General features: G+C 39.9%; 1 protein-coding gene and 1 long non-coding RNA gene across 3 annotated transcripts; one reads left to right on the forward strand and one right to left on the reverse strand.

Annotated features, from left to right (window-relative positions):
• Positions 1-11,680: 11,680 nt before the first annotated feature.
• Positions 11,681-139,215, forward strand: NYAP2 (neuronal tyrosine-phosphorylated phosphoinositide-3-kinase adaptor 2). Its single transcript, XM_058844294.1, has 6 exons — positions 11,681-11,895; positions 66,109-66,407; positions 86,645-87,742; positions 105,984-106,193; positions 114,000-114,103; positions 138,863-139,215. Exons 1-6 carry the CDS (start codon positions 11,690-11,692, stop codon positions 139,088-139,090), a joined length of 2,145 nt encoding a protein of 714 aa, XP_058700277.1. The 5' UTR covers positions 11,681-11,689; the 3' UTR covers positions 139,091-139,215.
• A 91,177-nt stretch (positions 139,216-230,392) lies between these two features.
• On the reverse strand, positions 230,393-283,826 carry LOC131581583 (uncharacterized). 2 transcript variants are annotated; one of them, XR_009278119.1, is made up of 6 exons: positions 283,792-283,825; positions 280,980-281,055; positions 259,056-259,260; positions 256,812-256,929; positions 247,950-248,156; positions 230,393-231,181 (listed from the first exon to the last, which is right to left on the reverse strand). It is a non-coding gene; the product is annotated as an uncharacterized LOC131581583 (long non-coding RNA). The 2 variants fall into 2 exon arrangements; XR_009278118.1 differs by lacking the exon at positions 259,056-259,260 and having other exon boundaries at positions 283,792-283,826.
• Between the last annotated feature and the right edge of the window lie 4,532 nt (positions 283,827-288,358).

Raw genomic sequence — 288,358 nt, forward strand, 5'->3', positions numbered from 1 at the left:
AAATTAATTGAAAATAGATTTTTAAGTTTTCCTTTTGCTTAGCATGAATGTAGGTGGCTACTAAGAGCATGAAAAAACAAAAGAGATGGTTGTTTAAGGTCAAAGTTATGGTAAGCACTGTGCTTGGGTTTTGATGTAGTTTGTTTTTGATGCATTTTCCTCAAATTAACCCACTTCCATTTGAAAATATTTATTAATATTTTGTTTAATATCATGTTTAAATCCAAATAAAAATCTAAGGAGCTTTTTTCAATTGGTGCTAAAGGCCCATCACTGTGATTGCTAAGCTGAGACTTAGAATGATGCATAGGCAAGACTGTCACTCTAAATTTCACTTGCGTCACACATGGGCAAGATAGTAGCTGTAAGGAAACTGCTTTTTTTGGGAAATGAAGAGACTTAGTATTTGGGACTGATTAGAACTCAATTCTGGGTATTGGAAGCAAGAAAAGCTAAAGGCCACTGCTGGAAAAGTCAAGGATAGTAGCAAGGACTGGGTTAAGAGATGTGGCCTGGTATCAGGCAAGGAATCCATACTTCAAGGGGCATGAAGTGATTAGAGCAACTGCAGACTGGCAGCGATAAAACCTAAGAGCCAGGGCCAAGCACACAGGAGACATGGAAAAGCAATTGAAGCTAAGGAGGCATTGTAAAGGAGAAAGAATAAAACCAAGTTTACCTTAGCCAAATAATTTGTTAAACAGCCAAAGCCAGTATCTTGATGGTGTCGTAGTTGTAAGTGTGGGTAAACTGGCAATGCTTAGCTTCTGCTGGGATGATTCTGGCTTAGTCAGCCTCTGGTCTTGGCAAAACCTGACTGATAGGATCCCTATCTTCTTTGATTGCTGCATGGACAGGTCTTGTTCAATAGCCCCTCTCTTCCCATTCACTGGGATGTAGGGTTTGGGTACAGGGATGTATATTCCTACCATGGTCCTCTAGGTTAGGTGTTGGGAATTTATAAGGTTTAAGTCCTCAGTTTCTGGTTTCCATTTAAGATTTTTTTTTAGAACTTGTGGACTGTCCATTCCTAGAACTCTTCATCTATGGTCTGTTGGTCAGATACAGAAATCTGTCATGGAACTGCCTTCTCTGAAGAAGCTACAAGTAACCTGGGGACTGGTGCATTCAAAGACAAGAAACCTGTTCTTTTTGACCCTCATAAATGTAAATAATTACGTAACAGTCTCTGTATCAACTCAGGTATTACCAAGCTTAGGCCTGGAAACATGGGATTTGCTTTTCTTGGAGTCTTCCTCCTCCATTCACCAGCCAAGCAGAAACAGAGTCACTGGCACTGACTCTAATCCATTTGTCTTCAAGCTTCCCTTACTTCAGGGACAGGCAGACTGTCTTTCTCTGTCACTAAGTGGTCTGTTAGCATCTTAAATGAATGTTCTCTTCCTCTTGAAAGCCCTTTGTCTCTGCACTGCCTGCAGTCTTCAGGTCTTGCAAATCCTCAACCTGTCACTGAGGCTGAAAGGACTTGGCATGCCCTGGACAAAGGAGCCTCCTGCAGAGGTTTTCTGTCTCCTCGTAACATACTCTGTGCTCCAGCCCACTGCCAGCATGGCCAGGCAGAGACTGGGGTATCCCACAACTATTTTGAGTAGTTGCCAACGAGCAGTTCCAGAGCACATAGTTCATATTCTTTTTTCTGGTTTGCAAATGTCAACCACAAGTCAAACCACATCTGTCAGTCTGTATATATGTTGTATATGCGTGTGAGCATGTATACATACAGAAACAGAATGGGTTAATCTTTCAGGTATGTAACGAAACCTTGCACATGTGCTTCAGAAATTACAAGAAAATGCAAGTAATTACATCTGCTGGAATTGAGTGGTTGTAAACTCCAGGAAGGATGTGGAGCAAAGCAGATAGGGAGAGAGGATTGGCAGCCACTGAGGAATGCATGGCTCTCCCCTGCTGGCTGTTCGGAGGCCAGGAAGGCAGGTGTTTGCCTCTGCAGCATAAGAACACAGGTAATGATTTGTGGAGGTGCATATATTTGTGCTGATTAGGTTTCTTTTATAACCAAGGAGTGAAAGCCATTTGTGGGTTCATTAGAGTTGTCATTAAAGATGTTTAAAGGTGAGTAGCAGTATTCTGTAAAAACCTGTGGAAAAAAACAATGAACAACACAAAACGTGTTACCTGAACTTTGACCCAGCCCTTGTGTCATTGAGGCAGAAAATGCCATGTTAATTCTGTAGGTGCTTTTTCCTGGATTGTGAACTAAATTAGAAGCTTTTGTGTGCAATAACCAGGAATTGAACTGTCAGCCTTGCAGAGGTCATAACTCCAGTGCCCTTCCCACAATCCCGCTGGAAAGAAAAATGGACATTTCCTTCCACAGCTGATGGACACATGATTCCCAGGAACCCTGGTGCAAGAATGAGATTTGGAAACTGCCATAAGGTGCAGTAACATGGGTAGTCAGGGAAAGGATTGTATCTGAGGGAATTCAATTACTGGGATGAACCATGTGGTGAAGACACAGGCAAGTGTTTCACACTTTGAGATTAACATTAGTAGTTCTTCAAGTTGCTTATGAATTATAATGACTTTACAGTGATATCCTTGTTAAAGTAACTTGGAAAGAAGTTTGACTCCACAATTTCTCTGTTTTCAGTGCATGGACTTAGGACAGAGAAAGAGATGATCTTTAATTCTGGAAAAGTATTGGGAATAAGAGGCTATTATGTGACAGGAATCTCTAGCTGATGAAGAAGTTCCCCAATTACCATATGGCCACAGCTGCTCTTAAGGTATCCTTCAAGGAAGGAAAAAATCAGAAGCAGGGCTGGGGGCTAGCCTCTGGGCTAGGGAACGAGCTCTCTTCACAGGACTGCCTCCAGTTCTACCCTGTAGGTACTTCCCTTCCAGATCTTTTCCCTTAACACAAAGAAAAGTCCTCCACCCTGTTCTTTTGGCTTTGCAGCCCTTCTTAAAACATCCTTTTGAAATGGTTTCTTGGAGATGTCATGAGGAAAACTCACTGCCTTGTTTCACAGGGTTGCATGAGGTGTGCTGGGACACACAGTATTACAGTGAGCATGAAATGAATTACCAGTGAATATGTGAGACAGTTTTAGCATCAGGCTTTCTTCAGACTGTGGTTCCAATGCATGAAGGTGGTCATTGTGCTTTTCAGTGTCTAGTTGGCTATCTTGAGCACTGTTGAATGTGGGTTACTGTTGATATTACAGTTGTGTGGTAGTAAATCTGCAAGAAGTTCTCCTGTGCTCTGTAGGTGAGGTCTTATTTGCGTACCAGCACAGCTTTTCATGTGAACATGCATTACTTTGAAAGGATTTCATTCCATGACAGTAATTTTTGTTACTAGTTTTAGGAATAAATTCAACTGTTACTGTAACATCAGAATCAAGACTTATGCTTGAGAAAAATATGCCTGTAACTTAAGAAAGAAGAAAGAATGAAACATCATTTGACAGTGGGGTAATGCAATCTGTGCACATTCAGCCATCACTCCTTTCCCTGGCTTTGGTGCAGGGAGTGAACGCTTTTGCTTTGTGTCCAGGCTGCAGGTTTGAGGGAGAGAAAGCAAAACTGCACATACTCTGCAGGGAGGAGCTATAACACAGATTGATCCGGTTCAGGAGAAAGGAAATGTTTTCTTCCAAACCATTACACAAATTCTGGATGAGCATAAAACTGTGTAGTTTCACCCTGAATGCTTAGAAACAGAATGCTTCTTTCAAGAGTGTGCATGTCAATATAAGGAAAACGGCATAAATGTCACGCTCAGTCTGTCCGAGCTGCGTAGTTTTGTTCTCGTGCAATGGGAGCAGGTGGTGGGAGGTTGTTTTGATGGGCTGAGAAGCTCCTCCCCTCCTTCCCCAAGCAGCATTCTCATCTGCGTCAGCAGTAATTGTGTGCCTTGCACTGCTTTTCAGTGAGGGTGAGTGCAAAAGATACATCAATATGAGGTATCAAACTGAGGCTTAGGTGTTGCTTTTAAGTGGCTACTCATTTCCTTGAGCCATAATATGGGCTAAAGGTTAACTTACACATTCTTCGTGGAAGAACAATTTCTCTTTTCTTGGGGAAGGGAGAAGGAGGGGGAAAGGGCGTTGTTTCATATTCTTTCCTACCTATAGACTCCATGTGATGTACAGTGCTGCTCATGCAGATTTTTTTTCCCCCCCTCACCGGATTATTTGCTAATCAGACCTCAGTGCAGTGGCGATAAGGGCGAGACTGTTGCCTAGCTAGGAGGCTGTGGCCGCCCGCGCCTCGGAGGCAGGAGCGGCGCCGCTGCCGCGCCGGCTGCCGGCGCGCCCCTGCTCGGCGCGCCGCGTGTCCATGGGCCCGGCGCGGCGGAGCTGTCCGAGGTGCTGGGATGCTGGTTGCAGCCGGATTGCAGCCGGAGAGGAGCCCCACAGTCCTGCTGGCACCCGAAGGTAGGCTTGCTCTTTGTTTGAGAATCCCTGATTAATCAACAGCGGCATCCACGGACCCGGGCAGCTGGAGAGAGCAAGCCTGCCTGTAGTCACGGGGGAGAGACAGAGACGATGCCACGAGCCAGACTGTTTCAGACCTGTAAGTGGCAATGAGCAAGCAAGCATCTTTCCTGCTGCAAGAAGCCATTTGGATAGGATATTTGCTGTTCCTTATATTCCTTTCTTTTTGTCTCCACAGAACATTTTCAAATGAGGCACCTTAGAAATCTCTGTGTTAGTGCATTTGATGGTGCTGTAATCGTCTGTGTTGTAAAGTGGGTAAAAATCATCCAGTTTCTTCTCTGCTGGACCTCAACGCAGGGTGTTGTTTATAACCTCCCATTATCCGTACCCTCTCCTCTCTGAATGTGGATTTAAAGAAGCAAGCACCTGTCTTTTCTTCCCACTTCATTTTTTTAAGTCAAACTTTCCATGCCGTTTTAATCGTATGTTAAGAAGATCTGTAACATAACACATTGACTTACAGTGATGTCGAATTCTACAATCTGGGCAATTCTGCCAACAAGATTTAATGCACTTTAACTGAAGAAAAAACTGAGCCTAACTGAAAATCTGTTTCTTATGGTGCTGAAATATCCCTTCCGACTGCACTGAGAAAACCACAGGAAAGGGCTTTTACAGGCAAAAGTCACCTTTGATTATTGCACTTAGCGGTCCCCGTGGACTTGAATTTTGGTACGTACTTATTTTAATACATCATATGAGCATGCTAATAAAACATGGTGCTAATTAGAATGAAAAGAATAACATTACAAAATGAAATAATGAGTTGTCAGAATGCACAGCGATGAGGTTGCATGTTGCATTTAGAAGGTATTAATCAAGCCATTGCTAAACTAAATGCTGAAGTCTATTTGGTTTTGTGTACTTCACATGTTGATTGTGCTTGTAATAAAAACATTTGGCAGCTGATTTTATTTTTGTTTTTAAAAAGCACTGTTAAATAATTAAAACCATTATTTTACATTTTCTGATTAATTAATTGAAATAATTTCTAACATCTATGATAGTCACTTATCAGACCTACTGCACCATTAATATTTTACAGCATCTTAACATGATGCTGGTGGTAGTAAAATCTCCATTTCATTTTCTTAAAGAGGAGGAAAAAAATAAATCCATCAGCAAGAAGCTCGTGATTTCTTCTGAGTCCAAATGCATTCCTATTGGCATAGAGAATGTGTGTATATGTCTGCTTGTTGTGTGGTTTTATTTCTTGTTGTTGTTTATAAGTTGTCTGCATAATAATGGGATGATGAAAAGTCATAATTGTGCTTAAGTTCTTGCCATTCTGAATCTAGGTTTGTGATTGTCCAGCATCCACGCACTTATGAGGAAGCTTTATTTTCCTCTGGGAATAAAAGTGATAAAAGTGTTGCTGTATTGCAAAGTAAACAACAGCTTTTTACATCCTGGACTCACAGAGGAGTCATTGTTAGCAAAGACCTTTTTCCTTTTCAAAAGGCACCTGCAAGGGGGCCAAAATTCAAGGCCCAGGTTATTTTTTTATTTCTTATAACTATAGGAAACATAGCTTTCCCCTATAGAAGGTAGGACATCTGTAGAAATTGACTGTTCCTTTAAAATTATGCATTAGCAATTTCAGTCTACTGAAGGAGACACTTTTAACCTCTTTAAGTGAAGGGCTCAGCACTACTTAGCTGTAGTGATTTCACCCAGGTGCTAGAGCTTGTGCTGTGCAATATAATGAGCACCAGGTATGTAATCTGTAATCCCAGTCAGAATACAAAGTATATTTTGTACTTCCAAATGACAGTAGTGATTCCTTCATTCTTTTTCTTTAAATATCTGCATATACAGTTGTCAAATTAAATGTAGTAGGAAAGTTGCAGCTGATTTCAGAAGGTCTCTCCTCTTTGACATTATAATTTCCGGCATCACTGCATGTGGAAACAGAAATGTCATTTTATTGTTAAAAATGAGCAGGAAATGCAACTCTAAAAGGCATGTTTTAGTGATTTGTCTCATCACATTCACCTGTTTGGGTATTTCATATATCACTTGATATAAGGCACAGTTATGATAGGAGACAGAGTTCTGCAAAGTAGTCTCTAGTATATTTTTCCCTCACTAAATTTTTTCTTGATTGCAGTGAAAGTATCTTTTTGTACACCCAATACCATTAGGTCCTTATTAGTGCTGCTGTGGTCAGCAGTTTGTGAAAATTGGATACGGCTGGCCTGTCTGCTTTTATTCTTGCAAGAAGCTAGAATACTACAGCTCAGACTCGAGGGTTGAATGGCTGAGTATCATCCCTGTTTGTGCAGAATCCTTCTGATATCATGAATTTAGTGGAAGGAGTTAAATATAATGAGAAAGCAGATGTTCTTTCAAAGAGAGGAGACAGTGGGAGGGAATCAGGCAGTACTGGAGAGGTGTGCAGTAGGCCTTTATAAATTTGAGATTGGACTCAGGACTTTGGGCAACCCCATGCTTGTTTTTCCATGATCTCTTCTCCTATGTTAAAATTTTAAAAAGAAAAAAAATATCCCTCTGGTTTGGAAGAAGGCAATCAGTGCCTTTGTCATTACTTCAAAAAGCTCCTTCAGTTTAATGTAAGCACTGCCAATTTTCAATGCAGCACAGCTGCAGCTTATGGCTGTCAAGCAAGCTGAAAAGCAACTGATATTTGGGGATCCTGATGTGAATAAGAGAGAGAATGGCATGTCTGAATCTTCACGTGTAGCACTGCTTGGTATTCAGTCAATTACTCATATTCTGAAATCAATATTTTTGCACACTGATCATATGAAAAGGAAGTGGTTTGTGGTTTGATCAAAAATGCTGTATATGTGGCATCAGAGCAAAAGGTTAGATTAGAAGTAAGGTATGCAACCGTCCTGTGAAACACAACGCGCTCTGCTCTCACAGAAATTGTGTCTGAATCAATACAATGATCTTGAATTTAGTTATGTAAATATTTCTAGGCAAACCGGGAAGGGGACTGCTTGCCCTTGCCAGTAAACCAGATGCATTGGCAGGGAAGGAAAAAAAAAAAAATCTTTCTTGCTTTACTCCTCCCATGCTGACAGAATGGATGAATGCGTGAGCCGTGCCGGTGCGAGCTGCTCTGTGCTCCTCTGCCAGGGTCCCTCTGATCTGGGGGTACCTGAAGGGGCAGCTGTCAGTGGGCACCTGGGTGTGATTGTGGCTTTTTCTCAGTGAGATTTCACAGTGTTAGCCTTTAAGAAGCAAAGTGTACATAATAGAGAATGTCTTCTTTGTGTCCTTGTGCTCAGATGGATTTTCAAAGATGTTCATGTTCAGTGAACACTCAAAACAAAGTTCCTCCAAAAATTTTTTGTTCATTTCTCAGTATGTTGGCTTCAATAACTAAAGTCCAAGGCTTTTATTCTGTACCACTGTCTCCTTTTGTTGCTTTACAATAAGGAGGAGAAAAGAAAGGAGTGTCTAAAGAATTTCTCAAGTGGTGCAAGTCCCAGTTATAATTTTCCAGTACTACTTGATTTCAGAAAACAAAATGTACTGAAAGCAACTTGATTACAAATACACAGGTGACACTGTATAGTCCTTGTTTCTGGCTAACAAAATCCCTGACCACAGTGTGCATGTTAGGGATACCAGGATTGTGGGACTCAGCTTACGTGGCTTATTTAGCAGTTTGCATTTGCATGGTTTTAACCAAATATGAAAGTACTCAAACAGAACCCTTGCTTGTGCCTGTGTCTGCCCTGGCAAGTGGTTAGGAATTGCTCACTGCCTGAGTTTACCCGTCACCAGAAGCTTTGCTCAGTGCTGTCCAGCCATTTCCAAGGAGGGGGACAGGCAGGCACTGCATGGGACTCCAGGGGCCGTATGTGTTGATTGCACATATATAGCTGTTGCAGCTATTGAGCACATTTATTTATTAAGGTAACATATTCTCTGAAGTGGCATTATATGTGTAAGTAAAATTGGTCCTTGCTGCCCAAGGAACACTAAGACTGTAAAAATGTTTACAGTAATTAACTAAGCTTTTTGCACCTGCTGTTTGCATTTGTAATCCCTGTTTAAGTATAGCATGCACAACTGCACACTATTAGTAAATGTAGTGGGGCTGTAAAATACCACATACACGGGAGGTACAAGGGGTTTGAATCAGAAAATGCTTGCTGCTTGCACTGAGGCTTTTTGGAGCCAGTGCCATAAGAGCAGGATCAAGGCTCTGAATCATCTGTGTCCTCAGCTCCCCTCAGAAGTACCCCAAACTGAATTTGGTGTCACAACAGTGCAAGGATCATCATTCACAGGAGGAGTTCAGTAGCTACAGTTGCTCAGTACTGCTGTAGGATTGGGCCCCTGTTAGGACAAAGAATATTTAGTAAATAGTAAGTTTTTGCATGAGTTTAGTAATAAAAAGCATCAGTAGCAAACCAGAATATAAAGTCTCACCTCAGTTTTTTAAGCAGAATAAGGGCTTTTTATTTAATTCTCTTTGCAACTGGAATGACTTCATCCTCCTGTTTAAAAAATAAACATTCTAATACAAGAAAATTCAGCATATCCTTAATTGTCAGCTCATTTCTGACCTCCAAAAAGAAAGGAAAAAATTAGGGGAAGAAATTCAGTCACAAAAGACCATGTAAAACGTATCATGTGTCTTGGGGAAAAATGGACGAGAACTGCATTTACTGAAACCCTGTTGAAGTTATCTTCTGTATAAAATTTCCTATTATATTTCAGGAGTAAACCCTGGTCACTGAAGAAATCAATGGCAATACTGCCATTCAGGTCACTAGGGTGAGATTTCATTGTTGTGCAGGTTTATTTGAATTTAATTCAACATATGCAGAAACAAGGTTTTACCAGAAGTCCAAAATGGAATACACAATAAGATAGCCATCTACTGGGGAAACAGCCCAGATTTTAACCATCAAATGGCAGATATCATTTGAGGAGTTCAGAGGAAGGGGAGTTAGAGCTGTCTGTGCTGTTAGCATTGGTGTTAATCTTGTAGCCTTCATGCTGTAGCTTCATTGTAGCAAGAGTCTCAGGAAGGGGCTTTGATATCTGGCCTTACTTTTTAATCAGCAAGGTTAGTAATTAGTCTAAAATATTGTCTGCTGAAGAACCGTAGAGTCTGTTCAGCTCAGTGTCACTTTCTAGCATCTTCCTGAGCAGACAGTGTGCTAGCTATGGTGAATATATAGAATGGCTGAATGCATATTCCAGCCCAGCAGAGTTGTGCCCAGCTCCAGTCAGAGCTGTGTGAAATGGCATGCAGGCACATTGGGCTGCACTAAGACCTCCTTCACTGGTTTTACCCTGCAGGGATTAGTAGGAGATGCTTATACCCATGCTTGAAAATGCTTAAAGATCACTTCAGTGACCCTCAACATCAGCCTTATGTTCACATTGAGGCTTAGTTGATAGGTTGTTCTTGGAAGGCAGGAGAGGTAATAGGAAAAGACCCTTTGCATCCTCTGAGTCTTCATGATTTTAACAGTTGTGCCATTGTACAGAAATTGTTTTGATATGCAGACATGCAAGAAAAAAGGGGAAATTATCAGTGTGCTTTTAAGGTATTTAGTGCCTGAAACTAGCTGTTCGTTGCCACTTCAATAGTTCCCCCAGTTAAAATAGGGGAAAACCAGAAATATATTTGTCTACTCATTTCTTCCCCTGAATTTTCAGAATCAGGGCCCAGATCTGAAGGCCCAGAGTGGATTTCTAAATCCTTAAGAACATTTAAATTTGTTTATAGCCAGTGCCAGCCTAGATCAGAATTTTACTTTTCCAGCTTTGTAATAAATATTAGAAATATAACATCACACTAGGAAATAGGGGAAAGATTTTTATCATTGATTCCACAGGAACCCTGCCCCTAAAATTTCTGTGCAGACAGGATTCTTATTTCCTGTTCAGTAAGATCCTTTCTAGCTGTAGTGTTGGCATGTTCTGAGGCTGATTCCGAGAAGCCACGCCATCCTTCTTCAGGGAAGGGAGGAATGCTGTAGCAGTGAATAAGCAAACGTGCCTTAGAGAGCTGAGTTCAGCTGCCAGGGCTGCCAGCAAATCACTCAGTGACTCCTGCACCAACCCCTGGCTGTGGGATCAGGGCCCCTCATGGGGCTGTGTGCAGGTAGTGCCACTCAAGTTTGTAATGCTCCTGCACCTTACAATAATCAGTATTTAAAATAAAATAGAATGGTCCTATTTTTTTTCAACTTCTATTTTACTTGTTTAATAAGTGGTTTATCCAGTCCTATCCAGCACAGACTTTAGAGGGAGACAGTCTATCTTTTGAAATTCTACCTTGCCTTTAGTGTCCTCTAGTATTTACTGCTCTTGCAACTCCCAGGAGTTCTGCTGATAAATGGAAAGCCTCTGGGCCCTTTCTGTAGAGTTTTTAGGCTGCCTGCTACAGGCCCAGGAATTACCCAGGGGTCTAAGTGTGTCTGCTCCAAGGTGCTGTAAACCCCAGTGTCTGCCACACCTCTGGAATACAGATTCTTGCAGACTTCAAGGGTCTGTTCTGAGGGTCCCAGCTCAGCTGGGCACTCTTGTCCATTCTTGGAGCTTCAAGCTAACAAGATGTTGGGCAACACATGACCAGCATTTATGGGCTCCCTATCACATTACTAAAAAACACAGGAAAATATTTCACAATATTTCTTTCTAAATTTTGAACCTGAAAAAAGCTTTTACTTTTTTGTTTTTAAAAATGGAACAATACTTTTCACCTGAACTTTAGAATATCCTTCAGAATAGGAACTTTGTCAGAATAGGAATTTTTTCAGGTAATCTGCTCTGGTGCAGCCTTATCTAAACTGTAAAAGGGACCTGTCATCCTGTGATGGGAGCCTTCTCGGTTCAATTCAAACTGAGATTCAGGATGGCAGTGCTTATTCAACTGATGGGTACTAGGAAATGGGAAAGGGTGGCAGGAAATGTTTTTGGGATTTAAACAGTACAATTGTATGGATCTGCATTGCCTGGAAGAAGAGACTCTTGGTTTTGTCTCCTCTTGTCTCAAGTAATGTTGTTCTGTGTTCTGAATTGCTTTGTTTATTATCTTTTAAATGGGAAAGTCTGAGAAATTGTCTCTTACAGAGATGTTAATTACAACTGACACAATCTTGCTGTCATAAACCATAAGCTATTTTCCTACTGATTAAGATATTATGTGTTTTTCAACCTGCAGGAAACGTTGCTTTCCTTTGTTCATTATCTCCTGCAAGATGATGAGTTCTAATCAGGAGGAGGTCACTTTGGGCTCTTTTCTCCAGTATATTGAAGATATGGGGATGAAAGCCTATGATGGCTTGGTTATACAGAATGCATCAGACATTGCTCGAGAGAATGATCGCATGAGGAATGAAACAAACCTGGCTTACTTGAAAGAAAAGAGTGAAAAACGCCGAAAACAAGAAGAAGCAATAAAACGGTAAATATTTTGATAAAAACATGAGTGGTCTGGCAGAGTGAGTGAAAAACAAGGGATTCAGATATGGTAAATACGTGCAGAGCAGTTGATTTCTAAGCAGCTTGCTGGCAAAAGCAGTACACACCATGGGCCTCTGTCAGGCCTCTGACACACGTGGTTTACATTGTGTTGACATAGTTTGAGCGTGTGTGGCATCTTGAGCAGGTGTGATTTGTAACAAAAAGTTTGGGTGTTTGGAATAGGAGATTTAGATCCTGTGACAAATGGGTTGTCATCCTGTTAGTCTTGTAGAAGAACAGTTTGAACTTAGTGCAAAAATGTATTTGTGTGTGAGCAAGACAGGGACAGTCTCACAGGTCAAAATAGACTCTCCTTGAGCTGATGTTTGAAATATGGTAAATTTTCAAAGCTTTTCAACTGGTGTCTAAGGTTTTTGATTTTTTTAAAAACAAGAGTCTATTATTTACATTTTCCTTTCAATTCTGTGATCTCTGAAGTCAGTAACAATATTGCAATCACTTGCAGGAAAATGGATCGAGCCCCTGATGGGCAGAACACTATAATGGCTCTTCTTGAACAATTGCATTGATTTTAATTGACAGTTAATGAGAGGATCATTTGCATGACCTGGCCTCTTGTGCCAATGGATATCAATGAAATCTCTGCAGCCTCTTGGAGAGGAAAAGAAGGTTGAATGGGATAGATATAAATATTTATTACATACACCCTTGTTAATACAAAAAATTGGTTTTTCTTGAGGTGAAGGTAAAATTCTGTTATACAGGTAAATCCTTCATCCAAATCCTTAACTTTTATATGCAAATGGATGGCTTGAGCATAAACTGATAGGAGGTCCTTTGAATTTTTTCCCCCAGCATGAGTCTTCTGTATTTCAGTTTAAGTGATTAAATTTTATGCTATGTCTTGGGTACTGTACATCCAGGTATAACAGACATGCTGTGCTGTGAACATTCAAGCAACGCCTCAGTAGTCTGATAATTTTGATGGAACATTAAAAGGAAAAGAGCAGCACACACAGTTTGAGAGAGGAGGGAGATGAAGGAATTATAGTGAATATATGTCTGCTTTATGTTCCAGGGAGTGGAACTATTTGGGTTGTCAGTAATTTCATTGGAGTGATAAGAATACTGTGAAATTAAGGTGAATACAGCTAATTAGACTGTACTCTAGCTAACCTGCTTGCATATATTTTTATATGTGTGACCATAAATGTTACTAAGTACCAGAACAGATGTTGTTATGAATAGGTTTCTTGGGACATGAGAGAATAAATTGTGGACCTACCTGGTTCTTTATAGTCCTCTAGCCAAGCTTTTCTACCTCATTTGAATGGTAGTGACAGTATTTCCTACACTGTGGTTGGTTTGTGTGGTTTTGTTCATTGATCCTGGCAAAGAGATTTGATGAAGAGCTCTGGATAAATACAGATGATTTAGGGCTGAGCCAAACCATGAAATTCTTGCCCACACTCAACTGAGATCAATGCAAACAGAGTATTTATCCTCAGTCACAGAGCCAGAAGACAGGAGGTAGAGGACCAGCAACACAGTGGGCTTATTAGAGGAACAGCATGTATTTGTATGTGGTTTGGAGATACCAACAATTCCTCAATACAGTGCTCTTCTGTGGGAAACTATGTTTGCAGTGACTCCCTCTGATCCCTCCCCATTTGGCTTATCTCAATAACACTGAGGGGGGCAACAGTATCTGCCTGAGAAAAAAAAGTAGGAAAACACCTCAGGAAATCTTGAAAACCACTTTCTTTAAGTCTTTTTTTGCTTTCTCCCATGTAAACTTGGTGAGGTAAAAAAAGATACTTGAGATCAACCTTTGGCTGGAAAAACTAAAAGCAATGGCAGACCAAGGGAAAATTTCTGGTTTGACTAAAGGGACCATGAGCCTGAAGGCACTTAGGCTGATTGCAATTGAGTCAGCCCCCCCAGTAACCTCCAGAGATTCATCCAAGACCATGTTGTCTGTTGAAATGCAGCAGTCAGGAAAGGTTAAGTAGGATCATTGAGTTCTTCTTTGTTCTGTACTGTATTCTTTATGTCTTTACCTTATCTCGGTGGGTATTTATATTATCCCTAATTCCTGAGAGCGTGGCCTAGATAGCAAGTGGTGCACATGTGTAGTGGTAACTGCCAGCAGTCTGGAGACTCCCAATAGCTGAAAACAATCTCCTTAGCAACAAGGGAGTCATCCCCTGTGATTAACTGCAGGTAGATTTTTGAGGAGGAAATGGGGTTCCCACCAATACTTTTCTTTTGCTTGTGAGAATCAAAATAAAGCAGCCAGAAGTCTTTGGCACCTACAGAGAATTACCTGCTTCTCCAATTATTGAATTATTTAGAAGGTATTCAATTTTAGTGTTCAGATGGTCTCTATTAGAAGAAGGCTGTTTGTGTATATTAACAACATAACAATGAGTAATATATTGTTTAATAAAGTGGTGATATTCACACACAACACTATTTAGAAGCAGCTGTTATTTACCTAAATCATCTCATAATTGTGCTGAATGACTTAAGTTCATTGAAATGCATTAGTCTAAGCAGTTTGGAAACAAGATCTGAAAAATGACCTAAAAAAAATTGTTTGATTTTAAGTTTTTCTTTCCAAAGGTTACATTGGGCTGTGTTTCTTCAGTAGCACTGATGAAATGACACCTTCAGAGTGATTGCTGCCTCATGGTGTCTGGTTCTGATAGGTTAATTGTGGGGAAAAATGTATGGATCCATTGTACATCGTGGGATATAAACACAGCATATTGGATTGGGAAAAAAAACCCAACTAGTCTTTGTCTAATCTTGCTGGGCTGAGTCAGCTGATCTGATCTGAATTTCTGACCTAATTTTAGTATGGTGCTTAGCGCTCATGCGGAGAAAATAAGGTTAATGTGCTGGTTAGTAGCTGAGAGTAAGACATAATAAATACATATGTATATAGGACCTTATGTATAGACATTATTTTTCATCTTTTATTCATCTTGTCTCATTACATGATCATTGTTTATCCAGGGAGCTATGTCCAGATTAAGAGAAGGTAGTGGCATATTGCCCACAGAGCCTATAAATTGCAAATAAAGTTATGGAGCAGTATCATTTTCACTGGCAATACCATGAGATGTGTGTTTGCCATGATACAATATCAGCTGTAGGCAGCATTTCTGGGAACAGAAGGTAGATTTGCCTCAGCTATTGTGGGTGCCAGGAAAAAGGTGAGCATTTGGAATTTATATAGGGCATCTGTAAGAATGAGCAATTGCTTTCTGACTCAGCCATAACTGAAATGCACATATTTAGTTACTTTATTATTGTTTTGTGTGGATACTTCACCAATATTTTCCCTTCTAAATTGCACAAATATAAAAGTTTGGTAAGAATCAAATAATGAACCCTCCTCCTCTGAAGGCTTGGACATGTTGCATTAATCAGAGCTAAACTTTTGAGGAGTGCATTCTTTCAAAGGTCTGGCTTCTTTTTTTTTTTATGCATCATTCAAGTTACTCTTTCTGTCAGGGAAGTTGTCATTTTCACTTGTAACACTGTGAGGATGTGACTACTCTCCTTTAAAGCTGGTGGTGTCAGTGGGTATGAATTTCTGCTGGCCAAATCCTGAATTTAGTCATCAAAATATTTACTTCTAATGGTTCCCCTTACTTGTAGCTCGTTCCCAGGACCTAAATGGCTCTATGGAAAGCCTTGCTTGTGCTTGTATCCAGACAGATGCTGTCAAGAGGAGGAGCTTTTAGGAGCACTGTTGTGTGCTAAAGCTAGCAGAAATGGGCCAGCCAGCCAGTGGCAGAGTTAAGCTCTTGTAGTAAAGAAGGAATTGTAATGAACAGCTGTCAACATAACCTCTCCTTTCTTTGGCAAACCAAGTACTGAAGACTAACCCATCAGCAAAAGTAAGATCACATTTTTCTCTTGCCTTTTTTTCTTTTTTTTTAAATAGTCATGGAAGTAATTGAATTCAGGTATTATCTTTCTGCAGCTTTCTGTCATTCCTATCCTTAGTTTCCTTCATGAATAAGATGTAAAATATGTGTCCTTCAGCTAAAAGTTGTATTATCAACCGTGGGTGACAGCAAGAAAATATAAAAAGATTTCTATGCATTGGATTATTCACTGCCAAAATCTCTATTCAGCTGAGAAAATGTGTGTAATCTTAGACTATGTGGACATGCTGAAGAGTTTATACCAAAATATTTCTACCAGAATAAAAAATAACCTAAAATAATTTCATTGTGAACTTAATTTTTATGTCTTGAAATCAGAACAATACCTTAGGTGAAAGAATCTCTAATGTACTATTTCTTTTATTTCTGAACATCTGTCTGTAATTGAAATTCTGGGTAGTAAACGGTGCATTTCTAAATTTGCAGAAATAATTATGCTTTGTAGATGACAGTATGCTTATAGCCTGACCTCAAAAAAATGGTGAAGGAAGTGCATTAAATATTATGGGTCATGGTGAGAGCCTCAGTTGAAATACCTGTAAACACATTATTGAGATATTATACATTACAAGCTTGTTAACCCATTGTTTTTGGCTCGATGTGTTGATGTAAGTTGTAGATATTTTTGTTTGTTTTGGTTTTTTGTTTGTTTTTCTTTTTTGTTTGTTTGGGGTTTTTTTGTTTGGGTTTGTTTGTTTTGGGGCTTTTCTGTTTGTTTTAGTTTTTAATTCAAATCTGAGTTCACTTGGTGAATGTGGTTTTTGGATAGGAGGTCAGTGGTACATGCTCCTTTGATCAAAAGGTTTGTGCTATAAGGAAGCTTAACTGGGGCACTGTTGTTTTCTTTATCTTCCTCCTGGACATGTTGCATGCTCATTTCAGCCTAGATTAAGTTTATTGCTCTAATACCACTGTTATGGTGGAAGTGGCTGATGAGATGTGATGAGACTAATTTTTCTATGACTTCAAAACCTTTTTCTCATGAAAACATGAGCTGTGTTTTGTAATTGGTTCAATGTAGAAAGAGTAGTATTGATAGGTTTTTTTCATCAAGAGTAAGTAAAATGGTTGTGCAGTCAGTGACCTCCAAATGTATTTTTGTTGCTTTTATAAGTAAACAGATGTGATGATTTAGCCAACAAATCCTCCCTTCCAAATGCTCGTATCCATATGGCTGCCTGTATTATTGCCATACAAAATAAACAACAGACACAATGCAAACTATTTTATATTGCCATTGCTGTTATTCAGAGTTTTATTTTAGAACAGTCATGTGATTAATGTCACTTAAAATTTACCATAGAGGCTGATATCCAGCCTCACAATCCAAAAGACCAAGGAAATAAAGCAGAAATCATTATCAGTTTGCTATCTAAATCTTGATGTTATTTTCAGGAACTCCTCCCTTTTAGGGCTTCTGCTTACAACCTTTACTGCTTCTCAGGGTGTTTGCATGGTCTCTTTCCCTCCATTGTTCCACAAATTGCTCAGATCTATGCTGATCCACTCTGTAGGTGGGTGCATTGTTTTCTCTCAGGATTCATTCGCTCTATTTAAAAGCACATTTGGAGTGTGGGGTCATAGAGAGCCCAGAAGGGTCCTAAAGGGGCTACAGACCCCTATTCTTGTTAAAACTCAGTGGAAGTGTCCTGACACTGCTGGTACTCACAGGACTGCTTGACCTCCTGTGTAAATGAGTGAGCTGGCCCTGCTCCAGCTCCATCTGGGTGTGTGTTCCCATCCAACCTCCAGGCTGGAGCTGCCTTGGCACAGGAGGCATCCTGGAGGTGGGCTGGAGCTCGGGACACAGTCCTGGCCCACTGCTCAGAGGTGCTGGGGGCTCTGAGGATCTTAAAGGACAGTTTATAGCCATTTGTTCCCACTCCACTTCTATTTCCACTCTCTTCTCTCACTATCTTTTGACTACTCTTCAGGATGGAGTTAAAATTATCTTGCATTTCTTCTAACCCAAAAGCCCTCTTAGCAAGAGAGATGCATGTAGAGCTGTGGAAATATTTTTCATGATCCTGTAGAGTTCTGGTGGTGCCATTATTTGCAGTCAAATGTTTGCATTTGTTTGGAAAATGTTTTCAAGTATGTTACAAAATTGCAAAGGGTAGAGTAGATTTTAATTGAAAACTGTTGTTTCGAAGACTGGATGAAAAATAAGGAAGACTATTCTCAAGCATGCCCAGATGAAGTTTTTATAACTATTCTAGGATGGACTTCATTAACAGAGAAATACATTCAGTAATACAGCACAATTCATACGCAAATTAAAAGCATTGATCTGTTCTGGCTCAAGTTCTTCAGTAACCAAAAAATGCTCCATGCTGAAGTTCATTGACCCCTGACAAATTTTGTAATTGCCTGTGACCCAAATTTAGAGCTCGTGTTGCAACCTGGAGGACAGATACTTGTACAAAAAGCCTGTAGGAAGAAATCTCACAACCCATTGTAGCAAAATTGTAGCTAGCCATGGTCCTAGACACTGGGAACACACAGCCCCAGCCTGAGAACCCAGCAGAACTGATGCTCTGTGCCAGCATTAGAACAGTGAATCTTTCTGTACCTTCAGGAAAATCCATCATTTAATAATAACTGTTCATAAAGTTGAAGAAAAACAAATGTTTTCTTTGAGCAAAGTAGCTCAGTTCATTGCTCTTTTCAGGGCCACGAATCACAGCTGTATTTGGCTGGATTTAATATTAATAAAGATTGCTTTAAGCCCCATCCAGCTGGCAGGCATCTGTGCCCTTTGCATGTTCTCCTCAGCACCCTCCTGACAGGGTATGCTACTTCTATTTGCTTATTTATTTCTATTCTTTCACAGGGAAACATAGTATAATACTTAATCATTTAATTGGGATATTTATTTCCTTAGCCTAAAGCAGAGAGTCTGCTCTTGGGTATGCTCCTGGAAAAAGAGAATGTCACACCATTTCTGTAACAGAAGCATCAGGTGAAGGGCATCTTGTTATCAAGTTATGCTGCATCAGTGGCTAAAATTTGTATGAAAAGAGGAATGTGTATGTGCACTGATTAGATTTTTGTGTGATTGGATTAAAATCGCAAGGAGAGATTAAAGAAGAAATGGATTGCAGAGATAGTATTAGCTGTTGGTTTTATAGTTAATTTGAGAACGTTTTTATTTTTCCTTCTGGCTTTCTACTCTAATTTAAGTTGTAATCCTAAACGAAGTCAGTTAAAAATATATATAAAAATAAACAAATGCACAAAACCCTCACCACAAAAAGGCTCCCATAACACCAACTAAAAAAAGGCCTTTGTGTGGTGTTTGTCCTGAGTATAAAGAGTACAGCCAGCAGGTGGGCCCAGCTCAGCCCTTGGGAGAGCCCTGCTGGGCTGGGGCAGGGCTGCAGCCCCCCGTGAGCTGCCAGGAACCTGGGAATGAGCAGGGCGAGCTGCTTTGGTCCCACAGAAGGTGAGCGTCAGTGGAATTGGTTTTCATCTCCCTTTTTATTGCACAGTACCCAAGGTCCCCAAATGGAAATTAGATTCCTCTGAAGCACTAACCCAGCACACACAGAGCAAAGACAGCTCACAGCATGAGCTGAAATTGTACCCAACAGGTGACTAAAGGGGCAGCTGAAGAGTTAGGGGACTGCTCATTTCCTTCCCTGTGCTAGTGCAGCACAGAATAAACTGAAGTGTGTCCCCAGTGGTTGTGATGAATTATATCCAGCAGCTCTCTCTGAAAGCTACAGAGGAGCAAACACTTCCAATGGACCCTGGCTGATGCTTCTGGAATGTGTCAAGATTGAGAAGGCCAAAACCAGCTAAAACGCACAGAAATATTCCTGCAAACAAGTGTTTTTCTTGACAAAATGGTAAAATTTAATAGATCAAAAATGAGAGTAACTGTAGGATTTTCCATAAATTAATAAGATTTACCTGGGATTAATCCATTTCTCTTTTTGGTGGATTATACAGGGCATATCTCACCAGTAGATCCTCTGTGAGCTGAGGGCACTTTAGTTATTAAGTTGAGATCACATGTTGGAGCCATTAAGTGAATTGCTTTGAACAGCCTTCCCCTGAATGCCAGGGCAAATGCTGTATTTCATACCCTTAGCTAATTTCATGCTGTAATTTAATTTCAGAAACATACTTTTAATTGAATCTTTAAAGACAAAAGGAAACTGCTGAGTCCTTTAGTACTGCAAAAAGAGATTGTTTAAAAATGTAGCCCATCTAGAGAATAATTTTCTATAATTAAACACAAAGTTTGTTTTGCTTCCCTGTGTGCAGCTATGGGGTAGCAAATTCCTGCTGTTTGCTGAATTCTCAGGGCTGAAAGAGAGGTATTGAGGAGTGTGAAAAATTATTTATCTTATGCTCAGTTTTGTGACTCTGACATGAGACAATCCTGCAACCATCCACAATGGGCATGTCTGAATAAGTAAAGCAAGAGAGGATAATTAAAAAATTAGCCTGCTAACACCAAAATCACATTAGTGGGAGCCTGACTGGTGATCTCATTTTCCTAATTTTTGCTGATGAGATGAATTTGAGTGAGATATTAACAATTTTGTCATTAAAAAAATTCAGTACCACAACAAAAACAGTTATTTTCATCTTAAGACAGCGTCCAATATTTTAGTGGTTAGATTTTGATATTCATCTTCCATAGGCAGAGAAATTCAAGGTAGTTTCAGTACAAATTCATATAATCTGTTATGCAGCTTGCTTGTGCGAGAAGCATCTTGATTGGATCTGTAGTGATGTAGGTCTTCAATTTTTTGGACATCCGATTAAAAATAATAGCAATCAATGCTAAATGCTGCTCACTCTAATGGAGAGGAAATCCTGGAGCATCACTTTGTGCTTTAGTATTTTGTTTCCTTTAAATCAGCAAGTAATTTGCAATGGATATTTTCCCTTTTATTGCTATTGGAGAAAAACCTATAGTACGTGCTAGAAGTGACCTGTGTAGGGGTGCAGTAAAAAGCATAAGGTTAAAAAAGAGAAGGATCTGAAATTAACCCATGAAGCCCCAACAGAGTATCTTCTAATGAGGGGAAAGAACAAAGACAACTTCATGATCTTTCTGTGCTGAGAGAGCTCTGCATTTTCACATGCTCTGGGTTGGTACCAATTACAGGTTGAATGGTGCTGTAAGGTTTGAGAGCAGCCCCTTATATGTGATGGGCAGAGTTAGGAAGGCCGTGTAGGAGTATGGGGAATCTACGTGGCTTTAACTAAAACTGAATTTTTATTTGGTTTTCTGGTGGGAAGGAAATATTGAGAGATCAATTGTCTTTTTTAATACATGTCATCCCTTTTCAGGCACATCTACAAACAAGGAGACAAAGGATTGACTTTTATTAAAAATTTCAATTACTTTGAGGTCTTTCTGCTTTTACATAATTTCTCAGAGGCTAGGGAACCCACTTTTTATGGTTAGGCTCTATGGTTAGACTCCTTATAAATTATTGTGTAAAGTCTCTATCTGAGATTATTATAGGACTTGAATACCTTTCCTCTGAAAGCAGTAGCACACATGAATATTCCCTGTATGGATATTAAACACTGAAGGCCGTGGTATGCCAGAGGTCTTTGAACATTTTATGTTAGATCCTGGCATCATAGTGAGGTTCCTGAAAGTGCAAGAACAACATACCTTGCTAGAATTGACCTCAGTCTGGTAGAAGAGTCCTATGGCTGCCCCTACAGAGCCAGAGGCCCCTCAATAAACCTGCCTTTGCAAAATAAACCTGCAAGTAGCTCCAGATGCATTCCATTACCAGGTTAGGAATGGCAGCCCACATGATGCAGGTCTCCATTAGCCTGCTGTATTAGCAAGCTGCTTCATTTTGGTGGTAGATGTTAGGACTCTCATGATGAAATACTACCTCAGTGTCAGGAAGACCTTTCACAGAAATGTTCTGCATTGAATGTCAGGTAATGTGGATTACCACATTAAGAAGTGCAATGAGTGAATTTAGGGTTGTTTTGACATGATTTTTATTTCACTGGAACAGCCATATCCCATTCTTCTCCCTGCCAATTGTAAGTGAATAAAGGGCTGAAGAAGAAATTCAATATTCTTGGTACTTAAATGGAAAAATATTCTGAAATTCATGTACTGCAGTTTATGCCAAAATGCAGCTGCTATCGAAGATTGAACTGCTACTGTTTGTTACATGGCTATTGTTCTGAGATTAGAAGGTTTTTCAGCCGTTTATCATAAATACCATTTCAGCGGTAATTTTAATTGTTTCAGCTTTACATCCAAACTGTTAGGCAAAGCAAAGCACAGCTTTTTTCCCCTATGAAATCATATTTGTGCATTGCTAACCTGAATTGCGCTGCCTCGGTGCTGAGGCGGATGGGGAGCCGCATATGTGCTTGCCATGGCAACCCCTGGCTCACACGAGACACGCTGGTTCAGCCAAAGAGCCTCATGGCTTATTGAGCACAGAGCCACACACACCAGTGCCCATGTGACTGCTCCTTAAAGGGAGACTGCCTTTGAGCACCAGTCCTTCCACCAGCATCATCTTGCCTGTGTTCCTTCTCCTCTTAGATGCTATTTTGAGCTTTAAAAAAATGGATGGAAGTTGAAAAGGCTTTGCTCGTAGCTTTTTTTTTTTTAACTTCTGTCTGTCTTTCATTTGAAAAAAAATCTATGTGTGAAGATAAAGTAGTGAGGTTTTTAATTGTGATTTTTAAAATTGGATATTAAGGAGCTCTTTGCAGTTGAGTGAACTATACTGAATATATTGCTTTTCTGGAAACATTTTTTTGCTCTCACCTCCTAGATTCTACTAGATTGCAGAAGAGTAAAAGAGGACAGAGCAAAAAAAAAAAAAAAAAAAAAAAATCAAAACCAGTCTTGGTCCATTCCATTATCAACAAAGCATTCCAAAAAGATCTTTGCTCCTTTACATACTTCCTTTTAGACTTGATTACAATGATGACAATGACAACAATCTCTGGCTCCTTACCCAGTAAAATATAGACTGATACAAGCTTTCCCTAACTTAGCTTGTTCAAAGGGAGTCTTGTGTGGCATTTGATTAGGAAATCTGGAGGGCTGCAGTCTCACAGGAATGAGTGGTGGTGTGGAAGGAGAAGTTGAGAGGTGGGGCTGGAGTTAAACAAGTGTTTGTCTGCACTTTAATGTGCACAAAGGGAGCAGCAGCAGTGCAGTGCTGCCCTGATTCCTTTGCTACAGGGCAGGTGCAGCATATGCTGCTGTCACTGTCAGCTCTGCTGCCCACTGGCACGGTTTGTACTTGGAAAGGAGCTCCTGAAAAACTGGTCTTTACTCGAACAATGGAAAGGAAACACTTTCCCCTTCGCTTTGCCTCTCCTCTGTCAGATGCCTGACTGAAGCAATGTGATTTTTCTTTCTCATCTAGTTGGAACCTGAGGTTTTTGTGTCAAGAACTTTGTGTGAGCCCAGCTATGCTACCAGGTGCCTGACTAAAATGGAGAACACTGCACAGCAACAAAACACTTTGAGATACTGCATTTGTCTTAATTAGTTATTGCCAAAACCCCTTGAAGTTGTTTAGGCTCCTGTCTGCTATGCAGATGCAATTTATCAAGCACTATAGAGAGACCAACTCTTAAGTCCATGTGCTGAAGTTAATTTTTGTGATTTATGGTGTTGCTTTTGAACTTGAAGAAAATCTATTTTCAATGTCCAGTTCCAGGCTGTCAGATTTTCATCTTCATTTCCCAAGTAATCAGTCAAGGTGCAAATACTGATAATTAACACTATTCTGTGAGAAACTGCTTGTTCCTTCTGTTTCAAAAGAGTTTATTATTTGGTTACCATTTTGGAGAAGATCTATGGTAAGTGAACAATAATCTGAATAATTAATTTAGAGAGGCACTTTTACCTAAATTGACTGCTAAACAGAGAGGAAATATTATCTGTGTTATGAAGCACAAGTGACAAAGTGTGTATCTGTGCATCTCTGCCAGTGATCGTACACAGATTCCAATATAAAATCAGCCTTTAAATAAGGGGACATGTAAAGGGAATGTGTAATAAAACTCTTTTGGCAGAACAAAGTATTCTAGGTTACTGTTTTTATTGTATTTTATGACAGTATTGATTTTTCAACATCTTTTATTTGTTATTAATATCTGTTCTAATATATTATTAAGAGGGAAAGGAAACTTAGAGATTATGTCTTTCCAGGGAAAGCACTGAACAAAGGCCCTCTCCACTCCACTAAAATGTAGTGAAGATTTTGACAACCGCTCCCAGCAGTCTGCTGCTGCTGTGTTGTGCTGTGTCTGCAGAAGGGTAGGAGTGGCAGCAATATTTCCCCTTTCATGAGCTGGCTTGTTAGAATTCCTTCATGCCTACAAGTGGGATTGCATTTTCAGAAAAGATTACCACAATCAATTCTTTTCCTGAGAAGCTGGCCCAAACCTCTCTTCTCTTCTAAAATTTCAAATGTCATTAATTCAGTTAACTAATGAACTTTGCTGTCTAAAGGTTTGTGTTTAAACCACAGGTTTCTGTATTGTTTGTTTGCAGCTATGACAGTGGAAAAGGCTATTTAGGCTCATGACAAAATATTTTGACTAGCCTCTTCCTACTTAGTCATTTGTTTTTCCACAGTATATATTTATTGTGAATTGTCTTCCCAAGAGATTACAAACAAGATGGTAGCTTTCACTAGCTGATCTTTGCTGCCATTAAACTGTATGCTGATCCATGAGGTTCTGTACGAAGTGGGTTTGTTGGATTGGGCCTAAAATTTGTGGAAATAATGTCATTTCCAGTACACATCAGAAAAAAAAGCCAAATAACTTCATTGCAAGACATTTAGGGTTGCTAAGAGACAGAATGTAATTATCTGCCAATTTGTTTACCATTCCCAAACACATGGAAGGGGGAGAGCTGTGGGCTGCCCTGAATTCTAAGCTATGCACAAAATAAGCTGAATGCATTTTCTTGTCAAATGCAGTTTTGAGGGCATTTGAAAGTGACACGAGAGCTTTGACCTCCAGTTTCTTCCTAAATGTCTAATATTGGTTCTTTTCATTTCCCTCTCCAAATCTACATTACATGCATTTTAACTGATAATAATAATAAAACAAAAAAAAAACCAAAAAAACACCTCAAAACAACAACAACAAAAAAAATGAAATTTATAGAAATATTCAGTTTTTCTAGCAAGAGGATTAACAGCTGTGCTTGCTTGAAAATGATACCTTCTTTAAAAGTAGCAGTGTTCAGTGTTCCTGTCTTATGATACCATTATTAATGTATGCTGACATTAATGTAAGGTTGACCAGCATGTGTTATTGACTCTTTTTATGTCTCTTTTTCTAAAATGCTTTGTGTTGGTTTGCACTTTGAGATAAATACTGCAATTAGCTTTGGGTGAAAACATAGTTTTTGCCACAATGAAGTTTTCATTTCTTGGTATCACCATGGCTATTATGTAGGCAATACAAGATTTATGCCATCCTAAGCTATTAATTTTCTTGGTTTTAAATGCATGCATCTGGTAAATTAAATATGGGCAGTAAACAGAAAGAAGCAGAGGTTTCACCCCTGTTTTCAGAATGATTACTTTTTCCATTGCTCTTTCTTTAATAGAAATAAATATTCACTTTTAGCCAATGTGAAATCCTAGCTGTAAAATTGAAGAGCTCCCCACAATATCAAATGAATAAACAGCTCTCACCAGCCTAATAGTGAGCTCAGCTCTGAGTCTGTGTTCAATCAGTATCTCTGATAATGTAGTGCTGAATTGTGTCCCTAGAGGTGCATTACTGTTTTGTAGGATACTGCTCTGGGAAGGTTGGGACAGGTTGTCCTGGAGTGTGGTCTTTGGCCTCTGCACCTCACCCCACCAAGGGCTGTGAATCTTTCTGTTTGTTGAAATTCACTGGGGTGTATGAATGCAGATGTTTTTACCAAGCTTTAGCAAAGCCAAACCGAAGGTCACTTTCCCAGAAAAATTGTTCCAGAACAACTTTGTCTGGCAAGCCCTTCTTTGTAGAGGCTGGTAGCCTCAACCTTCTGAGCCAGCTCTTTGGGGAAGCACAGGAGTTTTAGGGAGATAGCATCAGCCCCTCAGGGTCACTTTGGCTCACTCTCTGATCCTTGTGGCTGCAAAAGCAGTCTTGATTTAGTTCTGATGAAATCCATCTTTTAAAGTCTGCACCAGAAGGGCTGCAGGCACGCTGGCCTGGGTCACAGGGCTTGCTTTCAATGTCCAGTGGTGCCAATTCAACAGCAGAAGCTGCTATTGAGTAACTAAAGGATTAAGTGCCAGTTTTTCTGCTGACACCTTCTGAGTGCTCTAGAAGGCTGTCTCAGGCCATGGGAGCTCAGCAAGGGCTTTCTGGTGGTTGCTTCTTCTCTTCATGGGGTGCCAGTGACCTGCAGCTGGCTCCTAGGTGTAACCCCAAGGGACTGCCTAAAGAGAAGGGGATGAGTGGCTGCCAGTGAAGTCTGACCCTGGGTGATCCACTGTGACCTCACTGGCACCTTCAAGTGCTGGGTCTTGCTGCAGAAGCCCTTCATGCAAGGAGATGCCATGCCATGAAGAGCTTTGCTGCAAACTTTCTGGTTGTTTTGGTTTGTTTTTGTGTGACAACCATTGTTCTACTTCACACTAAGCATATAGTCAGGAAAAATAGGGTAAGATAAATTACATTCCTTTATACATTTACATTTCTGGATGCCCAGTTGTTGAAATGGAAATGAACTGAATCAGTAAATTTTTCCCCTGTCTTTGTACAGAATCTCATAACTTTTTTCTATTTTTTTTTATCTTTAATTTTTCAGAATTACTTTGGGATGTTCTTTGAGAGCAAGTGAAATGCAATGACAGAAAAATAGAAAGGGAGGTTGGTTATTTCTAATCTTTTTTTGTCCATTTCATGTAAATAAGGGGATGAAAAAAGCTTTTTTCAGTCTTTAATGGAAAGGCCATCAGAACTGTACATTTATTGCAGACCTTCCTTCATAAAGTGCCTTGTAAATGACTGAGATGCACAATCTAGAGATGTTCTCACCAGGTGATGCTGTTTAGTGATTTTAGTTGATATCTACTTGCAAAAGGGACCTTAAGATTTGTTTTAATGACTGCTAATATGTTAATATGGCTGTTCATATTTTTATTAATTAAAGAAATGTTAATAATTTTTCAGAGCATATTAACAGTTACTTTACACAAATATTTATGTTAGTTACAGCAGTCCAGTTCCTGAGGTAACGCATAGCAAATAGTGTTTTTTTTTTAGCACATCTCCTGCTGTACAGTCTCACAAAACCTCCAGCTGTAAGGTCAGTTCCACGATTAAATGGCATATAGTTCAGCCTCTGTGTGAAAATAAACAATACTTTGCCATTATTTTTTGAATCATTTTTTAGGAAGTCTTTTATTATTCCATATGTTGGTTTATACCATGATCTCTTGCATTAAGACAGAATAAAATGCTTCTGTTTTTGGTGGAAAGATCCGTCAGTATGCCTGCTGGCCTTTAGTATGCTTGACACATTTGTTGTGCTTTTTTGGTACTTGATTGTGTCTGTTTGATTTCACAAAGCTGTAGGAACCTGCCTGGAGGGTTTCTATGGTGTGAGGTCTAATTCCACGTGAGTAGCAGAGGTGTTCACCTGAGCTCAAGCCTGAGTGCTCTCTGTCCCTGTCAGTCATTGTTTTATGGGGCAGAGCAGCCAACAGTAGCTCAGTACTTGGGTTTACTGCTTTTGCAGGGGCTGGTGTGCATGTAAACAATGCTGGGGGGGCTCCTGCTCCCTGAGCCAGACAGGAGGGAGGCAAGAGACTGCAGTGATGCAGGGGAAGGAACAGTGATCCAGGAGGTGACCTGGGTGGAAAGCTCTACAGCTGGGGTCCTCTGGCAGCTGCAAATCCCATCACAGCACGAACCCAGGGCGCAAGGCAGAGCTGCTTTCCTCGGTGTCATAGCCAAGCTTTGTCCTGTGCTCCAGAAGAGAGCTGCTGCCACCTGGCATGGGCCTGCAGCTCCTGAGGAAAGGCATTTGTACAAATAAAAATACTGCTACAGGAACTTTCTTTCAATCCTTATTAACTCTGTTTAGAACAAGCATTGCACGTGAGTTCAGATGTCTGTTGGAGGCTATTAGGTTTCATTTAAACTAAGTGAATATACTTGGTACAAGAATCAGAGGGTTTTTTTGGTGGTTGGAACACAGCTGTGAGTGCTTACAGTAGTGTTTGTGTACTGGTTGATCTTTACTAAATAAAGTAGCATATAAAATATGATGTCTCTCAGCATATTAGCCTTTGAAACATTGAAGCTTCCATGCAAAAGGAAAGGAAATTCAGATCTGCTTTTATTAATAAAGGACTGGTATACCTATATTAGCATCTGGAGACCATTTGCTTTTCCTCCTAATGAAGGAGGATGAAATATCAGGACAAATTTGTGAAGACTGGAATAATTTTTCTCTTTCTGTCTTTTCTCTTTCTTTGTTCAAAAAATTACCTCCCCTAGAAAGTTCTGGCAGTCTATTTCCTGCTTCCTTATAACACCTAAAGAGTGTATTAGGCCCGTGTGTATTCTAGTAGAAATATTGCATAATGTTGCTTTTTCCATTTCTAATCTGAACAGCCCAGCAAGAGCATGCTGAGATTTAGAAGCTGCCTGCTTTGAAACCTGCAGGTAGAGATCTCCACAATTTTCCCTGTTTACTGAACAGAGCTCAAGAATGGTGGTCTGAAGAAGATGAGATCAAAGCAAGGCAAAGAAACACATAAGATAAATCATGCAGAAGTAAAAATATTCGAAGTGTTTTGAATTCTCCTGGTCTAATACTTCCAAATGCAGCATATAATGACTCAACATCTATTGTCTTTGTGCTGTTTTGCTCTACAGATCATTAGGTAATAACTATTATGCCATGAGAATTTTTTTTTCTCAGCTTCACAGTTATGTTTGTCTTCTACAAAATAATTGTGAGGAATTGAAAAAGCATTTTATAGGCTTTTAAAATTCTGTTTTGTGGGAAATTCTGCATTTTTTGAATTTTACTTTCCAACTAAAACCAAAATCAGGGTTGTTTGGTTTTGTTTGGTTTTGTTTGTTTGTTTGTTTGTTTGTTTGTTTTCTGTGAAACAAATTTAAAAGGCAAAGTCCAATTTTTTCTTTCAATATACAATTTTAAAATACTGAAGTTAAAAGTCATTTCATGTTGAAACATCTACATGTTAAAAACTTCAAATGTGACCGCTGAATATGGATTCAGTGGATATGCTCACTTTTAAGTTGTTTCTTGACCTAAAACACTATCAAAAGTGACACAGGCTGCAGATGGCCTGGCTTTCAGCAAAATCTTTCATCATCTTCTCACATAAGGTGAGATTCCAGATTAAATATGGTAAAATGTAGGAGTGGGACGGAAAAAAAAAACAACAAACCAAAACCCAACCAAACCAACCAACCCACTGGAAACATTCAGCCTGCTTGTTTAAAACATTCCCCTGTGTCTGTGGTCCCTGTAAGGCTGTAACCTCCAGAGCCTTTGGCTGTGTGTTCTCTCCAGTGGGTTTGCTGTGGCTTCTGTGCTGGTGACATGACAATGTGCCTGCGTGGGCTTTCAGTGCACAGGGAGCAGTCTCGGGGCACTAAAAGGGGGCCTGAGTGAGGAGACACCTCACAGACCGAGATCATCTGAAGGCCAAAGTAGTTGATTCATGTTTATTTCAATGTGCTTTATGAACCAGCAGTGATTTAAGGTGCCACTTGTTCCATAGCGCTTGCCAGCCTGCTGGAAGAAACTCTCCATGACCAGAGGCAGTGAAGCAGAAACAGAACAGAGAGAGGCAGCAGAGGAATTGGAATTCTCAGGTTTTTTCTGCCAAAACAAAAGGAATAGGGTGGTCAGTTGTATTTGTGTGTTCTTAGCAATTTGCAGTCCTACAATTCACCCTTTCCATTTCTTGGTTTGGGAACTAGAAGCCATTTCTCCTGTATCCTCTGTACCATATGGAAACCTTCTGTCAATTCTCAGGAAAAAAAAAAAAGGTGTAAGATCTCTAAGAAGATCTAAGATTAATCTTTCTTTAGCAAGTTATAGTGCTAGTCTGTGCATTGAGGAAGGCCTTTTAATTACATTGAAAGAGCAAATTGAACTTTTAAAACATTTAATTTTTGGTTCTTTGCCTGGGTTCCAGACCTAAGTCAGGACTGTTAATATTACTGTTACTGTTTGCATACCTGACTATATATTTTCCCATTTTTCAGTCATGTAGATCAAGGCAGGAGAGCAGATGTACACATGAAGAAAATTTAGGTGCTTGTTTGCTAAAGCAGATTCTCCTAGACAGACAGTTTTGGGCAATCCCAGTGCTTCAGGAGACTTGCAGCCTGCAAAGGGCAGATGAACTGATTGTTGTGTTGGATGTTTCATGTGTGTACTGAGCATTGCAGTTCTGGTGAGTGCAAGGTTTCACAGCACACAACAGTCACCTTTTGGTTCATCAAGCCTGGGGATCTTTTGGCTTTGCAAACTACAGCTGTGTCTTTGAGCAGATGGGGCTCAGATTCAGCCATTTTCAGATTAAATCCTGCACTATGTCCCAATATAAATGTCTCTAACAGTATGACCCTGGTGTTAAAGTTGTAGCAGAAGGTGCCTGGATGAGCAGGATTGCCTGAATATTTACTGTATGGCTGTAAGTAACTTAGAAAATACAAGGGGATGCAGTATCCATATGGTGCAGACCTGCCAAAGCTTTTGGTTTAAAAGTCTGCAGTAGCCTTAAGACAGCTGAGGTGAGTGGAACTTGTTTAAAAGGGTGAACATGAAATGACAGCTTGAGAAAGAAATACATCGCCTGCTATTTTTCCCTCCTTCTCTGTGAAGTCAAAGCATTGATCTATTTTTAGTTTGAACTAAAACAAATTTCAGGTTGTTTAATCAAAATTGATTCTTTGCCTCCTCAGTGGCATCTTCAATTTGCAAGAATTTTCAGTTTCTTCATTGTGTTTATATGACCACAAGATACAAAGGTATCTAATCTTTCTGGTTTACTACTGTGCTTTTTAAAGCTTGGGATATTTATTAGAACCAGTCAAAGACCAGCAGATGTAATTTGATGAATAATTTGTTTGACAAGCAGTGGCAAAGTTCCTCAGATGATTCATACTCTCTGATTGCCTCACCTAAAGCTTTGTAGTTGCTTTGCTTTCACTGCTGTGTCCTCATTTGTCTCTTTGCAATACTTTCTGCTGAAAGAGATGCAAATCACTTTTCCCAGTCCTTTTCATCTTTCTCCTTGTGTGTGCATAGGAAACAGTGGAACATCCCAATCTGAGCATTTTGAGCCTGTAGTGGATAAGGCTTTTACAGGATGCACTCAGAGCCCGCTCTGAGTCGACTCACCTGAACACAGAAGGGGAAGAGGAGATGCAGTTGTGCATTTTTTAGAACAAATGTCTGTCATAATCTGGCGAAGCATCCAGGAGCAAATTTAGCCTAATCCTAAAATTAGCCAGTTTTCTCCCACTGTAGTTTTAGAACATCTCATTGCATTCATGATTAAATACTTAATTTTCAGCCCAAAGGAAGTAATTTTGGGAGTAGAGTTCTCAGTCTCTGATTTTTGAAAAATTTTATTTTATTTTTATTTATCAAGTGCCTCAAAGCATCAGGAGAGAGGTCTTCTCAACAAGGCACAGTCTGTGACTATTTTTCATAAGATGGGATTTCCATTTCTTGTAACAGCTGTGTTGCTATTCCTTTAAGGCCTTCATGCCTATTCATGGAGGAAACTGTTAAGACAGTTTAGTCTTTATCCTCTTCCTTGGAGACTGATGCTTTTGATTTGTTTTTTGTTGATTTTTAATGGGAATGTGTGATGAGTCTGTGGTCAAGTCGCACTATATCCACACTGGAAAAAATGCCTGTGTGGTCAAAAATCCTCTGAATTTTGTAATTATAATGAAGGCTTTTATGTCAGCTCTAATTGCTTCAAGTGAACCATTTCCTGGCCATGCTGATAACACATCCTGTTGCAATAACCACATCTCAGCCATGGTAGAATACCTGTTGAATTGGGCTAGCACTTATAAAGGAAAAGAGAATGAAGCACCCACCACTGCAGAAGATGGTAAATTTTCTTCCATTTTGATTTCATTGTATTTGTTAGATTAGAAACTAGAAGTAGATCCAACTGGATCTGTGAATAAATATATCTTTAATCAGTATATTCTCCCACTTTTCCCAAGCTCACAATTTGTCCTGAAGCAGTGAAGGCTAACATAAACCCATCTCATCTTCCTTTATTTACCGGAGTAACATTTGGGACGAACTTATTCCTGAATAAAATTTGCAATAAACCACTGGGGAAATGCTATTTTTTTCATCTCTTCATGGTTTATTTGTGAGTAGCCTGTTGCATTTTGACATTATTAGGGTAAGAATGCTGATGCAGGATGTCCTGGTTAGCATTATTCATTTGTACCCCGAGTAAATACAGTGGTTGCTGCTTGCCATGAGCCATCACGCTGCCAGAGCTGCCAGCAAGGAAAACAAAAGGTGCCGAGCGGCCCAGGTGTGCGGGCAGTGCTGCAGTGATCCTCCCTTGCAGCAGCAGCTGGAGCTCCATCCATCCATCCATCCATCCATCCATCCATCCATCCATCCATCCATCATCCATCCATCCATCCATCATCCATCCATCCATCATCCATCCATCATCCATCCATCCATCCATCCATCCATCCATCCATCCATCCATCCATCCTCCATCCATCCATCATCCATCCATCCATCCATCCATCCATCCATCATCTATCCATCATCCATCCATCCATCCTCCATCCATCCATCATCCATCCATCCATCCATCCATCCATCCATCCATCCATCATCTATCCATCATCCATCCATCCATCATCCATCCATCCATCATCCATCCATCCATCCATCCATCCATCCATCCATCCATCCATCATCTATCCATCATCCATCCATCCATCATCCATCCATCCATCCATCCATCCATCCATCCATCCATCCATCCTCCATCCATCCATCATCCATCCATCCATCCATCCATCCATCCATCCATCATCTATCCATCATCCATCCATCCATCATCCATCCATCCATCCATCCATCCATCCATCCATCCATCCATCCATCCCTCCATCCATCATCCATCCATCCATCCATCCATCCATCCATCCATCCATCCATCCATCATCCATCCATCCATCCATCCATCCATCCATCCATCCATCCATCATCCATCCATCATCCATCCATCCATCCATCCATCCATCCATCCATCCATCCACCCTTCCTTACTCAGCCCGGCGCTGGGCCATCATTAGCGGCTCTGTGCCGTTCCGAGCCGCTCCGAGGGAGATGAATTCCCACCGGAGCTGTTTCCTCAGCAGATGCAGGCGGCAGCTGCTTCTCTTTGTCGCTGTCCTCGGAAGGTGTGACAGGCTGGCTGCTGCCATTGGCGGGACGGGGCTCGGAGAGCTCCCCTGGAAATAAATCACCGTGCTTTTGGAGGGGATGTGCCCTCACTGGTGCTCAGCCAGGTTTCATCTGGCTCTGGGATGCTGGGGAAAAAGAGGGCACGGAGAGGAGTTTCCCTGTGTGTGCTGCGGCAGGGACAGAGATCAGCGGTGCCTGAGATCGGGAGGGATGCGGTGATAACGCCTCCATGCGCCTCTGGCAGCGCAGAGGAACTGGGTCAAGAGCAGCAGCTTGCTCTTCTGATGTTTGTGAGCACGATGGAGATCTGGCTGCTTGCTGCGGGATTTCTGCAAGCTTCTGTAAACTTTGGGTGCCATCTAAGAGAGCAGGCTGGCTAGACTTCAGGACCAACCCAGCGGGGCAATTTCTGTCTACAAATGCCACCTCCCATGTGGAAGATTTTTACATATACTGATAAATTACTTTCAGAGTCCTTGGTTAAACAGGCTATAGAGCAACATCTTCAAGAAAAAGGCTATGTTATAAATTGTCAAATTTGAATTAATTTCCCAAGCATTTTAAAACACTTCAAAATTAAATATTTTAAATTTCTTGTCATGTTCATCCACTTACTGGGGTGTTTTAGTTATTCTCTCTCTCCCAGACAACTCAAAAATAATGACTCCTTTTAAAGGCACTGTGATTGGCAGGACTATTCCTAAAGTATTATGTGGTAGGTAATTTCCACACATACTCTCTTTTCAGACTTGGGATTGATAGGATAGGTGCCAAGCTGTCACATTATAGCCTTTGGTAATTAAAATATAGGATGGCATTAGTATTGGTTCTGGATAATTACTTGTTTTTTGAGCAAAGCTTTGACAGACAATATTATGGAAGGTCTCCAGAAATTTGATTTAAAAAGCTCCTCTCATGCCACAGAAAACAAAGATTACATTTTGCAGGTAGGGCTATTTGGAGACCAGTTGGTACCATTTAATGTAGGAGATGGTTGAATGATTTGTGGAAAATAAGGTTATCTGACAAATTCAGCCCGTATTTCAGTTAATAAATAATTCATAAGCTAGTCATGACTTCCACAATGCATTCATTATTCATGAGGGCTCGCTGAATAATTTGTGCAAACAAATTTCAGCCTATAGAGTACCCGTGAGTTGTTTTGTGCTTGTTGTTCTTTGTGTGTGAGCGTGGTGTCTGGTTTTATTTTCATACTATACAAAACTTTTAAGTTGGAGGGTTGTAGATAACATTGAATAGTTCCCAAAGCAAATAGAATCCTTTCCTGTGTGAGACAAAAAATATTTATGTTATGCTTTGCCAGTGCTGATTTTAGTAAAAAAAGCTTTGTTGGGGCTGGAGTTGTTTACATCTTCAAGCAGAAGGCCACATAGATGTGGTTCAATTGGGCTCAAAATTTTAAGTCCAAACACCAAGTGTTGCCCGGATCTGCATGGATTTTTCTCAGGAAATGTTTTTATGCCTAACTGGATGTCTTTTTTTTCCTCCTGTTTGTTTGTTTGTTTGTTTGTGGTTTTGAGGTTTTTTTGGTTTTGTTTTCCCCTGCAACAGAATTTTTGCATATTCTTCTTTGCTGCTTTCCTTTTTTTGAATTTTTTTGTGCAAACTGCAATTCATCCAATTTCCAGGACGAAATATTGAGGAAGGCAGAAAGGATGAGGAGTAGGAGATGGAAACAGGAATATAAACAACAGTAAAAAAAGATTTCCTGGAAATTATATGTGTTTCAGAAGTCTCCAATAAGAGGGTTTGAGCTGATGTGAATAAATTCTCAGCTCCTCAGAAGTCAGACAAGAGATTAAATAGTGTTGTAGTGCTTCTAAAAATCCCGAGAGAGGATTGCAACAAAACATGAGTATCCTGTTGTCCAGAGGAAGAAGGCTGGAGAGACTTGTTTGAACTCCCCTGCCATAAGCAGCACTTTAGAGGACAAAAAGTTACCCAAGTAGGGCTTTGGAGAGAAGGATTTTCTTTTCTCTCTGCTGTTAGAAAATGAAACCTGAAGAAAGTCACTGAACCTGATTTCCTTTGCTTCTCCCCTGCTTATCTTCAGACTATGCACCCCTTGCAGAAGTGCCCATGTCTCTTTGTGGTTGTGCCCACGATGGGACCATGGAGGTGTGAGAGGGATGCTGGAGGCAGCAGCACTGGAGTGTCCTGCCCACAGACACTTCCCTCAGCCTCAGTGGGAGCAGTGGGGTGTATCCTCTGCACCACATGAGTAAGGCTGCTTGGTTTTGTTCTTCATCATTTTAAGCTGAAAGCTGCTGGATCAGAGGTCATTAATCATTTTAGGAGACTCAGACTGCTTTCTTCCTTTATATCTTGTCACACTTTTTTAATAATAGAAAAATCACTAAATATAAAAGGGAGATAGCATTCCTTAATTGCAGATTCTGAGACAGACTAAAGTGCAGAAGCCATATCATTCCATTACCTGTAGGGAAACAATAGAAATCAAGTTTTCACTTTTCATTAGAGAGAGATGAGTTTAAAAAGAGTTAATAAGGTACTCCTTAAGCAGCTGTGAGATGTGAATTTTGAGGCAACTGACCATTTTGTCAGTACCTTGGGTTAACAACTTGTTAACCGTAGTGTGATTCAAAGTTTGAGCTGGTTTATTTGGAGGGGCAGTAGAATATGGTTTAAAACTGCTACTTACATCTACATGTTTAATGTCCCAGGTTTTTGGTTATTGTAGAGATCAGATGTCTTTTGCACCAGACATCTGGAGTGATAAGCCAACTCCACTTTTTGTGTATACACATAGGTACACGTGGTGGAGTCCCAGAATTACTAATGTGCATCTTGATGAGAAAAACTCTCACACACATCCTAATTATTCCTGTTTGGAAAGCAATAAATAATAACGTCTGATATTTGTACAACTGAACCATACAGAAGCTCTGAGGAAGATTAAACCAACCTCATGCTCCATACTCAAGTGACATTTCTGAAAGCCTGGGTATTGAATGCAGCTCTTGAGAACATATGAGGCACTGACTTTGAGCTTGTATTTGGGTGCTAGAATTAAGTTAGAAGATTCCTGTGAGATGTGTGATGTTCAAGCTGCATTCCTCAGGCAGTGTCTGTTTTTGTGTGGGTTTGTGATTTTGGGAGGAGAGTCTGGACCATTTGTTCAGGGGGTCTGGATGCCTCTGACCTGCTAGGATGAAAGCTGGAGACTCAGCTACCAAGTAAAGCTGTAATTTTGGGATGAGAATTCCTAATTTGGTATCAGACACAAGATGGTGACCTCTTACTATCATTGCATCAGACAGCAATTGTTGTAGTACAAATAGTTCCCTCCTGTACACCCACTGGTTCTTCACTGGGAAGGAGAGTAGAAATGAGTGTCCTCATTGCCATCATTGGATGTTGGCCCAGTTTCTAAATTAAAAGCATATTCCATATGTGAGTTTAGGCACTGAACCTTGGTGTTTGGCCTACAGTCATAACTCCCTGGATCCAGATAGCTCTCAAAAATTTGGAAAAATTTAACTGAAGCTCTAATTCTGGATTCAATTTTCACTGCTTGTTACATGTTTTCATAAGCTTTGCCTGTCTCTGAGCCACAGAAATAAAGCTGTGTTTTCCAAATAGGAGGTAACCAGTTGTTCTGCTGGAATGGGATGAGATAGTTCCAAGAGTAAACCTTCCAAGGAAGGAACAGAGCACACTTGCATGTTACAGAGAAGAAATTTTTGTTTTCTCCAAATTAAAGGGTTGTTTTTAACCCAAACTGTAACATGAGCCAAACTTAAGGGCTTTTTGCTATGAAAGAAGGGGAGGTAGAACTTCTTAAGCCAGTTTTCCTATCAAAACCAGGTGTTCACAAAAGCTGCACCCCCACTGCAAAATTGTATAGACCACCATGAATAGGGTACCCTCTTTTGTAGTACTCATTCTGTCTGAAAGAAAAAAACAAATGTCTGTATTAAAGGGTTCATCTTTGACAAGCCCTCAGTTCACCTTCAATAATTTAATATGTAGCAATAATAATGATAACAGTTGAAGAGATGCCATTATGCCATATGTCCTTTTACTGGTCTCTAGGGAGTATTTGCAAGTACACAGAGATAAGTGGAAGTTATTGCTATGATAATCAAACCATGTGTGTCATATGGCATATGGAAATTATATATTATTTAATAAAAAAGCTTATTTTAAATTAAGAAACACTTCATTTTAAAACATGTATGGGCTTACATGTATATTTTACATCTGGTATGTAAGATTAAATAAATATATGTGCCATGGAGAGGGCCAAAATTCTGCAAGCAATAGCGGAATATTATGTGATCAGATCTGGAGCCCTCTAAAAGGATACCAGTTTATGTCTTCTCATACACTATGCTTAAATTATCATACTTCCCTTCTCCCTCTGCTTTAATGGGTACTAATCAACTGTATAATTTAATTGGCAACACTTTCATTGTTTAGGTTATCAGTCTATATTTTTTACTAAATTCTGCCATCCTTATGTCTAAAAAAGGTATGAGTTTTTGAACAGAGAAAACACAGCTGGGACACTTCTGATCCCTCAGTAAATAACAGAGAATTGAATGAATTTCATTTGTCCTTTGTGTTCTTTGTACAGATTTTCTCTTTGCTAAAGATTTGTTTTAAAGTTTATAGTATACCTACTAAGAATACACATTTAGAAAGGATTATAGTGGAAGGAAAAGCTCTGTCACTGCACTCTGCCTTCCCTGTTCAATAAATTATTAATCTAAAATCTATCCCTTTTTATTTTGCCAGGTTTGATTGGTTCAAGGCATTTACAGAATTTTCCCTCTTGATTAGTCCTAACATTTCATTAGCCGAAAATAGAATCTTTCTGCAGGCAGCAGGAAGGTAACCTTACCTACTCCTGACCAGAATATCCTCCTTGAAACAAGAAATCCCTCATGAAAGAACTTCAGACCTAATCTTGGACAGGGATGAGGAATCACTTTGTGACTAAAATCTAGAATTTAATTGTGCATAAATTAAATAAAGTAGGAATTGGTTAATCGACACTGACACAAAGAACTGAAGAAAACAGCCTATGGCTTCCTCCTCCTACATCCAGTTGATGGAAAGGATCTCACCCACACAAATAGAAACAGAATCAAGCCCCAAACCACTCCACTATTTTAGCACCTGTTTGTTTGGGTTTTGTGATCTTCCTTTCTTTCTTTTCACTCCTCCTGACAACCTACCTGTCAGGAAAACTAACCTGCTATTTAATCTAATGATGTGTTTACATTTATTAATCAATTTGAATATATATTTTCCTTAGTGTGACATTCTTCCCCCTTGTCTCCTCCCCCACATCTAAGCTGGCATCATTCAAAGTGATAAGTATCTTCCTTCCTTTTTCACTTGAGAAAGTGGCACAGAAGTTAAAGCACTTCAAAGAGATTGCTATCTCTCCACAGCTATTGTATAATTAAACATCAGCCTCTCCATACCTATGTACATTCTCCTTGATCTGTAAGTAGGAAAACAAAAGGAAGAGGCGTCTCCTGTGTTTGCCTCCTCTAACAAATGAACATTAGCTTTTCACATTTCTGCTGTAAACTGACTTGCTTTGTCAGAAAGAAGCTGGACTAGGACAAAAATATTTCCATGCTGCTACAGAAAGCTACTAGTATAATCTTTCTAACAATTGATTAAATTTGTGAGCATGTGTGATTAATTATAGCTTGGTTAAATGTGACCTTTTAAATGTAGGACAAGATGTGTGCAGTGACTTGCAAGATTTAAAGTGGAGTTTTAAGCTGTGGACAAGGGGATGCTCTGCTTGTCTGTTTTGCTCAGCATGTCTCAAATAGGTTTTAGCTGTAGCAAATTAGGTAGAGCTAGATGAAATGAAAGCCACCTCCGGCTGAATTATCCAACTTAAAACAGCTTTAGCATACTATTTTTAGATTTAAATATTCCTGTTTCATGGTGGGAGATGCCAAAGTTAATCTGCTTATGAAGATTCAGATTTCTGAAGTTTCCACATGGGGTCTGTTCAAGAAAATAAATTTTCTGGTTTAGTGTTTTAAACAAATTTAACTTTGGATTTTTAATTTAGCTAGAGGAGGCAAATTGCTATCCAGGACCACAGTTTGGTACTGTAGGTTAATCCTTACCGAGCCAAATTTTCAAGCCTGTAAACTCAGATTGTGCCACCAGCTTTGATGAAGTGACAGGATTTCTGCCATCACACAGGAAATTTTCTTCCCTGAAATCAGTCAGTGCAAGCAGTAGGTGAGGGGAAAGGATGACATGGCACCTAGGCACTCCTTATTTTCAGCTATTTCTTCAAAAAGTAAAGAAAGCCTGATCAAAGGAGTTCCAAAATATCTCTCCTATTACTTGAAATGACAGTAGACTGACTGTATAGAACTGTAACAGGCAGCTCACAGGAGACAGGTGACAGCATTTTGCTTGGTTTCAGACTCACTGCAGTAGGGTCTAATGAACGCATCTGCTAAAAGCTCGTTAATGTTTGAGCTCTAATTCATTGTTATATATAACATAACGATAACTATTAGTGCTGCTGATCTACAGCAGAGGGCTGAATGTGCAAATAGCTTTTCCCCTAGTCTGGAGCTAAATGTTGCTGGCCTGGCTGCAATCCCAGCTGGCTGGTTAAAGAAATGTGTCAAGGGATCACAGGAATATAGACATCAGTGGTGCATTTGGAATTAAAGCTTGCTCTGAGCTCTTGATTCTTTTATTCTCCTTAAAGATTTCCAGCACAGTGCAGTGTAGATAACTCTTTTTAGCATGAAGAACCTGTCCAAGCAAGTGTCTGAAGTATGATTTCAAATGAGTTTTCTCTAAGGAAAATATTTGTCCTTAAATTTTTTCAGCTCTAATTAAGCCTGCATACCTACATTTCATGTCTGTGTGAGCTGTAATTGCTAACATTTGCACAGAGGAGCAAATGAGGAGCTGCCATAGCTGCTTTGTAAAATGCAAGCAAGCAGAATCCAGCAGCCAGGCCCAGTCAGTTTTAATGACTGACTGACTGGGTCTTGCAAAAAAAAATAAAAATGGAGCTCTGCAGCATTTGGAGCCTGCTCAAAATAAATGTGCCTTCACTTCATAACTGGGGATTGCAAGCTCTTCTTCCCTTCAGGGATTAAACTGCTTTGTGCAGCACTGCCAAGGGAAGCTTGGGGAAGGGCTGTGCTTGGGGAGGAACTGCAGCCACAGGGCTGAGATGCCCTCACTTCTCTCCCTGTCCATGATGGAGTTACCAAAACACAAGGCTGGGCCAGCAGCTCAGGGTAACAGCTACGGAAACAAGTAGGGGTGGGAGGAGAAGTAGCTGGCTGGATAAAGCAGAACCTGGCTCCTGTGCTGCTGTGCCCCAGTCCTGCCTGTCCTGCTGGTGCAGCAGGTAGGTGTGGGTGTGGTGGAGCTGTCTTATCCCCACTTTCCCTCTTCCCTCGAGGCAGTAGGAGCTGCTTGCTAATAGGCCCATGGCAGAGGGGATGGACCTTAGCTCAGCTATGCCGTGGATCCAAGCCTGAAGCAGAATGCTTCATTTCTTCTGTTTGTGGGTTTGCTTGTTCTGGGTGAATGGATGAAATGAATCTCTCTGTGGAGCATGGATATGTGGGAGGTATGTGCTTTTTTGTCTCCAGGCAATAACAACCTTGCTTCTGGAATTGTCTTTTTGGCCTGATTTTTCACCTTGGCTGGCTATCTGTGTAAGTGAAGGCATAGTTTGAGATTGAATTATACTACTGAAATGTTACTGATGTGTTAAACTGGTGTGAAATCAGACTCTGGATACTCATGTCAGCTCTCTGGGAATAAGGAAGGAGCTGAATTGCTTCCATCCAACAGAATCAGTCACTGCATGCAAATCTGGTACCTTGACAGAGATTTCAGCAGAGACTATCTTCAGGTGAGATACCAGGTGAGGTACATGAATCTCTACTAGTGAACCAAAACCACAAGTCTGTTGCATCAGCTTTTATCTACTGTGGTTAAAATGGAATTTAGTCTCTGGGGTTATTACTGTCACTCATTATTAAAGGTCTAATTAATGCTGTTGATTCTTTTTTATTGGTTTAGAATCCATTTTTTATTTCCCACTTCATGGATGTTAGTGATGTGAAAACAAAGGTTTTAATTAATTGAATGACTTAACTTTTCCAATATACATCAGGCCAGCTCTTTTCCACATGTGTATCCAGAAGGGCAGAATAAAAGTGACATATGGTAAAAGGAAACAGAATGTCTAAGCTCAGGTCATTAAAGTGGTAATAATAAAGGCTTCGCTAAATGGAAAATACCACCAAGTCTACTCCAAACGGTCTTGATCCACAGTCAATTCATTTTTATTGTTTATAGTGTTAATTATTTTTGGGAGGGAAGAAGTTTATATCAATTAAATTCATAGCATGGCTGTTAAATTGTAAATAACTAAAACTGCTGAAGCTTTTCCTCTAATAAAATTGTAATTGGCCTTTTAAAGTAACTGCATTAATAAATTTCCCTTTTCCTCCTCCTCACATTTAACAGAACAGAGATCCTTAGCTGCCATAAGTCAGTGTCGTTCTTTTAGTCCTGTGAAGTCCTCTAGCCTACACCAGCTGGGAATCTGGCCCAAAGCAGGGCTGGGACAAAAGAGAAACGTCACCTCCAAGGTATTCACATATTGGATGGTTTCTCTGGCTGAAGTCAGTGCACTGTTTCTTTTAGAGGAGCAGAACAGGACATTGCAATTATTTGTACTCACTGAGATGGTTCATACACAGTGATAGAAAGTTAAGATAGAAAGAGTAAAAAATATGGCTCCATTTTGCAGCTGCTGCTGGTTCCATGTTAAACTGGCTTTGTTAGCAAACAGGACCAATGGGAACTGTAATGCCAGCTTCTCCTCAGGATGTGTCAGTACCAGCACACTGCTGGCTGGAGCAACTTCTGATCCACAGTGCACCTGATGCCAACAGTGTGGCTGCAAAATGGGGCAGACCCCCATGACCCATCCCATTGTAATCCCATGGTTTGAATGTCCGTAACTACACATTTGAATGGTCTGGGCACCTGTTGTGGAAGGAGCCTCCAAAGAATGACTACTTTTATAAATGATTATATGAAGGATTAAGCCAGTCTTAGGCAGTGTTTGTGGTGAAGCAAAGAGATGAAGGGAGGTCTTCCATATTTTGAGTATCCTGTCCTCTTTTTCATAGCCTTACACTATTCTGATGTTTTATTTTTATTCTCTGTGCCATTTCTGATAGCAGTCATGCCTAGAGATCATTTCTTGCTTAAATGACCTTAGGTGTAGTAATTCTTTTGTGAACCAGAGTGATTCAGGATTCTCTGCTTCTTCCTGTCAATATATTTCTGGGATTTGGCTGTGAAGTCTCTCTCTCTGTGGTTAATGTACTTCCAGGCCACTTCATCTACAGAATCTGCATTAAATATTAAGGCTTGTACAGGTAACCTTTACAGTTTTACATGTTTACAGAAGATTTTGGATGTGAAAATACACATTTCCAAATGCAGTGATCCTATTTTGTTGTGTTTCTACCTGCAAATTCCACATACCTTTTCAGTCTTACAGCAGGTGTGGGATATTCTGGCAGCAGTATTCCCTGGCAGAAGCCCCAGGGTGGAGCACAGTCCTGGCACTTGACTCTGGTTTCGGGTGCTGGGTTGTGCAAGTGCATCACCCTGTTCCCCCACAGGATAGAGGGCAGGGCTCTCCCCCGTACTGCCAGCAGAACCTCCCCTCCCTGTAAGAGTCTTGGGTTAGGCAGCCACACAAATATGTCACACAAAGACACAGTTGCAGCTGCAGTCACCTGGCTCTCCACAGAGAGCTGTTTCTCCCATTGCAGATGTGGGAGTGTGTGGACACACCAGAAATCAGCCTTTACATGTCAGGTTGCAAGGAACCTGCTCTGGTGTCTAATTATTCCCAGTCTGCAGGGCAGCTGATTCCCTGTAAATAGCACTTAGTCTAGTCTCAACCTGTTAAAAGTGGATGACGATTAACATTTATTTTTTTTTCCCCAAGTATTTCATTTTGACAGCACTATAAACAAAAGCACTTCTGTGCATCTTTCTTTGCTGAATTATTTATTTGAATGTAGATATGAATCATCGTTATTGCGGAATACAGTGCAGTCAGGTCCTAGTACTAAAACATCAGTGCTAATTAGCTGGAAATAAAATTGTCAAAAATACTTGATTCTAATTAGGATCTTTTTAATGTTTATACACTGTGGACTTGATTTTCCTCTCAATGTCTGTGTAAATTTGGCATGCTTTCTTTTCCTCTAGTATGGTATTCATGCAAATAAGATGATAACTTTATGGCATGTTCTAATGGTTATTATATGCTGATAGCTAAATGAGAAAGCAGTCCAAAATTTATATTGTTTGATTAAGTAAAATCGGTCCACGTGTTTTCTGCTGCATATCTGAAGTGTAGAAATATTATCGGCTGTGAAATTCCAGAACTGTAGATCTGGCCATATTCTGAAAAATATCCACATACTCTTACCTATTTTACATACAAATATATATTTATAATTAACTGACTCCTTTTTATAGCTGGAATTGTTCCATTTGTATGGCAAAAGTATTAGAGCTGATCTACACAATAAGAATACCATGTCATAACTTTTAAAAGTTATCAAGCTTTTTTATAAACCCCACATAGTTCATTTTGCCGTTTTCTTTCTCTTTGAAATCAGTTTGTATTTTCTTAAGTGAAGCTCAGCTACTTCTTGATGCAATTCCTCACTTGTTCCCTACCCATTTTCCCAATTTTCCTGTTCATCAGAATGCCCAATCCCACAGTATTGCTTTGTACTTCTTCCCAAGAGATTTCTAGAATAACCTTTTGATGGGTGGGCCCAAAACTTTCATTTAACCAGATGTGAAATGAGTTCAGATTTAGTATTTTCCTCTATATTTTCACAATTGAGGCAAAATTTAGATCTGTATCTGAACTTTGCTGAACTTTGAAATAGGTTACATCTAATGAACATCTCATCCTTGATAGGTAGGATTTTTTGAGTCCTGAGTTGACTTTCACTGTTTCCTGCTGATCAGCCTGGGACAATCGAGGCATTTCTTCAGTTCCCTCAGTCCATATTTACATCCTGTAGGCTGTTCTCTGTAAGGCCCATGCCATCTACTTTAGAAATGTAAAGACAAGGAAAAAAGTATATTCTTTTGTTTTTCTGAAATGAAAGTGAATATAAACCATAAATTCTTTTTGTTAAGAGTTAAATTCAAATGCAGTTGTGCCAAACTAACATTGTTGCAGGCTGTTAAGCTATTTATTTTTGCAGCTACTTAAGTAGAAGCTAAAGTAGAAAACATTTTTTAAGGCAAATAATTGACATGTTGTTTTTCTGCTTTATAAATTGCTTAAGGGGGGTCTTATGATTTTATTCATAGATTTATAAATTTGTTATTACTGTTTGGATAATTCTGTGGCTAATCCTTGAGCTGCTAAATAGTTTATAAACTATTTACTTTTTATTTTGAGAATTTTTGATTTAGAATTCAGAGGCTATCAGTAGCCGGCTCCCTGTGTTCTTGACTAGCTCTGGGCTCTTGCTTTTTCATGGTCTGTAAGATGGGTGTCAGGACCGTTAAGAGCAATTGCAGTAGTAAAGAAATAAAAGTGGCTTTAGCTTGCTTGATTTAGCAACAGGGTGTATTAGGTTTCTGGTATGACCGTCCCACTTGGAATCTGGCTGGCTGGGAGTATTCTCTAATGCCCTGAACCAGGTCTGAACCGAGCCCAGATCAGGGTGAATTACCTCAGATACTGACTCAGGGATTTGCTCAACCCAGGATCTCTGAGGTCAGGAAAGAATAGAAACTGCTCTTCTGTTTAGCTGAGAATTAAATTAAAGAGGTCTTCTAAATAAGTGGATCGTTTATTTTTCCACATAGGCCCTGAATTAATTGCCAGATTAAACTGTTTCCCTGTGTCAGCATCCCTTGCTGTCCCGAGTTCTGCTAAATGGAGGCTTGAGCAGGTTCTGAGCTGCAGCCCCATTAGCACAATCTGGAGAGGCCATGTAGGGCCCTCACAGATGTACAGTGACACATACATTTGTGTTTGATGAAATATGACCCAATAAATGGGGAGATTGCATTTATCACCTGTCTGAGGAGGCTGAGTAGGAAACAGGAGATGCTTAGGAAAGGGCTGTTCAGCATGCTTTAGGTTGTATCTCATTTCATTCCAGAAACTTCAACTCAGTCAATTCTGCTGCATTTAAGATGACTGTAATGAGGGATGTAATGTCTCTATGAATTACCTGAAAATCTTTTAAAAGCTCTGTCACTATTCTTTCCCTTGAGATTAAAGATGAATCTTGGGTATTTGCCATCTAGGAATCTACCTAATTACCTGAGGTTATACATCGGTCAGTTAGACATATTTTATGAAGGACAAGGGAGTTATTCCAGTGTTTATAAAGTCAGAAATTAGGCACATCATTTCCCTGCAGATTGGTTTGGGGAGACAAAGCTAGGAAATTCCCAACAGGAAACTCCTATTTCATGAGAAGATCCATCGCCTCAAGGAGGTCATCGCCTCACCTGTGGGGCTTGGTTGCACAAGGACCTCAGACTGGGCAGGAGACAAGGCTCAAAGGCTGTATTGCTGCATCTCAGAGAGCTGGTGCCAGTTGGCAGTTCACAGATCCAAAGGTATTTCCTCTCATTACAAAGCAAAATTCCATTTCTAATGGACATTTCTAGACCTGAGTAAAAAGTGTAAGGATGCTATCAGCCCTTCTCTTCCCTTCACTATTGCAGCAGCTTTGCAGCCCCATTAGTTTCATCATTTTCCCTGCCTTTCCCAGGCTTCACTGAGCTCTACTCCCTGACCAGCTCCCACTTTCAGGCCATTTTAACTAGCAAAATATAGTTGTTCATATGGAGCAAGTAGTTTTGTCATTCTTTGAAGATCTGTGCTCCTCATTTGGCTTGTCTCATTGACATTTCTCCTTGGCCAGTTCTTCTGGGTTTTGTATGGTGCAGACTGGAAGGAAAAGGTCTCAGTTCTCCAAAAGCAAGCTTGTGGCTTGTGTTTGCAGGCTTGAGTGGGTTATTGCACCCATCCTCCTTACCTTCCTGCTGGAGATGGCTAAATGAGATGTATCCCCTCGCTAATTGCTGCAGTGTGCAATCAGGCCTCATTGATATGCTGGACTTTAGAGTAGTTTGCTATAATTTTCAAATGCGATGGAATGGCTTATTGTGCTTTATCCTGAAAGAACACATCTAGAAAGTATTTTCAAGTACTTTCAAGAAATATTAGGACACTTTATTGACAGGGCAACTCCATCTAGAAGCAACAGAAAAAAAAAAAAACTTAAAAGAGAGGGATTACTTGACTTTGAAAGAAGAGTAAAAAGAACATGCTTTGCCATGATTTCATGACACGTCTTTGACCTGAAACTAATGAATAAAAAGTTATTAAGGCCATGGATTTTGATGTTTTTTTCACTATATCATTGGACCATGATAATTATGATGTTAATGCTAAGTACATATGTATTCTGCAAAAAGTGATTTATAAAACATTGGGGAAAATTGGCAGTTGTTTGATGGTTTCTGCTAAGTAATACTTTATATCATGCTTCCACGAGTAGTTTTCCCCTCAGAATACAAGGCATTTTCTCCTTTTGCTCAAACACAGCTTATCAAGACTTGGTTTTATTTTTAAATTATAAAAATCTATTTTTAAAGCATAGTTATTGTCAAAAAACTTACCATGTTGACCTGGTGGGTATGTGTAGCCAAAATTATTTGCTTTTAAGACTGTACCTGAACTAAATTTTACACATTATAAGATGCATTAACACACACTAGTAGAAAAAACTTGGCCGTGAAAATACTCTGCTTACACATATCAAAATCCACAGGGTGAGGTTCTTCACTTACCACATATGATAACCAACACAGAGTTGGAGGAATTTCTTTGCAATAATTAAATAAATTACCTGAGAGATAACACAGATATTAATTTTAACTTTTCATTTAATACTTGGGCTTGCTATAGCTGGGTAACCCTGAACTGTGATTTGTGTTTGGATCAATGGAACAGTTCCATAAATAATAAACTTGTTTATTCTCAGTGGTAGTAATCACACTCCTCTCCCATGGTATTAGGATGAAATAGAACCTTCAAGATAGTGATCATGCTTTTATTCCTAACACAGAAAATAATGATTTATTTGGCTCTGGCCACCTTGTAAACATCTTAGTGCATAGGAGTCAAGCAGAGAAATGCATAAGACATCTTTATTGTTTATACATACAGTGATATTTACTATGTGTGGTTGCCCAAACTAACAACATACAATTTGATCTAAGCACAGATATAAGTTCTCAGCTCAGCCTCAAGAATAAACAAAATGGCAAAACAGAAACTCAAGTAAATGATCACAGACTGAATATTCTGAAGTAGTTCCAACTGGTTTTACATGTTGTCTGACTTAAATCATCAGATCATCTTTATCAGAATGGCAATTTTGGTTTTGGGGAATTGCATGTCGTAGATGAGTTTTGTGAGGGAATGGCAATCACTCCAAAAAAGTCATCAGTTTCATGATGTGGTATCTAGAACACTGGAATTCTTTCTAAACAAAGACATTTTGAATACCATTCTTGTGTCGGCATTGAGAGCCATGTCAGCAGATCTAAACACAAACTTTGGGTTTGTTTGTGAACTCGAGAGTCTGATCAAGTCATGTACTGATGTGGGCCTATATCAAAACACAGTGAGTGAGGATATTTGATCCTGGTGTAGGTCAAACGTGTTGCATGCTCCTGTTCCATCACTGGGCTTTATGAAACATAATACAAAGTCTTATATCTGAGCATTACATCTCCTCAAATAGTGTCATTGCATTGTCACTGCACTTGTGGTCGCTCTGGTAACTCTGTGTTCTGGAGACACACAGAAGGCAAACATGGTTTTATGCCTTTCCTCAGTAGTGGAGTTGAGAGTAGAAGAGAAGAGGGTTCACTCTCTTGAAGAGATGAATTTTATATCCAGTCCAGAGAGAGAACAAATGTCCTCCTATGTGGAATATTGCCAGTTTGAATCCTGATGAAAGAATTAGTATATTTGGATCTGAGCCCTTAAAATGCCTGATTTAATACTATGTCTTTTATAATTTATTCTGCCAGACAATGTTTTACCACTGGCACCATGTGTTTATACACAGGGTTTTCCAAAGGGATGCCCACGACTTGTGTAGGTCATGTTGTTGTAGTGGTGTATTCCCAGTGCCAAACTGGACAGCTACTTCCTCCAAAACCTGTTTGTCATCAGCTTGTATCAGATTCCCTCCGGTGTGTTTGGACAGTGCTTTAGGCTACATATCTTTTAAGCAGCTATTGGTAATTCCAAGACCTACAGGTTCCACTTTGGCCAGGCTTTGATTCCAAGGCCACTGTGCTGTAAGAGCTGGAAGCCATATCCAGCAGCAGGGAACATGCTGCCTTTTAAAAGGTTAAACACCTGGTTAATCTCTGACAAGTGTTATTTGCCATAGATATATCAAATATCTATCTATCTATCTATCTATCTATCTATCTATCTATCTATCTATCTATCTATCTATCTATATCTATATATCAAATAACAAATAGTCAGAGAGAACTCTGACTGTCACACCTTGGGGCCTGACTTTTGATAGCTCCACTCTTCATTTCCAACCAAGGAGTTCCTGTTGTTTAGCCCTTTCTCAGAGATATTGAAGTGGACTGGAAACAGGCTGAGGATGGGCACTGAGGAGTCCCTCCTTGTATAGCTTCTCCTTGCCTGCCATGATGAGGTGAAAGTGCAGCTGCTGCCAGCTCATCTCTGTGCTTTTAGTCCCCCACGAATGACACCTGGAACATGTTAGGCTGCTGGGAAAATATTACAGCCGAAGTTCAGTTCCAAGAGCTGCCTCTTAGTTTATTAGATAAACTATGCTAAATTTGTTTTTGGGGAGGTTGTTGGGGTTTTGTTCATTTGTTTGTTTGGTTTTTTGTGTACCTCCTCACTGGCAGAGCATGAGTTAAGGAAAAAATGTCCTTGACTTAGGTTAAACACAACTTAGCAAAGACCCAAAACATCAGTATATTATCAACATGATTGTCAATCCAAATCCAAAACATAGCTTTGTAACAACTACTGAGAAGTAACTAACTCCATCCCACCTGGAACCAGGGCAGTGTTACAGCAAAACAGATTTTGCATTGCTTTATTAGAAAGCATTGGACTATTCCCATTAAATGTACTGTACTAGGGATTTTACTGTTAACTGTGCATTGACACAGTGTCTTGTGTGAGTGATCCAAATTTTAATGGTTTTATACTCTCCGTCAACATGATGTATCATAATTGCTTTTTTGGACGAGTTACAAGCTGAGCGTAAATATTTAGTATTAATGAATTCAGGTTTATTATGTATAAGTATATCTGCAGTGCAGCAAATATGCATCCATCCATGAAGAATCTTACTATGCTCAGGGCAGGACTTCTCCCTTTCTTCCTCATCTTCCTCTTCCTGTTTATCTGGCTTGTGGAAAACAAAATAACTTGTTTTTCTGCAGTTGTTACTGATCCCCTCAGCCTTGGCACTTCACCATGTTTACTGGACACACTCTTGCATTTCTGTGTGTCATGTCTTTTGTTGTGAACAGATTGTCCAAATACTCAAATCTGTTCACAGGTTGCTGGCCAAGGGCTATATCATATTGACAACATGAGGAATTTTATTTTATCTTTTTTTTGTATTTATATTGTATTTTACAGACTTGCTTCATCTGCTAGTGTGCTGGGAACTTTGGACAGCAAGGTGGGAAATAATGAGATGGCAGCTGTGGATAAGCCAAGAACATATTTTGCTTTGCTTTCCAGGTCTGTGGCCTCACTGCAAACCCCTTTTGTACTCTCAGGCCAAAGACTTGGTCTTCTCCTGAGAAACTGCCATTGTCATTTGTGTCAAAAGAGAGTGTATTGGAGGGGCCTTCACAGCATCAAAAGTTCCTTCCTGAGTTGGCATGTGGTGCCTCCCTCTCTGAGGGCTCTGAAGCCAGTGTTCAGACCAGTGCTTCTGTGCATTTCAGAGGTGAAACCCTAAGCATAAGGAGAAAAGGAAAAGTGTGACAAAGGGTGGCTCTGGGTCTGAGATTGCAGCTTGGAAATCATGGGGTGTGAATTCAGGTTTTGGCTCAGCTGTTTGCTCTGCATCATCTGCCAACTCTTAAAATGGGGCAGTAGCAGCTATCCCAGAGGAAATGATCAGGAGGGGCCAAGGTAGTGGAAGTCCATGAGACCATATAATTGTACAAGACAGCTGCCCATAGCTGGATCCTGTGTTCTCAGTGGGGTTTCTGAAGTCCTTGCCCTCCTGCTGACCTGCAGCTCCATTTTTGGGCTTAGTTTTGCTTTGTCAAAACAAGTTTTGTAGGGTAGATTCTGCTTTCCCCTGTGCACCTCATGGCCTCCTTTCCCCTTGTCCCTAGATTAAGAGCAAGTGGTGTAAAATGTCAGAGCCAGCATACAGCTGCTGACAGCTCTGCTGGTGCTCAACATTTGCACAGAAGTTCCCTCAGTGTCTAACATGGAGTGCACAGGGTGACTGGTGGTTCTGCAGTAGCAGGGGGCATGCAGAAAGGAGGAGAAAGAACTATGAAAAGATGAGGCTAAAATCAAAGGCTGAGAGAAATGACAAAGAGAGCAGTGGATGTTTCTCCCCAAGAACTCCTCATGAATCCTTAGGTTTCCTGCTGCCTTCCCACATTTTATAAATGGCCTGAACAGATGACGGTTTATATATATATAAACCTAACAAGAGGCTGCTAGTCTTCTGTGAAATTAGTTGGATACCTAGTGATAAGCTAATATTTAGTAGCAGTTTTCCCTCTCATGACAGTATGAGTCCTAAATATCTAGTTTTATTTGGTGTCTTTTGTAATAAGGCAGATGATATTCTCATTAAGGCATGACTGGGCTAGAGCCAGGCTCCCTCTGCTCAGGCTGGCTGCTCTGACAAGGCTAACAGCTTCTGGGCTGTTACAGCTCTTGTGGAGAGCAGAGCCTTGCAGGGGCTGGCTGTGATGCTGCTGCCTGCTGGATATGGGCACACTGGTCCTGCCTCAGAAAATGAGGAAAAATCAATGCAGGGGAACAGGAAAGAGGCTGTTGAGACCACCTTGGTCCAATAGGAGTGGCTGGTCAGTGGTTTAGTCTGCATGTCTCGATCTGGAGCCTCTTCTAGCCTGTGGCTTTAGTGTTTTCCAGGGTTCTGCAGCAGTCTGTGATTGCTCTGTGTCTGAGCTGACCTGGCTGGTGGTTAATCACTTGCACACAGACTTGCCCAGAAAGTGGTAGGCATTTTCAGAGAGCAGGATAACTACTTCTCTAATGCCAGCAATAAAATTGCCATTTATATTAAAAAGCCCAGAGTGCTTAAAATTGAGTTGGAAGTAGTAGATGAGGCATTGCTTAATTTTATCTTGCACTTTCAATATCAGAGGCAATTTTTGCTGCTGTTTTTAATAATAAATTGGAGAAAATGTGCATGCTGTAAACCTTTTAGCTATGATTAAACTCTGAGAGTTTCTTGGGGTTTTTTTTTGTTTTTGTTTCTTTTTCTTTTTCTTTAAATTAAGTCTTAGCAATTAAATTATTTTCAAATAAAGTGGAGACAAGTAATAAAGCCTGTTCTGAATAGTTTAGAGGCCCAGATGATACCTGATGGAGGGCCTTTCTCATATAATATATTGTAATTTGCTTAACATCGCTAATATTTTATAGCCATAACTGCAGTGCAGTAAGAACTCCACAGACATTCTGTGGGGAACTCAGCCCTAAAATTGCATATAAACATTGTGTCCTGCTGGAGCTTGCTGTAGGTTCAACTCACTGACCCACTCAGTGGTTTTATTAGCAATTTAAACTAAAAACACCTGTTTCGAAATTTTCAAGTTATTTTGGAGAATTCCAAAGCGGGTTTCCACTGTGAAGGTGTCATCTGAACAAACTTGCATTGCTAATTGCCATATATTTCTCTCATATGTCTTCCAAAGAAATACCTTAAATTGTTTTGCCCGTTGACCTCCTAGTTACTTTAAGCCCCAGTGGAGGCATGCTTCTTTGAGGGTCTAGAATTACTTATTTTTTTGTTTAGCTTTCCAAGTATAAAGTGAAAACTCCCTTTGCCTTAATGCAACTAAACACAGTCTATCAAATACATCACTGCAAGTTCACCTTAATGATCTGAGCTTTTAGACTCACTCAGCCTGAAAATAAATTGAAACGTACTAGAGTTAAGTTCTTGCATGAACATTTTCTAGCACAGGAGTTCTAATGAGCAGGTAGCAGACAGACTGGGCAAGGATCCTGATAATAATGAAACACATTAGGGATGGAAACTAGGAAAATGACAGAAAGCAAAACAAAAAGGAACAACAATGGTCATTATTCTCAAAGGATACCAATTATTAAACCACATATTGGAACATTGTCATTGGAAACAGCACTAGCTGAGACTGAAGCTGTCTGCATGAGCTTGCGTGAGCAATGTGTGTATAACTGTCTCTAAAGGAAGTTTTGGGGGGCTTGAATCTCAAGAACTTAGCTTTTTTGGGTGATTTAGGCTCTATTTTGACTCTTGGTTACCTTGCACTTTGCAGTTAAAAAGCAGGACAGAGACTTGTCTGGCTCATGCTGTTCCTGGCCGCAAGAAGCACAGGGCACAGAGCGCTCCTCTCCAGGGAGAAGTCTGTCCAGTCTGAGACGTGTGTCCAGCCATTCATGTGCACTGTAGTCACAGTGACTTGACTCAGGAGGAAAAGAGCTGACCTTTGATTATTTCCATCAAAACCAGAGCAGTTTGTTTATACTCCTCTCTGGCTCTGTAGTCCTGACAAAGCACAGTGGGACACATCTGAGCCTGGCTTTGACAAAGGATGTGAGGATGTCTATGGAAATGGGACAGAAGGGGCTGGGGAGTCCTGCTCAGGTTTCTCAATTCTGTAGTGGTTCCTTTCAAACTTAATACATAATTATTTGAGTCTCTGGTTTCAAAAACAAAATGCAACCAATTTTCTCAACTTAGATTTTTTTTCCCCGCTGGTCTGCAACTTCAACAGTTTTGTGACTTTTCAATCAGACTCATCCCAGCTGAAATAGCTTCAGTTCATATTCCCACAACCAATGTAAACCTTTTGTGGAAGTAATATTAATGTCTTTTTAAAAGGGATCTTTTGCTGTTCTCATTGTACATCAGTACTAATACAGGAATCCAGCCTTTAATTTCCTGTCTGTATTTCTATTTAATTTAATAATTAAAAAAAATATTAATCCATAGACTTTCATTTTTTTCTTTTCAGTTCATTAGACAAATTTAATGTTTATGTCATGAGAGTGAAAAATGTAGGGAAATAGTTTATTTCTAGTTGTTATGCTGCTTCTGGTGGATATATATAACAGACTTAGGAATGCATCTGACTTTCCCTTTTCTGCTATGCACTACTCAGTTCTGCTGAAAGTGAGGAATAAAATCAGTGCTGTTCATTTTCCTATAATTTGAAGCAATCCATTTTCTCCTACCCTGAAATTCAGAATATTTCCCAATCCCACTGTGTTCAGAACATGAAAGAAACACTTATCATTTCAGTCCTAAAAAAGAAAATTCAAATGTGGCTTTAACATGTCTCTGCTGATGTGGGTTTCCTCTGACACACACTGATTACCTGTCATACTCTTTAAATCAAATCTATAGATCTGCATGCTCCATACTACCCCTTCTAAAAAGGGATCTAATTGCTTCTGTATGCAGCTTGAAGGGCAGTAAACACAGATTAGTAAATACATGCATAAATAACTCCAATGCATTATGAAAGTTCATACTTTGTATTTATTTTTATCTGCATTTATTTGCATTTCAAGGATTATAGATGCTAGCATCTAGGAGACGACCCAATTTTGTCGCTCTCGCAGGAGGGAATCTCTCCTTTGGAGATATTTCTTTCCTTGATAATACCCTTTTGTGAGCCCTCTTGAAGCTGTTCTGGGTCTTGAATCAAAGCTATCCTAATTTTACTGGATACACCTATGAAATAGCCCTTTTTTAGTATCTGAGAGTGGATTAAAGGTGTCAGCTTGGATCACTCACATATATCTGTGAAACTCCATAGTTTTGACTTCCCAAGTTTTTTCTAGTGTCCTACAACCATAGATTGCATTTAGTTTTCCATTCCAGACTCCAATAGCAGGACTATGAAAACCCTAGGCTCTCATTTTAAGTGTGTTGTGCATATAGGGCAGAACTTGAAAATATGACAACAGGTAACTATTACCTGAAAACTCACCATGGGAAATATGCTGATTTTATCCTTTACCTCCACAAAATTTCTAGAAGGCACTTTAGAGCTGCATAATGTAATTGTGCTGCATATGTCTTTTCTTACTTCTAATCACCTACTTTTGTTATAAAGCAGTGTATCCACTGCTTAAATAATTAGGTGCTGCTAGCTCTTACTTAACAATTGTTATCTTTCACTTCCTACTGAGGTAAAAACAAAATAGAGAATCCAGAGACCAGAATAATGAGCTGGTCATCACCAGGAACATTAACATTTCTGTATGCCATTCTAGGTAGGGTACAAAAATCATTTCACATGCAAATTCACAGAAGTGTGTATGCAAAGTCCAGTCAGGTTCATCCTTCCTAGCACTGAGGACATGGTTTAGTGGTGAACACGGTGGTCGTGCTGGGTTGATGGCTGGATTTGGTGGTCTTAAAAATATTTTCCAACTTTAATGATTCAGTGATTCTATTCCTTAAAGCTCATCAGCCCATCACTATATTTATAAAGTGGGTGAAAGTGCCTATTAAAAGGTATGCCGTCATGAGCTCTGTAGGACTTTAAAGTCTGCTGTTCTAATCCTATACATAATGACTCCAAGTGTTTGAACTGAGGCTGCTCTGGTTTAAGATTTTTATCCTGAGATAATTTTGAAGAAAGTTTTTTGTCTTAGCATCTCAAAATTGAAAACTCTTGGGTAGCTGGTGCAGTAAGGACAGAGCTCCTGTGTTCTGTGTGGGCACTGGGCCACTGGACAGGGAAAGGGGTATGAGATATTCTGGAGCAGAGAATAGCATTTTCTTGGGTTTAAAAATACATACAAAATTTAAAAGCACAGCTGAATTGCTCTTCTGAGGGACAGAGACATCCCCTGTGTACAGTTTGGTGTGCAGACAACTGATTTGGACTTCAGTGCTTGGAGCTCACATATAAATTGTCTCTGAGGTTCTTCCCCTTTCAGTTTTTTAAAGTAGGCTGCTGCCTGCAATGTAGCTTTGGGAGAGGGAAATCCAGTTCATATTATGTCAGAGTTATTGTTCCTAGATAGAAGATTTTCAAAGGGGTTTAAGCAGCCTGGAAATGTTCATGCACTACAGCTTATTACCAGCAGCTTTGCAGATTTTAACAATAATTCTTAGAGCAAAGGAAAGCAATGGCACATTATTTTTGGTTTGTCATCTTTACATAAAATTAGGTCCAGATGTTGTGTGACCCTGGTGGCCACAGCCCACGACCTCAGCGCACACACAGCATTATTTCTTCAAGCTGAGACACTTCAAACGTGACACTCAATAAATGACAGCTCTGAAGAGTTGCCTGAGGAATAAAGGGAATTTACATACTTTCAGTATGAACAGAACAGCTGATAACTTCTCATGCAGGGGACTAAAACAGTACATTCCCCACTTAATTTACCATTGCACCATTAAATGCAGGTTACAAGGGTGTTTGCTCTTTGTTTTAATGTTTTAGCTCTCTAACAAATCCTCACACGGACTGTCACAGCTTGGAAAACAAGCTGTTGCTTTAGCAAAATTCCTTTCATTGAAGCTTTATAGGTTGTAGTGATGACCCTTTGGGTAGTGTAAGTACATGTCCCTAAGGGAGCATTTAAGTATCATCTTCCTTCACTGTCAGAGCAGGTTGGACATAGTTTTTGCTCAAAAATTTGGCAAAAAGCTACACTTGCAGGAAAAAAAAAGCACAACACAGCAGTGCCCAAAATTATCTGATCATCCCCATTTGCAAAAGTAATTCTGAGAGTGATGAAAATCAGCATGTGCTGATTTCTGGCAGCTTTAGAAGTTTATTGGCAGCTTTTATTGTAGCCAGTTGTCTCTGGTGTTAAATTCCTGTATACATAAAGACCTTTTAGTAGTCTGCTGGAGTTCCTGGGTCTGGCCCATTAGATCTGTGCATGGATACAAAGGAGGAAAGAGTTTCTGTGCTTTGCATTTGGACAATTCACCTTGATTTCCAAAGGGAATGCATGGAGATGCAATGAATGTGTTGGAAGACCTCAGTGTGGAAAGGGTTCAGGGTCATGCTGGGTACATGCCTGAGTGGGGAATGATGTACATTTGCTGGCTGGCATCTTTCAGTGCCCTGACTCAAATCACTCGGTCCTGACCACCTACATGCCCACTACACTTGCTTTCCACATGCTCTGACATGCAATATTAAATTAACTGTTTCTGAAAACAAAATGTCCTTTTTAATTTATTTCTCTGAACAAATAAGTAGCTTCTGACAACTCTGGCTAAGAAACTGACATCCATCAAGACAAGGAAAGAGATTTTTATATTATTATTTCTAAAATTAGATGTGAAGCACATTAATATTCTGTTGTGGCAATAATGATCACTTCGTTACACATAGAAAAGTGACATAAGCGGGGAGATCTTTGAAGAACTTTGTATCTTAGTGAGCAAACCTCTCCAGGCTCTGACAATAAGAACTGTTGGTACTGATGTACAAGATTTCATGCAGCTTTATTTAGCAGATTGAGAGTGTTCAGGGAGGAAGGAGGGAGGGACACCAATATACACGTCTGTGGAGTGCTTTCCTTTCCTGTTTTCTGCATTTATTACACCAGTCAAAAATATTTCACTTAGTTTTTAAAGTCTGTTTCATTTTGCAAAACAGAGATACTCGCTGCTGTCTACTTAAAATACAGAGTGGTGATTGACAAAAGAGCTGCAACCTTTCCTTCAGACATCAGAAGGAACAGAGAGTTGGTGATACCTAATAGCACAAGGGAAGTAATTCTAGCTGTAAAGTCAAGGCGATGGGCTCGGGCAGGGCTCTTCCAGGTAAAAAAGGATTTCCTGGTGAAGACTTCTATGGGTTTAAGAATTTATGACAGCAAAGTGATGTATCCAGCAGAATATTTATGTAGTTAGGCTGGGTAACTGCAGTAAAGTGGTTGGTTTTTTTTGTTTGTTTCCTGGGCAAGGACTAGTCCAGCACCCAGAGTCCCTATAAGTGGGGAAAATACCCAAATAGGCCTTGCAGTGTTTGTAAAAACTTGAGCTGTGCATTCCCCTAAAATGAAAATTTTAATATACAACTTATAGGTTAAAATTGATTTAGTCCTATTTAAATTGCTAATGTGCAGATGTTTTTCTAGTAACTATCAACTGACCCTCAATGTCAATGAAAGCAGTGCCTAAAATTGCACCCAAGATATTCGGATAAATGCCTGATCAAAAGAATGTAAACTCCCAAATTCTGTTGTGTGCTGAGATGTCTGGAAGCAAAATCGCCCTATGTGAATATAACAGGTCTGGAGTGGTGAGCTGCCACAAGACAGGCTGCTGCAAAAAACTCTTCCTCCAGTGGAACCTGCATCCCTGTCACATCCCTACTGTAACTGTGCTACTGACACCTTCTCCCAGTATGCCAGGAAGTGCCTCTCCCCTGCTTTAGAAAGGCATTGTGAAAAGAAAATGAAGAGGCAGATCAGCTCAGGGAACGTATTTTGAACTGCAAATTGTGAATGACAATACTACCAGAAGAATAATGTGAATAACTAGACCTTCAGGTCACTAGTTGTGTAAAAAATAATCTGTGTGTTTTGCTATGGATCATGCTAAAGTGCGGTTTGCCAGGAGTTTTTCCTCCAAACTGAAATGCTCTTTCTGTTCACTGCCACTCAGGACTGAAGAGTACTTTCAGAGTCCCTTCTATTTGGAACTGGATGCCATAGGAAGCATTTATTTAAAACCATAATTTCCTTGTCAATCCAATTTGAGTCTGGATTTTTTAAAAAAGTAGAGTCATGTTTGCTTGAGGGACTGAGAAGAGCATCTGTACAATCAGTGTTTGAAATAAGCCTGAATTTGGAAAGGCTAGACCTAGTGTAACATCTCAGCCCACACAGAGCACTTGGTTTACAGGTCTCTGTCTTAGAGTTTGAGCACATTTCATTAATTTCTTCAGATTTTTACAGCTTTTGATCCACAAAAATGGTTTTTTTACTCTGTACAGATTTCTCTTTTCCGTTGAAACTTTGAGTCAAAACTGAAGGAACATTTTCTTACAGAAATGCCCAAGGATTATTTTGTATGTTAATTTATTCCCATATCTCATTGAAATATTTACTTAGCCACAGTTGCTCAGGCAGAGTGGAGTCTGCGCCATGTGGTTTTCCAGTGAATGTGATAAAAACACAGCCTTGGTCGAGCTCCACCTGTTTTTGACAGGATGCAAAGCCCCACTCCATTAATGTGAACATGCATTTGCGCTCAGCTTAAAGATTGCATATGCTCAATGTCTAATTCTAGGTGACTCTGAGCATATGAGCTTTCATTTGCTGGCTTTTAGCTGTGCATCCCCCAATGCAAAATTAAAAATAACCATATCCATATAACAGCAGGGCACTTTTCACTGCAGCCTCTTAAGTGTTGTGTATTGACAACCCGCAGATGTTCCCATCACCAGGCACACGTGGGCTGCAGCACTGGAGTCTCTGTAGCCCAGGTACAGCAGTGAGAGCTGCTCCTTCTGAGGAGAGCAGTGTCAGGCCCTTGGGGATGTTCAGCCCAATGCAGGCACCCTTGGTCCCTGCTTTAAGAGACAGTCTGCTATAAATAGAAGCAGTGCCCGTGGAAAATAGAACTGGTACCTGCACTTCTGTTCAGACTCATGAAACAAATTTGTTGAGTTCTCTGTGGATCAGAAAGGTCCCTACTCAGTTACTCCTTTCCAAGCTGTCTAGCTTATGTTAGATTTGTTATAAAAATAGCCAACAAAGTTGTTAATTAACCAGCATTTCTCATAAAGTGTTTTGGGTTTGTTTCCCCCTCCCCCCAAAACTCCAACTCTTGCTAGCATTTTCAATGTTTTTCATTCTAAAAGTAGTTCACTGCAGAGCATACCAGATCACCATTCAAAATCAGATTTTATGGCATCATATGGAAAACCTGCAGTCTTGGTTAGTTTTGCTTTTATTATCCATTGTGCACTGCAGAGGGATTCCAGCTGTCTCCTGGTTGCTCCCCAGGGACTCAGTTAATCTTACAGTGCACCCACAACATGTGGTATGGCAGTTCAGTTTCTTCTGGAGAATATTCTGTGAGTCCTGTTGGGGATGGCAGATCCTCAAGAGGAGCACAAAGGGCTTAAAGAAATAACCCAGTGTCAAAATGGGCAATGGATACACATCTGCAAGTGGTGCTGCTTCCCAGAGATTCATGAGGCACAAGCAATTTCCACAAACCTTCCTGGGTGTTTCAGTGCAATAATGCAGGAGCTCAAAGCAGGATTGTCAGCCCATTGCATATCTTCAGGATCAAACCCTGGGCCTGTGGGTTTGACAGGTGGGATAAAAGAATAAATTTTATTTTTTAGCGTTAATGTATTCTGTATATCCTGACTGCTTAAGCAGCACCTGATCTCCTACCTCAAAAGCAGAGGCATATGGTAGAGGGAAGAAGTCAGATGTGCATAGACACATTGGCTGCTCATTTTAGGCAGTCCTCCAGGTGCACAAAATGGCTCTAAATCCAACCTTTGTCACGACTCTTTTATGCTTTAGCCTGTATCTAAAAGCATTACCCTCTGGGTCTTGATTTAAGATCATGGTGAGTCTTTTGGAGTACTTCAGAAAAGTAATGCAGAAAAAAAAAAGTGTGTATGTTCTTTGGGAATAAAAAGGGGAATCTGTGAAGTGTTATTAAAAAATAGAGACAAATGTGTGTAATTTGCATGTTTAATTTTGTGATAAAAATAGTATAGATTTGTGTAAAACCATACCTACAGTGTAGTTCCTGTATCCATGATTGTGATCCTGTCCTTATTTCTTCAGCATTACATTTCATGGTCTGTTGAAATCATGTTTAGGGGGATAAAAATAGTATATCTTCTGTTGTTTTGGCATCCAACCTCTAATTTACAAATATAATTTATGCTAATCTTGAAAGTGCTTCTCAGATACAAAGTAAAATGTGTCATCCTTAGTATATGTGTGTATAATTTATTCTGATGGGGAATAGACATTTCAAAGCCATTTCAGCCCTTCATATGCAGAACATTTGATATGAGCAGGGCAGCTGGATGTTCACTGCTGTAAGAGCAAGGAAATGGTTAAAACAGCAGTAGCCACTCTCTTAACCCAGAAAACATAAATACACCATGGGATAAACTGCTGTTTGCACAGTCAAGCCAGCTTGCATAAAATCCTTGAGTTAGGTATTTTTATTCCTTTTGTTTTGCTGGTGATTAGTCATTTCTACAGAAAGTTCTTCCTACGTTATCAGTTAATTTTTTAGTGACTTTTCTTCTGTGACTCAGATGGTTTCCCTGGTGGATTAGAAGCGTGTCATGAGGGGTTAGCTCTGCGTGGGCTTGCAGCTCCCCGGAGGGAAGGAGCCTGGCCATCCATGTTCTTCACTTGCTCTGTAATTCATAGTTCTCCCCACTTCCACAGAGGAGCCTACAGAGACTCCCAGCTCAGTTTCTGCCAGCCAATGAACCAGTACCTGTGATGAATCTTCTTCAAGCACAAGAGGAGCCAGCAGCTGCTCTTGAAATGGTTTCTCTTTGCTACCTGGAATTTCAACACTTAGAAGGATGGTGATCTTCTGTGGTGCCTGGCTGGAATGTATCACAGCAAAGAAATGGTAAAATACCTTCAAAGATGCCACATCCCCAGCAGAGCACATTCCCCTTCCTCCTGCTTTGGAGGTCAAATCTCATAGTCAGATGTAGCTCCCTTTTTGAACTTGTGTCTAAAAAGCAGAAAACCCCATGTAAAGCAGCACAGGAAGAAAAAAGAAAACCATTCAAGGATGAGAAGAACTACAAAGTGGTTCTTAGTGCCTGAGGGATGAAAATAATCCAGTGTAAATTTAAACTGATAGGAGAATTTTTGCATGAAAACCAAGAAAAAAGTAGATATATAGCTGGAAAGAAAATGCATCTCCAGGGTATTCTGACTTTATGGTCTCAGTCCAAGATTCTATTCCTTACAGTTGCACTGAGAAATTTAATGTTTTATTTTGTTTTAGTTAAACAGTGACACCAAGTAAAACAAAAGTTTTCTTGCAATTATTAATTTGTTTTCCAGGAATTAATTCAGTTTCTGTCTGGACCAAATAATGAAACTGCACAGCAAATTAAAATTGTTCTTTGCAATAGCAAATAGGAACAATGCAAACTAAAAAGACCACACTGATTGATGCAGACATTCTCTGGATACTTTCTGTTTGCCATGTATTTTCCATCAATGTGATGAAAATTTATTTGTCTTTGTTTTCTAATGTAACAGCTTAAAAATACATTCACAGTCAACAGGAATGTTATGATTCATGGCAAAGCAAGGTGGACACAACCTTTACCATGATGTTTTCATTTAGAGTACTTTCTGTGTTCATTTTTAATGTTTAATCTTCTTTTGTAACTTTCACTCTTGTGATATGTAATGAAACGAATAATATAAAAGACTTTCTCCTCTGTAGTTCTTCAAAGATGTTCTTCCATTATTCTGTGCCATAGTCACATCGTCATTCCGGTATCTGCTTGGTAGAAAAGAGCAGGCAGAGCACCAGAAGTGAGCTGTGAAGTGTCCAGTGCTGCCAGGACCACAGCCTAGGTGCCAGCAGGCTGACAGTGGAAGGCTGGTGTGGTTTAATGCTAGCCCAGTTCTGACCTCAAAAAACTCAGCTGACACACAAAACCTCTATGGAGATATAATGAGACTCATTGGATCCATCAGTCAGATCTCTTGTTCGTATTTTAGAAATGAAAGCTGAGATCTGCTGTTACTGGTTTAAGACAGATCCAACTGTTTTGGTATTTGTTGTAATGATTTAATTCCATCACTGTGTGGAAGAGGGAGAGGGATGGGATCCTGCTTCCCTTGCAGTGCACCCGAGGAGAGAGCACGTAACCTGGTAGCACCTGATGGTCTGCACTGGCCCCGTTAGCTGGGTTTGGAGAAGGCCTGTAACATGGTTCTGAAAGGAGAGATGGTTTACAGCAAGGTAAAGGTGTCTGACACCAGCCTTGGCATTGCCCTTTTCTCCACCCAGAGAGTGGCAGCATCAGTCACTAGACCTGGGCAAACCCAGCAGTGCATTTTCAGCACAAAGTCAGCTTTGATGTGTTTAACGTGAGCAATCATACGATTAATTTTGTTGTTATATAATCATGGCTCTCTTTGCAGACAAATGTCTTGCATTTTTAATGGTTATTTAATGCTGTACATAATTCTTTGCCAGAGAAGCATTTGATCCTGGCCAAGTTCAAACTGAAACTTCCCAGAGGAATAATCGAAATCTGCTTTTCCATATATGTTAATAAACTATGCAGCAACTCACATAATACAGTTTTGAAATGAGATAGAACTCATTATCAGTACAATGAAGAGCACTGAGTCTTACCTGACAGAAATAATGGAGTGAGACCTACACAGTTGCTTTCTCTCTCACTGTCTCTGTAGTCATTGCTGCACAGCAAGTTGTGTGTAAATCTTTGTCAGCTTGTTGTGCTGTAGTGGGACACACACTAGCCCCAGCCAATTCCTGTGGCTGTGAGCAGGAGGAGTATCTAAATAAATCCTTTCATTCTGTCTGGGTTCATGATATAACAACAACACTGTGCATTACACAAGCCCAAATGGACCTTCAGGATGCTGCTGCCTGAGGGCAGGGGATGCCACGTTTGAAATCTGCTATCCTGCTTTTGAACTTGTGCTCTGGGTGTGAGTCTGGAGTTATTCCTTTCTCTTTACACACAGGAGATTTTGGTCTGCTGAGGTGTGAACTTGGCACCCACTGTGCATTGTACTGGTGTGAGCTGGTCAGACTCAGCTGGGAAGCACCTGCTGCCCTATATTGGGAATTGCTACCAACATAAGGAGCAAGCCTAAGCCTTTTGTGATCCTGGTCAAAGACCAGGGCCCAGGACCAAAGATTAGACCCTAGTCTTCTTCAGCTTGTGGTATACAGTGCTTAACCAGCATCTGAGTGTTGGCTCCTACATTCAAAGACAAATAGATTCTCTTTAAATGTGGCCAAAAATGGGAAAATGGTGCCCTGCTGTTTTTGCCTGGTAGCTGAGCAGAGGATATAGAAAAGTAAGACCAGGTCTATTCCAGCTGTGATGCTGAACAGCAGCAAGTTCTGTTCCCACCTGTACCTGCAACCTCTCTGAGACATAGCTATAGGGTCTTTGTTCTGGAAAGGAAGTAGGCGAGGGTTTCATTTTCCAGAATTTGAAATTTAGCAAAAATTGAAAAAATTAAGGGTGGGGAGGAGGGGAACAGAAAGGAAGGATTTGGTTTAATTTTTTAACGAGACAGCGCATTTAGACATCAGGCATTCATTTTGTAAGTTTTAATTTCTGGAATATAAGATGCAGCAGTTTGGCAAAAAAAAAAACCAACCAAACCCACACTTGTTTCTTATAAATGCAGTTCTGTGTATTCTTAGGAAAAGGATTAAATATATCACTTCAGAGGGGTTTGTGCAAGTCCACCCAGAACAGAACCTGGCTTATAGTGGATAGCTCAAACACCCTCACGTACCACTGAAGTAAATGCAATTTACTTAGTAATGTAATTAAATAGTGAAACTGTTAAGAATTGTAACAATGGAGACATGGCAAACCAAAATTTTCTTTGCTAAACATGATTATCCAATGGACTTAAGGAAGGAAACAGACTCCCCACCTGCATTCTTCAGCATGTTTGGATAGTAATCTTTAAATAATATGACAGGCTCTTTCTGTAGTCCTGTGTCAGAGGATTATACTATTTTCAGAACAATTTACAAAAGATTAGTAGAGGGATAGTTAGTCATTCAAACTAGCTACAGGTTTTTAGAAATATTCAAATTAATGAGTTCCACCTTTTGATCTTTCTGGCTGCAAATCCCTTTGGAATTGATGCCAATTAGGATTTAGTAACATCTTGGTTACTAAATGTTGCATGAATATGGACCAGTGTGTGCATATTTTTGGCATGCTTGTGTGCACACATTTACATATGTGGGTAGGTGTCAGTGCCCCTGGAAAATGGCACATGGTCACTTAGACCTGTTGGGTTGTCAGCCAGTTTTGAAAGTGGACATCTCCACTTGGAGAGGAAATGGAATAAAAAAGCAGGGAGAGTAATGAGCAAACAGAAGTTCTGCTTTATCATGCACAAACCTGTGTATTGCTCATTGCCAGGCTGATGCTTTTAGGACAACTAGATACAGCTTGTGTTTTACCTACAGTGCAGATGGGGACAGTATCAGGAAATGAGGTGACCTTGCTTAGTTTCCACATTTTTGAGCAATGTTCTTGTCTTTTAAAAAAGGAAATGTGTTCCAGCACCAAATAAACTGCACCAGCCCAAGGCAACATGAAGAAAGAAACTTCCAGAGAAGCACACTGACCCAGCTTATAGCTTCACTCTGTGTGAAGGGGAAACAGGAGCTAATTAGAGCTTTCTGATACTTCACAGTTCTTGTACTGACACTTCTATGTGCCCACAGTGGTACCATTTCAAACCTCCTTGCAAAGAGGCCCACGTTGACCTGTGTGTGTTGCTGAGTTTCTTTGCATAGTCACTGACTTGCCTGAATTGAAATGTGCTGTTGGTTTGCAGTATAAACACCAGTAAGAGCTGTTTTTTCAGAATTGATAAGCATGAGTGGAACAGGAATAATGTCAAGTACTCAGTCATGCCACCCACAGAAAAATGCAGTATTTGGTATGGCAGCATTTGTTTTAACTGAACTTTCCTTCTTCTTTACCTGTTTTTCTTAATGGCTGGAGGTTATTTTCTTCCTGGTGTCCCACAGTCCATGGCATTTTCATCTCCTACACTTGCAATTTACTATCTGAAGCTGCTTGTGTTGCAGATTTATGTGGATTTGATGTGATGTTGTTTCCTATATCCAAGTAATTTTTAAAACATTTCTCCTTTACCATCCTTTAGTCTCAAGGGAAAAGATTGATTGGACATCATGAGCCTTGTTTCCCAAGCTACATGAGCATCTGTAGTCAAAAATGAGTGTCAGGGAGTGTGGATCAATACACCATGTTGTATTTCTAAAGTGTTATTCTTTGCCCTACTCACAGTCTCCTGTTTTCCTGAAAACTCAGTTCCGACTTTAAATTTTTGAAATTTGTTCTGTAGAAAATTTCTAGTTGCTATGAATACTATGAAACCTGACAAAAGCTTTTCTTGATTTCTTCTTGTAAAATTCTCAGATACACTGCATAGCAGTGTCTGCGTTGTTGGCAGCTTATGTTGAAAAATAGTCTTTTCTAGTAGTCATCTTCTTTTCAGAGAAGAGCATTGCTTGTTTTCAAATTCAAAAACATGATCTGCTTGTCACGGGCAGAACTGAGACACTGGTCCCAGGTGCAGTTCAGGCAAAGGAGGACGTTTTACTTATATTTGTATTTTCTCTTACAGCATAGGCGGAGAAGTAGCAAGAGGAAATGAAGGCAGCTACGTGGGGAAACATTTCCGCATGGGATTTATGACAATGCCTGCTCCTCAGGACAGACTGCCACACCCCTGCTCCAGTGGCTTCACTGTCAGATCCCAGTCTCTTCATTCAGTTGGAGGAACCGATGATGAAAGCAGCAGCTCTCGAAAGCAGCCACCCCCAAAACCGAAGCGAGACCCCAACACCAAACTGAGCACCTCGTCTGAAACAGTCAACACTGGAACAACAAGTAAAAGTGGGAAACTACCGGACAGGACTGAAGGTAAACACTGTCATTCTTTGGGAAAAAAAGGGTTGTCGAACCAGTTTTAAGATTATCCCGTTGCATTTAAGAATTACCTGTATGTTTCCCTATTTGTGTAACAGTGCCAGCAGTACCCTAGACCACTCATGTCTAAATGTTGGACCAACTATCCAACTCTTCTGGATAGTTTTGCTTTTCACATTTGTCACAGAACTGCACCACTTATATGGTCTGGAGGTATACTGGAGGATGAGCTGAATTTATTCAAAGTGAAGGAGAAAAGAGATTGCTGTCAGTTGGAATGTAGGCCAATGTTATCTGCCCACCAGACAAGGACCACTGACCATATCATTAGCATGGTGCAAACCACAGCTCTGGAAAAGGTTCTCCTCAACAAAAGAGTGAAGAACAGAAATTAATCAAAAGAATACTGCATGGCCCTAAAACTCTACAGCAAGGAAATATCATCCAACAGTAAAAATTTTACCCAGGATGATTTAATGGATTGCCCAAAGCTTCTGTTTGTGTCTGAGTCTACATTTTCTCTTCCCATTCCTCCTAGTTACATTTCATCCAGTGCAGCATTCAGAAGAGAATTAACAAATGGTTTTAGTAAGGATATTGTTTCTTTACTCTGCACTGCTAAAGATGAGCTAACATTGTAGGGATCATCTCCTTCCTTTATTCTATGCTGTAAACACATTCTGTGCAGCAGCAGGACCAGAACTCTCCTGGGAGAGATCAGGATGACTCTACTTCACAGTGTGAACTGTAGGAAGGACCCATAAGGACAAATGGTTTTGATTAGTGCTGGTGATTCTCGCTGCTGTGTTACGTATCAGTTTTGACATCGGATGCAGCACGTTGTCCTCCTTGTGTGCATCCCTTTGCTTGGTGTTGTGGCCAGAAATACTCGTTAGCTACATTCATGCTATGACCCCCTTTAAGTAAATCCGATTAAAAAAAGTTGTCAGTGATAACAAAGATGCCAATGAATGTGTAAATCATGGTGCCACACTTCTATGATTGTGAAGATGAACACAAGTGCTGAACAAAGCTGTGGATTTATTTATGCTCTTGGTAGTTATTGTGCATATGACATTTTTCATTATTTCCATAGCTAGTCTTGGGGACATATGAGACATAGGGACATCAACTCTACTCAGACTAACATGACAAATGCAAGCATTAAGTAGCTATCCTTAACAAAGGCAGTTTTCCACAATTTTACTGGAAACAAAGCCTACACAGAAACAATTTAACTTTGAGATTTAATTTCTCATATCAGAAAGTCTTTCAAATTTTAATTTAATATCAAAAGAGAATGTGTGGGACAAACTTATTGGCCTGATACTCTCTGATGTGAAAGGCAGGAGCTCTTACATTACTCAAAACTTCTTTTGAAAAATACAACATTTTAAAATATTTTTATAATTCTTTAATATATTTCTTAGCACTCTTTCTCCCTGAATCTGCCTAGCCAGAATCACCAAGACTAGATGAAGTTTGTTTTGCAGACAGGGTAGTAGGAAAAGTTTTTGTGTTTTCTAAATTGTTTAATGTCTATTCCTGCAGCTGTGCATTGCAGGTGCTGTTCAGAATAGCTGACCTCTGCACTATCTCCAGGATGATTAGGAATGGAGTCTGTTTTACATCCATATCCCAGCCCTTTTCCTCATTTGCTGAGAACTTGACAGACTTGAAACTGTAATAATAACAATGATAGTGATAACTGAAATACTTCCAAGTATTTTGCCAGCTTCACAGAAGTTATGGCAGATCCCTTAAGCAGCCTTTGTCCTCACAGAACTAGGTTTTCTTCAGCATTACTGTCATTCTGGAAGATTCTGAAAATTTTGTTTCCTTTTCCTCATCTTCTGCCACCTGACATTTGAGTCCAAGGAACTTCTGACAGATTTCAGAGTTTGAAATTAGTTGACATTTCTGTTTCCAAAGACACTTTTCCTCCTCCACTCCATGCAGTTTGAGCTTGATCTATTCCATCACATGAGGTTCTGAGTGACATGTGTGGTACTGTAGCCGTGTTCACTCTGGTTCATCTCTATGACAATGGTACAATACCAGAGTCCAAGTATTGCAGAGCACCTTGGATTCTCATTATTGTAATCAAGAGCTGAATATTCATAGCAAAATCTCAGGAAAGAACTGATGAATGAGTAATACTCCATCACTAGCATAAAAGATAATACCTAAATGTTACCTTTCAGTGTGAATAAATTCCTTCATGGAACATTAAGAATCTCTATGATGTTTAATTTATGACATGTATTATATTCATTCTGCTGCTTTGCATGTAGAGCAGCAATGGGCACTTTCAGGCTAAAATTAAGAAGTTCCTGGAGGTTTTCAATAGACAGAACCCTTTAATCACACTGGTTTTGTGTGTTCAGAACACATGCCCGGTTTCTATGATACTGGAGTTTCACCAAAAAGTTTTATACATAGAAAGATCAGATTGTAGGGATTATTTGTTTTGGTTGGGTTTTTTTAAAAGGTTTTAACACAGATATACTCAAGACTGGTACAATATGGTATTTAGATTAAAAGAGTTGATTTCTAAGATGTTTTGCTCTCAGTAGAAGAGGCTTTGTTATCACCTGTGCACTCCAAGGTAACGTTTGTTTTGATGAATTTTCACAGTAGTCTGGCTAATATAAGAATGTTTATATAAAAAATATGGTCATACATTGATAAGAACCTCTGAAGATGAGCAGAACAGATGGAAGTCAAAGTTTGTTACCTGCAATATTGATTGATACAAATATTAGACAAGCTTTATCACTGAATATGAAACAATTACTGTTGTTCTAAAAATAGTCCCCAGCAAATTTAGTACATTTTGCTGAGAGAATCCTGTGAAACTCTGATTCTACTAGTCTTGCTTTTTGTGGGCCATTGGTTATGTTTTTACCTGTGTAGCAGTTCTCATTCTAGTAGCAAACTTCTAATTCAAGGTATTGTAAGTCTGCCTTTTTCCAATTTCAGGTGAGAGATTCCATAGGATACAAGATTGATGTTTTCTTTTGGATGTCTTTGAAAGATCAGGTGCAAGAACAGGCAGGTTTTATTTTCAGTCACTGGTGTCTACATTGTACCCAAATATTTGTATATGCATGTGTCTCACACATTTGCATGTACTTGTGGTGTTTGCAGGCTGAACAACAGCCTTTTCCAGGAACTATGGAAAATAATGATGAAAAACCTTATTGTTCCTTCATCAACTACCATGGAATCTCTATAAAGGAGCTGTCACAAAATTGTTCCCAGCTCATTTTTTTTTTTTATGGCTGTGCAGAATAATTCAGACAATAATGTCTATTGTCTGATTCTGTGGCTACTTTGAAAAGGAATTTGCTACATTTTTTAGACAGCCAGGAACAGCCTTATCACTCGTTTTTATTAAACATGTTTACTTTTGATAGTGATCCTGTTTATACAAACAAAAGCAGTAACTGATAGTAACTTTCATACTGTTTTTCATCATGGTGAAATCAAAATATTGAATCTATCCCATCATAATATCTTCCATAACATTAGATTGGTTTGAATATGTCTGACATGACTGCAGAAGGGGCAGAAGAAATTTGGTCATGAGCTTGAAGGACCTTTTCCTCCTGAAGCACAAATAGCAGCAATAACACCCACACTGTGCACTTTTCCTATAAGTGCTCTTGCTTCCATATTTGTGGGAATGTGAGAATCTTCCCTGAAGTTGCAGTGGAGCATACTGGCCCTGTCTCGACGTGCAGCAAGCGTGGCAACACTTTGGGTTTGTTTCGTTCATCCCAGCCTACCTTGCTCTGCCTGAAGGAGCCCTCTCCAGCCTGAAGGTGTCCTTCTCCTCAACTTGACTTTAGCTTTGTTGCTCTTTCCACACTTTGTTTCCTTTCTTGTGCTTTAATATTCCATTTTTTACTCTTCTGGCTGCCTCTCATATGCACCCACTGAACGCCTTCCACCCAATGAATTTCTCCTCCGTGACAGATTTCTAGAAAGTATTTTTTTTTAAATGTGGGTTGTTTTTTCTTCAGAGTTTTCAAACTCTTGTAGGAACAGCAAACAAATGGAGCTGTGCCCCATGCATTACACATTGGAAGTGAGAAGTGAGCTGAAAAGGGTAATTTAAAATAACATTTCAGCATGGAAGGCATATCTAATCTTGATCCTTAAAGGCTCTTTATTGAGAAAATTCAGGAGTGTAATTAATTTATTTGTTTTCAGTGCCCAATCTCACATAAAAAGGAAGTAATAAAACAGTATAATTGGCTGATGTAACCAGCCTCAAGCAGTGTTTTTTGATATGATCACTGCATGTCTACAGGAAAGGTTTAAAGATCTGCTGCAATGCAAATAAAAATGAGAATACATAAGTGAACTGCATTTTGAAAGTTAATTTTTTGTTAAAATTCTGCTTAGCAATATGGAGTACTACATTATATGAAAATACACATGAATGTTGTATATAATTTAATTATAAAATTTATTTTAAAAATTAATTAAAAATTTAATTTATGTCTGCATAATATACACACATGTAATGAAAACACAGGCTCTATATATTTGTATACAAACATGTATATTTGTATACAAACATGTGCACACAGACACCAGTTAAAACTCAGAGTAGCATTTCCAAAATACTATTATTCATTGTTGTAATTCTGCTGCTGCCAGAGCCAAAGGAAAATTTACCTCTGATGTGAGAATACTTGCAGGGGACCCACCTCTTGTACCCACTCAATTTGTTTAGTGTTTTCCTCCCAAGTGTCTTGGAAAGAAGATATCCTTCTTGCTGCTGCCTTCTAAGCCCTTCCAGTGAGCTCAGCAATTTCTAAAGGTGCAGCTTGTAAGGAAAATTTTTCTCAGGAGAAAAGCAATTACAGTAACTGTTACTGGGCTTGCAGTCCAGCTGGTCTCTCTCATAAATCTAGTTTTCTGTCAGGCAAACTGGTGGCTCTTCATTGTAAATTTGAACTTTTGCTACTCTTATTAAGCAGAGTTTGGATTAAAGGGATTTAGCACTTTTGCTGGTTTTACATAGAGCTGGTTTCCTTTTATTTCCTACCTTAGTGAATAATGTGCTTAACCTGAACTTTGAAATAGTGTCCTCTGCAGTAACCATGGCATGTCCTTCCTTATAGCCAGATCTTATTCCCAGATCTTTTCATCCATGCCTACCAAAGGAAGAAATATCATTAATGAGCCCCAGTCAGACCTAACAAGTCTCAAGGGACTGACAGATGAGTTCTGGTGGGTTGACCTGTGGGCAGGTTGAGATGCTCGTTCTCTGGGCCATGGTGTCCCTTTGACATGACAGCCCAGCGCTGACACAGCACAGAGCAGCGTTTTAGGGACGTGTCCTCGGGCCACGGGTGCTGCTGCACGCTGTGACAGGAGCTGTGCTGGAGGATGGGGAGGCAGCATCCTGCAGCACAGTCTGTCCCTGCCCCATGCAGGGAGATTGTGCCATGGCTCTTGCAAGGAGCTCCATTGGCCCCTTGTCGCTGTGGCCTGCAGTGCTGCTGCCGTGTTGCTGCTGCAGTGCTGCTGCTGCTGTGCTGCTGCAGTGCTGCTGCAGTGCTGCTGCAGCGCTGCATGTGGGCCTGGCAACAAGAAGGGCAGCACGGCAGAGCAGCTCAGGGGTGTGCTGCCTCCTCAGCTCCAGCTCCAGGGCATCCATCCTGCCAGGGCACGGGGTCCCCAGCCAGGCGCCCAGCTTGAGCTGCAGTGGGTCATTGTGCCTGAGAGGCCTCAGTGCTTGCAGATTGTGCACTGCATATTTTCAGCTCATTTTCCTCTTTGCTACAGCCTGCACTGTGTTTCAAGCACAGCATTTTTCCCTGTGGTAAGCTGCAGCTTGGTTCATATTAGCTATATAGGTATAATGTGAGCTGGTATAGGTAAAATATGAGCCACGTGTAGAACAATGTGTTTTCCTTCACATACCTTTGTCTGATTCTTGATCTCAGTGCTGTCTTACCCATAATTGTTTGTATGCTGCACTGTATCCCTCGCAGCCTGTGAGGCTTCAGTGAATCTGTGCACATCGGGAAAAGTGCTGGCACTGATGAAGGGAAAAGTCAAAGCCAGAAAAGTCAGAAATCACAGGCCTTGTCAGTAGAGTGAGGTGGAGTTGGCTTTCAACCATGCCTGACTCTGGAGATGTGTGTGCCCTGTGTGCTCAGGTGCCATGGGGATGCATGTGGTGCCTTCAGCAGTGTTAGAGCCATGCAGCTCCTAATGGAACCCTGGCACGTCTTCCCCTCGCTCGGCCCTTCCCCTCACTCAGTCCTTCCCCTCACTTCATGCCCCAGGGATCAGAAGGGTGGAGAGTAGCACTGGCCTAACTCCGTTGGGACTCTGCCCAGCAGCTTGTTCCCACTGACCTGCATTCAAGCAGGTAGGACATGACAAAGATTTTGGTCTGTTCTCTGGTATTTAATAGCCTAGAGGCTTTCAAAGGCTCTGGTTTTAGGGTGGGAGTTGGTGGTGGGAGTAGTTTTTCAGTGCTTTGGGATTTGGTTTTCTCTGCTTTTGCCGAGATTTCAGTTTGCCCCTCCCTGCAGCAAGCCAGTTTTCATATTGCAGCTTCCAGAGCTGGTTTACTTCCCTATATCACCTCCTGCAGCCCTTCATCTTTCCAGGTCTGTTTCTTCATCCCTCAGATAAACAAGGGCAAGGGGAAAGGAGGGAATGAACATAGCAATTCTTAGAGCTGTTGTAATAGCTTTCTGTGCAGAGCAATGAACACAGTGTGATTTTTGGAGGGATTTATAAACAAGTTTTGAAGCCACAGAGGGAATATATTCTTACCCTCAAGGCACATATGCATACTCATTAACGTTAATGGAAGCTGCAAGCATTGAACAGAAAATAGACCAGGCAGTGGTAAAAGACACAAAGCTCTGTTACCCACTTGGGAGTCACACAGTGCCCAGGACTTGGCTGCTGGTGCTTCAGCTGTGTTCTGCTAGTCTGTCCTGTGTACTAAGTGACTTTTTCTTTATTCTGCTTAATTTAACAAAACTACTTTATATATTCCTCCTTGCTCTTTTCATGATAGGATGTTACTCATTTGCTGAGACTCTGCATCTGGGTTAAAAAAGCCCAAAATTAACTGTGCAGCTCCCCTGCAATACAGCTATTGCTCTGCTCTCAAGGGTGATGGAAGCTGTGATATTCTTGATAATGGAAAAGCCTTAATAATGCGTGTTCAGGGAATGTTTTGCTGATTTACCAGATTAACTGCAAATGCAGCCAGTCCAGGAGGAGCTGCCTGCACTCAACTGAGGCCAGCAAGCTCTGCTAAACATTTGTGACTCCTGCTGTGAGCATGTAGGCTTTTCTGCACTCAGTGCAGAGCCCCAGAGCTCCAGGGCTCAGGAGAGTTTATAAGCCTGGTCGCAGCCCCAGGTCCAAACTGCTGGTGAATTCACATCATTCTGCCCTGGAATTAGCTGGACCATCTCAGGCCTAAGAGCAGTGCATAACACAGACATACTATATGGGAGATTTTCTCAGGCTGCTGTCCTCTGACTGTACAGGTCACTGTAGTCCCTGGACATGCCAACAAGGCAAGGAAATGTGAGCCATTCATTCATGCAGTTACCTAGGATCTAGGACAGAGTATTAGTACAGGTTTCACATCATATGAAGGTCACTAGGCTGCTTTTAGAGCCAACCCACTCCTGGAAGTACTTCAGATGTGCTCTTTGAGGTGTCTGAATCAATAATCTCTGCCAGAAAGACCAGAAGGAAGAGGGAGCCTCTGAAAAGAGCTAAAGTGTGGGTGGTCTTGTTCATTCTGCATGGTTAATTTGCAGCCTCAATAGACAGACCCTGTATTACTGTAAGGTTATAATATCAATAAACCTATTCATTGTCAGCAGGTCACAGTAAGTAATCATATTTGTGACTTTATTTCATTTTTTGTTTTGTTTATACCTCAGGGGACCATAATGCTGAAATATTATGAACTGAAATACTATGAAATACTAGATTCTTGCATTATTTTGCTTCACTGAATGGCTCTGAAGTCAAGGCCAGGAGAGGAGGGGAGGAGAAATCCAGGTTAATTCTCTTGCCTTATTTTGACAGCACATCACAAATTGTTAAGTAAAATGAAATGCCTCTGAAACTGCAAAAATAACAATCTGAGAATACTCCTACTACACTTCTGTTTTACATACTGTCTTTGGCATGCTTTTCTGTTTAAGGCATTGTGGACAAATGAGTAAGGGCTTGAGAGATCAGACTGAAATCCTAAAGCCCCTATTTACTCTCAGATCTGGTCTGTGATAAGAGATGTCTGGCAAAATTCATTTGGAAGAAAAAAAGCCCACAAAACAGCTGCACTTCTTGTAATACAGCAGTACATTGGATTTCCACCTCTTTGTCTTACCTTATTTTGAAGTAATATCCTAATTCTCTTCTCACTTTAACAACCAAATGAGACAAATCCTCATGGACTGAAGCATGACAGCTCTCAAACCATTTTGTGCCCCCTGCACTCACATTGGCTTTACTGGGAATGCACAGTGCTTACAGAATCACATCCCAAGAGATTCAAGTCTAGCTCCAGGTGAGATCCTGTCATGGCCAGCCTCAGTGTCATTGGTAGTTTCTTTCTAAAGACTGAATATAGCAGTCTTGGTTGGTGCACTGGTTTGCTGCTTTCATCCCTTCCACTTGGCTTAATGCTGGATGACATCAGGCAACATAAGCCTGACGTGCTGCAACTGTGCTTGGCACTTCGTGCTTTTCCGTCCATCCGTGAGCAAACACTGCTGTGCTGGGGTAATGTGCACAGCACTGACAGCTCCACAGAGCACAGCTTCCTTCTTCAGTGCCATCAGCTTGCCTGGAGGTCACAGTGTACCAGCCTGGGCTTTTCACGGATGCAAGAGGGGAAAATATAAAACAATGCACGCATAATTTTGGTGCTGATTTTAGTGGCCATAACTTTAAACCCCTGGCATGTCAAATGAGAAGCACATATTCCAAAGTCTGATGTGGTTTGTACTGGCTGCTATTTCAGGGTGGGGAAAGACTTAGAAGTGGACAGTAAAAAGCTGGAGCATGGTGTCCTTTACATCAGCAAGGGCTTAATATCCATTTCCAGTACAGTGGTATAATACTTGCCATGGCTCCCATAATTTCTCTGAGATAATCGTTTATAATATTACACCTTCAAATTCCCAACCCTCTTGCATGTAATGATTGAAGAATTATAGCTCCCCTTATGCTTAGTGGTAAAACCAATGCTACAAATACAGGACTCTGAGCATAAACATGCCTGGAAAAAACAGCAGTATTACCTTGGGTGGTTTGCCCTAATGGTGCTTTGTGGGATTAAGGAGATCCCCTCCATGGATGCTGCAAATGGAGCTCTCTCCTATTTCCTCTTGGTAAAATACCAAAGGATGGACTGGCTATTAAACCTTGCCTTAGAATCACTGGGGTGATGCCAGAAGTCTTAGTTTCAATGGGGTAAGGGTTTTGCTTATGACAATGGAAGTCCCTTAATATTTGAATTTTGATGAATAAAACAGTAAGTAACCTTCTGATTAAAATTTTTAAAAATCCACAGCCAAAAAGAAAACATACCAAAGTGTGCCAAGCACAAACTTGAAGCTTTAGGACTAGTGTGGATGCGAAAGCTTGATAATATGTCTACTGATTTTCTTAATTATGAGTGTTTGCAAGCAAAGGCATGAAAACTCAAAATGTTCTATGAGTCTGAATTTGTTATTTTTGGTTAGAGGTGAAATAATTTTTACTGGTGGTGTGGCCAAGTATCTGTAGTGACTCACTTCCATATGATCCCAGCTCTGCAAATGTGTGCTTGCATGTCAGTAAGTGTTATGCCAAATGGAGACTTCTCTAAAATAATACTAAGTGTTGTCTCCCAGGGGTGTAAATGGAGGTACAGCCACTGGCTCAGATGACCTTGAGCATTTCACTTGTACCTCAGTGTCATAGATTCCTCCTTTCCTCCAGAGATAGTGAAAAAGCTTTGTTTAGTGAGGTAATTTGCAATCAGCTTGTGATAAGAATGTTTCTGCTTACATTGAAAACTTGAGCTGATTGGACACTGCTTTTGTGAGCAGTACTATAGAAAAAGGCTTTTGAATGGAGAAGGGAATATGTGAAAAACACTTTCCTTGCTAATGTGAAATTCCACACACCTAGCAGGGTTTCATTTGTGAGCTCAGAGCAGTCACTGTGGAAGCCGAGACTTCAAGCAACCACTCAGTGAAGGAACTGCTCAAGTTCCCTTTCTCAGCTTCGTATTGGTATCACTGATACTGCAGAGTGTGAATAAGGATGGCAAAATCTGAGCTGCCATTATGGTGCAGCTCTGAAATGCTGAATGCCATGGGTTTACATAACAGACAATCCTAGGACGTGTGGGTAACAACCCCACAGAGCTCAGGCTGCTCTGAGCTGTGCTCTGCCATAGACTGTGCCTTCGTGGGGATGAATTCCTGCAAAGAGAGTCACTTCTGAAAAGTAACAAAATTAAACACATAAACACTAAGTTATAACAATGATCTCTGCTTTCCTCTTCCTTTTTCTGCTCCATCTTTGCCTTTTCATCCTCCATCTTGCTTCTAGGGTGGAACAATGAGGTCAAGCCTGACATTTGAAACAGGAGATGCTTCTCCTAAAGCTTGTTTGAAACTGCACAAAACACTGTCAAAATAGCACTGTCCACTGCAGTCATACCAGAATTTATGGGGATTAGGCACAGCTGCTTGACCCTTCTAGATCAACACTATTACAGGCTCTATTAGTTTCACTACAGTATCTGCAAATAAATGCAGGATGAAATGATAGATGCCAGGCACACAGAGCTCTGGGTGTGAGGCAGCTGATAAAGTGTGGCCTGTCTGTAATTTTGTCAACACTTTATTTAGAGTTGAGTAGAGAGGAGTCTCCCCTGTGGAGATGGAAGTAAAATGGGAGGCATTTTTCCTAAAGCTGATTACAGTGAGTATTTCATAGCACTCAGCCTCTGACCATAGTGCTGTTGCTGTTACATTTCCAGGCACTGCTGCCTGCCTGTGAGCTGCTCTGGCAGTGTTCTGTCCACTTCAGCTGTCATCATATTCACCCAAAAATGTTCAGTGACAACTTACAGGAACTGCTTCTTCAGGGTCACGCTATGGCCTTTTGGTAAAGGAAAGAGTGCCCCTTTCACTGAACCCTTGCTCATTGTGGCTCATTTGCTTTCTGATGCTCCTGTTGTGGTGACTCATCTGACCCTGGCCATGGACTTTGTGCTTTGTTTTGAAATGTGAGCTCAGTGGTGGCGGAAGGACCTGCTGGACCTGTCAGTCAGTGGCAGCTTTGTACAGCTGCCTCAGGAATGTACAGAGCCCACTGATCTGCGGGAGAGGGGATTGCTGAAATCTGTTGGTTCCTTGTCGCTGGTGGAGGCATCAAGGAAGCACAGGAGCCTCTGTGGGGCTGCCCTGCCTGTGGAACAGCTGGACACAGCACAGCCCATGTTGAAGTCCCCACGAGCTCAGTATTCTGTGCAATACCACCTTGGTAGGCCTGCTAGTTTGATTTAATAGGCTGCAATTATTTTAGAAGCTCGGCAAACAGATTGTTACTTATATAAGCAAATAATGCATTTGACCTACTTATGTTAGCTGTAAATAGAAGATAGGCATTGCTGTGGATCTGAAAAATGAGGAGTCTCATATCTCTGGATAAATTATTCAAGTCTTTGCATATAGTAATTGCCAGTGTTCTAGTCTGGTTGTTTGTGAACCAAAGCAACAAATCAAGCGAGCAAATACAGACTATTTTTGTAGATAAATAAAGTAGGTGAGTTAAACTTACTATTTCATTTAGCATTTGCTCTTGCTCTAGCTTGATTTCCTTCTTTACCATTTCTCCAGTAAACAATGTTGGTGTCCACTCTTTGGGTGCATGTCCTGGTTTTAGAAATCCCCCAGAGGCAGGAAGTCTTGCAGAGATTTGTTTCATTCAATGTCTCTGTGAGCACTGGCTCAGAGAGCCTGTGTGCTGTACCTTCTCCAAGAAGTTCATGCAAGTTCAGCAAATGATTTCCCACGTTGTTGCCCTCGGCTGTCAGAGGCAGTAATCGATAGCAGTGTTGTTCCTGTGATGGCAGGAGCTGCGTTCAGACTGGAGCCTGCCTCTGTTTACAGGAGCATGGACAGATGACACCACCGAGGCCTTCAGTGCCTTGGGCAGCGGGGAACGGGAGGAAGCAGCTCAGCCTTCAAAGGCTCACTGCTCTTGTGGTGTCTCCTACACACCAAGCTCATGTGATGTAGGTGTCTAAGGCATGTCTTGATGGGACTTAGCTCTTCACACACCACCAGAAGCTTCCTTTTCTGGACAGAGGAGAGATCTTTTCTTTCTACAGGCCAACAGAAATGCTGCTGCACTTGCAGCCATCCCATGGCACAGCCTGTAGAAACTCAGAGCATCACCATCTTCTGTGTGATAGGGAAGCTGCAGAGTGAGAGCTCCATGAGAACTGCACCGCAACAAAAACGCTGATTTTGGGGGGTGGGGAAGGCTGGTGTCGCCCATTGTTCTGCATGTGAAGTGCAGTCAGTTTGTGGGGAGCTAAAATAGAGCACTAGCAGCTAATTCACAGTAAACCAGCAAACTCTTCAGGTTTCATTTTCACAATGTCAAGACTCCATAAATGGTGCTATAAATTAGAAGGGTTGTACGGATGTTTCTGCTCTGTGGCTGTTTTACTGTACTCTGCTGTGAAAAAGCTTAACCCCTCAATACTCCAGCTCTTCATAGGTTCCTGCATGAGAGACACCAACAAGAACATAGACTTTGTAAATTAATTTGTCTTTATGCATGATTCAGTAATTCTGTTTGCACATTCTTCACTAATGATGCTTGTGATAGAGAAATTTCCATAGCAATTGCCTTTCTCTAGAGTTCCTTCAGAGTATATAGAGCTACAGAAATTTTTATTGTCACTGTAAAACTGGTTGCAAAACCTGTTTTGCATATTGCAGACTTCAGAATGAACCAGAACTTCGAAAATACTCATTACATGTGTGGGCAGCATGAGGATCTTTCCCCAGTAATCCTCCCACCTCTCTGTCCTCAGAGCCTCTTCCACTGGAAAATCTATAACTTAAACCCATGTAATGCCAGAGATCTAGCCCCTTTTGTATGGTCATATTCCTTCAAGAATATTTTTTCTTGATGGGTACTCAGCAAGTAACCTAAAAGAAGTTACTGTGAGATTTTCATTTGCCTCCATTTGCACTCAGCATATCAGTTTTCCTGTAAAAGGAGGATGATTGAAATTGGCTATTCTTTCCTTATTTATCCAAAGTCTTTCTTTTTCTTGCCTTACCAGGCCTGTGCTAACTGACAATAACTTTTAGCCACAGTGAATAGTACACAACAGCTTGATTGCAAAAAATTTGTAATTATTTCCCAAATACCCCTTTTTTTTTTTTTTTCCTTTGCCTACTCAGTGTTATCTGGAAAAATCAGGGATGTCAATTACTCATTCTTTAAAAAGACAAGGATGTGAAGTTCAAATTATAGGAGAGCACAAGGCTGGGCATTCAGGAGGAGACATTAATTTTGTAATGTTTTGTAAGTTTTTGGAGACCTTTGCACTGTAGGAAAGGGTAATTGGCCAGGTGGAGATAGAGAAGTAAGGGCTGTGGAGAAGAAAACCTGGAAGTCAGTGTGCTCTGGAATATGGCAATTTGGCTAGGGACCCTCTGCACCATGCTGATACTACAAAGGTTTTGACATATCCTGGGACCTTTGGGGCTGCCCTTGTCAGCCCCTGCAGCGCTGGCAGGAGGCTCTGGCAGCAAGGCACTGGTGCCCCAGGCTGGCTTTTGTGAGCCCCAGGAAGTTGTGGCAACCTTGGCATACACAGGGCGTAAAGGACTGTGGTGTTGGGAGTTCAGTTTTGTGGCCCAGATCCACAGCCCTGAGCTGAACCTGGGAGCAGAATCTCCAGCCATGGTGCAGTGCTGTCCAGTCAGCTGCAGTGCTTGGACTGCTGGAGCAATGCAGAGCTGGATTTAACTGCAGGCCCTGGTTCTGCTCTCTGTTGCACTGATGTTTAATTCTGGAGTATCAGTCCCAGAGCCACAAGCTCTCCACCACTTTGAATTAGAGCAGAAATCAATCACCTTAAAAGCCAAAAGAAATCATAGCCAAAATAAAGGGACCTGAATACTTTTGAGGAAGTATCTTTAATCATAGCCTTGAGACATACAAGTAGCACGTCAGTATTATTTCATGACACTGACTTTTAGTCCTTTCATTTTCAGTATAGTTTTGTCCTCTTTAAATGCCCAAATAATTTCCGCTAAGAGCTAATAGATTCAGGAGGGGGAAGAAATATGTACTGCTTGAAACCATTGTGCTGAAACCACAGTTTGAATTGCCTGTTTGAATTAATCAGATGGTCCTTTTATTCCTGCCATGTGCTTCCCTTCTTTTAGAGCATCTTTTAGGAAAGGAGGAGGTAACCTGCAGGGAAAGGCCTTGTGACAATGTTATTTTGAGGCACAGATTTTTTCTTGACAGAAATACATTCTCTGATGTTACTTCAAACTATTGATGATGTTTCAATAATAGCTTGCTAAGATGCATCTTTGTGTGTGTATATTTTATGGCTGTTCACAGTATAGAAACTTTTGCCTTCAGATATTTCTTGGAGAGGAAAAGATGCATGTTCAACACTGCACGTCTCCAATAACTACAGGTTTTTTTTGTTTTGTTTTCTACTGTTGCTTTCCTGTGATAGGAAGCCCTGTGCAAGTTTTGATAGAAGTAAATAAATTAAAATAAGACCCTTGTGTTAAATACCTTAGAGCCTAACATGGCAGAAGAGAAATATTAAAAGGTGGCATTAGGAAGCAAAATGATAGGTGAGGCCCCGTGGCCTGTGAAAAGAGATGAATTAAACTCAGGTCTCCTGAGTGCCAATCTTTTGCACAGTTCAGATGACTGTGCCTTTTAAAAATCAGTTTCACTAAGACTGTTCAAACTTCATCTACAGAGATAATGAAATCTAACCCAATATAAGCACTGGTGCACAAATGCACTTAAGATCCTGTGCAAGTAACCCCGCTGGCATTAATGAAATGAACTGCTTGTTCATCGTCTTGAACTTGCACATATATCTATAGGCTCTGTACTGCCCTAAAGCTGGATGTTCTCTTTAGAATTACGTGATGTAAATCAGAAGCTGTGCATCTGTGATTCAGTATCCAGCACATTCAGGGTTTAATTAAAGAAATTATATTTCCTTTCACTCCTGGTGGCTCTTTTTGATAGAGTTACTCCCCAAAATACAACAAGATTCATTCCTTCTGCATTTAAAGTCACATTTTTAATAATTAAAAAAAAAAAAAATTAGTCCCCAAATAATTTCTTCATTGAATTAATAGACTCCTGTAGAAATTGAAAGTCAACAGTTTTCCTATATGTGGTTTTATTCTGTTTGTTACAGTGAAGAGAACAATTCACTGGATTGGTCTGTGGAATGCAAAAGCTGGAAAATACCCAAAGGACAATATAAAATAGAAAAATTCATTTTAATTTTTAGATGTTTTCACTCATTCCTTATACAGTGAGCAAATAATAAACAACAATCTAACAACATATTTTCATATTTCAGTCTCTACTTAAAGAATTAAAAAATACTTCAGAAGAATACCAGAAGCATTCTCTATTTCCAGAATTAACTATGAAAGGGAGATTGTCTGGGCATGTCTGAAAGCTATGCATAACCTTTGCGCTACAAATATCTCATTTCAAAAATGTCATATTCTCCTTATTCAGTAGGGCTTCCATGAGGCTATTTTCAGCACTGTGCTTCTGGCTTTGAGATGAGACCTGGAGTTACTAGAGCTGCATCTCTTGTTTCCCTTAGTTTGTTCGAGCCCGATAGCTGCTTGGAAGGGTTGCCCTGCTAAACATGGAGACTTCTGCCCAAGCAGTGGGAACTCTGGGGAGTTCACTTTTGTCTGCAAGGATCCTTGTGTCTCCAGACTATCAGCTGTGGTAGCTTGGGTGGTTCTGATGCAAACAAGGAGGTGCTGGCACAGCATTCAGAGCTCCCACTGCTGGGGCAGCTCCTGAGAGGACAGGACCATGGAGGAGGTGTTGAGCATCATCCCCTGAGCACCTCCCAACTGCTCAAACTCCTCACAGGCCTGGTGCTCTTGTGATTGTGTGTGTCTGCAATAGAAGCACTCACAAGAGCTTTGTAGTGAACTTTGCGATTGATGTTTGAGGAAAGCTGCACCTGGTGAGGAAAGAACCAATTCTCACTTTCATTTCTTCCACTTAGCTTTGGATCAGGACTCTTGTGCTCTGATGTATACAAGTGGCAGAGGCTCAACACAAGTTACAGGCAACAGTTTCATCAAGGACGTAGTAATTCATGTTGAAAAGCACTTAATTACTCCATGTTTAGGGCAGACAATGTGGCAATATGTGTATCGCCAATATGCCAGCGTGGTTTGCTTTTCATAGAAGTTTATGTTCCCAGCGGGCACTGAATGTTTTTTCTGCCTGATAAATGTCAAGTACTTTAAGCAATCTTGCCTGTTTCTCTCTGGAGATTGCCAAATAATTTCCTTTCATTGGGTGTGGGATCTTGCCAGGGCTTCTGCATTCATGCACATCTATCCCTGCCAAATGTTGGTAACACAGGAACTGCACAAATACTCCCTGCTCCTTTCATTAGCCTTGCACAGGTCTGTTTAGCTGCAGGATTCCTGTTACTTTTCTCTGTTTTTCTGGGCTGGAGCAGTAGTTCATGATGCATATTCCATTAACAGGTGTGCTGTATAGTTCAGCCCTTGCCAGGGAGCTGTGTTTAAGAGTAGAAACCGTTGTTAAATAAATCTAAGTGTCCTCCACCATAGCATTCTTAAAAATAATTCAGTATGCCTCCTGAATGTCCTCCTGGAGCTGAGGGAGTTTCTAGTGGGTGTGAACAGTTCCTCTGTTCCTAGTAATGGTAAAAAGCTTTCTTTGTTATTAGCTCTATCCATTTACCTGTGTATTTTCTCTAGGGAGTCCTATAGCAGCCAATGTTCATGCTCTGTGTAGCATATAGGAGGTACTTTTTAAGGTTTGTAAAATATTTAAACAATTTAGTTCAAAATTTTAGTTTGAAAAATCCAATTTGTCATGAAGGGAAAAAGATCTCAGTAGCACACCATCTCCTGGAAAGAGATGGTTTAGTAAAATAAACTACAGCAAAGGAAAAATGCTTTAAGTAGCAAATGGAAAGTAAATCACCTTGTCATGTTTTACCCTGTCTCATACAGAAAAACGGGGTCATTTGACCTTTTGGTTGATAATGTCACCAATATATTCTAGGCTAATGCTACATATCATGCAATGGCAGATGAGGCTCTGTGTGTCATTGTGGTACTTAATTTCAACCCATGCAAAAATACAAGACTAGATGGCAAAATGTCAATCGTTTTTCCTTGACATTTCTCATTTCCTCATTTGTAATGTAATAACCTGTGAATGTTGGATATGGGAGCTCCAACACCCAAAGATGGGTTTAGACCATGTAGCAGAACCTCTTCAGTGGGATAAAAATTGTGAAAATGTAATTAGGGAAGAGGAAAATATGCTTTTTCTATCAATTTAAAAACACAGTACTTTTGACCAGTTTGGGCTGGTTTTAGAAAAAAATATCAGTTAACATTAGCCTTGAATGACCACAGCACAAGAGTAACTCAGTTTTTAATTATTTTGTCCATCATTAATATCCATCCTGATAAGATATCAAAGTGTGGGGTTGTGGCTGTAAGACAGCACATTCTCAGCGTGACACCTGTGGCACAGAAGATGTAAAAGGCAGCACTGGGAACAGGGATCTGTGGAAGCAGAGGAGCAGGAAATGTTCCTTTCTCAGGTATCCATTAGTGATGGCAGCGTGATGCACAGGGAACTGAAGACTGTGAGAAGCCTGTGTTTACAAAATACAGGATTTTCAGATGTAGCTGAAGTAGAGTTCAGGTCATGTACAACATGTTCACAAATGATCAGGCAGTTTGTGCCAGTTTCATTGACTGTCTCTTCAGTTTAATGACAGCAATCTGAATAAGATTGCTTTTGACAGGGTTGTAAATCAGATTAACAGAAGTTGGAGAGAGGACTGAGATCAAGTTTATGCTAGTAGAATATATGAAAACATAATATACAAATAAGACACTAAACAGAAATGAAATAGTGATTTAGCTGGAAGCAGGCAAGAAAAATCTGCTAGTATTGTGAAATACATCACAAGTAATATTTCCTGCAAAGCCCAAATGATTCTGGTAGCCTACATCTTATTCCCAAAAGTCTAGCCTAATACATTCAAGAAAATTAATTTGGGTTAATTAAAAAGACAAATTTAAAATGCATTAGGATATATCCACATAGTGAAAAACTATCAAGCTACCAAACACTCTTATCTGTGGTAGCTTTTGCATGTCCCTAGCCTGCTGCAAAGTGGAACACATTAATTGGAACCATCATGAAAGTATAATATAATTTTTTGAGTATTTTTTTCCTTTTAATTCTCGCAGGATTTCTTTTGCTTTTTGCTTTGTTGTACCTTAGTTATGTGTTAAGCTAAAACAAATGCTGCTTACAAAAAGTAATCTCATTACTTTGTATATGTACACGTTCACAGCTCCTTATTCCTGAACAAAACTTGTTTATCATCTGCCTTTACTGCTACACCTTGTGGGAATTGAGCAGAAGTTATTTAGCAGATCAAAGCACGAGTGTGAAAAAGTGATAACACTGTTTGGATCCTCCTCTGATAGTGAGCAAACCACGTTAGTAAGGTGCTTTAATGTAGGTGTCTTCCAGCTCTGAGCCAGCATCCTCCCAGCCTCAAAATGCTGTCTTTGAGCTGGCAGAGCACTATCTCACTGCTGGCTTTAGGAATATCTTTATGGCTCTTTCTAAAAGAGGGGTTTCAACTCCCTGAGTGCTGCCTGCCTGGGTTAGCATCAGGCATTTAATGGCTGTTTGCTGATGGGTCAGCAAAAGGTGTCTGGAAATCTCTCTGAGCATTGAGTTCAAACTGGCAGATATGCAGTAGTGAATTAAAAGGAGCAACAAAATTTGGAAAGGCAGGAAAGCCACCATTCTAACCTGGCTGCTAGTTTAGTTCTCTGTGCTTGTTTGAACTGGGGGATTTACCAATGAGGTATCAATTACCTTCTAGAAATACAAGCTAGGTTTAGTATATGCGATAAATTTTGTTTCTGAACAGGTTTGTTGAGTCTTGCTTAGGATAAAAACTGACTTCACTTAAATATTTAATGAGGCATTTTATTAACCCTAACATTTAATGAGATGTTTTATTAGCTCTCTATGCAAAGTGAACAAAATGCAATTTGCATGAGTTTCTTTATTGTTTAATTAATAAATGATAATTTCCAAGAAACCCTTGACCTCTCATTTCAAATGAATTAAATCACAATGTTTTGATTTATAATTTCAAAGACAAGGTTTCTATAAGTAACCGGTGTGGAAAGGATCCCAGTCTGTGAGATACTTTGTTGTTCCTTGACTTCACAGAAATCTCACGAAGAGATTCATGAGATTCTAACAATAGAATAAAGTCCAGATAAATCACTAGGATTATCTCAACAGCAGATTTTACAGTTTATGTATGAGTAGTTTCCTTCTCAGATAATGCTGAGACAATTTCTGTGCTTTATGCAAGAAGTTACTATAAATAAAAAGGTCTTGATTCATCACTTTGTCACTGCAGTTACCTCACTGTCATTCCAGTATGACTGTCCAGGATCTTAACCGTTCTCTTGGAGCCAAAAGGAGTTCATTTTGATATTTAGTGTTATGTCATTGGCAACTCTGGGTCTTTAAAATCCCACAGTGATATTTGAAAAGCATATATTTAAAAATGGAAAGTCCCCTGTCCCAAAGAGTTTGGGAGAGAACAGATGTCTCGGAGGAAGGGAAGTGCTCACTAGTTACTTAATCTTGGAGTGTCAGAGCATTCTGAGGGAAGTCTAGGAGTGTTTTGAATTGAGTGTTATTTTTATAGTGTTCTATTGATGAAAAACCAGAGAAAACCAGCAACAAGCTGGTCCCAGGAAATCCATTTCAGAATTATTACACTGTAACAGAGACCCTATGGTTGACAAAGTGTGTTACAGGCTTCTGACCAGTTTGTTCTGTTCTGTTGTCAGTGTCAGCCAAACCAAGACCTCACAGTGATGAGTACACAAAGAAGATTCCACCTCCTAAGCCGAAACGAAACCCGAACACTCAGCTAAGCACATCTTTTGATGAAACGTATATCAAAAAGCATGGCCCTATGAAGACAACCCTCACTAGGGATGCCTCGCTCTCGCAGGTCAGCAGTCCTGCTCCAGACACAGAGGAAGAAGAGCCTGTTTATATTGAAATGGTTGGGAATATTCTCAGAGACTTTAAAAAAGATGAGGACGACCAAAGCGAAGCAGTCTATGAAGAGATGAAATACCCTATATTTGATGACGTAGGCCAAGATTCAAAATGTCAATGTGAATATGACCATCACACTTGTTCTTCTCAGTGTGCTACTCCCACAGTGCCTGACCTAGATTTCACCAAGTCTTCAGTGCCATCTACTCCCAAGGGCTTGCTTTGTGACATACCCCCGCCATTTCCAAACCTGCTTTCTCACAGACCTCCACTGCTGGTGTTCCCACCAGCACCAGTGCAGTGTTCCCCAAATTCTGATGAGTCTCCTCTAACTCCACTGGAGGTCACAAAGCTTCCCGTCTTAGAAAATGTGTCTTACATCAAACAGCAAGCTGGAGCTTCTCCGTCTTCACTGCCACCTCACACACCAGGCCATCAAAAACTGGAGAAAGACCAGACAGTATCTCATGGAACTAGCACCCCTGGGCACACCTCCTCACCTCCTCATCCTTCTACTTTATACAGAACGCAGTCTCCACACGGTTATCCTAAAAGTCACTCCGCCTCACCTTCTCCTGTCAGTATGGGTAGGTCTCTTACCCCCTTAAGCCTCAAAAGACCTCCACCTTATGACTCTGTACATTCAGGAAGTCTCTCAAGAAGCTCTCCATCAGTGCCTCATTCTACAGCCAGAAACACATTGCAAGAAGGAGGAAAGATGGTCAGTGTCTCGGTCAGCACCTACGGGTCATCATCTCAGAGCAGTTCCCGTTCTCGGACACCCACCAGTCCTCTGGAGGAGCTAACCAGCCTCTTCACCTCAGGACGAAGTCTCCTGAGGAAATCCTCCAGTGGCAGAAGATCTAAGGAACCTGCAGAAAGTAAGCCCTTGATTTAATTTTCTTCATCTTTGTATAATAATAACTGCTACTTTATAAAATAACTGCTACTTTGCTAAATCAAATGCTTGCAAAATTTAAATAACTCAGAATTCTGAATTCCTTATAGAAATTTCTTGTAATGAAAAGAAAAATTATTATTGCTAAAAGTTATTTAGTCTTGATACTGTTATACTTCTAAGGTTTTTAAGCATGCATACTGCACTTAAAAGTACAATTCATGGCTTGGTCTTGCAAAAAGAATCAGTTCTCACTAATTTTTCCACAGCTGTAATGGTTCCGTGACAGTTGGGATCTTCCCACCTTGTCACATCTTTCCTTTCTTGATGGATGCTAAGAAAATAAACAGCTTTTAGCAAAATAACAAACAGTAACTGTTGAGAGTTATTTGCAAAGATCCACTGATTTCCCTTAACTTGGCCAGAAATCCTGGAAAATATGATGGCAACCAGAGGTACCAGCTTAACCTTGGTTAAACCTGGGGCAAAGGTTAAAGCTGATGATCTTGGAGGGCTTTTCCAGCCTAAACAATTCTGTGATTCTGTGTAAACCATTCCTCTCTTCCCATGCTGTGCAATGGAATATCTTTCAGCTGGATGGCTGTGACTCTTTGGAAGCTTGTGCTGTAAATTGATCTGAAAACCAACATAACCTGTAAACCCACGCAGGAAGAAATGCACAGAAGGAGGCTGTACAGGAAAACCTTAAGCCAATATTGACTTATCATATGCTGTGTCATAAAATCAATGTTCCATATGCATTCAGGTTTACACTATGTACATCATGTACTTCTGAGCTAGTGAAATATGGAAACTCCTTTTGAAATTAAGAGGAGTCACATGTGTGAAAGCAGAACCTGGCACCAGTATTTCTGTTGCAAGAATGTTCCTGTTCAGTGGGTGTCCTGCAGTGGATGGTCGTTCTAACACCTCCTGTCTCAGTGCAAGGCAGACTTGGGATGCTTTCTCCTCCACTTTGGTAAAATCTGTTTATGACTTTGAATTGTTGACACCTGCCTAATGAAAAAGCTGTCTTTGGAGAGCAGCTGATCTCATGTTTGTGTAGGTACTATATTATGGCTATTGACAGCTCTAACATATTCAATATGGTATGATAAACTGCACTGGTTTATACCTGATAAAAGAGTGTTCTGCTTTCCCAGCTACTTTATCACTACGGAAGGGAACTGAATTCCACACTGTGTTTCTGGTTGTGTTTGTGCCACTCTGTTATGTCACTCATCTCAGTGTGGTCACAGCACTTTGGTCATGCTCGGGGTGCTCAGCAGGACACCCCCTCTGGGTTTCCACGGGCAGAGTTTTCTGCCTCACACCTCTGCAGCTGAGCGAGGACATGCCTTTGTGTAAGAATGGAGAAGCTTGGTGGCAATGGGTTAGACTGGCCTGCAACTCATCCCTCCTGACCCATTGGCTCCACTTCTCCAGCCTCAGTATTATTCTTATCTCTGTGCACATCAGGAGTAATGACTCTGCAATCAGAAGGTGAAGGTGAGAAAAGAGTTAGCAAAATGCTGAGAATTCTAGTTGGTGCAGCAGTTTGCTTAATTTGCTGTTAGTATTTTCATGGCCTGTAGTCATTAACTCTGTTTCATGGAAATCTCAGCTCCATGATTCAGTAAAGTTTCATTAATTAACTACAGTAGTAAAGCAACAGTAACACCAGATTTGTGTGCTGGATGGAAGCAAGTTTGTATCTAAAAGGCAAGATGATTCTTATAACTGGGAACAATTATGAGGGATGTGATGTGACATTTATAAATAATTTCAGTGAAGTGCAAGGGAGATTTTGGCAGGTAATACTGAACATTATTAAATATTCTTCTTATTCATAATTAAGCAGAAATCTCCTGTAAATCCCATGCTACACCAGTTCTACCAGGTGTGGTTTGTACGCTCACCAGTGTAAGCAAGTTTGGAACCTGGAGAAATTCCTGCCATGAATATTGCAAGTCCTGGGAAGTTTCAGCATGTCCGTGCTGCTGTTTCATACATGTTCTCCAGAACATGTTTGCTATATTATACTCGACTGAAATTGAATGCAAAACTTTCAGAGTACTTTTCACTGATAAATTTAAACTAAATCTTGTCCTGCAGACCTGTACCAAGAACAGCATTGTTGGCCTCTCAAGGAGCACTCTCTTTGCTCCTTAGGAAGTAGAAATGTGCTCCTTATTGGCCACAAATGGTAAGAACAAGAGAGATATGAAATTGAAATTGTGTTCATTTATTTAAGAAAAAAATATTCATGTTATAGACACCAGTGGTGAAAAGACTCTGGAGTGCAGCTGTGTTGAGTAAATGAACAGACTGCCCATCTAATCCGATTGTAATTTGTCTGGTATTTACAGTATGATTTAATCCTGTGGGATTACTGCCCTGAGCAAGAATCAGGTTTGTGTTCAGATATTGCAGAGGTAGAAGACACTCCAAGATTTATGGAAAATACATACAGGTCTGGCATTTTATGTCTTTCAATTCTACATTGAAATGATCCACCATAAAGAATCTAAATTGGGAGATTTGAACATGGCATTTGACCAGACTGCTGCATTTACATGTCATGATTTACATGGTGTTAGACAGGGGAGGCTGGGCTACTCATCTGATACATTAAAGAAACCTTGATCTTACAAATCACTCTGGAAGCCTAAGGCACCCACACCATTCTGCTGTGGTCCCATGTGTTTGAAGCAGTGGGACAACAAATGCAGGGTGGGACTAACTGGGACTGCCCTGTCAAGGTAATTTGTTCTCAGCATACAATAAGATTTCCATAATCTAGAGGATAATAAACATACAAAAAAGAAGATATATGACTCTTATAAAGTCATGCTAGGAAATTAAGAATATTTGCTTCTAAAATATTAAATTATTCTGACCACATCTCAAGCAACTTTCTCATTGAACTCTCCAAGACTCTGCCTCCTGTGACTTGTCTGAAGTTCTCACTACCATATGCTAGTCTCAAAAAAAGCACAGTACTAAACTTTATGTTCAGCTGAGTCTATTTGGAAAATACTTCAGCAATTACAGAGATAATTGTCTCATCTTTATGGTTAGAACAAACTGACTGTGGAAATTCAGCATCCAAGTGCAAACTCCAAATATATTTTCTGGCTTTTAATTTGTGTCATTTTTGAGTGGGTATTTTTTGTTTGTTTGGTTGGGGTTTTTTCTTGAGGAGGTGGGACTACACAAAAATTATTTCCAGTCAAAAGCTTTAGTATACAAGTAAGGTTGCCCTTTTAGGTTTTCTTTTTTATTTTCTTCACTTTTCTGCTATTTTCCCATTTGTATTCTTCTCCATTTAATTTCTTTAGGGTTCACTTGTGTTATTGAGAAATTGGGGTAAATCAGTGGTGGTGAGGAGTCTGTCACCTCAGGGCCATATTTTCTGAGGATATGAGCATCCATTGAAGCTCCAAACATTGATGAACACACTCGGCATCCACTGTGATGTGCCAATCTGGATTTTATAAGCAGCTCACTTATTGTTCTGTTTTTTAAAAACCCTTTTGTATGCTTTTAACATCTTAAATATGTTATACAGACAATTATGAAAGTGGGGAGAAAATAACAAAGACAAATAGTAATGCCAAATCAGAAATGAAAAAAAAAAATTGGTGGAACATTATGAAAAAAAAAAAAAGATGGAGACAACCCTACAGAAAACTGAAGAAAGCTGTAGAACATGAAGAATGTGAAAGAGTGGAAAAGATAAGTATTAATTGTCACTGACTGTTCCTTAATCCTTTCTGCATTTTTGTGGGCTAACATGGCAGTGTGCCTTAACAATTGGCAGACCCCTGTGGAATAAAATGTCAGTTCTCAGAGATTAGAAGGAAACTATTTAAAGGGTACCAACACTGCCAGGTGTCCTTGGGCTGCTGCACTGTGCCTTTTTGTGAAGCAGCTGGAAGGTGTTGAAGTATGGCCACTGGATCCAGCTGTGTGGAACCACACAGTCCCACTGTCATCACTGTGTGCACTGCCTGTGTTACCCATGTCCTTCAGTAAAGGGGGATTTATGGAGGGAGAGGAAGGGAATGGTCTGAAGCTTTTCTGGAGCTTCTGTCACTTCTGCACCATAGAAACATTCTGTACTCCATGAGGAACTAACACTGGAGTCATGTGCCTGAAGGCATCCCCACATCCTACAAGCAGAACAGAGGCTGCTGTGCATCTGCACCACACTGGCTTTCAGGCTGTGCATGGCTCCAAGGCTTTCTTTGTGAGATGGTCCTGTAAATCCTTGTCAGGGTCAACCTTTCTTTCTGTATATTGATTGTTTCCATTCGTTAAGGCTTCTGTTTCCTCACATTTTCCTGGGAGCTTCATGCCAGTTTGGAGCAATTATTGCAAACATTCACCCTAATGAACTGCACAAGAGAGCAGTGACCTCAGCTGTGTGCTCTGACTCTGGATGAGCACAAGGTGTGAGATCAGAACAAGTGATGCACAACAGCTCAGGTTTTTGTTTTCCTGAGGTGCTCTGCAAGGCTTCAGAGCTGCTCTAGTGTTTGCCTACAGAGTTTCACCCTTCAGCTTCTAGTCACATAAAGGGAGGAAATTTGTGAACGTGCTTTGAAAAATCAGTTATAGTGATTGAAAATTGAGATAATTATTAACATTTCCTCTTCCTGGCTGCTACTGAATTAAGAATCTAAACATATCAAATAGTGAGAAGAGAGGAGGGATGCTGAAGTAGATCAGTTGTTATAAAGGAGTTTAGGCTGATTTCAGGCAGCTGAGACTTAGAGTAGAATTTTTTTTCCTCTTTCTTTTATGCTGCTGCTTTCCAGGAAGCTAGAAATCCCTCAGAAGTATCGGTTGTCTCATCCCTGGCAGTGTCCAAGAACAGATTGAATGGGGCCCTGAGCAATCTGATCTAGTGAATGTCTGCCTGTGATGGGGAGGTTGAAACTAGATGATCTTTTAGGTCCCTTCTAATCCAGGTGATTCTATGTTTCTCAGTCAGTTTTGGGCTCCTTGTTAGATAGAACAGTGTGATGGAGAACAGAGTTTGGGAGATGCATCAAGTGAAAACCCACCCCATGTGGGCCTATTTAACCTCTATCTTCATGCATTAAGTCTAGAATGAGGGGCTTAGGGCAGGATTTCAGTTGATGCATTTCTAACAGAGGATGAGAAAAAGTTGGCCTAAGGAGGGTGGGATTGGGATGGCATTGTGTGCATACCTTCTCATTTGTATACCTGCTCAGCCTCTGTTCTCCTGAAGAGGAAAATCTTGCCTGCAAGATGAGGCTGGCCATAAAAACCATTATAGATATTTCATTACATCCATTGCTCAACTACTGCACAGCTGAGTCAGCATTAGAGATTCCATTTGAATGTCTACCTCATTTCTAACCTCCAGGTTAATATTTTTTCCATACTTTTATCTAAAGGGATGTCAGCCTAATTCTCTGTCCCTTTTCTTGCATTGTAGCAATTGATTCTATGCAGTATGAATGTTACATTCAGTCTAATGAGACGGCTACAGCTTTTCAGTTATTCCTGAATAACTTTGAGACAGTGGTGTACTTATTTCTCCATCACTGGAGAGGCATCCATTTCCCTAATAGTAAGCTTTTGTAATCTGATGAGCCATGATATGTGTGGGATTAAATGAGGTGATCAAAACAGTCACATCTCATTCGACAGTCCTGAAAGTAGGTCTGAAAGCAAACACTTAGTGGGAGCAGAGGAAAGTGCCAGAGGAAAAGGTAAAGAGATCACCAGCCCTGAAGAGAGTGACACTTGTCCAGCCTTGGAAGGGTATGATTTTACTGCAGTTAATTCAATTTAGCCAAACCCCAAGAGGGCTAAGTTGCTACATCTATTCTGATCTACCAAGATATCAGCAGGACAAGGATTAGCAACATCAGAAAGACTTTCTGCAGACAGTTGCTTGTGAGTGAAAATTTGGGGCAAGAGCTGTGGACACCTGCACCCACAAAGGTGCCAAGGTCACTTGGTTCTCTACAGCTCTGTCCTCCCCTAAGGGACAGGTCTGTTGGGAGCTGTGACATGTTGTGGGACAGCATTGAAAATGCCTGAAGTGTACACATGGGGGACCAGAGGTGGTCAGCATCCTTCAGGAGCCAAATTTCTGGGGAAAAAAACAAGATTTGTGTTGCAATTCAGTGGTCTTGAGTGCTGCTTCAGCCATGCCTGCTGTTGTCCTTCCACAGGAGTCCTCAGATCCCTAGCAAAGGAAGGTGTGCACTGGACTAAGTATTTTCAGTTTAATCAGCTAATCCAGCCAGCTGGAGACTCTTGTTGAAGCTGCCATTCCCCAATTAGCAATCACAGACAATAACTGGAAAGAAAAATCATGAAGTGTCAGTAAGGTCTTTCAGCTAAGCCCACAAAAGGCAGGAAAACATCATTTAATATGTGTTCGTTTAGTCTGAAGGGGAAGCAGTGAGCTGCAAAGCAAAGGTACGAAGGAGAAATGTGTGGAAGCACCCACAGCAGCCCTGTGGCACCTTGCACATCCCAGCACAATAATTCCATGCTGCAGCTCCACCATCACTGCCCCATTTTGCATTGCAGGACAGTAATTCCCTTCTTTCCCAGCAGCACGGGTAATGTCAGGTTTAAGAACTTGTTTCCAATGGATAAATCAATGGACACCTGTTCCTTGATTTATTTGCATGCTGGGTGTTTATTGTCTTGCTGCTTTCACACAAAAGTGAGTATGGTCATTTTAAGGGCATTTAGGCATTAAGGTCATTGATGGTGGGGTGTTCCTCCATGCTTAGGATGAAGGAATGTCTTTGTTAGATGCAGTTACTAAAACAGAAAACAAGCATTATGAGATGACACGCAATACTTCTGCTAATTGGTACCATGGCATTGTCTCTTCTTCTAATTCAGCAATTTAGGCTCATCAGGAAATCAGGCCCTCCTGGGATTCTGAGGGTATGCAGAATCATTCAAGAAGACATAATTTCATAAATAATTGCATAGGTTTTTCTGGAAACAGCTGCTCTCTCTGATTGATGTATACAGATTTATTTATTCCTTCTGTTTATATTCCTTGACTGCTTGATAAAATTTCTTTTTCTGAAGATGGAGTAAACTTGTAAGGGGTAAAAAAGAAAAAGAGATAAAGCTATTCTCTCTCTGCTATATTTCAAGCAAAAGATGGTTTCAGGTAAAGATATGAAAAAGACATTCTCTTTAGGTTTAGGTTTAATGTACAGTAAGGTGTGAGATATCTGAAAGTTGTTAAAAATAGGGGGTGAAAAACGCCTTAAATTCACTTACTGGCACCCAATTCACAATATTGGAAATAAGCAAAGGAACATGTGCTTCACTTAAGGACGTGGATAATGATAATAGGTTCTCAGTTTTAAGTGCCATTGATTTTCCCCACTCCCCTGAACAGAGCTTTCTAAGCCAGAGAAATATCTTGACCTTTAGACCAAATCCTCAGCACTTATAAATCACCGCTTTTTATTTGAAATCAGGAGAGGTACTCCAGTTTATACCATCTGTGTCTCTGGCTTCAAGAAAATAAATGTGTCCTTTGTGACTAGAACAGCTTGTATTCAAAATGGTGCAGTGATACAGCAGGATGCTGAATTGGAGAGTTTATTGCCTTTCTGTTTCAAGCAGGACCACAAAATTTATGACCAACTTATGGGTGCTCAATCTTAATGGCAAGAAATACTTAATCGGGTGATGTTTTCCATAAGCATATATTGGCTCCAACAAAACTGCTAAATACATTTTATTAAAATTTCCCACTGTGGTTTTTTCAGGGGATGTGGTGTCAGTGTAGGGTATCAGGTCCTATTGTGGAAGAGCTAAGGATAAAAGGAGGATAGGAATGGAAGTACTTTGATTTAATTGAATGGTGCAGGGTTATTTATGTTTCCTCCACTCAGGAAGTTGGCACAGACACATCGGATGAAGCTGGCTGGGCTGGCAGCGCCAGTGGCTTGAGAGCACAAGCTGCCAGATCTTTCAGAACTTCTCTTTGTAACCAAGCACTGGACCTGGAAATGCATCATTTTCTGAATTAAGAGTCAAATTTTCTTTGCAATAGGATTAAAGTGCATTTTTGTTTGTCAAGTCCTAAAAGTAAAACTAGAGATTATTAGCAGGAAGGTCTGTGTTTATTGTCAAGCACAGCGTCCATAAAGCACTTGGAACTCCATTTGAAGTTTTCCACGGGTAAGTGTATAGAGATAGTATTTAAGTCTCTTTGCTTAAACCAAATCTCAGGGAAGGAGACCCCAGTGTTGTTTAGGAAAAGTAATCAAAACCTCCCAGACCATGCCACCACCACCAAACCAAGGACTGTGAACTTTAGGGTGGTGAAATACTGGACAAGTTTCAAACAGAGCAGATCATAGCAGTTCCCTCAAAATTAATCAGGAGAGAAAAAACCAGAAACTTGTGGTTTTTTCTTCAGTAACTAGAAAATCGACATCATAGCTAGAGGAGTGGCTTGAGGTCACTGTTAAACTAAATACTTTTGCACACCAGCTTATGACCTGAAAGCAGATGCAATGATTTCTTGAACTGCTGTTATTGCATCTTTACAAAGGAAAGGGTTTAATTAAATACCTTATTTGTTCTTACAGTGATATTTCTGTGATTTAAGAGAAGATGGTGGGAACTTTGTGGGGAGTAAAGGCAGGAACAAGGTTTATTCCCTCACTTCCAACATCCAGTATCTCAGACTTCTATTTCTCCTCTTTATATTTCTTAAAACGCTTTTACCTTACTGATCTGTGTAACAAACACTGGCAATATCTTGGGCTGAGTGGTTTATATAGCCATTTTTAAAGGACACACTTTTTTTGGCACGACTGATTTGGTTCCTGCCTGCGCAAGCTCATTTTCTAAACCCCATCATTAAAGACCCAATCCAAAGGTCCCTGAAGATGTACTTCAGGGGATCCCATAATAAATTGCAACAAGAGGGTCCTCTCTTTGTCCTAGACTGCTGTTTCTTGTAAAACCACTCTGTACTTTGGCTTCTAGAATGTTGCAGTGAATATAAATGCTGAGTAGTGAATGAAGAGATGATATGCTGCACATTTTTGTCCGTGTATTATCTAATGTATCCATAGAATCACTGAGGCTGGAAAAGACCTTCAAGATGGGGTTCATCCTTAGACCAAACACCGCCTTGCCAAACAAACCATAGACTGCCATTTCCTGAACTGTTCCAGGGATGGTGACTCTATCATGTCTCTGGGCAGTCTGTTCCAATGCTTGACAACTCTCTCAGTGAAGAGAGAGAACTTCAGTGAAGAAGTTCTTCCTGATGTCCAACCTGAAGTTCCCCTGGTCCGGTTTGAGGCCATTTCCTCGTTTGCTTTCATTAAATATTCTGATAAAGAGTCTTGGGCTCTTAATGAAGGAAAGGTAAACATGTTTCCCCTGAAATTTTCTCTGAACCTTCCAAGACTGTATCAGTAATAAGAAAGATCAAAGTGTTAGAACTGGTTTTATTTAGGTTATATATGTAAATTATTCAAATATCAAACTGAAATTTCTGGGGTGTACAAACATGCTAGCTATGCATAAGGTGAAAAGTACAGGAAAACTGAAGAAATAACTGTGAGGATAATCATGCATGTTAAAAAATCAGGTTCCTTTACATTCAATTTGATGTGAAGGTTCACATTCCTTTCACTCCTCTGAACAATTATCCATCCCTAATAATTATTTTATTGTTGAAACAGTAACATGCAATTAGCACTTTATCTGGCATTTAAGAATGAGTAAGGAGAACCATTGTTCTTGTAACTACTCATCTGAAAGAGAGAAGCTGTGTGTTTAATTTTACTGAAGATGGCAATTACTTTATTTTTGTGTGTGAATTTGAATTCGTGACTCAAAAAGTACCTTGTTCGAGGAAATCTGTAGCTAATTTACTGCTCCAGCAATGTTTGTGTAATTTGTATGTAGTTTGGATGTGCTGTAACACAGACAGAATCTTGTGCCAGCCACAGGAGCTGCTCTGCACAAGAATATTGTGAAGGCAACAATAGTAAGGCCTTGCAAGCACAGACATCATCCAGAGCTGTTACAAGACCATCTGCAATTCTACTTATTTCCTCAATGACGGAAGTCTGTGCTGGCATGGCTTCATAGTTACTTTTTTAGCAAGAATAAAACCAGTTCACAAAATGAAACGTCTAATTAAAAAGTGGGGAGGGCCTAAAATGATTAATTCTGTTAAAATGCAGAGAAATCCAGAATGACATAAAGGTTTCATCATGTATCAGGGAGAAATCTTAAGCATTTACTTGCAGAGCAAAAATTTCTTGGGATCCTGACCTAGAGCTAGGCACAGAGGCTGCACAGCAACATTAGCTGCTTGTGCCTGGCTCTGTAAAAACAAAATTCAGATGAGGTCAGTGTCCAGGAAGTGTCAGGATTCCCTGGAACATACTGGATAAAAGGAGAGCTGTGCAATTGTCATTCATGTTCTAATAATGAAAGGCAAATTTTCTAATTCATTAATGAAGCCAACAAAGAGAAATGCATTAATAAAAATGTTTTTCATACAGCTAGTTAAAGCATAGACAAAATAGACAGGAAAGCATTCATATTCACTTCAGCTTTGATATTTTTATGTGCACATACAAAAGCGAGGGTTTCTGTCCCCAGTTTCCACAATCTGTATCCTTTACTATATCTTCATTTTCTGACTAAAATTTACTACTGAATCTGGATAAAAACATGCTCTTTAGAAGAAATTAAAGTGTTCAAAAAATGGAAAAACCTTGCATTCAAACTCCTGAAAGAGTTCAAAGGCTGTTTTTCAGCAGAAAACTTGACAAAAGAGTGTTGACAAGTTTAATATAGTCAGGACTTCCATGAAAGATTGATGTTTTTGAAGTGAAGCTTTGAAACATAAGGTCATGAACTTTCTACAAAAACATTTTTCTTGAAATGTCTCTATACTTCAGCTCTTTTGGCTCACTCTTGTCTTATGATTTCTTGCTATACTGTGCTAGAATGTGTGCAGGACCCATCAAACCACTGTGCCTTCATGCAAATATCAAGGGTGTATTTTAAGGGCCTGAATAGCAGAATGAGTGAGAGGTGAAATTAATGAGTCTGAGAAGGAAAACTTTTAAGTAAGAGTAAGTACCATCTCTTCAAATCAAATGCCAGGTAAGAGTTGGGCCACCTTTACAGAGACTGATTTCCACAGTTTCATTACAGGTTTCATTAACAGTGTCTTCTTTGTTCATTTTAGAATTTAGTCTGTGCTTGTGTGCAATACATAATGCTAATTAATCCAAGGCTAATGGCAGTGAAACCCAAGTTTCACAAGCCTGCCACACTCAGACTTTTCAGTCTAGGCTTCTTCCTTCTCCTGCTTAGATCCTATCTGTTGCTAACAGTCATAGACCTTGTTCATACCCACCTACGGGTATGAAATATATCTGTACACATTTAGTTTTTTAATTGAAAGCACAGCCTGGATTATCAGCAGATCTGGGTGCACAAGCTTTGTAAGAGAAATGTTTGCAGTTCCCCATCATCAGTTATTCCATACATTCATATGAATCAGCATGGCTGGCTAGCCCCAGCTAAGAACTGCTGGAAGGAAAACCCTTGCTCTGTTGGAGTTAATAACAGAATTCCCTTTGACTTGCTGTAATTAGGTTTTTGCCCAACAAGGCACCAGAGGACAGAGGCTTCTGTTAAGGTTTTTCTGAATGCAAATCACTAATTTCCAGTATTTCAAGGTCTGAAAGGAAAATGATAAAAAAAGAAAAATGCAGTGAATGTCAGATAATAAAGTGTTCTGCTTAGTTATATAATTGTGACTAATCTAAATTAAGTAGAAAACCTGTTAATAGACTGCCATTTGATATAATGTAGAAAGTCCCAGGACACTGCTTTTATTTACTTTAGCAGCACATCTGTAAAGTGCATATCTTCCAGATGTGGCCTCTTCAGTCAGATGATGGGGCTGTGATGTGATTTGCAGCAGAACATGGTAACTTGAAAGATCAAGAACAGAGTGAATAATTAAGAAATAATGATGGCCCTGTTGGAAACAGGTGATTGTCATCACTCCTGTAATATATGCCAAAATATCATCATCTTGGATCAATCATAGAATTAAGGATGGAACAGACCTCTAAGATCATTATTTTCAACTGTCAGCCCAGCACCACCACCATGTTCAACATTAAATCATGTCCTCAGGTGCCATATCCACACATTTTTTGAACACTTCCAGGGATCAAAAATGTCTCTTCTTATTTATGAGTAAAAACAGGTTTTCCTTTATTTCAATCAATATACAAGAGGACTTTTCTTCTTACCATAGGACATCAAATAATGTTGAATATGTCTTACATTGGTGAATTTTTAAAAATTTTTCTTTTAAGGGATTAATGCCAGCAGCTGAAGTTTATTGAAAGTTAAAGAAATCTATTTTTTCAACCAGATCATAACTTTCATAATTTTCATTGAATTCTTTTTTCTAAAGCCTTGGTTGATAAATCTATGGTATAAATATTTTGCTATAATCTATCCTTTTTATTAGTCTTCAGTTAGTTGTATTGTGGCTTTTTATTTTCCTCTCTTGTTTTATTAACCAGGATTGCACACTTAGCAGCTTTGGGACAGCCACAGAAAATCAGCTAAATGCATTTTCCTCAGCAATCCCTCTTTCCCTCCCTTGGCTGTCCATAGCAGGCCAATGTGATCTCCACTGGATTTCACTATATAAAACAAAAAAAGGCCATACACTGCTCACAGAAATGTGCTCCATGAACACCAAGAAGCAGTTCAGCCACGTCTTCCCTAAATGTTAGATAGTTTGTGAGACTTTCAGGCTTTCTATTGATTTTGCATGGAACTAGGTCAGAGCTGCTTTTAATTGAACAAGCTGGCTGCTGCAACTCTCACTTAGCTGTAAAAAAGGGGTATTAAAAATTGATATGCAAAGCAAACTTCTGCTTAATTAACAAGCGGATGAAGTCAGAATAAACCACTATAGTTAATAAAGATGAGGATATGAGTTTCACTGACAGTATAATATACTCTTTTTTTTTTTTTTTAATGGCTGAAACACTGAGCATTATCCATGTTTCACATGTGTGGTATTAATAGCTGGTTATTTTTCTTTGGGAGAGGTTGGGATAAATTTACAACAAATCATCAGATTTGACAAGATCAGACAAAGCACCACACATCAGGAAATCCATTAAAAGGCGGCTCTAATTCTTAAATGTGTAGTAAAGGTAAATAAAAGGCCCTGGGGTGCAGCTGGAGGAAACTCTGGGGTTCTCTGAAGGGCTTGGCATTGCTCTACGTGCAGCGCCCGTGGAAGGGGTCGCTCAGCCAGGCACCGGCAGCAGCAGCAGCAGGGACACTGAGCTGTGCCTGGGGCATGTCCCAGCCAGCACTGAGCATCACAGAGTGCTGGCTGCACTCTCATCCTGCATCTGCACCCCTCTGCCCTTGGGGTGCTCTGTGCTCCCTCAGCCAGGGCCAGGTGGCCAGACAAGGTGAGGTCTGATATGCCGAGGCTGGAGGAGATCAGGAGTTCTGGCTCACATCCAAACCCCACCCTGAACGATTTTGCTTTGCACCTGTATGTGGGTGCTGAATTTTAGACCATTTTCTTCCCCCAGTATGTGAGTTCTGCCTAGAGTGATATATTATTTACTTAGGTTTAAAACAAACACAAAGAAAAAAGGAATAAATTAATAATGTATGGATTAGCTTATACATTTCAGCTCACAGCTGAGAGAGATGGCAAAGAATAATCCTCCTTTTAAATTCCTTCAGACAATTGCTTTTCTTTCTTCCCCCTAAACCCCAAACAGTAATAAGGGCTCTGCTGTTTATCACTTAGCATTGCACTAAGAAGCCACCTGGACCTGAAATTAATTTGTGTTTAAGAGCAGAGTGGCAGACTGGCCACAGAGTTATACTCATTTGAATGATAGCTTTTAAAGTAAGATGTTTTCTGTAGCTGTAATTTCAGTTTCCTTAGGTCCAAGTTGCAACTGACTCAGTTTGTTTCTCACTTCCTTTAGTATTTCCAGGTTTTGTAGTATCACAGCTCATGTGCCAGCCTTGCCTAGTGCTCAGCTATGAGGGGACCTTTCATAGAGGGAAGATTATATTTTATTTGTAAAATATGGAGCCTATAAGAGATTTTAACCACCTTATACTTTAAACGGGAAAGTCTGAGATTCAGATTAAATAAAGAAGAAAAATGCATATCTTTAAGTATTGAAATACAATGACGGCTGAAAGTGCTTGAAACGTTTGAGTGCCTTTATGGCAGTTTAACCAACTGTGTCCATAAATATTTAAAGCAGTGAATTATTTCTTGAAATTTACATTTTTATGTACCATTTTGGTGGAAGAAGTATTGAACAATAAAGATGCTTTCCCTAATAATTTCAGCTTTTCAAAAAGCAGCACTTGACTGTGAAAAGATTTTCTGGTGGCCACCATATGATTCAGTGATCTCCCAGCACAATACTGAGCTTTGATATTTCCTACCTCCAAATTAAGGTTTTTAACAGCACAAGATAACCTAGATCCAACCTATGTTTCTGCACTTCCCAAACAAAAAAACAAATTAAAAAGAGCTGTGCAGCAGCTACTGCTGCCTTTCAGCTGTGTGTCTGTATACATAGATATATCTGACTGGTAAGAGTTCCTCTTTTCAGGATGGGATCAATAGGAATAAAGTGGCCATTTAAATCCTGCCATAGCTTTGTAAAGGGTTACTCTGTGTAAAACATCCTGGTTTGCTCTTCAGTGGATGATAAGATCCGCACCCCACAGGTGACCCCAGCCAGCAGCTACAGGCGTGTTCTGCTCTGTGCCAATGCCTTGTGCCAGGCTGCAGGAGCCAGAACGTGGAGCAGGGAATGTGCTCTTCTGAGACACAATAATGTGTGCCACTGAGCTTGCTCCAAGGAGAGCTGCATTTGCAGCAGGGGGTAGCTGACAAGATAAAAACATCCAAGTGGCTGGGTCAGTCAACAAATGTGCCAGTGATGGGCTGAGACCTGGCAGGGGAGCATTCTGCATTTCTGGAGCTGTCCTGAGCACACTGGAACTGAAGTGCTCTTTCAGTCAACAAAGAAGTAACAGAGTGATTTTTATTTATTTTTTTTAATTCAGTTTGAGTTTGATTCCCGGTGGCATTTATTAAAGAAGCTGAAATTCTAAAATACTCCCCAAAATATTGCACTAAAAGTGAGGCAATAATTTTCTTTTTCATTTTTGTATTCACAAGTGAGCTGGAAAGTAATATTACAGAAAACTACATAAATCACCGACATGTTGTTTTCTGTCTGTGTATCATTGTTACTGATAATGATCACCAAATAATAATGATTCAGGCCCTGTGATGGGTTACATGACATTATAATCTGTTTCAATCTGCTTTTCATTTTTAGGATATATTACTTTTCAGATAAACTGCGAACTGAAAATCCCCAAGAAAGGATAGTGGAATGTAAATTTACAAAGTCTAGACAGCCAGGTGAAAACTGATTTTCTACACCTTATAAAGAACTATACTATAAACCAAATCTTTATTTAGTCTGAGTAGTTCCACAGTTTCCAGCTGGTTGCAGAGAACTGCTGTGCTTTGAATCAGCTGACAATAAAACTAAAATGCACAAATCTTTTTTATCAGGCAACAAGTACAAATACTTCTCTGTTAAGTAAACTGAAGTAGATAAATCCTTAGCTACACACTCAGCTAGAGCATTTCCTCTGTGACAAGGGCTGACTGCATGTGTGTGAAATTTCAAGGGGTGGTGTTCAAGTAGTGTCAATGAGGCACACACAGAGAAGGTTTTCACTAAGGTAGTCACAGCATTTCCAGGAGCAGCTGGATGACATATTAAATTAACTCTATTTGGTAGGGCGCTTGCAGGGCCCAATTCTTACTCCTACAAACACATTCTAGTCTGACTTTCTCTTCTTTTGCTGTGAAGAATAAATTGCAATCTAGACACCATCCAGTACTAGTGGGAAAGAGAAATGTGTGCATTTCCAAAGAATTTTGAAACTTCGTTTTTATCTTTCCTTTTCCCAGATTAGTATCTCAAAGTGAATGTTATTGGTGTGAAGAAAAAAATCACATATGATTGCATGCATCTGTTATGTGAAAAAACACATCAGTATTTTCGATAGCTCGATGCTGTCAACTGAAACAGTTCAAATTCTGGTAATAATTTGGGCTCTTCCTCTCTTTGCACAGCTCCCTGTATTAGCAGGTCTGTCTGTGCAGTCACAGACAGATCTGTGTCACAGACATCTCGTAGCAAAGGTCCCTGAAAGGCAGATGTCATGTTATATTGATACAGACTGTTATTCAACCTTGTACCCTGCTGGGGTTACCAACTAGGAAAAACAAACACTTGGATTTTCACTGCAGTGTCTTTTTACATACATTAAAGTAGGTAAGTGACCTAGAAGTTCATGGAAGAGGTTTCAGTTTTGAAGATCTTTGTCACAATAAAATGTCACTGAAACCTATTTACAGCTCCCAGCCCAGGGTGGTTTAATCATTTTCTCATGCAGTGTTACTACTTGAAGGCTGTGGTAAGATATCCTCAACATTAAATTTTTCTATTAACCAATAGTAATTAATGAAATACACTAATGATTATATCTTGCACTGCATATCCAGTTAGATATTTTCATGTTTCCTGTATGACATTTTATTGAGGAAACCTCAGGCTGACTGTGTTGTTACTCATTAAGGTCATCTGCAGACTGGAATGTCAAAGAACCCAAAACAAGGTGAGATTTTGTCACTGTTGTGCTCAGGTGGGGTCTCTACCCATCACAGATGTCTGACAGTGCATCTTCCTCTGTTTGCTCTACCACAGGTAACAGTCTGTAGGGTATTGAGCCACAGGCAAATCAAAGTGATTTGAATGTGCTCCTTTTCTGGGACTGTATCACCTGAATGGTGATCCCTGTTGAACAGCCCCAGTTCCTGGGCATGGCTGGGAGAGGAACAACTCACACTGTCAGTCCTGCCCTGAGTTCAGCATGGGCCCCTCTGGGGCATCGCCTGTCTCTCCGTGGCTCCTGGTGTTTTCTCTTTCTTTGGCTCTCTCAAACCTTCCAAAGTCCCTTTAAGCCATTAAAAGCTTTTGAAATAGAGCTCAAGGGAAGATTGTTATGTCTATCAAATATGGATTCCAAGACTATAGATATGTACAGAAATTAAGGTACATCATACAAAAATCTGTGTGACTAGAACTGAGAGTATCATGTAAGGATCTCTTTGGGTTTGAGATATAAAATTCCAAACTGAGAACTGATTTTTTGTTTTTCAAAAGGAGGTAAACAGCAGCTTTGAATTACTGAGTAGCACAGTAAATAGCTCTCACAACTAAAGAGCAATCTAATGTTTCTTCTGTATCTAGTTTTCCATGTGAATTTTTCACGGCTACAGATGGGAAAGAGCAGGAATGAATTCTTTCTCCATGCATTGCTCAACTTGCAAGGAATGAAATTGGGGTCTTGAGAAAAGAACAGATAATCACCAGCCATGAAGAAAGCAGACATCACTGCTTCACTTGGAAAAATCATTCAACTGTGTTTTGAATTGCTGTTCTTTTCATCTGTTCTTTTCACTGACTTGTGGTGTTGCAAGCAGAAAGTAATTTTCTGACTCCAAGGATTTTCCAACCAAGTGTAATTTCATTCCCTAGGTTATGGTGCTGGGCACACCCAAAATGGATTTGTGCTCTTTTGTTTTGTGAATTGTGTGCTTTTATTAGAGATTATGAGAAGTACAGATATGTTGCTTACACAATATTGCCTTAGGAGATAGCTTCCTTAGAAAGTGCCTGAAGAACTTGCTCCTAGTGAAATGACAGCTGAAAAGATTTAATGTACTTCTATAAATTATTAATAAACCACAATTTGGTAGGGAACCATTTTCAAAATTATTTTCCTGGCATATAAAAGTTGTAACAGAAATGTTACATTTTATCCATCTGCTGCATGATGTGTGCTTTTAATAATTAAAAAGTGTATCGAAACCAACATAAACTACAGTCTTTTGGCCTATATGGTAAAACCATGCTATAAATGTCCCTTAAAGGATTTATGATTGATATGTATGGAGTATTTTGCAAAAGATTATTCCATGATGTGGATGATTAGCAGTTACTTTATAATGAAATGTGCGCTTGTGTATTTTGTAGAACCACTAGATGAGCTGAAGATCAGAAGTCACAGCACTGAACCTCTACCAAAGCTGGAAAACAAAGAGCGAGGACATCATGGGACAGCTTCCTCTAGGGAGCCAGGGAAAGCTCAGGAATGGGATGGAACGCCAGGCCCCCCTGTGGTGTCGAGCAGGCTGGGGAGATCCTCTGTCAGCCCTACCATGCTGGCTGGAGGCAACAGCTCAGGTACGTCAAGTAGCAGAGCAGGGAAGATCTAATGAATCTCCTTGTGAGATGAAGAATCTCTACAGATACACAGGTGTCCAGATTCTTTAGACTTCCAAATATCTTCTAGGTTTGGCCCTACCTATTGACTGTTGCACTAACAGGGCTTGTGCTGTACTTGTGCTCTGTGCTGGAACAGCTGGGACAGTGGCACAGGGTAGAAGTATGTAAACATGACAGTCACCTCCTTTAAAAGAGGCAAAGAATTCCACCTGACATTGAAAAGGGACACTATGGCAAAGACACTCGTAGGGTGGCACCGCAGGAAGAAGTTCATAAGTTCAGGTATCACATAAAGTAACAAAAACACACTGTGCAAAAGCAAGACTGTCTTACTGAGGGTCACAGTGACAGGACACAGGCAACCTTTGCTGTCTGCTTGTACAGAAATTTCTAGAAAAGTGACTATGGATTTCAGAAGTCTCAGATTCTAACCTATTCATTTTATTAATCAAAATGTTTACGTGTTAAATAGTAAATTGCCATATGCCATGGCATTATAATGCAGTCTTGTTTATAAATTGACTAAGACAAGCAGAACCAATAAATGGAGATCTATAAAGAGATATCTATGGCCCTTGCATGAGCACTGTATTGCTACCTTTGATATGTGACAGCTCTCATGAAAAAGTAACTTCATTGCTTATTAGTTAGACTGTGAGAAATATCCACTTTAAGGACAGTTGGCATATCTAGTACTGAAGCTTCATGGTCAATGTTCAGTGAGTATAAGAGCATGAATGAGCTACTCAGACAAGAAATCATTCCTGCCTGAGATCTGCTGGGCAGTGAATGGCAGCAGGGAGTGTTTAAACTGCTGAGTGAGCAGAGATGCTCACAGCCTCACCCAGAACATCGCTTCCCTGAGTGATAATGGGACTCACTTTGTCCCTGAATTGCTGCAAATGACACCTGAAACTCAGTGTATAAATTGAAGAGTCTTTGCTGATGTGGAATGTCATTTGCAGCAATCATGTAGTCCAGCTTTACTTGCTACAGACCCCCGAAACAATCCTTCCTGGTGCAATAAAAGTGACTTTTCTGCAAAACTTATGACTCTAGCACAGGTTTTTTGTGTGTTACTGCCATTTGCCTACTTGTCTGTTCTCACAAAGCTTCCTGGAAGGTGGGAATTTTCCAGATTAGCTCATAGTTTTTGGTAAAAATTCTGTTCCCAGTATATTAGAGTGTCATCTGTGCTAATGCGGGTTAAAGGATGGGTTTAAAGCTACCACATCAAAGTTTTGGTACATCCAATAATTAGACTAAAGGTGTGTACCAGCCTCATCAGTTCTGCAAGATGACACTATGGAGCAGAGTAGTAAAGAAGTTAAAATTGAAGAGTATGCTCTTAGCAAAATATAACACTGCTGTCCAACATTTCTGCAGCAGTTTTATTCCAAAGAGTTGGTGGATCTCCAAAAGCAGACAAAACATGTTGGCCTCATTCTCTATTTGGCATCAGAAAACTGTAATAGTTGTTGAATCATGCCTTGATTTAGTCAACTTTGTCTTACATTGCTATGACTGTCAAAGAAAAAATTTATTTTCTTGGCTGAATTTTGACTCCTTTCTATGATTAAAATCTGAGAGCTGATTATGACTTTTCTTTCCCTGCAGATTTATGATATTTCATTTGATGAATATTGCCTCTCATCTGCCCTGAATATTTTTTCCCCTGTGTCTCTTGCTGTTGCCTGAGCAACATGTTTTACCTTTACTTGGTGAGGCACTGCATTGAGAATGCTCTACACAGTTCTCCACAATGAACTTGTACATGAACTGTAACAGCTCATTCTCTGCAATTAAATTAAAACTGTAACAGAATGCAAGAAGAGAGATTTAATACTTTCATATGAATACAAACGCTTTCTGGAGTCAAGGAGATAAAGTGATTCTGCACTAGGAATTAGAACTAAGATTTACTACAGGAGCAAATAAAATCAAGGCAGTCCTCAGTAAAGTCATCCCTGCTGTTGCTCTCTTTGCAACATCGTAGATAACAGAAAAAAAGGCTACTTTTTCTTTTTTTGCAGACATGTCCTTGAAATGCCACAGTTTGGTACCTGTCTCCTAGTTCACACTGGTACAGGCATTTATTAGGGCAATTATTGGATTAAATTTGTAAAAATGGGGTTGAATTACTCTGCAGTAAAAGGGAAAAGGTGTGAATAGACTTCCCACACGTGTTCATCAGGCAGCTCTGCTCCAGCACAGATGAGCTGGGAGCTGGGGTGGCCAGGGCAAATACCTGAGTGGGAACACAGATTTTTGGTGGGTTCTCCCCAACTCTGAAAGTGCTAGTAACATCAGAGGGACAATGAGCCATCTCCAAACAGAAGCTTTAACTTTCTGTCCATTTTGTTCAAAGAGCTTGGGATGTCAGCTGCACACAGTTATCACTGTTTTAATGCCTGATTGTTCTGTGACAGAATTTGTCAAGGGCACTTTCTGTTTCTTGGCATCCTATAATTTCTTATGGAAAGCAGTGTGATTTGGGGGCATGCTGACTTTTAGGAAAGTCAGTGCAATTATAATGAGCAGCCAAACACAATCTGTAACACAGAATCTGTGTAACTTCGCTCCAGGAGACTTGAAGAGTATTTTCTGGAATGTTGCTGCTTTTTTCCTAACTGCAATGAAGAAGCATTTTGCATTGCCACCTGCTGCTGGAGACAGGCACTGCCCTGCCTCTTAAATCTCAGAAACTCTGTTGCACCCTGGTTTTGAATCGCCACCAGCTTGTCACTCAGCCAGCCGTAAATATTCCATCTGAAAACATAATTGGTAATCAGGAAGGGAATAAATGTAAATTCCACCCTTCATTGGAATTACTGGCCATCATTGTTGATTTCCAGAAGTAATGATTATTTTAAATTCATCTATTTGGGAATGGGGCAAAGCCTGGGAGGCCCAAGGCACAAGATGCATGCATTGGTGTGAGAAGGGAGTAGCAGCCAAAAGTCAGTCCATGCCAGCCCGATCTGCTTCATGCAAAGACAACTCAGTAGTCCCACAAATCCCTACATTTTCTCATCACAGGCAGGATCACTGTGCTCCTAAATCCACAAGGATTCTCCACGTGAATTGAGCTGGGGTTTTATGTTGCTGCCCAAAGAGGCCCCGACCTTGGTGCACTGGTCATTCTTGTTCTCTCCTCACAAGCTCCTCCTGAGCAGTGCCTGTCACCTGTCATAACATGAGCAGCACTGGGAGCTGCACACCGAGGTCATCCCGCCAATCCCACGGTCCTGCTGTGGATCCTCCAGGGATGTGGGACCTCCAGGATACAGAATCACACCAATTCTGGCTGGAGTAAAAATATTTCACAGGTGTAAGAAAAACACAGACAAAAATTCTGAACAAAGATACAAAACACTTATTTCTATTTCAACGAAGCCAGGAAATAGTAAACACAGCCAAATCCTACAACACAGAAATGGCTTTACAAAGAAAATAAACACCCATATTTCAGGATACAAAGTATATTCCACTAACAGCTTTTCCCTTTGGGCAAAATAGCCCCTAAACCTAAACAGAGGGTTCCTTTTCAGACATGGTTTTGCTCATTACCTGACTTGGGTTTGAGACTTGCTAAACTTTTGACCTATGGATATCTGGTAACACTGAGTTCCACAGATTCAGCGTTCCCCTTGTGGAAACTCTTCAGTTTGACGTGCTGCTGTGATATTTTAGCACTAATTGGCTTCTGCCAATAGCAAAGTACTAATACTTTTTTAGATAACAGAATACTATATAGCTTGTTGCACCCTAATGTTTCATAATTTCAAGTTATATTTCAGCTTACTCATCTCTTTTTAGCCAGTATGAAGATACTTGGTGTGATGTATTTTTCCAGTATCCATGCTTTCTTTTTCTTCTTTTTCTTACTTTTTTTTTCTCTTTTTTTCATGTGATTGCTCTCAGCCTGTCACATTGCCTTGTTTAATTCAAAACGCATTTCTTGGCAGCTGTAGCAAATAAGCAATATTTCTCTTTTCATGTGCAAAGAAGAGACTGTGACAGGGTAAGAAGCTTCTCCAATGTGAGTGACAGCCAGAGTATTTTTTTGAATTAAGATTAGGAAAGGCAGAATGAAGGCTTCCTTGGATGAATAAAGAACTCTTCCTATTAAGATCCAAAAATAAAAATCATGAAGAGTTGTACTTCTGAAGAATATAGAAAGCCATATCACATTGGTATAAAACTGAAAATATTTCTGTAAAATCTTGTGGCATTTCAGTGCTGTCCTTTATTGAGGAAAATCCTACAACACCCCGTGTCCCAAATGCAATCAGCCAAGCCTCTACATCTTTAGTCATGATGGCAGCCCTTGCAGTTTTGGAAAACAAGACATTTATTTGAGTACTTAGACACATCATTAAATGCACAACTTTAAGGCAATCCTATTTGTGTTTGGAAAGCCTGTATTTCTGTGTCACACAGCCTCTCCTAAAATTCTCATCCTTAATGCTGCCCTTTGGAACTAAAGTCTTGCCTGTTTCCTTGTGTAATCCTCCTGGTGCTGTCAAGACTGAGTTTAAACCTGAGAGTGCAGTGGCATTGCAGCTGACTGTGTGTGGGTTTGCCTGGTGTCAGGGGCTGTGGTCCCACCCTGCTGTCCCAGGCTGTGGCCACTGTGGGTGCTCCCTGTGCCTATCAAATCCCCGTGAGAGACGCCACATTTGAAGCTGTGCAAAATAATACCACTGACATTCTGAATACACCAACGGAATTTTATGAACATTTTCATGCATAGCATTTCACAGCTTTCTGGCTACCCCCAAAAATCTGCTGAATTCAGACCTCATGCTGCCCATTGATTGCAAGGGGCATCTCTAGAGGCTGCTCCCATGCTCTGGCCTACAGAACTCTCCCCGTGTGTCTATCAGGGCAGCTGAAAGAACTCAGCTCCACACCATGAATTACTGTCACTTAGGGGACTTCTCAAGAAGCCCAAGAACACTCATTTCAGATGTTAATACTGAGCTGTCTCAGTATCATCAACAAGACATAAACACGAATTTCTAAACACTAGAAACTAGATTATTGGCATTATATAGGAAAACCCAGATAGCCCTAGCACAGTGAATAAGCTGCCCATAGCTGAAAAATAACATGCCACGGAATACAGAGCAGTGAGTTCTGCAGCACTTAAAGAACAGACCATTTATGGACTATTTTTCCCCCACAGTGGTGTGCTGTTACTCAGACCACTAATTACAGTAGAATACAGCATTTATTTGGTCTAAAAATATTGCCACTGAGACACAAAAACTAGATGGAGTTATGTCTGAAGCACTGTTTGGTGAGGATCACCATGGAAATCACAATAGTTTCCTTAATACTGTAATATATATTACAGGGAGATAAAGGAACTAATACTTCATCTGTGTGTGATAGGTTTTATTTCTTTGATGCCAGATGAAAGGAGTCTCCTTGGCAAGGAAATGGTAATCTCTTGTTGTTGCACATAGATCCAAATTGGAAATTATGACACTTCTTTCTGCTTTCCTAAAGCAAAGAAAATAATTCAGAAGCACAGTCAGACAGTGTCTTGGAGTTTTTAATGTGCTGAATGTCTGATTGTGCTTGTCACAGCAGAAACAGAATCTCTACTTAGCAGTAGAGAAAAACAACTGAAAAAACCCCAATTCTTGTCCTTTCTGAAACCCCAGCAAAATTCCAGGAGATGAGAGATGAGGTATAATAATGAGATCCATTATTATATCTATATTACTGAAAGGAGCAGTCAGAAATCTGGCACAAAGACAGCATGAAATCAGAACAAAAACAAATCTAATCAACCTTCAGAGTAACTGCCCAAGTCCAAGAAAAGCAAACCAGCAGACTGTGTACAAAAACAAGGTTATGGAGGAGGCCAGTCTGCTCCTTTCTGTGTGCCTATGGCTGTGTTGACTCATGGTGTGTTTACAGACTGACTAGGAGAGAGTGAATTGAATAATGCATTCGGTGAACAGCATAAATATTTTTGCTGCTCAGCCAGCTGGCTGTTAACTAACCTATTAATATTTAGTTGATGAATATTCACCCATACAGATGCTTTCATTGGTTTAAGTGCTCCAGCATAAGTGGATAGCTCTTCTCCACACCCTGTTGAATTCTGAAATATCTGAGGAAAATAAGCATTTAAGTTGACAATGAGAAAGCATCAGTGAGAGTGGAAGAATCCAGGATGTGGCTGTTATGTGGAGAAATGTGCCAGCTGTTTCCAAAGGTGTGCCAAAGGTGTATCCAGTTTCCAAGGTGTGCCAAGTGACTTTAAGGACATGCTGGTGATAGGCATCTTCTTCCTTTCAAGCTGTGGCCCAACCAGTGGCCAGTGGTGATACCAGAGATCCACACAGGAAATAGAGAAATCAGTGTAAAACAAACACTGACAAATCAGCCGTGTAAATGAGGCATGAGAAGACAGATTTTGGACAGATACAGTCAAAAAACCTGCTTCAGAGGCAAACTTGCTAAGCCACAACTCCAGGAGGCATAGGTCCTTTGTTTCTTCCTGAAAACATGGAACTGAATAGGAGGAATTCTTCAAACTTTATTTTAAAAAACTTAAAATTCTTTAAGTTGTAATGAAGCATGGTATTGTAATTGCATGTTATTCATGGTAAAGCAGCACTGTCAATGTGAAAAGTGAGACTCTGTTATTGTACCAAATCTGTCTGGTGAGTCCAAATGTTATCAGTGTTTGCCCACTAAATAGAAATAGCAGGTGCAAGGTTGGAGAGAAGGTTTCTGAAACATGAGGAGAATGAACACATTGATCTGAGCAGGGCCATAGACTGAGGTGTTTCCTCGGCCTTATAAAGGAAATGTAAGAACAAAAAATATTTCTTGGGCAGAAACAGGCAGATCCTTTTTTCAGGAAAAGACAGTTTCCTCCAGACCAGCTGAATGCTGGAGTAGCACATGGGTGTCAGCATGGCTTAGATATAAAAACCTTTGTCCAGGCCTCCTGAACTGCATGGTCACCTCGTGTCAGTGTGTACAATAGTAACCTGTGCTGGAAATCAATGGGGAGCCTTCTTAGAAATTATTGGATATAAAACAGCAGAAGGAAAATCAAATAACTCTGTCATTTCTGTGCAGCTCTTCTCTCAAGTGGAGTTTTCTCTCAAGGGAAACGTTGCTTCTGTTATCACCTTGATTCTGGGCAACTGACTTGCCACTGCTGATGTTTTGATTTGTCTCTTCTTCCCACTGTATGTCTCTCAATTCATTGCCACTGACGTGAGATTCCCAAGTATTTTTGGTGTTGTTCCAAATCCCCAAGTGTGACAGTGTCCTCACCACTTTTGCATACCACCTCCTTCATTTTCTGGCATTTTGTGCTTTCCTTCAGCACAGTCAGTCTTTGGGCTGCCATGTCACTCAGCTCTGGGATGGAAAGATGAAACCAGAAGCCTCTGTAACTCCCTTAATCACTGCTGTATTTCATGAGGACAAGAAAAGGCATTGGGGAGCAGGGGAGTGGGGAAACAGGAATGTTTTTTTTGTATTCTTCCTGTCTGCTCTTTTATGCTCTATCCTTCAGAGGTCCCAGAGCAAAGAGGCCAGGACATGGCATGAGTCCTGTCTGAATTCCTCTTCTGATCTCAACTTCTGCTCGCGATTCAGCCAAATGTCCAGGACTTTAACTCCATACCAAGGCAGGAGTCTCCATTTCAAGGGAATTCTGCATCCACAGTGTTTCAGGGGTACCCTGCTCCTGTTCACTGCTGTTTCTGCTCTCTCCCTTTCCAGAGTCTAAATCAAGCTGCCGGTTAGGCCGGTCCGCATCCACGTCAGGAGTGCCTCCTCCGTCTGTGGCGCCGCTCAGGCAGCCCAGCGACCTCCAGCCGAGCCAGGTACCATCGTTAGCCAATCGGGAATGACTCCATGTGCTGCAACATGCCAAATGTTCCCACCTCTCTGTCTGTCATTTGTTACACTAAATGATTTTTTTGGTTTATGTCTTTATTTTCTGTGCGTGTGCGTGCATCTGTGTGTGCGCATCTCTCATTGGCAATGAAATTCCCCTGGCCACAGCCAGCAGAATTTTCTTTGCTCTTAATTCCTTGTATCTTTTTCTGTCTTCATTCTGTAATATAAATGTAGTAAAACTGTACTGTATGAACTGGCTGGGTTTTTTTCTTTTTTCATGTTTTCTGTACTTTTTTACTGTCTTAAAATTTATCAAACTTTGATAAATTTAATCTATGTTTTTATGTAAATTTCTTTTAAATGTCTTGTCTAAAGCACTTACACCAATGTTGTCAATTACTTGTACATACTTGACTTCTGCCCAGTTGTACTTTAATATTTGTGCCAGTCTCACATCTGGTTGGAGCTTAATGCATGATTGTATTACACTGTGATTTATCACTGTCCTGAAAACTGCTCTTACAGCAAGTGATTTTGTTTAGTTGAGGCAGCTAGACTCTCTTCAGCTATAGACTATATCATGCTTATAGGACTATTAAATAGTCCACTGTAGTTATATTTCTTGTACATTTTTAGGAATCAAAAAAACAAAGGAGGAATATCTCCTTTTATCTTAAACAGAGATACTTTTTTTGTCCTCATCAAAAACAAAAATAGGAAAAAATGAAGGTGTTTGGGTTTGGCAAATTTCTCCAATAGAGAGAAAATAGAAAAGAAATAAAGACATGGGAAACCTATACTTACCTTTATTTTATATGCTAATACTGATATTGTAACATTTTGTTGCACAGACCTGTATTATTAGTTTGACAGAACTAGCTGAGAGTAGCAATTGAAAGAAGAGGTTTTGCTTAAACATCATGTGAATGGCTTCTGTCAAAGCACTGTGGCACTGCATCACTGGTGTGTACGTGTGGGGTGTGTGTGCACAAGGAGACAGGAGCACGGATGGATTTATGTGCATATGCATTTGTGTGTGCACACACAGTCACCCTTATTTTGATGGAGAATTTCTGAGTGGCTTTCAGGGAATCAGTCCCCAAAATCCTACTGAATTTCACTGAGGTTTGAGTGGAAGTCTCCCTGAGGGCTGCTTTGCAATAATCACATATTCGTGTTTGTATCTTGGGGAGTTGCTCCAATGATGTCTTGACCAAAGCAAAGACCACAAGAGTAAGGTTGATTTACTCCCTCCCGACAGCCAGCAACTGGTTAGGAAGGTTATATTTGGATAACCAAGCCTGTACAGGTTACAGTTCTGTACCCTGTGTGAACTGATATGATTGTATTACTTCTGAGCACTGCCAGACATGAAGACTCAGAGAACCCGGCAACATTCTGAAGCATATTTTACATAAGAAAATCAAATCCATAATGGAGATTCAAAATGACGGCCCATTTAAATAACACATCAAGTGTTCCTTCATCTAAGGAAGAAATTAGGGTAATTGTACTTCCAAAGGTTTTCAGTGTCCCAGTGTTCAGGCAGTATATATTTTTGATTAAATGGGTCTTACAGCACTCATGATGCTTTGCTGTTTACTCAGTGGCAAAGGCACCTTGGGTGTTTTGAAGAGATTTTAGCTTGTCAGTTTATAGTAAGAACTAAACAATAAGCCTTGAAAGCAGAACCTGATGTGAGAGAAGAGATAATGAGCCTCTTAGAAGCTGAGGCCAGGGTTCACTGAAACTGTGGAGGGAAAAATCCACCTCAGTTCGTACAGAAGAAAAGAACAAAGATGATAAGAGGAATTTTCAAGTGACTGTAGGAGGGTGATCTTGTTAATTGAATAATGTATGGTACGGTCATGACTTCATGAAAAACAAGAAAAACTAGTACAAGCCTTCTCTCTCTCTCCTTTCCCTCCTCTTCCCTTCCAGCTGACAATCTCTTGCTGTCCATCTATTATGCTGTCATTTACTATAACAGCATAATTTTTAGAGTTGTGGATTTGACCCTGATTTCAGAGAAATGACAAAAGTCTTATCTCCATGGCAGATACAAACATTGATTCTTCTTTCAACACCTATTCTATCTCAATGTGCAAATAATGGATGGCGGGTGAAATGTGTTTCCAGCAGCTGGGCTGTTAGTCCATTCTCAATCTGCCAGGTTGTGGCATACAGGGTATCTATTTTTGTGTGCTGTGGCTATTGATTGTATTGATACTGCTTTCCTTAACAACATCATAATGAGCAGTTAGGCTTTCCAAAAGATTAAGAAGACATATTGTGTTATCCACCTCTTTGTTGATCAGATGGGCACAGCTAGCATTCAAACAGGAATATAAGATATGGGAAAGGGCAGATTACTGTTAATTGGTTTTCTCAAATCTTCATGGACCCCAGACTGATGGTTCTCAAAATGCTTAATTTGGGAAAAAAAAAAAGACAAATTTGCAACTGAGTTCTCAAAACCCATCATTTTTAATACAATTGTTCAAAGTAGTGGTGACTATGCTTAGGAATTAAAATAGATCTGATCTAAGGAAACCTATATTGTAATTACAATCATATATTAGATAATTATGTAACTATTGTCATTTAACTCCCCTATGCCTTATTTTCTTATTTCTTGTTTGCTTATTGATGTAGGAATTGTGAGGATTAATCAGTTAGTATTCACAGAATGTATCTATGGTATATTGATGGGAAGCGGTAGAGGGATCACGTAAAAATAAAAAGAAAGGGCTTATAAGCAGAGATTAACTATGTGGCTGGTCTCTGATGGAGAACACTAAAAATTCTGTAGTGTAGTGGCAACCAGCATTTGCCAACATGCTGAGCCAGACTGAGAGCCTGCCTTCTGTCTTTAGCTCTGGGAAATGGTGAGGGCACTGGGAAAGAGTTGATTGCAGGAAGCAACCTTGGACGAAGTAATGAATTGTCTCAATTTAAACTGAAAGATAAACAAGTTTATCCTGGAATTGAAGTTATTGATTGTAAAAGAACAAAGTTTAAGAAATTAAGGAAGTAGCAGAAGAATTCAGCTAGGGGTCTTGGAAGTGTAATAATAGCAGAAGCATAGAATATTTTTGAGCTACAAAAGTGGCACATTGCTATATTTCCTAAATGCATATCTAAATAAAAATATCCTACAGAGGGGGGTGTAAGTAGCAGAGAAGTATTCTAGATAGGATGTATTGTCTTGTAAAGAAAGGAAAGAAGGAGCTCTTAAACATTCATGCTGAAAGACAAACCAGCAGGGAAGATGACCAGCCTTTCTCAACTGTGTTTTAGCTGGGACTCAGGAAAAGAGAGTTTATGAAAGTTGTAAGAAGGGACTGGCAACTCAGGAGGACAAGGGTGTAATGAGGTTATGGAAGGAGAAAATTAGAAGGACCAAATCCTGACTAGCACTTAATCTGTCTACTGTCATAAAAGACAATAAGAAATGTGTCTATAGATACATTAGCAGCAAAAGGAAGTCTAAGGAGTATCTCCATCCTCCTTTTGGATGGTGGAGGGAACATGACAAAAAATGAGGAAAAAGCTGAGGTACTTGTTTGTGCCTTCTTTGCCTCAGTGTTCAATAGTAATACCAGCTGTTCTCCAGGTACCAGCCCCCTGAGCTGGGAGGCGGACACAGGAGCAGAATGAAGCCCCCATAATCCATGGGGAAATGACAGTGACCTGCTTTAACACTTAGACACACACAGTAGGATACCATGTGTTTATATTAGGAAAAATTTCTTCATGGAAAGAGTTGTCAAGCAACAGAACAGGCTGCCCAGGGAAGTGGAAGAGTCCATTCCACCATCCTTGAAGGTATTTAAAAGACATGTAGATGTGGCACCTGGGGACATGGTTTAGTAGGGGGCTTTTCAGTGCTACTGAAAAGGCAGTAAAGGGATAAAGGCATTTTTCAGCCTAAGTGATTTTCATTCTATAAGGGTATGACGTTATTCACAAAAAGCTTACAGGTAATGGATAAATGTTGTAAAAAGTAAAGCAAGTTATATCTTAAAGAAAAGTGCGTGAATAACATTAGAGGTAGTAAAAGTCCATCTGGCCTTTATATGGAAATGAAAACAAGTAACTGTCTTTTGTGGCCATCTAAGTGGACAGAGAACAGTAGGATTTAACCACTTTGTGAGGTTTATAAAGTACAATAAACAAGGTCCACAGATGTGCCAGTGAATAACTCCTTACCCATTTTGCTGGAGCCACTGTGCTGGCACCTGAGACTTCTGTAGCAGGCATGGTCAGGGGTGGGAAATGCACAGTCCTGCCACAGGACAGCCAGAGTGAACAAAACTGCTCACCTGTGTAAAGCAAGCAGGATTTGGAGTCACAGGTATCACTGCTATGCAGTGATGTTTCCCTGCCATCCTATCGTGCTCCACATCTTCAGCTCAGGGTAACAAAGGATTAGATTCCATCGATGAGCTCAGATATCCCTGTGGCACACAGGGTATGTGTGCACTGAGCATGTCTCTCACAAAAGAAGAAAACGTTTGAAGCAGACTGTGGAAGTCCCTCTGCTGGAGAGCAGAACATCCTGCATCCAGAATTTTAATGTACATAAAATCCCCTCTGTATCACTGCCATGCCTTTCTGAAGCAGCCTTCAGCACAGAAAAAACCCACTGATTTCCATTTTAAGAAAAATAGAGATCATATGAACACCCTGGGATTTTTTTTTTTTTCTGTGGATGAACTTTACAAAGTGAGGTTTGTTTTCATTAATTTGTAGACAGTGATTGGAAAATCCCATGTACTGGGCTACATAGCAGCACAGTAGTGCACGATTTTAAGGTACATGGTATGAAGAAAAACACACTCTGAAAACAAAACTAGTGATAGCTAGAGTTTCATATTTTAGCTTTCCTGCAAAAGAGAGCCTATTTTCAGACATATTTCCACAAAACTGTGTTCCTTATCTGCAAATACACAGCGTCTCTTCATGCTGCCTGTTAGTTTCTTGCTTTTCAGTGGCCAGACATCACTGTCCTTTCCTGTTGCCTCCTCAAGGTATGTTATCTTAATTCTGAGGGTTTGTATGCCTCTTAAGGTTTGGTGTCTTGTTGTGGGGAGGACCAGGCAGTGATATCTAGCTCCAATTTAAGCAAGGAAAGAAGATTTAAACTTTACAGAGATGATCAAAGTAAAATCCAGAAGCCATGCTGAGATTAGAAGGAATAACTCAGAGGAGGGAATGAAGATAAGGGGACAGTTATGAATTAAGGAATCTCAATGTGCATTGAAGGAATGAAGAAAAAGCTAGAAAATATATCAGCATCAACACTATAACTTTTTGTGGCTTATTTTAGAAAGATTGCAGCTCAGTTCATAATTTGCCTGGTATCTGCCTGAGCCCTCTGCAAGCTGAGGCAGCCTTTTACTTTCCCCACATGACCACATTGGTAAACACAAGAAAAGGTACAAGATGGACAAACTAACCATTACCCTCCAAAATTCAGGACAGCTCTCACTCATTTTATTATTTCTATGAACATAATATAGCAAAGGGGAAAGGCCTCCCAAGAGTGGACTTGGTCATTGTCTTGCACCAAATGAAGTGAGTCCATCAATAATTTATTGGAGAATGTGTCTTTGATAGGCAAGAATTTTAGATACAAGTTGGCTCCTTAAATTCATATCTAGGTAAAAAAATAAAAACACTTGTAGAATAACCAAGTGCTGTGGGAGACTGGTGCCTGGGGCTGGCAGGCTGAGGGAGCTGCAGGACTGATGTGGAAATCCAAGGTTCACAGAGCCGGGAGGCAGGGACCAGGCGTCTTCCAGCACAGTTTTCCAACATAGCAATGTAAGTAGGGAAGTAAGAAGCAGATTTTCTACTTTGAATATGCAGCTGGGGCTTTGATTTGTCTTTGTGTTTATGTCCCCTTGGCCTGGGACAGGGTTCACACACCAGGATGCGTGAACCAGGACAGGAGAGAAGCCCCTTGGGATCACTTGGGTGTGTGCCAGAGGCAGCCCGGGTGAAAATGCACTTTAGCAACTGTTCAGAATGGACAGTTTGGCTAATCCAACAGGATTAGAAAAAGCTTTATTTACCCCAGAGCTGGGGAGGCAAAGCAGGGCGCTGCTGAGGTTTGACCCCCGTCCCACTGAGGGCAGCTGGGCTCAGCTCTGGGCTGAGGGAGTTGGGCCCAGCACATCCCATTCAGCCGGTCCATCCCATATCCCTGCCCCACATCCCTGCCCCACATCCCTGCCCCATATCCCTGCCTCACATCCCTGCCCTACATCCCTGCCCCACATCCCTGTCCCACATCCCTGCCCCACATCCCTGCCCCACATCCCTGCCCCACATCCCTGCCCCACATCCCTGCCCCACATCCCTGCCCCACATCCCTGTCCCACATCCCTGCCCCACATCCCTGCCCCACATCCCTGCCCCACATCCCTGTCCCACATTCCTGCCCCACATCCCTGCCCCACATCCCTGCCCCACATCCCTGTCCCACATTCCTGCCCCACATCCCTGTCCCACATTCCTGCCCCACATCCCTGTCCCACATCCCTGCCCCACATCCCTGTCCCACGTCCCTGCCCCACATCCCTGCCCCACATCCCTGTCCCACATCCCTGCCCCACATCCCTGTCCCACATTCCTGCCCCACATCCCTGCCCCACATCCCTGCCTCACATCCCTGTCCCACATTCCTGCCCCATATCCCTGCCCCACATCCCTACCCCACATCCCTGCCCCACATCCCTGCCCCACATCCCTGCCCCACATCCTGCATCTGCAGGGGAAGCAGAGGCTTCGCTGTGCCCCCACCTGCCCCTGCCCTGCCCCGGAGGGAGAGAAGGAAGGAAGGAAGGAGGGAGGGAAGGAGGAGGCTTGCTCCAGCCTCAGCTGTTAAATCCCCACTCCTCCACATAACATTCTAGATAGTATTTTATTTAGGACTCAGTATTTAGATGCTAACTGAAATGCAACCACAATGCACACGTTTTATTGTGAAAAAAAATTTCCAGGATTAAAACTGATGTGAGGCCTACAGAGCAACTATTATTTAATTTTGTACACCAGTTGAAAAATCCCAAACAACTATTCTAATTGTTCCATTTTAAAACAAAATCATGATAGAAGGAAAGTACCACAAAGAAGCTGAGACATATTTTAGCTGCTTTTCATATGTATGAGTAGAACAATACCTTGCAGTTTAAGTGCAGTAAAAGTTCATTGTAAAAAATACACAAAACTTTAAAGGAATAATTTGGAATTGAATTTTGACAAGTACTGAGTACTCTTCAGCAACACAGATACATATTTGTCTCATGCCTAAGTTCACTCTGTATTGGGTCAGTTAAATAAATATCTTGTAATGTCTCTAGCTTTAGTTGTGAATACAAAACATATTGTATTTAGTTGTGAATACAATACATGTAGTATTTTATGCCTTATAAGCATTGTGGTCGCCCTATAATTAATGAATGCATGGAATGTAAATTGTTACCATTATGGCTATAATTATTTTTGAAGGCACCTAGACAAAGTACTTCCCCAATGAATTGACATTATCATGCTTTAGTTGGCAAATGTGCATCTGAAAGTGAATACTCTGTGAGCATAAACAAAGCATCTGTGCTCTTCTATTATTCTCAGTTTAAAGTTGCCATTTTTTCCCAGAAGTAGTGTACAAGAGTTCAAAGAGTCAGCAAACACCCTGCAGTTGTGGGGCACAGTAGCAGAGCTGGGTTCCTGATTCTGCAGTTAATGAATTCTGCTGCTGAGAAATGAGCACCTATAAATCAAGATCCACTGTTCCATATCTGATCACAGCAATCTTTTTTTTAGCTTCCATTATATGAAAGAAATACAGTCATTGCAGGTAGATGGAGAACTCTGTGGACTGAAGTAGTCCTTCATTCAGTTTGATTTCTAGGGAAATGGTAGCAAAAAAATAAATTGTGCTAGCAAGAGAATTTGTGTGTGTTACACAGCATGGACTCATGTCAGCCCTCAGTACTGTCAGTCTGTGCTACATGCACTCCTTGATGAATCTCAGCCTAGAACTAGCATCAGACTGCAGTGATTCTGCTCTTTTGGCTCTTATCATGCACAAAGATTTGCAAAGAAAGAATCAACTTCTGTCATCCTTGCCCTCTGGGCCAAAGGGAAAAATGATCCCCATGGGCTGCTGGTTAAAGATCTCAGGGGACATGCAGTCCCAGATTTCTATTCAAAGGGAATATCTAACTACTGTGCTAATTGCCACTCTTAAAATTTTCTCTGTCCCTCTTTCCTCCTCTAATTTTCTAAAGTTCTGAAAGTCTATTGTGTATTTTGGACATAGAATAGCAAAACATACAAAACAATTCATGGGACAGTGGCAATCCTTTTCCTCCCCCTGTGTGTGCATGCCAAGTATTCCTCTTGAGCCAGTGCAATGCCTGTGAGATGTCTGTCTCCGTTCTCCTGGAGCCAAGGTTATGGTTGCTCCTTTTTGATACTTGATGTTTTTCTTAATCCAAAATATATGTCCACAGTGTGGGAACAGTCCTATGCTGCTCACTCTGTAATCAGTGCCCCATGGGGCTTTGGTCTGGACTTTCTATACACTATTTATTACTTTGAATAGTAGCTTCTATTTTTGCCTGAGAAGATATTCACTTAAAGGATCTTAATTATTCCTTATGTTTAGCCATTACAGTTAATAAGACTTGGGATTGTCACTGGATCCAAAACCTGCTTAAGGTTGGCCAATAGAATCTACCACAATATTGATTGTGGTGATGTCCAAGAGTTGTAGTTACTTGTTGGTGGACAATATGCATGGAACAAAGGCTGTTCCTGCCCCAAGAATTTGTAAGTTCAGTGTAATAGAGGAGGAAGTAAGAGGTTGCATATGGGAGTAGATTGGTAAGGGTATGACTCTCAGGAATTGCTTAAGGTTTGGTTTTTGTGAAAGTGCAAAAATTATTTGGGGTGCAATCTACTGTATCTGTGACGGTGATTTTACAAAGTTTTATGTGTCACTGATACAATGAAATGCATTGGAATGTCTAAAAGTGGAAAACCAGATATATTTTACTCAGAACACTTTACAAATTATGTCTCACTTTCAAATGGCGCTGTCATGGAGAAATCTTTAGTGTCTGTGTAGGCAAAGAAAAAGGAATGTAGGCATAGACTGCATGTTGTGGATGCTGTTTTTGCAAATGTCTGGGAGAAGGGAAATCCTCTGGGTCCTGCCTGGGAGGATGGACAGGCATGTGAGAACCCACAATGGAGTACACAGAGAAGCCCGTGGCACAGGCAGTTCACTGCTGGGACAGGGGCCAATTTTACCTTGAGATGATGTTTGGATTTGACCAGTATGTGTGGCCTGAGTGTATTTAGAAACCTGAATCCAGAGCCATAGGATTTTCCTTTCTTGTTTAGGCTGAATGTTCATAAGAGTCAGGGATCAGTCACCCTGACTGCCGGGGCATGGGACACGAACTGTGTCCTGCAGTGTCACACAGCCCTCTGGGGACTTTGCACTGCTAAGAACCTGCAGGATTTTGGATTTACGCGATTTGTGCCTTTCTAAAGTGCAGCAGAACCCCGTGACCACGAGAGGGAGTGGTTGGATTACTTTCCACAGTTCCAGGTTCTTGCAAAGACAAATCTCTTGCACGCATGAAGGCAAAATTCTGCCGTCGACAGCCCAGCCAAATATGCTGTCAACATTTTGGATGAAAGCAACAATAAGAATGTTAATGCTTTGGGGAAGGCTCCACATTGCATTGTGTTCAGCCTCTGCTTGAATCTGGTCTTACATAATCAGTGCATGGGCTAAGAGGAGTGCAAATGATTTCTAAATATACAAATTGCAAATAGAGAATGCTTATTTAAAAAGTAAAATTTAAAAAAAAATAAAAAAGAAGAAGGAAAAGAAAAGAAAATTCAAACCTTGAAGTAGATGGAATTGTCACATCCATCATCCCTCACCTCCAAAGGCACACCTGAATGATTGGCACGGAAAACAAATGTGTCACTTGCTGCAGTGTCTTTTGCTGGCAGACACGCCTGCTGTTGGTGTCCCAGCATCTTTTCTTCATCATTCAGCTGGGTTGGTCATGCAGCAGAAGCAGACCATGCCTTGCTTTGCCAGGACTGGTTTAAGTGTGGCCCCACACTGCTGAATGTCCCACAGCATGGGGGACAGCAGGCACAGCTGGATCTGAGCAGGCACAGCTGGATCTGAGCAGGCACTGCTGTCACGGTAGGTGCCGAGGCCCAACAGGGCTTTGGTGACTCTCCCTCTCCATATGGGTCATTGCAAGGGGTTTAGGCACAAAATAAATGTGTCAGGGGGAGGCAGCAATGGGTGAAAGCAGATCAGCTGTAGAAAATGGAACAGCAAGAGGGTGTCAGATGTGGGAACAGAGTTACTGATCTGAGCAGCACACCTAGAATCCCTCATCCTGCCTCGCCCTTGAATGCTGGCGTGGCTGCCACTATTTCAGGTGTGATGGAAAAGAGGAGAAGAAAGAGTATTCCACTCCTTTACCCTGATAGCTTATTCTTGCACAAGCTTTGTAAGCTTGTCAGCAGAAGACAGAAAGAGGTGAGCTCCATGACAGAAATTGTTGAAACCTTTCAAATGCAATGATGTTCTGACAAAGGGTGAAATAACATGGCATTTATGAGGTTTTCACTTTCATGCTCAACATTTTTTACTGTCCTTATCTAGTTGTTTTTCAGATTGGGACCTACAGTTTCTTGAGCAGGCACAGGACAGACATGAGAAGATCTCATTTGTGTGGTCAGAGGTTTCAGGGGGTTGCTATGTTGTGCCTGGTTTTGATAGAGTTGAGATGGTGTGTTTCAACACTGAAAAACAGTCAGCTCAACAGAGAGATTTATGGGGACAGATGCTGCAGCCAATGCAGCACAATGAAGGTGGTTGGTCCCTGGAATTTGAGGTACCCTCCAGAATGCCTGGAAGTTGATGATAACTGTGTGTCTCTGGAGCTGAGTGCTTGAATGGGGGAGCAACAGCCAAGCATGGCCTCTGCACCCTGACTTTCTTTTGAGAGACAGACTTGAGCATAGGTGTACAGAGTGGGAGCCACAGGAACTAGTAACTGATATTTCCAATAAAACACTTCTGCAGGTCAATGACAGAGAGAGATAGAGCCTTGAAAGTCTTATGCCACCATTGACCAGCTGTGCCTGAGCTGTGATTCTTGCAGCTCGCTGAATCAGTGAAACCACTGCTTAGTTTGCCTACTAAAGAAACTGAAAATTGTCTGGAAGTTCATCTCATTTTTAGCTGCTCTTACAGCACTGTACATGGTTCTACTAAAAATAGGTTAACAATTAATGCTAGACAAATATATAATGCCATTTGTGTGAAATAATTTCAGTCAAAACATCAATAAATTGTCTATAAAGTAATTTAATTTGGTTGCATTGGTAGCATTCCTTCCTCTTCAGGGAATCTCTCTTTAAGGCATATGTAATAAATTTACTTGTTCTCTTCTAAAACTTGTAAATTCACTTCAAAACTTGTTCTGAGACTTTTGTATGCAAACAATTAGTTTTGCCACAGTCCCAGAACAATAGCACTTGCTAAGTTTATTTCAAATGGTCTTGCAACCACTCTTGAAGACATTGTGCCTTGGTTAAAAATTTATTTAAAAAAAACCCAGAAGCATGCAATTTCCTTTTTCCCCACCCCCTTTTCTGTGTGTATTTATGTTTAACTCAGGGCAAGAATTTTATAATATTCTTAAAGGAAAAGATAGAAATAAAAAATGGCATGAATTCATGAAAGCATGGGTTTATATATAGGCATTCTCTGTAAATGAACCAAACATTCTGTATTCTAGGTAGAACAGCCTTATTTGTCTGCTCATACACATTTCAGTTTCCTCCACGCACTCCCACGTGTCCTCCTTTTTTGAGCTGAGTGTATTGTACCATGTTTCTGTTGGAACTGTGTGTGCCTGATGCATAAAACACGACACAGAGCAGCCAGGTTGTCCCCACCATCTGCCTTGAGTCACAACCATCCAGGCTTTGTTCTCATGGCTGTCACCACCCCACCAGACTCTCTCGGTGTTTGTGTAGCCTTATACAGTATATTGCACTGACTGTACCTGTATAGTATCTCGTCTGTATACTGTATGCACATAAATATGTATATTCACTCATGGATGTATGCATAGGACGTTTCTCTATCTCTGTATATGTACGTGTGTTTGTTCATAGTCTTTCACTAGAAATGTGTGGCTATTCATATACATTATGTGTATGTCAATTAAAAAAAAAAAGTATGAATGCCAGCACCCACTTTTGATAACCAACTTTTATTCTCATTTTGTCTTGTTAAAACAACAAAAATAAAAACATCATGTATTTTAAATGAGAAAAGATTATTCTTTTTACTAATTTTTAAGGTTTCCAGTTTTTCAGATCCAAAATGGCAAATATATTGGTGTTTCTCCTGACAGTTTTCTGTAGGAAAAAAATATTTGGAAACAGCTCAGTCTGTGTAGTTTTGGCTGTCTGTATCTTATGCAGATCAAGTGCTCCAAGGTTTAGAAATGCCCTGAACCAGCTGGACTCTCATGCTGCAGATCCCAGCTCTATTCACATGAGGCACTTGCTGTCAATCTAGGGGTGATTCACATCCATAACATCGTACATGAATAGATACTGGATATAGAAGGGCCTTCGGCTGGAGAGAAAGTTTCTCCAGTGCAGGTGAGCATTAGGAATGGATAAAATACCCAACTTTATAAGTGGATTTTACAGGAGCATTACAGACTATTTGTCAGACCTCTTACCCTTTGCACTTCACAGTAACATATAATTTCCAATTGATTAAGCATTTATTAAAACAGCTAACAATCATTTATTAGCCCTTTGTAAAATGAATCACCACACAGCTGTATGTAGGTTTAGTTAGCTGGCCTTGAGGCAGCAATGCACTGCCTTATGTTAAATAGCAAAATATTTCTGTTAGTCAGGAGGATGACAGATACACTTTTTCCAGTCGAGCATGTGCTTAGGATATCCATTGAATTGAAGCTTAAATGATATTCAACTGTAATTCTTTATGAGACCTATGGGTGATAAATTTTCTCCCTTTACAGTTAATTTTATCATTGTACTAGCTTGTCCAGCTGGACCAGTCTCCATGTGCAATAAGTTACTGCAGCAGAATGGCAGCAGCTCCTAAGAAAAATCTCAGAAAACAAGTCTTTATGCAGGAAATACTGGGAACCTTGTAGGGTGATGGATACACTGTAAGGAAGACCCTTCACCCTAACTAAAATTGCATAATAGAAAATCCTTTTCATTTTTAATTTAAAGCTACAGGGTTAAATTCTGATCTCACACATCAACAGCAAATTCCCGTTTTACTCCTGAGCTGTAACTAAAATGTCCAAGGAATGCTTCTCCTCAACAAAACATAGGCTGGAGAAAGGACATATTCCCTAATTGAGATAGGAGTTTATGGGCCAGTGGCCTGATCTTAAACCTTCACAAGTCAGTGGCAGTTAGCAGACTCTTGGATGTGCTTGGCCCTTCTCTTTTTTTACAGTCTGGAAAAGCACATTTGCTATCTGCTGTTTCTGATCACAGTTGTATAATTCACAATAGGAAAGAATAAAAATGAGAAAAGACAATAGCAATATGCATTTTTAAAATTAACATTGGTCAGATCACGGTTCTTGGAACCAGATTTTAAAACACAATCAGAGAAAAGCAGCACTTTTTTACTGTTTGAGTTTACTTACGTTGCAGGTGATATGTGCCTATAGGCTAACAAGAAGATCAGTGTTTTTGTCCTGCTTTGTCATTAGCCATTCCTTTTCAGCTGGATATTTAAATTTCCTTCCTGCTCTGTAGATCTGAATTTGAGCACAGCCCATGCTGCTGGCACAGGCTAAGCTGACTTTTCCAGGTCACTCCATGGCTGAGGAGGCTGCTGATCCTGGCTTAGTGTGTTAGTGCTGATTCACACACTCTGTCAGGCAGCACCATCCCTTCAGAGATGCCTTTTAAACAGAAAACAGAAACAAGGTACAGGGACTCTCTGACCCCAGTGAATCCCATTTTCTAAAGCACACGGATACCAGGCTGAGTCTCTTGCTGTATCTCAGCCATTCTGTGTGCCAGGAAATCATGCCTGTATTAGATTTGGGTACTGTATAGTTTAGCCATTCCTGATATAAATCAAATCGCATCATGTTGCTGTGAGGTAACATCAGACATGGTATCTCATACTGAGGCAGGCTCTTACATCTTTATATTCTTCAGAAACTCTCAGTATGATTTATAATTTCAACAACTGTTGCTTAACTGCACTTCAAATTGGAGCTAGAAGTGATTAATGAGATATCTGTCTTTTAATAATGTTTTTACACATTTTTAAAAGGAAGTTGTGACCACCTACTAGAGTACGATGATCTCTGAACATTCAATGTTGGGTTTTAGTCATTTTTTCCTGAATATTTTTCCCTCCATACAATCAGTACAATATTTGAGAAATGGCATTTACTCTAAGAAAAGGATCTTTGACTCAGTTTTGCTATCAAAAATTGAGACATATAAGAGCATATTTCAAAAATTCTCCTAAGTAAAGCATCTTTAAAGTAAAGCAGCTTTCAGTGCTGAGGCATTTTTTCTCTATACATTATTTTGATAATTTTATATTTCTTTATTTTAAAAATTATTTTCTGGCCATTTTTTTGAAAGTTCTAGACAAATATAAAGACTTAGGAGCTTTGCTGGTAAACTGGTGTGGTGAAGTTCTTCATCTGTTTCAGCAATAAAAATTAAATCTTGGGTTCAGCTACTGACTTCAATAGAAATAGTGCTGAAGGTTATGTGCTTTTTTATAGTTTGGAAACAATAAGGTCCAATAAAATGGGGAAACTAATGGAATTGTGGTGTCCCCATATGTAACATTTTTGTAACTTTAGGACATGTTTCAATGTCCTCTTTCTCGCTGTTCTTAGGTCTTCCAAAGTTATGGTTTTGTTTCCTTCCACTTTCATTCTTCCATTCTCAGTTTTTGGGCCCTTCTTGGTCCGAGCAGTATCCAGAGCATGCACCACGCTGCCTTCAGCTCCGTTGTACAAGAGAGCTTTTGCAGCTCACAGGGGCTCTGTGGATCCAGAGCAGGAAAGGACCTTGCCCAGCAGCTCTCACTGCTCCACGCTGCCTCTCAGTGCAGAGCTGGGCAGCTGTTCATATGAGATATGAGATTTCTCCATATGAGATTGGGAATCTGGCAGTTTTTCAAAGCTGCCATGACTGAGAGTAAGGAACATTAAGTGCAGGTGGGCTGTACTATGGGCACAGCTACCCAGACATGGGCAGGGCCAGCTGCAGTGGCCATCGGGGTTGCAGCTCAAACCACCCTGCTGTGTGAACTCTGGTTCACGAGCAGTTGTGGCACACATGGCACAGAGCAGCACCTTCCAGCAAGGGGAAATACTGGAGAAAAGGGGTTAGTAACCCCCCAAAGAAATCTGGGACATTAGAGTGTTACCCTGCAGCTGCTGCACTACAAAATGCAGTACACAGGAGATCACTGAACTCTAGCAAAGTGTCTGTCCTTTGTCCCTCCTGTGATTGACCTAATACAATATTGTATTTTCCTTTCTGTTTTACAGTGAATGACAGGAAGTATAATGGTGGGTTGCTTGAGTTCTTCATTTATTCCTCGGCAAAGGCATAGATGAAGTTTTGATTTTTAATGAGTGATCTCAATAGGAATGCACTTTGTGATGATCCACTAAGATGCATGAGATGACTTTCCACAGTACCCCAAATATCAGTTAATTTACAGGCTCTTCTTTGAAAGCATTTATTGAGTGTGATCAAACAGTACATTTTGAGCAGTTGTTTGGTGTTAAAAAAGAAGCACCTAGATGTAAAGAATATGTTTCCAAATAAGATAATAATGCAGGGTCAGAAAGAGCTATATCTAGACTGACTGCCAGTATGAAAATGGAAAGCAGAACAGTGAATTTGTCACCTAAAATTTGCTTTATGAGTAGCCTCAGCAATAATCTGAGGGCTACTGGAAAACTTGTGGCATAGGAGTATGTTCAGGGCTGGTTCTGAGCAAAGTAGCTGTGACATTTGGTAATTGAAAGCAATGAATCATGAAACTGGAGGTCTGGAACCAAAGGTGCTGAAGGTTTACTAATCGTTTGCTAATTTAATTTTAGGATAAGTATTAATTGCTCATAATCTTGAATCTTTGGGAGTTTCTGGAGCTCCAAATAATCTTGTCAGTCATTTTGAAGTGGTGGATTAGTCAAGCCATAGAGCACAACACAATGTAGTGAAGCCTTTTAGTGACTTCTAAGTTTGAAATAAAGTGTCCAGAGTTTTTTTACAGCACTGCATCATGTAGTTACATTTGAGTGATAGTGTAGTTTTTCCAGGGACTCTAGTTCTACAGTTTTTACAGGGACTCTTGTTTTCATTTTTTTTCTGCAGTACTATTATTTGAAATAAAACATATTTCCAGGAGTTTAGAAATTTGGAATAAGGTAAATCAAAACCTTAAACACAGCAATTCAAATGTTCTAAGAGCCCTAAAATGTGTTGCCTATGCTGTTTCATAGGTTGAAATAGCAGGTGTCAATGAATGCTTTTAATGTTAAATATATACAAGGTAAAATTACTAAGTGTTCACTCCTACACATTTTGTTGAAATAAAAACAAGTATGATGAGGAAATTCTTTCCCATGTTCTTCAAGGGAAAATAGAGATTGGTCTTGTGTCCCTTGAAAGGAAGAATTTGTGAAAGGTCAGAAAGGGCAGACTGTGTAGTGCTTAGCAACTTGTGTGTGCACTTGTGCTTGCAATGCAACTACGTAAATGCACAGGATCATTCTAATGTGGCTGCTGGCATCAGAGGAAAGCTTCCAGAAAACACTTGAGGCACTCCTTCTAGGGAGGAATTTGCAGTTCTGCTGTCCACTGTCCCCAGGGAGCCTTCCCAGGCACTCCAAACTGCATGGAGAGTGTCTGCTTTCACAGCTCACCTTGCACATCCTGCGAGTTCCTGAACAGACTGCTACTTTTCATCACCTTTGTATTAATAATCAACTGTTGTTTTGAATTTGACAGTAACAGGAGAGTGGGCTAGCAGTACCAAGCTGTACGAACGAGTAACTATCCTGGGCCAAATTATGCTGTCTTTCATGAAAATATTCTTCCAGAATACCTGTCAGAGAGAGGGGAATGACTGCAAATTTAGCCTGTAGTTCCATCCTGACTTACTGACTTTTGTAGCCATTGGAAATAACATTTGACAGCAATGCAATGGTTATAGCTATTAGCAAAAGAAATCTTGCCCGACATAACTTTCAAAGTGCTCTTCTGAAGTATATTAAAATCGTTTTTATTGAGGTTATTTTTACTGTTTGTTTAAGCAAACTATAGTCAAATTCTTGGACCCATGAGGTCAGATGGTAAATTCCTGTTGGCTTCAAATGGGTGAGGCTGTCTCTGCTCAGATTTTCTGAAACCTGATTCTGGCTGAACTCCTTCCTGCCTTGGACAACTCCCCTTTTGCGAACATGTGCTAAGAGGACCTGCACGTCAAGCCAAGTATCAGATAGCAAATCACAGTTGCTGTTTAACATAGCCCTCCAGCGCTTTCCCCAGGGCACAGGACTGCCTTCTAGGAGTGGGATTTCACACCTTGCCAGTGGAAATACCTTACCTGGCCAGGGGGCCGGGAGCCATCTGCACCAGAGAAAGTGCCGCCAAGAGTTTCAGTGGGAAACACAGTTTGGAAACTCCTGTCTGAGAGCAGGCATGAGGGAGGCAGTACCTTTTCCTCCCAGAGGATGGTAAGTGGCTTTCAGAAAGCCTTTCTTCTTCATTTACTGCAGCCTGCCAAAACAAACCAGCATGCTTGGCTCTGCTGAATGATGTGTAGCACTGCACACAGATTGCACTGTTAGAGACCACTTTGCTTACAGATCCAGGAGACACTTATAATAATCTCCTCCTGCTGCCTTTTTATTTCATTGTATTTTGTGTTAGTTTAAGATCACTTTGTTACAGCCTCACTTCAGCTGTTGGGCGTTTATTTTTATCTGTGTTATGCAGTTCTGACAAAGAAAAGGATATTTTTATATGACAGCCATGATGTGTGCTGTAGTTTTCCCCATTCTTTAGAGTCAGTCTCTCTTCTCATCCAGCAGGAGAGATGCTCATGAGGGCCAGAAGCAAACAGCATCTTCTTCAGCCCCATAACCTACAGATTTTCAGCATGATAAGTGGGAACCTACACTATTAGGAAAAAAATATGGAAACACAACTGAATCATGGGGCTCTCCTATTGCCCAAAGCTTCCAATTTCATGTCAAATAAGCCAACAGCATTAAAACAAGGCAAGCAAAAAATTTAACAGCCAGGATGTCATGAGGAGAAACAGCTGAAGAGGATATGGTGTTGTCTAAAGCCCTCATATAAACTATAGTGCAAGATACATTTTTAGGTCATTAAAAGTTTATACACCACAAAAGAACACTGTTCACAGGGTCCAGAGCATGAGATATTTTGTGGTCACTTCAAATGTTAGAAAGGGTTCCTCAAAAATAAATGAAAATTGTCAACATTTTCAGACTTAGTGACTACTAATAGAGCTGTGTACAATATTTCAGGTATTTCTTCTCCCACATGGCATTTTTAGCAGCACATATTTTCACGGGCACTCATGTGAAAAAATTATAGTGCACCTTCAATGACAGGATTCCTGAAACACCTCTTAGCACTGGGAATTAGCATGGCTTTATCCTCATACCACACTGCACCCCAGCAGCCTGACATTAGAGGAGCAGAATTGCTCCTGGCACTTGCTCTCCTCTTGTCTCCTGCCTGCCCGGTGTTCAGGGCTAAGGTTACCTGGGGCTTGGCCTGGGACAAGGGGTTATGTGTGGGACTTACATAGCACAAAACGTCTTTTTACTAAGAGAGAGAATTATCCATCCATATATTTATGTAGATATTTATGTAACACATGAATAAGTAAAATTTTTCACAGCTAACACAGAGAGTCCCAGGCCTGGTGTTGAGGATGTTTCACTCTATATTTTTATTTCTGCTCATGGATTTTTCTTTTCACAGCCCTCATGTTTTTCATTTGGAAAAGCTATGCTACATGGGATCATTTGGTTTGTATATAATTTACAGGTATCACAGTGTCTTTTTTCAGCGTCATTCATGTGCTCAGGAACTTGCACAGCCCTGTCCTGATACATTTTGCTTGGTGCTCCTTATAGCAACAGTCCAGTTCCAGAAGGACTCAAGAGTCTGACCTGATAATGTGGATATTTATCCACAAAAAGATACAAGATGTTTTCTACACCTGGTTTCTACATAGCTAGGCTGTGTGTAAAGTTGTGTCCATCTGCTTAATTGTATCACTGGATAGTTTTATTCTTTTTCTATCTGTGAGTATGACTCTCTGCCAAACCAAACTACCCTGCTTGGTTAAGAACAAGGAATGAACCATGTTCATTTACATTTCTCTTTACACCCGTGTTTTGAGCACTTTAGTGGATGTGCTGGTGCAGTGTGTCACGGCACACCAAGGGCCAGCAGCAGTGGGGGGATGCCCAGGGCAGGGCAGAGGCAGGGCCAGGGCAATAGGAAACAGAAATAGTCCACTGTGACACCAGGGGCTTCCTGGCAGTGTGAGTCACTGTCTGTTCCCCAAAGCCTCTTCTGAGTTTTCCCTGGGATTATGTGCTTTTCCCAGTAAATTCTGATGTGGCAGAGAGCTGTGGCATGTACTGACCTCTGGCTTCAAGTCCTGGCCTCCAAGAGCAATTGAACTGGACGTGTTCTGCCCATCAAACCTCTGCTCCAAGACTGTTCTGTGGTCTAGCTCAGGGCAATCTAATTTAAGCAATACATGTATTTGGAAACCATTGGGACTGCTAATTATCTTTCTGGAATACTATGAAATTTCAAACCAATGAGATATGAGGTCAGGCCCACCTCTAATGTAGGCACACACAAAAACGTACCATTTTCACTTTGCAGAGAAGGGAACTACTTTGTCTAGCTTGTTTCTTTGACCTTCATAAAGCATTAAAAAACCCACCAGAAGGGACCTTTTTCATAATTTGAAAGATTTTAATTTGCCTTTTTTGAGGATATGTAAAGTTGTTTTATCTTAGTTGAAGATGGGTTTATAATATTACTTCTTGTTCCATGGCACTATCAACATAGAACCCAAGAGTACATAAAAGATCTTAATAATATTTACTTCCAATGTTTTGGAAATAAAAAATATCAGAAAACTGAGAGAAAATAGTAAAAGCAAGGTGGCAACATAGACTGGTTTCTTCTAAAGATAGCAAAGTTGGTGATTCATACTGTATGGAAAAGTATATACAGTTTTGTATAGTAGAAGGAGTTTCTTACTTTTTGTTGTTGATGTTCAAGTTTGGAACAAGCATTTGCTTTGAAGAAGATTTTTGAAGGAAAACAAGAGACTGATGATTAATCTGTGTTTACCAAGAACTTGTCAGACATCCTGGTTTACTCTTGCACTCAGTCACATTCCTACACATCCAGTTATCACACAGCTTTTACTGCCTGCTTAGGAGCAGGGAATTGAGCCTGCCTCCAAAACCTTCTTGGTGAATGTCCAGACTTCTGGGCCTTTCCCTGATGTTTTTCTTCACTTTCTTGCTCTATCTGATTTGAAATAAAAATTTTATAAAAGGCATCCTATATCTTGAATAATCTAATGAGTAAAAATTCCATCAAAACAAACATTGATGTTTAATCAGAAAATTTTGTAATCCAAAGGATATTATGGGACATAGTACCTGATACACATCCTGTAGTCTCCAGAAGGTCCCTTACAATCCTAACTTTAGTTTCTGGCTCTTTTTTCCCTCTTCAGTAAGAACTGAAGCTTTGGGCCAAGATTCTTTGGTCAGAACCAAGCTTTCCTATCCTATGCTCTGTCTTGCTGGCTGTTAGCTCCAGTGCTGATGCATTTTGTGCCTGTGTACATTCACATCTGCAGCCAAGCTCTGACATGCTGCAGTATGTTCACCATTCCTCAAGCACGATGGGATCTTTCCCAGGAGAGCTGTATAGCTGTAAAATTTTTTGAATGCTCTACTTTTTTCCATAAATTAGGTTGTAACATCAGTACTTTTTGTGCCCCTCACACTGAACAAATTCCTTGTTATGATGTAGCAGGGATATTGACAGCCTGGTGCATGAGCAGAGGAGCAGGCTAAAGCCAAGAAAGGAGGGAGGATGTGAAAAAAATTAGAGCTGGAACCGAGTGCCATCAGTTCAGTCACTGGGAGGATTAGGCCTAAAACTGCAGTCTTAAACACATTAGCTTTGAACACCTCAGTAGCCCTACTGAATTCAATGAGGGTTTTTGCTGCAATTAAACAGGTGGGTTGAGTCCTGGCCTAGGAGCCTCAGTGCCTGTTATTTGTCCAGGACACACTGAGAGTTTAGTTAACACTCTGGAAGTTCATATCATGAACATGGTTATTGTCATTTCTGTAGTTCATTGATCTGCAGTGGGAATTTCCTCCCAGGTCTGTCCCACAGCTTCCAGTGGCCATGAATCTTTGTTCCTAATATTTTTATTTTGTTGCACTTAAACACTAAAGAAATGGGCAAAACTATCAAAAACAACCCTTTAATGTTTAGGCTAATATTAATATTAAGGCTTTTTTCTCCCCCAGTCCTTTTAACATCTTATGTGTTCACTTGGTGCATTTTAGCAAATGACTTTGCCCATCCCAGTTCTACACATCTCCCCTGCACACACCATTAGTGAATGCAGTTCCAGGAGAGGATTGTGCCAAGTGGACAGTACCCTTAAGAAGATGCTGATAGGAAGAACTTAGCCATCAAACAAAAATAGCATTAAAAAAATCCCAAGTATACTTGAAAATCTCTGTCTGGGAGAGTGGGAAAATTCAAATTCTTCCCAGTAAATGATTCACTAACTGTAACAAAATACGGTGGCCAGTATAAAAAAAGGATTTTGGAGCTGCCTACTCTTGGGTATATTTTAGGTGCTGTTTTGCAGGGGGTGGCAGAGTGTCTGTGTAACTGATACTTTCTACAACTCCATTTCTATCTTTGGGAAATTGCAACTGGCATTTTGGAAATCAGCATATCAAAATGCTGCTTCTGTCCCCTCGAATACCTCCTTGAATGCAGGAGGTCAGTACCACAAGGCACTGTGTTGGCACTGCACTGTGTGTAGCACGGTGGATGTGACACTCTCATGGGGGTGACGTGGATGTGACACTCTCATGGGGGTGACATGGATGTGACACTCATGGGGGTGACGTGGGTGTGACACTCTCATGGGGGTGACGTGGATGTGACACTGTCATGGGGGTGACGTGGATGTGACACTCTCACGGGGGTGACGTGGGTGTGACACTCTCATGGGGGTGACGTGGATGTGACACTCTCACGGGGGTGACGTGTGTGTGACATTCTCATGGGGGTGACGTGTGTGTGACATTCTCATGGGGGTGACGTGGATGTGACACTCTCACGGGGGTGACGTGGGTGTGACACTCTCACGGGGGCTGTCGCGGGTGCTGCGTGCGGTGCTTGTGACACTTGGTGGCTGGAGCACACCGCGTGCTGTGGGGATTGGCACTGGCACACGCTCTGCCTGACGTGATGGGCTATGACAGAGAAGGTATTTCCCGGTGCCTACAAGAGGAAATCCGTGCTCAAGCGCCGTTGTCAAGCCCGGCGCAGAAGCCGCTGTGCTGGTGAATATTTGTGTAATGAATTGTGTGCAGATTGTGTCCCTGTCCTTCCCCATGGAGGAGGACCCAGCCAAGCTGAAGACACTGCTGTGTAAGTACTGACCCACCACTGTGGCAGGAAATCTGGGTCAGGCAGAGCCTCTCCAGTGATCTGTGGAGTGAAGCTGAGGGGTGGGAGGGGAGCGTCTCCAGTTCAGACAAGGAGTTTTGGACCAAGCCTGGGCAGCCAAAGAGAGAAAGTCTCATGGCCATGGCAGATGCTGTGCCTCATGACAACCTGCACCACACTAAACATTAGATCACTCCTGAAATGAAAGATAAGTATTCAAAAGCAGGCACAGCAGAATTCCTGGAGAAATGGCTCAGCCAGTCAGGAGGACACATTGCAGATAAGTTACCTGTGTAATCCAAAATTCATAAGAACATTCAAGAACAAAATTCATGTTATGGTGTAAATTGTTTTTCTCAAAGTACTATCTAGTATATAAGGTAAGCATGGTTTTGTGATAAAATTCTTTTATCCTGTTTAGTCCCCCCACCTTTTTTTTTTTTTTTTTAATACAAAAAAAATACCAACATTTCTATATTCTATTATTTTTTCTGTTTGGGTACATAATTTTTTATTACTTTGTCTGGTAGGCTTTCTTAAATTTATTCCTTTTGCTTTGTTTTCTGCTATGAATCTGAACATTTGCTTAATCTATTATCAATAATGCTAAATATGCTTCAAGTTGAACACAAAAGCTACTGAGATCCAAGGAAGGTTCTATAGGGGATTCTAGGCAAACCAGGCTCAGTTCTAGGGACTTAGTGTATGCTCATGCTTGGCATTCTAAGACTAGTGAATGAAAGGCATATGCATTATTAAATGTATTCAAATACCATTAATAATAAAGATACATTTCCTTTGTGAACCGCAAATTCTGCCAAAGTATTGCTGTACATGTTCATTTTCATGACAAGAGCAGATATGTACCTGGACAGTCCCTGTGAGTGTATCATGTGTATTTACCTACACACAAATCCTTAACTCTTAGGAAATAAATGTGGGGACACTCAAGATATCACTTCAAATTTGCAAAGTGTTGAGAGGAAGTTTCCTGAGCTGCAGGTATTTGGTGATATCCAAAACCAATGAGCCCTTTCAGAAGATTTTACTATTAGTGATTTCTCTTCCAGTCTAAAGCCTCTGAAGACACATTTTAAGTTGTGAAATCCCTATTGAACTCAAATGAAGTGACATTCTCAGCTTCAGAGGGGCTGTGACATGTACTTACAGCTAAACATATGTTACTTCCCCTTTTGGATCAGGATCACACTCTCCAGTATTCCACACACATGAAAACATGGAGTTTCTTAACTCTTGGTGCCTTCCAGTTAAGGAAATATCACAGAGTAAGACAGGTTAATCCATATAATTCACATGGAGTTCATTTAATCATTTTAAAAAAAATTTAACGGTTATATTTAGCTCAATACTCAGAAATGTTAACACCCTGCTTTTAATGTGAGAGATTGAATTTGGAAAGCAATATAAAACATGGGTTTCAGTGTGTAGAATTTTTTATTTCCACAACTTAAGGATATTGTTAAGATCCATGTGCCTTTTTAAGATCTATTCTATCATTTAAAATCTAACCAGTGCTAGATAGCCAAAACCATTTATCTTTATTAGATTTTAGTGCTCTGGAGAAGTTTAAACAGGGATCTTCTATTACCCTTTTTTTTTTTTTCTTCAAGAAGTAGTTAAAAGTAAAGACTATGTTTCTGTTGTTGGCATTGAGATATTTGTTCATAAAATTAGTGTGTTTCAAATAAGAGTAAGCTAACTTTGCAAAGAAAAAATATATTTAATCTATGACCAAGACAGTTATTTGTATGTTTTTTCCCTCTTTCCCCCATTCCCTCCCCCCCTTCTTTTCTTCCTCCACCCACTTCCCCCAATAGGTGACGTGCATGCAGTGGTTACAAGGGGACCACACAATGCTGGACATGATTGAGAAAAAGCGTTGCCTCTGCAAAGAGATCAAAGCTCGACAGAAATCAGAGAAAGGACTCTGCAAACAGGACAGCATGCCTATTTTGCCAAGCTGGAAAAAGAATGCTGGGACCAAGAAATACAGCCCTCCTCCTTATTCCAAACAACAAACTGTTTTTTGGGACACTGCGATTTGACAGGCCTGTGGAGGATGTCCTCTCCACTGTGTGGCACCAAGGACAGGTAGCCGTCCTTCTTCAAAAGGCAAAGGCTCTAACCTCAGACTTACCTACAGGTGGTGAACTTCCTAGGAAAAAACCCACTGGTACAGTGCTCTCCTGTAATCAAGAGAGAGATTTACGTTTCTGACTGGATTAAGGCATACGTATTTATCCAGGATTTTTTTGGATCCAGAAGATATCAAAATGTAAATATTTCACCAATATATTGAAAACACTCAAACGAATACACTGTTTAAATATATAAATATATATATATATATATATATATAAATTAAAAAATTTATGGAGAATTTTACTATATAATGTTACTGTTATACTGTTTTATTACCTATTTTCTATGTTCAATTCTACTGTTCACCCCCGCTCCCACCGCCACCATTTTATTTCTCTGACCTGCCTAGATGTGGCCTCTGTACAAAAGCATGTGGTTGTACGTGTTGTTGGAGAGGACAATGTACAAAACAGCTCGGTGCTAGGGCTGTAGAAGATAACTAGAGTCATACCTGTTAGACGTCCTTAGCTTGTGGGGTGGGATGGACAAAGGAGAGACTTCTGCTGGGAAACAGCAAACTTGCAAGCACTGAAAATACAAGTGCTCAGTGCAGATGCCCAAGTTGCATTTAAAGTATTAATTGTTCTGCATCTGTTTTCCCATAATGGTAACCAGATAAATTGTCCTTGGTTTTATATGAACCTGTTACTAAAATGATTTGGCCAAGGAACTAAATTTTCTGCAGCAAAGCCTGCGACAGAATCTCTTCCTTGATGACGTTCCGTTGACTAGCAGAGACCATGGTTCACTGTGACTAAGCATTGTGCAGCCCTTGGCGGAGAGAGCCGGTCGCTCAGCGGGTTGAGGCAGTGCCACTGCAGCCGCCGTCCCTGTCCACATTTACCGACAGTCCAGAAAACAAAGGCGACAAAATGTTTACATGTTTATTATTTTTAAACCCTGCAGCACACCCTTACTTATGCTGTGTCAGATTTCCTCGTGTTGTTTCTCTGGGCTGGATTTCAGACCCCTGGAAAGGCTGTTGGGAAATCCCTCTTGATTTCATGCGGTTTTGAAGCAGAAGCCCATGTAACGTGTTCTCCCGGCTATGCCGTTTCTTCTTCCTGGCTGCTTCTGGAATTGGCTTGCAATCCTGTATTATATTACACCCATTTTAACAGAATATTATGTCATGACCAAAGAATTATGACCTCCTGGTTTTAACGGGAGAAAGAGGTGGCTTATGCTGATTATGAGGGTGAAATCTGTGCGGTGAAATATCTTCCAAAAGGATCTGTTGAGGACGAGGGAAACTTGTACTGCGGTGGAGGAGGGGGAAAAAAGATCTATGGCATATATTTTGTATATTAAAATTTCTATCTATGTGTCTGAAGTTTGGTAGTACAAAATTCCCTCTTTAAAACAATCATTTTAACGTTATATTCGCCAAGAAGAAAAGGTGTGTTGTTTGAAACTTCTTGTTATATTGGCTTTTCTTTAAAATTGTATTGACAGCGTTGCCACAGCTGCAATTGCTGATCAAAAAAGACCAAAAATAACAAATTTTAGAAGGTTTTTGTAATCTATATTGCTAAAGTTTGAGTTTCAGTAATGTTTTATCAGTAGTAGTTTCTTTTCAGCCTCTGAAATAAAGTTTTTAAATATTTTATAACTAATCAACTAATGTATATTTTGATGTCCAAACTGAGATTTCTGTAAAAGATGAAGTGTGTGTTTATATGTGTGTATGTATATTAGCATTATCGTATATGTATATATGCATATGTGTACACACATATACATGTATATATGCATGTATCTATATATACCCATAGATGTGTGCATACATATATCAGCATACGTTAAATATTGGTGTGTTATGAATATACAAAGGCTGGAATAGGTACAGAGTTGAAATGCAGATTTGAAGACCCCCTCACAGCCAAAATGACAGAAGACATGAAAAAACCCAGAAGCTGTGAGGGAATCTTTGAACATGTTACATCCAAAAGACACCAACTGTTTATTCTGCTTATTCTCTTTTTTTCAAAGAAAGAAAATGGCAGAAGAAAACTCCAGAGATCTCACAAAGTTCCAGAATCTGCTAGAAAGAAGACAACTTGTTGGTCATGAGAAATCTGTTGAGATAACAGGTTCATAATTCAGCAAGTGTTCATGCTTTTTCTTCCTTGTAATGTGGCAAGAGAAGAATTTTCCATATCCATGTGTGAAACACTTAGCTCAGCCCTTTCCCCCAACTGCACAAAGTCACTGGTGACAAAATGCAAGCTGGCTTTCACTCAGCTCTGCCAGTCCTTGTCCTCACTGGTTTCGTCCTGGAGCAGCTCCTTTAAAGCCGGGCTGCCAGAGCGGCACTGGCAGCACAGAGCCTGGGCACACCTGCTGGGGGAAGGCGGTGTCAGTGCTTGGTAGTGTTTGTTCATATCGTGTCCTTTCCATATCAAGACATAATCGGAATAATGATCAGGGAATTGAAGCATTCTTGTCCTAAGCTCACTTGCTTGTACACTTAGCCTACCGCAAACTCCTTGTTTTGCTCTTATTGCTCAACACTGTTTATGTTGTCCTTCCTAAATAACTGCCCACGTGCTTCCAGACCTCCATTGTATCCCATGGAAACAATGGCTTTTTGTTTTAAAGTGCGACAAAATGAAAAAGTAAAATATAACTTAGCACTTACCTTCAAAGCACTTTAGAAATGTGAAGTAAACCTCATGCTTGCGAGAGCCGTTTTACTGCGGAGGGACGTGAGGCTCAGGCGGAGTAGTTTCCAAAGGTCAGGGACAGAGGCAGAGCAGAACCCAGGCTCTGCCCTCTCCCATGGCTCGAGAAAAAGGCACATGGTCCTGCCGAGAGCTGCCACCACAAGGCTGTCAAACGTTTCCTACTTCACCTCTTGTCTCAGCAGCTTCTGTGTCACAGGGTGAATGACAGTGCTTAGTTACACACGGTCATTAAAGCTGTAGTCTGTATAAATATGCAATCTGTATATACATACAGATCACATATATACACACACTTATGGAGACTGTATATATGAAATTGTTTGGTATGCACTTATTTTGCTTTAAACTCCTGAAGTTAAACATTATAGTGTAGCAATTTGTGTAAGGTGCACTGTGATTTCAAGAAAGCACAGTAAAGTCACAGGTCTTGTTATTCTTGCACTAAAAATGTGTTTACGTATATTAGCCAACGTATGTCTACTTTATCTCTCCTTTTGACAAATTAAAGCAGATGGTATAAAATAGTATGGGGTTTTTTTGGTTTGGGTTGTTTATTTTTAAGTGGACAATGGCACTATGTTTTTAAATGACAGGGTTTTTAAATAAAATGAAATCATTCTGTGTTCATTCCAATGTAATACATTTACCAATATCTTGAAACTGAATGTCATGTTGCTTTTTTTTTATATATCATTAGAAATTGTCAGGTATGTGCCTGAGATTGTGTAGGACTAAGGAGTAGCTAGAGGCTAACTGTAATCATATATTATTAGCCGTTTCTATATACACAGTATAAATACATATTAATTTTCTTTTCATTTTTGTACGTGATTTTTTTAGGTAAGATGTAATTAAATGTACTTTGATACTTCTGAAGTAATAAGATGTTGTTTGAAGATCAATTCTGCTTTCTTTAGTGCATTGACAATATTTTACAATAATTTAGTGCTTATTTATTTGTGCTCCGGTGTAATTATAATAAAAAGCAATAGTTTAAAATATTTGGCTTTTCATTTTCATTTGATAGTTTAAGTTTAGAGACAGGTTATTCGCTAGGGATTAGCCAGGGATTCCCGGGAAGAAAAGTCAAGTCATAGATGTATATTTATAGCATTCCCTCGGCACATTTTTAATCTTACCATTTGTTGGAGGAAATGAATTAATTGCTTTAATAGGTTAGTATTTGCAAGTCATGCCTCATTGCATCTAATGCCATGAGTGCCATCCTCAACTAAATCCTTAGAATAAGATTTCTCTGAAGAGCAGATAAATTTTTGTCTAAGCACCTTTCACAGTTTGGGATGGCAGATGCTCACTTCAAAGACACCCCCTTCAAAGATCTGCATTTGCAGAATATCTCCAAATGGGAGAGGGACCTATCACACTCTCCATAAAGCTCTAAAAAATCTGCTCAAAAGTAAGTGTAATCTTCCTGTTTCCAGACAAAAGCTTTAGTGCCATTAGGATGTAAAACTCAGCCCTTGCAGAGGAATTCCACAACTTTTTTAAGAAGACATCCTCCCTAATATTTTTAGGAAGGCATTTTTTTAATTTAAAAAAGTTTCCAAGGACAAGTAGGCAAGTAGTTAATAAAGAATCCAGTAAGAAACAGTTATGCTCTTGCTGTGGCACTGAGACCGTATTTCTCTCCTTTCATGAAAAAAAACTGCCTCTAATATGCAAAAAAGGTCTTATATTTGTCTGTACAGATCTGCATGCAGAAGTGCACAGGGGGAGGAAGCTTTTGCTTGTCTTCAGCAGGAGCTGCTTCTGGGACAGGTTGCAAATGATCCAGCAGGCGCTTTCCAAGTGCTTCCCTGTACCAAGAGCCACCTGCTTTCCCCAAGGCACAGCCTCTCTCCTCAGCAGCAATCCCATTGACAGGACCCATAGGATGAAGAGCTTTGCTACCTCTTCATGCTCCTCTTCCTCTCCCTAGTCCCTGACACAATGTTCAGAGAGACTCATGCTCTGAATCAAAGTCTAGTCTTTTTCTCACAGGCTCTGTGTTTTGCATGAAGGCCCTATAAGGATGACTGGAAATTAATGCTGTTTTACAAGGATTTCTCCAGGCCTAAAGGAGGAAAAGAGATTTTGTCAGTTTGTCAGATTCATGTCTGTGCTCTTCAGTGGTAACAGTTCACAAAGTCCTGTGTCCTAGCTTGTTTCTAAGGGCTTGCCATGGTGACTTCCCACATTCACCTTCCTCCACATGACATGCCAGACCGCTTCTGGACACAGCAGCACCTGAACAAACAAGGAATGAAATGGAAATATTGCCAGATGCATCAAGGAGCATAAATATTGGGCAAATTCGGACTTTTTCCTATTTGAAATATGTGTATTCTCTTCCTTTGCCACTGCAGAAACACTTTTTATATACCATTGTTTTTTAAACAGAAGAGGTTTAAATTAAAAGGAGACAAGTCCACAAAAAGCAACAGTTGAGTTTTACACTTGTATTTTCTCTAAATTTATTTAGAAGTGGAAAGGTGCCTGCAGTGCTCTATCTTGGGTCTCTGCTCCTTTTGCATTTTGAAAGCCATCACAATACCACTGGCTGGAGTTGCTGCTGTTTCTCCCCCACAGTCACTCAGAGTGACCTCAGCTGGTGCCAGAGTGGCTGAGAAGCAATTAAAGCACAGAGGGGCTTGTCTTGCTTTGGAACAAGTAACCTGCCCTGAGCCCAGCAGGGAAGTCAGGCAGCCCTTAGAGGGAAGATGGGCCAACATCTCTCAGATCTATGGCCAGCATTCACAGAGCTGGCAAGGGAACTGCAGGAAACCAAATAAAATTTACAAAAACAAAAGACAACTGAAAAGAAACACTGCTCAAAGGCAAAACTTGAACACGTTTGGCATTTATTTCTAAACCTGTCAACATCTCTTTTATGGTGCTTTTTCTTTTCCTTTAAATCAAGGTTACGCATGTGTCACCTTTTAATTGAGATTTTTGGCACCAGGGTGGGTGGTGGTTTCAGTGTTATACCTGTGGTATATTTTCATGGGTTTTTGTCTCCTTCTCTCTGTCTCAATCCTTTCTTTCATGGTGTTCTTTGGAACTATATTTGTAGGTACAAGAGTTCCCATCCTCTTTTTTTCCCCGTTAATGTTCTCTACCTCCCCTGTTCTCAGCTGGCTCTGCGCTCTCTTAGCCCTCATGAAAACATACGAGGAGAGCAGGAGGATGAACCACCATTGATTTCATTTTAGAAAGCAGGATTTATCAATGCTGTTCTTGGTTTATACACAGCAGAGGGCTGGAGAAAGAGGAAATGCTGGGAATGCGGCAGGAAACACGGAGTTTCAGCCTCCGGCACAAGGGTGTCCGTGAGGCCGGGCACAGTGACCCTGCAGGGAGCACAGGGCTCCTCTCCCCTCACCAGTGACCCCGGCGGGAGGATTCTCCTGCGCCAGGCTCTGGGTGAGCAGCTGGGGAAGCAGCGACAGCCCCCGGAGGAGAGAGGAGCCCGCACTTCCCCAGCAGCCGCTCCTGACTGAATGTTTCGCTCCTGCTCTCCATGACCTTATACTTTCTGTGGACGTTAACACCTCTGCAAAGTGGGTGTTAAATGGTGGTGTTAGTGTCTGTAGCGTGGTTTTACATCCACTTGAGAAGTGTAAATGATTCTACAAGGTGCAGGGTACTGGAAAATCAGCTTTCCCCAGGCTCCAGCTGGCTGGGGAAATTCAAATTAACTCCTGTGGAGTCCAGCTCCTACCAAAGAGCTCTATTCTTTCCCAAGTTCTTCAGGTTGGTTTGTTGTTTTTTTTTTTACTGTTCTTGTAAACACAACAACTGAATGGCTAGCGTGTTTATTTATTAAGTTTAAAGAGGCTAAAATGTCCTTGGCTAAGCAGGCAAAGACATTCACTTTCTGCCTGGCTTTTACACCCATTTGAGAATTTTGTCGCAGTTTCTGCTGAACTATGTGGCCCATCCAAGAAGCTCACACTTGCTTTCCCTGGCTCTTACCCTGTGTGTGGGATGTGGTGGCACGTGTTGTAGATGGAATAAACTGACAGATGAGTTATTTCCCAGGCTACGTGTTTCATGACCAGGCACCACCTGAGAGTGTTTATTCATCCTCTGACACTTACAATCCTGTGTCACTTACAATTTCCACACTCATCATGGGTAAGACTTCTCCCCCATACTTTGGCCATCCATATCCCTGGCCATGGTGACAGAATATCTGTCCTAGCTTCCTTAAGGGTATCTAATTTGGAGGTATGTCCAAATAAGAGGACAAATTTTGAAACTAACTGGGATCCAACCTATTCAGAGTATTCAAGGTTGCAAGCAATGCCATCAGCCTCAATAAAAACCAGACTTCTACTCCTTGTGCAGCAGCAGTCAGCAGGGGGAAACCTGCAGTGCTGCACACAGGGTCAAAGGGTTGAAAATCAGCACCTGGAAGGGTCATTTAAGCTCACCAAGGCCACTCAATACCCTCTGCAGTGCCCCTATCAGCACTGCCTTGGGTTTGCAGCAGCACAGAAAGGTGGTGACCTTTGAGGGAAGGCACAGCAGGCATCTGATCTGAGCAGCAGCTTGGGGCAGCCCTGGCACTGCCCAGCCCTGTGGGTGCAGGTGTGACCAGGGCATTGCTGTGAGCCCTTGCGAGCAGGTGCTGCACAGACAGTGCTGGAATGATCCTGCCAATGTTTGTGCCAGGGATTTACTGCTGTGGACTGACAGAAATTGTGAATTTGACCAGTTATCATGAGTTTTTCCTTGTACTTTTGCTGCTGTTTCATTTATCCTGGGAAGCTCCTCTCTGTTTCATCACTTATGCCTATTTTTGTAGATACAGACAAGTACAAATCTCCACTACACTGTCTGAATTAATACTCTGAATCTATGGCTGAGAGAAATGCTGAAAGCCCTTCAGAACAGCAGGGTTTGAAATGAATTAAGTAACATGTCTGATTCTTACTTTTATTTTTGCCAAAAGTTTCATATTCCTTTTTTTTCCATCTGTTTCAGGAATTCAAGCACAAATAATCTTTTTGAAACTTGGTACCAAACGAAATTTTAAATTCTGACAAATTTTCATCCAATAGAAAAGCAAATTGGAGTTAATGCTTTCTTTACTTCCATAAGAAAGCTTTCTTACTATCTATTTAATTTCCACAGACATACTACTGCTTATGTTAACAATGTTCTACAGCATATAAATCACCTTTCTGTCTTTCTCTCTCTGAGAAAGAATGAATACATAGTGCTCTTCACTCAGCTTTTTCTTTCTCAGTATGTCCACAAGATAAATGAGAGTTCTGCCAAGTGAGGTTAGTGGGTTTAAGGAAAGGAAAGATTGTTTAGTGTCTCAGTGTGGTGAAATATGGCACTTAATGTACATATTCTGCTAGTTCAAGGCACGTTTTAGGAAAGTTTCATACTGTTTCCATGACAAATTAATAGGAAATTGGACAAAATGCTGACTTTGGATTTTTGCTTGTGGAAAAGTGCTCTCTGTCCTTCAAACTTTATCTTGACTGAAGAGCATTAGATAACACAGCCAGAAAGAATAATTAATGGTACATTTACTTCTGTTCTAGCATAGACAAATACACTCTTATTTTTACTCTGGACCAAAAATATTTCATACACCTTTGATTTATCTTTGGGTAGACTGTTAGTGGCTGTTTGATACCGTCAAAGGTCAGTCAAAGCCTTAATGAAAGACTGGTGTCAACTTATCCCACTGTTTCAGAGAACGTTTTAAAATGTTGGAGAACTCAACTTCCAGTACTCTCTTACCTCTTCTCTCCATTTTTGAATTTAGACCCATTTTCTACAATGTGCACCTTTATAGATGCTCTCCACATTCCTGCAATTAGCTAGTTTGCTGTGCGTCTTTTCTGTTGGGTTTTGGGGTTGTAAGTCTTGTTATATGCTTTTATTCTCTTGACGCTCTCCCATAATCCTTTGAAATAAGGGATAAATTATTTTTCCATGACAAGGAAATATTTTTACATGGGCATATCACACATCTATTTATGTATGTACCTCTTAAAACCAAAATGGGCACCTGATTCCGAGTGATCCTATAGAAGAACAAGAAAACAGGGTCCTGTGTCTCTTTGGTATTCAGGGCCTTCACATTATGTGTGACACAAGTCTTATGTTATGACAGCTCCAGCTTGGAATCCCAATTTGAAGATGCCATTTACTTTGCCATAGATTTTGGCAGTTATTCGCTTAGACAGTTAAGTAACTGTGAGTAACTTTCCTCTAGAGAGTTCAAGAAATGACATTACATGCTCCCACAGAATTCAAACAGCAGTATATGCTTTAGCTTAACAAATTATTATTGTTTTTTAAAAAAATAGTTTTCAATGTCACAGTTGTCAAGTGCTATTTGATGGATGTAATTCTGCAATGGAATGTGAAACTTTAAGATACAGTCTTCTTTTAAAAACTCATCTGAGGGGCATTAAGCTCTAGTGTAACTAATTAGTGCTTTAAATATTCTTTCCTATCAGTTCAATCTTTATCTATCTCTGTGCTGCCTTGTTCCCCAATATCAACTTCTCATTGAAATCGATTGTTCCTGGTCTTTTCAACCGTTGATCTTTCATGGCTGAACACTTTAAAATAACAATATTGATTTTTCTTACATTATAGCCCTCCTCATAAGTCCTAACTAGAGATTGTCACTGTGGCCTAAGAACATGTGGGAACATTTAGCAGTTCTGAATTTAGAATGAAAAAGGTATTCTTAGTGCAGTATTCATCCAAGCATGGATCTTAAAAACAGTCAGTCTGAGGATCCTATCTTAAAACTATGCTTTGGTTTATTTCTCTTTTAAAATTGGTGAAAATATTTACTCCCAAATGTGAAATAGTGTGACACAGATCCTAGAATGTGCTAACTGTGGGGAATTGATTCCATCTCTTGGACCTCTGGTGGCCCTGAGCACTCACTATGTGCTTGGAGGTGACTTTCAGGCTGGTATTCTCTGTTGGCTGTGCAGGGAAGGATGTTCACATCTGTCTGGTCTGGCAGGATTTGCAGCACCGTGGCAAATTGTGGTCTCATTAATTGTGTGCAACACTCAGGCCTGGCTTTGGGGAAAATATTAATTGGATCACTTTCCATTTTCACAGGAGAAAGAGGAATAAACTTCTTTGCATATTATAAATGATAGGACATATCAGGAAGATAAATGCAAAGAACAGGAAGTACAGTTGATTAGAAATTTTGAAACGGAAGTCTTTTTTTCTAGAGACTTTTGTTTTAGCAGAAAAAGATGTTAAAACTCTGTTTTTGTTTAAAAATGTGAAGCAATTTTTGAATGTTGTGAATCCCAAGATTAATTTTGCAAGTGGGATTTTTTTTTTTTCATTTTGAAATGGATTTTAACATTAAGCAGGTTTTGCATATTAATAAAAAACTCAAGAAAAAATCACCATTTTTGGTGCTGTTACTCAAGTTTAGAACCTTGGAGTAGGAAAGACTAGAAACCTTGTTTCTTTTGGAAATGAGTTGCAAAATGATTACATGATCCACAAAATAAAAAAAAAATCTGACAGGAATTTGAAGCAGCAGAGCATGACACACTGACACAGAAACACCAGGACAGTGGCCACAGTGTGGTCTTTTAGAAGAGCTGGCTGTGGGCATAGTGTCAAAGGACAATATGAATATCAAGAAAACCCTAAAACAAGCCCTCAGTTTCATGAGAAGTGGTTGTCTCTGTGACCACACAAAATTATGTGACTAAAAACTGAGGCAGAAAAAAAATGCTGTGTGTCATGGCCTTTTCTGTAAGACAGAAATTCTTTTTCTGCAAGAGAAAGCCCTGTTGCTTTGGACTTTGTTGGTGTTCTGAACTGCTGCCTGCACCCCAGCCTGCTCTGCTTTTACTCATCATATCATTGGAAGCTTAATAGTTGAACTGATTAACAGGAATATTTAGAAAAGGACAAAATCAGGTGGAAGAAAAGCTGATGCAACAATTTGAACCACCATAGAAGAGAGAAGACATGATACTGAAAAGTTTGTAGTCTGACCCAATAATGAACAGACTGAATATGCTTTAGTGGAAGAAGTCAAACTAGAAGGGAGAAGACAAACATCTACCACTGTTGTATTTAATGGAGTTAAACCCAGGAAAACAGCCCAAGATGCTGTTAAAATTTAAGGCTGACCTAAGGATTTTCAGAATAATTAGTAAAAAATAAACCCAGTAGGGATGAACTAAGTGGGAAAGAATTTTTAGGTGTTTTTAGCCCCTCCATCACCTATATTGAGGCATGGCCCTCATGAAACTGTCCTCAAGACTGTGATACTGTGGAGTCAAGATATGGTTTGGATACAAATATTTTTACTCTGAAAACAATGTAGAGTTTTGGGGAAGTTTTTTCTGGTTTTGAAAACTTGGTCCATTATTGTCAGTGCAAACACGGTGCAGGGGATGGCTGCACAAGGGCAGTGCTGTTAATGCATAGCATGAGACATGATCTCTGGATCTTGGATCCCAAACAGGCATATCTTGCATAAGATGTTCCTCACAATCTTTGGAGGGCTGGGAATGGTCATGGGAGGTGTCGGGTTGTGACTCAGCTGCTAAGATCCAGCTGTTGCTGTAAGGTTGTGCTGTGGTTTAGTGCTTGTGTGCAAGGCAGTGTCAGACACCTCCCTCACGTGCCCACATCGGAGAGGAGCGGCCTTGGCGGCCGTCACTGGGGACATGAGGCCCACAGGCCGAGCACCAAACACCACTGAGAAAACATCATCATCGAGGCTTAGCTCTGTGAAAGAGTTCCTTTGTGCTTCAGGGGAGACTTCTTAGCATCATCTGGGAAAGTCTTTAAACCTTTTTGCTGACACTTTTTGTCCAAGCTAACAAAACACCGTGGAATACAAACATCAGTTACAGGAGCGGCCTCATGGGTTTGGCCTGTATTTTCTGCTGACTGTGTAATTCTCTGGCCCTTCTTTGAAAAGGGGTGAACTTTTAATTGTTTTTTGTTGTTTTTTTTTTTGTTTTTTTTTTTTAATTTAAACATTATGCAGTGTGGCAAGGCCTTTGGTCTCGAGCAGGGCTCCTGGTGAGATTGATTTTGGGCGGGTTACTGAGGTAGGCCTGGAAACAAGTGTTGGCCCCAGGCTGCCGCCATCAACTCAAAGTCCCTTGTCACTTGTGGCAGCAACAGCAGCAGAGGAACAGAGCACACTCCCCTGACAGGGGGACAGGGAGCTGAGGCAGGGAGGCACTGCAGGCATCGAGCCAGGGGACCTGTGTGTACATTGAAGCTGGACCAGGGTGGCCACAAAACTCTGGGGTGCTTTGATGCTGGTGGGCAGACGCTCATGAAGGTTTCCACAGTAATCTCTGAAATACCCTGGATTTCATTTTTGTGTCAGGCTGCTTGCTTCTGCAGAAAACGGTTTATGGTGAAGTTTTGTGTTTACAGAGAACTGTTAGGCTGCCCTTTAAAGTGTTTAAATAATATTGTATCAACACGGTGCAGACTGATACGTATCTTAGCAACTGTGTCAAGTTCACGATGGGCTAAAAATCCAAATGGGAATCAAACAATCTGGAGTCTTAGAGCTTAGAAAACTGAGAATAAGGAGAAAATTACAAGGTTATTTTGAGCCCAACCAAGGCATCCCTTCAGCTTCACACCGTGCTAATTGTAGGTTAACAAGTACCTTAAAACTACAATTAAAATGCAAGATACACACAAGTATCTCCAAAAATTATAATGAAACAAATTCTGTTTCAAGGCAAGAAAAAAAATTTGAAATAACAGAAGTACAATTGAAGTTTTAAAGGAGTCAAGTCTTTAACAAAGCAAAATACTTCTGGTTTTATTTACATTTTACATATCCATTGTAAAGTCTGGAAAACTCTGTATTTGAATACCAGGTAGAATGCTGTATGTTTACCCCAGGTGTATGTGAGCAAGAATAGGGGTGCAGTTCCTGCTGTAAACATGAGCAAATACTCATCACCCACTGTGCTGTTGCAAAAAGTCATGCAGAAACCAGCACCACATGGAGTTTACAGGCCTCTGGGTCTGAGACAGGTTAAGTGCATCATAAACTGTCCCTGATCTAGCAACAGGCACTTGGCATCACATTCCAATGACCTACATTCATGGTCACCCCATTTATTGTGTGACTATCTCAAATCATTCCTGAACATACTGTGTGAGCAATTCTTTTTCACTTGAACAGGCTGAATTGGTCCTATTTGCAGTACCTGAGCTGGGTCTGCAATGCAACACCCCTTACCCTAGAGAATTAAATTTCCTCCACAAAGCACATTTCAGCTTCAAAAATCATGCAAGAGTAGTTCAAATTTTTCAGGTACATTTTTATACAGAGATCTGTGGCTTGATGGTTTGTATGAAGCTGGTATTTAAAGGCATTGTTAGTTAAGCCTTTCAAGTACCTTGAAAATCATTATAGCCGTGAGAGTTTCTAGTTATCAGAATTCTTACAAGGCAGCACTGGACTTCTGTTATTTTTTTTCCTCTCCTAGAACAGATCTAAGACAGAATGAAGGAATAATAATGTCCCAAACCAAAACTGACACAAAGCTTGTTTTAGTGTTAATGGTTATGGCCTTGTAGCTCTCAGATGTGCTGGACAAATCACTGCAGTAAATACCAGGGAGTCTCAAAAAACAGTCTGGGCTCCTGAGGTTCCAGCCAGGTTTTGGGATGTGCTGTGTGAGAGCAAAGCCTTCGGTTTGGCACATGGAGATTATAGGATCAATTTGGTAAGATGGAGCAAGAAGGCAGAGTTATTAAATTTAAAAGGATCTTGAACTTGTTTCACCATGTGATGTGAAGAGGGCACAAGGGGTTTATGTGGTTATGCTGCTTCTTGTACCGTGTGAACCTCTGAAGAGTGGAGGTCCCATCTAATCTTAAATTACTTTGTCTTTCCCAGTTCTTGTGTCATGCCCGAGATGTGAGATTTCACTGACTGAGTGCTCAGTAACTGAATCTGCCAGCTGATGACTTGAACCTTTCCCAGGAATCACAAGGGACAATCAAAACATCTCTGCATTTTAAGACACTGAGAGCATTTTACCATATGAACTTGAGGATTTTTTGGCTATCCCAATGTACTGGGGTATTGGAAGAGGCATTAGAGGTGGGAAAGAAGAGTAACTTCAAAAAAAAGAGGAAACTTATTTTTAAGAGTTATTCCTTTGGAAGAAGTTAGATTTATTAAAAATGTAAAGTATGAAGATCTAAATAGAAAAGCAGTGGAGTGATTTCTCAAGGGCTAATAATCTCTTCCCAGCAAATATTTTAAAATAATTTACTGTGAAATCAATTTTATCAGATGATAAAATCATATGGGTCTCTTCTGTCATGCAAATTCTCTGAAATGAAATGCATTTTTGGGTGAAATAACCTATTTTTCCATGCAAAAAATATGGTTTTACAGGAAAGAAAATATTTTCCCCTCAGGAAAACTTTGCCTGAAGAGAGAAAATGAAACCGAGAAGCTCTTTTCCTGTGAATACCCTGCAGTATCACTGCCATTGAAGCAGCCAGCTAAGGGAGGAAAAAATTCTGGGAGCTTGGATTCTCTTTGTCAGCCTAGGTTGTGTTCAGGTCAATTTTATTCCTGTGAAATTCCTAAGAACCATTCAAATAGACAGCAGGAATAGAAAATTCATTATTGTTCTTCCAAAACAGTCCCTTTTCTTCCTAGAATTCCCTGTCAATAAAGGAGAAAAATCCACATTTCAAAGTTTCTGGCCCCTTCTGGAAGGAAGAAATCTTTCAAAACTCTATACTCTTTTGAATGAATGGATGTGATTTTCTCTACTGTTCTACTGAAGACATTCAAATTCACTGGATTTTTGTCCAGCATCCCATGGGCATTTTGGAGCAACACACAGGGAGGGTTTTGTGCTGAGACGAGTGTTGTGCCTAGAGCAGGTGAAGCTGTGAGTTTCCAGTGGCCCTGGACACAAGATTGCCAATGTTTCAGGATGAAGGAGGCTGCCTAGAAGGGCCCTAATCTCTAGTGGAACTTCACATTCAGTATTGTATTAAAATCTGACAGCTGTCTAGTGAAACTACTTTTGTTAATCATCCCTGGTTTTTTTCTACCTGTTCTCCCCTGCTTGTCTTTCCTCTGGTTTATCGTCCTTTGATTTCTGTCACCTTTCTGATTATGTATCACACCCCCTACTTTTCTTTCCGTAGAAATTTTCTTCTTGGAGGTAGAAGGACAAGAAATTTGTTATATTCAATCCCATTTCCTCTTGATAACAGTATTTTTAACATTCATGATATCTAAAGATACTGTCAAGATATGAGAGAAGAAAAGAACTAGACAGTGACACCAGCATTCCATCTGGTACAGCAAAAAAATAAAATTAAATGGCACAGCCTGAATGTTTCTGCCAATGATAGTTATAACAACAGCACACACCATCTTAATAATAATGCTCTTCTCTCCCTGAATGGCAAGATATTGATATGAATATGTGTGCTTTTCTTTTTATCTAAAATACTTTGATTTAAGGGCCTTGATCCTTTGTGGTCTTTTTGATTTGTTTCCTATTCTGTGATTAATTTTATTGATTCACTGGAATTGATACTTACCTGATACTTTTCAAATAAATTAGTCCCTGGACCTCAAATAACAGCTCAAACTCTGCTTGAGAATTCAGGAAGAATTATGGCACGTACACATTTGTCTAAGTCTACCTGCTCTCCTGCCCAGCAGCTATGAGTTTGATCTGCCTGCAATTCTAAATGAAAATTTTTGGTGAGTGACTAGAAAATAATGATTTCCTGAGCAGTATTTCTGTTTCAGTAGAGTTTATTGGTATTTTGTAGCAATAACATCAGGAAAAAAAGAAACACATCCATTTCCATCCAGCTTGTGTGAGAGAAAAAAACCCTAACAATCCTTTATTCTGCTTTTAGACACTTTTAGAGAGAATTGCAGTTTATGTAGCCCATGATGCACTGAGATGACTTCAGGAGCTTGAAAGAAATACTGATTCTCATTTTGACATTTGTATTTGACTGTAGATCACAGCTGTGAAAGGGATTTCGTCTCCTGCCCCTCACTTACAGTATTTGACACATCAGGTACTGCATAGAACCCAGTTATTCTGTTACAGGAGAATGTATTTATTTATCTTGCCTAGCTAGTCTCCTTTAGAGAAACTGCTTCTTTAAATGACTGTTCTGCTCCCAGATGTTGTTTAACATTCAGCTTCCCTCCTTCCTTGAACTGTGTTGCAATGTTCTCATTTGTTTTGAGATTAGCTATGGTTACAACATTTGCCTTCAGCATTTTGAACACTTTGGAGTTAAATAACATTTAAATCCAAGATTAATCATGTTAGGTTTTGCTATTAAATAAAGAGTTCCATCTGCTAAGTTTAAAATTACTTTGGGTTGAGTAGTTTCAAATATTAACAGCAAGACATTTAAGCTTGAGCTTGCCTAAATTCTATTGTTTGAAATCAAAACCCTTTCACTTCCTTTGTACTTGCTGTCAAATTACAATACAATATTTAGAAGAATGTTTTGTCAAATGTTATTAGTCACAAAGATATAACAAGATGGCATTCTACTTTTTCATTCAGCACCTGGAAAACTTTAATTTAAACCTGCCAAAATACATGATTTTTTATTCTTCCTGAAATGTTTCAAATGCAAATACTCAAAACCAGCAGAGTGTTGCTGTCCTGTTGGTTTCCACTTTGTCCATGCCTGGTTACTGGACAGTCTGTGCTTGAGTTGTGGGAATTCTCTGCTGATAAAACACTCCTGCACCTTTCTCAATGACAACACTTGGGCTGATGCTTCAAACCAGAAATTACAATAGGAATGTGGGCTTCCCTGATTTCATGGAGACTTAAGATGTGACTAGATATTGTTCTCATCTCTTATCTCTAGGTTGTGGACAAAGCCACTGAGTTCTACTCTCTGGGGAGCACTGCAAGCACATAAGGAGCTACTCTGGAGCTGGTGAGCATCTTTGGGAAGGCAGAACCTGTTGTCATGATTTCTTTTTTTTGAGTGAAAGTCGAATTGGAGGTTCATGTCAAGCAGTTATTTTACATTTTGTAACAATTTTCTCTGAAGAGTAAATTCTGCCTCAAGCAAATTTATGTAAATCATGTCTATGTATTTATTGAGAAAGATTTCCCAGTGTTCTTGCAGAAACTGGAAAACCTCACCTTGAGTGAAGCCTGTGGCCAACCAATGCCTTCTCTGAAATTCCTGCTGAAGGCACTGTTTTGGGAAGGACAAAATATGTGATACAATGCCACCACATTTTCTTTGTCAACATCAACCTCTCTTTACGTTAGGGGGTTTTATGTCCCTGCAGTTAAAGATATCCTTAACTAGTAATGTTCTCCTTATTTTTATTCTTCCCTTATCATAAGGGTATTTTTTTCCATTGTATCCTATTTTCAAACTTGTTATTTCATCTCCCCTCTCTCTTTCTTTTCTAAGAAATACTAAGGGATAAAGAAAGGAAGGGTAGTAGATGAATTCCTGAGAGCAGAGATTTTAAGATCTGATACCTATAATGCAGAGTACTTTCATCTCCAATTAAAAGGAATAATGAGTGAATCTGTTTTAAAAACAAATACCAAATTATTTCCTTTTACCTATGCTACTGTGGTTTAAAGTTTTCATACAGCACTGGATCTAATGGAAACTCTCCTCTGAATGACTAGGAACAGAGTCTTCAGAGACTGCAATTTAAAATTAAAAAATCATTAAAGAATGTAACTTTGAGCTAAGACATGCCTCATGTAAAATTTTCTGCTTCATTTTAGAAGCTGCTAGTTATTCAGGAAAAAATAAACTTTATGTTCCATTGTATAACTCTTTCTGTATCTTCTAATGAATTTTTAATATCTAATATACAAACAGGTGATCAAGTATTGCATCACTCTAACCAATAATCTAAATTCAAGAATCAGTCAAAAATAGTTTCATATTTTTGTGGGCTTTAAGTCACACAAATTTATATATATATATATATTTATGCAACAGAGCACATGTAAGGACATGCATGGATATAAACTAAGGTAGGTTGGGTGAACTATATGTGTCCTCAGGGAAAAAAAAAGTTTAACAGTGTAATTTAAAAAAATAAAAATCAATACAGAACTTAGTCTACTAATCCCTTTCCTTAAGGTCACTGAGTTTTACAGAAACCACATGAGGCTGTAGTTACAATGATATTTTTATATAAAATGCATTCAATATTACCACTAAAATAATTTAAGGTTCCAAGGCAGATATTATTACTCAATGAAGATGCATTTTAAGAAGAATACAAAGCCACATAATGATTTTAAAATAGTGATCAGCTTTGTGTGCCTTCCTAAAGTGGGTAAGTAGTCTTTGAGTTTTATTATTTTTCTGGTAAACTTAGCACATTAAAAAACAAAAAATGAGAGAGAAATATTATATGCAGTGGCATTCACTGTGTGGGTCAGAAGAGAGTTTTCTTCCTTAAAATCTACCAGATCATTGTAAGTCTAACACCTATTAAATGATTCAGGAATATCAAAAATACAAATGGAAATGATAAAAGTGAGATATGTGTCAAGTTAATATATTTTTTGTTACTATATTACTGAAATTTTGTCTCGGTTAACAACAACTGGGAGACATTTTCTTATTTAATTTTCAGTTTTCATCAATATATAGCTTGACAATCAGAAATTTTTGTTGGTGGAACAGAACCAGTGCCTAAATCCCAGCAATCTAAGAATGGCCAAAAAAACTGAGGGCAGGAGAAGGTTTACTGATCTGGAAGCTTTTCCAGGCAGTTTAGTGTGGTCATTGCTATTTATGGATGGCTGGGCACTGACTTGCCTCAGAAACTGAAGTTTTCTTAACTTATATCAGACTCAGTAATAAAGTTGTGTATATACATATATACACATATATAATTGTGATAGGTATGTGTTTGTGTGAGGATGGTGAAGAACTGCATTTGCTTACACTTCCTCTGAACAGTTTTGTAAAACCTGCTCTGCAAAAGTGGAGTTAAAAAGCCAAAGGCTCAATTTCTGAGAAACAGTGGCATTGCAACCTGTTTGCTTAAGCTTTAGGTTACACTCAGTTCCCACAGATTAAATGTTGGGATGGATTTGATATCACAGTTAAATTTTCATAGAAGCTGCATAAAGACTATGGGTACAGGGCTCAAATCTGCTCCAAGCAAACACTATAGCAACTGAGGCCTGCCTTGGATGCCTTCCACAGTTTGCTTTTCTTTGTATTAGAGCTGATTGGTCCTAGAGTACAGATGGATTCCTGAGCTCCAGAGGTTAGTTGAATACCAATATTACCCTGGCATCACGCCTCAAAAATAATCAGCAGTTGAGTTCTGAATCTTTTTTCTTAGTATATTTCCTGGGTTTGTGATAATCCATCTGCCAGAGCCCTAATTTCTATTGTTTTGTGGCTTATCTGAAAAATCTGATTTTCATATCTTTATGTACCACCTGGCTCACAGGAGTGAAAATGAATATGAACCACAACAAAGAAAATAGAGTTAGGTATTTTCCTGAAAAATCTTTATTGTAGATGAAACTATTCAGTTCCTTAGGGACTAAATGAAGGTTTCTTGTGCTACACTTATCTTTTTTTTGAGGCTTTTTTTTATTATTGTTATTATAAATGCCTATTCTTATATGTGCTGTTAATAAATTATTTTGAAGAGCACATGAGGGAAGAGAAAAAGTGAGGAGCTATTATTTTCTTTCCCTATGTAAGCCTGGATATTTATAAATTCAAAGAATCTAAAATATTATCAATTTTATGCTTGAATGCCTTTACATTCACAGAATACTGAGGCATAAAGATGCTAACTAAAACTTCTGCATTAAGAAAATTTCAATGCATTTTTATGCACTCAAAAATCAGGAAATGATAGCATTAAGATTTTGTGTCTAACCAAATGTGCTGCCTTCATATTGTCACGACAGTACAAACTTTAGAATGTAATAACAGACTGCATGTAATGCTGCTATTGTATCTTATGGGCTCATATCTGACAGCCTAATGCACATCTAGACCAGGAAAAAAAAATCTCTATTTTGTCTTTTTTAGAAAAAATAAGATGAAATTTTCATGCTTCAACTTGCGTATTCTGAGAGTTTTCAAAATCCTGTGGAAAAATCTGAGATGATAAAGCAGCCCTTCCCTGGAAAGATTGGTTACCTTGCAATGATAACATCCCCTGCACTTTTCCTCTCAGCCCTCAACCAACACATCCTGGAGCTAAAAGTAAAGTGTTGTTGCAGTCACCTGTGCACTTCAGGATTAAAAAAGGTGCTGTTAGAAATATATTTGGGAAAAGTCAGAATTGTGAGTGCTGTTTATGGAGCCTGCTATTAGAACTGCAGCATTCACCAGAGTTAGCCACAAAATATTCAACATAACCATGGGTTCTGCCTGCACTTGGAAATGCAAATATTGGTGATAAATTGTTGGTAAAAGTTTACTTACGAAAAAATTTCACCTCATCTTCTGATTTTTATGCTAGCAAAGGATCTGCAGAGTTATGCCGTGATAAAGGTTGGGCTTTATGTTTGGAGATGACAGGTGTTTAAGGCATTAACAGCATTTTAGACCAGTTCTTTGTGGTTATACTTTGTGATTCTTGTATTGTTCAAGGGGAAGCCATGAAGTGAAAAATTTCTCCAAGTCACTTCTGCACAATTTTGGCCCAGGACAAGATGCTGTGTTTAAATTGCATTTAAACCCTGGCCATTAGTGCTGCTACTCTTGCAGCACAGAGTCCTGGGCTTCTTTCCTTTCCTGTGTTACATGAATTTTACCTGCCAGGAGCCCCTGGAATCAGCTACATCCACCTGCAGAGAGCAGCTTTACCCAGCCACAAAGTGTCTACCCACATGCACTCTAAGATCTCACTACGCAGTGAGAACATGCTACTAAATAAATAAACCTAGCTTGTTCTTTTGCACAGGCGCTAGCTCCCTCTTTCATTCAGCACAGATCAGAAGGAAGTCACTTATATCCAATGAAATGCAGACTCCCAAGTGAAATAAAATAGACTTGGGATAGGTCTTGCAGAGTAAAAAAATATACCTTTTTACTATGCATCCTTGAGGGCTATAGTAAATATGTTACATTTAATGTAGTGTTTTTATGAGCTGAGAATGCAGCCTGCTGATTGTTTTTGTCTCTGATTATTTAAGACTGTATCTGAACTTCTACTTTCAGTGAGATCTGCTATGATTACTCTGAGGATGTGAAAGCCAAAGCACAGACATAGGGTTGTTTTAAATAAATATTTGGTTTGATTTGGTTGTTTTCTTTTGTCTGACTGCTTTCACCACCTGTTTATCATCCTCTCCCATGATAAACTAATTAGTGCAAAAAAGTTCATGAGGGGGATGCTGAGTGTTGGGACAGACTGGTAATAATTGCTGGGGAAGGGACAAATTCCTACACATGGGAGAAAAAGATCTTCATTCTTGGGTGGCACATGCAATGAAAACCTGAGAGTCTATTGGGACATACTGCCTACATCACTGGCATTTTTATATCTTGTGTTGACAGAAATGGGAAGTAACGGGTCTACTGGATTTGCATGGGATGACCAGGCAGTATTGGTGAGCAGAATTGGAACACAATTAAAAGTGGTGTTGTTATAGAGGGTTTATTTGGCAGACTTTCCACCTCTCCACCTTTTTCCAACCCATTTTACACTCTCGCTTGACCTTGTCTAAACTTCAGGTTTCTCCCAGTCTTGATCTCTTGCATCTGTTCTTCCTTCCTATGTGAACAATCAGCCAGTGAATAGTGAGAATTGAGAAGCTGAGGTGTGCAGGAAGCAGCCTGTTGTCCAGATCACTCTCTGATGACAAGAGTCTAATGGCTGGTGAATAGTTTTCTGCATTTCCTGTTACTGTGTTTCGACATTCCTTGCATGCATTTTGCAGGCCTTTCTCATCTCTAGTTTCTAAGAGCTCCCTGTACAGTTTCAAGCTTTGGGGATGTACATGGTCTCCCTCCATGGGACGGTCGTGTAGAAGCCAAAGCATGTCCAATCATTCTCCAAACAGCACGGTGGGAGCTTTCTGAAGGATGTCAGCTGTGGCAAAGTAGAATGACTCAGCTATAGTTGTTACCACTAAGGATTGTATAGTTACGTTTTTCAGACAAGAAAAGCTAGAAAGTAAATCAGATGCATTTTTAAACCACAGAGCAGAATGAAAGTGGTGGTTATGATACAAGCTGTTTCATCACCCTAGCAATTTTCCAGTGGTCTCAACTACAATTTTAGTAAATCCAGCTGTAGTGTTTAGTGAAAAAAAAAAAAAAAGATTGTGGTTTTGTTGGGTTTTTTTTCCTTTTTAAGTCTTTGTTTTCTTTAATTGACTAACTTTTCACATACTGTAAAATGTCAGGGGTGAATGACTGGAAAAAGTTGATTTATTTCTCTCAAAACTCTACCTGCCTTTTTAAAAACAATATTTTGCTGTCCCTTTGTCCTGAAGTTGGCAATTTTTCTGTAACAATCTGTATCTTGTGGTCTAAATTAGCCTTATTCCAGCAAAGGGAGGCAGGATTGGCATCTTTGAACTAGAGACATAGAAGTAGCAAGGTTGTTCTTTTATAATCCCAGAGCATACTTGTACAAGCCTGCTCTTTAATTGTGGTGAACATGAGGGCCAGCTTCCCTTTAGAGTACTCTTCCAGGGAGCACATCTTTTTATTTTTGGCTGGGAAATGACAGGGTGTTCTGGCAGGGAACAGCGTTGCTGAAACTCCCCCATCCCTGCCAGCAGTGGCTCCCAGATGTTTGTAAGATCTTTTCTGAAGCCATGATAGTCTAAGAGTATAAGGCAGGCAGGATCTGTGGGCAGAATTAATAGTTTTTATTAGACTGATAGTCTTGGAAAAATATATACTTTCAGGGACTCAGACTGTCTTCATGTATGACATTGTGTTCTGCATGGCCTACCATGGGCTGAGTGCCTACCATCTATGCTTTTCCCAGCTTTCTATTTTTTTTTCCTGTTCTTCCAATCAAGGCTCTCACCTCTTCCTGCAAATGCTGACTCTATAATGTTGAGCCTTCAGCAGGTGGGAGAAGCTAGACTGGTCTGGAGTGCTTCATCACAAACCTGAGGTGGACCAAGTCAGACGTGGCCCATCCCAAAATGATGGAGTGTGTTTCCATCCTCCTAAATCTAGGACTAATTTCTCACTGTATGCTCTGCCCACGACAATGGCACTGCAGGGGGACAGAAACTAATTGAAAGAATGGGGTTAGTAGGGAATATGAACCTAGCAAGCTTTGCTAGAACAACCCTTAGCTGCTTGCATACCTTTTACAAAGATTTGGGGTTTTTTTCCCTTTTTCCATGACACCAGATGTTGTTTTACAGCAGGTCCCTTAGTCAATTTCTTGCACAATCATACTGGAGCTGAAAAATGATGAAAAGTTCTATAGAAGTAATGACTTGAAGCATCCTTCTCTTAAAACTTCTAGTAGTTTAACCAACACCTACTAGAAACACCAACATGTATATTACAATGATTTCTTAACTTCTGCATATGACCAGATGAGTATCCAAAGTATACCTGGAAATGCAAATAGTATAATTTTTATGACTTGACTCTTCTTACTCCAGTTCCTTTTCCTATATGATTCTTTTCTGAACAGCAAAATCTAATGAAATTAATTGTTTATGTCTCTAATATGGCTCTGCAGAAACCTTGCAATGGTAATTGCCAGGTGTTTCTGCTAATGGTCAGCCACTCCTTTGGTATATATATAATCCTCAGGAGGTGAATAAGAAGTTTCTTGGAAGGTATTAGTTTCCTGGGTCCTTGTTTGGGCCTGCTAAAAGACCTCTCACTAATTATCAAATGAGTCATGCAACCTGGCTGAATTACATTGAAAAATGTTACACCTGTGAAATATTCTGCCAGGTAAAAGTCTCTCAAGTACAACTGAATGTATCAATGTCAAAGTCAGCTTTGTCTGTGACCAAGTGAAAAGCTTTGCGTCATGTGCAACGTTTCTTTAAGTGCATCCACAGCTTGTCATTTAAATTCACCACACCCAGCTGTGTTGGAAGTGCCACCCTCAGCACCTGTGGCCACTTTGGAGTCCTGGAGTTAGCCTTGTTAAGGGTGATGAGGTTCAGCTGTTCTGGGAGTCACTCAACTGTTCTGGAAATGTTCCCTTCACCCAGGCACTGCACAAAAGGAGCCCTGGGAGCACCTGAGGCTGCTTTTGGCTCAGAGTGAGGGTGCAGGCAACACGGGTGCCTTGGAGGTGAGGAGGGCTGGGAAGGTTTTGTAGTGTAGTTTAAAAGAATGATAATACAGATGCGCTTCTCTTAAATGTGGTAAGCTTAAAATCTTCTCTTTGTTACTAAGATATCTTTCTTTCCCCTTTTAGAGAGGGCAGCAGTTGTGGACTGAGAACCAATTAATTATTTCTAGAGCAAAGGAGACTTCTCCTAGAGTACCTGCAAAGCTGTGAGTAAAGGTAAATCAGAGAACTTTCAAGGTGTCTTCCTATCTAGAAGCCAGTACTATATGTATCTGTACTTTGGACTTCATATTCATTGAGGGGTGTATATAATCATCATCTTAATGACTTTTGCTTGGAATATCAGTAACAATGAGGTCTCTTAGGGAAATAAATTTTATCTGCACTTGTTAGAAGGACACAGACTTGGGTGGGGTTTTTTTGTATATTTCTTGTTGTTTCTGACTTATTTTGCTTTAGATCTCTATACTTTGTTCAGAGTGTAAAGAATTTTGATGATGTACATTCTTAGTTGAGGTGTTTCTATCTAACAGTACCCATTACAGGAGTAAAAAAAGATAAAAATACTGTGCTTGAAAAGGAAAAAATAGTTAAAAAGTAGTGTTGAAAAACAAACTTACTCTAAGGAACATTCTGAAAGTCTTTCAAAAATAAGAGCCTCTCTGAAACCTTAAACTTACTTATTATTAACAGAAATAAGTTCTGAAATTTAAAGTCTCAAATGGAACAAGGCTCACTACAGGTAGGCTGAGGGCAGCATATTTGTTTTTGAGGGAGAATGTCCAGAGAAAGGTGAGGGAGTAGGAAAAGGGCCTGGAGCACAAATCTGATCTGAGGGATCTGGAGAAATGGAGGATAAAAGGGAACCATAGAGCTGTCTACAGCTATCAAAGAGAGCTGAGTTGGGGGTCAGTCTCTCCTCCCCCTTGACAAGTGGTAGAGCAACCAGAAATGGCCTCAGGTTGCAGGAGGTTTAGACTGGGTGTTAGGAACACTTTCCTCTTAGAAAGGGTTGTTAAACCCTAGAATATGCTGCCCAGAGAAGTGGTGGAGTCACTGTCCCTGGAGGTATTTAAGACATGTGGCACTTGGGAATGTGGTTTAGTGGTGGACTTGGCAGTCCTATGTTAACAGTTAGACTTGATGATCTGAAGATCTTTTCCAACCTAAATAATTCTATGATTCTAATGAAGCCTTCATTATTTAACCACATGAGTAGAATATGGTAATTCAGAAAAGTGGTGATCTTAGTCAGTTGATGAAGTTGAAGGGAATTACTAATGTTACAGCTGTTTATACCATCATATATCTCTCAGTTGTGTGAGTTGTTCTATGGCTCCTTTCATCAAGACTTAATCTGTGATTTATAACTCATAGTAATGAGTCAGATTTCTGGTGGTTTCCCCATTGCATCTGGAGGAAACATTACTTTAAGCTAAAGCCTTAATTATTTATAGCAATAGAAAATCCTTAAAGTGACTTAATTTTTTCCAAGTTAGCCTAACACTGGGTCTTTCTCATTGCTTCCATACAGCTTCTCACAGTACATATTAATGAGGCAAACTCTGTTAAAAAGAAATTTTACAGAACTTTTGGGGGAAGCAACCGAGGAACAAGTTCCCTCTTGCTAACAGGTGTAGGTCTCTTCTAGTCACAAGAACGAGATTGTACTGATGAGTTTGGCCCTTTTATTTTACAAGATGTGTGGAAATTGCCCAGTTTTGGGGTTTATGTGGCTATGTTGCTTTATTTCTTTTTCTTGTGCATGAACAAATAAGAGACCAAGAAATGTGAATGTTAAATGAGGCTCAAAACTACAGGGGAGAAATGAACAATATAGCAGAAAGATAATGCAAGGAGATCTCTAACAGCTAATGATTTAGCTGTTACCACAGTTCCTGGTGCTGTGCTGGCCCTCAGGGTAACTTTCATGCTTATGTTTCTACACCCAGAACTGAGAGGGCCTGCTCAGCAGGGGAGGATGGTGATGTCTCTTTTGCTCTGGTCCATCACAGCCTCACCTAGATGTCCAATGGGCAGCCAGAGTTTGAGAGAGGCAGAGGCACCTACTAGAGCTGGTCTTTGCCCTGTATCTCCCAGACCCCTGTACAAAGCAGAAACCCAAAATCTGTGATAGTTGTGCAATGCATTAAATATGGAGTGCCTTGCCAACTCTGGTGCCTGAGGCAAGGGTTTTATTAAACATACCATCTTTACAGAGTGCCTGCTTCTAACTGCAAATGCTAGTAATTAAGTCAACCAGATTTTAATGACAGCCTTGAACTTAGATGCCCTGGATCTTGATCTAGTATTGTTTCAGATTTAGAACAGAAATCCCCTAACCCCATTTGCTCTAGTAATTGCCTTATCAATAAGAGAAACAACCATCTTGGGTGGTCATGCATCTGGCATGTAATATTATATGAAGACTGTAAAGCAGTTCCAAAGATGGAGCTGTTCAATGCATAACAGGAATCTGGATAGCCAAAGTATTCAAAGTGTGTCATAACTGTCAAATAACTTTAGTTTGTCCTCAGTGATTCTTTAGTGCCAGTTGTTTGGCTTTTTCTCAAATGCAATGCAGTCACCTTGGATCCTGAAGTCTAAGTTACAAACTGCAAAAAAGAACTCAGTTTCAAATAGTTAATCAGGCAGGATAAATATTTTATAGAATGAGTTGATTTGTGTCCCTGCTTATATGAAATGATTTACACATGCAAATAATTTTCAGTAGTCCCTGAGCCTTATTCAGTGTTGCTGTGTGAAATAACTGGCTTGGCCTAGGCAGTGAACTAATGCACAGACCAGAGGAAAGCTTTCTGTATAGCCAATCCTGTTCAGCTGGAATGCATCCACATGTATGTGTGTATATGAATAACTACAGGTGTAGGCATACACTGTGTATAAACAGCTCAAGAGAAATCAGTGAGCTCCCCAACAGAACTAGAGAGAAGCAAAAGTGGAAAGTAGGGTACACAAATCTGTGGGGAGTTGAGAAGGGACTGCTTTCTTCAGTTTCCTGGGAGACAATTTGACATAGAAACAGAAGAAATTCTGGCTCAAGCAAAGGAATGGGTTAGTGGGTGTTCTTTAGAGTGCTTTTTCCCATGCATAAGCTTTCAGAAGTTTTAGGGCTTATTTAACTGCATGCCACTTCTAAACAGCAGCAAGTAGAACTAATTACTTGTTTATATTTATTTATTTTCTAACAATGCAAACTTTACTGGCAAACAACTTCTTTCCTCACAAAACTGACTTTGTAAGGGTGGATAACAAAATGACAAAAGTTTGTGGTTTTGTTTTTAAGGAAATTTTTCTAAGGTTCTCAGACTTCAAATGCAGCCTAAAGCTAAAATTACACACTCAAATATGAAGTTTAGATAAAATTGGACATTCTAAAAATACTTGAAGTTGGTCTTGCTTCTGCTAACTTCATGGTAGTTACAAGAAATTTGTGTTTGATAACAAACAATCCTGAGTCATGTCCAGTATTAGATTTATACTCCATCAGGTATTTTCAACTTATCAGTGGGAATTATGTTTTAAGATTTCTATAGGTATCTTTAATTTTCTGTGTGTTTTCAATTACTCTGTTATAAAGCTTCTCTATAAATGTGTTCCTGGTTTCTTGAGGACACAGGGTTCTGAGGGTTTGCTCACCAAGTACAAAAAGTAAGAAAATTTCTATACCACCAAGATCCTATGTGGCCCTTTTTGGTATGAAGTTTCAGAAGGATACATTAAAAATAAAAGCAAACACAGAATTATAAAATTAATTAGGCTATAAGGACATGCTGTGTATTGAAAGATGTCTACTTGGTCCATTAACTTCTCCAAGTAAAGGTTAAGATGTAACTTAACAGTGGTCAAGTGTCTTTGCAGGAAAAAATTATAGAGAGCTCTTATATTCAACTGGAAAAGACAGAAATCTAATTGTGAAAAGTAAAGCTATGTAAATTCAGACCAGAGATAAGGCAGTCTCTTATCACTGGAACAGCTTGCCTAAACACGTAATAATTTTACCTCCACTTAGTGTGTAAGTGAAGAGCTTTCTAATAGAGATGTTATAACTCAAAAGCAAATTATGGTCTTGAAGCATAAATTATTGGGTGAGGTTCACTGGCTTGTGTTATGCAGGAGACCAGACTATACTATCTTAACAGTCTCTTTTTGCCTTATACTGTGTGACAAAGTAGCTGTCAGCAGGATTATTTAGAGGCATAAATCCATCTTAATGTGTATACCTATTGAGCTTGATGAATTTTGTAATCAAACTTTATGGATCAGGCAAAGAAATTGTCACAAGCACTTGACTGGCACTGTATGTAGGAAAAGCTTTGTCTTGTGGATTTTCTAAATGCCTCCTTGTAGTCAATCCCAATCCATTAGAACAGTAATGGTAGGAAAACATCTCTGTTGTTATCAGCCTTGTTTGCTTAATTCCACTGAACTATCTTGTGACATCCTAGCAAGGCTGCTGGCATATTTACAGCTAACTGCAAAACTATTACAGGGTGATGGAATCTGAAGGACAGCTTATGATATCAGTAAAAAACACCAGATGTTGCATGCAGGCAAATGTAATAAATTAACTGACATAGTTACAATTGATAGGGTAATAGCCCAAAATCACAGACACTTTAATAATGGGTGATATATAAATATACTTACTGAAATCAATTGAGCTGTTCTCATTGTTTAGTAACTTGCAGGTTGCCCTGTCTAAATAAGAGCTCAGACCTCATATAAGCTTGTACAGATCTGCTCTATGTTTAACACCCTATCTCAGCAGACTCCTAGCGCTGGTACAAAAGTTTCCCATACTGGTGGTGGCTGCTTCTGGAATCAGAGCTCAATTGTAGCTGTGTTCTCTTGTAAACAAAGAGGATAAGGAGTACTGCCTCTTGGTGCATGGTAGAGCAGCAGCTTTCACCAGCTAAAGATACAGAGATCTCTTTAGGGAAAGAATTGTTGGCCCTGAGTGTGATTTTTTTTTTTTTTTTCTTTAAAAAAAGACCTCAAAGGACACCATGTTCTCTTCAAGGTCAAACTGACATGAGCAAAAAAAAGTCTAGATGAGTTACAGGAAAAAACTACCCTGCTCTTTGTAGAGGCTCCTTAAAGGAGCATGCCAGGTTTGACATGGAATTCAAAACAAAATCTGACTCTTATTAACTGTAATTAAAATATGCTATTTGTGTCAGCTAAGTACACAATGCCCTTAAAAAAAGATCATTATCTTTGGATCTGTTGATCAAGGTTGAACTGTCTCTATAATAAAATCTGAGAATATATTTCAAAACTGACTAAATTTCTCTGAAAACTCATTAAATCTTAGTGATTCAACACATCCTTATTGTCAATGTCCACTGAAAATACATATTTATTTCACTAAAATTATTATAGTCTGTCTAGCAGGAGTCATATTCTCTGGTTTAATTTGTGACTAACTTATCTGTGTGTTTAATAGCTACATATAGGATGGTCTTAGAGGCTACAGAATAGTTTTAGTTCATGTTTTTGAAAGGAAAGATTTAAACTGACTTCCCTGGAAAGCTGGTGAGGCCTCAGCTATCCCTCCTCAGCAGGGTGCTATTAGTGAGTGCTCTGGACCTTGGCAGGGTTTGCTCCCTTTTTTCTGTGGTGCCTGCAAGGTGGAGCCCAGGGCTGGGCAGTAAAGGAGACAGGAATGGGATTTCCAGGTTCACCTGTGCCTGCTGCTGTCCCTGCTCGCCCCATCCCGAAGGGCTGGCTGGGAGCAGTGGGGACAGTCCTTGGTACCTCTGTCTGTGGCTAGGGACAAACAAGGTTCTGAGTGAGGCAGGGATTTTTCTGTGCCTTGAGGACTTCCCTGGCTGTTGGACTTCTGCACAGACTGGAAGAATTCCTGCCGATGTGCTCAGCTTGCACTGCTGAACAGGGAAAGCTTTATCCTTCCCTGACAAACCCAGAAGGGCAGTACCAGTACCAGGGGTGGGATCATGCGATGGTGGGAGGTAGTTTTTGACCAGTACATTGTGGCTGTGAGTGCCCAAGGGTGTATTTGACCTGTTCTTGTCTTGACTCCTACAGGTGTAAGTAGCCTCTAATATGGTTCTCATTGTTACTTGGCTTGGTTTTACAGAAAAGGGTAAAAATTTAGTCATAAATAAACTTGTATTCCTCAGGATGATCAGTAGTCTGAAGCTCATCTCAATCAAAACTGAGACCAATTTACATCTATTCAAGGCCAGTTCTGAGTGCATTCATAGTACAGTTTTCTTTCACTTCTTTCAAGAACCATTATGAGAGTTTCTGTAGCTAATTTAGAAGCAAAGCTGCATTGATAGATGGTGTTCAAATGTTTTTGAAAACATTAGGAGTAGGGATCAATTCCTGCAGCAGCATTAGAACATTGGCCAGGGCATTTTGACAAGCATAGAATATTCTTGGACTGGGCTACAGTAGGCTCATTTATTCCATGATGGAAAAGTGGCGTTTTTGAGAATGGAAACCAGTGTTGCAAAAGACAGATTTCCTAATTAGCTCTTGTTACTAAACCCTGCACTAGGCTACAAGTCATGGCTTGTGGCAGCATTTGAAGTTGTAATTTGACCTGCAAAAGCTCTCTATAGGGACAGTGAGAAGAGTAGTTTTACTGTGGATGAACCCCTTTGTCCTAGGAAGGAAATTATCAGTAAATCAGAAGAATGTCCAGGTGACTGTGTGTTCTTAAAATACTCTCATAGTACCCTTGAAGTTTTCATTGAAAACAGCTTTAATAATGCAGTTTCTTTCCTACTTCCTTTTAAAATCCTGGCAATGCATTGCAAAAGTTGTAACAACTTAAAGGATTGAAATTGTGTTTGCAAAACTGGCTAATGTGGGTTTGATATCTTTTCATGTAACCAAAATAGCTACCTGCATATAGGGACAACTGCTCAGAAATGCAAACCAGATTGAGGCAAACAAAGCATCATTGTGGAATTTGAGGTAAACAGGATGTAAATAGAACATTTGGAATAAATGTGCTATTTCTAGAACAAGCAATTATTCAGCCTTTCATTTTCTAATAATTTTTTTATTAAACTTATTCTTATAGATAGAAAAAAATCTTTGCATAATATATAATTCTCAGAAAAGATTCTATCACATGTGTTTAATAATGTTTATTGTTGCATTACACATTTGGAGGACAGATGACTCCTTCTAGCAGGTTTTTACAACATCCAGGGCAGGTTTGCAATGCTAGACTGAATGAAGGTGCAAGGCATTATTAAAGAAAAAAATAACATAATAACTAGCTAATTATAATTAATTATTAAAGAAAAAAATACCATTAGTGAGTCTATGATCCTTGGTACCACAATTATGTTCACAGTTGCTTCCTTGCCTGCTTTCTGGAGAGATGGGGAGGGAGGAAGAGTTACATTTTCCTCTTCCCACATGGTTGTTAAGTAGATAATTATATTACCTCTTGTTACTGTCATAATTCTGTTGTAATGGGGATCAGTGCCCAGTTTAAAGAAAAAGTCTAAATTCACAGGTTTGCTTAGCATCTTAAAGACCAAATTCATGGTTTATTTTAGCATCTGACAAAATAAGGACTGAAGTGAAATGTAAAGCAATCTAGTTTAAGAAACAATTTCTAGAAACACAACCTTGCAGTCACTGAAGCCAAGGGCAGCATGTTAGTTTTCTCTACAGAAGGAGGATGAGGCAGCTGGTCTTTTAATAGAGAAGGATAGGGGTTCCTTATTATTATGCATTGTGAGAATTAGATAAAGTCTTGAGCTGTCAATTTAAACAGCAGATATCAAAAACATAATTATTTCTTTAGATGAATTGGGAGTTGAACAGATATAACTATGAACTAAGAAAATTGCCGTTGAAAATTCTGAGGAGGTGAAGGGGTAATGGAGGTCATGTCCAAGGAAACATTTGTAAGGACTATTGGGGATGGGGTGTAAATACTGTCTGAAAACCAAGAACTGATCTTCTGGGAGTTGTCATGAGTTTCTGGGCTTACTGTGATGTGGCATGCAATTTCCCTGCAATATGGAAGATAGTGGCATCCATCCCACAACTCAGATGATACTGCAGACATTTTAAAATAATTAAATCTTTGGATGAAATCTGCATACTGTCAATGTATACAAAATACTTTGTGAAGTGAAAGTTTGTTTCATAAAAGAAAGACAAGCAAAGTACAGTTTTCCATCAAGAATATTTTTAATTTTTTCTTTTGAATGCAAGCGAATAATACAAATTGCCATAGAAACTCTACACTCTTTATCAGGTATAAATAATAGCATTTATTTTCCATTGTGTACTTATCTATCAAAGATTAATTTTATAGCTTTTGCATCTAATTAATGATAATGTTTTCATGGTAACATTTCCTATGGAATTTCCTGTTCCTGTGGAACAGCTAGAAAAAGGTATGCAAATGTTTCTCAGGCCTTTTAAACTCCTTCCCTGGTCTGAAGGGAAGAGCTTATATTATTTTACTTCTGAAGCAGCTCTACAAGACAAATCTGAATTATTTTGTAGCCCAAATAGAAGTCAACATAGGGCAGGAGAAATCTCTCTAATGGTTTATCACTGTTTGTAGTCCTGCAGATCTGTGCCTTTTAGCTAATTGTGCTGTTAGTTGCAGGCCAGGTGTGAGCAATTGCACAGTTTATTCTGTAAGGTGATGCAGAAAACATGAGGAATTTTGGTTCAAGCAGGAAAGGAATGAGCTTCCAAAAGAGTTGGAGAGGAAACAACAATAAATATCTAATGGACATCCAAATTTCAGTCCAGCAGCAGAAACACAAGAGCAGTACTATTAAAACCTCACCTTCTCTATAGGGCATGTATTTCTAATCCGCAAGAACCACCCTCCTTTCCCAAGAGCCCATGCAGTTCAGATTTTTGGAGGCTCAGAAGTTCCATTCTGTACCTCCATGTGACAGAAGAAACCCACATTCAGGCATTTGACTTGGAGCAGCTGTGACTCCGCTGTCTCTGCCTCCATTTCCTTGCTGTAAAACCGTGCAGTAAAGGCCACTGCAGTAGCTGCTGGCTCCTGCACTTCTGAACACTGCCTTTTGCTCATTTTCTATAGTGTTATTTCCAGCAGCTGAAACCTCTATGCCCCTAAACCTATCTTCTATGAGAATGGAAAAATTTTCTTTCCTGCCATAGTTTGTGCTGTATTTTCTAGGTGTCGAATATTTTCAATTTCTTTCCCCTGCTCTAACTGATTATTCTTAGTCTGGTGGCCACAGTGGAGGTAATCCTTACCCTGTGACACATGCAAGATCATTAGAGCAAAGTGACTATTTATGGAATTTGTGTTTGTAATTGGCTGCAATTCCCTGATCCAATTTTATGGATAAGCTACATACACAATCCTATATTGTCATATTCTTTTAAAAAGAAAAATACTCTGTGTACCTACTGATTTTTATCTGTGGGTTTACCTTTCTTTGGCTTGATTAGGATTAAAATTAACTTTGACCATCCAACATCCATAGGGTGAGTGGTACCAGAGCCAGTGCAGAACTCTTCTTTGAGACACCCTTCTCTCCTGACAGAGAGCAGCTGACAGCTGCTCTCTGGATATAATTTTCAAACCATTTAAAACCCTTACTGAAGTCAGGGCATGACATCTACTGCTTCTTCTCTGCCCATAGCACCTGTTATCTGAAACAAATAATGTCAAATCAACCCTATTCTCTGTTGTTACATTGTAATGTCCATTATGGACGTGTCAAATGTCATGTTATCATCTAAGTATTTCTAAGGAGTCCAAGTATTTTTCTGCATGTTGAAGTTAAGCCAGCTGGGTTATTTTCTTTCAGCATCCTGTCTCTGTTAAAACATCTGCTGGTATAACGGAGTACAGCTGCAATAGCATTCACGTTACAAGGTATCTACAAGTTTCACAGCCAACTATGGGAATCTTTAGACACAGTGATGGATGGTTTTGACAGCAGCAGTAACTCATTGTGACTGACTCATTCTTCAGTCCTTACAGCCACTCCATGTGCAAAACTTACTGCAAGGGCCTGATCTAACAAGCACCAAAAGGAGAGTTCAACCTTACTCTGAAGCAGCAGGTGCTAGCTACAACTAGGTGTGGAACAAAGCCTAAGCAAAAGCTTACTGCTGGTAAAAGTCATTTTACAACATGGTAGGTTTTGCTGAAAGCCTACTGTAAATTTTTAATTGCATAAATAAATCATCTGATCTAAGATGTTTCTTCAGGACTATCTTCTCCTTTGACGTCTAGTTTAGTAAAATATCCAAGTGTGTGCAAACTTAAATTTAAAATGCTGTTTTGTGGATTAGTTGTTAACGTCTAAAATAAAGGATAAAAGAATGGCAAAGTGTATCAATGTTGCCCCTCATGTTAAAGTAAAAATAATTTGTTATTAAGATTCAAAATTCTGCATTCCATGAATTAGCAGCTGTATCTTATATAGGCAACTCCATGTTTGTCTAAAAGATTTGTCTGTTTGTATAGAGTGAGGTGCTAGAAGTGCCTGGAAATATATTGCAAAGCTGTAAGAAGAGGGGAATTAAATAATACCATCTATATGCTATAATACTTAGCAGATAAGTATTGTATCATATAAGGTTTCTAAACTCATGTGATCTGGCTTCCTAATTGAAGTGATATTTAAAATTACACCCATTTGTGAGTAGAACTGGATTCTGTTCAACTGTCAGGAGTATTGTATTAAAATAACCTGCTTCACTCTAAGTTTTAAAACATAAAATATGGGTAATTTCAAATTCAGTGAAGGTGCTGTTAGTTATACACACTTGTCTGTTAAACGCTGCCTCAGTAAAATTACTTAGATCATTTAAGAAAAATGAAACGGATATAGTAAAAAATACTAAAAGATGTGACAGGCTGTGGGTGAATAGCTAGAGCCAGTTCCAGCTCTTGGATGTGCTTGTGACTTCTGATCATGAACATTAGGGAGCAGAATTTGGGCCAAATAATGTTTAATTAGAAAGTTTGGTTTAAAGAGGTATGAAAACAATAAAAGAACAGCTGGCAAATACATTCTGTGAAACAAAGTGGAAATGAAGTTGAAAACAGTACACTTGCACGAAAACCTTAACTCTTGCATTCATTCTTGAGGCTGTTTTTAAAGGAAGTTTGAACACAGGGGAAAAATTAAATACCATTAAACACTTTCAGGAGGAGGGCGATGTCATTGTTACAATTCACCTGTATCAGTATAGGTGGTCCAAATATCAGGTTTCCAGCTCATAGAGTGCACTGTGAGAATAGGCCCACATGAGAGGAAGAAATTGAGAAGGAACTGGAAATGGAAAATAAGTCTGATATGTAAATTGCTTGTGCAGGTGACTTTCTATAATAAAAGGCATTTGTTGTTTAACAGCAATAACTATAAAAAACAGTAACATTGTTATAGAACTTGAGGGTAGGAAGAAAAATACTGGTGAGCTGACAATGGTTTGAACAATGATTGCAGGAGCGGTCAATTACTCTGAAAGCATTAAAAAAGGAACAAGAGCCCAGAAGTGAAAAAGATTGAGAAGATGCCTTATTATTGTTAACCAATGAAACTACATAAACAATATACTTTTGGTCACTTTCACAGAGGATGTAGCAGTCATTTCAACAAAATTGCTCTTGATTGGCCTCCTTGTATTCAAAACTCTTGTGAAAATCAGAAGATCTATGTTTTGATTGTTCTCTCTATTCTTTAGTGAAGGGGACAAAATTGTCCCAAAGAAATATGAAGATAGTGACTATTATTGATCCAGTACAAAGCAAGGTTTGTGCAGAGCAGCAACGTTTATTAGGCCAACTGATTCAGTATGAACAGTGTCAATGTCTGATTTTGAGCAATTTACAAAGCGAGTTTATTCTGTTGGTCTGCTGCACTTGCATCCAGTGGACATATCACAACAAAATTTTCCAAAAGCATAAACTCTGAAACGCGATTCCACTTACCTGACTTTGTATTTTCCTACTTTATTCTCCTCCTTTGGTGTGATGGGTGCTCGAGGTACACCCTTACAGATAACTTGGGCTGTTGTCACTGTAGCTTGTGCAAAGGATGGAGAATGTACCAAGAAAGTCTAGACAACATCTGATCATATCTTGGATTCCTGCCTTCTGCTGACAGGCACTGACTACTCAGGGGTGGAACACACTCTGTAGTGTTTGTGAATGGAACAGGTCCTGTATTTGTAGTTTGTCTGCTGGGACATGAGTGTCTGACACCTGTTACAGCTATTCATTTTCCTAGTAACATTTATCCCTTTGCTACCTTCCAAGCCAGTTCCCTGGCAAAATGGAGCGCTTTATAACTGAGGCATTCCACTACTTTGCTGTTTAACCAGCAGAAAAATTTGTGCATCCTGAAGGATGTGTGGCACCTCCTTGCTGTTGGTAAACAACTGGGCTGGATGTTGATGTATCCTCTGGTTGGTCTACAAGAAAAAAGAGCACCCCAGTGCTTAGGAATGCTCCAAGTCAAATGCCTGAATGTGGGTTCCTTCTGTCCCATGGAGGTACAGAATGGAACTTCTGAGCCTCCAAAAATCTGAACTGCATGGGCTCTTGGGAAAAACTTGATAGTATTCACAATGTCTCTCTTTTGCAACCTGATTTCTTAAGATAATCTTAAATCTATTATGTATTTTCTTTGTTATTATTTTAATCTGGGGTGCTGGATTTTTTTTTTTACTATGAATCTGCTCTGTTTCCATTTGAATAATTTTGAATAAAGTGTGTGTGTTCAGGACTTATAAAACCTACTTCATATGTCATTTTGACCTGCTTGAATCCAAAAGAGCCCTACTGGATTAGTTTAATGGTCCCTCTGAGCTAATATCTTGCCTTCAACAGCAGCACATGCTGAGGCAAGGAATATAAATAAGGGCAAGCATATGATCCTTAGTGTAGATACTAGTTTTTGATAATCTGTAGCCTTTTTCGCACTAAGGCTGCATTTGTACTAATATATTTAACAGCCCTTTGAGGTTTTGTTCTATGAACTTGTATAAATTATGTAGAAGTTGATATTCTTCTGTTTCTCTGTTGGCATTCAATGCTTCTGGTAATGTTTTGCAACCAGCTACACATCGTCATGGAAAAACCCTTTGGTTTTATTTCCTAGTTTGCCACTCAGTTCATATGTATTTTCATGACTAATTCCTGATATTAGTGTTAATGTTATCCAACCCTCTTCAGTTTAAAAGTGCTTCTACATTTGTTTCACCCTCTTCCAGCTCTTTCACCAGAATGCTTCACATGGAAGCTGTTACATGCCTCCAAGATCATCTTCATCACTCTTTAAGTCCTTTTCCCTCTTCTGAGGTGAGAGGACTAAGTACACCAAGTCTCAAGGAGTGGTGGTGCTGTAGATTATCAGAGCAATGCAGTGGCATTTTCTGTTTAGGTTCATTACACTTCTGATCATGCTTTCACATCTTTTTGCCTTTATGAGTGCTGCTGAGCATCAAGATGTGCTTTCCACACAAGGAAATTTCCTGTCTATTTATGTAGAGTCCAATATAATTTTCACATGATATCTAAATTGGCAGCAATGAATTAGGGTTATTTTCCTTTCATATGCAATCCTACTTTGAATTTTGCTTGCTGCTTTCTTGCTTGTATGATATAATGAAATTTTTCTGTATGTTTTTTTCAGTAAGTTGATACCTGCATTGTCATTATGTAACTTTTCTCACTCTTGAATATTTCAGTTTCTGAGAGGATTTTGTATAGATCCTCTGGCAGTTCAGATTTAGAGCCCTTAATGCTTCTTGCAGTTTCAAGAATACCATTAGATGAGGCCTTGATCTGTCACTTTCTCAGTAACTCTTAGACTTGAGCAGTGTAATAACCCTTTGTGAAAAACACCCTCAAATCTTGCGTATTATATTAGTATGTTAACTAATTTTGTTCCTTGTTATTTCAACCACTTGGACACATAACAAAGATTAAATTTCCTGTTTTAGATATTTCTGGGTCCCTTTTGAAACATCCCTGAGAACTGGTGTCCTACTACTGGTTCTGGCTGTAATGTGGATTTAGGTAACAGGTGAGGAAAAAGAGGCTGATGTTATACTATTGATGTTACTTAAGCATTAAGTCTTGCCTCAGTAATTCAGCAACAAGGAATCTACCCTTCTGTATTTTACAATATAACTAAGAGTCTTTAGGACTTCCATCTTTCTTACCTAACTTTTGTTGCCCCCCTCTCTCCTCATCCGTGGGCCTTGCCACAGCTTTGGCACACTAATAGTTGTGTAAGGTGAGGGGCAGCATTTTAAAGACACCTCTCACCAAGCCATCCATAAGGACTTGGTCTGTCTGAGAACCAATATCCTGTGCAGACAATAGGGACAAGCAGTGCATCAGCAGGCCTTGATGTTCAGAGTGGCAGCTAGAAGGAAGGAACCTGGAGTCTAGTGATGACTCTAGTTGTATAGGAAAGATTGTTTCTATTAAGTCTCCTGAATATGAATTTTCATGCTTTGGCAGCACATGTAATTTACAGTTTCTTTCTCATAGAACTAAAAACTTATAAGTTAGGGTTTTTTTGTTAGTGTCAGGAACAGTTTATCTTTACCTTGGATTTTTTTAGCGTTTTCCAGTTCAAAATGTTCATCTTTACCCTTTAAGTAATTCTTCCTTTGGTTTGCTAAGAAATAGCTCTGCTTTATTTCTTTCTTAGCACAAGTTTTCAAATGTTGAGGTCTAACAGGCAAATTCAGAGGTTGTGTCAAAGCACTGTAAAAAGGATCCCCAAAGTGATCACAACATTTTAACACTGTTAAATGTCCAGTAGCATAATAATAATTCCCCTGTGATGACCTGCAATTTTTGGTTTTGCTCTTAGGAAATGAATTTTCAGCAGATGGAGCTCTGTTTGTTTATTACCCACATGAAGAATGGAATTAGAAAGTTATCACCTTTGATAAAGTCTAATTTCTTTACAGCTCATACACCTGTATTGTGTTACTTACTGTCAGTTTTCCATGGTTTCTGCACAAAGTTTAAGCAGTTAAACTAATTGGCAAGTAATCAAAGTCTTACCCATATTAATATTTTCTCGTAATCTTGTATCTTATCTTATTTGGTAGTGAAACAAGAAATCTGATGGGTAATCACCTTGATTTGTGAAGGTGGAAAAATTGCAGTATCTGCTTTTAATCTAGATTTTGCAATGGGAAAAACCTTTTTTCTTTGAGTTCTGAACCTTCTACAGCTTTAGGCAGGGGAAGATACCTCCCTAATAAAGATACAGTCAATGTAATTAAACTTGGGGGAAAATAGTTGCATTTGCAAATTCAGAGTGGGTGATAGCTTTTTGCTGCCAGGCTGCACAGCCAGTGCTGCAGGGCTGGGTGCAGACACCAACTCCTGGCATCTGTGGCCCAAAGACACCCTGCCTTTCCTTGCTGCTCTGTTTCCTGAGCCAAAGGCACTTGGCAGGAGGTGAAAGGCTGGTGGCACACAGTCCCCTGAGCACTAGCAAGGTATGATGCAGCAAACATCCTCTCCAAAGGCCTGAGCCAGGACAGTGCCCTGGCATGTGTTGCTCTCCTCATGAGGAAGTTTGTGTAGCCTGTGGAATGATGCTTATGAAGGAACCCAGCTCTGGGTTTGGGATGTTCCTCTAACCCAGCTGAATGATTTCCTCTCAGGATGATCTGGGCACTGTAAAAGTAAGTCATAGCACTGAATGCCTAGTTAATGTCCATGATACAAAGTGGGTACTTTGTAAATTTTTTTCTTGTTTTATTAAATCTGATTCAGCAGATAAAATCATCTATAGCTGTTCTGTATCTTCCTGCTAATGCAGACCTGTTGAAAGGAAAATTTGTGAGCTGGGAGACCTTTTGTATGTTGCTTTAAGGATGTAAGTTGATCTACTTGAATTTGGCCATCAAAATGGCTGCAAGTGACTTTGGGTTAAGAACAAAAATGCTTATGGAAGAGCAGAGCTGTGACATGCATACAGCTCTTCATGAGAAGTGATTCCAACCTGCTTAAGAAACACAGACATGTTGGATTCAGCCTTTCAGAAAAGGTGAAAAACACCAGTTTCTTTGTGTTAACTTTGTCTGTCTCTAAAGATGCTGAGACTGGCACTGTCTGTGACTTAGTTTTGCTGCAGGCTCAGTGGATGTTCATGGTATGGATCAGGTCCTTCAGCAAGATACTTAGCCTAGTAATCAGAACCAGATTTACTCTTATCTGTACAGTTTTGTACATGTCAGAAAGGTGTGTTTGCAGCAGCTCTTGTTGACTGGTACTAGGAATGCTGCTCACTTCAGAAGTCTAGAGTAAACAGGAGCAGGAACTATAAATACCAAGTAGATGAAAAATTAGTCCCTCTCCCTAGAAAAAATTCAAATAATGGAAGAATTCATCAAAATATGATGTGATTAGCTTTAAAGGTTAAAAGACAGTATGATACATTCAACATATAAGATACAAGCTGAAGCCTACCTTCTAAAGTTGATATGTTGGTGTTTGGGAACTAAATGATTTTCAATGAAAAAAAAGTTTGAGTCAGCTTTATCTTGGCTGAGGTCTATTATTGAGCATTCAACTGGAGAGAAGGCAGACAGAGCCCTTCTCTTCCCCTGCCATTCTCAAACTCTAAAGGATTAAAGTAATCTCTCCTATGATAGTGAGTGTAGAGAAAGCTTTTTCCTGACTCCCCCTTCTCAGGGTCCTAGGGGAAAACATGCTCATTGCAGGAATAAGGCACTTCCCTCCTGGCAGTCTCCCCCTGCCTCTCTTTTGAACACTTAAGCCTCTATGAGACATACTTGGTCCCTTAATGAATTCAAAGGTAAAGTTAAAGCTTATCAAGCATAACATTTCCTCTAATGTACTTGCAAACACCTATCTTCATGCAGTGTAGTCAGCATCCCTACTCTTGCTTTATACTTGTGCAGCTGAGAGAATTGTGCATTTTCCTCTTTTGGCATAGTTTTATGTAAGCTGTAAAAGTTCAAGCAAGTGTAAAGTGAAAATTCCTGCCTGAGATGCTGAGAAATCCAAAGAGCTCCTTAGCATGAAGATTGCTAAATAACTACATTACAACAAAGTACACTTTGGACTGTTTTTTTATCAGGAATGCTTTACAAATAACTGTGGAACAGGTATTTTGGAAAAAAACCCAACCCTATGGCTTATCAGCACCAACATTTTCAGTTGCATCTTCCTTTCTGGTTTGGGCCATGTTACTGCCATTTAACTATCAAGCAATCTAGGCTTTAAAAATTTGTTCCAGTTCCAGCCCATTATTATACATAATAATACATATACTTACATATAATTCTCAGTCAGCAGCTGCTTGTAACTTAGGCAAGATTGAAGTGAATTTAGATGCTAAGATGAAAATACTCCCTTTAAATAGAAAAATTAACCTCTGTCAGCAAGGCAATAACTTCTAAGGCCATTCTATTTTGGAAAAAAATATTTTGGAGCATTGTCTTCTTGAGACTTAGAAATTGCTTAGTTGTACTACTTAATATGTACTCTACGTAAAAAAATAGTTGGGCTGCATTATGTGTTTTGTTTTTCTTTTTTTTATTTCTTAAGCCAAAGATCTAATTTCTAAGGTTTAGTAGAACAAATTAATTAGGAAATGTATTGAGAGATGAATGGCCATGCTGAAGGTGATCACTGACATTCAAATAGAAATTTCTTGCATGCACAGAGATGTAAGATACTCGTATATTGTTTATATATCCATAACATTATTCCCCTACTCTTCTGAATAAGGTCTCTAGCTCTTTATAGACACCAGTCACAAGTTAAAAGCAGCAATGATTGCTTTGAAAGTAGCACTTGGTATATGAAATCTGTCTGCTCCTGAATGTTACAAGCTCTCAAGGTAGCACCCACAGGAAATAGTTCAAGGCTAAGAGAGAGAACAAGGTGCCTTAGAGTACTTAAGCAGAAACTATACTCTGGTAAAATGTTAACCTCCTTTATAGTGGCTGTATGTAGCACTGTTTTGTTTTCTCCTCTTCTGATGACAAGTGAAAGATATTATTTCAGTCTGAATTGCACCCTCATACATACATATTTTGTGGTTCCTGGATGATATTTGGCTCTTTCACTTACAAACAACTTCATGATTGAAGTCTGATTTTATACTAAAATCCCTCAACTTTTCCGGGAGCATACCTTAAATATGATGACTGGAAGTAGAGTTTCATAACTAAAATAACTATTATTCTATCTAGAATTCACAAACTCATTTTACCTATTCTACCCTGTTCCAATAAAACATTAATTTAAAGTCTGGAGTGATACAAAAGATCTTGTGCCCACTTGGGCAAGTCAATCAGCAAGCCCCCAGTTAAACACTGTATTAGTTGTGCAAGAACAAATCCCATGTGTTTCAACAGGAAAACGAGAACTTGATTTTGTGTTCTTCAGTAAAGATAGTCCAAACCTACCATGAGTAAAGCCCAAAGCAAGAGGGTTTTTTCCATTGTTTTGTTGGGGTTTTGGTTTCTGTATTTTTAATTGAAGTAATGCAAATTCAAAGCCCCAGAAGTATGGCTGTGTGTGCATTTCTATATAAAATGTTCCCATGGTGCAATAATGGCAGAGGCCTGAACACTAATAAAAAAAATCACTCAAGCAAATAAAGTAAGAAAGGCTTCTTGCAACCACAATTTATACATTGCAAAATTATCCCTGCCCACATGATGAGAAAATTATATGTTAATTCATTGAGAGGAGCTTAGAGCCTTCTGTGTTCACAAGTAGTTAACAGTGTGCAGTGCAGTTCTGGGTCCATCTTTACCTCTGAATCTTTAACGTATTGGCATTCATCACACCATTTAAATGTGTGAGACCAGAGCTCTTGATCCTGCCAAGGATTGAGAGCTCCAGTTGTTGTAAAGCAAGGAGCTGTAGTTACAGCAGACAAATCCTATGGTTAATGCAAGAAGCAGGGCAGAGCTGAGACCAGATCAAGATCTGTCCTCTGAGTGTGGGAAAGGGGGAGGTACAGGAGCAGTTTCAGAAATATATTGCCACCTCCTTCCTGCAAAATCCTACTTCATTGACATAGGGAAAAAAATAGGGAACTTATTGACAAAGGGGAAAAAATGCTGTTGATCAATGAATATGAACAGTTCAGAGCCCATCTTGAGCTGATTTCTAGAATAAGCCCTTTTCCTACACGAGCATCTCTAACACCACAGCTCCACGAAGGTAGCCCAGGGCTGTGCAACCACAGAGGCATTTTGTCTTGGGTGGAGGAGCAAAATCCAGCTTTGTTTTGTGTCACAGCTCCTGTCAGCTTCTTATGTTCCCCTGGGGTAGGGCCTGGTCTGTGGTAACATCAAACCAGGCAAGGAACTAAAAGAAAATGAGTAAGCTATATAGGAGAGTTGCTCTTCCCAGTCTGCAGCCCTGGGATGCTCCACTAAAACCTTGTGCAAAGTTTTTAATGACACTGGGATGGTTTTTCTAATGGGCACAGTGAATTCTTCAAGTGGCACGCCTGATTGCTGTCACATATTCTTGTAATAAAGCAGGCAACCACAACTACTAAGCACTCCAGCCAACAAAAATCTGATATTAAAATAAGAATTCAAAATATCTGGACTTTGCAGAGCATTTAGGTATGTGAGTGAATCCACAAGATTTGATTTTGTAAAGATCTTGTCTTGTACAGATGATGTTTTTGGCATGTGAATCTTGATTGTTTAGTAAGACCAGAAGGGTCCACTCTGGCCATCTAGAGCAGTCTCTGACATACAGCATGACACGACTTCAGAGAAATCACTGTAACTGCTCTTGCCTGTGGTTGAGGCTGCATGTTTATTTTAGAGTAAGAGCCAGTGTGGAAGTTTGGTCCTGCTGAAGTCTTTAGAAACATGACAGCCCCAGCCTTTAGAAAGGCAGAGCTTTTTCAGAGAAACTTAAGTAACCCCATAGAAGTCAGACATTGAAGGCTCTTGGTTCTTTGGAACTTTAATCTTCCAGTCTTATATGTGTAATTTACATGCCCATGTCATTTATGTAATGGTTCCTCTAATAATTTCCCTGTAGAAAAAAAAAAAATTCTAGTAGAAAAACAATCAAGTTGCATTTTGTATTTTTATAAGCTCATGTTGGAGCCCTTGACTGTCAGATCCTTTCACTGAGTACAAGGGTTTGAAAACAACTGACCAAGCTGTCTTTCTATGCTTGGATCATCCACTTGGAAATTTTGGTGCCAAGGAATCATGCAAGTGAGCTGCACATTTTCTCATGCTTTCTTACAACAATCTCTCAATCACTTATCTTCTCTATGATACAAAACTCTATATACACCCAAACCCAAGTATTTTATAATAATTGTACTATATACTTATGTGATATATAACCACTTATTATAATTTAAAAAGTATATATTCATATAGTTCATAAAACAAGTTGGCATGAACAACCAGCAGGGTATAAAGGAAAAAAAGTTGAATAATGCAAGAAGCTTGGTGGTTGTAATAGTTTAAGGTCTGGAATTCATTTAAACTCTATATCAGCTACAATGTACTTGTGAGTCCTTGTTGGTATATCTTGATATAAGACCCTGAGTATCCTTTCTGTACCCATGAGCCCTGCAAGCCTCCTTGATCAGCTATTGTACTTCTGTTAAAATATTTCAACTACAAGGTTGAAAATTGTTCTTGTGGGAATCATGTGTCTTGCTGCAGCTGTCATATCACCCTGATCTTTTCTGTTTCACTGTAATGCTGCCTCACAGTGAACTGCCCTCACAGAGGGGTGAGTGTTTAAGAACTGGCTGTTACAAGTGATATAAATTTTATGAAAGACTGAGAAACAGTGATGCTCTGGTAACATTTTGACTGGTTATAGAATTTTCCCTAATAACCCTTGTGGATCATGTTGTGATATCAGCAACTTCTCACTTAACATTATTAGAAGTACATGGCTTAAATTACTGTATATATGCTGTAATCACAAATTTTTTTCCCAGAGTAATATTAAAATCTAGCTTTAAGTCTTTTAATGACAAACTCTGCTCATATTATATTTTCTATATCCTTGTTTCTTGCTTTTTCTGGCATCTGTCAGGAAATAGCTGTTCTACTTTTTAAAGTAATATTGCTCTCAAGTACTGGATTACTTTATATAATCCAGGAAGAAAACTGATTTCTTCACAATAATAGGAAGACAACTTTGTAGATATTAAGGATATAACTCTTGTTGAGATTAGAAGCTGCATAATGTTTGTCAGAAGCAGAGCACTGGATCCTGTAAGAAATAAATAAGGGAGAAATGCCTTTAGATTTAAAAGTGAATCCTTAAAAAGGAAAAATCTTGAAGTGACTGGAGATAAAGCAAAATCCTTCAGACTGGTAATGCAGTAAAGACTTCAAGGCTGTATTATGTGCATGTGTGCATGCTCAAGTACACATGTGCATGTATGTTGATTTATGTATAAATTCATCAGAAGTCAGTGGAAGTTGTCAACATGAGATAGTATCTTCAAGAAACCATGTGTCATAGTACAAAAAAATCAGATTTTTTTTATGTTACTGAAGAATTTAATTATTTTTCTTTGAGCTCTTATTCAGGGATATTTCTTATATTTACTGGATTGCACACACTAACAAAGGCTGGGTCTAAGTATGCAAGTGTTCTAAAACACTTATATACTATATACTTATATATACACTTATATACTATAGTATATACTATAGTATAGCCTAAAAAAAACCCACAAATTTTGATACAAAATAATGATTGTGAAAACACACCTATTAGGGGTACAATCTAGAACAAATTATGCATTTGCCTGTAGAATATAATCTTCTTTATTCAGAAAAACGTGTGGTGGAATTTTTCATTGTGAAATGGGCTTTTTAGCGACTTGTTAGTATCTATGAATTTAAATAGACACTTTTAAAATTCTAATTTTTCTAATAAAATCATAGGTATAGCCAAAAGAGGCTTTTTGCCTGAACACAGATTGGCTCTTCAAGTGTGAGTGATGCACAGCAGAAAAGAAAGTAAAAGTGGCAGAACTTTTTGCTGCAGGGTAGTCATAATTCATCTGGGTTTTATATAATTTTAGTTTATTCAAAAATTAATAGACTAAATTTTTCCTAGGCACTGAATTCCTGAGTTGTGTGGAATTTCTAGCCATGGTGAGTTTGGCTCAAAGAAGTAAAGACAAGCCCCATATTTATCTCAGGGTTAGCCTAAAAAAAAACTGCAGAAAATGGCTATAAGTTGGGAAGTCTTCCCCTCAGGATGTATCTTTATCACTGTAATACAGCTGAAACTGGCTACTGTGTTTATCTAAAAAAAATCCACAAAACAATATTTAAGAAGGAAATTCTTCTTGACATACCAGGGAACATCCCTGAGATGCAAATGGGAGAACGGTTTAGTGTATTATAGTGAATGTATTGTGACTCTGCAAGAATCAGAGGAGATAAAGGGAGGATCATTCAGCTTTTGCAATGCCTTACTCAAGATGTTCTTTCAAAACAGTTTCCACTTATTTCTGCAGGTAGGATATTTGAGAGTCTGATGGTGTCATGGAAGGAATGGTGTTTGATCACTGCTTGCTCTTGTTACCTCTGCTCACTTGTGCAGCCACTGGCACACTGTCTTCTGATAAAATAAAAAACACACAAAAAGCACCCTAAACCTTGAATAATTAATCCTGAATGTTGAACTTAGACTCTCAAAAAAGCAGTAAAATTGAGCTGCTCCACGGGTTGCAGGACTAAAGTCTGGTGTTTTGCATCTGCCTCCTGTGTGGATTATCTGATATGGAAAATTTTGTGAGCTGTTTTGCCACTGAGCACTGGTAGTGCCTTTCTGTGCCACTCATCTTCTTCTTTTTACTGAATTCATAGAAACTTGATGTCTTTGGGCTGTCTTTTGAAATTTTCCAGTAGGTACAATGTTACTGGGGTAGACTGATATGCTTTATACACAAAGCAAGATTGCATAAATTCCGTTCCCCTAGGAAATCAAAATAAAAAACTGCAGTCCTAACAATTCCTCTAGAACAAGGCCCAGGCTTGCTGAAATGTAGTTGCAGTCTTACCATTTGATTTCAGTGGGATCCATGTTTGGTAGCAGAACTTTATACCTAGTTGGAATAGTTCTGTGCTTTGGAATTGGTAGATGTGGAACACATTTAATAACATGACACGAGCTGGCTCAACACTTAGTTGGTTTCTTATGTCAAATCAGTGCTTTTCCTTTTCTTATGCCCACAAAGACAGTATTAAAGATGTGCAGTCAGACCCTGAATTTTTTACTGCTGCCTCACAATGCAGACCACAATGTACAGCAGAAGTGGGAGCCTCTTAGAGTAAGGGGTACCTGAGTTTGGAAGTACTTTGTGACTCAGAACATGTTTTTCACATGTACAATGCTAAATATTAGTCAGTATTGCATATTGATCTGTACTGTCACTTGGTAATTAAAAATGTTGGAAGCAGCAGCAGACTTGATTTAGGTATCTTGAACAAAGAAAAACACCCAGTGCAGTTTGAAACATTTGGGTGTTAAGAATGGGGGTCACAGAGAAGGTGTAGTGAAGGACCTTAGGCAGATCTGCAGCTCTCAGGAACTGTGTGGAGCCCAGCAGGCTACTCTGCATAGGTAGCTGGCACTAGATGCTTGTAGACAGGCAAATAAGCCAGGAACCACTCATGATTCTTACTTTTGCATACAGAGGTCTCAAGACTCTATTTGCAGCTCTCCTCACTCCCTTTGCCCTTAGCCAATTCAAGGGTAAAGGGAAGAACTTGGAACATAAAAGAGAAATACAGAGGCAACATGGTGATATATTATTTTAATTTTCCTAGAAATTATTGCCCTTCTTTATTCATACAAAAGGTAGGAATAAATAAAATTTACTATCTTTTGTTGTATTTGGAAAGGAAAAGAGTCTTTTGAAATAGAATTGAAGTGAGAAGCAAGAGCCCTTCTCTCTTTCTGAAATTTGAATACTGAGGCAGTCTGAATTCAAGAGTTTTAATCAAGGGCTATTGATAGCTCACCTGTCTTTGCAGGCCATTTCCCTGTCTGAGCTCTGAAAGTCTATTCTGTTTCTCAGCCATAAAAACATAAATAGTGGTTCCTGGCCTTATGTTCACCTCAGTAAAAGTGACTTCCCCCAAGACTGCACTGTGGCAAGCTTGCAGGGTCCCCTCATTCACTGGCTTTACAAAGGAACTTGCAGAAGACATTCTATAGTTGATTTTAGGGAAAACAGAATGAGTTCCTCCTGGCTGTAGCTGCTGACTGTCAGCAGACTTAGCATCTATAGAAATTATGGTAATGCTTTGAGTTATGAGTGCAAGAAATCCCATGTTATCCATGGCCTGTTTGTCCCAAATGGAGGGAAAGAGAATGGATGGCATACAGCTTAAACATTAAGACATAGTAAACATTTATTGTGGTAGTCCCAGTGGTGATGATATGATGGCCATTGAGTTAGTGTTCTATTGTGGCTGCCCTTCCTGGGCTCTGTCCACCTCTATCCAGTCTGCATAGCCTCAGCCACCCTGTAACTCTCTTCCAGGTCAGCCCTCATCTATGCGTGGGGTACTGGGACCCCTTAGTGAGTCCTCAGAGCCTGCCTGTTCCACTGTGGGTATTTATCACAGTGCAGGCACCATGCACCCTGTTAGTTTTTGGCTTTCTCTATAGCCTGGGTACAAAAATTGTTACCTTGTGTCTAGGAGATCTGCGGGTGTTTCCATCACCGCCTCTTGTTTTACAGCACTTTTACCAGAGTTACATACTTTAACTCAGCCTTGAGTGCAGCTTTGGTCAGCCTTTTGCATTTCTGCTCTAGCAATTCTCTGAAAGCATCTATACTGCAGGATATCTTCCTGTGGTGAGGCTGAGTGTCTTCGGAAAGTGCAGTCAGGTCTAAGAACTAAGCACAGATGCCTGAAGAGCCCCAGAGGGGTACATGTGTCCTAGAGCAGATAGATTAGCTGGGTATGTTGATGTCTGTAGGGCTTCTGATAATTAAACAGGAAGTGCATCTAGCAAAGGCAGCATCAACGCTCTGGAGACACAGAAGTATCAAGGCAGCTTAATAGAGAGTTAGGAAGTCAAGGACTTGTGGCAGCAGAGCAGCTAGGGCCATATGAACTCCACAGGGAACATGCTTGCTGCAAAATGGATTAATGTCTGCTCTAAGGAGGGCTGCTTAGTGTAGCCTGAGCTGCTAAATCCCTTTGAAAACCAGCCTGATGTACGCACCAGCTACTTTAATGTAAGCTAACCATGGTTAAAGTGGTACAACTACCCAATGTAGACATGGCCTAAAGCACTGCAATAAAATCCCCTTCTTTTCCAAGCCATTTGGGGTTGTGTTGGCAGGTAATGTAATCCTGGAGGTGGAAAAATTACTGTATTACCGACTGAAATTGGGAAGGAAAGTCAGTTAACAATATTGCTAGCACCCTTATTACAGAATCAGCAATTACCATACAATTCTCTCTGGTTCTGAAAAAAATTTAAGTGGGAACACACATCCTAAATCTTGGGAATATGTCATTCCTAAGAGCAAAGAACTTATTACTAACATGTGATATATTTTTGCATAATTTATTTTGCAAAGGGTTATTCAGACCTATGGAGTGAAGCCTGTGTCCATTGTTTCTTGCTATATACCTTATTTTTCAACCTGTTTCCATGCTAGTTATCTACATTTGGGAGAAATACTTAATATCGTTCACTATGTATTTATAGGTTCATAAGAATTCTAAGTGGAACTTTAATAACTTATTTAATTTTATGTTATAAGTTTCATGATACTTTCTGCATGATTGTATTTTTAATTGCTTGTGCAGTTCCCTGATGGGTTGGATGTCAGGGTTGCTTGTCATTATAATAAATCAATTAAATGATTGCTATTAATGATTATATAATGCAAGGAGAAAATAGCATTTCTCATCCTGGGGTGCACATATGTCTAGGGATGAAGATATTTCTGGTGTGGTAGCTGAAGACTCTCTCCTTTGCCAAGATAGTGCCAATGCATTCTCTTCTATCTTCAAACAGTAAAAGGAAGTAGTAGGTTTTTGGCAACATTACAGGGTGTTTGGGATGTTTTCTCAGCTCCATAAGAACATGAAGATACTTATGAATATCATAAAAAATAAGAATTTGGCCTAGGAAAAAATAATTCATGTCCTGCAAAAGTGTGATTTGCCATTGTGAGGCAAACACAGAATGCTTTTTGTTTGTTATTTTCACACTTTAAAGTTAAAATTAGGATACCATGGTTCCTGTGAGTGTAACAACCACGTTCTGCCTGTATAATCTTCTGTGTTACCAGAAAACTGTATTTATAGCAGACTCCAATGCTTATCCATTATTTTTCATTTCATAGTTCAGTTATAACTAAAAGCCTACACACCAGCAAGTCCAGCAGAGTACCTGCTCTGAAGTGGTTCTTGAAGCACTGATATCTCATTGCATTGAGCTATCCATGCCAAAAAGGCTTGATGTATCTGTGGAAATGGAGCCAGAGAACAGTCTCAGTAATTTTCATATGAAAAATGTTGATATTGAGCTTGTAGCATCTAAATCTTACTATTTTTCCTTAGAGATGTGAAAGCCTGGTTCAGTGAAATCTCAGCAAAGTAAGGGCTGTTTGAGTAATACCACTGGTCATTTAAGTATAAATTCTTCTTAAAAGTGGGCTTTACAGTAGATCAAGAAAAATGAGGAAAGGAGCAGAAGAGAACCACAGTCACCTGATATAAGTAGTGTGTAGCAACTGCCTGTTATTCCTACAAGTCAAAGGGTATGCTGGAGTGAGAAATATGGGCACATTTTGGTTTAGCTATGCATTGGAAAATTATGAGCATTGCTGTATTTTTGACCAATACCAACTCCTTCAGGAATTTTTCCTTCAGTCAGGAAAAACTTCACTGAGTAAACCTAAGGAAAATACCTTTCATTTAATTTTATATGAATATTCTACAAGAAGTAGCTTTAAAATAAACAACAGAGCTGATGGCTGCCTGCCAGTTACACCACCTCTATTGATCCATCACTGCAAGATGTTGTGTTCACATAAGCTCATCTGCTATTAACATTTCTAACCTGAGGTGTTTCGTATTAAGTGGTTTCCATAATAACAAAACAGTAATTGAAGTGATTTCTTAAGAGTCTAGATTAAAATGAAAACAACACTGATAATTACAGTATTTGAGGTTAATTACTTGGGGCTTGCTTCCTTTCAAATGGTGTACATTTTGTGCTCTTTATGTGCATAAATGGTGCTGCTTGTGAGCTTAACAAAGCTAAACTCCTTCCTTCTGCTTTATATTTTCAATTCACTGTCAGACTGCACAGAAAAAAGTCAACTAGGTTAGAACAGAGCCAGAAGAGAATGACTGAAACAAATTAACAAGCAACCAAAAGCAAGAGGAATCCTGTCAGGTTCATAGAGGTGATCGAGAGTGAGGATGAATGAACCTTAATTCCTTATATGCTTTTTTTGACTCTGCATTGAGCTTGGTGTTAAAATACATCCGGATGTACTAAACACAGTATATACAATATGGGAAACATCTTCCTCCACAGGTAATGTGTATTAATTAAAGGGAGAGGTTGGATCAAGCTGCCTTTGATCTTTCCATCAGCTCTTTTGGATAGTAGTGAATTTCTTTGGTTTTGATTACTTCAAACAAGGGTTGCTCCCAGCATGAATCCTGAGAAAGGAGCAGTCTGGTAGAAGTTGGAGGCAGTTAGTTGTGCTGCAGTGTAGCATTACACCTGTGGGAGAAATAAGCCTAAGTGGAAAATATAAACCAAGTCATGGATAAGTTTCATTTTGTACCCTGTAAGTTATATGTTGTTTTCATTACAAAATTCAGTGAGTGTATGTAGGTTTACTCATGATCATGGCCTTATCTCTGTTCTAAAGCTCAGCTGTGGTACAGCTTTCTCATACATTTAGATGTGTGTCCCAATAAATTGGAATAAATAAATTGGATGAGCAAGCGCATCAGGCAGTATTAATAAGATTCTTCTCTTGGAGCTCATCATCAGCATGGCATTGACTCTGACTCCTCAGGGCTCTCTTTTTTTTAAATTCCCTTTTGTATTTTTACATTCAGACAATATAGTTTTAGTAATTTGCTGGTGTATTAATTCTGCAGGGTGCTTTTGAACTCTGTAAGTAAGACTGTCCAGCAGGAAGAAGCAAAACTGAAGTTAGAGGCAGATTTCCATGTGAGACAATCCAACTGGAGACCATCTGCCCTTCCCTGGCAGGCTGCAGCTTTCTGTTCACATCAAGTGTTCTCTGTGGCAAATGACATTCTGTCCAGGAGAGGCATCCCTAGCCTTTTGACCAGCCAGAGTAACTTAAGCACCCTTGCATCTGCAAATGCCAGGGCAACAGGTAACAGCAGGCTGTGTTCTGGTGCCTGGCCAGCTATGTTGGAAGAGAAAGCACCAAACTTCTGTGATTTGTGTGCCCAGCCTGGCCCTCAAGCACTTCCCTGTTACCCAGGGGAAGATTGAACTGGCTGGACTGCAAAATCCCGGACCTGCTATGCTTACTAAAGAGCTTCACCCCGGGGGACTGTTGTTTCTAGCAAGGTGATATATGGGAACATCAGGATTTTACTGCCTGATGTATTCACAAGATCTGGAAAGGTTATGACTTGCAGCCAATGAAATGATATGATCCTATTCTTAGTTTTATGTAGGTGATCAAAATTTTAAAATAGGTACATTCAGGCAAGGGACTACAGCACCTAAATGCCTTCTTGCTTGACAAATGTGTGGGGCTTTGAAACGGAATCTCTGAATTCTGGTGACAAAGTGTGCTTTCTGTTCAGTTTTAATTCTCGCTCCTGACCAGCCAACTAACAGGACAACTAAGCTTTTTTTCCAGTCATCTAAGGATGTTCTGTTTGGAGAACAGGTGAAAACTTGTTTTCTTTGGTTTACTGGAAGCTGTACATCAACAGTTACTGTTGCAAGTCCCCTCTGTAAATGAACAGCAAAGAGCAGATTAAGCAATTTTCAAAGTTGAGTTGAAATGGGAAGCAGAGAAGATGGGAACTTGTTTCCCTGTAGATTAAGAATTTGCATATGGAAGTGAAATGGACCAGAACCACTGAACCCATATCATCAGGATTTGACTCTGCTTCACAGCTGCAGGGCTGGATACAGCTGTGGGTGATCTGACTCTAACTACATTTACATAGGCATACATTAACAGTTCATCCCCTGAAGTCAACAGACTAACATAACACATTCAAATCACTGCTGGCCCTATGGCTTCAACACACCTCTAGAGGGACTGGCTGAGTCCATTTCTGCATGGGCTTTCACCTCATATAACCCACTGCCTTCACTAGGACCCCACAAATGTAATTCAGTGAAAAGCTGGCACCATGTTTCCTGAAGTTCAGTCCATGAACTCGAGTTTCTGGGTAGGGTGGATAAGCAAATGCTCTAATTCCTCTTCTAAAATTTGCATTTAATTCAACATGAAAACAGAAGACTTTGCTTTTTCCTGCTGATATTTATGTTTTTCTGACCCTTTTATACAGGAACAGGAGTTTGTCTTGATGTCACTCCTTAAAGAGTTTCCTTCCCCACACTGGCATGCACATTTTGCATATTTTAAAAAATAACCAGATGTAAGAGAACAAATGAAGGAGTTATTTTTATTTTTTACAATAAAATTACTACATTTGTTGATTTTTCAGAGCATTTCATACTCAGGAGATGAAATCTAGATCATTTCAGTTCTAATGATGATCAGATATATTTGCCCTTCTGTGGCAAAACAATTCAGTTAAAGATTTATCAGACTGTTGTCATTAGAGTGATATTTTGAGTGATTCTCATCCACAAAAATGTGCTCATTCTTAGGACAGAAGTACTGTTCCATAGCTTTGTATAAAAAAAACAAATACATTTATTTCAAGCAGCACAACATATATTTGGAAGTAATTATTACAATGTCATAAACAAATGTAATTTCACATCTGATTACTAGCACATTATTCTTCCCATAGATGACACGAGGATATTCTTTATTTCCTGAGGATAATGCCTTTTCTTTTCTCTGATTTTCCTAGCTGAATGCAAGGTTGTAACAGAAAGTACTTCAGCCTTTTGAACTGTGGGAAGCCAAATAATTTTTGCCTTTGTCTAACTCCGGTGATTTTTCACAACTGCTCTCCCTTTGTTGTCATTGCAGGTGCAAAGTTGCTCCTGCCACTTTCCCTGATAAAGAATGTGCCTGTTTAGTTTTGTTGGGGTTTTTTTTACCCCTCTAACTCGGGGACAAAATAAGGCAGAACAGGGCTTCAAAGGATCTGATTGCATTTCCTGCAGCACATCTGTGGTGTGCAGATTCTCTAAAGAACAATTTTGCTCACACCTTGCTGATGGAAGGTGGTACCATCCACTGGGACTTTCTGGCTTGTTAATGGTAGGGAGCCCTTACATTGCTGGAAGACACCAGAAATTTCAGCAGCCCCTTGTACAGGGCTGACTTCCTCTCAGCTTGCACATAACGCCTATTTGCCTAAGATGGCCAGATTTCATGTTTGAAAAACACAGCCACAAAATTTTTAGTGACTGCTCCCTTCAGCTTCCCAGGGATTGGGGTACTGGCAGAAATCCAATCATAGACTAGGTTGTTCTGACTGGTTTAGAGAAGTGATATATTGCAGGACTCTCAGAATTGCATGTTTTGGCTATATGAGAATAGGTGAATATTTTCCAGTTACATATTTCATTTTTGAAATGTTTCCATCAAATTGCAATCCCACAAAATCAAGTTTGGAGACAGAAAGAAATGCTGCATTTTGTTTTTTCAACTCTAAGCTGCACACAGTCTGTATCTGTAGTCCTGGTTTAGTTACCTAGGAAACAGCTGTAGGGTGGAATTTATTTATTCTGTCTGAATAAGTGTCTGTGATATATACATGAGGCTTATTCTGCTTGTACCTGTGGAAAATCAGTGAATTCTTTTATTATTATGAGGCTGATACCAGGCAATTATTGGTACTATTTAAATGGTTAACAAAATCCTGTGTAATTCCCAAAAGAGAGAGGTGAAAGAACTGTTCAAATATATTATGAAGCATTTATGGTGTTGGGTCAGAGAGGGAAGCCCCAGGAGACCACAGCTGTCTGCAGCAAATGGGGGCTGGAATCCAACGCGTGCACAGAAAAGAGCAGCGCACACCTGGAGCATGGTGTGAGCCAGGGCAAGGGCTGCCCGCAGCTCACCAAATCCAGAGGTACAGAGAGGATCAAGCATGGGGTCAATCTCTTCATCCAAATCATGCCCCAGTAACCAAGATAACAAGGTTGTGAACTTGGTCAGTCCTGTCTTCAGGGGACCCAATAAAACACTTGATTTTTTTCTTTCAGGAAAGAACTGGGCAGAAGTCCATGTGCTCATCATAGCCTGACTTTCACCTTTGTCCGTGTATCCTTGCCACCCCCTTCCATGGATAGTGTCATACCATGTGAAAAGTTTGTGTTTCCAGAGTATAGGACATTCTCTTATTCATTCTAGCTCCCAGCGGGAATCATTACTCTGGCTCCTTGCCTCTATCTATTTTGTTTATTGTTTTGACAAGAACACAATGTGTTCCCCGAGTGGCTATCCCAGTATGCCCTGTGAACCTGGGGAAGGAAGAGATCACCAGCCTTATCCTCATCTTTCTTTGCTTCCCAAAGCTCCCAGCCATGATAACCTCTACCTCTGGGAGACCAGCCTCACACAGCAGTGCTCAAGGCAGTGTGTGCCCACCCTGACATATGCTGTAGGTTTCATGTTTTGTACTAGCAGGAAAAGTTCAATGACAGATTACATCCAGGCTTTATACAGATTTTTTTAACACAGTCATTGAGGGCTTGTTGGTAGCCCAAAAAGAACTCTTCCAGACCCCAAGGGTGACTCTGTGTGTAGCAATGTGTGGGCTTGGAGCAAAGCCGCTGGGTGAGGTTTTTCACTTCTGTTTCCCATCGCAATTGCTGTAGTTGGTACAAAGGCAGAGCATGTGTGTCTACTTTTAGTATCTGGTGGATGTACTGGACACCAGCAATTTCTAAATCAGGGAAGTCTCAGTTTGATTTGGGACTCTGAGTCCCTGGGGCTGAACCTACACCTCCCACTTGACAGCCTGGGGAGCCCTGCTGAGCCTGCACCCTGTAATCAGCTTGAGTGCTGGTCCTGTGGTGGAGGTCAGGCTTTTGGCTGCACTACTTTAGCCAGCACGTTGTCAAAAATATCTCATATTTCAGTAGAGTTAGATGGCACTGGGAACATTTGTGCGAACTGAAACATTTTCAAAATAATTTAGCAATTTTAATAATAAATCAGCCTTTAATTGCTACCCACTCTAAACCTTCCCACAGGGTGCACCAGGTGCACCCCTATTCTAAAATGAGCCCAGCTGTGTCGTAGATTGGTGACTTTTATCCCTATTTCACAAGCTGTGTTGTGATGCTGCTGCTGCTCAGTGTGAAGAAGCCTGCTTGCTCTGCTCTGATTTATGCACCATGTAGTTCTGGTTTTAATAGGATTAAGCAAGAGGGAAGTAAAGGCAGAATGTGGCCATGCATTGTATTTACTGTGCATGTATCTTTATTGTAGTGTTTTAGTATTTCAGTCAAAGATCATAAAGTGCTTTACAAAGCTGGTAAAATCATGAGCAGTACATTATGGGTGGTAAAACTGACTCCAGTTAAGAGAATTTTCCAGTGTCACACTGAGTCAAGAGCAGGAAGAGGCTCAAAGTTATTTTAACTCTCCAATCCCTCCTTTAATTGTTGTATTATTTATTATAATTAATAGGATTTTCTTGATACTGCATTAGCATAAAGCAATCCAAACCATTCTCAGAAATTATTTTTTAAAGCAGATGAAGCTGTTAAATTCATAGTATGAGCATGCAGGAAATTAAAGCATGTAAGAGGTTTATGAATTTAACAGATGGCAATCTTAGCTCTTGGTACATATGATGCTTCGAGTTTTTGAGGACATTTACTTGAGAGGAATTCATTACACTACTAGTGTGGAGAATTCTTAAGAAAATCTTGGTTTAGCCTCTAGATGGCTCACCTGGAGCTGCCATTGCAAAAATGTTATCCAAAAAGGAATTCCTACACTATATTCTCATGATATATTGGCTTGCTTTTCCAGCAGCAATGGAGAGTCAATCATGTGAATATATTATATCTGTGTAAAAACATTCTGCTAAAATGTTTTGTCTTTTGTAAGAACAATAACAGATGGATTAGCGACAAGGCAGATTTATGAGTAAAGCAACTTTCTATTAGTCATTATCATGAGTCACATCTAAAATATCTATGGGAAGGGCTGTCTTTCTGGCTATAATAAACATTTTCCAGGTGCAGTCCTTGCTGTGGGGTAGGTGATGTGTTATGCAGCAATCACATTGTTGTCTGTCTATTGTATTTCTGCCCCATGAATAAGAAATGGCATTTTTCTAGGGGCAGTAGGATACAGATTACTGTATGTCATCCTAAAACCCCAGAGTATATAAAATAATAATGGCTAATCTGTGTTTAATCTAGCAGCAATGAAAAAACCAAAACAAATTAACTTGGGGAAGGAGCTAGCAAGTTTTACTTCCCCAGCTAAGCAATGTAGATCATAAAGACTTGTAAAAGTCCAGATTAAAGTACATATTTCTTATTCTGTCCATAACAATTCACAAAGAAATTGAAGGGGTGGTGGCTGAGATCACAGTGAAACCCACCTGGCTTTCATGGGCAGAATTCAGAAAGGGCTGTTTGCACATTGAAGCTCGCAGGTTTTGTGTGAACTGCAGTGTTCAGGGGAGTCTCGTCCCAGCCTGCAGATACTGCAAATGGTATTTAGAGTGCTCAGGGGAAAATAACCACACACCCAACTCAGAAGTTACTGTGCTTTTCTGGGCTCCCGTGTACCTCACTGGAGAGTCAAGCAACTTCCCTGATATTTTTATTCGATATGCTGAGCATTTGGGGATTTTTTCCAAAGATTTCTTTGGGGTGGGATAAAAATCAGCAGGAAAACCATTTACATCACACCATTCTTCAGCCTGCAGTGGAGACTGGATTTATCTTTCATCTGCAGCACAGGAGCAGCCCCTGTTTCTCAGCGGTGCCCCGGCCGCTTGCGCATTCCAGCTTGGTTGTGCAGGAGGAGCTCCCCTTGACGTGGATATGTATTCCACACAGCAGGCGAGTGCAGAGCTGCTGATCGCAGCCCCTGCGCTGCAGCCTGGGGAGGAGAGCACTGCTCCACATCCCTCCTTGCATGTTAATCGTCCTGAGAAAATTGAAATCTCCATTTTCTGAAATGGAGAGAGAAAAGAAAGGGAAAAAAAAAAAAAAGTGGGGGGGGTGGTGTCAGGTAATGAAGTGAGGATTAAACTAATTCGAATTTTTCTCTTTTCTTATTGTGCTATTTAGTCACACCACTGTCTGTGTGGTAGATTAAGAGCGTAATCTCTGTATTAGAAGTGTAATCCCAGATTGCAGAGATGAGACTGGGAGATTCAACAGACACTTTTCATGAATAACTGGGACATACAAAGATCATGACACATGCCCAGACTTATAGGGAACAGGACTGAAATGTCTTGCAAAGTCTCCTGCTTCTTGATTTTTGGGGAAAATCTTCCTAATATATAGTCAAAACTGGAAAAAAAAACATGAAACAATATTCCTCATTAAAACCTTGCTCCATCTCAGACAAGCTCCTTACTTATTGTAAGGTAGTAATAAATAGATTATCTCCAATATTGCATCTTGAAAAGATGTTAAAAATAGGTTGTGGCTGAATAGCTATTATGTACTTTGATAAATGTGTGTCCTTAGAAGCAACACAAGTTTCTCAGGTGTGTGCCTGTGTTGTGCCTCCAAGTCATAAGCCTTTTTCCACATATGCAGCAATCTCACTGCATTTCCTCAGATCCTGGGCAGCCAAACTCCTTTACTCCTTGGCATTCCCCTCAAAACACTCTCTCTTACTACATAAAAGGATATTACATGCATTGCCTCCCTGCACACATGTCACTCCCCAGTTCATTATATGAAAGACGTTAAGATTTTTGTGCCTCCCAGTTGAGATGTTGAGAAACACCACACAAAAGTGATTCTGCTCTTGTGGATGTTTTCTAGTGGGAACTCCACTGAGATGTGAACTGCAGAGCTGACTTCTGTGGTCTTTTCTGTGTGCCCAGTTCTGTAAATTACAGTAAGACTTAGGTATGCTCCAGCTGGAAAGACGTGTTTAGGAAAGGTCATTATTAGAAGAAATCCTACCTCTTCCCCCGTTCCCCCAGCAAACATCAAGCCTGAAACAAACCCAACCCTACTGCTCTGTGAAGAATTTGTCACAGTTCAGCACAATGAGCAAGCCCAGCTCAAGAAAAGCCCAGAGTTACATTAAGGCAGAAACCAAATATATGCTGCTGGGTGGTTGTGTGGAAAGGAGGGTCCCTTTAGGTCAAGGGCAACAGCTGAGCAGAGATGTGGCTGCCTGCACTGTCACCACTGTGCCTTTCATATGTACATAAAACTTTGGTTTCCAGGGTTTGCAAGCACAAAAGTCCCCCTGACACCCAAACAAATAATCAGAAATAAAAAACTCATGGAGCTGTTGATAATAAAGCCAGAGAATGGCCATTCATAGAAATATGCACTACATCACTTCTCCTGACTATGTGGTGATTCATCACCATTTTCCTTCTCTTGCCTTTTATTCTTCCGATTATTTTTGCTCAGGGATCCCTTAAACTCTTTCCAGCTAATTGTAGGTATGTTTTTGTTTGAAATGCTAGATCTTGGAAAAAGCCCCTTTCAATAGGAGTATTTCCTATAAGTAGGTCACTGCAGTAAAGGGGTTAGATGTGCAGCCTTTGCTTACAAGATACTTTGCTTTCTAAAGCCCTTAATGCAGCTTTACAAAAAAAAGAAAGGAAGGGGGAAAAAAGATACCCATTTGTTGACCTTTGTCTGGTGCTGGGTAAAGTGTCTTTCTGACCAGTGCAAGAGAGACATTAAACCAGTGATGTACAGAACTATATTTATACTCTGAATAAATAGACTAAAAATATCCCTTCAAACAGGGTAAGCTATAATTTTAAACTGTAGCACTTCTAAAGAGCTTTCACTGATATCAGACACTCCCAGGCTCCAAGCAGTACAGCCCTGCAGTTTAATCAAATATCTGTGAAACCATTGCCACAAAATTGCAACCAAAATGTTTGTGTAATGTTATGTAGCTACGGAAACAAACTTGGGCTTCTAGAATTACCTTTTTAACTGGTTCATAGCACTAGGCCTGTTTCAGGGCTTTGGTAGAGTTATCTGTAAGCCTGTGAGATTGCTCCCCTTGCCCCAAAGACAAGTAAGCCCCATGTTCAAGAAGGGGCAGGTGTGAGGTGATATTGGGGCTGGGGCTGGTAAATCAAAGGTTCTTCTATGTATGCAAATACTGCATTTTTTATAATGGTATTTCTCAATTATTTTATTATATAACTTTTCAGATCCACTTCATTTCAATTTTTACTGGGGTGCAGGAAAAACAATCCTTTGGTCATTATGTACTGTGCATCTCAGAAAGCATTGAAGTTACTAATTTTTTTTTTTATTTTTTTTTAATGACTTGCACTTATTTACAGAGGCTTAGTTCTTCTTCCTTACTTAGCCCCATTTAGGGTTTGTCAGGAACTTCTGGTATCTAGGAGGGCTCAAGGATCAGGAGGTTCCTCCACCCTTTTGCTTCTTCTCCACCCCCTCAAATTTTTGGTGACAAAACACCAAAACTATTTGTGCAGTCTGCACTGTCTTGCTTTACAGTCTCCCTAAAACAGGAAAGTTTAGTACAGACTATTCATTTTCTTCATGAAAAAAAAAAGTGAATATTAGATGGGATATTAGTTTTCTTCTGGGGATAGCACAGGGCTATATTTCAGAAGAAAGCCACTTTTTATGCACCAATAAGCAGTTACCAAAAGCTAAATATCCTATAGTCCAGTCATGCTGGAGATGAGTTTCAATAGTTTCTTCTATTTCTTTCTCTTTTCTTAATGCAACATAAAATGTCATTAGTATCTATTGAAATCTTTCCGCATGGATAGGGAAAGTAGGAAAAAACTTGCACCTTGGTGAGAGAATAATTTTGCAATTTCTTTCTAAATCCATTTTTCTTATTTCTGCCAGCAAGAGTAAACCACAGTTTATATTTCAGTCTGGAAGAAACTAAACATTTGTCCTGCTCAGTTAGAGAAGCTGCAGATGCACACTGCTCTGGACCCAATGTCAGAGCTCTCAATGCAGTGCTGATACAAAAGTCCAGCAGTGCTGATAGAGACCTATGGATGCTGAATGTGAGAAAGCAGACAGGGAGCACTGTGTGAAACCAAATCACTTAACTTTCTCAGACTGGCCTGAGAAAATATGGCCTGGGAAATCACAAGGAGAAATCCAAACAGTCCTTAGAGAAGGAAAACGACCTTTGCAGGTGTTGTTTGCATCCTTGTTGTTTACTTGCAAGAACAGTCCGGGGCGGTGTTCCCAATTTTCCAATGATGGTGATGTGTTGGTTTAACGACCAATGAGAGTTTTACTTCCCAGACCTTCTTGGAACTGTCTATAAAAGGTGGTCTGGAAGAATAAAACTTGCTCTCTTTTGCAACCAAACTAGAGAGTCTGTCATACTTTGCCATTCCTAATATAGTGCAACAGAGGCTCTTCAGTTTCAGCGTGCTTTGAATATGAATGTGCTCTAATATGAATGTTTCCACATCTGAAGCGAAGGAGGAAAATCCAACAAGTGGGACGTGATCCAGAAAAAGTGTGTGAGAAAAGTATTGTGTTTATAGCCTTTGCAAACTCGTATTGACCAGTCATGAAATTACAGCCCCTAAAACGTGTAAGCCTGCTAATTTCACATGGAAAACTTCAAGATTTAGATATTAACATGACTATTTTGCAAAGTTGAATTTAAGCATTAATGCCAAACCAAAACATTCAATTTCTGAATCAGGTTCACAAAAAGTATGTAGTGGGTTTGGTTTTTCTTTACCTCTTTTTAAACAGAAATATTTTGGAAGTGTCTGTCTTGTGATTATGGAGTTGAAAATTCAGATTTTTAAGCTTTCTCTGTAGACAGAACCAGGAGCTTGCCTTTTCAAATGTCTAATCTGTGATTCTCATAATAAAGCCAGGATTTTAGACATTGAAGAGAATGTGAAATACTATTAGGTTTATGATAACATCACAAGAGCTGCCAGAGCTACTTAAACCTGCATTTAGTTAGCTTTCCTATGAACAAAAATTAAGGGATATTCCTAAAGTGTTCCTGGAAAACAGAACCGTGCCAGGAGAATGCTGTGCTATTTACAGTGGTAATATTCAGACTGGTTGCTAATTGCAAAATTGGTTGTTAGTCTCAAAAGGTAAAGTACTTAGGGCTTCAATTTTTTTAAGATTTGAACACCCAAATTGCCACTGATTTTAGACACAGTTTTGATGATTGGTGCTTCTAAAAACCATGCTCAAATTAGGTTTTTTTTTATATCAAGAACATCAGAGTAACTATACTGGACCAGACAAAAAGTCTCTCTAGCCCATTTTCTATTTCTGACAGTGGTCAACAGCCACACTATGAGCAAGGTAGGCATACTTCATTCATGCATCCTGCAGGTCTCCTGGAACAGACCAGGAATTTGTGAGCCACAGCAAAACCAATGAATGATACATATGTACTGATTCTCATACTGGAATCCTTGTGAACTTCACTTATGTTGTATTGCATATTGTGTGAAGAACCTGCTTTGGTGTTCTGAGAAGGCATGTCAAGGTTCATGGATTCCTCTAACTCTCACAGAGCATTATAATGAAGATTATTTAGACAGATACTAATTTTTCACACACAGATCCCTTTGGACCAGAAGATTATTAGAGCTGTGACATCTTCTGCATGGTTTTTAAAATCATATCAGTATCTTCAGTAGCCACACACATCTCCCTTCCCACATGTCTGCTCTCTGTTATATTGACATCCAGAAATGCTTATTAGATGCAAGCACAGCATTTACCAAGAAAGAAGGGAATTATCTACCAAATCCTGTAAGAGACAATCAAGTGCAATCCTTTCTTCAACTTCCCCGCCCATGTATTCTGGAGACAGATACCTTAAAGTAAAATTAAGGCATCTCTTACTTACGAAAGAGTAAGTTGGTGGTGTTGTCATCTGCTTTAAAAATGAGAAAAACTCAAATTGGAGACAAGTAGCAGCTATCTCTCCCTAGAGAAGTTTGAATATTGTTTGCCAGCTTTATAGCTTCTGACAAACTTCTTTAGCAGTATTCCTGATGAATATCCACCATAAACCCAGCCTTTTGGCCATATTCACCAAACTCCTACCAAGATATGAAAATGTCCAAGAAATGGCATTCTCCAACCTAAATGAGAGAGCAGCCCTGTGGGTTAGTGTCAGTGATTCAGCTCAAGAGACTGGAATAGGGAAACCTCCTTATTCTTTTCTGGATGAGCTACAACACCAGGCAGTATTATACATCAGCTGTGAGGACTTGTAGTAAACCTGGACTTCATAGTTTATTAAAGGCTGACAAAGAAAATGCCTGAAGTGCTGTTTATTTGCCATAAATTATTTCAAGCACTATTACTAGTGCTTTAGTATTAATGTTCCTTGTGATATTTGATATGAATATTATGTTCTAGTTGCTTGAATAGAAGCAATGTACTCAAAAATTTTAGAACCCTTACAAATGAAGTTTTTATTTAAGGAATCTATTTAATTGCTTAAATTGTTTGCTATAAATATTTTTATATACAACTTAGATATCTGTAATTGGCTGACAAAGAATCAAAGTCTGCTACTGAAATTAATTTTCTTTTATGTAACAGCCTGCAACAATTTTTTTTACAGCACTTATTCCTCCTCATCAGGCCTCTGAAAATGACACAAAATACATGGGGAGAAATTCCCAGTTCTAGTGATTTCACAGAAAAAAACAAGTATATAGCACCAGAGGAGCAATGATTTATTTATTAAAAACAAAACTTTCCATTCCTGCGATTTTCAGCAAAAGAGAAGATAGCAAATTATATTCTTAGGGAAAAAAAAAAGAAAACTGATGTATATTAACCACTTTTTTCTTTCAATATTGACGTCTGCCTTAGGCACAGATCCTCTAAACACTTACTGAGATTTTAACTTCAAGCATAAAACCAATCACAAAATCTCTTTAATGGGATTATTCTCATGCTTACAGTTAGGAACACAAATATGTTTCCAGGCCCATGCATCTTCTGAAAAAGAGAATTCCAGGCCTTCAATCAAGACTATATTTCCTCTTCTATGGCTGAGGCAATTAGTGCTAGCTGGCTGTTCTAGGGAAACTGTCTATAGAGTTATTTCTAACATCATTCAAATTGTAGGTCTATTTTGCTTGTTTTCTGGCCCCTCATGAATATTACCATATGAGAAGAGTGTTGCCCACAAATGTCAGTTATAAAATAGCACGGCCATAAAAATTAGCTTTGCTTGTCTATGGCTGTGTGCTACACAAAAAGCACATACATTTCATTAGTGCCCAAGGAATCAGTAACTTAGGCATTGTCCTAAAGCAACTCAAAACACCATTTTTCAGGTTGTGCCAATCAGTGAGTTAATAGCTGGAGAGCTGTAAACCAGCACAAAATGCCATTTTCCATTAAGAAATACTTAAGAAGTCCCTTGGTTATGGCTGCTTTGAGGCTACTCACGGAAGTGTGTGAACACAGGATAATTAAGGAGAGAAGGAATTGAAAAGAGAGGCTTTAGATCTCACTTGAGAACCAGCACTCAGTTGGGAAGTTGCTCTATATTGGCATTTCAATCTAGAGACCCCAAAGCCCAGGTTTAAGACCCACATGCTGCCATCATGCAGGATGAAGTTCTTAGAAAAACATTTCAGCAGTTCCTGATAATGTGTAGTGTCTTCTAAAACAATTTCTGCTTCCGAAATACAAAAAAATAGATACCTAGAAGCTGATGTTTTACGCTCACTTGCAAAAATTGGCTGATATACAGTGATATAAGAGGACACCAATGTGGTCTAAAGAATAGTTTTTTCAGTCACAGCTTGTTTCAATAAATCAATATCAAAAAAGGGAAAGCTGAAGTTGCCACTGATTTTTAGTGGAGAACATTGTCTCATAAACCTGCACTTGAAAGGCAGTGTAACACAAATTTTCCCCGTCTCTTTGCCTATGTTTCTTCCCTGTGGCTGTGCAAGGCAGGTCCTTGCCTGACATCTGCCTCCCAATCCCATCGGGGTTGCCTGCACCCCCACACTCACTGTGGGGATCCCAGCAGTCAGGCATGGAGTCTGCTCTCGGTGGGGAGGAAGGAACCTGAAGCACGCTTTGGTGATGGTTTCTGCATATTTTGATGAGACTTCTTACTTTTTTTTTCTTTACTTTTTTTCTTATATGGTTGTTTTAAACTCATTAGAAAATTGTGTTCCATGGGGAAGAAATTCTACAGGCGAGAGAGAGTTTTCATTATATTACAGAGAAAATAGAAGAAATTTCTTATCTCTTAGCAATCTGAAGTATTCAAAGGTCTTAAATATTTCACTCTGAGCCATAGCAATATCAATGATAGGTTCTATTTGTCAGATCATTGGTTAAATATGTAAGAATAGCAGCTGGATCATTTTTTGTCATTTGTCACATAACATTTGGGGTTTGATTATGCATAACTTATTTTCTCTGGAAAGAAAAAAATTCTTTAAGATCTACAGCTGGGCAAACTCCACTATTTTAGAATTTGGATAAGTGTATGTATATTGTTATAGTGGGTTGACCATGTCTGGATGTCAGACACCCACTGAAACCACTCTGTCACTGCCCTTCTCATCTGGACAGAGAGAGAAAATACAACAAAGGTTCACGAGTTGAGAACCAGAAGAGATCATTCACCAAATACCATCAACAGTTAAACAGACCAAAATTTGGGATATTAACTGGATTTATTATTAACAAAATCAGGGCAGGATAATGAGTAGTAAAATAAATCTTAAACCACCACCCCCACTCCCCCCCTCCTTAGCTCCTTCCTGAGCTCTGCATCCTCCCCTAGTGGGACAGGGAGACAGGGAATGGGAGTTATGGTCTGTTCATTGCCTGTTGCTCCTGCTGCTGCTCAGGGAGAAGAGTCCCTGCTCCAGCATGGGGTCCCTCCCACAGGAGACAGTTCTCCATGAACTTTTCCAGTATGAGTCCATTCCATGGGCAACAGTTCTCCACAAACTGCTCCAAAGTGGGTCATTCTTCCACAGGGTCCAGGCCTTCAGGTACAGCCTCCTCCAGCCTAGGTCCCCCCCAGGAATTCCTACCAGGACACCTGCTCCAGTGTGGGCTCTCTCTCATGGCTCTGCAGGTCCCTGCTGGGAGCCTACACAAGCCTTTCATGGGTTCACAGCCTCCTCTCAGTCATGCCCCTGCTCCACCATGGGGCTCCTCCAGGAGCTGCAGGTGGATGTCTGTAGTCCTGTGCCCTCCATGGGCTGCAGTGGCACAGAGGCCTCACCACAGGCTGCACCTCAGGCTGCAGGGGAACCTCAGCTCCAGAGCCTAGAACAGCTCCTGTCCCTCCTTCTGCACTGACCTTGGTGCCTGCAGAGTTTTTTCTCTCACATATAATCACTCTACTCTCTGTCTCTAGTTACATCTAATGTGTCATCACAGAGGTGTTGCCATCATTCCCGATTGACTCAGCCTTGGCCAACGGCAGCTCCATCCTGGAGCTGGCTGACACTAGCTCTGTTGGACATGGGGGAAGCTTCCAGCAGCTTCTCACAGAAGCTGCCCCTGTAGCCCCCTGCTGCAAAAACCTGGCCATGCAAACCCAGTACAATTGTATCTCTCAGTGGGACTGGACACTGCATACAGAGCAGTATTTTATGGTCTGTGATGGGAATGGTCGGTTTGAGAAAGGAAAGAGAACCTCAGACTGACAGGGTATTTCCCTGTCTTCTTCATGAAGGTTTCTATTGAAGCACTACATTTCTTTCTTTTTGTATTTCTTCTAAATGCTTCTCCAAATCAAAAGTTTCATTACTCTGATATATGAGGTTTGCCACCTGAAGAAGGTTTTTCCTCTTCCAGTCTGCATTTTATGTGGTTGTTTTTTACTAGAGACCTACACAATGACTTAATCAATACAAAGTACCCTAGGCAATGAAAGACCACAAGAAAGTGAAGCATCATTAAACTGAATTACAGACAAGCACTTAAGGAGACAAATAAGTATTTTGTTACTATAAAGCTTTGCTTTTTTATAGCTATGATGATTGAAAATGTTTACAAGTATGCATGGCACAGTGGTGGCAGAGGGGGAAGGCTGAGGGTAGCACTCTTGCTGAATGGCAGCAAACTTCTGCTGCTTATTGAAAAGTGGTTGGGAGCTGAATACCAGAGCCTTCCTTCTGGTGTTGTCTGGAGAGCCAGTGAGACAGAGCCAGCTCACAGTGCTCTCCTGACATGCAGCTCCAACCTGGGGCCAAGGAGGCGCTCAAACACTGAGCGAGAAATGCAGCTCTCCTTTGGTGTGAAAATGTCAGAGTAAACTCACAGATGAGAAAAGGAAACATTGGTCACCAAGGAGAAGTGCACCAGTCCCCAGAGACACCTTACAGACAGATAAGTAATTTCTGCTTTAAATACACAAGTGCCTCCTTCTGTTTTCTCTATTTATTGCCAAAGATCTCTCACTTAGCTATTGAATATTAATAGCTATGATGATTTCTACTGAAGTAATTTAGAAAAGTCGTCAACCCTTCTGTAAAAAGTTGCTTGTCTGATTTCCAACATCCTCCTAATCAAGTTTTTTCTTTCCTGTTACTTAAAAAAATAAAAGAAACTATGCAGTTCATCCAAAATTCCTATAACAGATCATGCATAGATCAACCTTCCTCACCCATCTGTCTTTCTGCCAGGACTCTATAAGAACACTTTCCTTATAAACTTGAGGAGCAAAACTAAAATGCCTATTTCAGCTGATGTAGACTTTGGCACATCTCCCTTTGTGGGAGACTAGCCTTCTTCTTAGGATAGGATCACATATTTAATCTTAATAGCTTGCAGCTGGCATCATTATTTAGAACAACAAAATACTGAGTAACTTTCAAGATAATCTTAAACAAAGCACATAGCTTTTCTGTGGACTAGAGCCTTCTTTTGTCTTCAAGGTTGCACAGCTGAAGGAGAAAGAGGTCTTCATAAACAAGAAAAGTCACTTAACAACAAAAAATATTTATTCTAACACTCCTCTCTGCAAAAATATGTGGGCAATGGCATCTACCTGTGCTGAGCACAAACTTGAATTCCTCATGCAGAGATCAAATACCTAATTGTAAAAGTATCAGGGATGTGTCCGTTTTGCTAACTGCTCATAAACCACTCCATCCTGTTTGTGCAGAGAGAGCAGTCCCATGTTAGGACTGTGTATCTGCATCACCTGTGAATTTATACAAGCAGGTCCTTAACAGGAATTGAATCACTAGGTAAGATTTTTGGGTGAGTTTTTAAAAACTGTTTAGCACTGGCTTAACTTTGCTTCATTTGACAGAAATTCAAGAATTCATTATTGACTTACAGGAGACCAAATTAGGCTTGTGATGAATGCTTTGGCAAACACTTTTTCTTGGTTGTCACACACATTCAAAATGTGATCCAAAACCAACTAGTAGCCTAAAATGTGTTGAAAGCTGTGGCTATGCACATGGGGTTGGACCCTACTTCTCTATTGATTAAACTGTATCATGATTAGTTACATTTCTTTTTATTTCAGCAATTAATGGCCACACTTCCAGTTCCTTTCTTGCTCCCTTCCTGGTGAGGCAGTAATCACTGGTATGATGTCTGGGTAACCTACAAAATCATGGATTCATTGGGGAAGGAGTGGAACTATAGGGGTTTTATGCCCTCATTAGCACTGGCTTTATAGCTTTTTTTAGGGGTAAAACTCTCCAAACATTTATCTACGCCCAGCCTAGACCTAGAGCAAGTCAGGGAGCATGCAGGAGATGTCTTGGTTGCAGAAGACTTACGGTTTCCAAAAAGCTGCTGCCTGCATAGCTCCCTGTGCTCTGGATATTGCAGGTCCAGTCTAAATTATTATAAAGCTGTGGCCATACTTGAATGCTTGTTTACATGCACAGACATATACTTTACAAGTTGTACTTAAATGCATTTTGTTATTATAAAGAACTTGATATAAACAACTGGAGCTGTGGTACTGCTGGTATTTAACCAACAGGAAGGAGAAGCGATCTGTGTTGGTCTCCCATGACACAAGAGGTGGCACATAAAACAAGCTGTTAAGATACAATCCTTGCTGTGAAAATGTTTGAGTGTTCTCTGACTAGAGAGTGCAGCACAAGAAGGAATGAAATGCACTTTGCATTTAAATGCAGCCGCAATTGTCATTACCTATCAACCTCACAATTTATGGCATCTGTCTTTTTGCAGATAAAATTGCAAAAGCAAAGCAGTTTAACAACATGATCTGAAGCATCTACAATGTATTAGAGCTGTCAACATCGCTAAATATCAGAATTAGAATGAAATAACTGAGTTTCCTTAAATTAGGACGACAGGGAGGCCCCAAGTGTGTTCCTCTATTAAAAAATCTTTCTTTATATCTGAATTTGATTTTCTATTCTGTTTCACTTTGAAATGGATGAGGCATAGTGAGAAAGGGGATAGGACAGGTCCCATTCAAGTAGGCACTCTGCTGGTCAATGGAAATTGGAATTTGTGTCAAGGTCATGGGAAAGGTCAATGACCTAATTTGTTTTCCTGCTCTCAGCAGAGCACTTTATGTGCTCCAGAAGAGGGGAGAGAAAGGCTCAGATCTTATGGGCAATGCACTAACACTATGAAGTGCTCTGTGTCATCCACCAAAGCATTGTGCAGAAAGCCTTGCCTTTCCTACAGCTATGAGTATGACAAGCCCTCAGATCTCCTTGCAGCCATTCCTATTAATCCCTCACGAGCAGCCAGCTGCCCACACCACTGCCTGGACATCTGTTACTGATATCCAGCAATGTTTGTGCTCCTTCCCTCAGCAGCACCCATTGTGTATGGCCAGGATGGGTTAGTGGGAGAAATTCCATCAAGGAACTGGGATAAAATCCAGAAGCAGCAGACTAAAGCCATTAAACACCGATTTTGCAGTGATGATCTATTACAGATTCAGGCTCTAAATACCCCTCTTACCCAGGCATGGGCTGCCACTCAGCTCTCGCAGGGAAAGAGCTGACACTGCCCTGCAATACTGCTGCAGCACCAGCCTGGGCCATGCTGTGCCAGCAGCACAGGTGATATTGGTAGGGATATAGAACAAAATGCAGAAATGGATCTTAGTGCCACAGGCACCATGTGGCTCAGATAACCTGAATCTCACAAGAGCCCATCCCATCTCATTTCTGGCATGGCAGGTGAGGGTCAGAGCTTTGCCAGACGTTGGGCTGAGGAGGGATTTTGACAAAAGCCCTGTGAGGGCTGGATCTTCCTCTAGGTACCAGCAAACTGCTTGCAAAAATCCTGCCGTCTGCTTCCCTAGAGTGCTGGGGAAGGAGAGAAAGGGCCAGCTTCATGCCTGGTGTAGCCTGGGACCTCTGATGAGAGAATGCTGCTCAGAGGGAGCCTTTGGGAAGTACCAAAGACCCACCTCTGACTTGCCAGCATTCCCCCATCTAAATCTCCATGAGATTTCCATCTTTGCATCCATCTAAGAGGCAGAAGGCACTGGGGGGTGATGGCTGCTCCAAGCAGGCTCGCCCTATGGAGCAGCAGCCCACCCAAGCTGCTCTTGCTGGGTCAGACATGGACCCTCATACTTTTAACACCAATGTTTGGGTCTACTCAAGGGAAGGCAGACCTGCCAAGGTGGCAGGCTGGTGTGGAGAGAAGCTCAGCCCCAATGCAAAGCTCCCAAAGATGCAGAGATAAGCCCTGTGATGCAAAGACTGTCTGGCAGTGTGCTTCATATTTCTGTTTCCTCAGGCTGCTTTCAGGTGATCCCAGTTCTAATGGTTGTTGTGTCAGCACCACACTCTCACAGAGCAGTTAGTGTTAGCAGGAATCTCTGGGGTTATCTGGTCCAAGTCTGTGATGAAGAAGGGCCACTCTCAGTCACATGGACAGTAGTTGCCATTGAAAAAGGCCAGCTCCTCCTTCTTTGCACCACCCCTTCAGATACCTATAGATATGCAGGTCAACTGGTCAACCTCTTCTCAGGTTGAACAGTCCCAGCTCTTGTATTGTTGGAGAGATGCTCCAGTCCCACCTTTCCTATTACATGGCAGAGTGGTCATGCTCTGATGTGGGAACTGGCCCATGCACAGAAAATTCTTCCCATAAGGAAGTTTGAAAAACAAAACAACTGTTTAGTGCCTTACTTTCTCAGTACATTTCATATTCGTATCTGCATATGACCTGATCTAAGTAAAGTGTGTGCACTTAAACAGGATAACCCTTTAGAAACACCTCCCAATTCTAAAGCAGTTTTCTAGTGTTTAGGCTGAGGAAGAGAGGAAATATCTTGAGGATCTCCTAAAGTTCACTGGAATTTGTACAGGTGCCTCCTGTAAATCTAACTTGATGTAAACAAAAGTGGTTCAGTATCTAATTCGGTTCTTTGTCAGATTTAGGATCAGTTGTACATAGGAGAAAAAGGAAAGCTTAGTCCTCCCATCTGATATTCAGGCACCAGGATTAGCCCTCACCACATTGACTTCTTACATCCCCATGCTTGAATAGCATTTGAGTGAGGTAAAAAGTAAGAAAACACTGAAATCCTCCAGTATTCAGTTTGTAGGTAACATTTATGCTTGCCTCTGAGATGGGATTATTGTTTTTCTAGGATATTCTCTCAATATGAAGGAATCAAAATTTAGCATCATCCTGAGTCTGTACACCCTCTGAAATGCACAAAGCTGGGAAAATGGTAGATTGTCAACTGCAAAACCCCCTTTCTGTGCTTTAGAGCAGATTCTGGAGACTTTGTGGTGTTGGTCAGTCATACTTTGATTTTCCTTCCCAGTTCAAGGACTGAACCTACCAGGAGAAAGCCAGCTGGAGCTAGGAGAGACTCACTGCTGCATGCAGAGGGAGTTGCGTGTGGTTGATAGCACTGAAGCTTCTAGGGTCCTGTTCTACCATCAGTCCTGGAAGCCTGTGAGTCAGCAAAGCCTCAGGAGTGCCTGCCCTGAAAGGAGGAGAGCTGGATGTCTTTAGGTCCCGTGCTGGGGAAGGTTCCCCTGCTCTTCTCACCAGGCTGGAGACCCTTGGCAGTGTTGCTCAGTAGCCATGGAGAACACAGCCTGGAGTGTTCCAAGGGAGGGAAGAGTGCTTTCCAGCACAGAGAGGATCACAGACCTGGGAAGAGAAGCTGGCAGTTCAAGGCAGGTCTTTGGCAGTTCAGGCTAATTAGAAACGTGGTGTATTGACTTTGCTGTTAGACACCCCAGCTTTTGCCATTTGAGAGACATGCTTTTCTCTAGTATCAGTATTGCTCACAGTCTGTTTCTCAAATCTGGGGTTGTTTGCCATCTGTGAGGTTATGTATTTATGTAGATAGATTAAATAGCTCTCTGACACACTGCTTCCATTTCTATTGTGCTAGTTTATAAATTTACACGGTTACAACATTCTCTAATTCAGTGTTAAGAATAACATCTTTAGACACAGACGTTGGTAATATTAACTCCCGCCTCTCCAAGTATGGCAAGCAACTATTAGCAGCATTAGTATTCTATTAGCAGACATTTCACAGAGAATGAAATTCACTTAAATTAGAGCTGGCTGAAAAAGGTAATACATGCATTAAATATTAATATAGTTTCCTCATGAAAATATTCAGAGGACACATAAGAACTGTCATTTTGCTTTCTTTTCCATTTGTGGAATATCTGTGATCATAATTTTCTTCCATTCATTCTTTATTTAATGAATTGATTATGAATATTTGAAAGTCAAGCTGTGATGTTGAATTGTTGTTCATCAGAGAAGTCACACAGTACTTTTTACATATTCAAGCATTTATGAAGCAATTCCTTACATGTGCTGGATAAAATCTTGTTTCTACAAATTCTCTGTGATACAGCTTTGAAACTCCTGCTTTATAAACAGTTGAACACAAATGACTTCTAAAAGTGTTAAGAATTGTGCATGTTGGGGTCAGTTCAGCAGCACAGATTCTACCAGATACAGATGTCCACATGCAGAACCAACCTAACAAAACAATAAAATAGTAAAAGAAATGCGGACCTTCCCAAGTGGCTGCTTGTGTTTAAAGTTGAATTATATTCCATTTTTTAGCAAATCTAGGGAGACATTTATCTCCACCTGTAGCACCTCCAAAGGCCTATTTATTGTATCTTCTCTCAGACATCTCTGGATATGTCAGTCTCTCATTGCAGTTACTCAGGAGGCAGTATTGATATCCAGCTTAGACACACCATTTTTGGGTAGCTTATGCTGGGTGAAATGAATGTAACTGAACAGTGAAAGTCTCAGATGTTGCTCTAGTTGATTATTGCATCTCTTGCAGACCAAAAATTAAGCTAGTTATGAAAATTATAGCTTGATATGGATACAGTTGTCAGGTTTTGCTGCTCTCTTTGGGGTTTTTTTGTGTTAAATTTGTACTCTTAGGGAGTTTGATTTTTTTGTTTGTTTATTAAGTGAGGCTTTCAGGTTCAAATGAAGTCATTTCTGTGTACACTGTAATTTAATTCTATGTGGTACTAAGAACTGTTTATGGCACTTGTTTAGACTATTTCAGTGTCATTACCTAAAAGTATTGGAATGACTTGAAAAATCTGAGGCCATGGAAAAAATATTGTGTTGTTTTTTTGCCTGTGAAAAAAATCTGAACTTGATAAATATTCAAACTGAGCAACAGGGCCTCTGACCTGACTAAGCAACTCCAAATTCAAGATATTTTAAAGTCTTGTACAGCCTCTCATGAATTGTAGAAGGAGTAGTGAATAATATTTAATCAATGATCAAAGAGATATAATGAGAAGTAAGTTCTACAGCATCTCAGAATATTATTGCTTGAGGTTTTCAAGCACTATTCTCTTTAGGAGCACTTGAAATATTCATGTATTTAGGCAATTGATAATTCTTGAGTGCCTCCCAAAATAATATTGGATTTTTCATTTAAGGCTTTTCAAAGCAGCACAGAGTACTCACTCCCAGAACATCCAACATCTGCAAGGCAATTTAGACTAACAACCCAAAACTGGAGGCACTGCTAGCCAATATTAAAAATGTAGATCTTAGCTGCATTGCAAGGAATCAGATGAATTGTACACAGCGCACACCAAGATGCCTAGCACTGATCTCTTTTTTTGGAACAGATGTAGCCTCATGCTGTTGAATCTTCATATTCAAATAGACACATGAGAAATGCATAGCATTTAGCACATTCCTTCAGAGCAGTAACTCCAAGGGCGAGTTAAAATAACTAGCATTATTTCTCTGACTGTTAACAAAAATAAATTCATACTGCATATCTTCGTCTATTTCTCAGTAGAGTACAACACATTTTTAGGGCCTCCCTGTTTATTTCCTCTGAAGAATATTCAGTAAACACTTTTCTTTGCAATGTGGCAAATTGCAAGGACTGTTCACCTGCAGATCAAGGTTTTTCCATGCTGTACAAACAAGGCACAAGGACACACTGTCTCAATGGAATGAAGCAGATAGGCACTGTGCTTGAGCTGCACAATACTGTTCCTTTTAATACACATTTCATTTTCTGTACAGCATTAGAATCTACAACTTGGCTTTAATAGTAACACAGAGCTGAAAATGTGACAAGGACTTTACAGACATTAGCAAGAGACATCCTGACTCCCAAAAGGTTTGCAGCTTCTCCAGCTGATATTAGAGGCTTCAGGATAAGCACTGAAAGAAAGGCAGCCAGCCTGTCTTCTGTCTTACTCTGTTTTGTAGAATTTTGCATTTTGATTAATTGTTTTGGTTTTAAATTGGGAAATTCTAGCAACAATCATTGCAACTTTCTTCACTGCTTTTGATGCCTTGTTTTAAAAGGAAGCCAATACTGAAAAGCTGGCCAGCTGGTGAACTAGGTGATGATAGCTCCTCCAGAAATAATGACTTCATGGGGTACAGAAACAGCATGTGAGTTATTTTCAAAAATATGAAATAAATGTTTAAAAGGGACCATCTTTTTATTTTAATTTAAAAAAAAAAATCTCTGGTTTTCAGCATTGTACCACCAATCTGAAAAATTCTGATCTCTATTTATTGCAAGGCTAAGAGAGACATTGGCTTTTGCAGACTTTATCAGCTATTTACAAGTGTTAATGTTTGTAAAGTTCCTGGGTTGGGCTATGCATCTGCAAGGCTATTTGGAGAGAGATAAAGTCAACTTTAAAAAAAAATACCCCATCTCTCGTCTATGATATTATTAGATGCTTTCTGGGTGTGTTCTCACTTGTCCTAGGTTATTCCATTCCAAAGGTCTTATGTTTTGTCCTTGAGACACTACTGTCCTTGGAATCAAAGAGATGACCTTTTTTTTTTCATTAATTAAACATACAGTCATTTCTCAGCTCCTTTGCCCTTTTCTTTCTTTACATCTCTCATTTCTAAGCGCATTTCTTATAACTTCAAGCCTGCTTGAATAGTTGACCCTAGAACAACAATTCCATTCTGTGATAACTTTAGAGGACTCAAATTCATTTTGTTCCACCTTGTAACACACAAAATATAATCTTCGGAAAATATCACAAAACAGAAATGCTGGATTTGTCTATATTAAATGTTGGAGGAGGAGGGAGGGGATCACAGGAGATCTCTGTTTGCAAGTAATCTGCACCACAGGAATATTCACATTAAAACTTGTTGAATTTGTACTTCTTCAGAATTTTTTATGCTTTGATAATAGAGACTGATCTAAGGAAATTCACTTAGTCAGAAATTTTTGGCCATTTTTTTTACTTCAGCACTGAGGGAGCTCTTTATCGGGGAGGACTTCTGATATTTGATGATCTGTTTGCCAAGTGTCCTCTCTCTCTGATTTATTAATCAATTTTTACTGCAGAGTTATGCCATGGATGATTATATCATCCTGCCACTTAAGGCAGTCCAGGATCCTTCAGGAGGAATCTTTCTCTATAAATTATCTGGGAAAGTTAGTCTATTCATTCATCCTGGTGAATGCTAGCCCATGCCACTCCTCACCATATGAAAAATGAGATTAGAGCTTTCTCAGAACTCAGAATGTTCCTGGATGTGCTCTCCTGGTCACATACTTGATTGTCTTGCTTGTGCAGATTCCTGGCCCAGTGTGGAGTCAGTGCCCTTTCCAAGTGCATCTGGGTGCTGCTGGCTTTTCTGGTACGACCAGAGCTGTTGGAACAAGTGTCCTCCTCCAGCTGCTTCTGCCATCATGTTTTCTGCTCCAAAAGCTGAGCACACTTTGCTCCTTCCACTTCATGAGAGGCCCCCTAATTGCCCCCTGCAGCACAAATGGCTGCTCAGGCCCTTGTCCCCAGGTCAGCTTGCTGAAAGGACCTGCACAGCTGCTCCCTGCCATTTCCAACACAAGCAGCAGTCTCAGGACTCAGACTGACAGAAGAGTAAAATGGTCAATATATGAACACAGCTGTACCCTGTGCTAGGACAGACCCTCTGTTCCCATTTGCCTGCATCTTCATTCAGACCTTTCCACTGCTGGCACATCTCATGGGCCCAAAGCAATTTCCCGGACAGGTGGCTTAAATGCTACTCACAACTTGTTTCTCCCTGTGTGGCTGTGAGGCTTTAGTTTGCCTGTTTGCTCAGAGCTAATGTTAGAAGAGGTTATAAAGGAAACTTCAAAAATAAAACTTTATGAGTGTATTTACTGTGCATGACATATTTACATACACCTATATAACGAGGTGTGGGAGCTTTGCAGCACTTCCCAAGGACACGTAAGCTCTGCCTCAAAAGGGAGACACATATAAATAAATGTATACTCATAAAAATGCATTGACGCTCCTTGATCGTGTTACACCAAAGATTTACATGACACCCTACTGTTTTTCTGTCCTGGGAGTTATAATTCTTGCATAGTTTCCACCAGTCACCTGACCTCATTGTGTTAGTCTTGCTTGAAAAAGGTGGGAACTTGGCCTCACTGACATCAGTGGTAAAGCCTCCATTAAGTTCACCAAAAGAAAATGTTCTTAGCCCTTAGCTCTAAATGAGAGGTTTGTGTAAGTGTCTTCAGCAAAGCAGGCTTTTGCATCTCTAAGGAGAGCTGTGTTGCAAAGACAGCACAATGAGAGACACTACCCACAGTAAATTACATAAGGAGACTAAAAAGCAATGGCACAGGGACTTCTAAAGAGAAGCAAAGTGTGAGGGCTGTTGCACTGAAGTTTTTAGCACATATGGGGTTCAGCCCCAGGGCCTGACCACACAGCTTTCTCTCTGCTTCTGTTATTGACCATCGCCAACAGCAGGAGTGTCTCATCAGGCCTTTACTAAAGTCACTGGTTTTGGAGAATGCAGTTAATGCAACTCTGATGATTTCCTGAGGAATCCTAGGTGACAGATTTATTGATTGATAATAACTCACAAACCCTATAAACAAATGTAAACCTATCCTCTCTTGCACAAAAATAGTGCAACCAGAAGCCACATCGCTCCAGGGCAGGGTCTTCAGACACAAGAAATAGACTCATGGGATGTGTTGGATTAAAGGGAACCATCCTCTTCCAACACCCCCTCTATGGCTATGGCTGCCTTCTACTAGACCAGGTTACTCAGGGCCGTATCCAACCTGGTCTTGAACACTTCCAGGGACAAGGCATCCACAACTCTGTGCAACCTGTTCCAGTGCCTCACCACCCTCACAGTAAACTTCTTCCTTACAGCTAATCTAAATCTACCCTCTTTCAGTTCAAAGCCCTTCCTCCTTGTATAATTCCTACCTACTCTTATGAAAAGTCCCTCTTCAGTGTTTTTGTAGGTCCCTTTAGGTGCCATAGGGTGTCCCCAGAGCTTTTTGCTCTCTGTGCTGAACATCCCCAGTTCTCTTAGACTGTCTTCATAGGAGAGGTGCTCTAGCCACTTGATCATCTTGGTGATTCTCCTTTGGGCTCTCTCCAGCAGTTCCATGTTCTTTTTATACTGAAGGCCCCCCAGTTCTGCATGCAGAACTCCAGCTGGGTCTCGCCAGTGTAGAACAGAAGGGCAGATTCCCCTCCCTTGACCTGCTGCCCACACCCCTTTGGATACAGCCCAGGACACTTTTGGCTCTCTGAGCTGTGAGTGCACATTGCTGGCTCATGACAAGCTTCTTGCCAACCAACACCCCCAAGTCCTTCTCCTCACTGCTGTTCCAAATGCATTCAGCTACCAGCCTGTATTTGTGCTTGGGATTGCCCCAGCCCATGTGCAGGACTTTGTGAAGGGTCTTGAACTTGGCCTCGTTGATCTCCATGAAGATGTGTCTTCTAATTTCCGTGGCAAATGCTGGTCTTCCCACCAGGCCCTGTTTTTACTGTCTGGAGTTGCCATCCCCAGAGGTGTTTAAGAGGGGTCTAACGCTGTGGTTTGGGGGGTTACAGTGATAATGCTGGGTTGATAGTTGTTCTTTGTTATCTTAGAAATATCTTCCAACCTTGACAATTCTGATTCTAAAAAAAAGAAAAATTGTATTAAACTATCTGATGAGAGAAAAAAAAGTAGACAGCATCTGTGATTCCTTCTTACAAGAAATGGCTTTGTACTGTGCTCTGTTTCAGGAGGATATTTATCTTTGTCCTATGTTCCACTTTGGGTTACAAGGAGAGAAAAAGCAAACGTTCAAGCACAGATGATGTCTTTGTGGTGGAACCCAGTCCAGAAATACTATATATAGAAATATAGAAATATTGAGAACACGTTTATTCCTATTCTTCATGTCACTTCACTGTAATATCACCAGAGGAATCCAAAAGTAGGAGACAAATATGATTTTAATATGTAGAATGTTATTCCTGCAGAGATGCATTTTGCTTAGATATGTTATTTAACCACATGGGCAAGCAATTCCATTATGGAAATACAGTGAATGAATGGCTGTGGAAACTCACTATATTCACTGCTTTGTTTTCAGATTTCTATGTGCAATTTAACTGCAAGACCTTTCAAGCTTGACAGAACAAAAGCCATTACTTGGAGGCACTGGCAAAAGGAACTGTGGAGTCCTAAAATTTTGTAAACATACTTGGAGATCCTTGAGCTTTAGCCACAGAAAATGGGATTGAGCTCAGAGGCAAATGTGTGTGCAAGGGCACTGACTTTGCAGTTTGCACCAGGCCCTATCAGAAAAGCCTTACTACACAACATAACTCATGCCAAGGTTCTCCTTCGTTATTCATACAGGCAAATGACCATGAATTTTCCTTTTATACTTTCAAGATTAGATACTAACAAGCAGTTGCAATGTAATCTTAATTGAATCCTACTGAGGGGTTCTCCTAATTCAGAGTCCATGCCCCATGCACACACTTTGTCAGTGCAGCCAGTGTTTGAAAAAAGTTACAGTCTGACTTCAAAGGGATTAGTTTTGTGTGGAGGAACACGAGAGGCCACAGGGCCCAGAGTTTATCTATGAGGCCACAGCCAGAAGCAGCTCAGGAGAACATCAGGTCTAAAGGCACCCTTCAGTTAATCCCACACTGAGTCACATATCTTGCAGGATCTGTACTGGTTTCCTTAAGAGAACTGAGGCTGAAGGGACAAACATCTTTTTGCAAGTAGGGATTTTTATCCCAGTCTTGACAGATAAAACCTCATAGTTAAAGACTTGGTAGCTGCCTGTTTTAAAAGTGCATTGGAACTTTTAATGTGATTGTTCTCCAGAACTGATTTGAAAAAAAAAAAAACCAAACACAAAACCTCTATAAACTATGAAACACAGTTCTGCAGTGCCTAAGGCTGGAGGCAGCCACTTCAGCAAGCTGGGAGATGAAAGACACAGCTCTCAGCAGCACTCGGTGCTAAAAAGGGTTGCCCCAAACTTCACAAAATAGAACCTATAAGCAAAATATTAATAGAAATAAAATTTAGCTATCAGTAATATGTGACGATGATTACTCAACTGATTATGAAATGCCATAACTTCTTAGCCTCATGAGTTGCTTCATAGAGACTTAATGGGAGGAAAAAATCTGTTTTCAGAAATGAATAATTTCATAAAATGTGTGTTAAAAGCCAAAAATATTGATAGGCATCAGTGGAGTGAGGCAGACTAACAAAAATCACCGTAGAAAATAATTACTTGGAAGAAGATGAGAAGTATATTTGCACCAATTTGCTTTTTATTTATAGCAGTACATTTAGGGGTTAACACCAATCAATACTGATATTAGAATTAAAGACAGAAAACTAATTGGAGAAAAATTAATTGATTGAAGCTTTTATGTCTCCTTTTCCTGATGTTTTCACAAGCAAAAATAGAAGTATGAAATTATGATATAAATTAAAATTCAGAGAAGACTGGCCAGGAAAACACTAGACTCAAATGAGCATTAAAACAGCACCAGCTTGTTCCTGGGGATCTCATACTATTTATTGCATGGTTTGCTAATGAAAGGTGCCAGACTCACTCTTCTTACGGTATAACAACACACCAAGGGGTTCTGGATAGAATACAGGATGATACTAGGGTGTCTCAGAAGCACAGGCAAAGCCAAATAATGCCATCTGGTAGCCAGGTTTTAGTCAGTGAATGCAAAAGCTAGTGGAAGGTTATGACAGGCACACCAAAGCTTAATAGTGCAGAGATATTAATACTTTCTCCCCTGCCTGATTACCCCAGCAGAAAGTCTGCACCATCCTGTCCTCTGTAAATTATTCCATTTGCTTTTTATTTATTTTTTCCCTGGCCATGCTTGTGCAGCATTTAACATGTTTTGAGCATTGCTCATACAATAAATTAATAACCAAGCATTAAAAAAAATCTATTACCCCAAATTCTATTGTCCCAAGGTACAATCTCTGCCTAGAGTTAATTTTATGCAGGAAAACCGTATTTTTAAGAAAAAAAAAAAGTGTCTTCTCTGGCAAGTGTATTCACCAGACATAAATATGGCATAAACAAGGTGTGGTTTCCCTTGTGCTCCTTTGGTGCAGTTCATGCCTCAGGTCTACAGGGCTATCAAAACATTTACTGCGGTCTCTGCATTCTGACATGCCTGATAGCCAGAGGAAAGGCAGCAGTACTTTCAGTTTTCTGCTCCCAGCAGACCCTAAGTGCTTGGAATCCTACTGTCCTTTATCCTGCCCTTTCATCAGTCACTCCTACCACCAAAGGTTCTTCACAGCATCAAGATCACGGTGAAAATAGTTTGGGCAGATGCTCATTCTGCTTTAAGAGTATCACCTTGTACCTTACCTGGCAGGGTCAGGAGAGAGTTTCCTTCCAAAGGAGCTGTGGGAGATCAAGGCCTGTTTGGTACAAACAGCACAGAATTTTGGCTGCAATCAAGGATCTGTGAACTGCCTCGCTCCAAACCACCCAGGTTGTTCAGGGTTGACCCTGAGCATATGGTACCTGTACTGCCACAGGCAGCCAAAACCCCTTCCTCCTTTGCATCCAAGCCCATTTTGCCCCCATGAGCTGGCCAAGTGCCACTTGCCGAGCTGCCCCTCTGCAGCAGCTGCCACTGAGCTGCTGAGCGCTCCAAGCTGCCAGCTCATCCTCCAGGGAGGGACACTCATGGGAAGCCAGGCTGCTTTGGGAACAGTAAATACGTCTTTTAACTCGTTTGGGAATGAAGATAAAAAACAACCATGCTGTAGGTTGAAGGCTTGTTCTGGCCTCTGTTAATGAGAAGATAAGAGGCTGCATTTCATCTGTAATGGATGGGTCTGAAACTGGCCATGGCCTGAGCCAGGTAGAGACACCTGTGTGTTGTTCTCCATCAAAAGCTGCTGGAGAAGGAGGCTAAGCCCTCAAGGGAACAACTACATTCTCAAATTTACCCCCCTGGCACCTGAATCAGCACAGGCAAGAAATGTTCTGCAGCAGAGACATCATCCATTGTCCTTTCTTTGAGGATCAAAACTGTCCTTTTCCTTATGAACTCTTTGGTGGATGTGGAGGCATCAGAGTTGGTGGACTGGATGCAAGATCCCATAAAGGAAAACTGGGAAGCAAGTCATGAATTGTTCAGCATACAGAGGTGGTGCTTATTTATGGCAGGCTGATTGTCCTGGCCTCTTCAGCCTTTAGAAGGCTGAAAAAATAAATATAAATTGCTCACAGAACAATGAAAACAGGCAATGAAATAGTCATATACATACTAGAAGATGTCCTTTAAATGTCCCCTCTGTCTTGCTGGATAATACCTTTATGAATATTTGTAATTAATGGTAAGAATTGAACTGAAAATTTCCTGGTGACAGAAAATCATTTTGAGCTAGGCTGTGTTTTTTGACAAAGAAAAAGCTGATGCACCTAGCTGGAGTACGGGTGCTTGACTTGGGCTGAACAAGGCAGGCAGGTGCCCATCCCAAGGGCTAAGGGTCCCATTTTGGCATGTGCATGGTGGCTGTTAGATGGTCCTTGCCTTGGCCACTCACCCTGAGGGCTCAGAGAGTTTGGCAGGGTTCAGAACCTGCTCTGCTCTGCCAACCAGGCTCACACTTGGCATTTTGGAAAGTTCAACAACCAGACCTATAATTCTCTCTATGAATGTAAGATACTGAGAAAAGACAGCTATAGGATGTGAAATTCTAACAATTTTGTACAAAATATGCCCTCTCAGCCAGCAGTAAACTGAGCCAAAGTCCATGGCCCTTTGCTTATGAATGCAATCCTAGGGGTTAGGTGGGCAAAAAATAACCTTTTCTGCCAAGCTTATTTAAAGCAATCAGAACTATTGCAGCTCCTTGCAAGTCAATTGAAATGAGGACATCCTCAGTGGTTTTCACTGTGGGAAAAATTTTACAGGGAAGTGTCCAAGCAATGCCAGTTTTGGACCTTGGCACAAACTTGTCTCAAATATTATTCATCTGTAGCAGAGCTACGCTAGAACACAGGGGCCTAAGGATGGAAACAATTTCAGTTGATTACATGGAGCAGTGAGCTGAAGGCTGAATGGAAGCTCAGATGTTGAAGGCTGAGAAGCATGAAGTGTGTATATCCAATTGTGCTCCATAGGTACCAAGGCACAGAGAAGGATGTTGAATGTAACTATCCTCCTTGTAGTAAAAATATGGTATTTCCAACCAACCTACATGCTTCCATCTCAGAGAACAGCTGCTGGACATGTCATGTCAACCTATGGAAAGCCTCTCATTTTCTACCAGGATAGTGGAGGGACTTACCCTGAACTCCAGGGTAAATTTCCTTGGCACCTATTTTTTAATCCATCTAGCAGAATATATGTGAATCTGCCCAGCTAGGATATTCTCCCACCCCTCTGTACTTACGTGCTCTGCACACTGGCTAATGCTCAAACTGAAAGTGCTTCTGCAGGAGGGCGTTTTTAGCAAGCTTAGCTCAGCAGTGTAACCCCTGGGGAATCACAGAGATAAGTAGAGCTTTCACCCCTCTAGTCTTTGAGCCTCCATCCAGCTTGCCTTGTCCTTTGCTGCTTGACTGTCTTAAACAAGTGTGACAGAGACTCCTGACATTATTTCCCAGGGTTGCTGGGCAGTGCTGGTCATGTGGTGCTCTAATAACACTGATGGAGAAATCAGATCATTGAGGCACCTTCAGCTCAGCAGGAACTCTGGAGCCCTCCAGAAAATATTTCAGTGAAGCTGAAATCACTATCACCTATGGGTAGAAAAAGACAGCAAGCCTGGGGAAGGAAGAAAGACATATTTTTTGTTATTTTAACCACATGTACTTGTCTTGATTCATAATGGGAATCTGGGTGGGAAGCACAGCTGGGAGGACAGAGGGAGAGGCTTATTTTTATTTTGAAAATATGTGCTAATTGTGGTTCAAAGCAGGGAGAGAGGGTGGGACAGTGTATGTTGAAGAAGCCACCTGCAGTGAAGGTGGGGAATGAAGGAAGGAAGTTTTTACTATCTGTCAATTGAAAATATATGTATTTCTTCTCTAGTGACTGAACCACAGCTAGGCAGGCAGCCTCAGAGCACTGAGTAACTCACATTCAGCTCTGCTTCTGGCAACAGCTTTTATGGCTTGGTTCTAGCACCTTTTATTTAGCCTTGTGTGAACAATTGGTTTTGGGTGGAATGAAATGTTTCAGTGAACCCAAAACTGACATTTGTTTTCACTCAGTCTTCTAAAAAGCATATTCTTTCCCTTTCAGGCATCAATTTGTATTATTTTTGTGTTTGTTTAAAGCCAAGTAGTAGAAATGCAGAGGCATAATTTATACATGCAAGAAATTGGAAAAAAAAATTATTCTTTTCAGCAATGAAAAGTACAGGAATATCCACACCACGGTCCCATGTTGTAAGAAAATTCTCTTTAAGCCTTCTACTTTTTGAGAAACTTTTAACACCAGGTTATGGGCGATTGTGAGTGGCAGGGTATCTGGCCAGGGGTCTGTATTAAATACCTGACAACATACCAGTATTGAAGCTGACAAGCAGCCAGACACCCAGTTGCTCCACACATTGGGTAAATGTGCAAATGCTCTTTATGTCATTGACTAAGGTAGAGCTTCATCCAAAATAGATTGGCTTCATCAAGAGAGACCCACAGAATGGTGTTAAACTATCTGGCAGAGTTAGTTCAGACAGCAACTCAAAGAATGTTATTTGAATTAACAGATTAATAGATTAGTTACTGCTGGTGTGAGTTTTTTGGAGCATTTCTTTATTTTCATTGGTACCCAGACTGTAAATGTGTGTCATGAGCAGAATGCAATCTGATGGCCTCAGATACACTCTGAGCTGTGCTGGAGGGGTTCTACCACAAGGGACACACATCTTGCTCTGCAGAACACCACGTAAACTCTAAGGGGCCCAATATTTCTGAAATACTAAAAGAAGTTCCACTCTTTCCAATTACTATTCTATTGTTTTCTTGACCTAAATGATTTAGCCCTGCTCCTCTGTAAGTGGGTCTTGGACCAGTGACCCCCCAAGAGGAAATAAAGCAGGGCTTTTTTTGTTTTGTTTCTTTTTTAATTTTGTGAGCAGCTAAAAAAGCAAAAGGGCACATAATTCCTACTTCTGCTTTTACTTTTGAAAAATCCTGCTGGGATCCTAACTGTATTGTTTAGGTGTCTAATACCTTTGAAATCTACTCCTAAAACACTCCATCCTTTATGCAGCAAAGGGCAGTATTTTATGACTGCCTGAATGAGAAAAAGGCACATTAAGGAGCAGATGAAAAGTTTGGATTTCTACTCTCCAAGTTTTAAAAACCAAGAGGGAGTTTTGGTGAGGAAGGAAAAAATGAAAGGAAAAAAACGTCAGGGATACAGTGATATACTCTGAGTCTACGGCCAAGATTTCCCTACTCACCCTCTCAAACAAGAGTTCTCATTGTCTGGGTTTTATGTGAATTATTATTAACCACAACTTGACTTCTCTATTCAGCTTACCCACTAAGCACACTTAACAGCTTCTGATAACACCCATAACTTGCCTGTGTCTAATGGAATAATTTCAGTATGTAAAACACTATGTAGAAACCAAACTCTTCTCTGTCATCTGACACAGTTTGACATGAAAACACAGGTAGCAAATAGATATAGCTGGGACTGACATACAAAAGCTCAGAGACAAAACATTTAGGCATCATGAAATGCCTGACAATTTTTTTTGTTCTTCACATCCAAAAGATGGCCAGGAGGTGCTCTTGAGAAGAGCTTTACAGTGAGCTTCATTGAAAAAAAGCTCCTAAAAGACCATGCATGAAGCAATATAGAGAGTGAGTCAATTAGGAAATCATCCATGTCATGTGATACTGAAGTTCTGTGGCTTGTATATATACTACAGTTTTCCCATAAATAGAAGTGAGGAAATTGTTGCTCTAAGACTTGAATGTGTAGCTAATTTGAACGTGATCTCACAGAGCGTTGTTGGGAGTTCCTATTTGTTATTATTTGGTGATTAAGCATAGCTTGTACATCTGAAACTCTTTGTCTATTCATTCCGCTTTTAGACTTGGAGCAGCAGATGCCATACCAACTCACAACAGAAGATGATTCAAGCAGAGATTTCTCTCTATTTTGGGGATTTGCAAAGGCTTCCTCAGCCTTCAGAACTATGCTCATTAATTCCTTGACTGCTGTCATAAATCTCATATTTTGATAACTTACTCATTAGCCTAGACAAGCAACATGCAACCCTTGGCAGAGTTCAGGACCAATCTAAATGGTGGAGAGAAAGCAACAAAACATATCTGGCTTCTTCAATGGAAATTTAAGCCTAATACATCCATGCTTTGTTTTTCACTGCCCAGAAAAATAGGTTGATGCTTGGATTTCCTAGGCTGGTTTTTTTTTTTTTTTTCAGTCAGACTGCATTTTATTCTGATGCACTCTCATTTCCCTTAATAAGAGTTGTTGTTTTCCAGTGAATAGAGAATCATTAATCATATATTGTCTCTTCAAACACAATCCACAGACACTTTTCTTATTCTAAAGAAAAGCCCTCCCTCCTCCTCTGGAAGTGCCATATTTTACAAAAGGTTTCCCACTACTTGGAAACTAACCAGTGGCTGGAAATCTGTGTCTCCAAAGGCCATGGATTCAAGAAAATAAATAATTAGACTGCCAGCAGCTGTTTAAGTTAAAAGTGATGTAACTGTTGAGATTTGTTCTTCCACACACACAAACAAGATGAACACGGGTCAGGAAGGAATTTTTCATAAGTACCAAATTATTTGACATACTTAAATAAAAATCTGTAGCCAAGAAAACACACACACAAAAATATTTTCCAGCATGAACAGATGTTAAAAGTTTGATCTTTGGTGTATAATCTGTAGCAGACACACAGAAACTCACAGGAATTTATGAAGTTATTTCATTTTAAATTGTAATGCATGTCTGATGAGAACATGGTTAACTGGCAATACTAGCAGCATCAGTAAAGGCCAGCTCTCTTACAAGCAAGCACTAACCTATTTCTCTGCTAATTTCAATCAAAATTCCAATGGCAAAACTGCACAGCTCTTTTGTGGAATCTTGACATTACAATTAAATTATTTTTCTTGTATTTATTCAGAGAGAAAAACAAAAGCAGGATTTTAAAAAGTGTTTCTAAATCTCAAAGTCACTGTAAAATAGGATCAATTTTAGAAGGGCACACAGGGAACAAGGCCTTCATTGCCAAGCTGCAAGCAAACAACTTGCATGCACATTACCCCTTACATGCTATTGTTTTTCCAATCACTGTGACAAGAAACACGCTTTGATTTGGTCTGGGCTGCAGGCATATTGTCTATGCCACTGGTGTGAATGTATGTAGATAAATTTTTGCTATAGATCCAAAACTTTTCATGACGATGAGGCTCAAAATGGAATTATATAATGAGTTCTTCCCCAAGAAGTGCTGAGGGTGGCTTTTGTGAATTTCCAAACCAAGTATAAAGTGATGTTTATGTACACACATCTCAGTGATCCGCTGGGAAATCCAAGCCTGGATCATAAAAGTCCACCACATAAAAGTTTTCCTTTTAGGTCAAGTGAAAGAACTGTTGGAAGTATATGGAGGAATAATCTGTTTTCTCAATAGAAGTTACATGACTCCCCTGCCTTCCTAAGACTTTTTCCATGTCTTAGATTTTACGATTGACAAAATAATGACAGCTGCATCCTTTCTAATTTCTTAATGGAATGCAGCCAACAGTACCCAGAAGGACAAAAGCCAGGATTGAGGGGAGCTGAGAAGGGAGGGAGATTACATGGCTAGAAAACAAGCACTGTAAAAGCTTTCTGAAAACTTACAACCAAAGTATGATTACTAAAACAGCTTTGAAAGGAGGGAGTTAAATTACTGAGTGTGGCTGTGATCATTCTGCTAGTTTAGATTGCTCCAGTAGAAATTAAATGAAATAGGACCTGGACTGCTAATTAACTACCCTACCACAGGTGATCACAATATGTGCCATGTAAAATCCCTGCAAAAGCAAAATTTATACACCTAGAAATGACAAGCATGCACATTAAAACCATTTTTGCAGTTTATAAGAATAGCAAAGTCCTTTGATAGCTAATCAGGAAAATGGGGGGGGGGGGGAAGGGGGGAGAGCAGGGAGGAAATTCTGTATACATTTAGAAGCAATGATTTAGCCAACATTTCCCTTGAATTCGTTTATTTTAAAAGAGAACAAAGGGGTTGTCCTGCTGGGTAGCTTTTCAGCAGGGATGCCCTGCCTGCCTTATTTCAGATCTGCAACATTATGTGGTTTCAATTAGTGGTAGCACTTGCAAAACTAGTAACACGGACATTTTGGCTTGAAATCTGACTCCAAGGCAGTGAAGGGCACTTAATATCTACTCAGAGGTGGGTGGAGAAATACAGTATATTTGAAACAGTGTTGATCTTTTGTCAGAGTGGTGTCATTTCTAAAACCCTCTCTGTGTTTTTATGGGCTTGGTTTTTCATTTATTCTTTGTTTCCCTGTTTAGAAGTTGATTTCCACTTTTCTAGCGTTCTATTTCCTGTCTCTTTTGTCACCTGGCTACTTACTAGGCCCTCAGTTATGTTTCTTTCAGGCTTTGAGGGCAGCCAAGTAAGCTAGCTAAGCATGCTCAAAATACTATGGCACTTAAAATGCTTCATGTTCACAGAGTCCCATTCCTCCTCAAAGTCCTTTGCAACTCCATGTACTCTAAGAAGAACCCTGTATTATCAGGGACTGACTGGTTTTATAGCCCATCTGTTCCCTTAATGCTGTGAAGGAATTACTAAAATATCCTTGTAAGGCAAATGATAATTTCTTTAACTTTTCAGACAAGGAAGCTGACTTCTGTTGCTATTCCACATCAATGTAAGTGTCTCATGTAATACATCTGCTGGCACAAAAAAGCTTGTGTATGATGATTCGACAAAGTTTCCCAGTCCTACTTATCTTAGCTGTCTTGATAGGCAGGTGACATTTTGATGAACAAAATAACAAATGTCACTGCTGTGGTGACAGACATACAATATTCCAAATATCCACTGAAAGAGAAGTGTTTAATATTGGAATGAAAGAGGCAACCTCTTGACAGGATTTCAACATGTATAACTATAATATTTTTAGCAATGAAGTCAATAATATGTCTCACTATCACATCTATCATGGTGCTAAAGTAGTTTTTAGCAAGACTTTCCTAGATGCTGCTCTAGTATGGTGATTGTCAACAAACATAGTAGAGCTGAAAGGAGACTACAGCAAACACATGAGCAATTTTTTTCTCCAAGAGTTGCATTCCCAATCTCCACTAAATGACTTAGATTTGTTTTGGTGGTGGTGAAGGTTGGAGTTCAAAAAAGAACTCTAAATATCACCACCATATATCTGTTTTGCTAACCTAATGCTGGCAACAGGCCCTATAAAAACCTGGCTGTAAAATCACCACATTTGGCAATGCTTCATTTTCTACTTGTGGTTGCTATCAAGATGAAACAAAATTTAGGGGCTGCAAATGGAAATGGAATGAAAGTGTGGAAAATGCTGTTCATCTCAAACCCCACGGTGATCATCTGCTGAATTATTCATGGGTCTGGTCAACAGCATTTGTTTTTATCAGTGTTACCTCAGCCTTGCTTGCAGGGCCATTTAGCCTGACTCTCACTCATGCTGGGAAGCAGCAACCTGAACTAAGGAGCAGAGGATGGAGCAGAAGCATGGGCCATGGATAGACTTTTCCTTTCTGATCTCTGTAACAGAAATCAGAATATAAACGAGCAGCTAGGTCACTGTGCTCAAACATCAGTACAGTGTAGTTCAACTGATTTGAGGCTGGAACACTAAATTTACCCCACATTTCCTCAAAGTCTCTGCAATGGGAGTGCCTTACTTTGGAAGCAGTCTCTCTTTTTAGGTAATCCACAATGATCCACAATCATACAAGCAAGCTTTCCCCAACTTCATTCATACTACTTAACAGCTTTATTGCAACTCTAGGAATAAAGATGCTCATATTCCACTGACTTAAGGGAGTAGGTTTAATGCACTGTGCCATTTGCCACCATCCTGATGGACCTTTTTTTTGTGTCTGTGTGATTAATACATGTACTAATGCTAATAAAACACTTACGGAGTTTCCCAGATGTAGACGTAGCCCCTTAATCCTTCCCTGTTCTGCTGGGGATAATCATTTTTACAACATGAGATCACTTGCACCAGTGAAGTGCATTTTAACACCTTTTGCTGTTATCTGTATGAACTGATGATCCTAATAGAACCCCAGCAGTGCATTTAAACTAGGTTAATCAGGCTAAAAGACAGTTAACTAAGTTTCCCAAAGGGGACCTTCTTTACATTAAAAAAAACCAAAAACAACCTATTGGAATTGTTTATCACTAGAAATTTTGGTCAGTGAGAAAAGAGAGTAAGACTAGAAAAAAAATGGTGTTTTTGTCTTGTAGTGGACAGCACAGCACACGGTAAAAAAAAAGAGAGAAATATTTTCTGAACAAAGAACTCATGCCGGTCCCCCTCCTTTTTTTTTTGATCTTTAATCCCTTCTCTCCTAAGTAGAATGGCAAAGGAGCCCTTCTCTCTCTCTCTAATAAATAGCTAGCAAAAGAAGGCATTCAATGCTCCGTCCCTTTGATCAGCACAAAGCTGTCAGCTCCTGCCGCTTTTTTTTCTTCTAGCTCTTGTTCCTGGTTAAAAGTGGAAGTAATACCCCCTGAAAGAAATACCCTAGGTGTCCTGCAAATCATCAATCCTATTTTTTAGCTTGTTGTTTTTCAGTGGCCCACCCTCCTGGCCTGAGCAACCTCCTCACTAACACCCCTCTTCCTCTTTCCACCCTTTTTCCAGAATACCAGTTTCATTTGATACGCAATTCAATGTGCCAGTCTGACCTACTGGGACCTTGCTGTCTGAGACTCTACCACTGCGCAGACAGGGGAAACCTTCCTTCTAGCAATAAACATGTTTACTTCCATTCATTTTTCTTCCTGTAAAGGAATTAGGTTGTTTTTTTTCAGACACAGCAAAGAGATTTTTAGAAAACAGCTTTTAATAATTTATAATACAGCTCTAACTTTAAAAAAAGCAGAACATGAACAATAAATAAAAAAATTACAGGTTGTGCTTGACCGAGTGCCTGAGATCCCATTTTGCTCCAATCTTCAAGCTGCTGCATTTCAGCGACATCACTGGATCTCAGCAGTAAACAATCTGCAAATATTGCTGCCTTCAGACAGGTCACTCGGCGCATTTTAAAGCAGGCTCCTTGTTTACTGCTCTGATTACCTGCAATGTGCATTTCTGCTCCTCACAGTGTCAGGACCTGATACATAGCTTGCAACTATTATGCAAAGGAAATAATTCACAAAGGCAAACAATTACAAGCAAGTGTAAAATGAGAGAGTGGCTGGTGATGGGAGAGCAGGGCAGAGGTTTGGTGTCTGTGTGTGTCTATAAAGGGTTGGAGGGGGGAGGAATGGGGAGTAAGGAAAAGCAATTGTATAAATGAGCATTTTTACCAGACAGTGTCATAGTCTTGGTGACATGTAATGATGTTTAAATACCTTTGCCATTTTCCCCTGGTGATTGCTGCACTGGGTGCATTCTGTGGGCCTATAGAGATATGTTTTTCAAAAATCAGGATGGAGTGAATGCCGTTCCTTGTTCTGGCTGCAAAATGTCAAACTGCAGTGGAAAGAAATACAGCATTGCAGTGGTGGTGCACTGAGGCCCCCGGTAGGAAAGCAGGAGCTATTAAGTGGAAAATTCCTGCAGAGGACGTGTTTCCATTTCTAATGCGAAGAAAGAGGGTGTTGTTTGAGGCTGGCAGGTCTGTGGAAAATACAGAAAACACAGGGAAGATGAGAAAATGACCTCATTGAACTCTGAGAACTTAAGCAAACAAACAGCTTCGGCCAACATACCACATTCTTCTGCCCGAACAACAAATTGACCTATAAGTTATATAATCCCCCACAAGTCCCCGTGCGTCGTGTAAATGTGGGGAGGGAGAAGGGGGCTGTTCACTGCAGGGGCAGGGAGGACAAGCACTAAAACCTGCTGCAGTAGGAAAGACTCTTGGGGTGAGCTGCCTGTCCTCCCCACAGCACCACCTTCCACCCCAAATGGAGCGCTCACATGAGGTTCAGGTTTAATTGCGCTCTGAATACCAGCAGAATGATGGCACTAGTTGTTTGTTATAGTATGAACTATTTCAGTACAGCATAAATTTTCCATTTCAAAGGATCCTGAATGCCTTCAGGGAAAGGGACTAGGTTTTGTGAGCAGAGGGTGGCCTCTGTAAAAGTTGGTGGGGGGTTCATCTTAGGGATGGTAAAAACAGCATTCTTGGAACCTGAGGGGGGGGACTCTGGAAGCCTGTTTAGGGGCTGTGTTTTCCCCTATAGAGGCCCCCTGTAGTGCTGACTTGGACTGCCTGAGTTACCATTTTATATCAACTGAACAAATGCTAGTGTAAAAATGCAGGGGCTAACCAAAGGCCATGGTTCAGCTGGGGTTGTTGTTGTTCTGTTGTCGGTAGAAAAGGCAGATGTGTGCCAGCATCCCCTGCATCTGAATGTGCCGAAAGGTTTGATTTATTGTACGAATGCTGGCCTCGGTGTTTTTCCAATAACTAATTAATTGAACATAATAGAAAGTTATCAATAGGTCGAACAGCAGATAAACCATAATTCAGAGTTTATATTAGTATTTTTTACAAATCAGAAAGAACTTTTCTGTTAGTTAATAGTACATCTGCTGTGGAAACTTGTTCTCAGCTACCATGTAATTCCAACATACACTTTTAGTGGATAGACTCTTTTTTCCTTGTTTACATTATTAAAATCCTGTTGTCTCCCACTTGCAGTTGATTTTGAGCACAACCAGAACCTGTTTACCATCCAGCATTTTTCATGGACTCAGCCTCTCACAGATGAAGTTAGCTTTGAGCAGTCCTTGCAGCTTTAAAGTCTACATGGTGCTTTAAGGACAAGCATAAACAGATAAACGGTTTGATCTTGCATCTTTAAAGCATAATGCATAGGAATGTAGGAATGTGCAAGGTACAAATATTAGCAAGAAAGAAGAAGCAGCTGACACAAGATTCACAAACTACAGGTGCACATTCAAATTTCATGTAAGCTTCTTTTTAAGTCTAATGGTTTGATCCATTCTGTCATTAGGCACCACTAGCCATGAATGCACTGAGGGAGAATGCAGAAAACCCCAGCAGCTATCAGGAGCTGACGAGATTCAGCGCTCACGTTCCCTCACCAAAATGTTTTAGGGCAAGATAAAGTGAATTACAAGATAAGTGCAGAAGTTGAGTTTGCATCCCAAACTCAATCCAAAAATGCAACTCTTGCCTCTTGCAGGCTTTGAAAAATGCAAATAGCCGTTGACATCTCCCTGCATGTGGAGAAGGTAAAAAATGACAGAATTACATACTACCAAAAAATCTGTACATACAAGAATTTCAGCATTTTTTTGTAGATATTATAAGTTGTTTGAAGAAAGACCTAGAAAGCTGGCTGAAGATGGGGGCATGTAGCTATATCAAATTAAATTCTCACACAGCTGTTACATATTGATTTTCAAGGCTCCAGTTGCCACTTATTTCAGGTATGGAGGAGATAGTGTTGTGGTAATATGAAAAGGAAATAATTCTGATCTGTGCAGCTCTGATCTGGAAACCAATTTGCCCAGAATCCAGCACTGTTTCAGTTTAACCCTAAATGCCTGCACTTCTGCAGCACAAAGGTCAAAAGACATTCAGGAACTCCACAGTGTTGTGTTATTCCCTTTCTGGAAATGTTTAACCAGGACAAACTATAGTGCAGCATTTCTGCATGGTGCCATGGATTCTGTTTCTCTTTTCCTTGTGCTGTGTAACTAAGGGGCACTGTAAGGGGTGCATAACTTACAGACTAGAACAGCTTTCTCCTCCACACTCTGACAGGAAATAAAAAATAAAAAAAATCAAGAGAAAAACAAACTTTGTGAATGACAAAAAGAAGCACTGCCAAAACAAAAGTTTCCCGCACCTAATAAAATGAAAAAGTCAGATTTTTGCTCATCCTCACCTTGTGTTTGCAGATGGCAAAGGAAGGAGAGGTAAGGAGTGCCCCATCATTAGGGCTCCGGAGTTTAGCACCCATTGCAGGATTAACTCTTTTGAGGCATGCAGGGCTTTGGTTACACTGCTTTTTATAGGGTTTTTAATAGGTTCTTTGTCTTTTACATAGTGGATACAGCTCATATCGTAGCTTCTGTTTTTCATTCAGTTTACAAGACCTGAGAATACCTAAAGAGACTTCTAAGAGACTATTTTAAATAAAAACATAGGGGTACCTGGGTGATGAAGTACAAACCTGAGCCAACAAGATTGTAGGCACACCACATTCAGCTCCTGCCAATGCACCTCAGTGCTGCCCTACATAAAACTTTCAGAACTGTCCAGAAATGCTTGGTCAAACTAACTTGTGCAGGAATTTCAGAAAGCACAAAAACAGATTGTAAAATAAACAAAAAAATTTATGATAGAGTTTTCCTTCTTTGCATCACAATATCAAAAGTCACAGAGTAAAAGACACAGAAATCACTTATCAAGCTTTGGCTTTTATTTCTTTGTTCTCTTATTTTAAATGATAAGGTTTCATCACAGCTGGCAAATGTGTGGTGTCAGCATTCCCAAGATTTAGCACTGTCCACTCATTCTGATCCTAGTGGAAATAGGACACTCGGTCTCTGAGCACTGATGGAAGCATTGACTCCCCAGGATTCTACTATCACTGTGGCTGGTTTCTTAACTTTTATAAATCTTTATACACCTTGTAAGAAGTTTTGAAATCAACTAGTACAAGACCTGACTTACTTTCTCAGTGTTTTTCAGTTCAGGTGACTTCCAGTGTGGACAACTGGAGGAGGACCCCATAACATAGCCTAATCTCACTGTTTTATCTGGATGCAGAAAGAAAGGTCTCTTGGCTTATAGATCAATGGCTTCATACTGAGAAAAGAACATCAACAAAAAAAGGAAACACCACAACAGGATGTGTACACATGATTTTTGTGGATAAAAAGTGTGTAATCTGCCCCAACACTGACCAGCTGGAGACCTTCCTATGTCTCAGGATGTCTCCACCTGAAGATGTGGGCCCTGCTTAGGAAGCAATAAGAATTATAAGGTGTTCAGAAAATGTGCCTTGGGAAAGCACTGAGCTTTTGCACTTGGGAGGCAGCTGCAAGGAGAAGGTAATCTGTGTTTTCCACATCTACTGCAACTAGACTTGGTTCAAAGAACATTAAGACAGAATTACTTGGACCATATTAAAAACCTTATGTTGAGTGATAGGAGGGGGTACAAGCACAGAAGTGAAAACATTCCTCTGGTTGCAAATCCTCCCACATACCAGAAGAAATACATCAGTCAAAGTGTGGGTCAGTCTATACTTGGAAAAATGTTTGAATTAACAAGAGATGGAGTGCTGCTCAGCTAGTTTTGACTCAACTGAGTGCTGCCAGCCACCCAGGAAAAAAACATGGTGGTAGAATAGGCCAAACATTTGGGAGTCCAGTGGAAAGCTTTGGAAGGGTTGTTCCCAGCTTCTTGAAATATCTATGGCACAGTTGACTTCTACAGATACATTTAGGTATTTTTGTTACAGCAATTATCTGTCAATAAAGAGTGCCTGATTAGACTTTCTGCAGACTGATTTGCTGCATTGCAAGAGCCCAACCTTTACATGGAAACAAGGCTAAAATTCGCTTCCTCTGTTGAAATAGTCATTTTCAACAAAGGTTCCTACCGCTTTACACCAGTGAAGCAACTTAAATGGCATGTGGGACAAAACAATACTAATAGTGAAGATCTGAGGGAAGATTCAATCAGTGTCATGATCTCTCTTACCAAGGTCTTAAAAAGATCTCCTTGGAGATCATTAATTTCTATAATATAATTCTATATGCATTACTAAAAGGAATCCACAGGCTTCAGGGAGAAGCAAAAAGGGAGGCTTTTAATATACTCCCTTTTCTGCTTTTGGTTGTAATTCTCCTAAGTGATGATTATGATGCTAAAGTCATTCTGTCCAGCATGGTGGGAATGTTACCCAGTATCACTACAAGTATTTAGTCTGATCAGCCCCATAAACACCCCCCCACCACACAGAAACTAATTGTGAGGATTAGGGCACACCAAGACACTCAAGCTCCACTCCTGTAGGTTTGGGGAGAAACAACACATTTAAACATTCCAGCTACAGTTCCCTTGGCAACGTACATAACAACAACTCAGTAACACTATGGGTTTCTGTTTTCTTAACCCTTCAGGACATTGACTGAATGAATACTTCCTTGAGGAAACTGTTCAGTCAACCAGATATACTCAAACACACTTAAATCCAGCAGGCCTTTTCTCTTTAAAGAAACAACAGCTGTTGAATTCCGTGTCAAACTGATCTCCTCCCCTAGCATTAAAGGGTTTAATTCAAACACACACATATACCATTAGCAAATCCTCCATGGAAGTCTGTATGAAAAAAAGACAGTAAAAACCAGTCCCCAAATGTCAATGTTTCATATCATTATGAAGTTGCCATGAATCAGACGACACAGAGAACAATATTTTATAAAGCACATAAGTACTCTTAAGAAACAAAACAAAATTAGCATTCGTGTAGATTATAAAACACAATATTGTTCCTGACAGTAATAGGAATAATAATGTCTACAACAACTTCATAATGATTTCTCTGGGAATTTAAAATACTTTGTAAATATTAACTAATATTATCAAATAAGAAGATTTACACCATCTTTGTGAAATACATGAGATATGCCCCTGAATTTGTTCCCTGGCCCAATGAACTGGAGCTTTTGTGATGTTAAACACATCTGTTCCTTAGCAGAGACCATTCCTGTTGTGCAAAGATTTGGAAGAGGAACCACCAGCTGAATACTTGCACAAGGTCACCAGAACTCACCTGTCCTCACAGAGATCTGCTGTAGGCTTTGGGCTGTTATTAGTATACAGAATTAATGAACATGCTTGCAAGGCCTCAGTTAATAGCTGCAACTCTTACAGTACTCTGCAGATTTATTTAAGAGACTTGTCTCTGCACTATTGTTTTCCTCAGAAGTTTATATTTATAAAAGCATGAAAACCTTTACCCTGGAGACCTTTGCCCCAGACTGAGAGCAACAAATGATGTGCACCAATTGTCTGAAAAGAACTTACCTTTCTTTCTCAGTACACAAGAAGTGACCTGACCTAGCTTTTTAGGAGAGCAAGAAAAATCATCAGTACCTATATTAAAATTAAAAATTAAAATTATAGCTATTCCTTAACTAGTAGTGCACCCTTACTTAGACAGAGAGATTGAAACTACAAAAGTAAATCAGGGATCAAGCATATGTTAGTACAGCCCAAACCAATCACAGTTCATAACCCAGCTTTTTCACCCTTTCTGTGAGCTTTAATTTTTGTTATTTTCAAAAGGAGCCAGTGTAATCTTCCCTTAGATCTGTCCTGTGATGATGAGGCACCTTGTCACATTTGTAGCTTCAAGCAGACAGAAGAAAGAGTTAAGTACACCTGCAAAACAAAGGCTCTTTAGCCTTAAACATCTAAGGTTCCATTGTTCCAGCACTGCTTTCCATGGAGAGTGCTTACCTTCTCTGCAGCAGCTCCTGTGTAAATCTCTGGGAAGCAGAGACCTCCCTCCTCACCACACCCCCACCCCAGCCTTAGCTCACAACCCTTTGTTAAAAATTATGCAGCATCCTCACTAACAAACACGTGGTTGCCAGGGCATCCTTGTTCCCCAGCCAACTACTATACTAAGGCTTTACTGGCAGCCATCCAGCTGTGCCTCATTTAGGAACCTCTGCAGCAGTAAGGGATGTGTTTTTCCCGTTTACAGGAGAAATAAGTCAGTTTGTTGATTGTCTCACAAAGACCTTAATCGTTTGGGGAAGCAGTAATTCTTCACAGCAGACTGTGAGACAGAACATTTCTCCATATTCTCTACAAACCAGAATTTAAATCTTACTGCAGAGAGCAGGGATTTTGCACAAGCCCAGCTAGAGTAGATCCCAGACAGGCTGGTGTGGCACTGTGAGCAGCACAGCCCAGTGCAGAGCTTTGCACAGCTGGGCTGGTAGCTCTTAGCACAGGTTGTGCAGTGTAGTGCTGGTGTTTTGCCTGGTAGCAAAGGGGGAGTATTAGCAGCTACAAACCCCATTTCACTAAAGATTTTACAGCATCACAGCCACATCAATCCCAGCCAATCTTGCTTTCAATGTCAAGTTTTCTCAGGCCAACTGCATTAAAGAGCGAAGGATGGCACTGGATAGCTATGGAAGGGCCTCGCTTGCCATTTCATTTAGTGCAGGTGACACCCAAAGATGCAGCAGTGCTATGGCTGGTTCCAGGCTGGACTTCTGCCTGCTGAGCAGCCTGAACGGGCATTGGTGACAGAAGCTGATGGCAGGGGACATGGTGCCAGCAGCATGGGCATGGGCTGCTGCCATGGTGTGAGCTCCTGTCCTGAGAGCAATGCCCAGGGTGAATGAAAAGCCAGAGGGACAGCTGCACCAAGGGGATTGACAGAGTTTTGTTGCTCATGCCATTATTCTTCTGTCCTTAATGCCTCCAGGCCACTGCTCTTTCTCATTCCTAGAACAGTGAATGAGCTGCATTTGTGCCCTTAGACTGCCTCATGGTACCTTTACAGTAGCATTCATGCAGTAAGTGCTGGATGAAGAGAGAGGAGCATCCAGATGGAGATGGGATGTTTTGGATTACATATTCCTGCTATCCCTAAAGGAGAACAAAGTTCCACACACTAAGCAAAGGAAAGCTCAGACCAAAAAAACCCAACAGGAGGTGGATACCATCATCACTGCAGCTGTCACTCATAACTGGTGCTTACATACCAGACCTTTTATCCCAGAATTAATTAAACCTAAACTACATGAACTCTGGAACAGGCAAGTTGAAAGGGCAATGAAAGTTTTTGTTTTCAAGCTCTGTATTTTGAAAAGGCAAAACCAGATCCCTGTGCTTAAGACCATGAGAGCTTCACAAATTCAACTTTTGGAGGTCTCTTTACAACACTGGGCAATTTGTTTTAATAGTAACTATACCATTATGCTAATTTGGGCAGCAGTTTACAGTCAAATCCTGGCACCCATTTTATCCATACTCCTTACGTGTCAGTTTACATTCTGGCTTTAGCCCGGAAGAAGCCAACAGGGAAAGTCAAGACAAATTAAACACTGGGTTATATGTAAGGTTTCTCCCTGCAGGATGGATAAACCTCATTGAAATCACTGTTCTGAGACTGCAGGCACAGCTATTGAGGACAGCCCAGATACAAGCCAGGTCTTGTTTCCAAAGCATAGAGCAGATTAAAAGGTTTGATTGCAGTTCTAGTTAGCAAAACTTTAACATAGCTTGTCACAGAGGAACTAAGAATGATATGAAATAATAGTACAAGAGTAGAAAATTTTGCACTCTAAGGCTGCCTTAGCTATTGCTTCTGTGTGCTGTGTAATAGAAGTGGCTGATGCCAAGGACACATACCCATCTCATTAATGGGCTAAGTTTGCACATTGTCAATGCTCTACATCTTATACATCTATAAAAATATATACACATATAAAAACACATAAGGAATTACATATGTGTAGCGCTCCTGGTTGATAGTGACTGAACTATTTACGCTCTAGTATTGTAGGGGGAAAGAACATTGTGTTTGCAATTCATTATGTCCCCAAAGAAGTAGTAAACACTGTATCCATGCTATGAAGTAAATATGTAAAAGGTCAGAAAAACAGTGTAATTGCAAAAGAAGAGATGGCAGATGAAACACAGACCTGCATCAAGCATTAACCTGGTACCACCCAAGAAGGTCTGGGCATCAGTATTCAGCCCTCAGGACTGCACCTATAGTTTTAGCATTTCAGACCTTTTAAGAAGGCAAGAATTTATCTTTTGTTCACTGTGTGAAAGGGGAGTGTGTAGCTCCTTACACAGTCCCACAGGACATACAGAATGCAGTGGCTGTTCTATACAACCTTTCACTGGAAAAATGTGCAGGCAGCAAAAGTATTTGCGATACTAATTAAAGATTAGAAAATACTCATTTAGGAAAATGTCCCTTGGCAGGGTATTTCAAAATAAACTAAACATATTCCACTCCAAATTGACGGAAAGGGCTGTATTCCTCAATTTAGTTAGAGAAAAAGGATTAAAAATGCACCCCAGTTGGGATGAAATGGGTTATAAAAATGAGACATAAAGCACCACTCTAGATCAGTGCTGACAAGAACACAACCTAAAGAATCGTCCTTTAGTCCAAAGACTGAAAAATAACTGCAAAAAAGGTTCATTTAACATAATAATCTAATTTAAAAATTAGCATTCATCTTCCTAAAATACAGCATTGAGAAAAAGTCACTCTTTTTGTCACAATTAGAAAAGAAAAGAAATTAAGATTTAATAACTAATATTATGGTTCAGTGGAATGCAATACATAGTTGCAGTACAGATTTTGCCACAAGACAGACTTTTAAAATTGAGTCAATATTTTGAGACCATATTGCACCCAAGCCTGAAACTTGGAACATTTTGACTAATTTCATTTTGCATGGGTCTTATCAGAGTAGCAAAAAACATCAAAGGTAAATTAATATCTGGAAATTCCAGTGTAACATACAGTTTTGCTGATGAAAAGCCATGCACACAACATGAACTGGTATTAATAAGTGTACAAAAGAATGTATTATCCCTTGCAGTATATATGTATAAATGTTGGCTATACCTCTGGGTTTTTTGGAAGTAGTGTTGTCATGGTTACCATTCAGCTGTCTTTATGTTTTAATATGCCTTGTTTTGTAAGGTTGAGGTTCAATTCAAGTTCATGTGAAGCAAATCAACTGAAGTTTTCAGACGTGGTCTCTACTTAATGTGCCTCGTTTTCTGAGAGGCCAACTTGCAATACTTTTGGCATGACTTTAAGAGATGTCAAGCACCCTCAGAGGCAGCAGAAGCCAATGCTCTGTATGAAGTGACTGAGTCATGAATAATCTGCTAAACTGCACAATCCGTGACAGTCTTCTTTTACAAGGCTATAAACCTGCTTCAGGTAGTATAGGGAATGCTTCTGTGCTCCTACAGGCCATACCTACCACTGTTAGACACTAAATGAACAGCATGTCATTCTCTCAGCAGCCTTTATTTATTTGTCTGAAGCTACAGGAATGCTTGACTGCAATGTAATGAATGTAATATAAAACATAAGCTCAATTCCTATGTGTAACATCAATATTCCAATACCTTTGGTCCATTGAAACAGAAAACTCCATGTCCCCTTTCTCTTCGCAAATTTCCTCATGTTCAACTGTTGGGGGTGAGTGGGTGTAATATTCAATTTGCCTTTGGTAGTTTTTTAAAAAACTGGGGTTTCAGCTCCAGCTGAGAGATTCAGCAATAAAGTAAAAAAATTTAAAAAAAAATTAAACCCCTCCACCGCCCAAAAAAAACCCCGAAATAAACAAACAAAAAACCCCCCAAAACACCTCCTGTCCAGGGTAATTGAGCATTAATTAGCTCTGTGTGGGGTTTTGTTGTCTTCTGCACATAATCCCAAAGAGGCAAACTGACAGGTAAATGTCCTTTTTGCTTTTCTATGGAAACAGAAGAACCTACTCTTCAAAGTAGCCTTTTTACCGTATTAGTCTTAAGAAAAAGGCCATCTTTTCACAGCCTCCAGCAAGCCACCTGGGTCTGCAGAAGACTCCAGAAATGGCTCTTACCTTGCTTTCCCTTTTCTCTATTTGCCTTTAGCTGAGCAACCTGGCAAGGACATGTTGATCATTTCTGTGTTGCAGTGCACAAAGCAGGAGCCTGCTCACAGGTAGCTTTGTGGCAACACTCCAATACAGTTGACTTGCCTACGAGCATATTACACCCAATTTAAAACTAATTTAAATATTGTCTACTTCTCTTGTTGGGGTATAAAATTGGGAAAGAAGGGGTAGGGGAGAAAGAAAGCTCTAGAGCAGTGACTCTGTGTTCTAGGTTCATCTCATACATACATAGTCTTTCAGCATTTTTAGATTTTGATTCCTGTTCTCTCAAGAGTGGCCACAGGCAAGCTAGCTGCACACACCACATTCCCAGTGGCAGGTCTTCCTCTGTCTTGAGCACTCATACTCTCCTAGGACTCCTCAAAGACTGGTTTCTTTTGCTCTTGATTGCTTAGCTGTTGGTGTCCTTGCTTTGCTTTGTTTCCTTGGGGACATCCCTCTGCAGTGGGGTGCAGGAGCTTCTCTTTTCAGATTGTCTCTATGCATCCACACATCTCACAAGTGCATAGGATGCAGTTGTTAAAAAAACCCTGCCCTTTCCAAGAGCTCCAGAAGATTTCTGAGGCACCAATTCAGCCAAAAAATGGGGAGTGGTGGAGTCACCATCTCTGGATGTGTTTAAAAACAGACAAGATGTGGCACTCAGTGCCATGGTCTAGTTGAGGTGTTAGGGCTGGGTTGGACTCAGTGATCATGAAGGTCTCTTCCAACCTAGTGATTCTGTGTGTTCTGTAAAAGAAAGTTCAAAGTGTAGGGCACAAAATTCAGCATAAACCACAAAGAGATTTGTGTCTGCATTTGTGTTGTATGAATCTGTGCACGGTCCCCACACACCTGTGTGTACACAGACATTTGGGTGTGTAGAGTCGCATGTGATGGCAATGTCACAGAGGGTCATAATGAATGTTACCATGGGCTGTAGAAAACACACTCCTCCCCCCCATCACTTGTGTTTACTCCATTTATACTTTTTTCATTCTTCTAGGTTTCAGGGTCCTCTTCAGACAAATAACTAGTTGATATGTCATTGTAGATGTGCATTTTTTTATTAGATTTTTATTTTTTTTATTAGAAATAATCAAATTCTTTTTTTTTTATCAGACTTCTCAACCTTATTTCATTATTTGATTTCACAGTGTGAAATCTTTCTGGCTTTTCACCTGTTCTGATACTAAATGGGCCAGTAAATGATAAGATTTATCTCCTAAACCCTACAGTTAAGTATCATCAGAGAGCTGAAGATGAGTTGTAAGTAAATTGGATTGAAGGAGGCCTCCTTGGCCCCTGTTTTCAATTCCAGCTTATGTTCAGATGAGTAGAAAATGTTTGCTGCTAACCTCAGTGCAGAGCTTCCAGTTCATTGCACAAGAGATCCACTTCCATACACTTGATGATGATGTTGTCTGTGATCTGTGGGAGGAGGAAGAGAGCTCTGAGGAGCACCTATTTATTGAGCTGTGGGCTCTGGGGCCCAGAGCTGTGCAAAACAACATTTGAAATGCCACTTTCTAGGTCACAGCAGGAGATGGTAGTGATAACATCTCTAAGCAGGCTGGCTTTGAAGAGCAAGTGTCACCTGCTTTGCACTGTGCTAAACACTGATCAAGGGCTGGCACTGCAGGGTCAACCTTCTCCTCCAGTGAGTAAGTTCAGGTCTTGATGTGTGAGAATGTTTTTATCACAAGCTCCAGATTTTTAACAGGCTATTAGCAAAGCACCAGCAGGGGGACTGAAAAATGAAAACTACTTTTTGATTTGTTCATTAAAATCAAATAATTATTTATAGTTTGATCAAATTCTCTGCTTAAAAAAAAAAAAAAGAAGTCCTCATTCTGCCTGCTTGATGTTAAATGGTAAAACAGCACAGAAGTGAAAATAACCTGGAGTCCTTTATCATCTTCATTACCTTCACTAATGAAGTGAGAGTGAGTGAGTGAGTGAGTGAGTGAGTGAGTGAGTGAGTGAGTGAGTGAATGGAAAGGTGTGAAATTCCAGCAGAGAGGAACATGCTGCTTTAAGAGGAAGTGCTGACATGCAAGCTACAATTAGACAAAAAATGACTGCTGACATTTAAAAATCATTACAGAGAGGAAATTGTGAGTGTAATTATGTCATCATTGACACTGTTCAAGTGTGCTGATGCATTTTTGCTGATCAAAATCAAGTGTTTATATTTGTAAATAGAATGCACTTAGCAACTCTATCAATGGAAATGTTCTAGCCAAGAATTACAGAAAATGAAACCAAGTTACTTTCACAAAACTTATTTTTTCTTTTTTATTGATTTTCTGTATTTTGATATGAGAATCATTTCTTGGTAATAGAATAGCTTCTTATTATTTAGTATTTTTGATGACTGTTTGATTGAGGCTTCTTTGTAGGGTTGTTTTGGTTTGGTGTGGTTTTTTGCATGGAACAATAGAAATGGCTATTCTAGAGCAAGCAAAAGGTCCATTTTGGAAATATGTGTCCTGTGCCAGTGGCCATCACTGGAGGCCTACAGGAGAATATAAGAGAACAATAAATATATAATTTAAATTAGTTATATCAGTCTCACAGCTTCCTAAATCTGCTGTCCAGGCACTTCAGAGACTCCCAAAAATCAGAATAATATAGTGTCTCTGACTGGCTTTAGAAATAGTCTGATACTGGAGCCAGTGCAAAGGGAGATATAATGTCAGCAGGTGGCAAAATATGTAAATTTACTCCATTTACTTGGAGAGGAGGAGTTTGTTGACTGTGCAAGTACTGGATTCTTTGCACTGCATTATTTAACACAGTTCTGCCTTGAGCTCTATCACAAGTCCTTTACCTATGGCATATGCCATTCAATGGCAGGGGAAAGTGACCAATCTATGATAGATACAAATGCTCAATTCAGAATGGGCAAAATACCCAAAGGAGTATGTTTCTGCTGATTCTAAATCTGGATTTTTTTTTTTATCTTGGAGATTTTGAAGATTATGTATGAATACACTTTATAAATGTGCAAGCAGAACTACTTACAAAGGCTCTTGATGGAAGTAAGAAAAGGTCTCAGCTTCTAAATTGAAATGTCCCCCCAAAAAATGTCTAAAAATGCTAGTCCTCCTGCAGATGGCATTTTGTTTACAGTATTCTGGAACATATTTATGGTGGAAATTAAGGAAAAGACTAAAAGTGTGAACAAGATAAAGGATGCTTAATAATGAGGTTCTCTACAGTATCAACACAGTTATTTTTGAAGGCTGTGGCAGAAACAAAAATATGAATATTGAGTGTCAACTATTTAGGTTCAAATTAACTATTCTTCAGCCTGCATCTACTGAGCTCCAAAACTCCCTTCAGTATCTCTTTGCTACTTTTATAAGAATTGGTTTCTTTCTTTTCTTTCTGTTTTTTGAGGGTTTTATTCAGTCCTCACTTTATTGACTTTTCCCTTTGGGAAAAGGGTTTTTTGCAATCCACCTATTAATTTTCTGGGTGTCCTCCTGCAGACAGCTTTTCTTCTTTTGACATTGGGTCCATCACTTTCCATCAGTGTCCCTGTTGTCTGGATGTCAAAACATATATCCAGTCAAATTGTGTTAGCAGAATAATGTCAAGCAACTCTATAGTCACTACATCAGCGAAAGAGCTGCTCTCATGATGTCATTTTAAGATTGGATGAATATTTAATTCATTTTTAGAGTTATAAGGATTTCCCTGTCAAAACAGAGTCCTTTTTGCCATTGAAATGGTAGTTAGGGAACAATCCACACTGGGTGTCTTGGGAGAGGCCAGTCCCACAGGAGTTTCAGATGATTGCTTATTGCAGCAGGGAATACTGAAGAACTCATCACAGAGGGGGCCACAGAAACATGTAATAGGGCTTCATTAGAGCATAAAAATATGACAGAAAGGATAACATTTTCTTCCTATGATTTCTACTATAACATTTATTTATAGGCTACTTTCATCTTTAATTCCTTTTTCACTAATTCAGGCCTTTCTAGATTTATTTTTTCTTTGGAATCAGTGTTTTCCATATGTTATCTTAGTAAAAAGCTATTTAATTACAGATTTTAACAAGCTAAAGAAAATATATTTTCCCCATTTTCTGCCTGTTTTTGAAAGACAGAAATAAAAAATCCCACATCTTTCTCTACACATTAAACTGGTGCCACACACCTTATCTCTTTAAAAACATCTTTCCAGAATGGCTGAACTCTGAAACTCAGCTACATCTAATAATTATTGTTTTTAATCTACCTCTAACTGTATTTTAAAAACATCACTTTATCTGAAATTTTGATAAACCAAAGACTGACAGAGCATTGTTGAGTATCAGGACTATCAAGTAGTTAAATCCCCTCTCCTAACAAAGGGGGGCAAATACAAAGCAGTACCAGTGAACCATGCTGAGTCCACCCAAATGTGAAGAATTCAGCACCAGTTCAAGATCTGACCCCAAAAGTAGTAGTGGAAGGGTCTGCAAGAGACCCTCTGGATTCTCAGCAGTGAATCAAATTTGCATGTTGCCTTTGCTTTTAACTTAATGATGGTGGGTTTTTGTAGGAAATATTATTTATTATTCTTAATTTTAAATTTTTGTTAAGAGCAGGGTGGGTATTCCATAACATCCATATAACATGTATCCACCTGCACTTCTGAAGACCCAAGGTCTAACCTGAATCTTCCTTGACATTACCTCTTTGAATACCTAGAATCTTTCAGTCTCTTATGTTAGTCCCTACGAAAGCTTCTGGCCTCTATAACAGTTCCCTTTGCATCACCTGACAAACACAAGCGGTGTTGGGCTCAGTCTTGATGGGTGCTTTGCATGAGGAAGAAGAGAAAAAAAATCCCACTTCCCAAATGAGACACTGCATCAGCACAGATATTAGTAAAAATATGGTAAGCAATAAAAAAATGCAAGTCCTTGGAGATTGGAGGGTGTCTCCTTATATTGTCTGCCTTGCACAATATTCTGTATAATTTATGCTTTCATTGCAAAACGATTTGTCAGAGTCTTATTTGCCAAGACATTGTCAATATAACATAATGCAAGTCATGAGCTGATGTCTGACAGTCCAGTCCTGTAAGCTGTGTCCTTTTATGCATTAAGGACTCCTTCAACAACAAAAAAACCCATCTATTTTTCCAGTGGTTCCTCAGACTGCTCACACAGTGAGGTGTGACTTGCACACGTTCCATGACAATGAGTAAATGTCAACCTTGAAAGACATCTGCAATGTTGTTTTCTGGCATTGAGTATTAGCAACAAACCCAGTGTAAAATAGTAACAGTGTTCAGAAGAGTGATTCCACTGAAGGACTTTGGGTACAGCAGTAGGAGTATGGAGCAGTTACAATAATCACTGCCATCTCTTATCTGTTTTGATTACATGGAATGATCTATCCTGTCACCTTTCAGACAGGGACTAAATTTTAAGCCCCTTCATCTCCCCTGTGGATTAGTATCTATCAAAGCTGCCTTTTTTCATCAGGACATCAAGGTAGGGGATCTACCATTACACTTAAATAAGACTAGAAAATCATTAAAACAATAGAGATCTATTGCTTCATGCTATTGCTACATGTTCAGTAATAGTAACAGAAATGGGCAGTGCCTGATTTAAGTAAAACATACTCTAATAAGAATTACTGTTTGATCCATTCCATTTGAAAGATTTAAGCTGAGCCTCCAACTAAGTCACACTGTCATAAATGAGACTACAGCAATCACTCCCCAAAACTGATCAATCTTACAAATCCATTAATATAACATGCTCTTTCTACTATTCAATGATTTAAATGAATATATGACCAAGGTGTAGATAAGCATGCAGCAGCAAGTACAACAGCTACTGTGGGTAAAAGAAGAACAATTGAAAATTTAATAATATGCTTTATCAGCTAAAGATTTGCAGTTTTTAAAAATGTCATTCTTTCCCTCTACATTAAAATAGAACCAAAAAGAAGTTCTGGAAATCTGAAAATATGTAAGCAGAATAAAAATCAAGCAAAGAATGGTAAGAAATAAAAAAATATTATCCAAATTTCATTGTTGAAACTTTTGGTTCTGAAAATACCACTAATAAACACACTTAATTTTTATCAATTAAACTTCAATTGTTATACATGTGAAATGAATTATGCAACCTGTAAATCTTAATTACATTGTTAATTGCAATAACATTATGATCACTTTCTGATGCATCAAATCAGTCAAATATGTTTCTCAATTTTAGAGTTGATCAGACCTGATGGCATTTTGACTATAACACACTGCTTGTACATTTTAACAGAATTTAAATAATTAATTAGAATATTTTGATCAAACACTAGTATCCATAAACCAGAAAAACACAGCAGTATTTGGATATAATATGATTTTAACACTTCATGCAGCAAATGCTCCTGGTTAAACAATTGGTAGTAATTATGCAAACATGCATCATTCATGCACTGGGGGTTTATGTCCACTACAACAGTGAAGCAGCTTCAGATTGAGACACAGATGCAGCTGGCAGAAGCAGCACTTGCAGTGAAACAGGAGACTCAGGTGTTGACATGCCAGGGCATTTGTAAACCTGTTCACTGTGCTCAGATAATGTAAGTCAGTCTTATTTAGAGACACTGAGACACTGCATCAATTTTATGCCAGATGAATGTCTGGCTTCTCTTAGCATCAGTTCAACCTCAAGTAATTATTTAATTATATCAAGTAATTAATTTAATTACAAATAGCCTCAGCTACTTACAATTAAATGTTGAAAGCAGTCATTGCCGTGTGTGATGAAAACAGCCCTGCAAGAGGGACTGCAAGAGCCATCAGTAGCCAGGGTAAAGCTTCAGCTAAAGTACCAGGGTCCAGTGTTGAGCACATGACTTCCAGAAAGTTGTTAAGTGACAGGACAGACTGCTGCTAGATGGAGCTCTGAGAAGAACCAAAAATCTAGAAAACACAGCTGAAAAGGTAAGATTGACTAATTAGAGATAATTAGCGTACAGAAGAGATACCTGTGATAACAGTCCACATACACAGAAAAGGCTGGTATAAAAGTGAAGGAATTAGCTTGCCAGAAAAGAAGTGAAAACAGTATAATTGGCAGCAAGAAAGAATTGTACTGGACATTATTAGGAAAAGCTTTGTAATGCTAAGGAGCAGTGAACAAGCACAGCTTGCTCTTTGCAAAGCTATGGAGGTGCTCTGTCACCAGGGTTTTAAGAACAGACTGGACTAATGCCAATCAGAAATGAAGCAGATATGGCTGGGTCTATGCTGGGACAGTCCTTAAATGGCTTTTATGTCCTCAGCATCTTAAGCTTTCGAGGATGCAGAAAGTGCTTCACGGTGCTGTTAATCTAGAAATTATTGCAAGAACTGGCATTCTGTAATGCTCTGCTGCTCTGCACTGTGAGAGGAGATGGTTTTCTTGTTGGGACAATCCACAGCTCCCTAAGGAGTCTGCTGAACTGTGGCACTTCCCTGGGCAGTGGCTGCTGCCACCTATGTCCAGTATCCAGCTCTAGATTATATTATTAAACAGGGCTCTAGTACAAACCTTCCAAACACCTCAATCCTAGGCAGACCTTACCATGAAGTGCAAGCCACCACTTACAAATACAAAATGTTATTTTTTTTTATCAGCTTTAGTGATATCCAATGAAGTTTACATAGTTTTCCAAATGACTGAGGCATGAAAAAGTCAGATTGTCCTCTCCTGACAGAAAGATAACTCATAAGTGACTCCACACAAAGGTGTGCAGTATTAGACACAGGCAAAGCTGGTGTAGGTGGGTGACCTTCTCCAGAGCCTGTTTCCTGCTGTAAAAGGGTGGGACACAGGAGATCCTTTGCAGCCCTGGTTCTGGTGAAAGTTTTCATTGTGCCCTTCAAGTCTGCTACTTCACAAGGCAAAGTTCAGGTTGTGCTTCTGTGGGACCCAAAAAGCCAATTCATGTGTTGTGCTTTGTGTCTATTTTAAGACCAGGCTCTTCCCTAGCTTGCCTTACAGCAGTGAGCCAAATTCCCTTCAAAGCTGCATTCAAATGTACCTCCTGGGCTAAAGGGTCTAGTAAGAAAAATAAATCAAAAATTACCAGAAAAAAAAAGGAAAGACAAATTAATAAGAAGGCTTCAAAATCAAAAATGTCTTTGGTTTTGTTTTTGGGGGTTTTTTTCCATCTGCATTTAATTCAATATTTCAGGAGACAGATGTAGGACAGAAAGTTTATAGGTGGTGCAAACAATTCCCTGGCACCTCTCTTTTTTCTTCTTTAAGAGAATGTCTAACTGTCTGCTGGAGTAGAACAACTCCAGAGCTGATCACAGGAAAGATCCACCAACCTACTGCTGTTACTGGTTGGGTGATCCCGTCTTTTATTTCACTGCAGCTGAACCTCTCCGTCTTTTTCAGATGCTTTTTCAGCAGTCACTCTGTATGTGAGTTTATAGAAAAGCTTTTCAAATCATTGAAAAGTAGAATAAGCAGGAATATGCCATGAGTGTATTTGTAGGTAAGATTAAGAAATATTTGATTTCTGAAGGTTGGCTACAAGCCCTGCGGCTGAAGTTTTGTAAATATACTTTAAAAATAAAAAATACTCACTAGATGCCTCTTGAAAGAGTAAACAGACAAAGCAACTTTGAGCTTCATTTTGTGCTTCACTTGCAAATAATTTTCTGACCCAGCCTCACACCTCAGCCTCTAACTCTGCAACAGTTCACCCCGGCATAGTGTTACAGGCCATCCATGCTTAATGTGGTCACGGCTTGATTTCTTATGGTTTGCTAGGACTCCTGGCCAAATTTCATCACTAACAGGGAAAAAAGTCAGGCTGACAAACTGAACATTTCCAGTGCAATTAGGGAAAGACAGAGTGGCTTTCCACTCCAAAAATATATATCCACACACATATGCATGTGTATAGAGACAGACACACATATATGTGTGTAGAGTATCTTGCTAATATGCTTTTATGTTGCATTTAAGAGTTACAGTGCTTTTCTGAGGGAAAAGCAGCCGTTCCCCTTGTCAGAGAGCTGCAACTCTGCCAGTCATTTCGGTCTGAGAGCGCCAAGTGAGCCATTTGAGACGTGTGACCGTTCAGCTGCACAGCATCCCATTCATCAAACGTTTCAGCAATGTAATATGTAAAGCTGGAAAAAACAGAAGCTGCAGATGCAAGAAAAATCAATTAGCAGGAACGCCCATATAAGAAAAGTGGCCTGCGCAGAATCACCACATTGCCATTCTGAATTTCCTAAAGCTACCTCCTCCCTTCTTCCAGGTGATCTTGAAACACATTCTGTAATTAGGATGAGAGGATAGGAATCTTCTAATCCCCTAATTAGGCACTGATAATTTAATAGAACACTGTAGAATTCAATGTCACTAGGTAGCACTAAGCACAAAGCTGGCATTATATCCTTTTCTCCCCACCCCTGCCCCACCAAAAATTTCAGATATGGCAAGCCTCAACGTTAGGAAAGAGGCTGTTATAGTTTGCAAATAGTTTCCATCTGGAAGAAGGCGCACCCAACAGAATTCAAACAATGCACACTACAATCTCAGTTACAGTGGCATAAATTAGGATCAATTCCACTGAGGTCAGAACAGTTATATCTGGGAGACACGTGAGGACTGAGGCTAACTAACTGCAGGAGAGTTAGTTCTCATCTCCTCTCCCATAGTCAGGCTGGCCCTAGTTGCCAGTTGGACCCTGTCCACATTGTGGGCCAAACCTGGCTTTAAATTTCAGGAGAATAAATGTGGAGTTACTGATTTTACTGGAGCTATTCCCAATTACAGTAGTGCAAAGTTTGACCCAGAGACTATTTATAGATTCAGGCACTGAGCAGTGGCCAGCAGTTGAGGTCCCATCATACTCTGGCCTTGCTGGACTAGAACATTCAGAGTACAAAGGCATTTCTGTGTGATCTGGAGTACCACGTTTCAGACCTATGTTTGATCACAATTATTTCTCACATGGATGAAGGCAGCAATTCCCAAAATAAAGTGCATATGTGGAACGTACTTATCTACCTAGTTCCGCTCCTCCCCCAGGAATATTTTTTGACTTGTTAACTACTGGAACCTGATCCTCATGTAATACAGGAAATGTGTAAGGGCGATACCAACGACCTTAGCAAAGTGCAAGCTGTGAATAGCCCTGGTGAAGCTGAGCAGCCAGAAAAGACAAAAATGTTGGCATGCCAGCTGTTGACTGCTACTGCAGGTGAATGGCTTTTAGAAATATTTAAACCAGTTGGAGTAAAACAAGCCAATCTTCACTGATGGCAAAAAGGTGAGAAAGAAGCTATTAAAGCATAAGAAGTGCAATGACCACATAGAGAGACATGAACAGCAAAGGGTCTTCCTTTGATGGCAGGAGCAGCCAGAGGCAGAAAGGCAGAGCTTAGCAAGAGGCTACAGAACCAGTGTGCGAGCTCTAAGGGTGATATGGGCACTCCAGGAGGAGCATATTCTCCTGGCTGGAGAGGAGGAAGCAACTCCAGCTCAGGGGGCTGAGGTCTGTCCTGCCACCTCTTCTTCCAGAGGGGTAAATGTGGCTCTGCACAGCTGAGTGCCCCTTTGGGCAGTAATTATAAGGGGAGGAGAATGCTAGCTGTATATGAACAAGGCCCTATTAAGAATTCTCTCCCATTATTTAAGGTTGAACTGATGCAGAGTTTAATGAACCACTGCTGTCTGACAAATAATAAATACGCCACACAAATTAATTTCAGGGTTAGTGAGACTCTTCATGAATTTGAATGGAATTTAGCAAATAGTCCCAGATGAAACAATGAAGAAAAAAAATAAAAATGTCAAAGCACTTCATTTTAGTATTTTCAAAATGGAGTGGCTCATTTTAGAACTGCCAAAATACTTTCAAAAACTTTCAAAACAAGCTTTTAATCTATCCATTTTTAAATTGCTCTAAATTTTAAAAGGAAAGACAAAAAGCTTTTAAACACATGAAACAGCCTGAAACAAAAAATGAAGCCATTCTTTTGAAGCAAAACTAAATATTTTTGGTTGAAAAAAAATTATGCTTTTCTTGATTACTTTTTACTTTCCCAGCTGTATTTTAAAACTCAATCTGACCAAAACTAAAATGAATTTCTGAAAAAATAAATAGTTGTTAGAGAGAACCATTAACAAATATCTGTAGAATCAGAGAGTGGTTTGGGCTGGACGAGACCTTTAAGGGACATCTTTTCCAACCCCCTTGCAATACACAGAGACCTCTCCAACAAACCAGGCTGCTCAGAGCCCCATCCAACCTGACCTTGCATGTTTCCAGGCATGGGGCACCTCACTGGGCAATCCCTGCCAGTGTTTTACTTTGTTACAAAAAACTTCTTTTTTATATCTAATCTAAATTCAAGCATTACCAAGCTTCTGTTCTAGGTAATCCACTGCCCAATTAATGTCTCTGCGTTTAATGGAGCAGAGTCAGGCCCATTACTTCCCAAAAAAACTATTTGAGCTTATTGATCTGTTTTTAATTGGAAAATCTGAAAAGATTTGTTTTTATAACAGTAAAATAACAAAGGTTCCATCTGAAAACTCTCAGTAAAAAACACTAACCATGCGAATGGTTAGGTACTTGAAAATATGACTGCTTAACCTGGAGCTTTTTGCCAGCCCAAGATCCTTGAGCATCCCCACTGCCCTGGTTTGCTTGCAGGCAGATCCTAGCCTTGCAGGAGTGGACTGGGATATCAGCTCACACCCAAATTCTGTTCTATGGCAGTGCTGCTGTCACTTGTGCTCCTGTCCCCACTCGAGCCCAGCCACACAAGACACTGAAAATGTGGCACTTGTGAGCCCCTAACAAAGAGCATGGAAACAAAGCACCAAACTCCCATCCTCCTGAGAGGATCCATACTTTCAGCCAGAAATATTTGGCTTGCAGGTGTTTGGCTGTCTGATGAATAGCTCTAATTTCCTACAGAAAGCAGATTTTTTTGTTGTTGTTTTTTTGTGGAAAAAATATGCTCACAAAATCCAACTTTCCCTTTAAGGAACATATAGAGATGGAAAATTCTTAACCTATAAGATGTAGCAACATGTGTGGTTTCCACACAACCCCCTTAATCTTTTCTGCATGTCCATTAACTTGCCTCGCTGTAGAAAATTGCACTAAAGGTGATTGGCTTTGAGCCCAAAATGTTGCCTAGTTTCTCAAGCTCTATCAATGGATTTACCAATGATGTTTCCATGTGTGGACCTGGACTTTTCTCAAACACCACTTCTATTAGAGGTAGAACAACATGCTACTGAACTGTGTGTCACTGGATATTATGATCCCATTCCCACGCTGGCCAAACTGAAGGAAAGGGTGTTTGCAAGAGACAAAGAACTGTAGACACAAAGAACCTAGAACAGCTCCCCAGGAAAGGGAAGTCAGGTTTTGTAGCTATCTCAGAGGTATGAAATGTTTTATTATCAATACACATATGCAGACATTCTAGACTTCATTTGCTTCCAAAATAAAAAGATATATTATTGCAATAGCAAAAGAAATTCATCTGTATTTGAGGTTTGTTATGATTTGAGCAAAAGGAAGGAAATCCAGGGTCAGATATCTCTCCCTCCCTACTGTCTATCACAACAGGTTACCATCCTTAATTTTACCCAGTTTTGTTATATTGAAGGCTTGATCCTTAACTTTGAAGTTTTTCCCTCTCTGGAATTAAGCCAGAACCACAAAATATTTGAAAACACAGGGCTTAATGGAATTGAATATAGTTTTTCTCTGTGAAAGTAAAACCAAACTGAAAGTGTTTGCCCTTTCAAAAGATGTCTTTAAAATTGTCTTTGAACTGTTTTCTTCATATTAATATTGGCTCTGATTATTTGATAAAAACTGTAAGAAATCTATTTTAAAATATTATTTTTAAAATACAAAAAAGAATACTTTGATTTTTTAATTTTTTTTTTTTCAAATATATCCTGCATTGTTTTATAAATGCTTTCCAGATTTGGAAAATTACACATTTTAGGATTATCTGAAATTCAATTCAATGATACTTTACTTTGGCTCTCCTTTTTAGCCTTTTGATGTACCATTGTTAATTGATTTTTGTATTCTCTTCAGGAATATATGATATAAAATCACAGGCTTCGAGATAAAAATCAATACACATATATACACATGTACAAATCTATATACAGATATATTCTTATACATATATATATACCTGTGCATACATATGGACACATACATAGAAATTACTCATAAAAATGCAATGTGTTCAACCAGCCAACTACAATAAACACATCATTCATTACTTTAAAATTCTATTGACTTTTGCGATAACTTTTCCTGAATAATGAATGTACATTCTAGAATTTACATGTTCTTAAGTAAAACTTACGGAGTTTAACAAAATATTTTAATAGAGCTATGCCTAAATTAAAGACAATTCACAGAGGGAGGTTTCAGTGGCTGATATGGAGGGAGGAAATTTTCATATCAATAAATATGGTGGCATCTGCCAGGTAAAATGTTGTAATAATCCTCTGGGTGCTACTTCCCTCCCACTAATGTGTTGGACAGTTTAGATTAACACCATATGCCTGTTCATAGAAAGAGCTGGAAACCAATGTAAATACAGAGAGAGAGAGTTCATTTTGCAGCCTTGTTTTCCCTGCATTCTGCTATCTCCAGGATAGGGGTTGGTTTTGGGCACAGAATAATGGAAGAGGGGGGAAAACAACCCCAGGAACAGGTCAAAGCATAGAGGAAGAAAGCACTGGGAGAGGAAGAGAGAAGGGAAGGCAGGGAAATATTTACAGAGAATCTCTTGCAGCTGCATTCTGATAGATTGAGGTTTTCATTCTCTTCTGTATCCTCTTCACGTCCTCTTCTCAATTTCTGACCTTGCTTTGCTTCAACCTCAGGTGGGAATTGTGCTCCTAAGGCTGAGCCAGACTGCTCACCCACACCTCACCCTGTCCACAGTGCTTCTCTAATGTGGGCTAGCAGCAGTCCATGGCAATGATTTATTATAAACTTGGTGTAATTGAAGTTCTCTTGTCCTTTGGGAAATATTTGTAGATAGAGATCGTTACGTAGCATCTGTAGTTTCCAAGTATCCATATGCAGGATAAATTAGTTGAAAAATTATTCCCTGACTCTGCATTTACACTGGAGTCTTCTTGGCAGAAAAGATTGTTTACTTATTTGTAGCAGTATAGCAAGACCTTTCCCCTATTGTTTGCAAGCTTTAGCCAGCAGATGAGAAATAAAAGCAACTTCAAATTAATACTTATACCAAGCTCAATTATGACAGAATTTAATTACAGTTTCCGAAATGAATGTCAGAATTAGCTCGCACTGTGCTTCCCTGGCACTGCTGTATTAACATTTATGGTGTCAGGCCTGTTCATTTTGACATACAGAGCTCTCCTCTCGTGTCACCAGACAAGTTACTGTCTGTAACACCAGGAGTCAGGTGGAACTCCAGAAAATTAGCTCCAAACGATTTCTGTGGATTAGCTTCTTCAGATAAAGGGCACTAGTGAATGCTCCATTCTGATAGAGGCAAAAATGTTTCTGTGAAAAAATATAAAACCACATGAATTGTCTGTTTTCTGCATGGACAGCTATATAAAGAGCTGTATAAAGTCTCCTTGTATTGTTTTTTAAGAGCTCTGGGCTGGTCTGTTATTTGTGAAAATAGTCCCATGGTTTTTTTCCTCATAGTTTTTGTGTGTGAGAACCTAGGACTAATACCATTATGTTTTTCAATCTTTAGTGAAGAAGTATGTTCCTATCAGAGGAGAATTCTGGAGTCAATAGAACAAAAATAAGCAAAACATTTGTAGGTCATCAAATTGGTTCTGGTTTTTTTTAAAAAAATTGGGTCAGAAACATTGTGGTCAGATTCATTGCAATCCATCTCTGGTAAAATAATGAAAAAATACTCACTCAATTAAAAGTGCCAGAATTAAAAATAAATGTTATTCATAAAAAATGGTTCAGTTAGCTGAATCCATAGTGTGACAGTGACAGCTATCATAGAAATCAGCAATATATTGGGGCTTCTTTTCCTTCAAGAGAATTCACAATGTGTTTTTGAATCCAGTTTTCCAAAACTATGGCATGTTTCTGTGCAACCAGTCTGCCACTACCTAGTTCAGTAATGCCACCATGATTTAAAAATTAAGGGTGGGCATGTGACTCAGGGCTTCAAACCCCAAGCCAGGGATAGTTTCTACTCCAACATTTCAGGTTTTCCTGAAAAAGAAAAGGTATCTTTTCTAATTAAAGATAGTTGAGTAGACTGTAAGTGAGGTCTAAAAAAAGCCCAACTACTACAGCCACTGAAAGTTGCCAGGCTCAGAGCTGAACTGCATGGATTTTATGCAAAAATTGTAATTTTTTCCTCTCAATAATGATGAAGGGCACGGATTCAATACTTTCTCTTGATCTTTTCCTAGATATAAGGGATTTCCAAGGGTTTGGCTTCAGTTCCAAGTAGACAAAAAGAAGTGAGAAGTGTTTTCTAACCAAACTGTGGAGTCACATTGTGAGATATGTGGTAAAGTTTAGCAACTGAGTCAATTTCTTGGCTGCAAGATTCCAATCTGAGGGCATCTTACCTTATTTTGATGTTTCTGAAGCCAGCAGAACTGTTTCCTAAGACAATGAATGGGGTAAGGCCTCTTCTCATGACAGATTCACAATGTGTAGAGGATTGTCTGACAACAGAAACAGCAGCTGAAAAAATGATTTACTTTTAAACAATCAGTATTTCAAGAAATTCTGAGAGATTTGCATCATAATATGTAAAGTAATACAATAGGTAAAAATAAATAAGGCTTGATTCTAAATTTTAATCTGTTTTACTCTTGCTTACAATTTGAGCTTTTCTTGCTCCACAGCCACAAGTCTATGTTTTTACAAAAGGAAGCATTAGACTTTAGACAGGTGTTGGACTCCGGGCTGATGGTTCCCAAGCAAAGAAAATTCCAAAGTCAAATGAGGGTTTACATCTTTTTGTTTAGAAAGTGCAGAAATAATGTTTCTAATTTCTCATAAAGTGAGAATTTATATCCTACAGCCCTACATAATGTCTGTGACTGCAGCACTGTTAAGCTATGCCAGAGTTTGTCCCATGGATAATGTTACTTAATTATAGAAGTATAGACATACACACGCACACACAAAGCAACAAAACTGTATTCAACAGATAACTTCAATAATGGAAGAATTAGATAATATAACTGAGATCTTTTACATAGGAGTAATCCCATTTGCGTCAATGGAATAATTTGCTATGACAAGAGTTTAGAGGGTCGGGCCTGTATAACAACCATCTGTGCTCCTTAGGTTTTATCCTCAGATAACATTATTCTCCAGCATCAGAAAGAAAATGCCACATTGACAGGTAACACAACCTATTTCCAAACAGCAATGCCAGGCCCCTGAGTGCTTGGGTGTGACATCTGACTGCAGTTGCTTTCACACTTTGATTTATTCTGTGCTCTCATCAGTGCCCTGCTCCCCCTGTGCAAATTCCTGCAGACATTAGCATGGACACTGTCACCCTGCATGTCCACTTGTCACAGCTGAGCTCTGAGTTATTCAGCCAACACCCAAGACTGACCCCAGCCAAGGTGGGGGCACCACAGGGTGCCCTGTGCGTGGCAAACATGGACTGAGACCCTCAGGGCTGTGGCAGCTACTACAGCAGGCACCACAAACCACTAATGGTTACTGGGAAGATACTTCTGTATTAAGGCACCAAATGTTGAGCCTTCTGTAAATGTTTTAAAGTTATGCAAAATAACCTTCACCACAGTATAATATTGCTGCTATTATTATACTTCAGAAATTAATCAATTTTACATATTTTCCCTAACAAATGTTCAAAGGAAGACTGGGACCAGACTGCAGAAATTGGCATTACCCACTACCATAAGTTAACAGTGTCTTTTTTAAGCAATATTCTGTCTGCAAAACAGCAGTTTCCATGTAAGAATTTTTAACTTAGTTCTGATAAAAGTATTGCAAAATCATGATATAATTAAGGGTTTTTGTAAGACACTATTTATCAAGCTTTTAGTTTTATTTTTTAATAGTTTAACTTGTAAATCAGGCATTTTCTTAAAACCAAAGAGAAAACCTGTCCTGTTTGCAGTGAGCAGCACCAGGAGAAGATAAGCTTATCAGCAATTTGCAAAAACTGTTTTAGGGTCAGCATCAGAAACTCTGGATCATTAAATGTCTTTGCCAAAGGCAGGTTTCCCCAAGAACGTGCGCAGAGGATCAGATTTCCAGAAAAGCATACCAAAGGAGAATAGAAAGAAATGAGATGTCAGTGGATGGAGAAGGGCTTTAGGCACATCAGTATTTTTTCTGAGACTTCTCAGATGTGAACTTTCCCATGGAGTAACACATCCATGCAATGGGAAAGGATTTCAGAATAATTGGCAGATTCTTCTCAGTGAGAGCAAGAACATCCTCGCCAGCTGAGTGCCCAGAGCACCTGGTAACTGGCAGTCCTGAACTGAGAGCCAAGCTCTCCGCCTGCCAGGGCATTTCAGCCCCGTCTAAATAGCAAAAAGGATCCCTGAACCAGACAAAGGAGTACTGCAAACCAATTTGGTAGTGGCTAAGGCACTCTCTGGCATCTGGGAAATTGTGATTCAAACCCCTGTTCCAGAGTGCAGTAGAGAATGTGTGGGGCACAGAAAATGAGAAGGAAGTAAAGGAGTGAGGGGCCAACTCCAGCCACTCAGAGCTTCAGACTCAAGGCAGGGCACTTTGAAATGAGAGCTGATGGTCAGCTTTGAAGCCTGATCCAAAGGGACCACACAATAAAAAAAAGGAGACAGTGTTACCTGTGTTGATGTACTGTGAACCCTCAGCAGTGTCATCCTGACATGAATCCTCATCTCTTGCAGGAGAATTCCTGCTGCTTCCTAAAGTGACTTAAAGGAAAAGATTCATCGAGGAGGGGGAGCAACCAAGGTGAGTCCAGAGGAAGACATCTTCAGCACCTAATAAAAATCTATTCAGCCAGCTCCAGCCAACATGCCTCCCAAGCTGTAAGATGGAAATGGATTATGTGTAGTAGTACTATAAGACCAGCATGATACTACAAGTACTTTCCAATTAGCATAAATGTAAGGTTATAATAGAAAAATGTTGCTGTAAATCTTCACAATTTAGCATTTTAACATTCTTCCTAATGCTTCCTATGACCAAAGTGAAGAACACGATCTGCTGCTGGGAGGAGATAACTCTTGTGCTCTGCATGCACACTGCAACTAAGCTTTCACTGGCACCTCTCTATGGTAGACAGGAAGGAAATAAACCACCAGGAAACATCAGCACTGACATTCAGAGGAAGAAATGCAGTATGAAGCCATGCAGCTTTGCTGGAAATGGATAAGCTGGACCCAGTTGTGTGAAGCTCAGTTAGTTTACTTTTGCTTCAGCAAATTGTGCCATGAGGCTGGTTTGCTTTGTTCAATTTCCCAACAATGAATTTTGAATTTTTGTGTGCTGGAAAATCAGAGCTTATGCTAAACCTAGGCAAATTTTGCCATGTTCTCTTTTCTCTTACATGTTATCAGCTCAGATTTAATATGCTGTCTGATAATATGGGAGAACAGTAGTACCATGTAGATTCAGAATCATCACACACAAAATGTTTCAAGAGCAAATAGAAGAAAAGACCTAGTGTTGACTTGATGTGGCCCATTGCCACAGCCCTTCCAAGGTCACTTACTGTCCCTAGGAACAGAATATAAGTTTTTTCTCTAGCTCAAGGACTTGCATGGCTAGTGTGATCTTGAAAGCTGCAGATCCACGCCTGCCAGCCATCAGCTTTGTTTTGTAAATATATTCCTTCCCTCTACAAAACAGCAGGCCCCAATTTTTGTTTCAGGTTGGGTGGGATAGAATCACTTGGACACAGGGCTGTGCCAGGGCAACAGAAGGTGCTTAGTTAAAATGTTTTTTGCATGGAAACTCATGTAATCATTTAAAGTGGAGTTATGCTGGTTCACACTGGGCTGGGCCAGGTGAGATTATCATCAGTGCCAGCTCACTCCACTGCACTGTTGTAACAGAGTTCTTTCAAGTTAATTCCTCATAGCTTCTGTGGGTAGAGAATCTTGTCTTAGAAACTTCTAGTCTGGCTCTCCTGACCAAAAATATGATTAGGGGCTGTCACAAGTGAGACAGAGTGGCTGGTGTAACACAGTGCTCTGACAGGAGCAGCACTCCATGTTCAGGGATTTGCACAGCTACAGCCTCAACTGCAGGCTTTGGTTTCCCAACACAGACCTTCGATCCACCCCTTCTTCATGTCCCACACTCACAGCCCTATATGACCAAGAAGATGCTTTTGGAAGAACATTCTGTGTCCCAGTGGTTGCCTGTGCACAAGTACTGTGGTTACCAGCCTTTTACAGCAGCTTCAGTAATTAATGGCATTTCAAATCTTCATGCTACTTTTTGACAAATGACTATATCATGCATTTGGCTTGTGCAAAAAGTACTGTTTAGTCAGAGATCTAACCACAGAAAAGAACATTTTTAAAAGAGTGTTTATATTTTGTAAGGATTAAAGAAAGTATATGACATTTTCCTGGATCTATAAACAACACAAAGTAGAATGAAGTATTGTGCCAATAACAATGTCAAAATCTCCTAGAAAAATGAGCATGAAAGCTCAACTTTACCAAATAATTCATATTTCAATTTTTCCAGCTTTATGATACATCATTTGTGGAAGAGAGAATACTTGTTATTATTAACTGCTTTTTCTGAAAATTAAAATCCAGAAGATGTTCACAGGTAAGCAAATTTTTCTACATCTCTGCTGTCAGAATTTGATCCACTGATTATATTAAATGCATTTTCCTGGCCACTCTCCCAATGTGGAGAACAATTCACATCATGTTTCTTTGAACATTTAGCAGCTGGCAATTGCTGGCTGCAGAGTACCTGCCAAGAAGACACTGTGCTTACAAACAAAATTATACACCTACTTACATGTACACACAGAACAGGTCGTGTTTATCCCTACATTAATACCAGCTTTCACAGTGCTGGAATGAAGCACCTTCACTAGGCAATTGCTTCAGCAATAAATTTGACTCTATTATTTACTTTGCAGGATACATTTCTTGGAGAATGGGCAGTAGCTGCCAGTATCTTTGTCTACTGTGAGTACAGCAATAAAAAGAATTGATCAGATGAGTACTGAAAATGCAGTTCAAATGTAGAATAAGTTTCCACCTTGACTGTTCAAGCAATATAGACAGGATAGATGCACTCTGTCTGTCTGATCACCCTCAGGATATGGATCCCCTACTGGCATTTTTCTGGGTGGGAGCGAGAAGTAATTACAATTGCATTTGTTCTGCAGTGACATTTCCTTATTGCTCCTTTTTACCCCACACTGAGATTGGAGATTGTAAGATCGCTGCACAGCAATGCTGTGGCACAGTAGGCATTAAAAGGCCATAAATGTATACAGGGAATTATCATTTAATGCAGTGAATATGAAACTGAAGCAGCTATGAGTCAGAGGATGCCTAAGTGTGGAAAAAGGGTTTAACATGAAGAAATTTAAAACTTATCCCTTGAGCTTAGCTACCTTTTGGAGTCCCTCCTTTCATGGGGGACACACTGGTCACAGATCTTCCTGACAATATTAACACAGCTTTATGGTGAAGGCAGCCTAGTCCAGAGTTATGTCTTACCAAATTATTTCTTAGTGTTCAGGACATTCTCACTTTGGAGTATTCAGGACCCTGGATCAAGGCTAAATAGTGGTGGGAAATGTGGCCTGTTCCAGAGGTGGTGGTGGAAGTCACTGCACCTGAGTACCTGCATGTCCTGGTTCCTGCTGCAGACACCCCAGGGTCAGTGTATTTACCTGTCAGTCTTCACTGTGCCCTAAGGAAATGCAGTTTGCAGGAGTGGCCAGCGCTGTGGCACAGCTGGGAGGGCCAGCAGAGCCAGCTGTGGCACTGCGCTTCCTTCCCACAAAACAGCAGCAAAGCGCTCGGTCTGCTCGGTACCCGCCCCACCACCTTGACATGTGCCAGCCAGGGAAGCTGTGATTTGGACATGGGTTGTACTTAAAACTGCAACAAATTGCTGCCAATAATAATTAAAAAAGGAGTTAGTTAAATGCACGATACGAATGGGAAATAAGATTAGAGATGACACTTAGACCAGGAGGCCTTTTTCAGGCTGTGGAAAAAATAGAACACAGTTATTTTTCCCACAGCCTGGAGAAGAGGCCTCATGTCCTAAATGTCATCTCTAATCTTGCTTTCTATTTCTAGTGTATATTACACTGCTCTGCCAGTGCTGCCATAGTTAAAATGGTGTCAGTGTTTCCATTGTAAACCCCTATTTTCAGAGGTTTGTAACTCAAGCATAAAAATTTTGCTCTGGGCTGAAACTTAGAAAACAAGTTCTAGAACTGAAACATATTTAATTTTTTTTTCTTCCTATTATTAAGAAAAAAAGAAATTCATATTTTAAACATAAAATTTTGCAACCCATTAGCCTATAAGAGAAATACACAATGTGTGAAGTTTAATATTACTCCAAAAGTACTGTTAACAGCTTCTTGAGGTAATTCTAAACTTTTTTTTTTTTTTAATTTAATTCCCAATACAGCTATACTACACGGGCAGTTTTTATTTATTTTTTTGTTTTAAGAATGAATTGCCCTACAGCCAGGTCAAATAATTAGAGTTTTAAAACTTTGAGTAAATAGTTATAGGACTGGGTCAATAATCTGCATTTTATAAAGGCTCCTAAGTACATATTTATATAATAAAATGTAGCAACAATGCATCACACACAAGTCAGTAATGTGCTTTTAGAAAATTTCATAAATGCACTTATAAATGCCAATAGTCTGCAAGGGATTTTTTCACATGAAAAAGGACTCTATTTAGCCAAGAAAACCTTATTAATGCAGAAATAATCAGATGGGGTTCATCCATCTTTTCCATGTGCTGCTGCACTGACAGAGCTGGATATCCAGTTTGGGTAAGGCAGGAAAGGTGCCACACACGGCTGCTGAGGCTTGCAGAGCCCCCCAGGAGGCTGAGCAAGATTTATGTGAAGTGATACAAAGGGTTCTGGCAAGGATTTTGGTAATATCATGGAATTCTGGTTACTGGAAAACAACAGCAGGAAAGCCTGCCAGCCAACTGAGGAGCTGACAAATACAGGAAAGCCCCATGATTTGGAACATGAGAGTAATACTGAAACAAATAACAGAAATATATATTTGACAGGGAAGTACCACTAAAAGAATGGCTTCAATCATTACATACACTCTGCCCTTACTTTGTGTGCTGAAAGATGTTACTATTTTAATAGACAAAAACTTTGATTTTGCAATTGGATTTTCACCAGTGAATCCTATTGGAAAGTTTTTGGGAAAGGAGTATCTGACTCAGAATGTACATCTGAAGAGCAAGAGATTACAGTAATTTTCCTCACTGAGATCTAAATAAAAACTGTGGATGGCAATCACATTGGGAGTTTTGCAAAATTAGTTCAAGGGACAATCCAGAAGAGCTAATAAAATCAGATCATAAATTTCTGTTCACATCAAACCAGATAAAGACATGTCTGCTTTAAGGCATGTTTGTAACCATTTGTACATTCCACTGACCTCTAACACACAGATAATTACATTACCATTTAATAACAAGGAAGACAATTATCAATACTCTTATTCATAGTCTGGCTTGGATTTTGTTGTAAATAATAGTATTAGCCTTGCTTCAGGTATTGTACCTAATTTATTTATTACAGATTACACTTTTCTACCTTTTGTTTTATAACTCCAATTTAAATATTACAAGGCATCATTTTATTCCCTAGAATAGTGTCCATTAAAGTCACTAAATCACTTGAAACCTGGTCCAAATCCTGCTGAGGTGAATGGCTCTCTTGCAGTTAATTAATTTGGAATGATGTTTTACTCCCCCCTAAAACTCCAATAAAATCTCTGTTAATGTTTATGGGAATTGCAAGCATACAATTCCTTTACTTAAATGGCTATACCATCTTTCTTAAAATTCATGTAGATATCTTCTGATAAATTTTCCTCAGCATAAAGATTACAGTGTCCTGGCAATGACAGGAGAAGTCTGTTGTCCACCTCCTTATTCCCCAAGGTGTCCAGTTGTGAAGCTACTGGAGTAAGGTACAACATGGAGAACAATATCAGAACCTGATCCTCAATTGTCATCTTGAAAAAAAAAAGGTGTTATTTTTCTATTTTCCTATAAAAGGAATACTTATTTAATGTCAGTTACATTTCTGCCTCTTACAGGAAATGTTGCATCTATTTCATAATTGACCTGACTTGTAAAGTTATAAGTGGGTAGCTACTAAAAGACCACAGAGGCTATTTTGGAAAATGTGACTGAAAGCATATTTTCTTTGAGAAAAGGGGAATGGAAGACTCTAATCCAAATATAGTACAGAGTAAAAAAAAAAAAAAAATCTGGGAGATTTCAATGTTTTAATATGCTAAAACACAGGAAAGTATGCACACTGTGGCCTAAATTCCCATCACCTTTCTCATGCAAGAAACATCACTGGGTTTATAGGGACCAAATTTTTTGATCCTTTCATCTTTTTTTAATATCTTATTCACAGCTGCAGTGTCAGCACTCTGCAAGATTCACTTTAAGCACTGGAGCTTTCAGATGGAACTTCTCAGAGTTTCAACATTTAAGCATTTATTTGTCTAAATTTATGATTGTTTCTTTGCCAAGAGAGAGGCTCAGAAAGAAGACAGACTCCTCCAAACACACAGTAAACACTCAGCAAATGAAAAGGCTCATGACACCAGGTTTTGTTAAGAAATTTACAGCAGGTGACCTGCCTGTTTTCATGGTGGCAGCAACTGTATTATTCACTCCACGTAATGAATTGGGAGGTTATGCTAATCTGAAGAGGGAAGCTATCAATTGTATATGTCCAGACCATCTCTCCCATTGATTTTGTAATTAATGATGAATGTATATTTTGGGAGGGAGAGATTGCTGAGGAGGGAAATTCACGTGTAGAATAAAAATGTTACAGTAGCCTAATCAATTAGGTATGGTTGACAAATGGGTGAGGGATGGCATGACAAAGCACTGTGCTTTAGTAGTGGTCACAGAGATGTCACATGATATCTATATTAATCCTTCCACGGGCTAAATGTGATCCATTGCATCAGCAGGACCATGAAAAAACTGGTATCTCAAAATCACGTGTCTTTGATGCTAACTTGAAATCTGCTTGCTTTGTTCACAGACCAAAACTTTGTAACAATGCACTAGGTGCCAAGATAATTTGTAATTTTAGGACTGGTGACAGGCTTAAAAGCCACTTAGAATATAATTTTAGGTAATAAATAGTGCACTAGGACATGGGCTTAAGCAGTCTTAAATGTCAGGAGAAGGTATGCCTTTGGAAGCAGGTAGTACCATTCTGTCTCAGATGCAGCCTGTGCAGAGGTTCATCCTTCCCTCCCTCCCCAGGAAAGGCCTCACAGCCTCTCACTGCAGCAACATCTGCCACAGGATGAAGTGACAATAAATGTAACCCACTTAAATATTCACCTTCAGCTACACAGTGACCTGTGGGTGGACAATATGCAGCAAGCTGTACCATTGCTTCCCAACAAAATCTAGAAAACAGCTGCAAAAATGCAGTGCTTGATTTCTCAAGTGTGACTCACAAACACCACTGCTCCCTACACACAGCTCCCAGCTCACCTGTAATTATTGCTAACAATGACAGAGGTGTAACAGGGCCATGCCTAGGAGCACGTCCTCAGTGAACCACAGCAGACAGCACTGCATCAGGTCTTCAGAAAGGTTTTTACTTTTGAGTGAGCTGAAGGACTTACATTTCTCTGTGTGGGGGATGTTTCTAGATGTATAACATGCAGAAGTTTAATTTGATTTCCCTCTCTAAATGTCTTTGGAAATACAAAGCAAAACAAGACTGACTTTGGAGTGAGTAAGAAACACGTAGGTAAAAGATCTGTCAATTCTTAATTGAAAAATGGCAAGTGCTGAATTTTTACAAACAGCATTTCCTTCCCTGTATTGGTTTGGGAAATTCAGTTTTGTGACAAAAGCTCAAAAGCTAAGACATATTTTCTTCTAGTAAGTTGTATTCACTTGAGAACTCACATTAAGCTGTGTGTTTGTGGGCTGGAGCTGAATGGGAACTGAAATGTTTTGTGGTTTCCACTGTCCTAGTTCTGTAAAAAATTACTGGTTTCATTTGCTACAGGTAGCTTGGAGAATTTTGGGGTTTTTTAGTTTGGACTCAGTCTTTCTCCTACTACTTTGTTAGCACAGTAATACCCCTGTTTCCCAGCAGGTGCTGCAAAGTGAGTCAGTGGGTGCTAGGGCAAGGCAAGAAAGAGAGGAAGCAAGCCTAAATGTTATCCTCAAGTTTAGAAGCCTGGAAAGCAGGAGATGGACCATTACAGAATCAAACTCTAGAAAAATCTTTACCTGTTGCTCAAAAGTACAAAGCACAGAGTATAGCAAAGACATTTCAGATGGTTTCTCTTTATTTGCATATTTGTCCTGTGAGGTGGTATAACAACAACTACAGGATTTATTTTCCTAAAGGAGACTAATATCCAAATTCAACTTTATGGGGAAAGAAGTAATAAAATAGACAAGATAAATACCATAATAAGGAAGAAGGAACTGTAATTATTGGTGCACCTTTTCACATGGATATTTGGGTATGGGTGGAAGGAGTTCATAATTTGTTTTTACAGTTTTATCCCTTGAGGCACTTCATAAACAAACACCATAGGAATACAGTGCCTGCCTCAGCCCTATCTCTAGAGAAATTATGTAAACCTTTATTTAAGTGTTTCATAAGAGCTCTGTGCTATTTCAGTTTCCTTAACTCGTTTATCAAGTTAGCCAAATCCATTCTTGACTTCTGAATTAAGCACAGGAATGAACTTTGTGGGAGTCCCAGCTTTCCCTACAATGGATTTCAGGTTTGGGATGCATTGTCTGAGGTTCATTCTCCAGTGGGTCCCTGCACTTAAAAAAACCAAAGAAGCAGATTTCAAAGAAAAGGTAAAAGCCAGGGCCAAGGCAACTCCAGATAATACTGGTGGAAGGGATGGGGTAAGAAAACTTTGGGAAGATGCTTGTAATATTTTCTTCTATGCACTTTTCTTCTATGCTAACAGTTTACTGACATCAACTACAGCCAACCAACACCACCATTAAAAAAAGAAGAATCAAAACCACAAGAACAATAGATTGGGCCTCTTGAAGACCTTTTAGCCTCTCCTTGATTCCTCAAATATAAGTGTCAAATATTGTCCAGACATTATTTTATTGCTATTTTGAGACACTCTACTTTTCAGGACTGGGCACTTTTCCAAAAGCCACACTTCAGCCTATGGCTTGAATAATTTTGTGAATTGATATGGCCCATTTTCTTCATAGGTTCAGCGCAAATGATTATAGTCACCTCTTCTGTCTCAAAAGCTGAACAATCTTAAGCTAGCCAAGCAATCAGTGTTTCAAGTGGCATAATTATTTTCAATGAAATATCTCAGCAACCTGTAATTTTCCTAACACAATGTCAATCAGAACCTAATGGAAGTTCCCTCTGTCTTTTCTTAAAGAACATCCCCTCTAATAATGTATTTTGTATCATGGCAGATATGTCTTCCCTCAAGACAGACATTTTCCAACTGGAGTGGCATAAGTCAAATTGCTTTTCTTTATTTTGTATAATTTAATTCTTTTTTGTTGTCTGGGTTTGTTTGTTTCTTCAACTGGGTAAGTTTTGGACATTTTCATTTCTGTCTTCAAGATGTAAGGAATCACACTTAGAAATTCAAATATTTTCATTCCATTTGATGGGTGGGGTTTTACGATTCAAGTGTCCATTTTTTTTCCAAACATTTCCAAAAACCAGTATGTCTTACCATAAGCCTTTCCTTATTTCTATCCATGGACTTTACATTTACAGCATAACTAAAATTGCTGAAGTTGAGATTTTAAACCACTAAAAAGGGAGAATTTAACAAACAAGAATTCTGTATTATCTCATCAAACCTAAATCTTTCAAACTGAATTAATGATGAAATTGAACATAATAACTGTATTTTTCATGTTATTTCACACCAAGTTAACATTCTGGATTCTAAAACAAGTTTTAATTTGCTGCTAATGCACAGCCACATCTGGGCTGATCTGCCTGAGCCCCAACAGCATCACTGCATGCACAGTTCCTGCACCATTGGTACAGTTTACACACTGTCCTTCCTTTGGATTTGTGCTTTAAAAGTACAATTGTATTAAGGTACATTTTCATTCTGCTATAGCAGCATATTGCTATAAATTAGGAATGAGCAATCAGAGCTCGTCTTCCTATGGCTTTGTGCAACTTATTTTGTAACATGATTTCTGCAAAAGCCAGATTTCTATCCTGCTTTGGTCTATCTATGAAATACGAGAAATAAATTCACAATGAAGGAAATACAATCACAGTTTCTGATAGCTTTTTCTCATGGGCAGTATGAAAAGACTTTGTTATTTGTTCTGGGGTATCTAATAAGACTCTCACAGGTCTGTCAACTGTTACAGCTACTTGCTGCAGCTTTGCCCAATACAGCAGAGGTCTCTCATTTTTAGAGAATAGTTTAAAATTGTGCTTTTTATGGCAAGGCAGGTTTGGTCAGCTAAGGACCAGGTGATCATCTGCTGGCTATACAGCAGATACCTATCACAGCATGTAATAATGGGAAAGAAAGAATGCCATTCTACAGCCCAAGCCTCTCCTGACACCACCAAGGCACAAGACTGGTGCTGTTAGAATACTGAGAGCCACAGTGGATCACACCAAATGCCCACTGAGCCCAGGGTTTGTCTCCAGCCAGGTTTCCAAGGAACTAAACTGGGAAAAGCAGGAAGAGGGGTTTCATGTATGGCAGTTCCCACAGGTTGTCTCACAGAAGAATTCTTCTTAGCTGCAGGGATTTTCTGAGTGGTTTCAGTTTCTGCAATGTAATAGTTCTTACTTAATTTCTCATCCAGAGGGTTGTGTAGTCTCTCCTTGAATTCATGTGAAGTTAGGGCAGCCCCCACATCCTTTGGAAAAAGTTACACATCTATTGCCTGCTGCATGAAGAAACCAAACTTCATTTGGTTTCCTTTGAACTTGGCTCCTACAACCTTCATTCCACGGTTCTTTTACTTTAGAAGAGACAACTTTGCCCATTGTCCTCATCAGTTTGTAGGTCTGTCACAGTTTTAAACTGAACAGCCCAAGCATCCACAGACTATTCTTACAGTGAAAGTAATTCCACCCTGCTTGGACTTCTGTGATCATGTCCCAGTTGTACTCCATTCCATTTGAGGTGAAAGGACTGGAATTATGTACACTCTTCAGCACGTGGATGAACACTGATTCACAGAGCTACTCTCTAGTTTTCTCCTCACTTAACACTTGGTTAACATTTTGGCAACCTCACAGCACTGAGACATTTTCAACAGAACTATTATAATCCCAGGATTGTGATCCTGAGTCATAAGGGTCAGATCAGAGTCTATAATTTTGTATGTGAATTTAGGATTGCTTTTTCCCACAGACATCAGTCTAGACTTGTGCATGTTAAATTTCATTTGTCCACACAGTCTCCTGACGTACTTCTGTGCCTCCCAATAGGTGGCCTTTATATTATGAATAGCTGATTTCCTGTCATCCTCACCCTGTCTCACCTCTCTGTTCACTTCCCTGCCCCAGCAGTTTATGGTGTGTTTACCAGGACAGACCCCAGCACAAATTATGCAGAACTCCATCACTGAGATCCATTACATATTTTCTTAGTTTTCCTTAAAAGTCTTTGGCACAGAACTTCATGAAAAGCCTTTCAGAAATACAAGTATAACAAGCAGCAAAGGCTCACTTTCTTATCAACCTCTTCAAAGACCTCTGATAGACTTGCAGAGCATGGTTCATGTTCCATCAAAGTCTGCCCTGGTATGAAAAGTTTTCCTTTTCATTTTAGTCATAATCAGGTAACAGTCAATAGATCACAGCCAGACTAAATGTAAGTGGAAGCATCTCTGCTTGTTTAACAGATGGGACTTATTTCAACCAAGGCAAGACTGTGCCACTGAAGTACCAGCTGCTGATGGGTTCTTCTGAGTCTGATTTGCTCCCTGGGGACCCTGAGAGCCACTGCTGACTGTGTGACAGTGACTGCCACTGGAAATGAGAGTGAAGGGGCTGAAAAATGCCTATAGAAGGTTAAAAGCTCATTGGTAGCCCCTAAATATCTAAGTTTCCTTAGAAATCTCAGCCAGACTAGTTATAGATATTAGATACTAAATTGGGATCCCACTGACATGGAGGACTGGGGAAGTGCTGAATTTCCTGTATTCATCATATCCTTGTTTCAGGGAGATGTCACATCCTGCTGCTCAGGACAAGCATACCAGCAAGGGAAAAAATGACTGAACAACCCATATTTCTGTTATTCAAGGAATATTTGCCACTGTCCTCTCTGCAGGTTCTGTAAGTGTCCAGTTATGACAGCAGAAAAGAAAACTATTTACACCCTTCATGGCTGCCAGAGCCTTCAGTCACAGTTAGGCATTTCTATATATCCCTTTCTCTAGGAGAAAGTAGCTATAGATATAAAAATAGAAAGCAGAAGTAAATGCCCCCAAAAAATTAGCTTTTTCTAGCCCTTCCTGCCCCACCATGCAATAAGCTATATGTAATAGCATAATATATATTTTTTATTATTTTATAATAAATAACAATTTATTTATTACATGGAAGGAAATGGATGCAAAAGTTTTGAGTGAATCAGGAGAACAGATTTTGCAGAACTGGAGCTTGGTGAACAGGAATGTGATCTCTGTTCTGAGAGCATTTACATTAAATGAGAAAAATACTTCCAGGAATAAGGCAGAGGCTGTGCTGGTATCAATCATGCTGCTGTGGAGCACAGGTACAATGCAAAGAGCACTACAGAGAGCAGTAAACAGATGGGCTTCCACTGCACCACGTGTTTTACTGAGTGTTTGGACACTCATATTAACAAAAAGGAGAAAAAAGAAAAGGTCTTTTGCTCCATTTTTTACCAATGTAAACACCTTTTACAGAACATGGGTTTGTCTCTCTTTGCCCTTCTGTTTTAAGGGAGAAACATAAATTACAGATTCTAAAAAGGAATAAACAAAAAGTATGAAAGCAAATGTGGCTAAGTACCCCAATTTTCTAACATTTAATTATTATCAGTAAATAGCTCTCTTTTAAGAGTAGCCCTAATTGGCTACTAACAACAGTAGCTACCAATTTCAAGGCAATTAATATTTTAAAATAATGAGATGGCTAATATATTACATTAGAGCATACAGTAAGCAGAATTCTTGCTAATTATATATATTATTTTCCCTACTTTGCTTAATGAAGGTGTCTGGCTTATAGATTAATTCATTCTTGCTCTATTTTTTATTTTTTTAATCGGTGTAACTAATCCTCCCACACACTATTGTAGCATTAAAGCAGAAAGATGTGGATAAAGCAGTGAAAGCAGCACAAAAAAGAACATTAAAATGAAGATTTAGTTCCAAGTTTTGGAAGCAGTTGCCCAAAGTAAAGAATTAATATGTGGGAAATTAGAGAGAAAAGGCAGAAGCCTGAGTCAACACTTATTTAACACCTTCTGCCTAATACTGAAAACATAAATCTCTTCACAGAGGTAATCACACCCAGATCAGTTTGATTTTCAGAACATAGCAGTTCTTCTGACAAAGATATTACCATTCCATAGCTGAAATAACTGCTTTTCCTGTTTTCTGCAAAGCAGAGACAGGAGGGTGCCTTGGATAAATGGAGATTTCTTCCAAATTGAGATCTAATCTTCCAGGAAAGAATAGCAATGAATGATTTGTTTACAGTGAGAATCTTCTCTTTTGTATTAGTCTATAACTACATTTCACTCTCAAATATTTGAGTGTGTCTTTGTGCTCAGCAGCTGTTTGCTGCTCTGACTGTACAAGGGAATTGCCTCAGCCAAAAGGCAGAATATACAAGTTTTCCTGTGCTGTGTACCAGAAACACACTGCACTTTTACCCCTGGGCTCTAGAAACAATTCCAAACTCCCTGGGAAAATGATCCCTGCTTTGAAGAGAGGGAAGTGGAGCAAGCCCTTCCTTTGGTGTACCCCAAGGAGAGACAGGGCACTGCCGTGTCCCAGGCTCAGCCCTGCCCACCCAACGCACTGACACTGTCACACAGCCCCACAGACACAGCCCAGGTGTGCCCAGCTCTGAGAGGATCCTTCTCCAGTGCCTCAGTGAAGCCCAAGCAGTACTGACTGGCTAAAATATTATAACAGCATGAGGAAATGTCAGGTCACCCTCCACTTAATCACCCTACTGCATCTCCTACTGCTCTCCTATATGTTTGAAATCCTCTTTGGGACCCAAAAGGAACTGTCAGCACAAAACCAATATCTCAGCAAACAGGGAGAAAACAGAAGAGAAACTGTTTCAGTGTAGCAAGTGTCTCTCAAGCATCAGACCAAGATCATATTTTCACTGGGAGCTTGCTGGTAACTTACATACCATACAGTAAAAGTCACCTGCACTATGGAATATAAAATGAAGCCTTTACACCAACAAAACCTCATTAGATTTGTGTATTTGAGACACAAAACAGCACAGCAAATGATGCCCTCTGTTAAATGAGTATACTCATTTGTAGACATTCAGAAGACATGCATGCTCATCCCAAGAGCAGCATGCCCCTCAATTAACCATAGAGCAGCAAGTATGGGGTCCCAGGCAAGCACACAGCAATAGCTCACACACTTGGAGCTTGCAAATTGTACACACTCACTGTCTTTTGTCCTGGATCACACCCATCAGACACTCACAGCATCTCTGTGCCCTGTGTTTGCACCATGTTTAGAAGGAAGAATTCTTTTTCCTACTGAGACTTGTTTAAATACTGCTCTAGCACTCTTGTTTTTCATATTGTAACCGTGACACTGGATGTTGGCTCTTGGGAAACAAGACTCAGGCAGCGCTCTGTGAGGCAGGTTAATAATAAATAGACACATAATGTACATCCCAACTCTCTAAACATTATTTTATCATTTTGTTTATGTGGTTGCTAGTGCACATAGATACAATCTATTGAAGTTCTCTCACTTTTGGGAAAAATCTTTGCCCTCAGGTCTTGAGTTGCTGAAAGTATTTTTTCATGTAGTACTTTGTAGCAGATGACCGATTATTTTTCTCATCAGAAATACAAGGGATAGTAAATAATATTGTAAAAGACATTTAAAAGGAGTATTTACTAGCAAATTCTCTTCCAGCTTCTGTGCCAGTTTTTCTCGAGTACTAATTTGTCTAAGATCTTTTTCTTATTTCAAGTCACTGGAGTAGACAAGACTAACATGAGACATTTAACACACACATCTACTTATCAAAAAATAAATATATTACCAGTTTGTTGGAATCGGTTGCAGTACATGCCCTGCAGCAGAGATAAAGACTAACCTTGGCCCACAGATAATGTGATAGCTCAACAAACCATTGCTTTGTACTTCATCTATCTTTGGTACCCACACATGGTTCCTTCTGCTTCAAGTCAGTTTCCTAACTTTTCAACCATAATAGAAAATGAATTTTAAAAAGAGCAGTACAGGGTTCAGGCAAGTGCTTAATGGCAGTTGAGGAAGTGAGCAGCAACTTCCTCAAGTTAAAAAAAAACCCTGCTATAATATTAAGTCTCATTAGAGTCCTTTGAGGGCTGATGTGACAGTGTGAGAGGGGATAAGAGCTCAGATATACAATTGAAGATTTATTACATACACAAACCTATGCATAGGATATCATAGTCTGTCTCAATATCCTACTCCCAAAATGAGCAAGAATCCAGTGAAGATGATAAAAAGCATCCTTTCTGATGTCTCCCATCAATTGGCAAATGCTCATTATGAATCTGCCAGTAGAGAACAGAGACCTCATTCCCACACCAGCCTCAGAGTGACATGGGCCAGTGAGATATTACCAGCTTCCCTTTAAGCAAAACCTGAGGGAAAGATTTTATTCTTCCACCCCTGAGTTAAAGGCACCAGGGCAGGAACACAGACTTTCTTGTGGGCACAGAGGCTTCTTTCCAAAACACACAGAGGAAACGTCAGGTTTGGGGTTGCCAAGTACCTGATTTCAGGGTTCATTCTGTTACTGCATATAAATGTCTCTGGTGTGTGTTTGGCACGACATGTTATCCTAGACTGATCATATGTTCACAGATTGTGGAGAGTGTGTGAAAGCCTTTTTTGCTGTAGTTATTGGGCGAAGTCACGTCTGTTACCTGGTACTCATGCAGAGAAATCTGTAATCTGGGAACAGATGGTCTGAGTGAGTGAGAGAAAGAGAGAGAGAGAGAGACACTGTCTGGAAGACTGCAGAGTTTTTCACTCAGAGGAGATGAAAGAGGAATGAACAAACCCACCACAGCATGACAAAAACATGAAAATATAGAAGAATGTCAGTCCTGAAGGTCATTCCTTTAGAATTCACCAACTGTCTATGTACCATATGTGCATATCAACACACCAAAGAGAGCTCACCATCCTGTTGCACGGAGATGGAGGTGGCTTACACAGACAAAATTGTGGAATCATAGACTTCCCATTTAGAAAAGTGACACACTGCAGTCTAAGCATACAGTCTGGGCAGAATCTGAAAAAATATATAGTAACTCCTGCTCTGGATTTATTACAGAATTTTATTTCAATAGGCCAGAACTGGAATATTCACATCCTAGTCTTCAAGCACTTCCTCTGTGGGATATGTCTGGATCTGAGACTTTTTCAGTAACTTCACGGGTGTAGTCCAAGCTTGGCTTTGGAGTGCAAGTGCCCCTGGAATTGTTGACACCTGCCATCAGGACAAGTCCATCATTCCCAAACAGTTACATGAAAATTACTATTGCTACCAAAAGGCAATATTACATTACTCCCAAGTAAAATGAATTGGATCAAACCTGTCTTAAAATTTTATTAAACCTTCTTGATAATAGGATTTAGGTAATCAGCAGCCTATCCAAAGGTACTGTGTGCTGCCCTGATCACATGAGCACCCACCTTGCTGGTGTGAGAGCTCACATCTCCAGGTGAGCTGATGGCCTGAGGTGCTGTAGTTCTCCCAAGAACGGGAGCACATCCAGCCAACCCAGGCACATTGTAGCTATGACAGCACAGAAGCTGACAAGGTGCAAGAGCTGTAGCTGAGGGTCTAACAGAGTCCCACGTTAGCAGAATTCCAGTGATCCCTGTGTGTCCTGGAATACATCCCTGTCATCACCCCCAGACAGTTTAGTGCAGCTCTGCTCTGTCCCCACAGCTGCCATCACATCTTTAGCCACAGAGGAGACACATTCCAAAAAACAAACCTCAAGTGAAAAGCCATGACTACTGCAAGCCCCATGTTCCCAAAGACATTGCTCAGGACATTTCAGCCGGAATGCAAAGGAACAAGGTCCTGAATGAGAAGGCAGGAGGCCAGGGATGCAGTGGCAGCCCTGCAGTGAGGGCCTGGTGCTGCAGGAGGCAGCCACAGCCCCCTGGCAGAGCATGGCAGGGCAGGGCAGGGAGGGCAGGGCAGGGAGGGCAGGGCAGGGCAGGGCAGGGCAGGGCAGGGCAGGGCAGGGCAGGGCAGGGCAGGAAGGGCAGCACGGAGCAGCTCTCAGCATTTTGCTCCCAGAATACACCGTGCAACAGGTATTTAGGGAAAGCAGGACCTATTGACAAAATCCTCCAGGCCTGTGAATTACAGCAGTGACTCTCAGCGTGGGCCCTCCTAAAAGCCACTCATACAAAACCTGCCTGCAGGAGCAGGAAAAAGAGGAGAATTAGGACACTCCCCTGGGTGAACCACTGGATGAAATCTGTGGTATTTTCCTCAGATAAAACTGATTTGAAAAGATAATCAAGCCCTAATCGAACAGGATGGTTTCACTAGAAAGGTGAGGAGCTGCAATCTCACCAAGTGATTGTCAGAACGAGACTGAACTTCTAGCCCTTTCAGCCTACAGCCAAAATCAGATGAAGCTGATTTTAAGAACACTTCAGTTTTTAACCAGCACAAGATTTTAAATTTGGGTGCTATCCAGTACTTCAATTTTTCACAAGAAATCCACATTGTCAGATATAGACAAACAACCCTGTATTTTACCATTTATTCTTCCAGCAATGTGTCAGTCAATTTGCAGAGCTAATTTCCAAATAGGACAAAACATTTTTTGCCTCTCAATGAAAATGAGTGACTTCAGCAGAACATTCAAAGGCAAAATTCCTCTTCCCTCTCATCTTTCTGTCCTGGTGAATGGCAGCAGAGGCAGAGCAGAATAACAAGATCCAGAATTCAACACATTGCCAATGGAGTGAAAAAATCCATTCTTTGACAGGAACAAAGTGAGCTATCATACCTCATGCCTAAACTACAGAAGAAGACAACATCCTTTTGGTCAGTCTCAGTTATTAAAAGTATTTGCTTTGAGCCAGAAAAGGCTGGCTAAGACACTCTGGAATAGTATAAAGCATCTTACAGGAGAAATGAAATACAATATCTCATTGTGCAACACAAAACAAAGGCTTTGACTACAGCTTTATGCATTTGCCAATTCAATTATGTAGATGGTGATCCTGCAAACATGCAAAAAGGACAAATATCAACTTAAAAGCCCAGAACAAGCATATTTGCTCTCCTCTCACTTGCAGTTTTTTACCCTTCTGAAGCAGGATGAATTCATATTACATGGGTATTACAAAGGCTGTGTACCTTTCTTTTCCTTCTCCATAGTTGCAGAAGTTGTTCCTTCTCCTTGTTCTGTCTTTAAGGAAGAAGTTTACCAGACTTGAGAAATCTAATAAGGGTACAGTGAAGTTTTTTACACATAGCCAAGCAGTTTTAGACAGTGCAACAAATCTCTTGCAAGAAGTTTAAAGCCCTGCACACCATCACTGAATACAGCAAATGGTACTCAGTGTAAAAAATGCATTTGTTGCCTTCTGCCAGTGAGAACAGAGATTCTTAAGCTTCACAGAAGCTTCAGCTTTCAGAAAATGAGAAAATTACTTTGAGTTTACATCTTAAGGTTGTTTAAATCTTAAGGGTATTTATAAACCTCTCTAACATCTCCCACTATCCCCGACAACTGAGTGATGTTCACCCTCTACCTGCAAGCAATGTGTGTCTGCAAAGAGAAATCAGTCACATGACAGAACAATGCAGAAAAATGGTTGATTCAGAATGTTCTTGGTATTTAGCTGTTAATTAGGCAGTGGGATTGCAGCCATCTGAGTATTGCATACTGCACAGAAATGAAACAACATCAACAAGCTGTAATAAACAAAGCTCTAAATAAAGAAAAAGCACAAGGAAGCAGAAGATCACACCTGGGTAACCTCTCAGACACTGCATGATTTTATCTGCCACTGCAACTTTGGTAGTGATTCAATGCAAGTATAATGGCAGCAACTGAAGCTCTTCACCTCTGGTGCCAGCTCAGCACACAAACACCCAGCAAGAACATACACACTTGGTGAGATCAATAGTCATTGTTTATAAGTTACTTGGCTCTGAGTATGCCGGCTCTTGGAAAGATCCTGGTGAGACTGGAATCTGCAAATGTTGGTTTTTTTTATTGATGCTGATGATAGGGATGAGCTAAATTACAGTAGTTGGAATTGCTTTTAATATTATTCAAGAGGAATGTTTCCAAAGAACCCACTGTTGCAAAAGCCAACAGTAATTTATGTCTCTTCCAAAACATTTGCCATTTCAGAGAACTCCAACCAAGCTGCCTCTGTCAGTTGTTCAACAGTTTCTTTTAAGAGAAAAGAACCTGTGTTCAGTGTTGAGCAACATCTGGAGCTCCCAGACATGCTCAGCACCTTGCAAGGTCAAGCCCTAAGCAGGTGTTTTTGGCACATTTGGAAATTAATAGCAAGAGCAAAGAACTAAACATCTGCCCAGATTTTACTTAGTGGATGTTTGCACTGAAAGCCACACTAAATCCAATAACAAAACAATTTCTTTCTTTACTGCACCCTCTTTTTTGAATAGGACAAGCTCCTCAGTGGCCCAGCCATGAAACAAGTGTTCTGGGTGCTGTACAAACATGGGACACATGGTGATCCCAGCTAAAAGAGGCATTTTGTACACACCTCCAAAAAGAATCAAAACTGAAATCATCATAAGCAAACAGGTGATCACAGATTCTGGTCCTCAGCAGTCACACGCTCCCGAGTTAAAGAGGAAAGTGTCATGAGTGGTGCTGGATTTCGTGGGGTGCTACAAGAGGTTTCAAACCCTCATGTAACAAATAAAGGCCTACATTTTTTACCTAAATTCATATAATTTAAATCAATATAATCCACGAGATTTAATTCTCCACACTGCTGTGGAAAAACTTCAAGTATAAATACACATTTCAGCAACAGGAATTGCCTCATATTTAGCAAAAGCCATTATTTGTATGAACAATGAAGCATTTCTCAAATTTCCTGATTTTACATATTCCCAAGAGATGATCATAATAATATCTTACTCAGTCATGACTCATTACTCCCCAGATTACAACTGCTCTTATCAATAGTGCATGGTACCTGTTTGCTGGAACATGCCAAACTGATCATGATAATTTATTTCATATGTAAGGTCTGAGCTGCTCAAGAATATATTTATCAAAGTGAGATTTACTTAAAAACAAAGGCAATTTTTCTTATCTGTTACACTCTTCCCTCCAGTGCTATTCCTATTGCAGGAGTACTGTGAAACTGCTTCTTCTACAGCCAGCACAGCTCACCACTCACCTTGTTGAAAAGTACACCACGGACATTGCTCCAATCTCTAAAGTCACACTCACAATCTTTTATTTATGAACAGTGCCAGCTTCTCCCATGGACCACAGCTTTGGGGGTTTGCATTTATGGGTTAAGTTTTATCCCCATCCCTGTCTGAAAGTCCTCAAAGTCACACCTTAAAATACAGTGGCTGCAAAGATCTGCCTGTTCATGTGTCAGGGCAGAACAGAACATCTCCTGATCACAGCCCAAAAGGATGGTCTTGTGCTTGGTTGCCACAATGCACAGCAGGAGCAGTACAAGTGAGTACCAGCAGGGCTGGTTTCAGAGGCTCTGTGAAAGCAATCACATGTAGGGCAATGTCTGAAGAGCTGAGAGGCATATTGACAAAGTTATTTAGAACACAAGTACACTGATAGTCTTTTTAGGAATATTCCTCTGACTTTATTTGTATTCATAAAATTGCCATGAGTGTCTTTGATCTAAAAACCTCTTATCTTTAGCCAGTCTAACAGTGTGACATCGTTTATCTCCACCCCCTTTGCATTCCTATGGAAAGGGAGGGGGATTCCTCTTGTGCTCAGAGGGGAACTGGGTGAGGCCCAGGGAAATTCAGTGTCTGGGCACACCCAGCCTGATATCCCTGGGAGCCAGCAAGTGCCATGGCTCTGAAAAGAGGTGTTTACCCAAGGGATGTGACCTGCCACAGTCACTTGATGTCTTGCAGAGACTGTGGCTCCCATTCAAAGCATGACAATCTCTATCCCAAAATTGATTCAGCCCAAAGAAAGGAGGAGTTGTTACAACAACCCAAATGGTGCCAGGATTGCACAGAAAGCTCCAACAAATTCTTTGTTATGATTATTTTATTTCTATAGCTCAAAAATGTCTGCTGTGGGAATACACAGAGACCCACTCTTAATTTCATCGACACTATACCAAGAGTCAAAGAAGCAAACTGTCACTGCAACACCAACTGGGATAACTGCTAACTGTACTAACATGATAATAATTTTATACCCAGGTAGCACATCAAAGGTCCAGCCAAGACTGAAGCCCTGTCAGCTTGGCATTATACAAACATCACCAGGGACAATCCTTGTCCAGGCATGCTTACAAACCAAACAGACAAAACAGGCTATGTGTAACAGGGAAAACAAAACACAAGGGAATGAAATGTCTGGCCAAGGGTTACACCAGCCAGTCAATGGCAAAGACAGAAATAGAATGAGAGTTTCTTAGTCTACTACTTGTGGCAACGGGAACTATGTGGCCCATCAAGAGTCTGATTAGTCCACAGTATTTGGCAAGATCTGCTACAAGTCCTTCATTAATATTTAGAGACATCATTTGTTCTCTGCTCTATTTTGCTTTTTCTCTTTCTCCTCAAAATAGAAACCTTTTCTTTAGAGGAAACTGGAAGGAGTTCCTTTGTATGAATGGGGGAAATAATGACTGCTACGGGATGTAGCAGATGGAAAAATAACTCCCCCCATAGCAATAAAGAAAAGCTTCTTTTTTGCAAAATATTATTCCTCTCAATGTTCATAATTGTAACTGTCAGTTACCAAAATTAGGATGGAAGCTACTGTATTTTTAATTGCATACTGAAAGTGTGTAGAGCTAAACAGTGTCTATTAGTCCATTCAGATGTTATCTAAGTCAATACATAGTTTTGAAAACAAGAGTCCATATTTAGACTCCAAATTTCTTTGTTTAGGCACTAGCTTGATTCCCAGGTGGTGACTTAGGGTAGGGAGGACCATGGATAATGAGCATGGATTTGCCAGCTGAACATTAGACTCCTAGGTTAGAGCCCACCCACATCCACATAACTCCCATTAGGGGCCCATATGTGGGGCTTTGAAAAGCACTCACCATCCATTTAACTCTTTCTCTCTTCCCACTGGGCTTCTGTAACTTGAGGTTTCAGACCAGCACAGAGCAATCACACCTGAAAGGGATTGCCAAATGACACAGAAGCAACAAAATGAGCTCTATATCCACTACTTGACAACATGTCAAAAATCACAGCACTGCTTTCAAATATTATACACATTATCACAATTACTATCTGACAAGTATTTCCTTTATTTACAGCTAATCTCTTGAATAAACCCATCTGCATTACATAGGAATTAAAAAATCAGCCCCCTTTGCCCTATATTCTATTATGTTAAAAAAAAAACTTCTACATCTTCTGGTTGCCAGTCATTTACGGTAAATGAGATTGGAATTCCAGACTCTGGAGTGCAGCCATTTAGGATATGCAGCTTTGGAAAACATTTTCCACAATGAAATCTCCGATGATTTGGGGGTACTTCACATTAACCTAAAGCAATTTATTAGTGCAAAACCCTCTAAACTACTGACATATCTGGTCAAATTAAAACATGATAAATATGATGACGGGATTATAGTCATTATGCTGTGGTGAGAAATGAATTTCGAGAAGCTGGTGTTTTTCATATCAGCAATGTTCCTTACAGTCCAAAAATGAAATTAGAAATGTTTTTAAAAGAAAGAGGTGCCAGCTCAATGCACAGCTTTTGTGCAGTACAGGGTTGAGATTTGGAGTAGCATTGTTTGTGTGGAAAAACACAACAAGAAATGTCAATGAGCTATCTTGGAAAAGTCCTAACAGAACATGATTTGCAGAATTAGGTCCTTTTAAGCTGAAAGTATATGTGTTACTTCTACAGCTGTATCTTTATTAACCAAAACCTCAATGAAGGAATATTTCATTCTATCTTTGTAGAGAGGAGTCCAGAAATACTATTCTTTTGTGAAAATTGAGATATCTGAGATTTGTGCAGCCAACAGCTTCCTGCTACCCAAAACAAAAAAGTTATACATGCCAGATGATGCAAGGAATTCAAGCTACTGCAAATTGGCTGAGCCACAGTAGCTGCCTGGATATATTCACCAGCCTACTGCAAGTTTAATTCAATTTAACTTAGCCTGCTATTAAAGAGGGTTATCCAAATTTTTATTCTCTTGCCTTTGCTGCTACTACTTAAAACATACAGAAATAAATATTGTAACTTGGATGATGCATGGTATCTTGTCAATCTGCAGAACCTAAATTCATTTTTTAGTTCTATTTCTGATCCTGTGTTTATACATAGGTGTCATGCATTGACAACAAGTTGATAGAAGTCCCTAGCTACAAATTCTTTGGAATTTTGTTTGAAACCCAAATACAGAAATGCAAACAGATTCTACTGTAGCTTCAGTTCATATCTGATGTTTAACAAGGCTTGTATTTCCCACAGAGCTGAAAGCAAATCCCTTATTGCTTGAAAGAACTTAAACACATTTCAATTTCTCTGAAGCTATCTATTTTCTGTCACTATTTCTGACATTGCTGTCTTTGCTAGCTAATGCATTCTGTGATGGCACTTTAGAGAAGATTGATTATTTCAATTCTTTTTAGGGGTTTCGCTCACTAAGAAACATCCTTGTGTATTTCAGAGATGAGGCTGTTCTGATTTACCCATAAATACCTTTGCATCTCTAACAAACCCAGGCCTTTTTTAGAGCAGAACTCAGGATTGCAGTAGGTGCAGCACAGGATGTGCCTACAGGGAACACATGAATATACCAGCCTCAGTGCTTTCTGATCATGCCCATGTTCTCATGCTATCAGAGGCTCAAAAGGAGGCAGTAGCTGAAAACTAATCCTTAAGATTGGCATTGCTCTCAGTTTCCAACACAGCAGGGTAGGAGGTTCAGAGGGCTTGTTGTATAGAGAGTGTGGCCATACACACTTGAAATTTTGTAGTGTTTTCCATATGTTTCATAAGTCATGAGCTATGAAACAACTTTCTACCCTTCTGGCAAATCCAGAAATCCATTTGTTTATACAAATTTCTGCCAGTCCATTCAAGGCTGCATTGGACTCTTCAAGGACATCTCAGTGGGAGAAGAAAGGTGCAGACATTATTAGCTATGTCTCAAAAGTTTCACCTTCTCTCTGTCTGTTCTTTAGCCAAGTGTGTCAGGCCCTACAGGTCAGGGTATTTCCATGTCTATCAGAACTGAATTCTGCACATAACAGGCAAAGGAGCACTGGATGAAACATCACTGAAATCAATAGCATCTCAACATAATAGAGTCAAAATGAAACCTTTCTGTGCAAGAGCACATTCCTGCATGTGAAGCCTGAGATGAATGGCTGTTTGGATTTACAGATACCCTTCTGTGGGCCAGCCTCAGTACATGGCCACAGAGAGGTGACTTTCTTCTTGTAGTACAGCTGCTGTGGTACAGCAGCTCATCCCAAAGTCAGCATCAACATTGCCAAGATACTTCCAGACCCTGAATCAAACTTTTAAATCCTGAAGCCTAAGGGAAAGAAGTCTCAAGCCATAGCCATAATCCCAAATAATCCTTTGTTTTGAAAACAATTTAGAACAAAGCACTGCATATTCCTGCATTTTTTGTATCCCACTAAATTAACAACTTACTCTAATGGGGTTAATCAATGGTTAGACAAATTCTGCAGTTCTACAGCTCAACCATTCTCTTCTGAAACCAGAAGGACTTGCTGTTTAATGCCCATCCAGTTTCCCTGCTCTTTGAGGAGAAAGAAAGAGTAAGGTTTCCTCAGAACTACAAAAGGACAGCAAATCATCTGAGGGACCCCTGGTCTTCAGGCAGATGTTCAAAAATGTAAGAAGTCACTTACCCTCACTAGGTTTGCTTTTTTCCTGGTATCTGCAGACCATTATAAGCAGGGGAGAAAATAATTTCTCCTCTTAACATTATCAGACTTGTCCAGATAAGACAAATATTTTGTGTGATGCCCTATTGCAGAACTCAGTCATGCTATAATTAGCAGCTGTGAAGAATCAACTCCACAGCTGTCAGCAGATCCATCTCTACTTTCCAAAGGGGTTTGTTATATGACTTAGAAAAATATGGACACGTAGGAATTCTGAGCAAGGTATTTCAGCTCAGTGGGAAATATTCATCTGATAAGAATACCACAGTTCAGATCTTTGCAATACTTAGCTGTAGCAGGCCCAGTTTAAAGCATCTAAGTATTAATTCTAAAAATAAAAATCCTTGTTGCTTTAAAAGTTTCACTTCATCTTTTACTGATGCTTTAACATGATTTTGAATGAACATAATCACTGAATTTTCTTTTTTTAAAACGTACTTTGAAAAACTACACTGGCAGTAATATTTGCAAATACTATTTCAATTCTTTCCCATGGCAAGGAATTTCCTCATTAGTGAATCTGAAGCCTCTGGCTGGCTGGTGTAAAAGCAGAGTGGAGAAGCTCTGAACTCTTTTTGTGCCAAGACAGTGCAGTGGCAGCTACACAACTGGGGACCACTGAACCAGGGCTTGGGTCTGATTCTTCTGGGCCTTGGGCATCATGCTCTCATTTCACCTGGACAGTGTGGATATGTTTCTCACAAGAATGACTCCTAACCTGCTTTGCCCAAGCAGTCTGAGATAGAAATACAAGAGCAGTGGTACATTTAAAACAGGGGTTGAACTGAAAGGAGGGAGCACCACAGCTCTACTGCCAGATATCACTGCAGCTTTATTGGTGCTGTTATGGAAATTCAGCTACACCCCATGTGAGAGCAAAGAAAAAGAGGGAACAGAGGGTTTTGTTACAAGATCACACTCTTCCTGTGAAGGCCATTTCCAGTAAACAGGATCTGTAAGGATATACTATTTTACACATTACCGAAGGTAAATAATCTACAAAGATTGAAACAAATATTTCTGTCCAGTGATATCTTGATTGGTATACTCAAAAATGTAAGCTTGTCCATCCCTGCCTTCTGTAAGAGTAAACTCCAAGAAATATGTTTTACCTCGAGCAACAGAGTCTCCAGATACACTTCTGGCTTAAAAGCAAATGACATGAGGCACCTAAAGCAACTTTCAACAAAAATATTGCACTTTTTCCAGTGACACCAGCAGGACTCCCACCATTGATTGAATATAAGGTTGATACAATTTTAGGCAGTAAATGATGTATAGTATTTTCCTAAGTCAAGAAAAGAATTTTGGTCAGGACTTGTAGAAATATCTAAGCAGATTGGCCACAACAACATTATTCGTGTTCAGCACATGAGATATCCTGATAAAGTTTTGTGAGCATGGGTATTTGCTTTAGGTATCTTGAATAAGGTCTGACTCAAAGCTACTCAACTCCTAAGGAAAATCCTAGTGAGAATCATTTAGGTTTTACCTAAGACAGGCAAAGGAAAAAGAAATAAAACCTAGAACTATCAGCATTTCTACATGTTCTAATTCACTAGAATTTTTAAAACTTAATAAAAGATGCTGATACATATTCAGAAGGTTGCCTGAACTCTTCTAGGACAGAGCACTACTAGAATGAATTGAAGTTGTACTAGATGATGGATGAAACAATTGTCCTATCAGCCAAGTTTTTTCACATACTTCATGGTTCACTTAATGCTTCTTGGCTATGCAATGAAAAGCTGAAAAGTGAATGTGGTTAGAGTTTTATAGATGACTAATGTTTGTGTCTCCAGTACTTTTCATTATTTTATTTAGTGTGTGAGGTCACTGCCACCTCACAGTATTTGAATGATAATTTCTTATTTGCAATAAATGTTTTTAAAGAAATATTTCCATAATTTGTTGCACTTAAAATTATAACTTCAAAATGTCCTCATATCTAATATTAAGTATTTACTAAGTTAACCAAATTAATAATAGAAAGATTATATCAACCACTAAACTGCAATTCCATTGAAGTTACAGAGTTCTCTGATTTGCTAGTGATTTATAAAAAATCATGAGTCAGAGAAAGGATTAAAAAATATCTGTATAGCTTTTCTACCCTGTGCTGATTATCATTAACTACTAATAGACAGTAATAAACACTTCTAGCACATAATAAAGCCAGGATACTCTGTCATAGCCACTGCAAAAATTAAGAAAATATCTTTCCAAGGGCCTTAATATTAGTTTTACCTGCGATAATTTCAAGGGCTAGAGTGAGTCATCCAGGCTGCAATACCAGATATAGTGGCTGAGACAGGCCCACAGAGCTGACATAGAGTGTTAAATCTTACCCAGAATTATGTTAAGTGATGGACAGAGCATTACTGGATTGAGCTGATCTCACTGGTAAGAAAGAAAGTTAAAGATGTGGATTGGTTTAAATTCCAGATGTCATTTCTTTGTTGTTAGAGCAGTTGCTGTCTTCTGAGAAATAATCTGTTCCTAAAATGTGTTACTCTGTGTTACCAGCAGGACACCAGAGGTGCACATGGTACCAAACAAGCATGAGAAATGGACTGTGGCAGAGGCAGCTGTGGTTTAAATGAGATTTTAAACAGAAAATTGGGAGCATACAATAGTGGCAAAAGCAGGAAGGAGAGTTACATTTCTTCAATAATGAGGCAGGCAACTGGACTGAGTTTTGGAGTGGATCTCACTGCACATCATTCTCAGGCCTTCCTTATTCTTTTTGAAGATCTGTGAGCACTGCAGAGGTAGTCTGTGATTCACAGAGCCTGTGACTGCAGTGAGACAGACCCAGCCTGGGTGTGGGATAGATACCAGTGAGGGGTGCACTGTGGGCTCACACAGATTTTAGCATGGAAACACTTGTGTGCAGAGTATGAGTGTGCCACATCCACACCTTGAGGCTCCTGCAGCATCTGCACTTTGGGGCTGTCAGTGCTAAGTGCCCTGGAAAGACAAATGCTCAATGCCTGTGATCCCTGCAGTTATCCTTATGAGATGAATTTCCAGTCTGGTTCAGCCTCTTGCTGGTCCAAAGAAAATGTGGCAAACAAGCAGTTAATACTCAACTTTAGACCAAAATCCCCAGCTCCACACTGTCTGAATCAGAGCTTTTTTCAAGCTTATAAAGTTTAATCATTCATTTCACTCAGGACTTGACAGTGTGTTAGGGAAGCTGTAAGACCAAATAAAGGGAGAGGAAAAAATAAGAGCAGAAAACACCTGTCTTTGCAGCTGGCCACCAGGCAGACCTTTAATGTGCTGCCTGCTGGGAAACAGGAATGGTCTCATGTTACACTGAGGCTTCAGCAAAGGATGGAGTTTGCAGAAAGGAATCCTGCAGCTAGAAGATGTGAGGCTTGGGCTTTAGCCAAAAACAATGGAGAGCAGCATTAAATGAAAAGTTCCGTAAGTTCAAATGCATTCAATCACTGAACAACACACAGCTTTGTGGTTTGAAAGAATTTTGAAAAGAAATTTAAATCATCACTGCAGTTGTTTCTAATTTTGAAGAACAATCAGTATTTTACCCTTAACTACCACCAAATGCTTCCCAGAGTGACCATAGTCACCCATAAACAGACTGAATGTCTTCATTTAGGAAGAGCAGACCAAGCCTGATAAAAGCCAATATGCTACTTTGAAAATTGCTTTACTGCCTGAAGCAGAATTTCATCTTTCATAGGCTAAATCGAACCTAATAAGTGGCACCAGTTTTGCTTCAAGTTATATCCTTAGAAGCTCATTGACTACAACTGAGAAGTCATTCAAGAAGAGTGATTCCGAAAGTTTAGTAGAAAAATATACATAATGGTATTAAAGTAGACATTTAGAGGGCATAATCTTAAGAACAGAAATGTTGCAACAGAAAACAGTAGAATAAAATTTTAAAAAAAAATTAAAAATAGAAGTTGGACTGAAAATCCTGAAGCACTGAAATCTGCACAGTTCTACTCCTGAAGCGAAACAGTGGAAAAGGGAAGAGAGGATGGCAAAATATCTACCAAAAAAAAATGATCAAAGCACTACATAACCAGGAACTAAAATACATATTAGAAGCCAAAATGCCCTTTTCCCTATAGTCTCAATAATACTGACTGCTATAAAGGGATAAAAGCATTAACAGGTGCTTAAGGAGCAGATCAGCAGTGACCTGCATTTTCAGCAGTGACCTCTAATTTCAGTTTCATAGCACAAGACAAAGAAGAATCCTTTTTTCTGAGGGATCTAAAATACCTTAAACTCTGCCTGATTTTGGTAGGAAATGAGAAGACAGTAACCTTCCCTGATGAGGAAGTGAGAAGGGTGTATATTGCCTTCAAAATGTTGCTGAGAACTGTTGGAATTATAATTTCATCATTTCAGGAACAGAACATTAAGAATTGATGAAAGAGGTATTTAAATGCTACAATATTTAAAAATTGACTTCTTGAATGAAACAGAGTTTGAAAAAATAGTAAATATTATAGGATCATATACAGATACAATTTATACTGGCCCTTCAAGC

The sequence above is a fragment of the Poecile atricapillus genome, chromosome 8, assembly GCF_030490865.1.
Source record: "Poecile atricapillus isolate bPoeAtr1 chromosome 8, bPoeAtr1.hap1, whole genome shotgun sequence".
NCBI classification, from domain to species: Eukaryota; Metazoa; Chordata; class Aves; order Passeriformes; family Paridae; genus Poecile; species Poecile atricapillus.

Excerpts from the sequence above, each read along its gene's own strand:
- NYAP2 (XM_058844294.1), top strand. The coding sequence starts at position 11,690 with ATGATGAGTTCTAATCAGGAGGAGGTCACTTTGGGCTCTTTTCTCCAG. Across the intron at positions 87,743-105,983 it reads ATCTAAGGAACCTGCAGAAA|AACCACTAGATGAGCTGAAG; the intron begins GTAAGCCCTTGA and ends TGTATTTTGTAG. Across the intron at positions 106,194-113,999 it reads GGCTGGAGGCAACAGCTCAG|AGTCTAAATCAAGCTGCCGG; the intron begins GTACGTCAAGTA and ends CTCCCTTTCCAG.